At 32.9% G+C, this 251807-nt stretch overlaps 8 protein-coding genes across 16 annotated transcripts; 3 read left to right on the forward strand and 5 right to left on the reverse strand.

The window, feature by feature from the left end:
- Positions 1-641: 641 nt before the first annotated feature.
- On the forward strand, positions 642-7399 carry LOC143910420 (sialin). Its single transcript, XM_077428876.1, has 8 exons — positions 642-957; positions 5081-5213; positions 5289-5379; positions 5450-5686; positions 5758-6063; positions 6139-6418; positions 6496-6737; positions 6811-7399. Exons 1-8 carry the CDS (start codon positions 921-923, stop codon positions 7042-7044), a joined length of 1560 nt encoding a protein of 519 aa, XP_077285002.1. The 5' UTR covers positions 642-920; the 3' UTR covers positions 7045-7399.
- Positions 7397-13696, reverse strand: Ate1 (arginyltransferase 1). 7 transcript variants are annotated; one of them, XM_077428877.1, is made up of 9 exons: positions 13483-13675; positions 10548-10674; positions 10359-10474; positions 10128-10214; positions 10006-10065; positions 9685-9875; positions 8935-9096; positions 8371-8543; positions 7397-8278 (listed from the first exon to the last, which is right to left on the reverse strand). In XM_077428877.1, exons 1-9 carry the CDS (start codon positions 13568-13570, stop codon positions 7852-7854), a joined length of 1431 nt encoding a protein of 476 aa, XP_077285003.1. In that variant the 5' UTR covers positions 13571-13675; the 3' UTR covers positions 7397-7851. The 7 variants fall into 7 exon arrangements, with proteins under 7 accessions (XP_077285003.1, XP_077285006.1, XP_077285008.1 ...); XM_077428880.1 differs by lacking the exon at positions 8935-9096 and adding an exon at positions 8644-8799 and having other exon boundaries at positions 10006-10038; positions 13483-13672; XM_077428883.1 differs by having other exon boundaries at positions 7398-8278; positions 13513-13654.
- Positions 13697-15152: 1456 nt separating this feature from the next.
- LOC143910862 (uncharacterized) lies at positions 15153-209533 on the reverse strand. Of its 2 annotated transcripts, XM_077429466.1 has the most exons (13): positions 209470-209533; positions 207873-208190; positions 162590-162932; positions 160629-161806; positions 23920-24087; positions 20043-20327; positions 19262-19401; positions 19077-19173; positions 18800-18997; positions 18590-18714; positions 18311-18506; positions 18081-18231; positions 15159-18006 (listed from the first exon to the last, which is right to left on the reverse strand). In XM_077429466.1, the coding sequence occupies exons 2-13, from the start codon at positions 208104-208106 to the stop codon at positions 15539-15541; spliced, it is 5583 nt and encodes a 1860-aa protein (XP_077285592.1). In that variant the 5' UTR covers positions 208107-208190; positions 209470-209533; the 3' UTR covers positions 15159-15538. The 2 variants fall into 2 exon arrangements, with proteins under 2 accessions (XP_077285593.1, XP_077285592.1); XM_077429467.1 differs by lacking the exons at positions 160629-161806; positions 162590-162932; positions 207873-208190; positions 209470-209533 and adding exons at positions 113762-114227; positions 143029-143456 and having other exon boundaries at positions 15153-18006.
- A 1003-nt stretch (positions 209534-210536) lies between these two features.
- On the forward strand, positions 210537-213079 carry LOC143910642 (enoyl-[acyl-carrier-protein] reductase, mitochondrial). The gene is made up of 3 exons (XM_077429205.1): positions 210537-210659; positions 210786-211043; positions 211227-213079. Exons 2-3 carry the CDS (start codon positions 210824-210826, stop codon positions 212081-212083), a joined length of 1077 nt encoding a protein of 358 aa, XP_077285331.1. The 5' UTR covers positions 210537-210659; positions 210786-210823; the 3' UTR covers positions 212084-213079.
- On the reverse strand, positions 212139-216723 carry OSCP1 (Organic solute carrier partner 1). Its single transcript, XM_077429386.1, has 2 exons — positions 216621-216723; positions 212139-214965 (listed from the first exon to the last, which is right to left on the reverse strand). The coding sequence occupies exons 1-2, from the start codon at positions 216721-216723 to the stop codon at positions 214124-214126; spliced, it is 945 nt and encodes a 314-aa protein (XP_077285512.1). The 3' UTR covers positions 212139-214123.
- Smyd4-4 (SET and MYND domain containing, class 4, member 4) lies at positions 216364-219086 on the forward strand. The gene is made up of 2 exons (XM_077429204.1): positions 216364-218190; positions 218266-219086. Exons 1-2 carry the CDS (start codon positions 216722-216724, stop codon positions 218618-218620), a joined length of 1824 nt encoding a protein of 607 aa, XP_077285330.1. The 5' UTR covers positions 216364-216721; the 3' UTR covers positions 218621-219086.
- Positions 219087-220604: 1518 nt separating this feature from the next.
- Positions 220605-232496, reverse strand: LOC143910365 (protein 5NUC-like). Its single transcript, XM_077428797.1, has 4 exons — positions 232216-232496; positions 223045-223283; positions 222235-222388; positions 220605-222161 (listed from the first exon to the last, which is right to left on the reverse strand). Exons 2-4 carry the CDS (start codon positions 223260-223262, stop codon positions 220734-220736), a joined length of 1800 nt encoding a protein of 599 aa, XP_077284923.1. The 5' UTR covers positions 223263-223283; positions 232216-232496; the 3' UTR covers positions 220605-220733.
- A 10549-nt stretch (positions 232497-243045) lies between these two features.
- Positions 243046-246926, reverse strand: insb (insensible). 2 transcript variants are annotated; one of them, XM_077429034.1, is made up of 2 exons: positions 246597-246926; positions 243046-244642 (listed from the first exon to the last, which is right to left on the reverse strand). In XM_077429034.1, the coding sequence occupies exon 2, from the start codon at positions 244638-244640 to the stop codon at positions 244101-244103; it is 540 nt and encodes a 179-aa protein (XP_077285160.1). In that variant the 5' UTR covers positions 244641-244642; positions 246597-246926; the 3' UTR covers positions 243046-244100. The 2 variants fall into 2 exon arrangements, with proteins under 2 accessions (XP_077285160.1, XP_077285161.1); XM_077429035.1 differs by having other exon boundaries at positions 243053-244642; positions 246610-246685.
- Between the last annotated feature and the right edge of the window lie 4881 nt (positions 246927-251807).

Raw genomic sequence — 251807 nt, forward strand, 5'->3', positions numbered from 1 at the left:
AACGCACACGAGATTTTGAACTCTTACAAGATTTTGCCGAAAAAAAGTGAGATGAAAATTTTTCAATTGAAATTTACGTCAATAATGTCTTTATTTTATCTGATACAATGTTTCAAACAGAACATGAAATTACAGAACAATACATATGATATACTATATACAATTGTTTCAAAATGGAGTGACAAGCCGGATTTTTTTTAATTTATCCCGTCTTAAAATCAAATTCTACAAAAACCTTGCACTCTTCGCCCACCACATGCAATATCATTTTATGTAAGGTGATATAATAAGGTGAAGGAGTGACCTTTACCGATCATTAAATGGTCAAATTTCGAGTCAATGACATGCTTTTAATAACCAAAATAATCTTCTCGAAAAGCGTGCCTGAAATTCTAATAGAAATGTATAGTGTGCAATAAAATTGTTTTCCGGTAGATCAGAAAGTCAATTCTCATACAACTTCCTATTGTTTTCCTTGAAATCCATGCAAGTATAATTCGGCGAACTTAACATTGGACAAGTTAAATTTGGGTTCATTGCGACAAGGAAATCCTCGAGGATGTATAATTTACAGTTTCGCCGGTTGAGAACCCCTGTATTGCAAATTAGCCTCGGAAATAAAGGTGTTTTTATTATTTCGAAAACGTTCTCATATATATACATGACTACTTCGTCTCGTGGCGCCAGTTTCAAAAGTGCGACCGGTGAAATTGTCGCTCCACAAGTTTTTCCGCAATTTTGTTGCAAATAATCGAGGGGGGATCGCGACTAGCGTAACTTACGCCAAATATATTATAATATTTAGATCAGTGTGGAACGTTCCGCCTAACTGTAATAATCTCGTGTGATATGGAACTGTGATAACTATTGCTGTTTGTGCGACTATTCCGAGAGTGTTTTTTCCGTGTAGCTAAAAGAAAATGAAACTCGCTTTTCCAATATGGGCCAAAGGCACAAGTAAGTATCCGCTAATTTTTCATTTTTATATCATTTTTAAGTGCGGGGAATATTTTTTTGGTCGAAAATTTGTATGAATAAGCCGAAAGTAATTGGATTTACCTAAGGAAACGACCATTTAATTTATTTTTCCAAACCTATATAAATAATACATATTTGAGATATTTAATTAATTGATATGAAGACGTAAAAAAGTTCCTTTATATCTAAATATAAATAATTCAGTAAATATTTAATCACAATTATACTTAACTTCGTAATATTTTGATTAGTAGAAAGATGTGCAAATAATACTATCTTTAGAGATATTTTACATATATACATACACGTATGTAAATATGAACGTAAAAGAGAACACTAAATGTAACAAATTTTAGCCGCTTATTTATACTATGTATATGCATTTTTTTTTTTTTGGTTTTGATAGTAGTATGAATTAATATTTATTCTATTCTGAAAATCTACTATTATATTCTATTAAAATGATAAAATGAAAATCTAAAATAATATTCTATTTACATATGTATGTATGTATATGTTTAAACATAATATCAGTAAACCATTGGATGTTTAGTTATTTGTTAAAACAGGTTTGTAACACACTTTGAAATTCCAACATATTTTTAAACCATCACTTATTGGTTTAATTGAGACAAAAAAAGTGAATATGCAAAAATATAGAATTTTATTCTAAAAAGAAGAATTTATAACCAACGATATATGAATATTGGTCAAAAATAAGTGGTTTTAGTTTAACTGAGATTTTTTTATTCGATTGACTGAATCATAAAATTATTTTTCTTTTATTACACAAAATATATTATACCTATACTTATATGAGACAGCTATAAATTTTATTCGTTTATTTTTATCCCATATGTTCATTAGTACAGAACACCTAAAATATAATTTGAGTGTTTTATATATTTCCAAACGAAAAATTTTGCTTTTTTTTACAAAATAATATTTAAAAATCTTTTAATAAAATATAAAATAAATTAATGAAAACCATCTATTATAAAAAGTGCCTAAAATATATATACATGTACATATATAATATAAGTGTATATATGTATGTATGTATGCATATTTCTCGTGGTATTTCTTGCCAATCTAGTATTAATAAGGTTTAAAATCAGGAATTTAGTTTGTTTAAATAATTAGGACATACATACATATGTACCCACACACATACATATTTGCCTATGACAAATAAATTTACATATGTACATATGTATACATACATATTTTCATATTTAAAATTCTTTTGAAAAATTTTCAAATTTGTTCCACTTGGTTTACACACACGCACATACCTTAAAAATACATATTTACCTTCATATCTACTATGCGAAGATATGAATAGTTTGAATAATGCTGCCAATTAGTTAAAAATTTCAGCACGTTTCGTAGTAAGAGACCTCGAAGTTCCTTGAAATGTTGAGGTCAATAAATTTATCAGAACTTTACAATTTATGTTACATTTGACCTTATTTTCGATCAATTTAAAAACGCAAGTACTTCACATTATTACTTATAAAATAATATTATTTTCATTTTTATTTTAATTGTCATTCAAACGAACGATTCGACTTTCCTAAACTTTGAATTATTCATATTATTGTTTCCAAAACACATTATGTGGTCGAATTGATTGATATTTAATTTTACAATGACGCGCACAATTACCTATATTAATAACTTTCAAGAATACCATTAATATTTTTACCCTAGTTAATATGTAATTAATACTAATTGTAAAAACAATCACGGCTGAATCACAATTCTGTTTATGTCCTGCACTTTCACTTAAGTGCTTTTTAATTATTTACATAAAATTAAAACGATTATAATGTCATCTACTCAGTGAATACCTAGGCGAAACCGGGCGTTCTTAATTAAATTATATATAGACGAACAGTACGAATTCCAACCACTTAATTTTATTTACATAAAGCATATATGTACATACATACATATGTACTTACATAGATCACATTTTTATCACATTTTTAATTGCAGCAAAGCAGAGAAACAGTCGATAAATATTTACTTATAGACTGTTTTAATTGTTGTTCTCCTTGGTGTTCTTTTTTAAATGATAAATGTGTTAATCACCTTTATCCTTGGTAAATGATAAAGGTGTTAATTGTGTATTTTTACCGGTCGTCAATCTTTATTTAAAAAGGTACTATTTGGGAGCCTTTTCTTGAAATTTAGAGGCCGTTTGAATAACGCTTGAACAAACATAGTCACCCCAAACACCTGATTATATTTATTAATTCATTTTTAATGTAAACTTTATGTACGTACATACATTAGGCTGATTATGGAATTTTTAAATTTTAATTTTACAAAATACTATCTACAAAAAATGCAGAAATATGAAAAATCATCTGCCATCTCTATTTATTCGTAGACTATGTATACTAATGTATTTTTTGTTACATCGCTTTGTATTTTTAAAGTTATATATCTATTTCAAAACAGTCGTTATTTTAATATTAAAGAATGGTGTAACGTTCGCCTTTCATTATATGTACGAGAGATTGTCATTTTTGCATGGAACGAACGAGAAAGTAAAATTTGCAAGTGTGCAATTATTATCAAAGTCGTCTCGATCTAACTAAGCAGTACATGTATAGACTATGAAATAGCATCCATTATGGTCCGTTGTGATTCGATTCGTCGGTAAATTTCTCATTTCGCGTTTGACATTGCAATTTTGCGGAAAACTTTCCAATTGTCAAACCTTGTCGAGTGTTAATTGAAATTTAGCGCCATTGCGTCAAAATTTGCTTTTTAATTTGCAAAATCAGAAGTACATATCATACTAATAATAATTCTTGAAAGCTATGTATGTATGTATGTTTGCAAATTTAATTTGATTAATGTAAATTTAATTAACTCATTTTCAAACTCGTCATAAGGTCCAGTGCTTTTTTTTAAGTTTCAAGTGTATTAAAATCAACTGTGAAATTCCTCTCAAGATGTAGAAATTTTGTCGAAATGTAAGTATTTGTCAATTCAATGGGTATTTCATTTTCGTAGTTTTTTATAATAAAATAACATTTTTTTATGCACTTGCTGCCAAATCATACAGCAATATATTTATGTAATACCAATAAATTCAAAATTTCACTTACGCACTTTGAATGACCACTACAAACAATACTACTGAATCAATATTAACAATTGCATTATTTGTTCATCATAATTTTACTCATAATGTGAACGCTTTCATTGAAAATGCAATATGTTATAATTAGGTATATGTACCTATAATGAAAATAATATGTATACTATATAATTCTAATTTTGAATCCATCAAAATGTTTAGACATCATTATTTTTGTTTTATATATATGGTTATATCAATTACCAAGTGACTATCAGATAGGCAAAACTGTGTATGTATGCATGCATTACTTTTATTAGAAGATGGACAGATAAAGAGCCTTCAAGCTCCACAGTAAGTACATACATATGTAGATCATAACTGGCCTTCAGGGTGACCAAAAATTACAAATGAAAACCTATTACAAATAGGAACACGCTATTCGCATATTGAATGTGACAAATTGCATTATACATATATTATATACTAATTCTATTGTTGATTTTTGTCATAGAGATGTTGCTAAGAGTAGAACTAGTGAAATTCACCTTGAGTGAAACGAGCATTTGTAGAATGCAAATGTAAAACGCTTTCTTTGTCGCGCAACTCGTTGAGTAACCGTATTGTTTGTAATGGCTTATAATTATAACTAGCTATTGTACATATTGCACAATGATGATATTTTTCAGTCATAACTATAATTTTGATAAAAGAAAATGTCATATTCGTGACATACATTCACAAAAAAATAAATTATATAAACTTAAAGTGAAAGGTCTTTAATATATTATTTATATGGTCGATAGGGATTGCATTATTCTCCCTATCGTCTGGAATAAAAGTTATTATTATTATTAATTAAATCTTAAAACCATTATTTTATAAATTCCACAAGTTTATTTTAACCTTTATAATATTGCGACACTTTTTTTATTTACTAATACTTCAAATATTGTGACATTATTTTTTCACTATGGATAAATATGTATAAATTAATAATTTTAGATATTGTACCAACGAGATTCTACATAGGAGTTATGCTGTTTACAGCATGCTGGGTTTCTTATATGATGAGAGTCAATATGAGTATCAATATATTAGAAATGGTAGAAGTTAAAGCATCAGCGTCTAATAAAAGGTATAAATATACTCATAATATATCATATAAAAACACCATTGACTTCATTTACCTAAAATTTAATTTAATTTTTAGTGTTGAAACTGAGTGCTTCAAATACATACCACACAACCTAAGTACAGAACATGTTCACGTTGCTATCAAACCTGTGATTTTATCCGATAAAGTAAGATTTTACTTTATATTATTATATATCTATAATTTTAAGTCTTCTTACATATTTTTTGTGATATTAGAATACAGTCAAGTACCACTGGACTTCAGCTCAACAAGGCATAATTTTAGGTATATATTTTTGGGGATATTTAACTACGTCATTACTCGGCGGATGGATGGCTGAAGCTTGGGGAGCTAAGATCGTTGTTGGCGTAAGTGTAGCCTTATCAGGAGTCGTTACACTGGCGAGTCCTGTGGCGGCAAGTCTTGGGTTTGAAGTTATGCTTGCTTGCCGATTCCTCATCGGAGCATTAGGCGTACGTTAATTTTGAATATCACGTTTCTGTCTAGTTTAACAGTGGCAAAAAATAATTGTATTCTGTTTTAGGGTGTTCTTTATCCTTGTCTGCATTGTCTGGTGGCAAACTGGGCACCCCCTGAAGAGAAAGGAAAATTCATAGGGGCTTTGCTTGGAGGCACATTTGGCACAGTGATCACATGGTCTTTGTGCGGTGTTTTAATTTCTAGTCTTGGTTGGGAATGGGCTTTTTATGTGCCTGGCATCATCACTTTAGTATGGTGCATTATGTGGTTTGCCGTTGTGAGTGATTCGCCAGAGGAACATCCGAGAATAGATCCCAAAGAAAAAATGTATATAATGGAACGTATTGGTGACACGGTGGCTAAAAAGAAGGTAAATATTTGACTGATTTGTATGGCAGGTATTTAAATATTGATATTAAATTATTAAGAATGTAATATGTTTTAGACAATACCACCATTCAAAAGTATTTTGCTGTCATTGCCATTTTGGGCTTTTGTTGTACTTCACTATGGTAATCTTTGGGGACTTTACTTCTTATTAACGGCTGGACCTAAATTTGTATCGCAAGTTTTGGGCTTTGACATATCAAAAGCTGGATTGATAGCCGGTTTACCATACATAAGTCGCATGTTTATGGGATTCGTATTCGGATCTATTGGTGATGTATTTAGAAAGAAGGAAAAAGTGTCCGTTACAATTATAAGGAAATCTTTTGTAGTTATCTGTAAGTATCATATGCCAATTACTAGAAACATATTATATCAAATAGTATTTTTTCAGAACATTTATTATTATTTTCAGCACATTTACTTCCCGGTTTGTTTTTGATTGTTTTAACGTTTGTTGGTTGCGATCAAATATTAAGCGTTGCCATTATAACAATGTCACTCGGTTTTAACGGCGCTGCCACTGTTACAAATTTACAAAATCACCAAGATTTGGCCCCGAATTTTGTCGGAACACTCTACGGTCTTGCTAATTTCCTCGGAACAACTACCGGATTTATTACACCGCTCATCACAGCCCACTTCACCAAAGAACATGTAAGTGGCTGGAAACAAATAACTGAACTTTCTAATGAAATTTTGTTTTTATTTTTATTCATTTTAACTTTAGAATGGATTGGACGAATGGCGGTCGATTTTCATGATTGGTGCAGCGGCATATTTCCTTGCCGGGATATTTTTCATTATTTTCGGCACGGGCGAGACTCAATCATGGAACATGGTCGCGAAACCCACAGACGATGATGCGTCACCTATACCTGCAATAAAATCTACCGAAGAAACATCTTCATATACACCAAAGCCTGAAAGTCCCGTTCTAAATGGGAAAGTACAGAACAAATAAAGTCTGATTAATATTAATGCACGCCAGAAGCGGCGAACCTATCCATACAAGTGGTAAATAATACGATTCGGACGGCATGCAAATGATTTTGAAATATTTAGTCTTAAGTTTGTGAAATATCAACGACTGGTTTTTATTTTTTTGCTACTGCTAGCTAAATTTCGAATTTTCGGAAAGGTTCTCCATCTCTGGTATAGGTTTATAATTTTTGTTGTAGTTTATATGTTGATAGTAGTTATGAATTTTGATTGAATGTTTTATATGTACATATGTAGATGTGTGTAATGATGTGTGACGTTTGTGTAATAATTTGCATTTATTGTAATATTTATTGAAATAAAACATGTTGGATAGAATTTATGTTTTTTAATTGGGAATCAATCAATTAGAAGAATTATATATTTATTTTGTTTATTGAATAATTACAGAAAAATATTACATTTTGTTAAAAAAAATACGGTCAATTTATCATCCATAAACACTCCTGACATAAAATATACATACATACATACATACATGCGGTAGAAATGTCATCTACAATCTAATTGATTAACAATCAAGAAAACATGCTTCGTATACTCAAATATTTCTATAATATTATGAGTAATTTAATTTGAATACATATATCTAATAGAAACGCGAAAATTAAGCAAAAACATATAATATACACACATATGAACTGTACGTTTTATTTGAAACTTTATTCAGATATGAATTTCAATTAGCTAAATATCACAAGATGAAAATACTGATTTTTAATAAATAAAATAATATATTAAAAATGCAAGAGAGCAAAAATATACAAAATTATGTAAAATACATTACAATACGTCGAGAGCACTCTTTTCCGATAAGTTTCCCGTATTGAATCATGTTGACCTCGCACATATCGTCCTGAAGTTCATAGCGACTTACCATACTTTTCAGACGACTATAATCCAAGCAGATAGAAGTTGGTGGATAAAATACAACCAATTCGTTCACTTGGTTTTCTTTAAATTCATTGGTGTCGATTGCATCTAAATTGGGATTCAATCTGGCATATTTTTCACGGTCCAATTTTCCAACACAATCTTTTAAAGGGAACCATTCGAAAGTTTCAGGACAAAGAAGATATGATGGTGAATAGTTTCCTTTATACCTCATCTTAGGGCATGAATGTATATAGAATCCCATGTAATAATATTTGATATCAGCACATTTCTGTTGTAATTGTCTTGTGAAACCAATTTCTCTATGTTTACAAAAATTAAAAAAATATATATATATTATACTGAGATTATTACACGTTTTTAAAATAAATTAATGATCTGAATGTATAAATACCGTATTGCCCCGTATGTGCCCAACGATAAATTTCCATATGATGGATCATAAAAGAAATATACTGAAGACACACATTTTGGTAATATGTCTATGACTCCAACTGCAATTAAATTGCCATCTAACCAGTATTGTTGATGAAACGAACCGAAATCAACAGAGTTTCTAGTCTCTGCCTGAAATTCATCACAAAAAGATTAAAAACCATCTTTTCAATGTAAATCGCAAATTATCAATTCAAACAACCCTTTGTGTTGCATTGGAATTTTAGCTCACCTGCAATGGTGTATCGACTAAAAAGTTACTGAAACTCTCGGGATCGCATGACTCAGGTTTATCATTATGTACAGACATTTGATAGAGGCGATACAGTGCCGCCGACTTATCAAACGACTGTGTAAACTCAGCGCTGTTATTTTGCACGAGTTTAATCTGTCGAAATAATCAAATGTTTCTAAGTTTTATAGTATATGCGAAAAACTTTACAATGAGTTAAATATATTATAATATAAAACCAGTGCACACACAAAGAGTTATCATCAATTGAAGTTTAGAAATTAAGGTCACCTTTAAGGGACTAGTAACTAAAAAATGTTCGAATTGGGCTTTGTTGCACTTTTGTGCCGAATCTCCATGAATTACCATTTGATACCTTTGATACAGTTGATGACTGACTGTTTCAGTTGCTTTCCATTCGTTACTAGGAGGCGCCGTTCTTACTAATTTTATCTAAAAATATATATAATGTTATGCTGATTAATTAGGTAAATATTAACTACGCAACCAAGGAATAATTTATTTTAAATAAGATAAAAAAACTTCTATGAAATAGATATAACCTTTTGATGTGTGCACTGTTTAAAAATTAAAACTGTTGAGAAAACTAATAAGTTTAGATGTCATGATGCAAATTATGTACTATAAAAGTGAACTTATTGGATAATTATCGAGTTAAATTTCAATCAGTATTTGATAAATAAGACATTAATCAATCAATCGCTTAATACACGGGAATACTTCGCATTCAAAGATATAAATTTAAGAAATTCCACTGTTTGAAAGGTAGAATGAAACCGAAGTGCTTTCCAAGAATAATAATTCAAATACAAAATATATGTATGTACAATGAAAAAAACCAATTGAGTGAATGAAAGTTATATAAAAAAAAAACCTTTCTGTTTAATGTTTTTTATATCATATTTTTAGATGGCTAAAAGGGATCTTTAAACTTTATTACAAATAAGGAGGATAATTACAGACGCTTTTCATTAGCAGCAGATGATGAAAATCAGTTAAACCAATTTTAAAAAAACGTACTTGTAATCTATTCCTAATATCTTCAGGCAGTTCAGTAAGATAATCTTCGAATTGTTTTTCATAATTTTGTGATTTTATACTTCCAGATTCTACCTTGGCCGTATCTTTAGATTTAATTTTGGCTTGCTTTTTTTCTAATCTGATTAATTTGGCTTTTTTACAAGGGGCTCGATTGGGGTCAGCTCCAATTCCTAAAAAAGTGATAAAATAAAAAAAAATGACAAAACTAGTGAGATAAATATGTAATATATGTATGTACATTTACAAATATAATTATTATATATTAATATGTTTGAGATCGATTCGTGCTGAATAAGTTACCTTTTTTTGTTCCTGTACGACTTTCTTCATTGCCTGTTTTAATAGAATCACTTGTGTGAGCTAAAAACGATTATGACAAAAATTTATAGCACAAAATTATACAAAACATTTAAAATATTTACCTTCATTGATATCAGTGCTAGATGTATCCTTTTTCATCTCATTCTTAGCTAACTTTGGTAGATTTGATTGAGACTTGGAAGGACTTTCTGAAAACACATTCAAACCAATTTGCGTGTTAGTGAATACAATATAATGTAGACGGGGACAGGTTGTGATCATATAAACTGGTGGGTCCCAGATCAATAAGAAAAATTCAATAAACAATATAGCAAAAAATTAATATTTTTTACCATTCGCGCAATCATCTTCGATTGAATCCTGAGGTTGTTCATGGTTCAAAAATTTATTGAATTTATTCAATATCTTCTTTTGAGATTTTGACAACTTGATATTCTCTGCGTCACATCTTAAATGAAAACGCACGTGTAAGTTACAGTAATAAATAATGAAACATAAGATACTGTTACAGATGTTATTACCTTATGGTGTAGGATGGACAGCAAGTTTCCGCCATTATTGGTTTGTAACAATATGTCCCAGATCGTCTCCATCCTCTATCAATTAAATCTTGATAATCGTTGACACTTAGCATATGTGCAATCATTCCTGGAATTTAATTAAAACATATAATAAATTCTATACACAGTGAGTAAATGGAGTAAATAAAATCAATATGTATGTACAGTATACTCTCGATTATCCGTGCTTGAAAAATAATAATTAATTTTTTTCTTATATGATTATGAGGGGTCTACCTCACGGGCCGGAATGTGAAATTACCGAAAACGCAAATATCGGAAGGCAAAGATCGAAAATCGAAAGATCTTAAGTCGAAAGATAAAAAAAAGGGTGCATGGTAAACGATACATACTCACGTACATACTCACTTAATTTGCGCGAGCAGGATACAACAGGAACAAGAGGAACAGGCTTTTCCTCCCGTATTAATGTGCGCGCGCAGAATACGGGAGGAAAAGCCGGTTCCTCTTGTTCCTGTTGTATCCTGCTCGCACAAATTAAGTGAGTATGTACCGTTTACCATGCACCCTTTTTTTTGGTCTTTCGACTTAAGATCTTTCGATTTTCGATCTTTGCCTTCCGATATTTGCGTTTTCGGTAATTTCACATTCCGGCCCATCACGGAGACCGGATTATGAGACGCACCGATTGATTGAGACATTTTGAAACAAATGATGTCACACAGAAATGTTTTTCGTTCCCTTTTTAAATGTCTTTTACTATTGCGTTAATTCTTTCAGTCGCTTTTGATCAGCGAAGAAATAACAAGTGCGTGTATTCAGAGCAGATTTTTTCGTAACAAACGTATGTTTAATTATTTTCAATTGCTTATGAATTCTGCATCGAATTTCGAGAATATTTACAACCCAATCAAATCTGTAATGCAGATGAAACAGGCCTGTACTGGAAGTGCTTGCCGACAAAAACGCTGGCTTCAATGAGAGAAAAGTCCGCTCCTGGACATAAATCGTCCAAAGAAAGGATAACTGTCACGTGTTGCGGAAACGCATCAGGAACACATGAAATGAAACAATTGATGATTGGGAAAGCAAAGAAACCTCGATCTATTAAGAGAGCTGAAATGAAAAATCTTCCCGTCGATTATTTTAGTCAGAAAGGGGCATCAATGGACAGGGAAATTTTTGAAGATTGGTTCTGTAGGAATCTCGTCGTCGTCATCGTCATCGAAACCTTCGAGAATATTCCGCAACAACAAACTACATTCCCGAAACCCAGACGACATGCACCTGCAGTCATTATATTAAACTCAGGCGGAACGCCCCTACCAGTCGAGTGGAACCAAAACGGTCGAAACACGCCGCCACCATTAAAATACATCGAGCGGAAAGGCGCCAAGCATTCCAGAAAATTCGACGCCTCGACGAAAACAAAATTCCTCTCGTACGCGTCAATAACCACTTCCATCAAGCATTCCAGAAAATTCGACGCCTCGACGAAAACAAAATTCCTTTCGTACGCGTCAATAACCACTTCCACCAAGCATTCCAAAAACACTATAAAAGGAGGTACAACCCAAACAACGCCAGTCGACCCACAGCAGCAAGCGTCGACACACAGCAGCAGACCAGTCGACATACAGCTCCTGACCAGCCACCACTACACTACGCGGACTTGGAAGATCAACCAGCCGGACGAGCCAGCAACACACTGCCGTATCCAGAGACCTTCCGAACATAGCCGAACACCGAGCCAGCAACACACTGCCGCATCCAGAGACCTTCTGAACATAGCTGAATGCCGAGCCAGCGACACTCTACCATATCCAGAGACCGCTGAACGACATACTTTTGCCCACAAATACCATACCTTTGTACAACCATAGGCAAACAATAAAACTTTATAAAACTAGCACAACAGTGTTTCGTTAGGCCGGGATACGGTCAACACATTAGTACCCCGCCTACAGTTCAAAAAGAAATGGGTTCCAGAGGTGCAAGATTTAAAAAAAAAATAAGGGATTGCCACAGAAAGCAGTATTGTTACTAGATAATGCCCCTTCTCATCCGAACGAAAGCATATTGGAAACAAACGATGGGCTTATGGTTAAAAAAAATTTGTCTCCTAATGTGCCATCTTTGATTCAGCCTATGGACCAAGGTGTCAAAGTCTTCTGAAATATCTTGGTCAAAAGAAAAGCCAGTAACACTTGTACGATCATGGAGAAAGATTCTCCCTGCCATGAAAACAGATTTAGTGAATTCTGAAGAGAATGAAGCAAATGATATATCTGAAATATTTGGATAAGGAAAACAGCGAGGAGTGGCTAAATCATGATTGAAGTGATCCAGGTTTTAAACGCATGGATGATGCAGATATCGTTTCTTTTGTTTCTCAAGAGGAAAAAAATGAGAGTGACACTACAAGTGGAGAAAATACCAGTAGTTACATTAGTCATAAAACGGTACAACACTAGTACTAACTACTAACGGCCACTTATCTGCTTAACTATGAGCGTTTTTCTTAATAAATAATGAGTATTAAAATTATGATATTATATTCGAAACGAAGTCAAAATTTGATGATTCGGATTATCCGTTATTTTTTAATTATCCGTGGCTTTCCTCCCCAGCATTAGCCCGGATAATCGAGAGTGTACTGTATATGCTTTCATTTTTTTTAATCAACCGACTACAATAAAATAAGTACTTGTTTCTAAAATTATATTGGACTATAATATAAAAATTGATTTATATAATTTGGTGAATGTTTTTTTTTGTTCTCCAATATGTAATAGTACAATGAACATATCAAATATAATGTAGTTTAGTTCATATAAGAGTATAAGTGTATTGAGAACGAGTGAGGGGGGGGGGGGGATAATTATAGTGTGATAATGCACGCATGCGAAAGTAATGATTGCGAAAATATAGTGACCGTGAGAGCGGCTGGATGATTTTTGTTTACAGTAGCCACAGCTGCTGCAGCGATCTGTGCTGAATTGATACACCAATGAGCTGAACATCTTTCTGTTGCTGCCGTTGAACACCGAAACACCGAATATACTCAATCAAGGACAACTACCTCCTGACTCACCACCGTCAACTGCACAAATGTCAATTGCACTGACAGTCATGGTAGCCATACCACTAATTACTTATACTACCAACATAACCAATATTTTATTTTGTGTTTTAATTTTTTAGACTTTATGTATAAGCGAAACACTACAGTTGTTTTCCAATATATAGTTATTGGCCACTTTGACTAAAATAATATACCAAAACCAATCGGTGGCAAAACAATGTACTGATTAATACTGAACAAAAAACATAAAAAGTTGTTGTATTTTTATTTGTTTTAAGTTTTTGTTTTTGTAAAAGTTTTGAAACTTCAAATTTTAATGATCAAAAACCCTCTTTTAATGAACTAAGTTGGTTTATATTGATGTAATTTACATGAAAAATAAAATTAAAATGAAATGGGACGTTATATCTGCATAAAGTTTTCTTATGATTTCATTGTTTTTCTTTTCCTTTCTTATTTACTTCTAACAGATTTAGTGCGTTATTGGAGAGTTCACTGGACTATGTTTTCCCTACTTGTTAAATTTTTCTAGATTTAAACGCTTTCTGTTTGTCATATATACATATTTATGTGCATTCATACATATGTATCAGTGGGGTCTACCTCACGGGCCCGAAAACGCAAAGATCTTAAGTCGAAAGATAAAAAAAGGGTGCATGGTAGACGGTACATACTCACTTAATTTGCGCGAGCAGGATACAACAGGAACAAGAGGAACAGGCTTTTCCTCCCGTGTTCTACGCGCGCACATTAATACGGGAGGAAAAGCCTGTTCCTCTTGTTCCTGTTGTATCCTGCTCGCGCAAATTTAGTGAGTATGTACCGTTTACCACGTAACATGGGCCCGTGACGGATACCGGTATCAGTGGCGTGGCGTGGAAATCTCCCCATTTTTATTGTATGTGAGGCTGTGCGATATAAACGGAGATTTCCACGGTACACCACTGGTATGTATAAACATTTGAATAAATATGAATGACTTATCAATTTATATTTAATTGGATATAAAATTAACTGGTGTAGGTGACTTTAACCAGATTCAGAATATTTAAATACATATCAACCTATCTATTTAATTCTAAAAGTTGAATCTTTCGGAAGAGCATTATTGTTAGAAGGCATTATTGTTTTAAAGAGAAATGTGAAATTCAAAATATATACTTACATATAAAATACTTTATCTGATATGCACTCATTTGTTTGCTATATTATTCATAATTATTACAATAAAATTTGAGTTGAAGGAAAATACTAGTCGTTGGCAGCGCCAAATTTTATACTTAAAATATAAGACTAATGAGACATTATATTCCTGATGATGCACCTGTTTCCTATTTACTACTAATTTGTTAAAAGTTAGTAGTACTACATAACTGATGGAAAATTTAGCATAAATTGGGGTATTTACATACATAGTACCTAAATCTAAGTGACCAACTGAAAACTAACTAACCTTACCTACCAATTCCATTAATATTTCTTTATAAATTTGAAGAACTTTTATAAATAAAAAAATATTTGTATTCATAAACGAGGAATGCAAAAATGCAAAATATATTTATTTCAAATATTTATGTACAATTTCTTTTACAAAATATTCAAATGACACAGAGAATATATATTAAAATAAAAAAAAACAAGAGACAATAACATATAAAATGCAAAAAAGTACACTTAACAATATACATTTTATTCACAACAAATTACGCTAGTAATATATTTATTCTCTTTGAAAATTTGATATGGCAAAGTATCATTATTTCTATATATTTTTAAAAGAGTAATAATTACAATATATAAAAACTAATTAATACAATGAGAAATGTCATGATGGGTAAAATAAAATACAATATAAAATATTCGTACAGATGATCTACAAGTATATATTAAATAAAATTTAAAATAATTATACGTAAGACTCAGATTCTGTGTCGGTACCAGAATCTTCAAGGGCCAATATGAATTTTTCGCATGAATTTCCTAAATGGTAACTGGTGACTGGAGCTCGAGTGCCAGATGCTATAGTTTTGTTTTCTTCTGGCTGGTTATGCTTTTTTGAATCCTGCTGCTCCTGATAAACAGATGTCACAGATTTAGATCTGGACTTCCTGTCTTCGCCCACTAGGTGTACGGGTGGTAAGTTCTTAAGGGGGCTGTTATGATATGATTTTCTAGGAGGGACTGGCGGTGCTAATGAGGGGTTTCGCAAGCCAACCGCTTTAACGTAGTCACGCTTTTCAGAGTCCTCTGACGCATCTTTATTTTCGGAACTATAAGACGAACCTACTGATGTTGGTTTAGCAGTGTAAATGTCAGAAGAATAAATAGGCTCTCTACTACCCATTTTTCCATACATATTCTCGCAGAACATATCAAGTCCATTTTTTCTACGAGCAACACCATAAATGTCTTCCGGATATTCAGAACTAAACTTGTTAGAAAAATTTTCACTACTGGCAGGTGAACCTTGTTTTAAATAACCAGATGGTTGATAAAGTGTATCATTACTACTAGAATTACTATGAAGTACAATATTGGCTAATGATTTCGAATGAACTAGTTTACCACCGCAAGTATTCTTATCGTATTTTGAACTATGACCAGGTTTTCTGGAAGAGATTTTATTCACAAGCGATTTTTTCAATTCAGATGCTGGTATAGACTTTTGAAAACCACTTTTATTAATATTTGAATTTGTTCTTGTTGAATGAATTTGATTTTGATCCATCTTTTCAGTATCTAATTGATTCATCGACATACAATTTTTAGAACAAGCGTGAGAAGGGTCTATACTTCTCAGATTACATTGATATTTATAAGAATTGGGATTGCAATTGATCATTCTATCGTTCACTTGTTTGTAAATTGCATTCTCGTCATCTTCTTCTTCTTGGTAAGTTCCAGGTGGATAGGGACAATCGGCAGAGGCTACGTCTAAACTCTTAGTACGTGACGCCTGTCTGGACCAGTCCTTCCTCGTGAAAATAGTTGATGTTGGTACTTGATCACAGTCTGTTTTCATATGCATGTTTTGAGTTGATTTAGGTTTGACAGGAGCAACATCATAAATACTCTCATTTATACATTGCTTTGTGGGTTTAAATTTGCCATCCGAATATGAAATGTTTTGATGATTGGGATTTGTGTAATTTGACATGCGTTGTTCCCAACCTCCGTATACTCTAGAATAACTCTGAAGTGGAAGATCCAATTTTGAATCTAACAAATTACTCTTTTGTGCTTTAGATTTTACTGTAACATTTCCATAGATATTCTCTTGACTACCTCTTGTATTATAGATATTTCTTTCGTTTCTTTTATCCAATAGGTCATCTGAACTTTTTGCACGACAAAATATTTTGTTTGGATGAATTTGATGATGTTCATTAGTATTTTCAATATGAATACTATGAACTTTAGCATTTCTGTTATTTCTGTTGATTCCTAATCTTGGAGGCTTTTCTGGTTCATAACCAGTCAAATATTTAGATGGAGAAGAATTTGTTTTAACATTATTATGTATACCATTTGGAATCAAACGACCATTGTGCAAATTATGATTGGGCATAGAAGTTCCATATATTGCTTGACTGTCGTGATAATTTGTATTATAGCGATTTTGTGCTGCAATTGAATCATATATCTTTTGCTGTGATTCAATCGTTTTCTGAACGTCAGCTGCGGTACCATATATATTTTCATACTTCATGTAACCATCATTTTCAGGTTTTTTTACATAAATGTTATTTTTTCTAACCACATCATAGTTTCCGACTGCTGATTTTGGTAATCCATGTGGATCTGTGGTGTAGCATTTAGCATATACCCTTTGAGCCTGGTGAGTCTGAATACCAGCTTGGGGGAGTATTTGAGTAGTTTGGCCGTTACGAGGAGCTGGACTATTCCCACCGTTACTATTGGAATCGTCTTCAGATAATGTTAGACCAGAATCTCGACTCAAAGATAACTTTTCTTTTCTGGTACATGTTAAATCTAAAGAATCCAGTGAGAGTCCTACCGAGTGCAAGCTGTCGCTTTCTTCAGCTCCAGAGTCTAAAGATAAAGCAGACGGCTCAGGACTTCCTTTACCAAAAATACTATGTAGATGAGGCCCAAACAATATTTCAGCATTTATAATCAGAAGTTCTATCAAAGCTGGAACTGCTTTCGGTGCAGTTTCACAAGGTACATTTGGCCAGAGTAAACTAGGTCCAACACACACCGCTAAATTCATCGGACACATCAAATTTATGGCAGAGTTTCTAGCGATCGCTTGTAATATAGCCACAAAGTGGGAGAGTAAATTATAATTAACTTTAGGTAACTTCAATAATAACGATCGCATAGATGATATCTTTTCTGAAGGAGTTAAACCTACAAAGAAGAAAAGCATTAATATCTTGTGACTTTTTGGTAATACTTAACATATCATAATAAGTGATACTTACTTAATACAGAAATCCATCCAGGATAAAATGAATCGCACATCAACGGCTGTGGAAGACTTCTAAGAAAATCCTTGAGTAATGAAGCGACTAATAATACTGGAGCGCTATCTAGTTCGGGACACCGTGCTCCAGCTGCACCGGCATTGTCAACCTTAAAATTTTAACATAAAATTTAGAAACAATCATATACAATGAAACTAATAGAGATCATTATTAATTAAAATAACCACCTTTTCCCGAAGATGTTTCAATGCTTTTGCATTAGCACTCTTACGGAAGATTCCTTGGGTGTGTGGACCTCTACGATGAACAACTCTCAACATTGTGAGTACAGCTGCTGGTAATCCACCGTTAGGACACAACCTTGCAAGCGATACACCAAACAATCTCCCTGACGATCTTCTGAATAACTTTAATGGAGTTCGCCTAATACAATAAAATATAATATTGTAAATATTATTTCACCATAATTTTAACCAAAAAAAATTTCACATCATATAAAAACTTACGTCTTGATAACATTTCTGCTGATCTTTCTAAGCTCGAATACCATTCCACATGGATTGTTCTTCGAATTAACGTGCTCCAAGTCAAAGCCTTCTTCATTAGAGAGCGTTTGGCGTATCCTTGACATCTGATTTAAATTAATTTCAATGAGTTAAATATATCAATTAGTAATATAGTAGTATATTGTGAATAGTTATAACAAATCAAATTACTTGTATGGCGTGTGGACGTTCACATCCAATTAGTGGCACAGGCGCCGAGTCTCTAGAAGTTCGAGCCCAAAGACAGAAATCTCTGGCTGGACCCCAAGAAGCATTACCTTCTGAATTAACTCCTCCTTGAACCAACTGCAATGCTTGTTTGATGACCATCGACGTTGTCATCTCCGGTGTAACTGACAAAGTTTTGCTCTAAAATTTTCAATTCATAGTTATTATCTGAACATACATACAATACAACAACAATACAATTTGTGTGAGTTCAACTTACGAATTCTATAGAATTAGCATTATCTTTGTATAGAATTTGCATGTTTGTCGTCTTCGGTTCAAATCCTATTTGAGTGTTGAGGGCACTTTGAATTTTTCTGTAAAAAATAATAATACGTTTTACATACATATATTTGGGTATACAGTACAACCAATTTACTTAAATAATATTTTTACTGTCATTACCTCAACCAAGAATCTCTGGCAGCTTGTGTAGGATAAGTCAAGATGTAAGTAGTCGGTGAACCAGCTCCTGCCCATCCCAGAAGGAAACTAGTGTCACTATTTCCCGCAGAAGCCCAGACTTCAGAAAGGCGTACAGCTTCCTGAAATCGATAAAATATTGTAAATTAATGTGATTATGATGTTTAAAAGTAGACAGAGTTCAAACGTGTTTAAATCAGTCAGCAGATGGGTTTGTTTGGATTGAAAATCAACATTAATATTAAACAAGTCTTATGCATTCGCTAGGGTAAAATCATATCTTAAAATATTTCTGACCAATGTCATAACAAAACGTTCCACCAAAATTTAAATATGCATAAGTAATTCGGTTGCCAAGCATCAACAGCATCAACGGGTGCATTGATCCCTTAAGTTCTTGGAATACGCAGCAGTTTTGAGCAATAAGCAATCACATTTTTAACAACTTGCAACAAATTTGCATTTTTAATTCAATCGAATAAAAAAATTGAATGCAGTGCATATGTATGAAATAATTCAATGGAATATTGTAATAGTAAATAATCAGAGTAAAGCTAAAAACAGATGCATCGCGTGTGGTGCATTCCAACGTTGAAAATTATGCAAACTGCATTTTTATTTTGGTAATACATACGCACACATAAACAACGTGTCAAGTCGGATTATTTCGGACGCCCTGAATGAAGTTACACGTGTTCTGCGTTTATTTCTGGTGCTATGGAATGCAAGAGTAGTTACAAAAACGAATGCAAGCTTTACCAACCTTTAATTTGAAGGAGTTGTTTCCTCTAGACTTGGCTATCAGCAGCAAGTCGGTAAATAAGAAGAGATGCCTGTCTTGAGTAGGGGTGGAGGGTGGAGCTGGAGGTGCACCCGCGTTCAAGGACTGGTGAGGAGCTGCTGGAGCTGGAGTCATGGAGCAAGGAGCTTCCATGACGAACTGGCGAGGATGGCAAGGATTGGCATTGCCACTGACAGCCCCAGCATTCTGACTTGCACCCAAAGCTACATCTAAACTGGGTCTCTTGCGGAGTAGCGTCTTAGACTTCTGAAATAATAATAAAAAATCAGTATTAAAAAAAACGTGATGCAACGCAAATTGATGAGAGATTTTATCTGAGAAATTCAACAATATCGTATTTATAAATTCATGGGTTATTTCAGTGTCTGTAAACACGACTAACATCCAATCCTAAGACATGTTTGAATTACCTTCTTCCTCTTGACGACGATGACCGCCTTAGCGGCGGCTTTACTCCTCATTTTAGAAGCTTCAGCAATTATATAACGATTATTTCACAACAAAGTTGAAAATGATGGCGGTACAAAAGCTGCGACGCGTAGTTACAAAGTTAACTATGTATGTATGTACGTACATACATACATATGTACATTTGTACCTACGTGTGAAAGTTTCGAAAAGGAAGCGTTAAATCGTACTCCAAGAAGATTAAAGAAAATTTATGTTAATTTGGTTGATATAATGGTGAGAGTAAAGTGATTGAAATGGCAATGGGTTATGTAGCTAGAAGAACGGACGATAGATAAACGAAGGAAGTTCTCCAAAGGTACCCGCGAGAATTTAAAAGCGTACAGGATTTATGGGGGTACAGGAGAGATGGGTGGATGAAATCAGAAAAATGTGTGGGATGAGATGGATGAGAATTGTCCAAAACAGAGACGAATGGAAGTGTGCTGGAGATGCTTTCATCCAGCAGTGGATGCCGAGTGGCTGTAAATGAGATTATGTAAAAAGATGATGATGATATGTCAATATGATCTGCAATATTAAAAAGTCGTGAGAGACTATTATTTAAAATTCGTCAGATTATTGTGCCGCACCCCGCACTATTATATTATATTATATTATGACGCGATCAGTTCAAAGGTGATGTATAATAATTTTGCGGATGATTTCACATTTTCTCACAAGCATAAAAGTTTTGCAAGCGTTGCTCTACAAAAGTTCTTAATTACAGTTTCGATAATATGATGCAAGTGCCACTTGAATTCGAGCAAACTTTGGAAACTATCACACTAGAGTACACACAATTGAATAATGCTTTTTAATATGTAGTATTAGACAATCCATACTACAGTCACAACATTGGCAATGACCAGAGGTAAATTACACAAGATAGCATGTTTAAGCGCGGATAAATTCATGTATGTAATTGAACATGCGAATCAATTAATTCGAAATAAAAGGAAATCAATGCAAAATTGAGGTGGAAATTTAAACACTTTCGAAGAAGAAGCTGCGAAAGGACGATAATTCAGGATAAGAGTCGAAGGATAACTGGCATGTTCGACAATTCAAATTCACGAATGGCTATTAGCGTGGGTGAGCAAACCCACGACATTCTGCCAGAACCAACATCATCACCATTATCAAACGAAAAAGTCAATTTCGACCAATTAAGAACGCCCTACCGAATTACACGAATGCCCAGACGAAAACAAGATACTCGAAGGATCAGTCATCGTTTCGTTCGACTGCTGAGAATTAAATGATCAATCGGGCGCAAAGGGTTCATCTCGATAGCATTTTTCAAATATTTCCCCATGTATAATTAGCATTGCGACGCTTTCGTAGATACATACAAGCGATGAGAATACCGTCTAAATTACGCGTTGTGAAACACGCCATTATCGCGAGCTGTGTATGTCAGCTCGCGAGACGCTTTAGAATAATTTAGAATTATTATTATACAAAAAAAAAAGAACCAACACCGAAAGTGAAATATTATACTGCGAGATAATAATTTTCGTGACAAAAAATTTGGCGCTTCCAATGGGTCACCCACGCTGATCTTGCGTACATTAGGTCATTGCTCGTCAATGTGCCTCTTTGAGTGCTCGAGTATGTTTCCGTCGATGTATGGGTAATAATATGTATGTAATAAAACATCTTATGCATTCCCCGGTAGTTCGTTTTAAGTACGGAAATGATTTACGATAAAGCATTGTGAATTCTAAATGGAAATTGCTGACGTGAAACCCACCCATCATGCGCCACTTTTACGACCCAAAAGAAAACACTTTCATTATCGAATGTGTGTGCATTACATGGCCCACTAGATCTATACAAAAGCACATTGTAAGTGTATCGTAAAATCGAGCTTAAAAGCTCAGTGCTACTGATGAAAGTTTGGGTGGCAAGCATAGATATATGTAGTGGCAAGTGTCGATACAAATTTTAGAATGTGGCTATACATACATGTATGTATGTACATATGTATCGATGATACATACATATCTATCCATTTTCCGAATTATTTTTTATACATTTAGCTGAACAACCGTCTCGTTTTCCGACGAAAGGGTTTATCAGCCTGTTTTCATTGTGGGGGGGGGGGGTGGCATCATGTTGAGGGCATTATTGGTCAATTTTATTGACCTTTACAGTGGGCAATACATAGAATTTGTACTCGATACTAATGCATGTACATAAATTTAAATATATTTGTCAATTTCCGTAACATTTTCCACGCAGATGCTGTATTTCTGCTCTCGTTGATCCATTTTTTATTACTTCTTAAACTTCTTCGCTATTGAAATAAAACTTCCAACAGACAGTAGTGAATTGTTTATATGGTGAAGTCAGCAACTTTGAAACATCGCACGAAACTAATTCCTTTCATATCACTCGTATTGATCTTTCATCTTACTCTTAAGGATTGACCTTTCATCTCACTCACGTCTTTATTTGGTCTCATATTGTTAACTGTTAATATATTTGTTATAAAACAAATAAATACATACAATTTCAATTAAAACAACATCAACTGATCTACATACATACGAACATAGCCAGCAGTATAGCTCGATGGTTGCGTCAATGCTAACCAGCGAGAGGTTCCCGGGTTCAAGCCTTGGCTTGACCTTGATTGAAGAGAGTTTATTCTTAATAATTCTGCAGTGGTGCTGGTCAGGATTGGATATTTTTTGTGAAGTCGATTGTTTTCAATTTCAGAGTTTGCCAATTTATCTTATCCCATTGTTGAAACGGTTCTTCATCAAATTGGCAAAACCACCCTACCTACTATTTGTCAACACTATTTTTTTAATGTGATTTAAAATTTATTTATGTATGTACAAAGTTTAATACTATATATGTACATATGTAACTCTGGGGTAAAACCCGTAATAGCATAAATATAAATTAAAAAAAATAATAATAAATAAAGTACAAGAATTTATGTATGTATGAGAAATAGACTAGCCCAAGATTGACATTGATAAGAGGGCATATAAATGACTGGGACAATTTATAACTAGACTGGGCACTGATTTCGTATCGCACGATATAATAAATGGAATTAAAAGCGACGAGCGAGGCGAGAAGCGAGTTTTACATCCATCACCGTCGCGTCGTCAAGTCGGGCCATCATCATCATCAGCACCAGCAGCAGCATCATCGTCTCGGCTGGCCAGTGTCCAGGTAACAGGTAACGTACGCGCGTCTATCGACATCACGTCTTAATTGAGCCGGCGCGTTAGTGTTGCGCGCCATTTCGTAACATACGACTTAATTGCCGAAGGGGCGTCGGCCCTAATTGAACCGACCCAAACTCGTATACGTATTATATAAATGCACACTCGAAATTAAGGGATTCGTTCGGCGGTGTTTAACTTACGAGGGTGCCGGCCGTTGCTGTGACGACATCATGCTCGTGCAAAGCCAAGAAGTCGTTCGGGAACAAGTCCTGGACTCTTTCGAGGTCTGAAAGACGCTGGCCGCGTCTTCGAGCACCTGCTTCTCCGCCGCTTCCAGCCAAACGCTCATACTGCGCCAACCGTTCGATCTGCAATAAAAATGATAGTCAAAATTAATAAACAATAAAAAAAAACACATTCATAGGTTTAAATCTAGAAGGAATTGAAATGAACGCTCAACTCGTAAAAGATTAGGACTCTGGTAGCAGCGGATTTCATAGTGTATGAAGGATCATCATGTGGAGGTACTTGATTGAGACGCTGAGACCATGGCTCAATTTTGGATAAGGGGAAAGAAAAAGCATGTAAAAAAATAAAGGCTCATGGATTAGTAAGATGCTGTGATAGAGGGCGGGGAGAGAGTATAATATTCAGTCAAAAGATTGATTACAGGGATAATTTTGAACGATCATTATTTGACAATATGTTGTTTTGTTCTAATTGCGATTTAGATTTGTATCGACATTTGTTGAACTTTTTATAAATTTCGAAGCATTTTTTTTGTATACCAACTACGTACAAACGTATATTTATATGCACAAGCAAATATTCTATAAAATCGGATATGTATGTAGATTAATGTATTTGAATTAATTTGCGATACCACTTTAATATTTGAAGTGTGTATATCATTGATGTATAATACACTAGATCCGCCCTCACGCTTTATACTGGTCTCCCTTTTGGCGCATGCAAAATACATGGCGCATGCAGTTTCTCTCAGTAGGTAGGTAGGTACCGCTGCGTCGTAGGGAAAAAACGTTTTTTTTCCCAACTTCCCCGCTAGTTAAACCCCCCGCACCCCTCAGTTAGTGAAGACAAGATCTCCGACCAAAATCACACGTCAGGGCCCATCTAGTGTATTATACATCAATGGTGTATATTTATTTTTATTTTACATATACCAGGAAGGCCTAAAAGGTAAACCCAATGTACTTTTCTGGCCAAATACAAACGTCGATAAAAAGTTATATTTTATACAATATCCCAGAGAAATACGATAATATTAATATTTCGAGAATTACATAAATTTTATAGAGTGGGTAGCATATTTATTACATCAACAAATTCGAGATGCTATAAACACGAATTTGAGGGAAACTAGATAGGTTGCCAATTTTGGTGGATCCGTTTCAACAATGAAATCAGACAAATTGGCAAGCTCTGATAGGAAACGATGTATGTACCTATACATACAAATATGTAACAGCATTTATTATGAAGACCTTTTTTATGTAGATGGCTAAAAATCAAAAGACCCATTAAAAATGGCGAAATATTAAGTCGGCGTTATCGCATAGGTCGCACACCCTCAACATTTCCACATAAATGAATCGTCATTGTAGTATAACGGTAAAAGTATGTAGCTTGCTGTTACATCAAATGCATTTCAAGCAAAGAAAAAAAAACAAATACCTAAGTCTCAAATAACAAGAGATTCTAAGGTTAAGCCATGATTATAGAGTTCTGAGTAAATAGTAATTTGTGATTGTTACCTAACGACCGGGTGCGGTGAAAGGCTCTCTCCTCTCTCCCGCATCATAATAGCACTAATAATACGTATTGTTAAACTCAAAATGAATTTCAAGCGATTGCTTTAAATTAATACCTTTACAAAAAATACACACTACATGTGAGTGTAATTAACATAACGACCGTTTGATTGCGTTAATCGTTTTCTTACGTATTTGCGCGCGCGATTCGCACGCATCATAAAAACTCACATTTATGTTATTCAAATGTAAATAATTGCAATTGAAAAAAACGCTTAGTTAAGTAGACGATTCAAAGAATCGATTGTTACAAAAAAAAAACGGACAAAATCATACTAATTCAATGCAGAATAAATTAACGCGCTTTCACGAGTGTGGGACGCATTAGAAATACATACTCGGAAATGCGATGCAATCGAATGCACTTTCTATTTCAATATAATTCAATGTTAAACGTATTAATAATGTATAACTAAATGTAATCGGTAGATTTATATATTTTGTTGACAGAAGAATTCAAAGTGTATGCGAATATTCACATGAACATGGCAAGGTGTTGTATCATAAAGTATGTAATGCAATATCTTATGGTCGTAATATTACACACTTAAAAACTTGAAAATTCTCAATATGAAAACAGGCATGTAAGTTAACAACAACCGGTTAATTGATCGACTGTTATTTAATATGCGGTCGTATTTTGTACCATCATCAATGAGTGTTGGATTACGTATATTTTAATATTATTATTTTTTTTAATAACAATGCTATCGGTACATCTTGTGAAACTCTATACGGGCTACTCCATATCGTCCATCAAACCAACACACGTTTGCTCGCCGGTACTAATAGCGAAAAGTTGAATGGGTGAAAGTAGTTTTTGGAACAGTATATACTTATGGTAGACCTTCGGAGCTTTGATGTGATAGATTTGACTTGTCTTGTCAAATTCGAATTACACCATCATCGTAGTTATCAACGCTGACGATCGGCAGAGGCCAACAGTATTCGAGTTATCGAGTCGCCTCTTGCATAAGGAATTTACATCTGAGAGAGCTGTGTGGTATATTATTCATTGTGAATGATTTAATATTTGAATAAAAATCGTCTTAAAGTCCTCCTCCTAATCGCTGTTATCGCCCAATATAATTGATGCACGTACATATTTGATGTGGCTATCTGTGCGATGATGTGTTCTGGACGAACAACAACTACGTCCAAATGTACAAATATTTAACGATCAATAGCGAGCTTCTGTACGGTTCAATGGACGAGGAAAATAAAACAGGAGAATGGACGTATCTCCAAATAAACGGTTATCGAATTGAATGAACGAGATAAATGATCGATAGTGGTCGACAAACGTTTTTGAAAATGGATCGATTTTTGTATCCAATATGCACAAATTTCAATAGGGAAAAATATTCATATAACATGAAATTGTACTCATATAAGGGAAGAATTGAATTATTAGTATTTTTTTTTATGTATGTATATGTATTATAATAGTTTGTTGACAACTGCTTTGGAGAATTTACGCAACATTCAATTGTTCGCTGAATTCGTAACGTTTACATTTACATTGTCAAAATAACAATACCGTTTCAACTACCGGATTTTACACGTGATATTTTGTAATTTCGAATTAGCCGTTGAATTCGAACCGGGTATAAATAAAATCTTGTAAGAGGATTTTAGACGATGTCCTGCCGCGATGCGACACGGTATAAGACCGTAATTAAGCCGAGGATCAAATATTTCTAAGGTCGAATTTACGAAGGTGAACCAGCGGGGGTCCCTAGATACAATCGAACACGGCAATCTATGAACGCTTCTGATTTCGAAAGAAGGAAAATAAAAGCGTAAAAAACGAGTGGGTTAAAAATATATTTTTACCTGGGATTCGCCAAACACCTGTCCATTTAATCGTGAAATTTCAAAATGTTTACGACACTTTCACTCGTAATCCGTACCTACATATATCGTTTCCTGTGTCTATCTAGATTTATAAATATACGATAATGTGACATTTGACATCTTCGAAACGCTTCTGTTACACGAATAGTGTCACTCAAGATTTGAGCTGGGTTACGTTGATTCGAGCGAGGGTTCGAAAGAATCTTCCTTAAATCCCACAATCGTGACAACGAACGCCTCGATGTGGTGTCAAGATGACGATGCAAATACATATTAATGCGTGTAATAAATACGGAGATGAATATCATATATGTATGGTACTCGTGTAGTACTACATATGTAGAAAAAAATATAATACACTCACGACATTGACTTGGTAGTTGGTTTTGGATCCAAAAAACTTACACCAGTGTAAATTATGACATATTTTGTTAAAAAGCACCATTTCGAATTCGAAATCTACATGTTTGTTTATCGAATATTGACAATTCGTAATATTACACCAAATAAGACAAGCAAGCGTACGCGTTCAATGACAGAACTACAAATAATGATTTGACCTATGTAAGAGCAACGTTGTCGTTTGATTGAATTTTATTTACTATGTCAAGAAATATGCACAGGGGCGCATTCCTAACTTAAGTTAAAAAATTAATAATCTAATTATATTTATACTGTTTCTTTTTCATTTCAAAATGCATTTACATATCTTCAAGATTTATTTCGTTATGTTTTAAAACTTTTAAGAAGTGAGTTTGCCTAATAAGTAATAACTATAGTAAATATAAACATACTTATGTACATATACATACATATATGTAAATTGATATGGTGAAAATTGTTTACAAAAAATATATATACACGTGTATTTTGGTCTATTGGACGATTTTAGAAAAAAAAATTTAAAAATACGAAATTGCATGAGAAAAACAGACATTTAAAAATTCAGTCAGTGTTTTCAAAATCACATAAATACACAATAGATTATAATTTTAAATAACTATCTCATCACATTTTTCATTTGTTACATCGACAATGCGCATGCGCAGCCTGTTAATTGATATAAAACTCATACTGCCGTCATTAAAATAGTCCTAATTAATTTTCGAGTGCACGAATGCGTGCGCTTGATTTCTAGTGTATGTATAATAAACGACTTTTGAAGTTGACAAGGTGATAAAAAATATCGTTTTATAATCAATCTAGTAGGTAATATACATACATAGAAAGCGACAAGTAAATTCATTCAAGTTCTTGCTTCGCGTTGCAACTTCATCTTTGGCTTTATCTGTAATGTAGATGGCGTTATTGCTCTTGTTACAATTACGATTAATCGACGCGTTATCTCCCCTAGAACGAGTACAAGACTGGCTCGTTTATGGTAACCGGAGACTGGCGATGAAAATCATGCACACCGCCTATTAAATTAATTAAGGAGATCGCGTAACAGAACGGTCGACAATTAGTATATGCAACCCTGTAAACCATTGGAATAGCTTGTTACTATCGGAGGAATCATAAAATGTGATTGAATTCAAGTTTTTACACATTAAAAAGTTACTTATGGACACTTATTATTACTTTTTATATTGTTACCTGAGTGCCAATGCAACAACGATCACAAAGGGGTTTTTCTATAAAGGAAATGAAAAAAAGGCACTCTACGGGTTTATGTATTAATCCTTTTTGTTTCCTGCAGAAACGTTTCCGTTCATTTAATTCTTGCGAAATATATAGTTTTGGAATTTCCAAATTTATTATTTTTATTCATTCGAGTAATTATGTACATACGTATACATGTGTGATAGTTAAGATTTGAACCATTTAATTAATAATTATTTTTAAATATCACTTGTTATTAAATTCGACTACAGGTGTCACCGCTAAGCTGGGTTAATTTTTGATTATAAATGACTAGTCACCGGACCCAGAAGGTGCCGCGTATTGTTCAAAGGTTGTAAATGCATTGTTAAAGGTCTGCCGAACCTTTTTTACAAAGGATTTACAACAATGGAACAATGGATAGCACTGTGACTATCCTACCTCTATTAATAACATAAAATAAATACAAATCCCGTTGTTTTTTTTTAAATCCGTTTACGTAAGTCACGTATGTATGCGCATGCATAGACGTAATTTTTGTTAGAGTTGAATGACGTTTCGAGATTGTAGTAAACGGTAAAACGTTAGTCGCCGAGGGCTCCGTAACAACAACAATAATAACAAGAACAACACTTACGGGATAAAATAAATAACCGTACGTATAAAATAAAACGAAACGCACGTTTAAAAAGGAATAGAAAAATCACATATAAAAAAACCGGACAACTAATTAGACAGGCGAGCCGTTTTCCTACTGACCAAAATTGAAAAGATGATTGCTTTACGAAAAACCCCGCTGGGAAGGTGAAGGTGAAGAGGGTTGTTGTCCTAAAAAATATGAAATTGATAATAAATTTACAAAACTGGCACAACAGACTAGGAAGGTCGTTCGAGATCGTATTAACGCGTGTTTGATGCTTATTAGTACACAGAATTTAGGTCTTTGGGAATTGGATGTTCCAAAGCTATGGCAATATAACAGCAGGGTGGGTCTCTGTTCGATGAAAGAAAACTCGAAAGTTCACATTTGTTTAATACGTAGTACTGTTCTAAAACTTTACCTATAATTTTGTATAATTTTGTATTAATACCTAATAATAAATTATATATTTCTATAGATTTTGGCATCAAGTATCATCGATATACTTTTTGCATTATAAATATTTCGAATGGTGACTAAAGAAGCGATGTATTTTGAATGTAATTATGGTAAACATTCCGGCTCGGCCGTATGAACAGATCTGAGATAATTTCATCCGAAGAAAAAAAAACAAATAAAATCTGGCGACAGAACACTCTGGCGATCCGGCGCCAGACTAAATATTATGACGGCAATAATCGTATACAGTCGACGACAGAATGGTGTAAAATAATGTTAGAAAATTACTAAGTCGTGAAAGCTCACCATGTAATAGTCTCGGTGGAAAATTTTAGAATAAAAAGTGGGCGCCCTCGTATCTCGCGAGTATTGAAATGCGATGAGGCGGCAACGTTTGGATTTACAATGGGAGAAAGTGAATCGAATTTCAGTAACAAAGGACCGGCCGTCAAGGCTCTCCTGAATCTTATTACTACATCCGAATGAAATCGAACGTATCTAATAATAAAAATAGAAGACAATAGAATAATAAGAGTCCGTTGCAAAATCGTCACCTATACATTACAAAGTTGAGTACCCAAAGGTATGCTTCAAAGCAAAGATTTGATATTGACTTTTACATATGTTCATGTATTTTATACACGTGAATAAGCAACGGAGACCATGTTGACTTTGGCCATCTTAAAATATGCGTATAATATTAATTTACTTGTAAAGCAAACAATCAAAGCAAGGCGTGTCGGTTGTTCTTCGAAATGTTCATTACGCGAGTACAACATAGTGACCTTCACGCTCCATCGCAATTGTAATGACGTTAGTCACACGTTCAATAAACAATAAATAAAGTGGGGTTTAAAAAGGATGACTGAGTATGGAGATAATATTTAAATAAATACTATTTTGTCAAACACAATAAATAATTCGTCATCACAATACTAAAATACTTAGTCAAATTGTAGCGTTGTAGAATCGGAGTATGAGCTGAATGGTTCAAATTTGATTTTAGTTTTAATACCATTTACATATGTATCCATATAATTTTTTTTCATTAAAACTTTTGTTTAATGTAAATTTCAGTAAGTTCTATACAAAACTTATCATATTTTCGCTGTTTTATTTATACCACAGTTATCAAAGCTGTTTTAAGTCAACGTTAATTACTTATATATGTAAAACGTTATGAAAATGTATAATGTTTTTTCGAGCTATGAAGAATCTTAATAAACAAATAGTTACTACTATCGATGATGTGACTCAGTAGGTATATGTATGTATGTAATACTAATATAGTTATAGCCAGCAGTTTGGCTTAGTGATAGCGTATATATTTAGCATCACTGAGGTCATAGGTTCGTGTCCTCGCCACTGCTGGTTAGATTTGGGGGTTTTGTGACTCCAAATCGATCGTTTCTCTATCAGAGTTTGCCAATTTTATCTGATCATTGCTGAAACGGTTCCTGAAAATTGGTATTAAAAAATCTAATCCTGTTGTCACAAAAATCTGCCTGTGTATAATTTGTATTAATTATACACAGTAATCTGAAATCCATAGATGTCACTATGATTATTATTTCTGATTAATTGTTATATTCTATATATTCTGATTCTATATGTATGTATTACTGTATTTCTGATTGTTTATGTATTTCATTAACGTACACCCGTCGCATTGGAGCAAATCTGTAATGGCGAGTGTGTATTGATTGTGACAATAAAAAATAAAAATAAAAATAAAATAAGTGTTATAACCGTGGTAATCCTTAAAGCCTAAGGCTTAGCTCGTGTCAAAAAAAATTATATTTGTGTGTTGAAATTTCTGAATATAGAAAATCGAATGCTATCAAATAAAAAAAAAAAGAATTTGTATACAATAATATAATGGTCTGTCTGCACGAATATGCAGGCGCGCCACACGCAATACACTTATTTTTGCAGATTTCTGTCGATCTTCTTCCACTCCTCGTTTCTTTTTCAATTCATTCGAATTGATATTCTGTAATCGTGCATATACATATTCGATATCCGCGTACTGTGCAAATTTACATAAAACGTTTATGTTTATTTTTCGCTTGAAACGAGGATACACCGCGTTCGGAATGTCTAATTTCGCCAGGTGATTTGTTTTAGTTAGAAGCGACAAACCAATACGGATCTAATACAATATTGAAATAAATAAAAAAAAATGTTAATCAATCAATCGCCTTCGGACAAGTTAATGAAGTGGGAATAATGATCGAGTAATTGATCAAAAACTTGCAAATGTATGTATGTATGTATGTGTGTATGTATGGATTTGAATTCGGCTAGCGATTATATTGAGAAGAGTCTTTTTAAAAAGTGAATTGAAGCTCGTTCCGAGAATTCGGGTGAAACCGACCCAAAACTTACGTGCTTGCATACGTCGACTGACTAATGAGAGATCAGCGGAAGATAAATGAAGAAGATCGACAACGAGATGTAAAAAAATCTTTATATTAAAGAGAAAAAATACACAAGAAGCGAGATGAAGATGACCATGACTCAGTGATACAGGCGGCGGGCTACTTGCTCGAAAGCGAACAAAAGCTCCATACAATGGAAGTTCGATCCCCGAAAGACGCGGACAATAACGAAAATGGAAGAGAAGACGCGTCGTAACAAAAAATTAAAAAGTGCGATGAAAAAAAATGTTTTCGCCGTTTTTGAATGACGTCCGTTATATTAGTTGGGTATATGTATGAAAAAAGTTACTTCTTAACGAGTACAAATTGAATAGTCAAAGTTCAAAATGGCATTGTCGTGACATTGTTGAGAATTAGATGAATAGAGCCTGCTTTACTTGAAATTTCGGAGATTTCCAAATATATTCACGTTTGATTCACGAACATATTTTAGAAGGATTCGTTCATGAATCAATTTAAGAACTTATATTTACATTCCGAATGGTAATATTGAAATAATTAATGAAAAAAATATTAAATACTTGATATAGTAATATAATCGTTTTGACCTGAAACTAAATTATGAATTGCAAATCTTTAAAGGAGCATTAGGATTGCGAATTTCTAAATGTGATCATCGCCTGTTTTACACAACGATAGATAAAATTATGAAGTCAGATATTATTAGATATGTAGAAGCGGCGAAAAAACGTAATAAAACCATCACGCATTGTTACGATAAGATTGATCGATGTAATCTAATCCGAATCGAAAATGAGCGTTGAAATATTCTTTCCACTTTAGTATACGTTTAATGCCGTTTTTTTACGTTATGGATACATCAATCATGTGCTCCATTACACACATACATATGTGTGGTATATTGATGAGATTTTGATTATGAAGTGTACGCGTATCAAGACAAAAGCGTATTTGATGAAATTAAAAGCTCCTTGAAAATTCTGTACGGCTTATTTCATAACTCACAAGAACGATTTTATTATAAATGTATTCCATTAAATGTATTTAACAATGCTTCAATTGTTCATAACCACATTTCTTTATTTATAACTACGTACAGAAGTAATGAGCGAAGAGAAAAGGCATTAGTGTTTTGAAGTGGCGAGCTTTTGCAGAAGCGAAAGTCATGCACCTCTCATGTGAAGAAGCTTACCAAATCGTCATGGGAACGCACACCAAATGCAGACCCGGGTAATTAGCGGTTATGGTGTTTATTAACAAAGAAAACAACCGAGATTAATCGACTAGTTAAACTGGTTCCTATATTTTGTACTTGAACGAACGAATTCCATACATTTAACTTTTTAACTGGGGAAAAATTCTGTGGTCAATAGATTAAGTATACTTACACTCGAATCCAATATATGCGTGCCTTCATAATGGTTATAGAGAATTTCAAAGTAAGAAACTTTTAAATTCCAGAAAAATTATAAACTCCGAAGAATTTTACCTATGCAATAAAGAAATAATACCATTACTAGCAAAAAATGCGTGTCGATGCAAGAGGAATGCACAAATGAAGCCAAAGCATAAGCGCACGCTTCTCATTGAGCATTTTCCATAAATTTCAACACATCAAGTATATGAAACCTTCACAAACCTTACCAACCAACCGGTCAGATCAATTATGTAATAAATAAGCTTCAAAAATAAATGAAAATCACGAGATTCGATTCACGCCATTGGAGCCTTCGCCGAAAAGCCCATTTCCATATTCATGGACACGGTTAAAAAAAGAGTAAAAATTGAAGACTGCGGGGGTTTAACTTCTCGGTAGACGAAGTAGAAGAAGAGCCCGTCATAATTCACTTATGCAAATGCTGGGATGAGAGAAGGGCACAAAAGGACGAGTGTTACGTGCGCCACGGTGCGTAACAGGTGGCAGAAGCCTGAGGACAAAAGAACCTGTTGCCGATGATGGTGATGATGATGCTGTTGCTCAGCAATCTCCAAAAAGTGGCTGAGCATTTCAACAATGTCCACGTGCCCGACATTAGGATAAGTGGGCGTGTTTGGAAGCACGCGAAATAATTTTGCGTTACACATTCATGTATGTATGTACGTATGTAGTATTGTGGAACAATATACTTTCTATATGGGAATATTGAGGACGATGTTTTGATAGATTTGAAGACGGTGTATGTATTTACGCACTTAACTGCAAATGATGTGTGAAAAGTGAAGGTCTTAGAAAATTAATGGGCACATGTGCATAGAAGAGGAAGGCGGTACGCTTTGATCGACCAAACAGGGTTGAACTTAAACGAATGATTTGCATATCTAAGATGAAAATAGCTATCAAAAGTCTTACATACTTAATTCTAATAATTTGAACAAAATATAGATATTCATTATTAATATGTACACATTCAATGTGTTGAGTTTTTAAATATTTCGAGTTATAACCAAAAACTATATTGAAAAAGATATGTAAATGGCATTAGTCAAAAATTATCAATGAAAATTTACTCTATATACGTTCACACTTGCGGTGAGATTTAGCACAGCCCTGATAGAAAAACTTTCTCCTGAAGTACATTGCCATATAATATTATGACGAGATGGCCGCAGGCCGTAACAACAAAAACCCACTCGGGCACAGGTGCAACTGTCATGATAGATTGCGAACTTCTTACAGCTACACTTTCATCCATTTCCAAAGACTCCACATGCAAAATACATACAAAACAAATGCAATTCAAAGAATGCAATGCAGATAAAATACACAGATACATTCCTTCTAAAAAATAAATATTCAGTAAAAGACACATTTCAAAACCACAAACAATGCAGATAACAATCGACATGAACGTTTCTTATTGTTCTGAATCTCGAAGGAATGTCGATGTTTACAAATCGCTTATGTCTTTGAACGATATTTATGAAGTCGATAGATACTTTGCAAAGCGGAATTCTATCCGTTCTCCGAAGCGTCGAATTTTTTTTTAATTTTATGCGACATTTATTAGAATATTTTTCCAGTAAATGTCATTTGATATACATCTTAATGATGGCACAAGTATCAGTGTGTTCAAGAAAAGAAATGAAAGATGAAGCGATTATCTCTGCGTGTGATACGTAGAAAGCGATTTAAGAAGAGGCGTGCTGCAGGTATTAAGACGTAAACTTTTGAAACGTACAGGTAAAATGTTAATAGCCTTTAGTGTGATCTTTCATTATAATGTCAAACATGATGATCGTATGTAAACGTATGCGTATGGTTTCCTTCGGAACTAAAAGAGAAATCGACCAAAACAACTTCACGATTTGGGAAAACGGTTGTTTGAAAAGAATTTAATTACCATACAATAAATAAAAGATAAGAAGTCGTCTTGCAAATGGATGCTGCCAATTCGCAGAACTCATTTCGAAGGGAAGACGTTGATGTATGAAAAAAATAAAAATCAACAAATATTCAAACATCAATCAACATGTTGGTTTTGAGAAGTTTGTACGCGTCGAGCACATGAATGTGAAGAATGACCATTAAGTGGTCGGTAGACAAACAGTGTTAAATTCAAGTGTAAACACGAGATGGCATATAATCCGAACTGGATAATAATGGAATATCCATTACGTGTTGTAGGTGTGTCAGACATCTGTTGATTTTATGCAAGTTGATCCTTTGCAAATTTAGCCTGGCGCAAACACCATGATCGCTAAACGCGTTAAAAGCTTACACAGACATGAAATTCTTGTATCGTATGGCAACAATTAAACCAACTCCTTAACTACAAATATACACACATAATCTCTATAACGAAGGTCGCGTGACTTCATTACGATGTAATTTCAGCGATCGGTTAATTGTATAATAAAAATAAAACTTAATTTATAACGAGTATGTAGATACATATGTACATTTAATCATTTGTGATTAGTCAATATAACAGTAGCGTTTTAATATTTTTTAACAGTAACCGAAATTGATCGAATCATTACCACGTTTTTATAGTTGAATATATTACATAGTATCATTACATTACATATCTACTCTATTATTACTAATGAAAATAACGTAGATGCATATCGACTTACGCACTTACTTTAAAAGTTAGACTTATCTCATTTTTTATTCAATGTGGTAATGGATTTCGAAAAATATTATCATGCTTTTCCCAGAAGATTGAGCATACATATTCATATCGTAAGTAAACCGTAATTTTTGATCCCGATTATTCAAGCGATTGGAAGACGATGATGCAGTGAATTTCGGATGTAGATTGAAAGTCCAACAAAATGGCATGTACGATATGAATTCATAACGGATTATTGTGAAATTGGATCGAGCACAGGGTTACCACCGGTACAACAGGATAAAAGGGCGCTCGCATTCCTCGAGAGTGGGGTCAGGCGCCGAATGAGACGTCGGAATTCGGGGCGATATAACGGGCAATGGGTTAAGTTGTGAGATCACCAGAGTGACCTCACAGCTACCTTCACCTGGTTAAATATTTGTTCAGGTTCGATCCAGTGTTTAAAAGCATAATAAAGCTGAACTTAAGAGTGGGTTTGCAGCTTACCCGCACGTCGAAGTCTCTAAGTCAAAAAAAGAACGGGAATCTGCAAATTGTTCTTATTGAACGTCAACACAATAACACTATAGGCGAACTACCGGATAAAAAGAGATCAAAGAGGATGTCAACCCGATCTGGCGGTCGTTACACCATCTGTAGGCAAAGGCAACGGTACCAAAAGAATAACTTTTCATTAAATTATAGTTGGCCACCGTTTTGACGGCGACAGTTGGTGACAATTCAATTTCTCATTGTGCTTTTGACACGATTAACCTTATCGTGCACACTTCCAATATGCCACACCGGTACATATAACAAAAATTTACAGTTTTTCATTTGATTCTAGTACCTTATGTAAAATTTTATCAAATGTCCTATGCTTATACAGAAGCAGAACGTATCCACGATTGATGTTTCAACGGCAATATTTACTTGCACATGAAACGTGGGTAAATGTAATTTGTGTGCTTCCCAAAGGAACAATAATCAGGTACCAAACCCTCAAATGGTATTCCAGTTCGAAATTTGACGTTTTTACAAGTTTTACGACAACGATCTACGTAAGTGTGTATTGCTTTGACTTTATTTTATGTAATATATTAATTACCATCAAAAGTTTGTTCCAACATATGAACGAAACTATGAAATTATTGAAAAGTAAAAAATATCAGCCCCCCCTCCCTTTAAATGCGACAGTAGAGATTTGAATAAATCATCAGTACTAAAATTATATTTTACAGCGATCAAACTTTGCTAGTCGGTGGTCCGTCCGGCAATTAATATCAAAATTAGAGAAAGTGGCCACCAATTTGAAGAGCCATTTGTCGCAACGAGTGTCCGAACAACACCGACGGTAATCAAAGGCGACGCATTGCTAATTGCTATCTGGGCGGCTACGAAGAAAGTTACTTGAGGTACCTAAGTCTGTTATTGAATATTTTCGTTGATTGAAAATAGTCCGAAGGATAGCCTCCGTTGTAAAGGATGGATAGGATTCTCGGAAACATCGTGTCGGCCGACAAAAGTCGAAAAATTTACAATCTATTTGTTCGCACAACACCGGCGAAAGGTGAGAAGCGGTAATAAGGGGTGGTGAGTTATTCGGAAACGTGATGCAGAAAATAACAGGTTGGCTGTAAAACAGATCGAGGATCGTGCTTGCGGACAATGAGTGGACCAACTACCTCTGGAAAAATCAGTGTGAATATTGATATGTGACAAAGCAATAAACAAACAGAAAAAACTGTTTCTATTATCTATTGAAATATTGTGAATAAATCAAAGGATTTGTTGTTTAGGTTCGATTTTTATGCCAAATTTTGTCTAAAAGCATTCCAAAAAAATTATTTATGCATTTCTTAATCACGCCAACGTTTCAGCTATCATAATTGAACAAAAATAAAAATAATCAAATTTAAATGATACAAAATAAGAATTCATGGTATTAGATTTTGCGGAAGTCATAAGTGTTTATTTCAGTTGAGTAATCATTGAAAGCTTATTCAACTATATAATTGAATCTTTATGATGGATTCATAGTGGAATAGTTACGTTTGTTGCGCGATGGAAATCATTACGGTTACATCTTCACTATAAAGCTGTGAATGAGCACTGCGATCTCATCGCGTGCGAAAATAAAGCTCGGTGAGAAAATTCCTATACATACAAACAACTCACACAAATAAATAATCCTTGAGCTACTTTGTTGCATCACGTGCATACTTTTTAAGAAGCGGAAGAAGCAGTCATCCACTTCCGAGGAAAAGTTACCAACGCGACTTGTGAGAAAGAGAACTCATTGTTCCGCTCAAACAAATCTCCTTCCCCCTGTGGACGACAATAAATCAAAATGAAAAGAAACACGAACGACAAATGCTAGGATGAAGAAAAAATAATAATAAAGAAGATAGAATTGTTGTCTAGCCCTGATAGAGTCTATGAATGAAATGTGCGAAACCGTTAAGCGGCGAACACACATTTCGGCCACGGCAATTAGCAGTTCACAGGATTATTACAAGATTAACCAGAGTTAAAATTTTTAAGAAATAGTCGGCTCCATTGATCGGTAAATTTGGTGAGAGATCATCCGCAGATAGGCCGAAAGAAAACGGTGAGAAAATTCGACCAAACCCTTTTAGTAAATATGTACATACATATGTATAACCAACGGTGAGTTATAAATTATAACTTGTGTAAATATTATAAACGACTTTCTAGCGCTGTAAAATAATATAAAAAGAAATTATACAGGAACGCGTGCACTTGAACTCGAAAATCAGTATTTTCAAATGTATAATGTACATATCTTTATAAGCGGTCGGTTCAATAATCGTAAATCTCGTAACCGTCGTAAAAGTGCATCTTTTGATTCATTAGAACGTTTTTACTGCATTGACGGACGATATCTGAAAGATCTCGACACATAAAAGAATAAAACAAAAAATAAATATTATATTACGCAAGACCCAATAAAGTGGAATCCTCTCGTAATAATACAATTTCGAAACGTTGAACGACCTGAATAAAAAATAAATAAACTAAAAAAACTGGTCGAACGTACGCACGTGAGAGAGTAGACAATGTCACAACGATTACCGGCAGCCAGAACAATGGTCGATTTATTTCATATAATAAATACGTCCGAGTGTATTGTTAAGCTCTCATTCGATTTAACCCATTCTCATCTCCGATATATATTTTCGTCGAATAAATTAAATAACATCGCGGGTAGATGTACGAACGAGAGGGCATTGACGCGCGGGCTTCTTTTAATGTCAATTATTCGCATGCCCATTTAAACGTCGATCATTTAGAACGAGTGCATAAATTCGCAGATAAACCACATAATAAAATCGTTATGTACGAGTATTATAATTGACAGCGTTGAAGAAAGTGAGCTGTTTGAACTCTAGTGAATCACATTTCGATTCGGTAGAACATACTACATTACTCATACGTTCAAATGATCTTTCTTGATGATGATTACAAGACGATGAATGCGAAAAAGTAATGACGCATTCCATTTATGAATCGCTCGCTTTCAAATTCAATACGCGAGGTTCTTTGCAGTCAAGTCAGCGCAGTTGAATCGACCCACGCATCATTCTATTCACGGTTTTATCTTCAAAACTTACAATAATTACTGGGATATGAAGATATAGTGTTCAATTAACGCTTTCCGGTCGCGATTAAACGTGGAAGTTGCAATTCAATATATGTGCATACATATGTACATACATGTAACTGCAGACGTTTAGTTTTAAAATTCAATCTTGGTCATCTACATTGGACTTAATTACGAGAAATTTACATTGATAGATTTACGATTTTTTTACAAACTCCTATAAATAAACGCTTCATCATATCGTAAAAAGAAATAGCAAGATTTAAATTCGATTAAATTGTTAAATCTGAAAAATTATAGTATGTAGGTACATACATATATACGAATGTATGTAGTTCCAAAAATTATTTACCAACAATTTATTTTATGTGGCGTTTTTATTATCTAACAAAACCCAGGATAACTTTCTACCTAACAAAATTCATACGTAATGATCGGTGATATGTATTGAGATCATTTTGTTAAAAATTATGTGTAAATACGGTAGGTACGTTCAATGGATTAATTAGTCTGTATGCATATATGTACATGTATATACATTTTGATAATTAAAACTTGTGAAATTTAGGTGAAACGTGAGTCAAACAAATTGCGTAAAAAATCAAAGTCGATTTGACCACGAGCTGCCAGCTGCGTAACTCGCCGTTGCACGGCCACGCAAGTGCCACACTATTGTTTGATAACATTCGATAACAAAAAAAGGCCACACACTGTAAGAAGGGTCAAGAAACTGCCGTTTGTGTCCGTCGCGGTCGGCAAGAGCTTTCTATTAGACCAGATCAATCAATCGATCGATCGAGAGTAGTCTTTCCCGTTTTTTCAATCTTGGCAATTCCTTCCTCGTCTGCTGCTTTTTCTTCTTCAATGCGTTGTACATACACGCCCGAACGAAAGTTGAATGCGATAAATATTGATTAAATTTACGCGTGATTGCATAATTCGCAAAATTTCGCCCACCATCTATTAGCAGTGATCTATTCTGATGTATTAATGGAATTACATTTCCAAACTTGAAACGAATTCCTTATGTTTAGAAATATTGGAAACTACGCATTGAAATATATAATAATATACACACTTTTAATAATTCATTTTTCTTTGAAAGTTGTATGATAAATCAATCATCGAACATTCTAAAATGATACATTTTTTTCAACAGATTACACAGTAGTGTAGCATTATAATGCCACTATAGAGCTATTAAGAATCATTATAAAAACGATAATAATATAATCGAATGAGATACGATGAGCTTTCTAATGAGAGCGACGACGCGCGCTCAAGCTCTCAATACGTCAATCTGCATTAACCATAATAAATTAACACTTTTTCGCGACGTCATTTAACCGATATGATTTATTGACCGTTGACAGTCGATAATTGATCGTTTGCCACTAGTAATAATAAAAAAGTAAAATCGAAAACGCCTAAAGTGGAACGCGAAAGAAACTTCGTACAATGGCGCACTTGGAAGTCAACTTGTTAAACGGCAGAATAACATTTTGCGTGTTATGTTAATTTCGTATTTAATAAAGGCTTCCCTGCTACAAATAAGCATCGTAAATTTGCGATGATTATAAGTTGCGAGTAAATATGGCGGATTTTGGCGGGAATTTTGCCGATTTTTCACACGTTCGCAACAATCAACTGTGTTGCAAAACCATTGTTGCCAGAGATAATGACCCTATCGATGGTTGTTAACCCGGTAAAGAAGCACATTAGCATACATATATTACATAGAGAAAAAAACAATTCCGTTCTGTGTATAATAATAAAATAAATATAAACGAAAACGGAACAAAGAAATCACAGTAGGGTATATATGTATAATACAAAGAACTCAATCAAAAAATATTATTATTATTATTATAAATCTAATATGTATAATAATAACGAACGCACAAAATAAACATTATAAAAAGAGAAAGTCTTTCACGATTATTATGATCTTATAATACGTAGAAGCACGTAATAAATATACGTGTATGTTATAAAGCGATAAACTTCATCTGCAATATAAGTAAGAGGTGTGTATGTACATATACTAAAATTACAAGATAGTATATTGGTTTTTCGGATCATAAGCTGAAACCTCCAATTTAATAGACGTGTTATTTATGATCAACTTAATCAATATTACACTTCATTAGGCTTAATTGCGTATTGTTATATTATATTATGTATATTTGTATGTACTTACATATCAATATTATAATAGTAAGATCGTGCGATTGTTGATGTACCCGCAATACTATACATACATATACGAATAGTATTTTAAGACATCGAAAATACTTTTAGTATATTTTTGTAGTATAAGTTGTTGTATTTTTGAACGTTTGTCGCTTTTCAATAATTTTTTTTTATTGTTCAGTTATCCGTGAACTTACCGACACATCCTTTGCGCGCTCGCGCGAACATTGGCAATATGGCGCGGACACCGTGAAAAATTAAATTGCTAATTAAATGTGGCGTCTTCCCGTCAAGATTTATTCATTGAAGAGAGACGGCCGCAGAGGTTGTGGTACTTCAACTGAGAAGAAAATCAAACGTCGCGAAACAAAATCGGACCCAAAACACCGAAACAAAATTTCAAATTGTATACATGTCATGGCTTTATGAAGTATATATTATATTTTAAAGTTGTATTGAGGCGCTAATTTCACAAATAAACTTGTGTAATTCATAAATTATAAAAGCAAATAATAACCTTCCAAAAGTGGTATGAAAGTGAATCAATTTCTAACGCGAACAATTATATATGTACATATGTAATACTCGACTCAAAAAACGAATATCATTCACACGTAAAATAACAGGTGTAAGTAATATCTAAATTATACAATCGAATAAATTTCTATCGACCGTGTTTGGATATGGATACTAAATTTTCATTAAATCATCAACGACAATATAATATAATATAATATAAACGTTAAAAACTGTGATACAAAAATATATGTAGGTGTAAGTTTACAAAATTATTTATTAATTTTACGCAAGTGCGTTGTTAACCCGTTCACCACCGACTTCTAAATATTTACGAGCGTTTCATTCAAAACGCCGTACAAACATGTGTGTGTTATTATATAAAAAAATGCGTGACGCTGTTTCGCAAGAATGCATAAGATATTTATCACCGCGAGTAATGGTCGAGAATTAATACTTCCATTTGAGTACGAGAAAAAAAAACTCGTTTTGACACCTATATAGTAAATTTATTTAATATTTTACAAAAGAAATTTTTAATAAAACAGATGAGCAATGTAAAAACAATTTGTGAAGATGTTCACGTCGTCAATACATTTTGCAAACAATACGTAATATATTTTTTGCAGCATCAAATGAAACTCAGTTGCGCCAGCATTTTTTTTTTCTCAAAGTTAGCACTAAAATATATATATTTTTATTAATTTAAATATTCGGATATATAATTTGCATAACCGTGCAATTTTTATTGCACGTGTAATAGTATATGTAATTTTTTTTTATTCATGTTAGATAGAGCGACGTTTTCTATGCCCGCGGCACAACCAAATGCGACAAATCAAACGGACAACTACATAAATATGGTTACGTAGAAATCGAAGCCGGAAACAATTACCTAACTGTTACTAATACCGACTTCTGTTAATCATTGAGTAATGACGGCGAAAAAGTAGCCGAACAAAAAAAGAAGAGTTTGAAAGTTATATTATTATAATGAAACACAACTTTCGAGCACCCTTATGTAAATTATACACATATTAGTATTTACTAGATACTTTTGAAATCATTTTAAACGTCATCTGTAATAATTTTTTCGTTGGATATGCGCTTAAAATTTAGTTTTACAATTAATCATGTTTAATTAACGTGCAAAATTTTAGACGACTAAATCCATTTGAACTTTCAACTGAGTTTTTATATATATATATATATATATATATATATATATATATATATATATATATATATATATATATATATATATATATATAAATCAATCTACAATATATGTACATTGAATAATACCACAAAATTTTGAGGTTTAATTTAATTCGAGTAATACGTGGCTAATTCAATATGACCAAGCGTTATCCAAAGACGGAAAAAAATGCTTGAGCATCCCTGAAGGTAAGATCGACCACGACCGGCCTTCAACTCTTCCGAGGAAATATGGGCACAAAAGACGCCCCCATCGTCATGGAGAAATATCAAAGTGATAAATAGCCCTGGATCCTTGCCCACGATCCAACCACCCGTTTAGCGTTCGATTTTGAAGATACGCCACAAGATTAATTAGAAGTGCGAACACGAGATCAGATACGCTGGACGAATGTGTACGATTGTTGCGTTGATTTATCCAGACGCTCATATACATACATACATATGTATGCAGAGGGATGCCGAGAGATAAGACCTCTAAACTGGATCTAACTCCGTAGGAGGAGAGTCTAATCGAATTCCGAGTTCAGTTTTGATTTAATCGAAGCCAGGCCTTTTAATGATACGTTCTCGTTTATTAGATTAGTGTTCAGTCAATATAATTTATATGCCGAATAATATTCATTGGATTACAAGAAACACTCGTCACGTACGCATACTTGAAAAGAAACCTTATTCATCTTTAATCCAATAGATAGGATCGTTAAGCGGCGTGTTTAACATAATGCGAAACCCCAGTGTTGTGAATTTTTGTACACGTATCAAAAATGATCAATTTACCTATAACATTATAACATTCAAAATGTAATTTGAGCAATCGCTTGATTGACTCTAAATACGAAAATGGATTGTATTTAATCGTCAATAGGTCATAATGTTCCCAAAAGTTCAATAGGTCATAATGTTTGAATGTAATAAAATTTGGGTCCAATGCGAAGTCACGTCCTTAATTAAATAACCGACTAATAATTCAGCGTGTGAATAAATTCAAATATAATACAAAACATAAGATCAAAATTAAGTAATCGATTTTCCCGCGCTCTATTGCAATAAATCAACGATTCGTTATAAAGTCGATTCGTTGGCGTTGGACTATCGGCGAAGTGATTTATTTAACGATAAAAGTGAAATTGAAAAGACCGGCATGCAGTTTATGATTCTATTCCTAAGACATCGTAACATTTTGAGAAACATCTCGCGGGAGCAAGCCGTAGTCTAATCAAAATTCCGCGTGTGCTTCGTTTGGAATTTTTGGTCAAACGAATCTCATTTGAAAAACGTCAAAAACGCTCATTTTGTGGAGAATTATCGAGGAGACGAGGTGATCAAAGCAGTTCGTGTCAAATGCGACATCCGCTTGATAGGTTACAAGTGCAATTGCAGACGTAGCTAGCCAACTTGCGGCACTGCATTTAGCACAATTCCGAGAAATTGAAAGCGTCTGAAAAGCCACTAAATTATATTCAACTAAAATAAATCCCTAGTTAACCAAATCCTTAAATAGTGTCTTGGAAATATTGTCTGTACATTTTCAAATACATACATACGTACATAGAAACAAATCTTTAGTAGAGTAGTTTCAACATTGCTTTGCTTTCCACACAAATGTCTGACCTATAAAAACATCGAAATATACCTGCCTACTTTTTGATTTAAGCATTTTTTTTTCGTATAGATCTCATCTGCGTCGTTGATAGTACGTGTGGTACAAAAAATTATACCATAAGAATTCGCAGCCAATTATACCGAGTAAAAATCACGTAAGCAAGAGAGAGAACGCTCATTATATTATACAAATCAACGAAACGACGTTTTATAAGAACGTACCTGTGTTATTTTTTTCCGCACCATTTTACGACAGTCGTAATTTTTTTGATACGATTTTTTTAAGATCGCGATCTCGGGTACTTTTATATTATTTATACCTGACGCGGTGAGGACACGTGTGCCGTAAGTTACGGAACCTCGGGATCACCCTCTTTATACGAAACGACAGCTGGCCTTTCTTCACGACAATAACAGAAAATTTCTGCATATAAAAAAAATACACATGCACACGCCGTACAAGAATTACAATAAAAAGGGATACCGTAAAGTTCTCTGAGGGATAACCGTCGATGTGACAAAATTACGCAGGGGTCGGTCCCAGAAGTGTGGGAAACTTTTTTTCAACACAACACCGAATAAAGTGACTGACGGGCGATTAAAAAAAAATCATTGCATATAATATGTATGTCCTAATTTTTATAAATTCTACAATGTGTAAGTATGTACATTCCACAGGAACTAAAGCGACGCCTAAGGGCGGCAAATAAAAGGAGCAAGAAATATCAAAAGTACTTATAATTGTAAATTAATACTATTATATCCAATTCATATCTATATATAAACATGTCATTCAAGAATATTACACCAAAACTCAATTGATCCAACTGTGTAAGATCATCAAAAATATTTAAATTAAAAATAAAATGATACAAAATGTATTTTAAAATATTAGTTAATCTTTATAATCAGGGCTATTTTCCCTAAGAAGTGGCGGAACGCCGTTCCGGAGCTTTTTTTCACGGTATTTTTAATGTTTCAAAAGCAATTAGAAAAATAATAATCGTACGTACATAATCACAATCCATATTTATATAATTGGCCAAAATGATAAAATATGTTGTCTTTGTGGAGAGGATGAAATACGGATAGATTCGAAATTGGCGGCATAGGAAAAAGCTGCCTTAAATTTCATTTAAATGATTTTTGAATATAATTTTTTTGGTTTAAAGCTTAGCAAGATGTGCCTTATTTTTGAAAAAAGCTCCGACTATAATTATGAAATATACTTTTTCGTTTATATCATATTTTTAAATCAGTGGTGTAGTCGGGCCAGGTCGCCGCTCTGGTACTTATTTTTGAGCCAGGTCGGCGGTCTGGTACTCTGATATAAAAATTGTTTTTCGAGTATAATTAAAAAATATTTTTGCTTATATTTCATATAAAATTTTGTATACCAAATATTGTGAGCAGACTCTCGTTTTAACATTTGGTGACTACAACCTCACTCGAATGCTCATTTGAGTGCAGAAAAAATTTAAAAAACAGCCCAACAACAACCCATTGAAAAGATTTTTTGAATGATATCGAAATCGAATTATCTAACAAAATTTTCTGAACCGTATATTATATTGCAAAAAATAATAAGCCTTATTCAGACCAATTTGATTGGCTTTTCAAGTTAATTAGCATTTGATTTTTTATAAATATTTGTACTACCAATATTAGGATACGTATTTTTTAAGTAACGAACAAAGCGGCGGAGGGGGGTCGTAAAAATTAAACACCGACCTGGTTCTTTTCAAACGATTGCAAACTAAGCGGGCGCATGCTCATTTCATACGTTTGTATCGGCTTTTGCCATTTTAAACTTGCCAGAAAGATCCAACTCAATTTTAAGAATTGTCAATCAACAATGTACATCGAAATGTCATCTGCGCAACCCCATGAATATCTCGTCTTTCGTACATGCTGAAATTCAAACAGTTAAAATTCAATCGAAATGAGCATGAAGCCGGGTGGTTTGCAATCATTCGTAGCAAACCCATTATTACAAATGTTGAACGTCTAAAAAAATGATTAATTATTTTTTTGTTTACTTTTTTCAAATGACATATTAAACTTGAATTATTCATTATGTCTCATACTCGGCTACGGATTATTTTTTTTGGCGTCTCAAATAAAAACTCCCGAATTCTAAGAGCTAATAATATGTGTGACAAAAGGTAAACAGGTGTAATTACAATGAAAAATTAAAACAAAACATAAATCACACTCTGATGTAAGAATTATATGCAGGAAACCACTTACGTGCATGGTTGCTATTTCTCGCAAGGAAGATCCGTATCCCATGAAGAATAGGGAGAAGAAGACTTTGAAAAGACTTCAAAAACACATCGTTCGTTCCCAGAAACGTCACAGTTCCACAAAATATCAATCAAACTTTTTTATTCATCACAAAATCGTTTCGGCGTATAGTCGTACAAACGCTCGATTAGAACCGACGCACATTATTTTTTTCCTACTACGAAAAAAAACCGGTCGAATAATAATAATCGTACGCTGACGAGAGTAAAAGTTGATAAGTGCGAGTAACAAAAACGTACACAGAAAACACGTCCACGCCCGCCGGAGAACCGACGCGAAGTGAGCACGTCACTGACGAAGCGCACCTACAAATGAGCCTGCTCTAAACACGGAAGAATACACCCAAAACCTGGCCAGAGGTCGTAAACTGTCATTAGACGGGACGCGGCCTGCCCTTAGATAGGGCTAGCCAACTATAATAATGCACTACATATTTTCATCGATCCTTCAAATAGCTCGGTATTGGATATTTTAGTCATGCAGACAGCTATACGACTGTATATAATATTCGACCACGTGTCATCTACATATAAGGTAGAACTACATATGTAATTCATCATCATTATAGCCAACAGTATACCGACTGAGAGATCCCGGGTTAGACCATGATTGAAAGACATCATACATTGAATAATTTTAAGTGTTTCTGATGGTTATATTTTGATATTTGTAACATCCAAGTAGATCGCTTTTTACAGGTTTTTCACAAATTTACTCTTTTTCATTCCAAATTAAACCTTTTTCATTTCAAATGGATCCCTTTTCAATGTCAATTTAAAATTAAAAAGGGTCAATTTGGAATAAAAAACCTATATCAAAGTTTGCCAATTTAACTGTCAAAATTGCTTATAAGAATTGATTTATATCCAGAGTCAATCTGGGATAGAAATTCCCGGGATTTCGCGGATTTTTTGATGTCCCGTGACCCGGGAATTCTCATCACGAATCCCGGGAAAAATATTTCAATCAAAGAGTTCTTTAAATGTTATAATAAAGTATGTATATCCTACGATGAAACTATGTATTATGAAGCGAGTGTATCCTTTTTGTATTGACGATCCCACAATGGAAGAAACTCGTTTAGATTCTGATTAAGATGAGATAATTGTTTGTTTGACGATCTATGAAGAATTAAATAAGGTGATATCAAAGACAAAACTACAAAACAAAAAATAAAATATATAGCCTCGACTTAAAACTCGAGCCCAAACTATAAAACCAATTTTGACTGAAACCGATAGAGTTTTTCTATTGCTGGAAATATTTGTGTCAAATCTACATAAAAATAGGATTTCGGATTCTCTTTTAAATATTTTAGTATTCTTAAGAAGCTATTTCAAATAAATTTCCTTTTATAATTACACTTTTTCCAGTGAATATGTATATTGTTTACTATTTTTAATAGTGTCAATTAATAAATTTTATACTACTAACGAAAATTAATTAAATTAAAAAAATTATAATTTACATCATATGTCCAGGGATCCCGGGAATCCTGGAAACGATCCCGAGCTTTGCTCCGTGTCCTGAGAAATCAGAAACTCTAGTTTATACATATATAAATGATTGGCCACCAAACATCCACTGTTGGATGAAGGCCTCTTCAAAACAATTTGATGAGGAACCATTTTAACAATGAAATCAGGTAAATTTGAAAACGATCGACTTGGAGTCAAAAATATTTAAGACTGACCAGCAGTACTACAGAAATACTTCAGAATAAATGATTTTCAATCGAGGTCAACTCAGGGCTTGAACCCGGGATCCTTTCGGTGGTTGGCATTAACGCAACCACCTAGCTATACTACTGGGTACTTGCAAAGAAAAAATATGCAGATATATATATTTTTTAAAGAAGTATGGAACGTTGTATGCTTGGAATAAAGAAGAAAGACAGGAAACGAAATACGTGGGTGAAAAGTATGACAAGAGTTGTGGATATAGACATACATATAGTGAATAGAGTTAAGAAATTGAAATGGCAATGAATGAGTCACGTGGCTAGAAGAATGGACGAAAGGTGGACAAAATAAGTACTAGAATGGTACCCGAGAGAATGTAAAAGGATAAAAGGAAAATTAGGCTAATGTGTGGAGTGAGATGGATGAGAGTTGCCCAAAACAGAGAGGAATGAAAGCGTGTTGGAGAGGCTTTCATCCAGCAGTGGATGGCGAATGGCTGTAGATGATGATGATGATTATTTATTTTATTTTAATTAAAAAATATGTACTGTATTGCAAAGAAAAAAAGGTAAAATAAATTCTTCACAAACGACGATTTCGATCAATACGTAATTGAAATATGATATAACCACACCTGATAAAAATCATATTTCCCAATAAACGTAAACAACAACTAAATATTATTTAAAGATAAATTACATCGAATCGATTAGCACATTCACATAGCATGTGCGCAATATACTGGTACATACTCTAAAAAAACCAAACAAACATCAAAAAGACCTGTCGCGCAACTACGCAATGTTTACAAAAGATTCCAAGAACTGCTATCGAATATCAAATTATACGAACATCGTTCAAGAAAATTCAACTTAACACGGCGTGAATCATGCGGAAGAGATGATTCAAAAAACTCGGCACACACACGTTCCGGGTATACGAAACGAAGCGATCGATTATATTATTATGTCGATCGACCTCTTAAAACACTTTCGATACGATCGATTTCATTTACAAGCGAGACATACGAAAATTACCTACCGATCGATCGAAGAAAGTTTGTTTGCGCGTTAGAAAACGAAAACGATGAATAACAACCGAAATTATGCGTCAGATGCGAAAGCTTTCGAGGACCGCGAATGTACAGTTCTGGAACCCTTTTCTAATAAACGCTAGTTACAAGGGAGGGGAAATCGATCGACACCATACACTGGTGATTTACGTCCGAATGGGAGTTATGATTTGAAGATGCTCAGGTGGAAAAAGGGCTTAATTTACCCGAAGGTTGTTCGGCGGTATTTCGAAACCGTGTGTGTACGTTTTTGGGTACACATACGTTCGTTAGCATTGTACGAATGCCCTTATTTATAGACACAATAATCGTAAATACACATAAACGAGTCAATTTGACCGATTCGAGAATCGCCGTAAAATGCTATGGTCATAGCAATAAGACGGTGTTTAATTTACAATATACCCGAAATGGGATATCCTATATGTAAAATGCATGGCTCTTTCGAAATGATACGATTTAGATCGATTTTATTTATGGGTCGCTGATTGGTAACCACTGGACGATTCGAGGATATAAATCGTCGACACGTTTTATAATTTACAATATAAACTGCGATAGTGAATGCAACGGTATGCGACTTTTGGTAAACGCGTAGATTTTTTCACCATCTACACAAATAAAATTAAAAAATGATATAAAAATTTGAATTTAGAAATAATGTCTATACATATGTATATACATTTATATGTATGTAGATACTTTTAAGTAATTATCGTAATACTTTTTTCGATATTTTAAATTCAAATTAAAAGTTCTTTGCACCGTTGAATATAACGGAATTTAAAATGATTAGTAAGGCTATTCATAGGTATCTATAAAATATATGTATGCATGTAATGTTCAAATGAAAATACCGCACATATGTGTACAAAAAAGTGAGCTGAAAATGAAACGCTAGACTTCATAATTATGTAAATTGAGCATATCGAATAGTGCATAATGAAATTCAGCACGAAATTATGATGATTTGCATATGCAATGCGCGACGAACGGTTTCAGGTAAAAAACGTTTCAAATATCTCGACTCGGTCAAACGTTCTGGAATGTTAAGTCGATCTTCAACAATGGAGATAAAAGTATCATTAGGTTGAAATTAATCGATTTACACGAGATTTAGTTAAGGCTCGTGTGCAGGCAGGTCGGCTCTCTTTGTGGGTGATATTAATCTTTATTAGTCGGGAGGGTCAAGGTCCCTCCCGTGAGAGGTAAATCCCTCTTTTGTTGGCGTCCACTCAACACCGGTCAGAATTAGTTATCCCGGGCTACTGGAATTCTTCAAGGGGCACACAACACAAAGAGGGTCGTGTACTACAGCTTTGGACTAAAAAAAACAACGAAGAGAACACACGCCACGAGAAAAAATTGTTTGAAGATAAACGACATGTAAATAGAACAAAAATAAAACGAGTGAGGACAGTAATAAAGATCACGGATGCACATATGTACATCCATACATATTATATGTAGACATATCTAAGATTGGAGAAGTCATATACGAAATGAGGTAAAATTATATTTTATAAGCAATGATTAAAAATTTAAAATGAAACGGTTTGATTTGAAAAATAAATCATAGATATAAGAATTATGTACATAGAAATTTTTTAGAATCATTTAAAGAAATAACAATAGCTGCGACAGTCTAATTATTATAGTAAAAAAAAATGATTTAAAAACAGTAAAAAAAAGTTAAACTGTAAAAGCTCTAAAATACGTCATCATCATACTATAAATCGGAGCTTTCTTGAATTCAGATTTATTTAAGAACCAGTTGACACAGTTAATCCAGCATTAAATGTACTTACTGTAGTAAATTTGATCGTCATCTTCTTTATATACGTACGTATTATAAACAGATCTTACCTGTAACAAACGAAAAAAAAAAACATTTTTAATATTAAATTTAACACGAAAAAATAATAAGGACGAGTTTGTTGAATACAATAGAGATAACCTTGTACTTATGTACAGTCAATACTATCAATTAATTAATTTGACATTCCTAAATTGAACTATAAATGAGTCAATTGCAGTGCAAAGAACGTCCTCGTATAAACTGTCGCCAACATCCGCAACGTTTACCAGATAAGAAGTAATTATAATAAAATTTATTCAAAAGAATAGACACGAATGTTTATTACTTGTGTATATATAAACGTATATAAAAACCAAACATTGAACATTCAATGCTAAAGTGTAACATATCCAAACATATGTATGTATGTACATACATATATAGTGTTAAACGACGGTAAGTAATCAATAGATTGATACACAATAGTAAAAGTCATCAAACCACAAATACAATCGTTCTGTTTTATTACACATTATATTTCACTTTCTTTGAAATTGACCTCAATGTTTTAATGTCGTCCAACGCTGTCTTATCGAAAGCAAAATGTATTGAAAGCTTACATTGTGGAAACTATCTGCGCGCACAGATAGAAAATTGTTTACGATCATTGCTGGAACACTAGAAACCAATGTATTAGTTGGAGTTGTGACACTATCAATAATAATCAAAATATTCCATTTTTATATACATATGTACATATTTAAATTCAGGAGCAATACAGCAGTTGAATACAGACAGCAGACTTGTGTGGAATATTTTGACTTAATTTTTTTGGAGAAAGAAAGTAATAGAAATCCGACAGCACACACTGTTCCGTCAATCTGGCAACACAACGACTTTGACTGAACGTCAAGCAAATATTTGATAAGTATTTTAGGGCCAGAGGTCCAAGTGCGGTCTCGGAGGCCAACAGAGAAAACAATAGAAAACGTTATGAGCGAATAGGATTTCACTACGGGCGTGAATTAAAATAAACACTTCGACCCAGTTACTGACCGGCCACTTCACATAAATATATGTAACAGATAATGGAAAATGCACATATATGGACTCATTTACAGGACGACTTTCACGCTAAACCCGAATTAGAAGCTATACTATTAACAAGAGTGCTCACACATCTCCAGAAGCAAGGTTACGAGTTACGAAACCGATTTACATACAAATACTCAAAAGAGTAAAATGGAATGAAGCATATGGGAAATCGGAACAAGTGGGTGTTAACCCAAATACGCTTTCGCTGGATTATTTCAAGAGAAACAGGTGGAGAAATTTGTCGTTTCACAACGCGACAATTGTCACTTCTATTTGTGAATCAACGATGGTCAAGGGTATATGGCGACAATGACTCACGGTTCGACGTGTGATTTATTTGGTTTTATCGATCAGGATCGTAGCCTTTGTAAATGTTAAACATACTGTTTTTTTATGTATTATATACATCATCATATAAAATCATTTTTAAGATTGTTCGATTGGACAAATGACATCCGACAAAACAATAAATTATGAATTAATTGAGATGTTAGTTTCATATGATAATATATTTTGTACAATTCTAACAATACAATACATACAACTATATTATACTAAATCGACTTTCACTAATTAAACAATGTTAACTATACATTTTAGGCCCAAGGCAAGATTTTCTGTTATTCTTATTGATTTAATTCGTTCGGAGGAACGTTTTAAGAAAATTTGTGATAATTGTACTCATTATTAGGATCACGAATTTGGCCTAATAATACCTTCATGAGTGGTCTGTAATATCGGTGGTTCTAAAACGATAATAGGACTTTTCCTCGCTGATCGTGTATTACAACATTACACTCGGCCCTTGTGCAACAGCATCTAAATAATTTAACACGTGATAAACAACGAAAAAATAACACATTTACGATGTTTATAATAACGCTGATGTTATCGCAAGTCTCTTCAAAATAGTCGAGATAAAATTGGATTCCGACCCAAAGGATGCGTAGAGTATTTTTATTTGAAAAATTGACATCGGAAATGTTCGACACGAGATTGTATCTCGTGTTTTGAACCCGAGGAGAGAACTTTTTGGACAAAAAGCACTGTTATTTGTCGCTTCAACCATCTCAGATCGAAGTCGAAGAACGCCCAATCACCTACATATCGAAAAATAAAACGGTCCCGTGTAATTTATAAGGAGATAGCGTAAGATACTTGACTATATATGTACATATATTGGTTCTTGGTACATACAACAATTCCGAGAAAAAGCTACGGACATCGGAGAGACTTATCGAGATTATTCATTGTGCATTCAGAGTGATAAATGATGGACAACGCCAACGTAAGCTCACGAATAATTTTATTAGGCCAAGGGATGAATGGAACCACAAAAAATAAGAGGAAATACTTTCTATTCAAGGCTTATTCTGCGAAGAAGATGCTTTCCAAATTGGAACACTATAAGTCCTTGCTTACGATTCATACAATATGACGAAATCGTAATACATACTAATAATAACGATACATACGATACATACTGCGATAAATATTTGTTGGAATTACGAATATGTCTTTTCGCTGAAGAGTTGAACAATGGTTCTAAATGTTTTTGAGAATCGTTTATGTTCAATGGTAAAGTTCGTTTTTCACACAAACAACAATGCATCTCAGTTGTGCAATAATAATAATACGTTTGTTAATTTCATGACAATCGTTTGCTTTTCACGTTAAAAATTACACGGCCATATCTTCTCTATAATTTTGTCGAGTGTTTGTCTTTCATTTTACATTTGAAACTGTATTTTATTACAGTAAAATTTGTATGAGATTATCATTGTTTCGCAATGGTGACATGTATGTATTTTCTGCCGAAACAATTATTACTTTTGATTTTGAAGTTTTGTGCTGCATTTCTAGATAACCTCAAAAAGTGTGAATTATTTTAATCTCAAGGAACGCTTTTTATTACATTATTGAGGAGATGAACGGGAAGCCTTCGTGTTCTCGGATGAACACTTCACCTGTGAAACACTAAAAAATACAGTAAAAAAAACTATCGTTTTAAAACTTCTCACGTAGTGTCCGATGTTACAGTCCTCGCGTGGTAACATCACGTTTCCTACAACTACCACTAACTTCAGTGCTGACAAGTCCTGAATAGGTTGTCGACTTTTCCCTCAAATTTCACGTTGTCATATATCCATACATATGTACATAGATATGCTTATGTATGTTGCTTATAATACTAATATTTTTAGAATATATATATATATATATATATATATATATATATATATATATATATATATATATATATATATATATATATATGTACGTATTCCTCTTTACTTTTTTTTTACATCCACTTGCATCACTATAAAAAAAGTAAGATGTTCCTTGGAAAAAAAGCCATGTCTATCATAAAGCAAGATAAATAAACCATTCTGTAAAATACATAAGAGAGTATTGCAATGGTCATATATATAATGTATTTTTTTTTAAATAATAATTTACAAAAGCATCCATAATAATGAGTCTCTTTTTTCCAATACATAAAAAGAAAAAAGTCGGAATTAGGATTGTATTTGAAGTCGAAGTCAGAGTAGGAGTCGCATTTTTTAAACGACTCCATAAAACTGATAGTATTGGTTAGTACCCAAATTGTAACAAAACCTAAGAAAATTAAGCTGGACATTAAAATAAGAATTTCTTTACAATTTTTCTATAAGTTTTTATTGAGTATAAGTATAGGATTTGCAATAAATCAGACACACGTTAAAAACATCTAAAATTATGACAGCACATATAAATTTACGACAAGGAGTATCGACTTATTTTTTTGTATTATCTACTTATGTACATCTGTACATATCTATGTGGATTATACGTTCCAAAGTAAAAGAGAAAAGAGCAGTTTGTAAATGTATGCATGTAGGTATATGTATTTAAGTACATTATGAGAGAATTCAAAATATACATACATACCTACATAGCATATGTATGTATGTATGTACGTAGTGAACTTTAAAAGATATTTCTATAAAACTGTATTGCCAGGTATTGTAAACTGGATAATTTATTGTTGAATAAATTCGACCAAACCTCAAATATTAATATTCGAATAGTTACACCGAACGGTACATGTACAGGATATGCGAAGCTTTATTGATAGATTTTCGTAAGGTACCCACATACGCGACACATTCGGACCATACTCTGGTTTTGCAGTTGCAAAACTCGAACATTGAATTGTATCATTATTGTAGGTTCATGTTTATAAATTGATTGTTAGCCTCGATACGCTTCTGGTATAGTATGGCGAAATTTGAGATAGCATCGGCGAGCTGCGTGTGCACTTTCATTGGCGAAATAACTGTGTCATTACTGACGATAGTGGTATTTCAACTATGAACAACCAGAGTCTCGAACTACACCGATCGTCTCGAATGTTTGCCTTTGATATTGAAAGCGAAATTCAGATCTCAGATAATTAAATTACTTGCTTTTGTATTCTCGGAGACCGCGGCGAAAGAATCAGATAGCGTTTTATTGAATGAAACACAGTTGTGCAATAGATATCGACACACTTCCTTATTTTAGAAATTAACTACTCAATCTTACATACTTTTATTTGAAAGATCTCAGATTTCAGACTAAATACAGTTTTATTTATTTTTTTAATCATAACTATGATAACTAACATATTGAAGTATGTACATTGTACATATAGAGTTGAGAACACAGGTCCGTAGAGAAAAAATCCGGGCCCCGGTGCAAATTTGAAAATCCGCCCCCCCCCCCCTCTTGACCCATTTTAGTAAAAAAAAATTCAAAATATGTAAAAAAAGTGATGTGGGTATTTCAATTAATATCGTTGTTAATTAATAAAAATAGGATACTTTTAACGATTAAAATCAATTATTTATCAGAATATTTCTGTTGAATTATTCTAGGAATAATTCAACAGCACGTGCATCACATTTGCAATTTTAAGTTAAAAGTTTCATAGCAAATTTGCAAATAGGTAAATGCGAAATATTTTATCTTTATTATCGATATAAAAATGCACTAAGTCCGCTTGTTATCTGCTTGAAACGGCCAAGTGTTATTTTAATAATTTATTTTGGATATTGTGACGATGGAACTGACCATTCTGAACACCAGAACAGATCTTTCCCTAATTTTAATTATGCCATAAGTAGGTAAAATCCGTTATTCGAAAACACCATTTTGCTTAGAGTCCGAAAAATACTAAGAATATAAAGGCCAAATAATGCTTTTATACTTTTGCTAAAAATGTACATATTATTTGCGGGGGCCCCGGGCCCCCTTCGAAAGTCGGGCCCGGATTATTTGCATACCCTTTCCCCCCTTTCGTCGGCCCTGCATGTACAGATTAGTTATGAGAACAAACACACTCCAACGAAGACCTACATAGACACCTAGAAGAGGATATATTTATAATAATAGGTATTTTATAAACAGATAATATTGTTATACATACATACATATATAAAAACTAATCCTCCATGTATGAACATCCGAATTATATACTTAAGCTCATTCAATATTACATTTGTTTATTATTAAGGAATTAGTTGCATGTACATATGTGAATATAATATATTTACATATGTAGTTAAAATAATAAATTCTATTTAACATATGTACGTTGATATAGCTAAACTTATCGAAAGACACGCTTACAAGCAACAGAAAGCATTCCGAGAAGTTATCGGTACTTTAAACGTTTTACATAAGAGCATCAATTTGCTGCTCAAATATTTTAAAAGTCATAGACAAGAACGACGACCATAATATTTACATAATAGCATCTAAGGTAAACGAGAGGGTCTCGCGAGCCAATTTTAAACAGTTCAAGGTGCCGGACAACAGCCTACCACCATGAAGAGGGTCTTCTGACAACAATACTATAAAGGTATGTACCTCGGTGATAAATCATCCGAGGCTTATCAAAAGTCATCGTCTGCCACGGAGAGAGTCGTTCGTCGTCACGACAGTCACCGACAATGACGATCAAGACTCCTCTAGTAGAAAGTAGACGATCTACAGACCACACGTCATTTGAATAATTCTTCATCAGTGGCACTGAGTCGTAATCAATCGACGAATGTTATGATCGACCCGTTCAAAATCAATTTCAATAACAAGATGATATCCATAATGTAATGCTGAATATGTACCTACATGTGTACATACATACATATACTGATTTATTATCAATTCGAATGGAATTGAATTAGTGAAGGTGTGTATGTGTATGTACGTTAAGTACTGAAGAAAATTCTGGTATAAACAAGCAATTTTAAAGCAAAAGGTTAATAGGTTCTCATGGATGCTCGTAGTGAGTGTTTCACTTGTTCGCGAAAGTTTAATGAAATTACACACACGTACATGCAATAAATCGCTCAGCATAAAAATACAATATTTTAAGTCTAAATTTACTCCAGTACTCATCTCCGATTCTTTTATTTTTTGATGATTTTATCTGGCGTTATGATGTTCAAAGTTGATAAAATGTGCACTGAATTTTAAATGAATACGAAAATATGTACATTTTTCCTGAGAGATTGAAACTCAAACTGCTTAAAACCTCGATACACCGTAATTTTCTTACTGATAAAAATATACGAACGATTTTATACTTTCTCTTGTTTTGTGTTAATGAAATGCGACAAAAGCTCTTTATTATTTCCCACACAAACTTCAAAAATGGAGATGTGCGAAAACCGAAGAAACTCTTCGATTGTCCTGTTCCACTTACCGCGTGCATATTGCAATCATCTGCATAAATAAACATGCACTTGGAGTAAAACCGTATCCGTGTACTGCTTTTCCACTATTTTATAGGCACTTTGACTTTTGTAAATTAGGAAAAATACAGACGATTTCACCTCTTCGATTTCGTTTCGGGCATGAATCCAATTTTTCGATCGTCGAATGAACGAATATATAAACGAATGAATACTGATTTGTTTGATATAATCGAGCTGTTCTTTTGCACCTTAGTTACTAAACTATAAATAAATTCTAATATTTAAGTCACCTCTAAAGAAAAACGCAATGCATCCCGAGCGTAAATAACTTTTCTTACTAAAGTTTTCAAATGGAAAAAGCTTAACAAATATACAGAATCGAAAACTTTTCTCTTTGAAATTGGAAACAAATACAAGTGTACGTTCTTAAACACACTAATATATTAAAATTTGATTTTGTGACCCAAATTTAGCACCGGGCGACCCATTTCAGAGAGGCATTTGTAAGAATTTGGAATACTTTTTGGCCGTGTATCAAGTCCTCGTGCATTCGTCGAAAAATGCGCTTGAAACGCATTCGTAGGCATGCACTTTTATTTTGTTCAAACTCATATACATACTAGCCGTCTTTTAACGTTGGAATCTCTCATCGTGTCGACACGTTTTCGTTCTAAAATTGGCTCAGAAATCAAAAGCAAAAGCTCGTCCGACGTCGTCGCGTTGAACAACGCGCACGCTAAAAGCTTCGTGTAATCAATCGTTGCATAAGTAAACAATCGGCGTAAACAGATCGTCCTTCTCATTCAAAGAATTCAAATACATATGTATTAATAGATGTCGATTATTAAAATAAAAAAAATCTTGAAATAAATGTATTGCATCCAACTAACCTGCTCGATTTGTTCATAAAATCGTGTAATTTACCAATTCATCAAAAGATACCACAAAATTATACCACATATTTGATCAAATTTTTAAACACTGTTTTGATTTTAAAAGTATTTAAATATCAACATGGGATGTAATTTTAAGGATATATACCATTACAACAAATTTTCATTTTATTTTATCGCAAAAATTAGAATCAAACTAGGTAGGTACGGATTATAAAAGTCTAACCCCAATCGATTTAGCTTATATTTTTTATTCTATGTGTAATAAACGAAAATATTAAAACTTTCACATGAGAATTCATTCCTCGTAGATACTATGAAATTACACGACGAGCCATCGTAAATATATCTTCCTTGGCTTTTACAAAGGCGTGTCACGGGTGTTTCGTTTCAATGAAACTTCCATGGAAACCACAGAACAAACAAAGACATAAACTTTCATATCGAATAGTCGCGCGACAATCCCACATTATCCCAAAAAGACACTGTAATGAACGTATGAAATACGATCGTAAAATATATACTAAATTACACACAATCCAGCACTGGTGGAAAGTCGTGGCTCAGTGGGTCAATGTCAGGAAGTAAATAAAGGATGGATATGATATGTACAATGAACAAACATGTGTCGATGGTACCTCGTGTGCACAGTTTTTTTTTTCACTTACTAGATATAATATAATATAAGATTTTTTCGTGATGTTCCTCTCTGGAGATTTCCCTTTTGACCTTTGAGGTTACGACTTCGTCCATTGTCCGAAATGGAAGTCATAAATAATATGTGCGTCTCATTAGCGTAACGAAAGCCGTAATTTATTTGAAACCCTCTATTGAAATTAAAAAATAAATATAATGAACGAGCTTTTTACCAAACAGTGTTCGGGCGCTGCTGATGTATTGGTCCAAAGCTTTCAAATTGAATTACATCTACGCATAAATTATACGCGTCAACGATTAGAGAGGCTTTCATCTTAAAGTGCATATAAATATAAATTTAATTGTACAATAAATAAAGTCGAAATAAAAATTTGACAAGTAAAGCGCTGTATCAGCTACATATGTACTTACATAATATAATAGACCGAGCCAGCAGCGTGGCTCGGTCGTTAAGCTTCTGCTTAACACTGAGAGGCGCCGAGTTCGATCCCTTGAGCTGACCTCGATTGAAAAGAATTTTTCTGAGTATATCTGTAATGCTGCTGGTCAGACCAGGATTTGTGACTCCTGGTTGATCGTTTCCTATCAGAGTTTGCCAATTTTCTCTGATTTCATTGTTGAAACGATTCCCGATTAAAAATTGGCTAAAAATCCTTCCTACCCACTATGTCACCACTATTTGAGTATGATTAATGTAAATATTACAATAAAAATGTATGTACAATTCATAGATGTCTCGTTAATTGTCGAGTTTAAGTCAGTGTCTCGTAATTTAGCGACTTATGTATATAATAAAAAAATGCTGTATTGTTTGTAATTTGGCCAGGAAGGTGCATTGGGGTTTACCTGTAATGCCTTCCTGGTATGAAATAAATAAAATAAATAAATAAATAAAATAATATAAACCAAGTTAAATTTGAACAGCGAACTTTTTTGAAATTACAATATAAAATAAAAAAGCTTCTGTTTCTATTACGTCAATAAATATAGGCACATCGAGTATCTTAAAAAAACAATAAATCCAATGTATTAAATACCGGTCTCCGTCACGGGCCCGAATGTGAAACGCCCGAAAACGCAAATATCGGAGGCAAAGATTGAAAATCGAAATACCAAAATATCAAAATAATCGAAAAGTCGAAAGATCAAAAAAAAGGTTGCATGGTAAACGGTACATACTAACGTACATACTCACTTAATTTGCGCGAGCAGGATACAACAGGAACAAGAGGAACAGGCTTTACCTCCCGTATTAATGTGCGCGCGCAGAATACGGGAAGAAAAGCCTGTTCCTCTTGTTCCTGTTGTATCCTGCTCACGCAAATTAAGTGAGTATGTACCGTTTACCATGCACCCTCTTTTTTATCTTTCGATTTTCGATCTTTGCCCTCCGATATTTGCGTTTTCGGGCGTTTCAAATTCGGGCCCGTGAGGTAGACCCATTAAATACATATATATATGAAATGTAAAAAAAATAAAGTCACGAGGATAGGATCTTTTGGGTGTGGTAGATGAGCTCATCGCACGTCTCTGATGATATTTGCAAAATCGATCAATGACCAAAATATGCGGACTTTCAAGGTCATAAAAGGTATTTAGAATTCTTATCGGCACAATCCGGATACGTGGTAAAGAGACCCGGTCATATGGAGATTTGTGTTTGCTCGGGGTAAAGCTCGACAGGTGGTTCCAAGATAAAAAAAATCTATATACATACATCAATATAATCAATATACAATATAAAAAATCAATGAGTCATTATTTTTTGTAAAATTGTAAAAACCATATATTATAGGTATATAGAATATATTTTGACGATATACAATGTATGCAATAATACACCTATGCTATATTATTAAATAATATAGCATAGGTGAAACATCTTCATATGAATACAAAGCGCGCTTCGCACCACACATAAATGCCAACAATTGAGCAATTTATTAATTTTTATCAATTAAAAAAGTCACACGGTGGGAAAGGAGCTTGATGTCATTGTGATAGTAATCTCTCGACCGCGAACAACAATTGAATACCACTGTGAGAACTTGCGTAATTCTACGGCAGATGGATAACCTTTCGTCAAACGAAGCTATCCGCACTTAATCACATTAATTGTCGATAATTTTATTAAATTCCTAACAAGATAATAAAGCATCATTTTCCAAGTGTCGTTTCTCATAGATTTTTTTTATAAATGGAAAAAGATGGGAAAATTAGTATATTGAATATGTTTAAATTGAAAGAAACTAAATCGAATCGCTAGGCAAATTATCGATACGAAACAACCGTGAAAAAGAAAGTGCGAAAATCTCCATTGTACAGTTAACGATTGGTAATCGAATTTAAACAAAAAAGAATACGCATACACACACGTTTTCCGATTGTGATAAAAAGGGCGATCTGAATCAAATTCGAAAATTGTTGTAAAATAAGCGGACAAAAGACACGCTCTTGTTACTGTTGTAGTACAAAGTCGGTCATGTGAATTGAGTCGATTGCCAGCAAACGCCTTCGAAATTCTATGGGAAATTTTGCATAAATCAATAACAAATTGATATAGGTCACGTACAGAACATCTCTTTGAATTAATATTACATAAGAATAACAACATTTTCATTGAAAATGCAGACACTGCATATTTGTAGTTGTGACCTAAAACTGATTTAAAGGAATCCCCTATTAAGCGCGTTCATATCATGTACATAGATGATAAAAAGAGAACTATAATACTAATATATATAATACATATATATACATATATATATATATATATATATATATATATATATATATATATATATATATATATATATATATATATATATATATATATATATATATATATATATATATATATATATATAAACGGACGAAATGTATGTGTATTTATATGTGCGAATGCATCGACAAATATGAAGATTTAAAATAACAAATTTCAGTTATTATATTGATTTCGACTGCGATTTCCATTCCGGTTCCGGTTCCAATTTCGATTCCGGTTTCAGTTCCGATTCCCGATTCTTATTTCAATTCCGATTACTGATTCCGATTTCAATTCCGACTACTGATTTCGATTTCAGTTCTGATTCCCGAATCCGATTTCATTTCCGATTCCCGATTCCAATTTCAGTTTCAATTCCCAATTCCTATTTCAGTTCCGATTCCCGGTTCCTATTTCAGTTCCGATTCCGACAATAATTGCTGTTTGTTATTATTATTATACACGTATTTATTAACTTTATTTTAATGCACGTATTAATTATTTTTTCCGATACCACCCGTTAAAATATCAACGGGCACGACACTAGTGTATACATAATATTAATTTTGAATATAAGATTAAATAATATGTTGTGAAAAACCCACACGCCTAAAAAAAACCAATGTTACGAATCTGAACGATTTAACTTGTTTTTTTATTACTGTATATAAAATTTCCGTAGTATATAAAAGTGCAACACAGACTTTGTACAAAAACGTCGTCGATTTTATTTACAGGCCGTTCGTAAGTAACGTAATAATTGCTGAAGTTATAATACCGCGTAATAACAGGGCAGACTGGTGAAATTCGTTCGTGTTTAACATACTCGATAGTGTCCAGCACGATTTTAACTTTTTTTATATACATATACTACATATGTACGTATAAACGCACACGTTTCCGAGCTCAAAGTCGGCAATGAGCTATGAATATTTTTTATGCACACACGTAAAGGTATAAATTATTTTTACATAATGAAACGATGAGTTATTTGCGCTCATTGGCGAGTCGGGAACCATTGATTCGTTCTCTGCGAATGTTTGCGCAACGCGCGCGCGCCAAACGTAACGCCGAAAGTGCAACGACCCAAAACGCAACGAATGGGTGTATCTAGCCAGTCAAAAAAATAAATCTACATCTAAAATTAAAACTTTTAATTTTAATATGAGTCAACGGATTGAGTGCCGCATTGATTAATGGCGCGATAAAAAAATAATTCTCAATGCTTGTTGTGAGCTATTGAGTTGTCGTGTTCTTTGTGATATCGTAAATATTTTAATGCGTTTTTGGTTGAGTAATTGATTTTTATGTGCCATATCGAATTTTAAAAAGGGCTATTTAATTTTAAATTCAAAATTAAGACTTAGTATATTATATTTTCAAACAATTTTATGATATTTGATACTATGTACATATGTATGTATGTATGTATGTATATATAATACATATGTAAATTAATATGGAGGAAAACTACAAATTTTCTTTTACATACATATGTAATTGAAAATGATGTATGTTTTTTATAATTATGTACACATGTACATATGTATTTAATTTGGAGGAAAAATACAAATTTTCTTTTACATATGTACAAGATTCAAATTATGTTATCAAATCGGTGCTCTGTTTCACCGACTTGAATCGATTTCTCGATAGTCGTTTTTTCCACTTTTCGCCTGCTTGAACAGCATTATGTATATATGTAATATATTTAATATACAGACAATTTGTAATTATTCCTATTTTTTAAGCTATTAACAAACCTTTAAAATATTTAAAAAAACAAGTTTAAAAATCAATTCTTACTATACTTTTTTAATAGTTAATGTTTACATCCAAAAATAAATATTTCAATACATAAAATAAATAAATAAAAACCGAAATTGGACATTGCCACTGGGGAATTGATCCAAATCAAACCGAAAAAAGAAAAAATCAAAAATTTTACTGAATATAAAAATAAAAAAATAAAAATACATAAAATATTTTTGTATATGGACAAACTCGTTGATGAGATACACAAAAAAAGTCGAGGAAACGAAGATCGAGAAATTTCAAGTTGATGCAACGGAGTAGACCCAATAGATAAAGAAAACAAGAAAAATAATGTAAGCTTGTTAACTTACAATAATGTAAAAAAAATGGTTCAGAGACGAGATATGACTTTATTGATAACTGGCTTACCTCGATAAAATAAACGAATTTTTGTTATTAATCCACGAGAATAGTCGAAATATGATTTTTCTAAGTTGAATTTTATTTAATTCTCATATAAAGATATTTTAATATATTATCCCTATTAATTCAATTCAGATTCGTGTAAATACGAGTAAACACTAGTACGACCGATTTAAAGTTCAGTACACTTTAACAGTACATAATTAACCCTTTTAAACGAAAACAAAAAATAGTGTGGTCAGAACACCATCTCAGTAAACATGTTTCAATAGAAAAAACTCAATATGAAATAGTATTAACAGTGGGAAAAAATCCCAAGTGAAAATACGTACTTTTGACCTTTGATTTGAACTGGATGACTACTTAGAGAGATTTGAAAGCTGAAAAGTACTGCAAATGGAAGATAAAATACCCGACTATAGATTCCAATATTCATTTTAAACAGGAAATTGACAGATTTTGAGACATCGACCGAACAACACCAAGATATAGAAACATCGCTCGATTTATAAAACACATATCTCCGAATTTCGAGCCAATCAACATTTTTTATTACCAGATTCGTGTTCACTGGGCATAATTCTATAAGAAAAGTCATATCTCGTCCCTGAGCCAAAAAAAGTCGTCATTTGTCGAACAGTGTTATTTTAAAATGATTTTCCATAGTTTCAATAATTTTCTTATGTATTGAAAATTTAAAAAAATTATAATAACGACTTTTATGCAAAGAGAAATGAAATTTTCTGATATTTGTCAAAGATACATATTTAGTTAATAATTAAACTAGATTGATGATTACGTCAAATAAATTCCGATTCCGAAAACGACCAAAATTCAAGATTAAGGAAAAAAATATTAAAAAACATTATTCAAGGAAAACTTACATAAGTAAAATTTCACTTAATTTTTATAACCTTTTCCTTTTTTTATCGGCAAGCGCTAATTGAAGGAGCTATATACCTACATATGTATTATAATAAGCCGTCGCAAAAGTAAAAGCAGATGAAGGCCCTCAGCGGGCAAATCCACGGGGAGCCTAGGGAGGGAGAGAGCAGGGGAAGGGGGTTCCAAAGTCAGAGGGCAGAGCCTCCGGGGGCTGAGCGCATACGCGTCTACGGTTTTAACACTTTCGCTGCTCGCGGCTACTCGACCGGTTCGCACACTGGCCGTTGATCTTTTCGCGATATCGGAAAACTCACCACACATTCGGTGACTTTGATCTCGACCAGCTGCTGACCGAAGCGCAACTCGTTCAGTTACAACGGTCAGTCACACAGAATCGACATGGACTTTTTCCTTGCGGCCACGATGTAAACGGAAATAACTACCATTAAGATACATGTACACACATATTGAAATAAAATCGTATTTAATCCAATTCCAAAGCAAGGAAGATATTGGATGAGTATCACAAATTAATAGACCAATCGCTTTGATTGCCTCATATTATAATTCAAATGTCACGCCAATTAGACTCGTACTTTTTCCACACAACCGCGCAAAAAATCGGACAAAATTTCCGCTCCACATACGAGATTTTTTCTATAAATTACAACCAAGATTTGCAAAGATGACACACAACCACATTAATTTCACCCGAGACACTTTCACGAAGATCGCGAGCAAAAAAAAAGTATACTTTGGTATAAAGTTCAGATGTCTGCATGCGAACTACGGTGTAATATTTTGCATAACTTCGATGGCTTTTATTTTTTACCGAACATAACTTGAGCCTTATCTTCGATTAATCGGATTAACGAGTACATTTCATCACAAGTTCGAGAGAATTTTTTTTGTATTCATCGGTGGCTGTGCTATGGAACGATTCGCCGCGATAACGGATATGATCACTATTATTATAGTCAATTTGAACGACAACCAAAAAAAGCTTTTACGTTCCTTTCAAGCTATAGAGTCAACCGTTTAATTACAGATTAAGCAATTTGCGTTTTTTAAACATAATTCAGGTATATAAACTTTTAGAATCACGGTGTACTTGGTCTTGAATAAATTGGGCCTATCATCGCACGAAATACTCCATAAAGATATTTTCACTCAAGGCAAGACTCACCACGATCCGTCCTGAGGTTAAAATTGATAGTTTCGTCATCGGTGACGTATCGGATGTGTGGACTAATTGAGAGATCACACGTGCACGCTCAAACATGGGTACACACTAGAGAGCGCGTGAGAACAAGAAAAAGAGCAAACAACTAAAAAGAAGAAAGAAAAAATAGAAGTTGAACGATTTCGCTTTCCATTTAATGGAGACTGCGATGCAACCAAACAGAAAAACTGAACTGACAGTAAAGACAAAGTATGACGTTACTTACTTACTATCAAAAATTATGATAGAAACGATAAAAATAACATTTCGTTTGAAATTTATTTCTGAAAATAGAGCATTTAGTATATTTGAATAAATTTAGCATCGAATAATCGAACATGATGAGCGACTTCTCGATCGAATTAAGCGTCTCGTTCGAAGTGTGTCTTTCACGGTCGATTTCCGATCGATCCAGACGGTCGGTTGGTTGGTCACACGAAAAAATAAATATAAATAAACGTAAAAATATGAAGAAAATCAACCAATCTTCGGCAACGACCGAGCGATAATCTTTCGACGTGTACGAAAATAAACGTCGAGACAAATAATATCGAATATCGACGACGAAGCGTCTCGGAAAAATTGTACACATATAAAAATACACGCACGTAAATTGTATTTGCCGCCAATTAGCGTCATCTTTGTCGATTCATTGAGCACGCGCACAAACAAATTACGCTCGCATAAATAATCGTGACGATTTTGTGATAAAAACTACCATTCTGTTGATTCACAGAGATTGTATGTATGATGTAAAAAAAACACTCGTTTCCCGTATGTGGAACTTTCCTCTCGTGTGTGGTCTTTCTGAATATAGTTTTTGTATACAATTTTACTACAATATTACAATAATGAATTATTTTATAACAAATATTCTCAATATTATTGACGTAGGAACAATATTTCGAGAGGCAATATTTGAAGTAAATGCACATACGAAGAAAAAAATGTTCATCGATGTAACCAATGCAATGAAAATGTTCCATGTAAAAATTTTACCATTAAATATTCATACACACAGTGAATGTTTGTGGACTGCCGTGATCAATAATCTTATCCAATTAAAATGATCATCCATGATCATCACCAACAACCAATGGCACATTGCTATGATTCCAAGAAACTATGTATGTATAACCAAACTGACGAAGCCTAGGGAAATGACAGTAGTTACATAAACGATCTATTGGACCATTATCCTTACATGGAATATATAATACGCATATTATATTTAAAACTTTCGGTTAAATATAATACATATTTGATATTATGTGTATTATAAGTGTTTTCAATACAGTATTTAACGCTCTACAAACACAGGGAGTGCCGGAACCCTATGTAGGGCTGTTAGCTGCAATATTTTATTTTTACATAGATATATACCGGGAAGGCTTGACAGGAAGATCCCAATGCGCCTTCCTGGACAATTAATTAAAAACAATGCAGCATTTGTTTTACATAAATCACTGTACAATTTCGAGAAGCTGAAGAACATGAAATTAACAATTAATGAAATTAATTAAAGAATTAATCCATTGAGACATCTATGGATATAGACTTATACATACATTTTTACAAATTATACATAATACAGAAGATTTGTGACAACAGGTAGGAATATATTTTTGCCAATTTTAAGGAACCGTTTCATCAATAATCAGATAAAATTGGCAAACTCTGATAAGAAACGATCAACTTGGACTCACAAACACCCAAGTCTGACCAGCAGTAGTATAGTGGGCTCGAACCCAATAATCACTTGGTGCTAAACATACACGCTACCACTGAGCCATACTGCTGGCTGTACAAGAGCGCCACAGCTTCGGTTAAACTTTTTTCAGATACAGATAGATTTAGCATAAGAAACTGAGGATGGAAAGGAGACACCATCTCCAAGTCATTCAATGCGGTACTTAAGAGAGTTTTCAGGAACTTGGAATGGGCAGGAGTAACAACGGTCGCTTCTTGAGTCATCTTCGGTTTGCAGACGATATAGTTTTAATAGCTCGCGATCCAGCTGACTTACTTAACAGACTAACACAGCTGGACAGAGAAAGTAGGAAAGTAGGATTAAAAATAAACGTAGATAAGACCAAACTAATGTTCAATAGCTATTGCATGCCTGATAGCATCACAATAGATGATAAAATAGTAGTAGTCGATAGTTATTTATAATGAGGACAAATAATAGACATATCCGGTAGTAATGAAGAAGAAATAAAGAGACGTATGAAATTAGGTTGGAGTGCATTTGAACAAATGAATGCGGTTTTTAAATCAAAAATGGCACTTTACCTGAAGAAAAAGATGTTTGATCAATTTATTTTGCCAGTGATGACATATGGATGTGAAACTTGGACATTGAACGCCAAGTTGCCACACGAAGTCAAATGCACTCAAAGAAATATGGAACGTTGTATGCTTGGCATAACGAGGAAAGACAGGAAACGGAATAGGAGGGTGAGAAGTATGATAAGGGTAGTGGATATAGTGGCTTGAGCGAAGAGATTGAAGTGGAAATGGGTGGGCCAAGGGCTAGAAGAATGGACTAGAAATGGAATGGGTAGACGAAATTAGGAAAATGTGTGGGGTGAGATGGATGAGAGTTGCGCAAAACAGATATGAGTGGAAGCGTGTTGGAGAGGCCTTCATCCAGCAGTGGATGGTGAATGGTGAATGGCTGATGACAATGATACGCGTTTTAATACGTAAAGCTAATTTCCATTTAAAATGCAGAATGCACAAATATATCAACATTTCTCTATGTATCTATTGGTACAGAATAAGTATGTACTAACAAATTTCTAATATTTACAAACAAACGCGTTCATGTCTATAAACAACCAATTATAAATATTGACTCACTTAAATAACCTCGTTCAAGTTTTCTAGATATGCGTACGTGTACTTTTTTCTTCATACAAAATTTCACTCAATTTAAAAACTTAAACGTATTGATTTAAAGTGGAACGTGTGTATGATATTGAAAACACTTTCAGACGATTAAATATTTTTCGGTCGTTAAAAACAAACAACATCATTGCCGTTGGCTATTTGAATACACAGATAATTAATAGCCAACTAGTTGAATACGAAAATTCGAGAAGAAAGTGCTTGAAGAAAAAAATCACCAATTTTTATATGAGACATTTATGCCTGAAATCATATATTTGTATAGGCATAAAGTTTAATGACACGTGACGACTATGGCAATTAAGTCACATGATAATGGTCATTGTCAAAAGACTACCACAACGCTGCGGGAATAGATCTCGTCTCAAATAGAGCAGTTCTATTTGATTCTATTCCCATTTTTGTTGAAACAATCGAGAGTGTATCTTAACGGGTGAACGCATGACTGCCGAAACACAATGACCATGTCATACACTAACCGGATCGCAAGACAAGCATTGTTTCTTCGATATTATTGTAGCCGCGAAGACATTCTTTTACTACAAGATCATTAATCATAATTATCGTCGAATATTCGTCAATGTTACCATAGCCGTACAATTGTGACTAACCCATAAAAAATTAAGCCATCTAAAATCTGAAAATGTACAATGTCTGTCTACGTGCTTGTATGAAGTTGAAAAATAAATCGGATTATCAATGTTTGAATTAAGAAGTTGGATGCCCTACCTAAAAACTTTTGGTTTTAAATTAATTTTCGGTACAAAATAGCATACTTACATATTTACTGATAAATAGCTTATGTGTCGGTATCAAGTACAAAATATACAGCAGATTTATCATCACTTAAAATTCGTAGTTTAAAGTGTACTTTCGAATTGTTCAAAATACGTTTTTCTCCTTACATAGATAAATACACGAATCGAGAGCTCGAGATAAGCGATCTTAATTCAATCGAACGGTCATTCGTCGCGCTCGTTAAAACAATAGCTCGAATAGCTCGATTCCACATTGAATAATTTATTTCCCACAAGTTTGAAAGTGACCTGCCCCTACTCCACCATTACGGTTAAATTTTATTATTACGGCTCGAATTAAACCCCAGAATTGAGTCGAATTAGACGTTTGTACACTGGAGCGTTAAGAACTGTGAGAAAGAATGACTCGCTCGAAGAAGACAACCATAATCGTTTCAATGATCATTCATCAAGTGTCGGACATTTGAAGTCCTCGAAAACAGATCTACATGAATACTGGCAATGTTTGATGTAATAATTGAATAAGGAGGGAATAACACAATTTGGATATACATATGTAAAAATACAATTATTCCATAATTTATTGACTGAACTTCACAAGAAAACAAAAGTTTTTAGCTTGGTAAGTTGATCACATACATTTGTATGTATGTACATGTGCCGGAAACCGACAGGTATCTTTGCATTAACACAAATTAATATGATCGCAGAATGAATAGCTTACTTAATATGTATATAAACATTATAACATAACATAACATATAACATAACATAACATAAAATTGCACGTAAATAATGCGTAGTTTCTTCTCAATACGCATAGACACAGGTGAGAAATGATATATATGTATGGACATACGTAGAGTTATTAATTCATAAACAGAGGTATGGAAGGGGTAAAAAAATGCAAATTTTACTAGCATATTGTGTTGTTTATGTAAGCGACGAGAAAAACGATTTTCCCACGTGCGTGGCGCAACAAACGAAGCAATTAAACGACGAGCGTTTCGCATACTAATCGTGCTAAATTTGCATCACACAATAATTATTGTATTAAGCGTAATAAACGCAAATAGATCGGCAAAACCGGTCAAAATAGCGAATCAACCAGACCATGGATCTATTGTGTATGTCAAATACATATTATGAAGGATATGTTCTTCGCGTTCTACATGCATATGTACATATGTACATACAGTGGCGGACTGGGACTGAAATTAGTGCATGCCAGGAGTCAAAGGGGGGCCCCCTTTGACTTTGACCCAGGGTTAAAAAAATTTGTCCCCCCCCCCCCCCCAAATATCAAAATTTTCTTCTTTCCATCACGCTAAAAATCAAGGGTAAAAAATAAATTAAATTTTCAAAAATGAGAATAAACAAATTTAGGTACAAGAAAAATGGTAAAAGCAAAATAGATCCATAAATTTATATTTCAACATTGAAACATTGTATATTTCGTTTTAACCCTTGGCCTAGGTAAATAGAATGCATCATAAAAGAATGCGGCATAAAAGCGGCTTTTAATTTCGGTAGAAAACAATCAGAGACGTCATTTCAGCTTTTTCTTGGGGGGGCAGGCAAAGATTGGTCAAATTGAGTTTTTTTTCAAAAAATCTTTTTTATATCGTAATAAAAATGGAAAATATTCTTTGTACACTTTATTGAGTTATAAAAAAAAAAATAAGCTTATTTTTAAAAATATATTATGTAAAAAGTCAAAAAAGCGCCGCAGGCGAAAATTTTTTTCCAAAAATCTTCACATGGTCAACAAAAATCGACCATTAAACTGTGTCACTAAAAAACTATCAATTAACTTAATTTCTACCGACTATCTATGTACATAATGTACGTTATAAGTTATAACGTATAACAATAAATAAAGTTTTTGGGATCATGCGATAATTCTAACTCGGAATCGACCACTGATCACGTGTACATAATATAGAAAAATGTGTGTGGCTTTGTGTGCCTGAGTGTGTGTTTCTGTGTGTTTTTTTATTATTTTATATATGTATATTAGTGCTTCCAATCCTGGAAGGTTACTTCAGCACCGGAATTGCGGTGCTGGGAATTTCCGATCCAGGGATCCCAGTGCTATCACCGGGATTTCAAATGTATAAGAAAAAAAAGTTCAATTTGCATGTTTTCATATTTCAAAAACGTTCTATTGCATTTTGCAAACTTTCCCGATGTTTCACGCAAAAAATACTCCCATATTGGCGTACTAATTTTGGGAGTTTGGCTACATTCTTTAAATTTTCGGTTCGCATCCACACCCATCCACACCCCAGAACGTATCAAGCTGAAAATTTATATTTGTATTCTTTATGTACTAAATTTGATAAGGTTTTGGTCAGAAAGCAATTTTATTAAATAACTAAAACTTTTTTTGGACCGAATTCGTTACATATGAAGTTTAAATCCATCTCATTCGTTGTTTAGGGAGAGAATGGACGTCTGCAAATAAAATAAAAATACGAGAAATAAAATCATTTGTTATTGAACCGATAAAGTAAAATATTAATTTAAAACCTTTCCTGAAAAAAAAAATATAGTTTCGGAAAAATAAACGTTATACATCTGTTTTTGAGACAAAATAAAGTAAAGGGGACCTTTCTAACGATTCGCTCCATAGGATGAACAATTTCTAAGAATTTTACCCGAGGCATACCACTTAAAAACCAAAATATACTTGCTTCGAAATAATAAAATCTTTTTTTTTCAAAGCACATAGCAGCGATTATTTTATTAGTTTACCCAAAAGTAACATACATAAGAAATAAACGTAGCATTCATAGATTCGTAGTATATAATTAATCATTAAATTCATAATATTTTCTAAATTCACACTATTCCTTAATTTAGGAATTCCCCCCCCCCAAATTACGTCCCTGAAAACAATGCATAATATTTTCAATTAATGTTAATCGAAAATCTGGATTTTGGGGAGGGGGCCCCTATCGTATATTTCTTTATACATGGATGTGTCTACATAGATTAGGAATAGATTTTATATTCGGAAACTGCTTAAAATTGTGTATTTAAATCTTACTATATCGTCGAAGTATAATCAAATGTTATTTTGAAAGTATGTAGTAAATTTAAATCGAAGGTTGATGATGAATCGTCCTATCAAAATTGTTTTAAGCAATTCAGTTTATACTATTCACGGAAATTTGTTTATTCCCATTTTAATTTCAGTAGGTACTTGTTACATAGGTAATATATACATAATCTTGAGGTTGAAAATGGGCCCAGCAAAAGGGCCCACGCAAATATTGAAACTTACATTTCGAGCCTAATAAAAAAAGTTAACCGATCCTTGGTATGTTAAAGCATGTATTAGTTGTTTGTGTATATCGTAAGAAATTTGTTTTGTTGAATTACCCAAACTTTAGGTCCCAAAGTGCAATATCCTATAAATTTTTACACACATGAAATAGTTACAAAGTTATTTAATTTTACTGAGGGCCCGATGGCATGTGGGGCCCACATGCCATCGGGCATGTTCGCTTGTATGGCCAGTCCGCCACTGTGTACATACATATATAAAATAATGAAGGAGCATGTAAATGTTCATATCTTGCCCATTTGTATGGAATCACTTCAACAATAAATGCAGACAAAACAAAAATTTGACATGATATGATGTGTTTGAAATCGAGCGTCGATCTTCTGTTGCATGTTTTAATATTAAATATGTAATACGAATACGTAGTGTATGAATATTTCATCATACATACATTGTAAGTGTACATTGCGAAAACCGTGATTTTATGCAATAAAATGCATCGTCGCCTAATAAACATAATATGCATATTGCATTTTTATGTGTGAGATATCACTTCACTACCTATATACACTATGAATAAATCATTTTGTTCATACAACGTGCATGCATAATGCATTCGATGAATTCAGATTCAACGCTTAAAGTTTCTCAAACGATTATGAATTCGCTGTACATAATTTGCTAAATTATCAAAGCAATTTCGACGGGTAAAAATTTGAACGATTCGATAATTATTTGGAGTGAAGTGAAGTTCGGGAGCTTCGGGCAAGTAAGAAGGGATCTTAATGGTACCTTCAAATTCCTATATTAACATTTTAGATCGCATATTTGGGGAATCGCGTGTTCAGTTTACTTTTACCGATCCTTTTGGAAAATTGTATCATGACCCACATATGTATATGATTGGGTAAAAAATGCGATTATTATACACAAGAATGCATTCACAGTAAAACACAATGCCGACAGACATAAGTTTATGAAAATATTCCAATAATTTACTAAACATCGATTTAAAATATATACCTACTTACAAACATACAGTAAATCAAACGTAATTTTTACTCTCCCAATTCACATATAACTACATATTGCACAACTCATTAATTTTTATAACCAAAACTCTTCTTTGTTCAAAGCCGACAGGTGAACGTTCTGAAGGGAACTATTGCGCAACGAGAGCTTTGTATTGGTGTCTCTTATATAAATTTAATATACATATAATATGGACCACTGTTCTGCCTTTCATGCTCTGTCACAGTATTTATTTGCATTTAATTAAAACATGACCTACGTAGGCATAATACCGTTGCTATACATATAGTATGTATGTATGTATGTACATATGTACATACATATGTACATATGTATATACGTTCCGGTTTGTGCTGCAAGTGCCAATCCATAGGACCTTACACAGCATCGTTAAATATCCGAAGACGGTTAACCGTTTGAAAATGTCGCAATCTGCAGGTGAGATAATTTAAATACGATCAAAAATTCGTTTTGCATTAGGTGCTAATTTGATAATTGAAATAAACATGTTTTTTTATTCCTTCGTATCCGATTTGATACACTATAATCGTATGTATATTTTTATTGAAAGTTAATTGAGTGCAACGATAAAAAATAACAAATCTTTGCACTAATAAAACGCCATGTATTCAATTTGTTACGCGGTTTTTTTCATTTCGTAAGCGATTAATTTGAATTATTTGCACGTGAACGGATATCGAAGAAAGTGAACGAGACGTTCGATTGACCTTACCCACAGTGCTTATAAAAAATCATCCAAAAAAAGTGATTGATTTCAAATAGACACACAAAACCGATAAGAAACCTATAGAGAGGCGGATGAAATTTGCCACTTTTGCAAAAGATTCTGTGATTAATAATATGCATTAAATTGTAGGCGGGAGAAAGAAACCGGAAGTTGGGTTATTTATATTTTTTTACATCGTATAATATATTATTGATAATCAGAAATATGTACATACAAAAGTGTGTATGTAGTTACATAGAAAAGAATTTGCGATTGAATTGAACATACGGGTTTCAAGTTTACTCACTCGTTTACATCTAAATTATAATAATTTTATCTTGCTTTTCAAGCACTTCACGTAAAATCAAACCAATTTTATACATTTATATCACATATTTTCACAAATCTGCAACATTCTCTTTAAATTACCGATATTTAAATTACCTAAATTAGTCGATTTTCCCCTCACACAAATTTATTTAATCAACTGTCTAATTTCTATACAACTTTCACTAAAAATTTCAGAATGTATCTAAATTTTAGCCTTATTATCAAATATTAATAATAATTTTATATTTAAATCAATTTTCAAGAAGTTCATTTCAGCAATAAATTTAGTTTACCTTTTCAACGATCATTAACTATAGTGACAAACAATACTGTTATATGAAATTTAATATTTGACATGTGATATGTGAAATTTTTGTTTTTATACAATTGTCCATGACAGGTTTCAATCGATAAAAATCTAATAAATTAGCATAAATGTCAAACAAGTCGTACACGCAAGATTTCTTATATTCTATTTTACTTTACTGTAACATTTGCATATTTTACGTAACTCAAAATAAACATTCAAAACCGCAGCCTTTATGAAGGCGAAGACGAGTTTTTTTTTAATTTCAATTGAAAAATTTCACTTCGTTACTTCTAGAAGGACATAATATATTACTTGTATCAAAACATAATGAATAGACACGATATCGACACCAATAATTATGGCAGTCGAAGTCGTGTAGATTATAAAACGATTTAGAAAGCAAATCCAATAAATTCGTACGTGATGAGAAAAATCGACTTCCTGTGTTCACCAATAAAACGTGCAAAGTCAATGCGAATAAAAATATTCCATCCACATATTTACATACAAATAAACAGTGATAGGTTTGTATTATAGTTTTTTTTATCAAAACATTGAGACTGTTTGATTCATTTGAAGCGGAAATATAAAAGGAAGCAATCCATTGTGTACGTATAAAGTAAAAATCCAAGATATTTTACTTCACTAACCTGCCATCGGATGTGAAAGGATTAGAAAGGGCTTCGTTCTTACCTGCAAACAAAAATAAAAGACATGTCAATAAAGTGAAACTCAATATTCAGGTCGTCTATACACAACAATTATAATTGCGATAAACCACAATAAGAAATGTATACAGCGAAAGATAACATCGGCAATGTTTGCAAACATTTGTTTGAGAGGCGATTTCGTTGAAATTTTCCTAGATTAAAAAATATCGACAGTTGTACAACTTAAACCTATATAATTTTTTATTGAACTTAAACCTTGAATCGTAACGAGGAATTGATAAAATATTCATCATTGCCATTAAATACAAATAATATCTACGGACAAATTTAATTGGCCTCACTGTGTACTATCGTGTCAATAGATTAGGAATATCTAATAAATATGTACATATGTACATACATACACCTGTATTAAAAAAGTAATACAAAACGTGTCTAAATAACATTATGCTGCCCTTTGATAAGAACTTCCTTATTTTAGGGATCATTTTCCGTATCTTATTATATCTTTATATAATATAATATCGAAAATTAACCAACCTTCACACAGTTAAAGACCCTATTTGGGGCACTTAAATTAACATAGACCGGAAACATTCCCTTTGTTCTTCCCCCTAATAGACGATACAATTATTTCTAAGACAGAAGAAAATGTAATAAAACTCCCAGGAAAAAACATACTCGAATAATATCTACATTTCACTCGAAAACGTATTTCTAATAGATTTAAAGGCATTTATTAATGAGTGCAACTAGCTCACGACGTAATTACTGGAGCAATTCAATTCGAACAAACGAGATTTATTTGTTCAAGTGTGCAAGTCCATTGTAAGTGTGTCAACGGTCATCGATCGTGTTAACACTGACTTAATTGACCGACTAAAACAGAAATTTGCAACCTTTCCTTTATTACTGATGTAATTCCTTTTAGTACTGATGCAACGATCATATGTGAACTTCAATACAATGCAAATGTACTGGTTTTTGGGCGCACTTGTGAAATAATCGCTGAGGAGGATGTACTGCCTAAATCGGAATAGCACCAACGAATTTTACAGACCAGCTCGTCTGAAAAATCGATCAGGCTATTGTCGACAATCGAAGATAGCATCTGACATCCAAAAGGGGGGCGTAAAATGCCGCCGGTTGGCATCGCCTGACCACTCGGGCAATGTCAAGTTTGGTGTGTGGTGTTGGTAGTAGTCGGCAAAAGCAGTCGTGAGCCAGCCATTACACTGTGGGCGTAGCAAACTTACAAACAAACAAATGGTCATTAGCGGAGCTCTTTACCTACTCTGGGTACCCATAATCTACGATATGCTAGGGTGAGAGATAAATGGGGAGGGGATGTCGTAGAAAGTGCGACGATGTTTTCTACATACATAGATGCATTCGCATAATTTAATGTTGATCATTTCGTTTTGATGAGTGGAAGTGTACATACATATACATATATGTATGTATAATCAATATTGCAAAACTTCTTGTTTCAGATTTCTATTTCGAATATATGTATTTAATTCGAATGCCGTTAACTTCAAAAGCAATTTGTCATCAATGATGCATCAACAGTCAGTCATGCTAAAGGTGTATCGACTTTCAAAGCTGCTTAATACGACATGCTTCAGGATTCAAGTTTAATTTATCTGTTTAATATTTATGTTTAACTTCAATGTTGAAGAGATAAAATACATATGAATATCAATTGAAATGGAAAGAAAATATGTTTTGATTTGGTATAATGAATGGGTGATATCTTTGAAAAATCTTAAACAACGTGCATCACAAAGTTAATGTGATTTTCTACTGAACCAGCATAAAGAAAGACAAACATTTATTTAATTTCATTTAAAATTTTAATGGTGCGGTGAGCTTTTGATTTTTTAAGTAATTTTTGTAAACATCTATGTATTTACATAATAATATATGTACTTCGAATAAATTAATTTAAAAAAAAAGTTGGGTACATTTAAAAATATTATTTGTAAGTATGTACATATGTATTTGTATCGTTAACCTCGTTCGTACCAAATAAAAACGACTCGTATGTAAATATTTTCATGAATTAGACGGACACAGTATTATTTTAACACAGATGTATTTTTCAGCGGAAATAAAATAAAAAATCATTTTAACGTTCAAAATAAATTGTGTAATAAACAAGTCGCACACGCGCGCAATAATAAAACGTACAAAAATATATTTCATTGGAACACAAACAAAAATAAAAAAACACCAAACACATCGAGGAATTCATCGCATTTTGCAACGTCGCGAATAACCAAAGGGGGGTAATATGTGACGAATGGGAATGAAAAGTACGCAAAAACCATCAATATTTTTACACGGCGTGGAAATTGCACCCGTTGTGTCGCCGTTAACACGTAACACAAGCCACGTACGTGATGGCACAAACTCTATTTATCCGAATTGACAAGCCGATTTGAAACCGTTAAAACGGGACACCGATTTATGCTTGCGTTTTTCTCGGCGAAAATTCGATGGGAACGTTCCAATTATTATTAATATCGTCCGATCGCAATTTCGACACGTCTCCATATATGTACATACTTATTTTATATATAGACCTGCATACCTGCCCGGTATTTAATATCATTCTGAAGAGAAGTAAATAAGTAAAATAAAAACACAAGAAACTACTTAAAAGAGCGATATATGTATGTATGTACTTAGCGATTAAACGCTAAAGTGGTTTACCTAATGTGGATCAAATAAATAGATTGCATCATCGCGTCGAGCTTTTCTTGCTGTTCACGGAAAAGCTCCGACCGCTGTTTACAATGCGATAACCGAGAACGATAATATTGTATACGAGTTATTATCTTTAAACTTCAATGATCGCCGACCGTTTAAGAAACTAGGAAAAAGGGCCAATGAGTAATTAATTCGAGTGGCTAGTTAGACTCGACTAGACTCTTGACATTGTAACCATTGTTTATCAATTAACAAAATCATATGATTAGCGATAATCTTCTCAATAAGATAAACATACATATATCGATTCAAATTTAAAACTATTTATGTACATAAGTCAAGTGGCAACAAAATGTTACCACATCCAAATTTCATACATTTAAAATTGGAAAAGAATTTCAAATTTTCGTCATTTTGTAAAGATAATTGTTGAATAGTGGCCTACATATACATACATATACAAACAAATGGTTTTTATCAATCTGTCCCACATTTATTTATTTATTTTACATTCACTTTACATATACGGCCGCAAGGACCATTGAACAATAATATTATAAATAGAACAATAAAACAAAAAAAAACACAATATTAATATAAGAAAAGAAAAGAAAAAATATGAGTTTTAAAACTAATTGAATAAATAAATGAATGAATTAAAACAATAAAATAAAATGCATTTAGCATTTGTATAAATCAGAAAAATGATGATCCAACATTTTTTTTAAACTATATTTAGTAATATTAAAAAAATCAAATTGGCTAAATTAGTTTCCCAGTTTATGAAGTCGGGGTAACGTTGAATTTTTGCTATAGCTAGTGGCATAATTTTTGATGTGGAATAAATAGTTGCATCTGGTAAATCTCCCCGGTGTATGAAAACTTATGATGTCCACTAATTCACTACAGTCCATAACTCCGCTGAGTACACCAAATAGACATACTAAATCATTGAAAAAACATGTCAAAACTTTTCCTTAAATTCGTGGGACTGATTGAAAACAGAATTTAAGTAAATCGAAATAAATACAAAAGCATACTTTAAAGAAAAAAATCATTATAGATTTTTGTTCATAGGAAACTATTTTTGATAAACTGTTAGGTGTAGTGTATTGTAAATTTTACTTTTTGGTTCAATGTTGACCAGTCATTCATACATGTCAATACATTCAATTTAGTAGAACAATGAAAAAATATTATTGTCCAACACGCACTTTCTAAAACAGTGTCGCCGAAGTTTAAGACGTTTACTATTCCAAACAGCAAACCACGAATTTAGAATTCACATAAGAACCTGCAAGAAGGGACGTAGAAAGTCAACAGTGGCACGTTCCATCAACAACGACAACTGACAGAATGGCAGCATTTTGACGGCCACGCGCTACGAACGTGATCAGCACATGAACTACATACGTATGTACATATGTATGTATGTATTCAAAAATTAAAATTTCACCTAAAATCCTCACATCAAATACGTGACAGCTAAGTTTCGATTAATAAATCCGTAATGTTTACATTTGTTATGCAATTCGCTCACACGGTGGTCGACGACTCTTTTTATATATGTATGTAGGTAAGTATATATGTATGTACATACATACATATGTACGTACGTACATACATATCTACGTAGCAGGAGAATAAACACGTTGGCGCATTGTCAAATATTAAATTTATTGCAATCGGAAATTCACACGTTAACCAGAACCGCTTTTAATTGTTGATTTTATACGCGATTGTTGCATAACTCGCGAGTGGAAGTTCGACGACATCTCCGACTTAGTTTTACATACATACATATACATATGTACATATGTATATACCGGAAGAAATTTATAAAAGATTGTTCTAATAAATCGCGTGGTCGTAAGCTAAAAATCGATAGAAAATTGAATGTGTGATAAATAAACAATGGAGGTCGTCGTCACAGGATGTCACGGTGCATGGTCACCGATTGCCCATTCAAAGTGATCGCTCAACTACAACGACATGGAATGTCACAGTCCATCATCATCGCCTGTAGTGAATTTACAAGAAGGATTAACCCCAGAAGCAGTCTTTCAAATCTGCAACACACACAAGGAGTCCCTCGCTTACCTGACCAAAATGCATAGAATTTCCAAATGAAAAAAATTACGTCAAAAGTGTCTCCTAAAGCTAATAAAAATTTTCAATAAAATTTAATAATTTCTGTCAAATTTAAGTAAAAAGATCTTTATTTGATTGTTAATAACAAATGGCATATACCGATTCATACATATATACATACATGCATATGTATATATTTTACATACATACATATATACCAGGAAGGCCTAACAGGTAAACCCCAATGCGCCTTCCTGGCCAATTACAAACAATGCGGGATTTTTATTACGTGAGTCGCTACATGACGAGACACTGAAAAACTTGAAATTAACGAGACATCTATGAATTTTGAAATTGTACATACATTTTATTATATATAAATCATACTCAAACAGTGGGAACATTAGGGTGGTTTTTAGGCAAATTAATGGAGGAACCATTACAACAATGAAATCAGAAAAATTAGCAAACTGTGATAGAAAACGATCGATTTGGAGTCTCAAATATCCAAGTTTGACCAGCAGTATTACAGATAATATACTCAGAATAAATTCTTTTCAATCGATCAACTCACGGGATCGAACCCGGTGACCTCTCGGTGCTAGGCAAGGGCCCAATCACCGAGCCATGCTGCTGGATAATACATTGTTAAAACAATAATTCAAACATTAAAACAATGAATATCGATATAATGCAATTCACGCGCTTGCGACACAATTAGATTTTCATTGTTCATAAGCTCTACAACAAATGTTACAAGCATTTCTTTTGTGAAAATAGCATTACGTATTCGGAACGTTCATCTTCATTCAAAACGACGATGCCATCTGAATATACATATACATAAAGCCAAAGTTTATACTAAGCTTAATACATAGGTACCAAATACTAAATATACATACGTACATACATGTGTATATATGTATATATACGTATATATATACATATATAGGTATTACTATATATAGATATTACTATATATATACGTATATATATATATACATATATAGGTATTACTATATAGATGTGACGCTTTGTGACGCTTTGGGGAAACCTGTCAGGTCACACCGGTCATTGTTGTTATTATTTTTATTGTTGTTATTATTTTTAAATAACAATAAATTAAATAAAATAAATAAAAATATCATATGATAATAAAAACAGCGATCATCTAGCAAATCGAAAGAGCGTTTAATAAAATTTAATTGCCGTACTTTACGAGCCAGATTTTAAAAATTAAACTCTCGCAGCGCATTCGACGCGCTTGGGAATGTGCTAAATTGAACCAGATAAAATCTTATAAAATAACGTTCGGAAAGATCAGTGTTCGCGTAAAACGATGTTTGTAGCAAAATTACGAGTAATTATCAGAAATCTAAACGATTTTCCTAGTTGATGGCCAATTGAAGAACGTGTAAAACCTCGTTGTATAAAAGCACAATGGTACGCGTTCATCTTTCAAACATAAAAGTGGGCTCTTTTACCGAGAAGTTGTTGTACAAATCGAAGAATTCCCGTGTCCTCGGTATCTTGGTCAAGATCTTGGACAATACGAGCGGATTTCCGTCCGACGACAAATGTTCCAGTCGAAAACAGACAGACAATTTTTTTTGCTCTTTTTGGTATTACCTACGTCGTCAGATTTTCGTGGTGCCGGATAGTCGTCGCAAACGACAAATGCAATTAAACAAACAATGAGCTAACCGACACGAAGATTACAAAACACTATGTATCGAAAGTTGCATTCCAATATTGATAATAAAATATGTACTCACATATTAAATTAAATGCAAAATACGTACATACATACAACGAAATTAATTTAATATCCTACATAATATCATATCGGAATATTATGAAACAAATACACATGTATAATCCACACGGTGCATATGAACATTAAGCATCAATATAAACATTGAATGATCTTGATTTTATTGTAAGAATAATAAGCAATATATGTATGTATGTATGTACATACATATGTATGAAAGTATTGTTTCAAAACGTAAAAGTTATGGTAGCGTATGAAGATTACGTTTACTATATTGCTTTTAGGATAACACTTTTCAAAGGATGATGAATGGAAAACGGTCGTAATATGTTTGCAATGGTATGTTGGTGTAAGGAATTAGTGTCATAATAGGCCCGTTTTCGAAATACGATTCCAAAAGGAAACGGTTTTGATAAGCTAGTGTATAGACTCGAGCCAGCAGGTTACTGCTATTGTTTTTAATCCATATTTACTTTTTTTTTAGCTAAGCGTCTGTCCATCCGTGGGTTGTATGACAGACGAACGCGGGGACACTTTCGATAAGGATTCTGTATTATTTACGAGTGGTCGAAATCGTTCAGGACGCCACGACAGTCTAGACTGGACAAGATTCTACCTTCCGATAAAATGTGCGTGCTTAAAATATTTTTGTTTTCAGACCGATCCATCATCCTTTTGTCCGAATAAATATCGAAAAGATAAAGGAAGGCACACTTGCGCAACAACCTGCTTCTCCAATACATTTTAATTGGAAAGAAAAATAACAAAAAAAAATGAGAAGACACATTCGCATTGCGCAATGAGCGATAAGATTAAATGCGTTCGTTTCCAAATTGGTTTTCTTCAAATGATTTTTTCCATATAGACTATGTACATATGTATTATATCAGATTTATATAAATTCATTGCAATTTTTTTTTCAATGTTGAAATAATAGCATAATATATTAAATTAAATAAATAAAATTTGAGCGCTTTTCAATTTTACATAACCATCTGGACATATGTAATTAATTATAAATTTAATCAATTAATACACACTCACACCCACTCCTAATTTATTATTCAGAACAAGCGTAAAAACAATAAAACACATATAAGGCACATCTAATTAGATATATAATACTATGACCTTTTGAAATCAACCTTCTAACTAAATTAATACGTGTAATAAATAAAAATACACGTTTTGACTAAATTCGACTTATTATTGCGCAAACGCCTCAATATAAAATTAACATCTTCAATTTATCACAATACTGCAATGTATAAATGCAAAATTTTTCAAAAATATAAGCTGAGAATGAATACATTGTAAAATTATAATATAATACAAATGATCGTACTTCGAAACTATCGATCTCAATTAGAGTTAACGATTCAACCCGGCGAACATTCCCAAGGGTAATAAAATTAAGCGATGTTTGTTTTAAGACGTTAGGAATGCAAAATGAGACTTTGCCTGATGGTTCGCCATCCTCTTGACAAATGTTAACTCAACAACCCAAACAAGAAGAGCGAAGCCAAACGACGCCAATCCCTTATCGAAGTGGTCCGTCGAGGCGCCCACACATTTGCTGTCTCAAAAAAAAAAATTGTAAATTTAATTTAAAGACAATGATGGTCAAAAATCTAATTAAAAATTGAATGTATTTTGGAAATATTATGTTAAAATACAGTAATTGTTTAAAATGATATATGGATGTATGTACATATGTATTTACCTACATGTATATACATATACATATATATACATATGTTCACTTTATTTGGAAATGTTTTCTCCGGCTTAACGCCACTACTTCATATCACATAATATTTAATTACACACACTAATTGATCACGTAATATTCAGTTTGAATTTATAGTATGCATAAAGAACATTCAATTAGGATGTTTTAAATAAAGACGTATTTTCTATTTGGAAACAAATATGAAGTGATTAACTGAAATATTGAGTCCACGGTCTGTTTTTTTTTTTAATAGAGAGTAAGAAACAAACTACGGGAAATGCTAACATTAAAAAATTGTAGTGTGATATCAATGCATTAACCGAATGGATGCCATATCTACATACAAGAAATATTGTAAACGAAAAATTAACTGGGGATGAGAATTAATTTATCTTAGATATGTACATATACATTGTATGTATATGCACTTTTTTTTCTAAAAACTACTAAATGGATAGAAATGATATTATTATAAATTTGAAATGAATTCACCAATTTCGAAGCCACGAATATTTTTTTTGTTGAAAATAAGAACAAAAGTGATGAAAAATATTCCCGCTTTACAGTAGACAAAATACTTTTCGATTGAAACCCATTGGAAAGGAATTAAAAAAGATTAAGAAGAGTTTTAAAAGTTTTTAAATATTTTTTAATGAAATCATCTCTATGTATATTTTATGTCTATTTTATAAAATACACATAAATGTCATCCTACGAATAAGTAGTTAACTTGATAATACAGTCGTATGTATGCATGTTTGTATAATCAACATAAGTGTACATGTGCGAATTTAACAAACTGACGAATGTCAGAGTTCGATTTATGACGGGTATTACGTATTCTCTGTCCATATTCATCATTTTGACGGAGAAAGTAGATCTTCCGAATGTTAACAGTGCGTTTAGGAGGCATTTAAATGCCATCGACCGTTGTCGAAGACAGACTCAGGGTCTTCGATATACTGAAATCGTTGCACACGCTATGGTGTGTACCATACATATTTAAAATTAAATATTAACGTCGCAAACTCGATGATAATGATAATAATAATCATTATTACTATTATTATATGTTTCGATTGGTATTGTATCAATGAAAACTAATGAACACTGATGGAAATGGGTTAATAATGTCCCGCGAGTGTTAACATTGATAGTTGAGAAATGTATAATATATTGTATATTATTTATTGTTAAAGGCATCGGAATATGGACTAGATTTATATACTGTAATTTTGCGTCCATTTTATTGCAAAACGAAACGAAATGAAATCAAAAGTTCATTCTTTATAGATTTTACATAGAAACTTGACCTTTAGATGAATAAATACGATGTCACAATATCTTCAATCGACATACATGTATGTATTTCATTTAAGAATACACTTTAATGTACATAAATATAGTATATACATATACATATGTATTTATATTATATTAAAATATTTTTTAACAAAAACAAGCGATATACTTGGCTACTCATTAAAATATTGCATGTATTGATTTTTCATTAATACGTATCAAATATTTAAATCTGAACGTGTCGCAAGAACGTACTGAAAATTCCACAGGCTACAGAAAAACGTTAGATAAACGCTTGAAGGCAATAATAACAATATCGACAACACCTCGTTCCGAAACTGAGAAATGACCAACGATATTCTAGTATGGGTGTGCTAAGAAGAGAAGTCAAACAATTTACAGCCAGGAGCGACTCCCGAGGACCGATAGCACTAAATCATTCGGCCACGGCCCTCCAATAAGGTCCTCCGCTAATGGCGAGGGAAATAATCGTACATCATCTTAATCGGAAGCCTCGCCATTGTTCCCGGTGCCGGTGAACCACTTAGAGGGGATGCGTGGCGATTATCCCCGAGGCCGACGGCCATAAAACACAAGCTGCTGAAACTCCGTAGGGTTGAGAGGACCACGGAGAGGTATCTTCCCTTCCCCTTTCGAAGGCCACTAAGTGATGTTTTGTGTCGCGTTGGAATGTTAAGCGACCGCTACGAACAATGACGCCACTGATAACGTTCAAAGATACTGTGTGCTTTACGATTTTACTTCGTTGTTCCGTCAACCAGGGCTACCTAATTTCGTTCGAAAAGCTCTGGTACGTGCCGTTGAGTGTTGGACTCCAATTAAGTCCTTACCTACTCAACATGAATCGAATTAAACGTATCTATCTATAATACCTACATATGTACACACGTACCTGAATGTATGTAGGTAATTATCTACTTGTAATTTAAAAGTTAATTACGCGCAGTAACTGTACACGTTTGTACGTGTTTTAGAAGGGACGGTTAATGCATTTATTAAGAAATTAATTGAGATATTATTTCAATTATATTGCATTGAACTCATAATAATGTTCATTAGTTTTTTAACTACAAAATATTTATATATGAATATTATTATAAACTATATATGTACCAGCCAGCAGTTTGGCTTAATGTTAGCGTATATATTTAGCACCACTGCGATCGATGGTTCGACACGTCAAACTGCTGGTTAGATTTGGGGGTTTTGTGACTCCAAATCGATCGTTTCTCTATCAGAGTTTGCCAATTTTATCTGATCATTGTTGAAACGATTCCTGAAAATTGGTAATAGATCATTTCCTGTTGTCACAAAAATCTGTGTGTATAATTTGTAGAAATTATGCACAGGAATCTGAAATCTATAGATGTCTCTTTAATTTCGTGTTTATTATGTGTATAAAAATTGTAATAATAATTGTGCACTATATCTAAAAATAATCCATAGATGTCTTTATGATTATTATTTCTGTACTTGATTAATTATTGTATTCTATGTTTATTGAACGTACTGTATACGTTGTCTGTCCGTTCTCGTACACTCATCGCATTGGAGCGATCTGTAATGACGAGTGTACATTGATTGTAATAATAAAAAATAATAATAATAATAATGTACATATGTATATATGTATATAATTTTTAGGAATTTAGTATGGCCGCTAGTTAGTGTGGAATTTAGGTATTATTTAAAAGATATCACCAGTGAGTAATCAGATATCAAAGGGTCTAAAACTGAAAATTCATATTAAAATTATTGACCATAGTCAATTATTTTTATCATTTATTTAAATTCGATTTGTTCATTCCATTAAATTATCTAAATTTAATTAAAAAAAACTTGTGTATGTATATGAAAATGCATTTATTTTAGTCACTTTTCTTAGAATCAGTACTAACATCCTACATATGTACATGCTAGTCGTAAACGTTGACCCATTCCGATCATACTGGGATACTTACGTATAACAGGCACTTACGACCGTTTAAGCCTATTTGCATTCAAAAAATTTCTAAACTGGGCATAATAATCGCTTCGAAACGATCGTAATTAATAGATTAAACCGAATTTCAATCGCCTCTCCAAACACGCACACGATCACTTTACGACACACCGGGAAAATAGTTAAGCCTGGTCGCGACCACTACAGGGAACTAACAGTTAACCCACATACGACGACAGCATTTCTGAACAGAGAGATGGTATAATCTTGAATTATTTCGATAACGGATTCGGGAGGGGGAAGGGGATCAGCCCTAGGATGATGACCGTGCCGGTAACGACTCTACGGATTTAACACAGAAATGCATTTAACATTGTGGCAGGGCAGCGGTGCAACAAGCTAGAGGTCATCAACAACTAGTTTGGACGATTACCAAACCGAAAGAGTAATGCGCACCGACGGCAAGAATTCAAATACCACCTGTTTTATCGCTTCTAATGTTTAAATCCGAGTATATAATCATCCACTGTTTAATTTGAACCTCATATGTATACATACATATGTACGTACGAGGAAAAGTCGTGAAAGTACACCGCCGAAGAAAGCATTAAAATTCTTGGTACCGTGAGGGAATTAAGCGGACCCTGATTGATGATCTTGAATAAACAGAACGTCCTCGTCATCGAAGCGGTCGTAAATAGCTTTAACCCATATGCTGCGGCCGAGGCGCGTGGACGTCGTGTAATTAGACACGGATTGGACCTCAAGCTGGGTCCCAAGTCAAGGGGTTACTCAGATCGGTGACCTCTGTAAGGAGGCCTTGACCGATGTATCGACGTTAATGTTGTCAGATGAACAAAAATCTCAAAAGAAAAGCTTGACCAAAATTTCGACCGCTACAAAGCGAACGTTCGATTGAAGTTGTGCCAAAGTTTCACGATTGTGGTTTATGTTGCATATAACATTAACCTCATTTGAATTGTGTATACAATATAATTTCAACTAAATTAATAATAAAATTCGTTCATATAAACCTATATTTATACGATTATAATACAATATGTTAGTTTGACAAAAATTCCTTACCCGTTCGACGCGACGAAGCGAGTTAACTATATTTTTTGTATTGATTATTGATATCAATCAAATACTTTCTTCTTACTTCTTATCCGAAGAATTGATGAGCTTTCGACTTTATTTTACGTGCATTCACTTTTCATGTCACAATCTTTAAAACAAGCAGTGCTTAATTCTTTTAAAAAATTGAAATCCGCTTTTATATGTAGAAACAAATGAATATTTAAAATTTATTTTTTCTTAGTGAAAATTCGGGCACTGTTTTCAGAAACGAATTCTAATCAAAAAACCACCCAAACCGAATTTTAAACTGAAATCAATTAATGATACCGCTGTTTCAAAGTCTATAAATCACGCATAATTTAAGATAATTTTAAACATAGACAATTTAAACAGAATAACGAAAGACTGAAACACTCGCGCGTCGCGCTGTTTATCACTAGGTAACCAAACAACTAGCTATTTGCAAAATCAAACGTTTAAATCAAAAAAATGAATACACAATTTTGAATATAATTAAAATATAATATATTAATTATGAGCACAATACTAACACAAATACATATGTATGTATAAGAATTTATATTTAAAAAAACTTTAAATTGCAATCAAGACATCTATAGAGGCAGTTTAAAACTACATATTTTATAAATTTCTATACAATTTGCTTAGATTAATCAATAGACATATACAGCAGATTCGTCGTTCATTATCATTATTATGTTCAATATTGTAATATGATCCAAGTCTATGAAAGCTTAAATTTCAAACATAAAAGTTGACTTAAAAATATACCGAATTAAGCTTCTACGAAAAATACATACTTATTACCAGTACTTAATATTCGAAAGCCCATAAACATAATTGTACTATCGACGTTAGAAATTGAATCGATTTCCACGAAAATCGAACTGAACGATCGCTGGTCAGCAGTGAAATTAAGGTCAAAACATCTGTCACGGATTAATAAACGTTGTTGAATAACCGACCTTTTGTAAATGCCCGCTTTGATTGACCATTTCTCTGAACTGGAAAACGATAGGAAAATGGCGGTAAATTAAAGAGATTCGTCTGCAATGTATCATTAGTGAACGAGTGAAAGTTACGAAGCTAACCAAGTGTGTGTGTGTGTGCGTACATATTATTATTGAACGAAAATTGGAACAGTGTTATTTTTAAGAGATCGTAATTCATTATAGTGAAATTGGTCTTGATCGCACATAATTATTCGAATAATAAAATACATTAAATTGGCTAGCGATGAGATAAAATCTCATTCCCATTAGATTCTAGTTAGTACTATTTCACGCATTAGCTAAGATACACACCGCACAAAATGAATATAGTTTGTCAAAAAAATCTAAAGATGGCACTACAACAAAACAATACGAACATTTTTTTTAAATAAAATAAAACATGAGAATATTTATTTAAAAACAAAATTTCGCGAATCATAATGTGCATATTTATATATTTAAAAATTATATCACATAAATATTACACGTTTACATGCAATAAATCAAAATAAAATAAGTATGAATTAACGCTGATTGAACGTTTTGATCACACATTCGGACCCATCTATCCAACGGGGGACTTATCCATCATTCTAACGAGATCCACTTCTGGCGTGGAGCACGATCCTGACGTGGTTGGTGCACACACGTATGCAATTAGAACGCATTCTGGTGCACCTGGGGCGGCACTTGAGTGACGGATGAACCGACCACGACCCGAATCCCGAAGGTGACCCGAGCCTCACAATACAACCAGATTGATCGTAATCCAACCCATAAAAGTTCGTAATGGGTATCTACTTTGTATATGGGTGTATAAGATGAGACGGCGTGAGGTTGGTTCGACACGACCGTGCCCGAAAGTACCGCAAACAAGAAAGTACGGACTGACTCTCAACAATCAACATATTGTGCACGATATTGAATATGAATTCCTGTGATTTAAATAATGATTATTCATCGATGGATACCGGTCGACAATTTAATTCTATTAAAGGCAATAAAAATTCAAAATAAAAATACGTAGAATATTTTATCGAATTCATTGAAGATATTCTTGTAATTATGTACATAATGATCATCAAATTGTCATTAAAATTAAAACGATTGCCAAATTTACATAAATATGCGAGAATACAATCTTAAATTCTAACCCTACCATTTACTTTTTATATAAAACCTATATAGTGTATGTAGATATTACATACATGGACATATATTCTTTAAAAAATATTTACTATTTATAGTCAAATTTTGATTTTCTAAAAATACTGAAATATTGTTTTATATTATTGGGTATTTATTATATAAGATTTTTTTAAATATGCATAGTATATTTAGATATGTATATAGCAATTAATATCAATTAAACGAACCAGAAGCGAACTTGTTACACATTTTTTTGTCGGCGCCACTGGATTGGGTGATACAAAATTATGATTGGGATAATGTGGTGCTTTTCTCTAATTCAAAAGCTACTCAAGGCGAAAGAGATATTTTTTATATACCCAAAATAAAATCCTATCTTGATACTAGATACATTCAAATATCATAATGACGGTTCAAATAACATATACACACATTCATGTATATAAAAATATATACATGAATGTGTGTATATGTATGTATGTACATACAAACATATGTATATGTCTGTACATTTATAGCAGTGAACTACAACCCCATTTTTTTACTATTTGGAACTCAAATTCACAAAAATGATGTTGAAGTTGTTTAATCTAATGAGATTTTCGAGTGTATAACTATCGAGTTTATGTGTTGTTAAGTCTACATATAAAACAAACTCTTCTTATCCTATGAGTATTTTTATGAACTCATAAGACTTTTCTCTTTTTATTTAAAAAAAATTGTAATTACAAATAAAATTAAATATAAACCTGTATTTTCAACGAAAATGCATCATAAAATAAATAAATACAATACACCAAAATATGTGATTGATTTGTATGCATTTATTATCAAAATGCTGGTTGAACAATCAACCCGACTAAAAATTGTTTATTTATGAAATTTGTTCGTGTTGTTTTTGGAAGCCCATTAAATTCTTCGAGATTATACAACCGAGAGGGACAGGTGGGTTGGTCGAAGTTGAAGGACAAAAAGGACTCGATTTCGAAGCGAACAGGTACCCAAAAGAACTACCGAAGAAGAACAGAATAACCAGATCATATATCTTCACAAAAAACTACCAAAAGACCCTCGCGTTGAGTGACGAGACAACTCGATATTTAGAATGCATACATATGCATAATAACATACAAAGTATACCTACATACATTTGTATAGGAATATACATATAGTTAAAGAAAATTTGTTATTATTCGTGAATCCTATGAATCTATAAATATATGATCACCAATAATATCTATGGATCTTTGTACACACTATATTAAAAGCAGTTTACTTTCAAATTGACCATACCTATTGTTTTTATCAACTAAATTTTAAGAGATATGGGTGTTGATTTTTTTTTTAATATAATTACGTCAAAATTCTTCGTCCTTTTTTTATTTGACGTTACTTTCGAAGGACTGAAGTCACGCAATGTGAAAACCACAAAAACGCATACATATAGAGAACGTAACCGATCAAATTACGTTACATCTATAGCGTTGAACAAAATCATATAAAAATTTCACGGTCAATTTTTTTAGTCTCAAAAATGAAATATACATACATACACACTATATCACCGTATAACAGAACCAAGCGGAAAACTAGTGTCGTTCTGCAGGTAATAAAACCTAGTAATCATCATACATACATTCGCCCCGCGGTCAAACGTCATTAGAGTCGCCTATCCAACCGTACGACTTGGCACAAAATTAATAGGTAAAATGACGAAAATTATATCCTTAGCACACAAAGATATACACAAGCGGCTAGATATTCAACAGTTTAAAATCGAATCAACGCGATACAAAAGTTGTACGATATATTTCGATACAATTGCGCAATTCTACTAGCAACGACCGGTTCTACTCGAGTTGTCGCCGTACCATCGAACATACCAACCGCAAACAGATGAATCACCGTTAAATGTTTTGATTCACCTTTTTAAATATCAAATGAGACCAATTTTGAGATATCAACTTTAGTAAAAAAAACTGTATTTTATATAAAGTACGCGCCGCGCGTTTATGTCTCCGCTGCAAATAAAATAAATTTATTTGGGGAAAACTTTCATTTTCATACAGCATCGAATTTTGTAAGCGCAACTTATCGAGGTCATCCTTTGATGATTTCGGATAAAAAAAAACGTCGATACGGTTTTCACAAAGCGGTTCGTCACGTCAAACCCACTGGACCGCATATCCTCGGCGGGCATATCCGGTCTATTGTTTTGACGTCGCCGAACACACACAGACGACATGCGCTTGTTTTCCCGGACACGAAAACTCCGTTTTGCGAAAGATCGTGAAATTCACCGAGAGATTTTTAGACGGCGGAAAGTGGCACCGTCCTTTGAGGAACTATCCTCGTCTTTTCCAATCGCGAAAACAGGAAAAACCTGTTGTAATGGGCTCAACGTTGACGCTGCGTGATATACGAATGCGCAACGATAGGATGGGAACGGCGACGCCTTTCGACACTATCAATATAATATACCACAAAAGTGAGCCAAGCCCACGCTAGAGACATCCGGGAATAACGACCCGACACCTTTGTTTAATCCAAGATAATAATATATGTATGTAATACAATATTGTACATATAATAGTACATACATACGCCGGTGACTTTTTAAAATGTGCTATCGAAAGCATTTGCATAAACGACAAGGACGCTTGCAAACAAAAAAAGACCTTTTCAGTGAAACAATACAATTGTCGAACCGTCAAATGTACCTTTCCGTTTCTGCATGAGAATATATTACACATGCAAACCCTCAATTAATTTGTTTTGTGTTGATATTTGCAAAATGCAAATTTTAACAACCCCACGAAAAAAATATAATTGCATTACATCCGCAGTTAAAATGCTACATACAAATGTTCATGATTGTGCAATTTTTGGAAAATTCCTCATCTATATGTACATCCACGTACACAAATATTATCTAAATCACAATAAAAATGTTCATAGGATGATATGAGCATTTTAATACGCACACACGAATTGTTGTTCGTTCCAGTTGCATAATGAGCAACGGTTTAGCGCTGTTAAAGTCTCGGACGATAAAATATAATGAACACTTATTAGAACGCAACTTGTTGTGTATATGTATTTAAAATAATAATAGCTAAATATATTAACTCATAATTTATTTGCAAATGCATATAAACATTTAACACATTTACTGTTAATATCAGTATGAAAAGAAAATACAAACGCAGGGAATAAATATTGAAGATAGTTTCATAGCTATAATATATTCATAAAATTTTCAATCGAACGTACCATTAAATCAGCCAACTAAAATCACATTTAAAAACCGATTATCTAAAAAGGTCACGTGTGATATGTGCGGCATTGATTGTTATAACAAAACAAAAAAACGTGTTGAAACTGTGTCGAAATTTAAAAGAACAGTTACATAGATGTGTTTATATGTATATGGATGTGTGTGCATGCGGGTTTTGCGTAATTGTAGTCGCATAAAAATGCAGATTTGCTTCTGAAAACATTGACGCAATGCAAAAAATTACCGTGAGCAAAATCGTGTTCTTAATGACACCGATAGATTCGTACGAGCTGTAGAAACGGTCTATGTCTCGGGGGCAGATAACTTCCTGTTGGGTTTGACCACTATTTGAGTGTAATTGGACGACGATCAAATGCTTTTTACGCGAGTTTATCTTGTATTTGTAATGTGTAAAATGGGACAGATATTAAGTCATTCATTTGACGTGAGAATTTTAATATGCAAATTGTTATAGTGCAACCAGTCAAAAGTAAAAAAAAATCAAGCACTTAAGGCTATAAAATACCAAAAAATCGGTTGTAATTAATATCCCCATATAAATAAAACGGTCTAAAATTAATGTACCTAATATATCTGCATAAGATAACATACTTCATTTCCAGTATTTCAGCTATACTGTATGTGTATTCAGATTTTGCTAAAATTTATATATCTACATATATGTATGTATGTACATCAAAATTTGTTATTTAATTAATGTTCACACTTCATACGCATAATATATAGATATATGTAGATACATAGTATAGAGAGCACTTGCAATCAAATACTTCAGAAAGAAAAAAAAAAAAAAACTTGCAAATTCGATGTCCTATATATTTTTAACGCAACAAAAGAATAGACAATGATATATTATATAACTACACTATTTAATGCTATCAAATTTTGTATAAAATCATCAACCATGAATACCATCGTAATGAAAATTGATAGAATTGAAAAATAAACAGAAAATATTGCACTTGATTTATCGCCTTCATCTGCGAAGTGGCTAGTAATGGATTCTATGTAGCATTATCTCAGTGTGGAAAAAAGTATTGTGAGAAAATTTGAACGGTAAGACAAACGCGCGAGCACGCGCCAAACCCGCACACGTCACATGCGAAGAAAACAATTAAGAACACGCCGAAACACAACAGTTATGTGTGTTTAAAACAGACGAAACAATTAAATATGACTGATGCGCACGATCAGCGAAGCGTTTAATCCGCGGTTAAGAACGCGAAACAAACACTTTATCATTGGAGCGCTTTCGGAGAACGAGAAAATAAACAGATCTGGTTCACACATTCAACTGTCAGCGAAAAAAATATACACTTGTGGATGAAAACAAAAAGAGATCTTGTTTCGAAATTACGACACATTCGCGGGTGGGCGACGAAACAATGCGAGAAGAGTCGTTAACAGTTTAATGGCGACGCATTGGAAAAAAGCGGTTTGATTGAGACGTTAATTCGAAAAATGTCTGACGTAAGAATAATTACGCAATGTGCGAAAATACAACACTTACCGAAATTAACATGTCATTATATCAAAACTTGGAAGTTTCAAATGAAAACTCACCTGGAACAAGAGAAAGATTAACATTAATAAGTTGTTTCATAACATTACATAAATAGCAGACATACATAATAAATATAAATTTCTTAAATAATTGTGAATTTTAAGGTGTTATTTTTATTATTAATTTTATTATGAATTTTAAGGTGTTATTTTTATTATGAATTTTAAGGTGTTATTTTATTATTTTGTATTTATTACATATAATGTAATAAATAGATAATAAAGATTCCATACTCACTTAAACAATAATCAATAGGTATGTATGTAAGTACCTACATAAAATATAGTGTTCAAGTAATATTTCTAACATCGATAGTTGTTTGATGAATTAATGGTGGAATATATATGCAATATTGAAATCAGCAAACTAACGGATTCTTAAATGTTAACTATTTTCGTTAAACGAATTAAACGCCATAAATCATTCGTTTTAACCGACTATTTTCATGTTGTAATACACACACAAAATATCGTGAGATAATTCAATTACATGCCTCATTACGGAAATTTATCGACGATTATTGTTTCGAATTTATATTTTATTACGACACGTTAATTGTACATCATAACTACAATATTGACGAGCAATTTCACCGATTAGACACTGGGCCAAAAATCTCAAAGATCCGAGTTTAATGCGAATCCGATAAATCATCGCAGCTTAATAGATATCTAGAATGGCACAAATTTCACAAAATGGCAGCGGGGGTAATTGTCATAGCGATTTGAAAATATAAATTTTACGACGTGCCCGCTTGCACGCCACTTTCTCCAATACGAACGTTTTTATTAAATAAAATAAAAAGTGGAAAAAGAATACTACATGCAGGCGTATCGAACGAGCGGATGAGGAAAACGTAAGTAATGGGACATAATGACGATTTCTCTGAGTGACGTTCGAACCATGGAGGAAAGTTGGAAAAGTGTTCGAAAGCAAGAATCAAGAGGTCGTAAGATCGACAATATACAATGAAATACAATCGTATTTTGCATATTACATACATATTTTGTTATTACATTACAGTACACATATGTACCTACTACCTGGAACTCGCTACGGATTATTTAATTATGTATATTGATTGAATTGACAAAAATATTCAAAACATATTGTAACATTTATAAGACTGAATAAAGTTTCGTCTGAACTTTTCACCAACGATGGACAAAATCAGCCCTCAAGTTCGATGCTCTCATTGTCGACCTCAACACTGACGTCGAACGGTCACTTTCACGCTGGGTCCACCACACCTGACCACCGTTCCACTGATCATTTTGACTGATTGACGTAGGCGAGAAAGTTTCAGTTTAGTTCTTTACAACAGTTTAGGCTACTTTAAATGAAAGTAAGGAAAATCATTAAGATCACTAGTTATGGAGTTTGAGTGGTCTGCGAATTGATTGCTTACAGTAATTCAAATGCTACTAAAATAATCAACTAAGGATTTAAATCGAAACAGAGTTCGCAAAAATGTATAAATACGATTCAAATGATATACATATGTACATATGTATAATACGACATAAGAAAAGTTGGAAATCACTCGTAGAAATAAACTTTATATAAAGTTTAGCATAAATAGATATGGTATTATAAATATTGCAATAGTTATGTAAGTTGGTTGTACCGTTGAGAAGAGTTATATATTTCTTGTTTGGGACACGTATCTACGCTTATTCTGGCTAACGAACGTACGTGAAGGTTGTTCCATCGTTGTTCTCGGATAAAACGCGTTAAATATTCCGCAAAAGTGCATCATTGAATGCAATAACTCATTTCGACACGGTTCTCTTTTTAGCTTGGATGCAAAACTTGAATTACCAGCAAAACGAGTCGATAACAAGCGTTTTGTGCAGTGCCTAGTGCGCATAATAACGACGACGATGTAAATTCGTTAAATTATACCTGAAAGTACGCACTCGAGTTCCTGTAGATTTTAAGAATTTCTGGTGATATATTCCAGTTTTATAAGATAGTAAATTACGAAAAATAATGAGGCTTAACGATTTTAAGCCTGTACAACGACCGTTTCGTAACGACGGCTAATACAATTATTAATTGAACTTTCATTAGTAAAATAGCGTTTCGCATACAACCGTTAGATATTAAAATAGCATCATTAAAGACATAATCGTATTTTTTACTACTTACATAACGTTAGATACTCAATTGATTACGATGTAATAGTATTTCATTTTATTTTTATAAAATTGAGATATAAATTACCGAATGCAACCATTTTCTCTTGGCGCTTGTACACATATATGTATGTATGTAGTTTCAGTTGAGTTGCATGTAAATTTTCCGACAAATGGAGAAAAACTGGTTTTTCAATTACTGAATTGTTGTGCGTGCACTTTCGTTCAATAAATATGAGAAACGCTATTATCGGAGAACTTTGTTAATAATCAAATCGCCTCACAGTACTAACGAAACAATCTCGATATTTCATATAAGGATGAGAAATGGCGCATGCAATCAACGCCCGTGTAAAATGCAAACTTAAAATAATTTTCTCAGACTTCACAAATACGAATATAAGACATATGCATTATTTATAGAACACAATGTATTCATGATTCATTACAATTTAAAACATCAGACATATTTAATACATAGTTTGGAGAAAATCCCATAAAATACTCATTGCAATAAAACATAAATTCAATTCATTATCGAAAGAAAAGATAATGAATTTCAAAATCGACATTAACGGTGATTTAAAATACCTTCTAAATACAAAACAAAGATAAATCACGTAAAAGTTTTCGGTGATTATTTCAAATAAATGTCGATCGATCGGAAGTCCAATTAGTGTGCTGGCTTCGAGCACTATCGACAAATCTTCGCGGTTTCGTGTGTCATTTTCTTACACCACACACGACGTACGGAATAATTATCGTAAACAATCAAAACAGCGATTCTAGAAAGCGATATTTGAAATTGAAAAATAATAACAAGAAAAAAATTCTTAGACGGAGCGAAACTCGTGCGAATAAATATCCCAAATAAGCGGAGAGATCACAACATCTCAAACATTGAGTACAAATTTGGATAGTTCGAATGTGTTTGTACGCTCTCAAATGCGACAGCATCATCTCAACACTTCGAAGAATTAAATTTTTATCTTTAGAAAGTCGTCAAGATGACCGCCAACAGCGAATTTTGCACTCGCATAAACCACTTCACTTCGTGACTCGAAAGGTTTGACATTTGCTCGATTAAGGCATGTTCACATGATGCCTCCTTAAACACTGGCTTTAATCAAGCATTATGCACAAAATAATCTCGCTTTCGAAAAAATCATCAATCCAAAACTGACATAAAAAACACAACCCTGATCGGCAGCGGCGTACCTAAATGTTAAATTCTGCATGAAAGTCTGCTTCCGATGATAACTGCGAGCACGTAACTATGATTGAGTATAGTTATGGTTTTTCTAGCACGATTATTTCTTTATGAAAGAGTGTAATTAGTGCGGGGAATCGCCGAGAAACGAGCTCATGACGATAGGCGGAAACTAACGGACCTTTCTGCGGCCATCCGTATCATATCAAAGACACTGCTCATAGTTAATAACACGTACGTAGTAAGTAGCATAAAATAATAGTGAAATCTCTAATTAAGAAATTTAAAAAATCTAAAATAGCCTAACAAATCCATAACGTAATTACACTAACACATGTGATGTACCTATCTTGACCTTCTATATTTATATTTAATAAATATTATTAGATTCATATCGATCATTCGTCTATACTGTTGGAGGCGACAAGGGGAAAAAATATGAAATTGGTTGAAAAAAATTTAAAGCCGACCGTAAATATAAACATTTACAAACTAGAAGAAATAAATATCTACTATTGGTTGCGAAATATTCAATACAAACAAATTTTATAGAAGTTTTATGCCATTTTTTTGAAAAGTAAAAACCTATATGTATGTATATTATAGATACAAATGTTTATTGGTTATGAGAATGAACATTTTCATTGAGTAAATTACTCTGTGGCCACGATACTTATTAAGGACTCTTAAAACGAATTGCATATATAACTTAAGAAGCGCGTCTTTTAACATCGAACGAGCTATTGAGCTTATCTCTTTCATTAGTCACACGTTAATTCCAGTAAATTCCTTTGCACGCAAGCCTAGTGGCTAATCGCATCTCAGGCTCACGGTAATGCACTTAAGTGCAACTAGTTCTTATCACCACACTATTCAACGGTAATCTGCAAAAAAATAATCATTATATTCCTCACGTTCGTTCCGTGGCTTGCCATGTGTCAGAGTTGTTGTCTGCTACTTGCACTTCCGACGTGTCACATTGCATAACGAACGAACAGACACATGTCATCCATGTCTCGTTACGCTATGTCCTTGAAGATGTAATGCAATTTATTTTAAACGAAACCGAATCCTCACACATTTGAGTGCATACTTATTGATTAACCCTCATTCGAAAAAAAAACAAGTCAACTTATTCAATCATTGTAAACAAGTCTTCAAAGAATATATTTATTGACATATTTGTTCAAATATCATTGCTACTATTTACCAATTTCGGACAAAAGACTTCAGGACAAATAATACATACATATATGTAGATGTACATATGTAGGTTAATGTCTAAAGCGTAGAACAACTGGTTGAACAACTAATGCTGCTAGGAGCATGTAACGTCTCTATGACACAATATTTCGTGTTTACGACACTTGTTGCTTATGTGATAAGAATTTTCACATAAATAACCATTATACATACAAAAACATTTGATAATATAAAAATCTATTTCATCTACTTTCCCAGATCATAAACAAATCTTTTTTTTTATTTGCAAGCAATAGTATTGCTGTTAAAATCATATACATACATACGTAGGTATATATGCTAAGACATTTAGACAGATTAATGGTAAAGAAGTCATGAGTTCAAACAGTTGAGAGGCTATGGTTTCAAACCCAGACCGAAATCGATTTTCTCAAAGATTACTAATGTGTCCATCGCTGCTTGAAAGATCTAGATGATTAAAATATACAGATCAACCATCTCTCGTCAAACTTTGCCGATTTTATCTGACAATAATTGTTGAGAAAATTTACCATCGACTAAAATCGTAAGCGATTCCCTTTTCCCATCCAAAGTGGAAAAGGTTAAAAAGCAACGGAAAACCACTGGAGATTAACAACTTTCCCAAGACAATTTCACTACATAGTAAATAGTATGTACAAATTTTTGACATGCTGAAGAATTCTAGGTTCGAACTCGAGAATGCATTATATATGTATGGTATGTAGGTAAAAAAAATATTAATGTGCATAATTAAATAATTATTTTTTACCGATACATATATTTTTTGCACTCTTTATAAAACACACTCGTCAAATACCATACTTAAAACCATTTTTTTTATTAATCGAGACCGTGTGATATTTTAACAATATATGAATGTATTAATTGGGTGTCAGGTTTAGTTGGTAGTATGTCCGGCGCCAGTGCCAGTGTCTCGACCTGGTTCCGTTTCGGCCACAATGCCTGCCCAACGGTCCACAGCGCCATGCAGAGCGTGACGCCGCTGATGCTGCTTCTGCTGTTGTCGATGATCGTGGTGGTGGTGATTGTGGTGGTGGTGCTGCAAGTTCAGCAGCTTCCGCCTGCCGCCAGAGCAGGATGAAAGATTGTCGTCTGATAGGTGCCAGAAGAGATCGGTTGGAGTTGGGAGATGCACGCTTGCGCAACAGTCGACCGCGCTAATCTCTGACACACAAACGTCACCGTGACGGATGGCGAAGCGCGAAGGGCGAGTCAGGTGCATTCACGAACTGCTTGCTCTTTTCACGCGGAACTGCTGCATTGTTGTGGAGACAATGCTTATGTAACGATGACACAATCAGTTCCAATTACAACTGTTCGGATTTCGATCCGAAGGCAAATCATGTATACCCAAGAAATTTGCACAATCAAATCACTCAAGTAAGATTTCGATCTAAATTCTATACCCAACAAGTTATATTTTATTATTGTTTTTACCAATTCTCGTTAAATCAACTCTTCGCTTCTACATATAGTTGAATATAATTTGTCATCAATTTTGAATAATATTAATAATTTTATGTTTGCTACAGTTACATGCATACATAGTACATGGGTCTACGCGACGAGCCAGAATGTTAAATTACAGAAAACACAAATATGGGAAGGCAAAAATCGAAATTCGAAAGATCTTAAGTCGAAAGATCAAAAAAAAGGGTGCATGGTAAACGGTACATACTCACTTAATTTGCGCGAGCAGGGTACAACAAGAACAAGAGGAACAGGCTTTTCCTCCCGTATTCTGCGCGCGCACATTAATACGGACCGATAATAAGATAAATTCTAGGATAATAATTTTATTAAAATAATTAATTTGTATTTAATAAATATTGAATTAAAAATTGACATAAGGTGTAACCAGGGCCGCAGAGACGAATTCCGGGCCCTAGAAAAATAATTTCGGGCCCCATGAAAAACTAAAAAAAAATCTTATATATGTGTATATTTAATATTAAAAAAATCTATCAGAAATATATGTATGTATTTATCTATGTTGATTGTTATTTTTTTAAATAATTGAATATGAAAGTATGATATAACAAGTGCGTTTCAAAAGGACACAAAGAATTCGTGGATATCGAAAAATAATAAACTAGAATAATATAAAATATCAATATCTGACAGTCGAATGTCCCGACACGGGTCACAGGTCCTTGAGTCGCTCTGGAACTTTACTCCAACTTCTCCAACCTCTCGTCAGCCCTGGATGTATAAGAAAGTGATATACATATGTATAGTTATATGAACATGTTTCTGGAATGATTACTATCATGATCAGAGTACCAAGCCAACAGGACATATATACATATGTATGTATGTATTATAGAAACGGAGAGTACATTTATCGAGAATTGATGTTTTGCAGGGGACCCATTTTATTAGTAGATACGTATTGAACATTTTCTGAAGCGATAGGATTAATGCTCATTGAATTTGCTGTGAAAATGCTATTGATTTTGGAATTTCTCAAAGCGGGAGATGATTTTTCGAGATTTCTCATAATAGTATCGAAATTCATAATTCCAATAATTGAATAAACTGTATAACTACTACTCAAATTTAATCTTAATAATTTAAAGTATGATAATTTTCAAAACTTATTTAAGGAAGGTTTTCAACACATGAATCTCAATTTTAAAATATTTCAAAATATTATTTATAATATGCCAAAAATAAAAATAAAGACTCAATTTATATGAAATTGTGAAAAACTAGTTTTAACGATATTTTACTTAAAAAAATCGTTAAAATATAATATAATAATCGAATCAAAATGATTCGGCTGTGAAACACGTGTCAAATCTAAATAGGTATCAAGAAATATAACGCAAGTTTTCCTTCGAAAGAACGGAATGCGAGTGAAAACGCCGTTAGAACACACAAACTGGTGAAAATGAGAAAATGCACAGCATAACTAAGCGTCATTAAGGCAAAAGTGGACCGATGCATTTTTGATGACAACTTCGACAAATAAGGGACCAACACCATCATCATCATCGTCGCCTGGGATAAGTCGACGATAGGAAATTGCTCTGTCTATTTTTATGAGACGGCTTTCTAGTCTACCAACGACGGCAATAACAGCAGCAGCAGCAGCAAGCAGCACGCAGAGAATTTCAATAAGCACAAGACACCGCCCTGCTCGAGGGTCAACAACTCCGAAACCCATCGCGCATATTTTAACACGACGCCAAATGACCACTACTCGATACCGATTGCATTTCTCCATTGACATTGCAATTGTGTAATAAAGATTGAACCAGCAACACACGATTCTTTGTTCATATGATATCATTGAATCGGTGTATGCTTACTGAAACCTTGAAACTATGTAAATTATGACGATTCCCCGAAACCCAAGAACAAACTAATCTAGTTGACTCTTTTTTTTATCCCGTCTTTCTTAAAATACTTTTTAATGAATTATAGAGAATAAACTAAAAAAAACGTTGCACATGTCATTCAAATTCTTACTAATAAATGACTAGCAATTAAGGAGGTTTGCACAATTGTTAGGTTTTTTTATATATGTAGAAAGGAATCCTCTCGGCTTACATGACTGGTAGACTAAAGCCGGCTTTGTCCATGGAATAGTAATTTACCGTAGTCCTTCACAATATAATAGACCCACCCACTTGGACTTGAAGTGAGATTGCATTATACATATGTACATATAATATTACATATCAAGCGCCAATTTTTCAAAAGTTGCTTATAATTAATTTATTTACTTTACTTATTTGAATGAATATAATAAATATTTTTCTAATTCACATGTATTTATATTTGATAAAAATATTCCAGTGAATCAAATTTGAAAAGAAAAACTTGGTTTTTCTCTGTGCAATTAATTATTGGTATTCAGAATTAAACTCTTTATTTATTTATTAAATTTAAAAAAAATAAAAATACAAATAGCAGATATTTGTATGATAAAGGCGAAGATTTAAAATTTTAAAATTTAAAATTCCTGTGGATGTAAAATTTTCTATAGCACTACTACTTATGGAAATATTGTCATACATGTACGATTTACTACAGGGCCGTTGTCTCCCCGTAACGAAGACGTACCCGATTACAGATGGATATATAATAGTAAGACGAGAAAGGAAGCCAGTTTGACGAGAAAGACGTCGAGATTTAGAAGATGGCCAAAGAAAAAAATGAAAATAAATAAAAATAGCTACAATAGGACGACATAGCCGGTTGACGTCGTCCATATAAAGACGGGACACGAACAATACCCGTCCTACTAGCAGAAAATAATTGTTAGAACGAACGAACGGTTCGTCAGCGAGGGCAAATCTTATATTTTATATATGCCTACATCTTACAAATTACATGTGTATATATATGTACGTTTGAGAGTCGTTGATCGATCGACCAGAGTGACAGCCGAGAAGAATGGCTATGCAGAAATTCGCACGAGTCATGCTAGAAGTTCGTCTCAATATGTCATATCGACGCCGACATGCATTACATCAATTCACTACCGAGAAAATCATCTTTAGACGTCAGCGATCGACAACATTTCCACTTTAAATAATTAAATAAAATGGTACTTCGGAAGATTCTTGATTTTGAAAGTTACGGTCTAATCAGGAAGAATGCTTTGATAGTTTAAAATTTAAATGTAGAGTATGCCTTCGGAATTTTCTAAAAGAAGAAACAATAATTAAGATTAATTTTTGGAAATGCCCATCTTGTCAATATAAAATTGGTACTATTTATTATTCGACGAATTTATAAAAATTGTGTCTAACGTTTTATCTAAATGCGACAGATATCATAGCGATTATAAAATCTCTCTTAATACACAATCGAGACGATCAATGACGCAACAGCTGATTTAATTAACTAGTTTGTTATAAAACATGATTTCAACAAGATACATACATAGATCAATTCCTCATTCCGACAAAGTATTATATGTATTTGAGAAATACAATTGTTACTCAATCGTGACATATTCAAGGTTGGTTTACACACACCAGTATGGTCGTATTCCTATTAGAGTTCACCTTGAATATAATATAATATATCATCCTCAAAAGCATTTACTTATGTTTTTTATATGACTGAATATTTTATAATTGGGCATAATATCTTCATGGAATAATAAGCTACTGAATTACATTCGACGTAATCCATGAATTGCATGCGAGAATTGTTTGTTCGACACAAAGAATCATTGAGTGAGAATCATTGTCGACTTAAACGATATTACAGTGCTATTGCTAGAGCTGAAGAAGAATAGTGTAACTGGGTGGTGACCAGTCATCCTTGGAGCGAGCTACCAGCAGTGGTAAGTCGCCGATCCCAGTCTGGACACGATCGAGAAGTCTCGTTATTAAAAGATTCCGAGTCGGCGAATATGCAAAGCCTAAATTCAGCCATGATTCAAATTGTTAACTGGTATAAAAAAAAACAAGCTATTGAAGTTCAATAGGGCAATTTATTATAGCACTTGTATAGTACCGTGCCTATGTAGTATTATATGTATCTGCCAGCCGCATTCTAAAGTGAATCGATAGATCGCTTATCTTGTACCATCTTTATTATGCAAATGAGAATATGAAAACACCTCACAGTAGGATCAGCATTACATACAGGTAGGCGGGTTTTGCGATTAGTCGGCAAATTGGCCAGGTGCGGCGAAGGGCATTTTGCAACCAGCTCATTGTTCTCATAGACATTTGCATCGCTTCGACCGAGTGTAAACAAACGTCGACTCATGAATTAAATATATGTATCTACATATATATGTATGTACCTATATCAGGTCTAAAGCTAGCAGAGATACATATGTATGTACATATATGCATAAGTACACATGGACTGCGTGGGATAAACGACGAAGCGTTCAAAAAAAAGTGAAAAGGTCAAATTTTGAGTGGATTTTCACTACTGCTTACTACCAGTCATTTTTTTTTAGTGTCATTGGTGCACGTGCATATACACGTGTGTGGGTGTTTCACTCTTTACTTTATTATTTGGTTTATGCTGTTAACGCGCAGTAAATAACAATCACTTTACCGGGACAATAAGTTGTGTGTATCTCTCTGACGTTGCATACGAGAGCAACTCTGCACGGCCAGACACTTTGCCGCCTCGGGTGAGCTATTGTACTGTTACGATTTTAATAATTATCTCAAATTTATAATGCGGCTTTTGGATGTAAATCATTACACTGAATTTATCACTTGATAACGCCTTTCGACAGAAAAAAGAACGGAACTGGAAATAGTTTTTTTTAGTAAATACGAACACAAGCTGAATATTATAATATTAAAATTTATCACATCCAAACTTGGGAAAAAGAAAAGCAACAAGTATGCATACATATGTATATTATATGATCATTTTTTCTAGTCTAAGTTGTCTTTTTTTGATAAAGTTGATTTTCCTACTTATTGTTTATTTAATTTTTTTTGTAATCATTCTGTATAGATCCGTGTTTAATTATTTTCCACAGGTTGATGGACTGAAACGGCACGACGACAGGTGCTCAAGGGTACCACATTAAAGCGTATAAAATACGAGAAAGTGAGCCGACACCACTTTACAATCGAAACTTTAAAAGGCAAAAGATAGAGGTATAAAAAATAGTCACTTAATAATAATGGTCTGTCCATTAAGAATTGCGCTACCATATAAGAGACACAATGGCGGAGTGAAAGTGAACGTGTGAAATGAAACGATGACAAAAAAGCTCGCGTATGCGTAAATCGACGTACTTTAAATTTAATGGAGAAAAATCAAAATGAGATATCGTACCAATTATGAAAAAACCTTGACTCTCTAATGCCTCGAGTTAAATAAATTACGGCTGAATCGTTCGTATGTACGTCATAGTTTCAAATGTCTCTATTGGAATGAGATGACTTTGATTTTTTAACTGTTAAACTTTCGTTGGACAACGCAGATATTTTATATAGCAGACCCATCAGTTGCGAAAATTCTCAGTACAAAATGCCATTGGCATTGAACGACTTATCACTACAATATATGATCAATATTTTGATACAAAGTGGATCATGTCCATTACAGGACCTGTTTTATTTTCATCACAGTTTCTTCATGCTGAATATGAATACAAATTTAAAACAAAACTTTACTGAAAAAAATCAAATTTAATATTATACATACATACATGTATTATGCATATTTTGCTGTCCATATTCGTATGGGAAAATTTTCAATGAAAATTTTTCTTCGCCATCTTCGTATGTCGACAAAAAAAGTATGATGCGTTCTATTGTTTCAATGAAGTAATTGGTTGTATTGATATACTGTTTCAAGATGCGTGCTAAATCCGAAACAATCGTGGAAAAGTGGAAAATGTGAAAAGCGACAGCACAAGCGCTAGTTACGCTTTTACGTAACGAACCTTTTCCATCATAGACGACTATTAGCAATTACGTTTCTTAGTATTTAAGAAGTTTAGCAAGAACTATGTTTTAAAAGGTGTTATTACGCTGTCGTAAAATTCCTGCGCGTTGGATAATCATAGCAAATATGAGTCTTCAAAAGAAAAAAAACATCAAAATAAGACAGTAGATACGCATGTAGCAAGACTAGAATTTAAACGGAGATAATTGTGATCGCAATTATGCAACAAAATTTTAATTGGTGATCTATTTTATTATTCTTATTCACGACAAAAATTAACACCTTTTACACCGACAAGCATTATACATATGTACATATGAATAAATATCTAAATATACATAATATTATTTTCGGTGGAAATTATCTCGTAAGATCAACTATATGGACTGTATACAATACTACGAGCAGCTTAAATCCATATTCAGTCGCGATGACCTGGATTTCTCAAATGGTCGTCGAACAGGTGTTTTCGCCTAAGAAAACGCCAACCAAAAATGCACTCTATGCTAAGCTGACCGTAGACATAACGATCAATTACCATATATAAAAAAACTCGCATTTCGTCACTGCCTTTATATATGTATGATTTATATGTGTATATACATATATACATATATTATATAAAAGCACAGGACGTGTGTAAATTACGAGTAATTAAGGTCAATCAGAACAGCATTTAAGATGAAGTACATAGATCGTAAAAGTATAAAACCACAACGTTACTCTTAACCACAACATGTGACATAATTGATTTGATACGAAGAGTGATTTTATAAATTTAAGTAATTCTTTATACATTAAACGTAAAAGGAATAATTTAATAATTGGAATTATAATAAAATGATTAATTTTGTACACAAATTTGAGACATCCATGTAAAATCCTTTAGTTTTAGTAGCCTCATTAAATGGTACCTGTCCAGTCCTAATAAAATGTCTGAATAAAAAAAATCACTGAATGAGCAATTAAAAAAATACAATAAATTGTATATGATATTTTGCAATAAATTTAGATTGAATTAAGCAAGATATAATATGTACCAATACAAGAAATGTAGTTTTAATTTTTAGTCTGAAATAAACGGCAAGAATGTCTTCGCACAAAAACGACAAATGGAAAATGTAACGAATGGGCAAAATTTATTGTAAAACACGTCTCGTCGCAGTTGGACATAGTTCTTTGAGATTTCTCGCAAGTTTTTCACCATCACAAAGCGAAAAAACTATTGTACTTTATCGTCGGAGCGTTTCGTAAATAAATAAGGACAAAATAAATAATCGCACGAGAAGCAGAAGTGAGTTAGTAGTGCTGCGACGAACGTGCTTTCACGGTTTGCTCAATTCTCTTCTTTCGTTTCGCCAGAAGGGCTCCTCGGAAAATTTGTCCCAACACAACACAGCATCGCCAACTTTATCGCTAATAACTCTTTTGTCGCTTCGCTTGCAAAAGTAACCAACAGCACAATAACAGTAACGACAACCTCAAAATGTGGGTAACTGAAAGTTGTTTTCCATCACTCGAGACCTGTCCGGCCGCGAGCGGCGTTGCCTCGTTTTTCGCGCGAGATTTTACGCGCCAAAAATGCCTACTGTAAAAAAACACCAATGTTTTTTTTCTTTTACTATGACTCAAAAATAATGCGGTAACGATAACGACGATTCATTTAATTCACTATCAAAAAAACAACAATTACACCTAACTTTTATTATATCTAAAAGTTTTTGACCAAATTTTCCACCTAACATTATAAATCATTTTTTTTTCAGATATGTAGAAGCAAACTTCAAATCAAAACAGAAACAAAATATAATTTTCGTTTAAATATAAATGTCAAATAAAATTTATACATATCTACCTCTGTATAAACATGCATATAAATACATATGTATGTATGTATTTACTTTCATATTTATGTTACAGTATCTATCTGAATTAGGGTTACTAAATATTCGAATATTGAATATCGAATAGAAGCTTTAAAGTTTTGGAATGGTAAAGATATTATTAAATTTAAAAAGATCCCTAGTCTGGAACATCGGATAGAATCGAATGTGCTGTAGATTGAAAATAAAAATAAGAAGTTCAAATACACATATTTGAGATCCCTAATCTGAATGCTTTCATTTTTACAAGGTTTTTGTTATTTTTTCAATCTGAAAGTTACTGGTATCTGCCGTACATTTTATTTAAAATGTTTTCTATATTCAGATAAAAATTCTTTTAATTCAGAATGTCGTAATACACAGATATCTAATGAGTTGAAATTTCCTCTCACAACCTTCTAATGTTGAATTTGTAGTTCACCATGATCCCCTGACCCCCCGATGATTTGTTAACAAATATTACCATGAAAACACCTGACCAAACAATTTTTTTTGAACAAACATAAAACGGCCTATTACGAATTTTTACGTACTTAAAATATTCAAATATCTTAAGTTAGTAGATAAATAAGGAAAAAATTCACGCATCGCCGTATTAAGATTTTGTGTGTATAAATTTTGAATTTCTTTTTGTCGTTATTTTCGGACGAACAAAGCCTTCTCGTGCAACGGACACATAAATTCCTTTCAGCGCTGAACATTTTTATGGGCTACAGTATTTCATGTTTTTCTTTCTTTTATTCCTGTCTTGAGCTTTTTTAAAGCAGCTTTTCCTGCTGAGAACAAGTTACCTCTTATGCAATCTATTATATTTTCATCCATGCAATATCCAAAGTAAAATCAGTGATTGTCAACCATTTTGTCGATAACCTTGATAGGTCATTTAAGAATTGTAAATCGAGGAAATGGGAGCCGACATCTGACTTTGCAACGACAGATCGAACGTTTCGCACAAAGATCGCATTATTGAAATATTTCGATGCTGTCGTCGATAATAATAAACGCTAAACAGTCGGCCACAACCCGGTTTCGCTCGAATCTTTGAATATTCATTAGTATCGGCTATATTTTATCGAGCGTACAGTATTTTGTAACGGTCGATTATTGGCGTGTTAATTTCGACGAATGACCATTGACTTTTCACACGAATCATACTAACTATCTTATGGGAACGCTTGATCGATTCCATCAATCATAAGTGGAATGAAAAATAAAATATCGTCGTTTGAACTATTCGTTCCGCACTGGATCCCATTATGTGCACCAGTAATTGTGTTCTTTAACGACCCTATAAAAACAAGGACAAATAGAGGACGCATCAGATAAGATGACGTTACGTATGCGTAAAGACATAACATTACTGTGGTATGTACATATGTAGAGTTCAACAATATAATTTTATTTTATTTAACATATAATGGAACATGAAAATTACTAGTCAATGTACCCATTATATGTATTACTTTGTATGTCATTTTGAGCAATCGCGTCAATAATTTGACATACTCAACACGCATTCTTCAATACATTCTGATGTAATCCTGCGGTTGTTCTACATACATCACAAAAGGGAGTGGCAAGTCGATGGCTCATATAATACATCTTTCGAAATCATTTTCCACCTGTAAAATTAAAGGCCATTTTGACCCTGTTCATATTTTTTACTTTTATTTGAAAATTTAGTTGCAAATTGTAGGCTGACCGATCAAGGGCAAAAAGCATTCACAGTCTGTCGAGAAAAATTCCAGAAAATGACATGTCCACTTTTCCTTGTCCTTCACATCCAACATAACACGGCAATGACGTTATCGAAAATAGCAGGTGGAACAGGTATTCGATTGTGTTGAGATATTAATCTATAGAGCGCATATCGGTTTTGATTCTGTTAAATGCTATTAAATATTAATAATAAAGTCCAATTGAATACAGTAAGTGGAGCACAAACAAGTGTGTATTGTCGCTTAGGACTATTAATTTTAGATGTAGTTTTAACTTTATATCTATTTTATAGTAATAAAGACAGGTAAAAGCCTTTAATAATCATAGGAACATACTTCACATTCCATCCTATTTTGAACATTTCCAACATGAATTTAAATTACTTATAAATAAAATTCTAATCTTACATATAAATTATAAACTAATACCAAAATGTAATCTAAAAAAAAGGATGAACTCACCTCTTTGATGCCGTCGAGTCTGCCCAGAGATTTTGAGGGTCTCAAGGGTAGGAAGGCCCTAAGGGCGGCCATTCCTCGGGGGCTGTCGGTGGTGGGGGCGCCGGTGGGGGCCCTTCGAGCGCGGCGGCGTCTCTCGAGAAGGGGCCGCGCCCCCCGCGCCCCCACCGGCGCATCGTCAGTCTCCGGATCACTTTGAACCTCTCTGGTACCAATCGACGATTGGTGGTACGAGTGTCGACGTCTCGAAGCCGTCGGACTCGTCAACCGCGATACCAGCGTTTCAAACATCGCGGAATATCACTGAATATGCAGAAAATAGCACTAATGGGTTCCGCTTTCACAATTTTCGCTTGTCCATTCTGATGCGTTTGCGGATCCGCGGATGTTCCAACCGCGCACGCGTATCCTTTGACATTTTTTTCTGTTTTCTGGTATTTTAACCGTGATTATTCTTTTTATTATATACCTACAAAAAATACAACACGGTTCAGTATAAAATTTATTTGTTGTAAAATCGGACTCGAATATCGTACTTTTTTTTAGAAGCCGCTCGCTCTGCGAAAATAACTCAGATGTGTACAGGCATTGAACATCAAACGTTCAAGATAAAAGCAATAAATAGTCGAATTTACGATGCAGTTTCAAACTACATACATACATACCACTCATATGTACATAGATATAACGCCCAGGATCGCAAGAATATTCGTATTTTATGTTTTCACAATAAAATATATGTAGATAAAAGAAAAATGTAATCTTTTTGCGTTCTAACAATTTCATGTAAACTACGAAATGGGTCGATTTAATATTTCATTGATATATGAAAATTATGCAATGATTCTGATCTATGTATGTAGATAATAAATATACAGATATGCATATACAATAAACTTAGTCATAAAATGTATATATATAAATGTAGCTCCTGAACTTTAATGTACATACATACATATATAAAATAAATAGAAATTCATCCTTCCACCGCACATAAGAGCAATAACCCGAAGGTAACAAGCACGTGACTGGCATTTCTCTATGATAATAATGGAGATAATAGTCGAAATTCTACACGCAATCGAACGTCACATCATATATGCGCGCAATGGCGTGTGACTTTCATTGAAATCATCGTAATCGAATTAATAAAAACGTAGGAAATCGACCGAATACCTTCTTGGTCCATTGGCCAGTTATTTCACAACTATGCTGTTGCGGCCAAGGGTCACCGGACACTTTCTATTGTTCTACTGGACTTTTTATATACGACCAAAAAGCTCCGATTTGCAATTTCGAAACGCACCAGCAAACATTGCAAAACTAAACTGCTTAATTATTTATGTATATTATACATATAGGACTGGCAAAAAAACTCGAAAAAACATATATCTAATGATTGATTTTGAAAATACACAACTAGTACATATGTACATAAACTAATAAAACCCTTGTAACTAACGTTAAAGTTTAGTACTATGACCTGAACAAGAGGCACTTATTAAAAAGCCATTGATATTACCTAGATATGTAAGTGTATATGTATATTGTATTTATTAGGCAAAATTATAAGTTTCTATAGACTAAAAAGCTAACCAATACATGTACATTTGAAGATATTTATACGCCGGTATTGGAATCTTTGTTAGTTGGTTTTTGCCATCATAATATACGGTACTTACTATTATATCGTTTTTTTAATTACGATTTATATATTTTATTTAATACTTCAACTTTGAAATTTATTAACCTTGCACGGATGTAATAAAATATAAGTTCACATTATTCGACCTAACCGTTCAAGTAAATACGTTCGCAATCGGTTCGGTTTAATTTACGCTTTACTAGATTGCAAATTGATTCGATACGAATAGAGATATGCGCTTTAAATTTCTAAAACAACGGTACAACGCTTTCCAAGATAGGTAAGTAAGTTTGTACGTGTAGTCTCAAAAGACTTCCGATACTTAATGAAGACGAACAAAAGCTCATGTTTGAATTGATGGAGGCGGTGGATAAGGGAAGAAGTTCAAATTCTACATCGCCGTAATTGCACGCGGTTGTTGTGCAGTATTATATGTATTAAACCCGATCCTCAACGTTAAAATTTTCTTTGTTCGATGGCGTATAAATTTGCGCTCTGTAATGAAACGGTTAACGAAGCATCCCCGCACTCACGAAAATTAGCAAGAGGAAAAAGTCAGTGAACCTTCGTTCGTTCGTTCGTAAATGTGTAGGTAGGTATGTGCATGTGAGAGTTCAATGCAGAAATTATAGTGACTGGATAAGTTAAATATTTGAACAATTTCCGGTTCTATCTCAAAAGCTCTAAACCAGCCGTAGCATTCCACACAGAGACAAATTTAATTACAAATGGCCATTTCCACATACAAAACTGTCGGTTAATTTCATACAAAAAAATGTATTTTCTCAATTTCAACCGCATACTATTTATAGTAATTTCTAATTTAAATTCAAAAACAAACATTTTAGAGACTAGCTTTGAACTAAGTGGTTAAGCAATGAGAAAATTCTTGAAATTTCAACGCATTTGCTACACCGATGCAATATTGCGATACTTTATAGAATAGGGATTTTTTTAATACGAACTCGTTATATGTATGGTCACAGGTGTAGCATGTGGACCGATCTGAATATTATAAAAAAAATAGCCTTGGTTCAAAATACCAATCAATGTACATATACATATATATATACAGACATATAAAACAAGAAAGAAAATAATTTGTTAGTGTATCAACTTGACATACATACATAGATACTTTGATACATAAATCTTGCACATTCGATGTATATACATATACATATGTTAGTATATATATATTGTTATATTTTTAAGATAAATTAGAATGAATAAAGTCGCTGAAATCTAAATAGGTACATATACAAATTTCCGTTTAAAAATTTCGTAAAACGTAAAAACGTAACTACATACATATGTATGACGAAAAACTGAATAAGTAACACCTTCAATGCGGTGAGACAGCTTTGCACAAAAATGAAAAAATAAACCACTTGGCCCAACAAAGAAACCCAAGATGATCTCAGCCCTGTGGAATGCTCCGAGAGGATACACCTCTTATATCTGTCGTTTTTTCCTCTCCTTTTGTACTTCAAAGATAAGTCGATGCGATCACCTTCGGGCTCTGCTTTAACCCTTAAACGACCTCATTGTATTCGCACACGCCGAAAATTCGAACGAATGTCAACTCGTTAAAGGTTAATTACGTTGGCTAACCAAATACTATTATATTAATCTGAATTATATTAATTAACTATTATATTAATCGTCAATTAAAATCTGAAGATTGTCGAACGCCTACGGAAGGTCGATGGTTCTCAATCGGTGGTGTTTTGCAACGAAATTATACCCATTTATTGGTCTTTCATTGCGCAACACGTACTCCCTAAATCAATCGGGTTGTGAAATGCGGATATGCAGAGCGGTCTATTTGACAACCGCATTATTTCAACATCGATTGTCAAACTGTGGTGCATTCTCGCCACCATTTAGAATCTTGGAACAAATCTACAGCCGTCTACAAAGTCGCCTATACCGATTTCGTTGACCTCGCCAATCCGGTCAACAGCGTAAAAATTAAAAAGACAAAATTTTCAAATAAGGACGATCGAAAGTCTAAATATGAGTTCATCTTGAAAGAGATATAGGAACTTTTTAGAAAACGTTATATACTTACATATGCAGATATGTATATCAATAACATAATAAACATTTTTCTATTTAAAGCAGAATTTATTATAAAAAACACACCGACCCTTATACTATTATTACGCAATAATTGAATTAAATGCCAGATATGGAATCGTACTATCTTTACACACCGCATAGGATATAATACGTATCTGTGCACTTGGCAGTGATAAAAACTCACTATATGTATCTAAAATATAATTTATTTTGCATTTAATTTAGCCATAAAACTTTTAATTTTTAAAATCATTTTAATTTTGTAATAAAAAGTAAAGAGTCTCATAGACGTAATTTGTAAGTATACGTAATAAGAGAGAGGTGTCGACAAAGAAATCTCTTGACTTGGCCTCTGAGAAATCTTTTGTTAAGTGCAATTTTGATAACACTGATAAATTAGCATTAATAAAAAAAATGTTTTTTTAAAAACTAACCTCCTCTATGTTCTGTTTATAAAATTAAGACAATATATAAAAATCCTAATTAAGAAATCACCTATTCTTTCCGTAAACCTTGATCATGAGTATGGCAAAAAAAGAACCCAAACTTCGTCAGACGACCATATTGTTCGCAAGCTAATAGTTTAGTAAAAAAACTAAACTTAGTCATTACATGTACATAGGTATGTATGTATGTATGTATGTACATATATAGCCCAATTTGCTTGTAGATAAATCTCTTTATCACTATGTACAATATCTCAATACGTATGCAACAGTCATACCGAGTGGTAATTCGACATACTATGGACAAGTGAAGTAAGACAGATATACATACATACAACAAAAATATGTATTTTTATTTTATTTTATATACACGCGTTATGAGATCCGATTTTACCAGATAAAACGTCCAGTGATTTTCTCGTCAGCAAATCGAATTTTGCACGCAAAACCATAAACGGTTTGTCGATTTCTAACTGTACCCCCTCATACACATAATCGACGAGAAAACTATTCCAAAGGTATTACATATGTAATGTATGTAAGTATGTACGTTCGAATGTGACCGACCATTTTGCACACGTTTCGTAATAACCTCTTTATTATTTTCGAAACGAGTTCAAGTTCCGACGAAGACAAAGAGGCGCTTTTTTTCGACATCATTGTCGTCGCCGTCATTAAGTCAGTGGGCCTTCGTTTGCGGAGGGTCATTAAATCACCGGGTATTCCAAAAAAGCGAGATCACCTGTACTACCACCTGTCCCGAGAAGCGAACAACCAATTCGACGTTAAAAGCGGTTCATGCGAAATAGCGATTGTGTCATCGTATTCGTTGTCGAATCTCCTGAAGCACCGGCCGAGTGGCTCTCGAGAATGAGCAAGAAGAGACCGGCTAGTAACTATGATGGGATTAAATACATATGTACAAATGTACATATGTATGTATTGACTAGTGGTCCAAGTTGTGTCCGACCATTGTCCAACGAAACACCTTCGAATCGACTCTAAAACTACCTACTCACATGAAAACAAAATTTAATTCTAGTCTTATTTACATACATACATATATTATTTTTATATTTGTTTAGATGTTTTCAATACAATTACACACGTACTTTCAATTAATTTCAGCCCTTGCATTTCTTTATCGTTTTAAGCGAGGAAATTGTCTTCAAATTCTATATATAAAAAAATAAAGATAATGAAATCAAATCAAATTTACCCGAAGTGAAACTATTTAAAGTATGCCTAGTAAATTGATATAATAGCCCTGGAAAATTCGATAGAAAAGTATTTAGATTAATTGACTTCATTCCTTAATATTTCTGTTAATTGTATAACTGACGCATCCTCCTACATATTTACATATAATAGTTGCGGCATTTACATCTACAGTTTGATATTAATACACACGAGCAATTGTGCAGTCGACTGCGCACGAAAGTATCGAATGAAGCATTTCTAATCACGCATGGGATATGCTTTAACACCGAACGTAATGCGATACATCGCAGAGATGGGAGATGATGCAATGCCGAGAGGAGAAGATGACTAGCGAAACTGCACCAGGGGAGAATTTCATGACGTTAATTTATTGCGTGACTAGTAAGCTTGAACTTTCAATTAAACCTGCGGCGGGTCAATCGCCCTTAGTCTAGAGTTAAATTTTCGCCGAGATGTGCGCAACCCATAGACACTTGCGGTTGACCTTTCATTGCAACGATAATGACGTTTAAACGACGACAATCAAAGGTCTTTATTAATGTTATCGCCGATTGAGATTGCTACGAGGGAAATTAGAATAAGACATGCGCGATACGTTACAATAACGAGCGACATGAACACGAGCCGATGCGTGCACACTATAAACCTGGACGATTAACCCTTTTAGGTACATGCATGTATATTTATGTAGGTACATATAATCAAATGATTCATGTTGAAAGAGTCGACAGTACAAACGTAGGAATGCAGGAAGCAGGTGAACGGGAGCTTCTCGCCGTGAAAGCTCTCGCTTCATTCGCATGACAACGCCATTGAAACTTACACCTAGATCCAACTTCGGATAAGTGGAGAGAATACGTAAAATTTCAGAGCATTGAACTTGATAAATACAAAACGTAAAAGTAAACATACATAAATGCATAAAAAAATGTATGTATGTATGTCTATAGGTGGTGGTGAATGCGGATGAAATTTGAATGTTGCAAATTAAGTGCAAACTGACGCTTAAAGCAATAAAGATCAAATTTTAAACGGCGATAAATTTTCTGGATGAAACATACATACATAAAATATTGATGCCATTTTTTATGCGGCAACTATTAATGTCAGGTTTAATTTGCAAATAATAAAGCTTTATTACCCAAAGCAGGCTGTGGAAAATTTGAGGTTAATGCGAGTATTACAGTTTCATAAAATTATAAAATTTTATAGCAATAATAATTAAAATAGGTTTATACAAGTACGTATGTACTTACTTTAACAATCAAGAAGTATTTGAGAACAGAATAAATGACAAAAATCAAATAAAAATAAAAATTACTAATACCTACATATAATATTTGCAGTGCTTTAAAAAAAAAGGTTTCCGAACTCACTTTTTGCCAAGTTTTTTTAATGAAAATTATATTCAACTAATATTTAAATTAAATTTCAAGCATATTTTCCTATGCTACGGAGCGCATAAAATAATAAACATAATTTACCTCAATTAAAAAAAAGGATCCCAGAACGCCGTTCCAGTGCGTTACATTACAAAATAAAAAACACTGCCTATTTGTATTATGTATAATCAACCTAACAACAAATTAAAAAAAAAAACCATCCTGCCGAAAATAATAATATGTAGTTGATTCTTAACTGGCACTAACTATTTAAAAATCGAAAATATTAACCCTTGTTGCTAACCTTTGACATTCATAAACGTACCTACACATACGTACATATATATAATATTTGATTACATTTTATAATGTACACAACATGAATGTCCAAATAAAACATCTAACTATCGATTAAATCAGTTCTACCGATCCGGAAAAGTCTGTCAATTTTATACGAAATCTGTTTATACGACTGTTATGCCCGCTCATGTCGTATTGAAATTAGCAATCGCAAGTATATCTAGGAACCCGCTAAAAACCCTATAACCGCGAAACGGCATTTGGTAAAGGGTGCCGGCCACTCTCTCACGTCGTCGTCGTCGGAACAGAACGTTCACATTCTAAAACGTTGCGGTCTTATTTGCATATTGCCTTATTCGATTCTATGGCAAAAATGTGTGTATGCAATAAGTAACAGTGAACCCGGCCGCAAGGAGAAGAAGAAGATGCTGTAACCGCAGAAACGGCCGGTGTAACGTGCACGTACGACATTTGCAGCGGCCTATCCGTTGCGTTGCACCGCTTGAATCACACTAATAAAAACCGACATTTCTAGTCTAAAATTACTTCCTCAAGACCTCTCCCGCCTCGTATAATAATATTTAAAATTGTTAAATTTCAGTTTAATGCATTCGACCTCAAAGCATTCATTTTATAACGTACACAGGTTTATATGCTTAATTTTATGCGCTCTAAGCTATCAAGTTTATTCTATAGGTAGTTGATTCGCGTATTAAGCATCTTAACAATATACATAATGATGTATGAAAGCGGATGTTGTAATCGAGAATTATAATGATATAACGGATAGAGTAAACCTGCGGCAAGCGGACAGCTCCCTAAAGTATTTAGGGAGCTTTAAACCACCATACCACCGGCAAAAATAATTCGGCTTGGTAATGAAAATTGAGAAGACCAATATTTGAAATGTTTTCGATGCGAAAATGACGATTGAAATGTATGTACATAGTTAGTGTCCATTTACTCCTTTTCAAGGGCAAATTAACATTTTTCAGCTTTTTTTTAAATGGCTTTACTCACTTAAAAAATAATTTAAAATTATTCCCAATGCCTATTATTATGTTTAAAATACTCACATCCTTATTTATAATTAGTGGAAGAAAAATCGAACAAGAGTAAACTGCCACTTGCGGTTAGCGTGTGTTCACCAAATTGTATATATAACTTGGTATTTAGCTTAAAATTCTAGATATGAAATTTCACTTCAATACACCAAAAGAAATTTCACTTTAATACAACTCTCATCCATCTCACCCCAGAAATTTTCCTTGCGGCCTTGAGTACCATTCTACCACTTCTTTTGTCCACCTTTCGTTCGTTTAATAGATAACTTTGGCTATTCGTTTGTTATTTTTTATTGAATAAATTAATATACCATAGCCCCCCCCCCCCCCTTGCGATGATATTTCATCGCGCTCATCACTAGCATACATACATACAGATGTAAATATATAATATTGCTATTCTGTGTGTGTCAGAAGATGACTTTCGATAAAAAAAACCGAAGTTTGATTTGAATGTGTAGACATTGTTCGAACTGTGGCCTAATTTAATTGTCAATGTTAACTATGGAAAATTGATATGGCTTACGTCATGAACTCTTTTACGTATGTACATATGTATGTAAGTACATACAAACTTGAATTTTGGAATGCATAACGTTAAAAAATCACTAACCGAGACTTTATATCTCTTATTATTTCATCTCTGAAAAGACATAAACGTGAATGCGAACTCGACCAACGAACTGTCCAATATGGCGACGTTGAATAAAATTACAAAAACAATAGAATAAATAAAATAGCATAAAATAATATATGTTAACTGTTAGCGCATGCGCATTGGGTGTTCATTGGCGCAAAATCGAACAGAGTGTCTATTACATAATTTAATCTTTTGAATAGATTTTTATTGAATTAACTAATAATATTTTTATATTAAATCACACAGAAAATCAGCGTAAAATAAAAAGAAGTAAAATAGATACTGAACTAATTGAGGACGAATATTAAAATTTAATTTTACTCTGTAACTCAATAAATTGCCATCTTGTACTTCTAATATATAATTTCGAAGGAGACTTTGTATGTAAGAAAAATTGGTTGGGAACTTAGTAAACAAGTCAAAATTTATATGACGACGAGTCGATTTTTTTCGATTCGAATAAATTTAATAAAAAAGCAAACGAATATTTACTAGATTCGCCATGTTTAAGCTGTTTATATTACAAATACTGAGCGAAGCCGGGTAAAACAAATAGTACATACTATACGCGAAAAATATCACCGTCTATAAAGTGAGCAGCGCGAAATCAATCCAAATGAGACAATCGTCATTCCCTCGTAGATAAGTAGTTCGCCGATTTGGAGGGGTTAATTGCAATTAGCCTTTAATGCAATGGAACAACCGTTGAAGCGGGTGCATCTAATCCCCGAGATGGGATGCAAAGTGCGTAGACCGGTCGAGCTGCATTCAAATCACATCAGCTCTGTGACCGCTCGGTCAAGAAGCTGTGCGTGCAAGAGGTGTCGAAGACCGCCGATCACCTCGGCAGGCAACGGGTTAAGCCGAAGTAGTCAGACCAGAGGACGAAATGAGAGCTATAAAGAGTGACTCATCATCCCTTGGAGGCACAAGAATATCATGAACCAAGTTCGAGAGCAACCGTATCGATTTCGAGCACATGAAAGTACGAACATATTCATAACGAAGGTTACACTTAAATCTAATAGATATCCGGGTCAGTACGCAACGTGACCATAAACCTTGGACGATGACAACTACTAAGCGCATATAAATTAGTCATAAAAACGCTTAGAATAATTCACATTAGAGTATGAAAAAAAAGGAATTTTATTACAACACAATCCCAGTTTGCGAACAAAGCCAGCATCAATCACCAAGTATGCACGCTCAGACAAATATGAGACATTCCTTTGAGCTGGTCAAGGATGATGATAGTATGGACGTGCATGCGTACCTATGTATGCATACAATACATACTTATGCGAAATTTTAAATCAAAAGGAAAAAATACAGACGTACAGAAACAGATACAAACATTTAAATTCTTTCATATACAACGAACGTTTCAAATATGCTAATAACGTACGTCAAGTTCAAAGACTCGCACGAAACCATTGTTCTTCAATACACATATGCGAATTTAAATTTTGGTCTTAAACGAACTCGCCTTTCGAACGCTCTCAAATAAAAACAAAAATATATTGTAAAATTTGTCTCTTATTAATAAATACATAAAAATTATGTAATACGACGCGACACGACGTCGATATATGTATGTACAATGTATCTCCAGCTTAATGCCTTCTGTGATAAAAATCTTAACGCGTCCAGATTAATTAATTTCTAACGGAAATTTAGATGAATCGCTTCGATAGCCGTGCTAAAACATTTTTAATTGCACAATTTATGAATATTTAAAAATATACTCTATTCGTCAAAACGAAAAATAAAATAAAAATAGCTGAAAGATTATATCTACAGAACGCGTGTCGTTACTGAAATCATTCATCATATACTTTAAAATAAAAAAAATATGTGTGTAAACTCAAACATTTAAGACTTGGATCATCATCATCATAATATTGTAATTACATAGTATGACGGAAAGTTCCAGAAATTATTTATAATTATCTATTAAAATTATGACGCTATTCTCTCTCTCTCTCTATGTGTGTGTGTGTGTGTGCGTGTGTAGATAACGCCCGACGAACATAAATCGATAAAAAGCCTAAACTTCATATAAATAATTTCATTCGTCGGCCCAGCTGAGAGTCAAACTAGCGTCACCGCTATAATGTTATGTAAATACATATGTACATATGTATATTGAATTCAACGAATTTACCCACTAAACTAGAATATTTACTATCGCATTGAGCGCGAAATTAAATATTTATACTAACTGATTATGCCATTGATCATGTAAAAATGAAATGTCATTTGAATAAATTGTATATTTCTCAACTACTACTACTAGCAAATACTAATGAGTAAACTAGGTCACCCAAATTAGGAAATTTTTCGATTGGATCAAAGCTGTACTGCTTCCTCCATAATAAAAGTAAATTTTTCGATTGGTTTTAAAGACGACATTTAGAAATTCCAAATTCGGTCTATCAATGAAGTACCTATAGAAACTTTTCATTTGGTTGATTGAAGAAAAGTTGAACAGCCATATTGTATCTCTTATTCTTAGGTAAATAATTTAGTGTGGGGAATTTTTTAAACTTTATAGTCACACTCACATGTGTGTATTTAAAAATATGCAAATTTTTATGCAAATGCGCTCATATTCGCCGGAGATACGATCGGCCCATCAATCCCGTGAGTGCCACCGTACCGTTAGACGGCCACGTTTATTCAGCCTTGGCTCGTTTTTATTTGGGATCGATTGGGAGAGGTCCGGCTATAAATTATTAATTGCACATCTCTCCTACCTCTGTCTGCTTTCGAGGTTAACATGCATTCACGCAACATTGTCCCAAGATAAGGAAGTAAACAAAGCTGGCGCCAATCTCGAGCGAACTGCGGAGAGCCGTTAAATTTTAACATTCTTGGACAGGGCGAAGAACGCCAAACAGACACATCAAACCAGTTTCGGAGATGAGGAGGAAAACGAAGAGGTGTGGGAGGGGAAGTGAGGGTAAAAAATACGTTAAAACTTAACCGTCTTCACTCTTCAGACATAATCGTCGCTGACAAAAAAGTATTCGCGCGCGAGTTATCGCACGAGCAAAAAATCACATCACCGAGTGCGAAAATCGTCAATCAAACGCGATTGTAAAACGAACTAACAGTTTATAGCACAATTTTAAAATTGTCGACTATGAACTGTAATAATTAATATTGCATTGTTGTCAATCATTTCAGAGTAAATTTCCCATCAAACTAAGCCTGTCACCATTATAAAATAGCTATTCATTGAAATTTGGTCCATTAAGTGTTTAATATTTACAAATTTACATATGTACTATGTATATACATATATATGTATTCAAAACTAATATTATTTTTGACTGTAAATAAGTCAAATAATTCCTAAAGCAGTTTTTCTACGGTATCTAAGACTTTTGACAAAATAAATCGTATGAACGTACATACATATATTTACATATGATTCAGATCACTCGATATGGGATATATGTGAAAATACATATATGTATATATATATATATATATATATATATATATATATATATATATATATATATATATATATATACATACATACATACATATGTACCTACATATCTCCATATGATCGTTATCTCAAGCAACTCCAAAGCAAAGTGGTGGTCTCCACTAGATATATTGATAAGCAGTCATGCTCGCATGATTAATAATAAGACTCAAATATGAAATAAATATATATTATAAGTTTTGAATATGAAAAAGATCTACATATAGCTATTAATATTAGACACATATTACATATATATAATATATAAACATATTTCAACATTCAAAAATAAAAATTAATTAATAACCATGAAATTAGATACAAATATGTACTACTAATGGGTAAGATTTTCAATAATTGTTTAATAGATAATCATCAAAGTAGGCAAAAACTATACGTATGTATTTGTAAAAATGGATTCCAAAATAACTAACAATGGTTTCAACAGTAAATTAACCACATTTCCAATCACTTACTTGGCACAACGTCTATACTTACAAGCCAAATTAACTCAATCACCGAAGCAACATGAAAGCTCACAATTATACCAATCTTACGTACAGACATACCACTGGTGACATTGAAAAATATATCCGCACCTGAGAATCTGGTTCGATTAACAGGTGACGGTTTCCAAAAACAATTAAATTCTACCACAGACGATATAATACTAGTATAATTGCAATGGCAATCGGTGGTTAACCCTTATCAATCATAGACAACACACGGGTGGATGCGCATCCGCGCACCAGCCACGCCCAACATTGCTTAACCTGCAACGCGCGGAAGCCGCAAATCGATTAACTCGATTAAATAGCCCGCAACGTGGTACATACATATATTCGTACACATATGTATGTACTTATTCAAAAACCGAACACGTGCGCGTCTGCAAACGTAAGTAATTTATTTGAATTTTATCCATAGAGGTGCGAGCGGATACATGGTCATTGTGCAAGACAGACCGACAACATGCTAACCATATCGTTTTATATAATTTTTAAATCACCAGTACTTGTTTTGTCAGTAACTTCATTTGATTTGGTCAGTAAATAGATGATCAGAAAGTTTATCATTATCGTTCAATGACTGCTTGACTATTGTCTGTCTTTCAAAAAAGACTTAAAACCGTAAGCGATTTACTATCAGTTCATTTTTATCTGTATAGTATATGTACACTAAATATTATCATTCAATTTTCATAAAAGTCATTGACAATTTATTGTTGCCTTTTTAAAACCAGTACTTGTACGGTGGAAGAAGACAAAATGGGTTGACGGACTATTGGCCGACGGACAGACAGCATTTGGCCGAAGGGAAACTTGGTCGAACGGAAATTTGGCCGAAAGAAATTTTTAATTGTTTGAATTTATCAAATATATAATTTTTAATGATGTCAAGGTGATAACTGAATAGTATTACATACAATAGATACATTTTCAGTGAGTTTTGAGTAATATTCGATATACAATTTGCCAAATGTCCGTTGGGCCAAACATCCATCGGCCAAGTGTCTATTCAGTCAAAAGTCCGGGCACAGATTAAATGATTAATTACAATTTCCTCTTTTTATTTATGCACAATATTTTTAATGGAAGATGTTAAATTATTCCAAAACAATGAATCTTTGGCAATTTTCGTGAATATACGAATACACGTTTATTTATGTATACGTTTTCAAAAAAAGTATTGCAGATTTTTTATTTGAAAATACATACAAAAATGCAAATTTTGTTACATATGTTATGTAGATCTACATATTTTGAAAGATTCCATCCATTGAGATGATAAATGAAAATAAAAACTTCAAACTATGTAATGTATGTACATATAAAGTAAGAGGTGACAACAGTCAATTCGTCTATTTTGAGATCAATTCGTCAAAAGCGAACAAAAATATCCTACTTTTCCGCCGATAGAGATTGCAAGCAGCTAAATTCAAATCAGATGTAGAAAGAAATGAAGGATTTTTTTTAATAAAAAGCATCTCATTTCAGTTCAAATAATCTCTTCGAACAATTGTTTTCCCATATTTTCATTTGTTGTTACTGAAGGTAAAATGTTTTCTACTTTGCGTCTAGAGCGCCCTGACCTTCCGTGACAGTGACGCCTAATCTAAAAAGTTGTCCAGCTGGTTTCGCGAGCTTCCGATGAATAACTTCTGAACGTTGTGACGTGGAAAATCCTTCTTGGAAGATGAACCATTCGATTGACCATTGGCTCGAACTAATCGTAAACTAATACAATGTTTAAATGAAACGTACCCCGGCACGCGAATAAATTATCAAGTGTACGCTTTGAAACAAAAGCGCGCGTTTCAATGCGAAGATGTGCAACTTTGTAATCCTGTTTCGCAAGTGTTTACGACAGAAACAGGAATTTCCGGATCGCGGCCAATGCACACACTTTATGAAGAAATTTTTGACCTTTAATATTAAAGGGTTACATACTGGCGTGACAAGGAAATCTTAGAACAGGTATGGGGCACACACACACGTCATTCGTAAAGGTACAAACTAATATTATATTATAATACGTAGAAACCACACAAAACTATCAAACGTATAATACATTATAAATATCTATTATACACACATATACATATACATTCATATGTATGTATAATTATTCATTGAGATATTTGTTAAGTTAAGTATAATAATTCTAAAGCTTTTATTTTATTTTATAATGACGAGATAAATAGTTCATTTTTAATAAACCATAAACCCGTATGAATAACATAAACATAAAACATAGAGCTTTTATTCACATTGATTATGACTTAACGTATATAATACTATTTATGTAGGTTAAATAATTATCCAAATAACTTTCTAGACAAATTTAACAACCTAAAGAGTAAATTGCTCATATTTTAGGATTTATTGTTTAATTATTTTTAGTATGCAATTAATTTGAAAAGGATTTATTCTCCCAAAAGAAAATTTTAATGAGATATTCATGAGGCATATAATGAGTATATACATGTATGTTATTCAAATTGACAAAATATAATGTTGTTTGTATATGCATATAATACATAAATCCACTCGATTTTATTTGCGGCTATAAAACAAACAAATGTTAAAATTAGGAACCCAATATATTGAATCTTGTACTTGAGAAGTTATCATCAATTAGGAATTGAAGAATTATTATCTCACTTATTTGTACATAGGTATGTATATTACATTACATCACATCCTCTTATATACATTAATTATACACACATACATACGAGTATGTGTGTATAATTAATGCATATGTATCTGAATCATACATAATAGTAGAAGGTTGTAGACCTTCCTCATTTGAGCGAATCATAATTTGAAAATTCCTTAGTAAATAGAGATATTATGTATTTAAATACTGAGTAAATTGCTTTGGGGTTTTTTTAAGCAAACTGCAACCGAGCGTTGTGTCAGCTTCCCGGTTGAGACAAACGGCGCAGTGTTCGCGACTCTGCGACGGTTGTCCTCATCGTACGCGGATGCTAAAAGAGCCGTTAAATAATAAAACAAAACCAAAACTTGGTTTGCGAGGATAACCAGCCATATTCTTAGACGAGCTTGATGGAGTATTGGGCGAAATTAATAGATGCGCGCGCCAGATACCAGAGAGACTCGGGCGGCCGCAGCATCGTACGGCCTTAGTACAGTTACGCAACCTATATAATTTGTGCCAAGTGCACATACATATACATATACACATAAATTCATATTTTAAATACAAATATAGAAAAATAAATAAATTTTAATATTCTATTCACTGTATCAAACCTCGAGGTTCCGCTGAATGGGTTTCTAATATTGCATATTCTATTAGCCATTAAATTTTAAAAATGTCATCAATCCACATTTCTTCATTTCTTCATTATTATGATTTGCGTTTAACAATATTTAAAAATACTGGTGGCCTGTAATACGTTTATTCTGCTTTATGAGATTCTGGGCATATCGAATTAAAATAAGTGATAACAATTTGGGAATAAAGTCAAACAGAAATAGTGTTTTTGGAACTGAAACTTGGACTTCCGCCACTTTCAAATATAACGGTTCATATAAATCATTTTCGATACATTTTTTTATCAAAAAATAAATGTCTTGCTTAAATAGTTAACGAAAAGACTTTTAAGCACAATGAAGTGGTGACGAATTCATAATTTTAACACACATGAGTTATGAATGCATCATTGTTCATTTCAATAGCTTTTTAAAACACACTTGGTGACGGTTTCTGCTACATGTTGTACTTGTTTGAACGTTTTTACTTTAATGGATTTATTATAAGTATAATATAACCAGCAACAAAGCTCAGTGGTAAGCGTATACTCAACTGAGTGGTTACGGGTTCAATTCCTGGCCCGTTGTTGCTGGGCAGACCTTGGAATATATGTATGTGACTCTGGTTTGATCGTTTCCTATCAAAGTTTGCCAGTTTATCTGATTTCATTGTTGAAACGGTTCCAAACAAATTGGCAACCCATTATTTGAATATAATTTCAAAATTACAATAATAATGTTATAAATTTATAAAAATAACATATGTAAAAATGAAGCCATATGTGTCGCTTTGGGTCAAAACCCGTAATGGCACTATGGTAAATGTAATACAAATTTTTAAATAATATGAAAAATTTGGTAAAATTATGCATATGGAAGGCTTTAAAATTCCTATAAGAATCGTCTTAACTCGCGAAAAATTTAGTTTTTCTTTCGATTTTTATTTCCCGAATTCATCATCAACTGAACTTTGTTGGACTAGGTGAAAAAACATACGGAATTAATTGAAAGAAATTGTCCATTTTGCACAGCTGAGTTAGTTCAAAGCCGCGTAAAAAAGTCCGCTAAAATTGAAGGACGAATAAATACATCCATAATTTAAAACTAGCATAAAATTTTCCACACAAACGTAAGTAAGCGTATATTTTAAAATTCAATTAACACCATCTTTCAAGGAATATATTTAATTGTTCATATTTATAATATATTCTAACAGTGTTGACATATACATTTTAATGTGAATTTAATTGCACGTGTACAGAAGTACTCTTAAGAATTGCCCTTGGCACTTTTGATTCATAACCGTGACGGTTAAACTTGTACATATGTGGTGACGCACATAATGTTCATTGTTCGGAAATTTAGAAACACGACTTATCATCGGACCTCTAACTATTTATAATCCTTTAAAATTCATAGCCAGAAAGCAGCGATTAGAATGTCTAAAGAGTTGAGTGCATTTATTACACAATTTCCTCGGGGATGCATTTATGACGCAGAATGCAACTATGGAATCTGAAGTGTGTTTGAATGTCTAATATAGGTTTTGTGATGTTTGGATCATTGACACTCATTATTCCGGATCCGATGAGCAACAACAGCCTTGATGATTCAACCCGATCCGGTTGCACCGTACCACACGATAAATACTCGGTTCAAATCTTCTTTTTTAGTGTTATGAGATGCCGTTAGGCCTTCGGATAGCCCAGGGCCGGGATTCACGTCACGTCTAGTCTGTTACAAAAACATTAGCTTTAGCTGCCGCCTTGATTGGGTAGCTGTTAAGGTTGCTCGCTGTCCCTGCTGGGCCGAATGACGATGACCAACCCAGCACAACTACCAATGATAATGCTGATAAAAATCGAACGGCGTACCAATATGGTAAACGTGGGAGGAACGCACCATGGATCCGAGTGTAAATAAAAGTTTAAATTGTGTACGTCCACTTTTTATGGGCCTTATTACAATATATGATTCGTATGTGATAATTTTTTATCATATCAAGTACATATGTACATAGGTTAAATGTTGATACAAATCGAATATTTTCAGTCCTAATTCAATCAAAGTTTATTTATTTTTATTTATCAAACGATGATTCACTATATTACAAACTATTTACGTATATAATATGTTTGTATGTATATACATACATATGTGAACAAAATTTGAATAAATAGAACAAAAAAGTCATACTCGAATATTTTTTGTAATATAACTTCAAAATATATAATTACTTTCATAGATTTTTATCATTTTTATTTTGGTTCACCTTTTATATATTACATATGTAGATATAAGTATGTAACATACAATATATGTATAATACAATGTATTATAGCGCTACCGTTGAATCAGAAACTATGAATTATTGACGGTTTACAACAAGGTAAAAAATAATTAAAGCTATAAATATGTAAATTCAAACCATAATATTAAAAATACTGATTAATGATTTGAACCCTTCGAAGAGTATGTACCTAATCTAATAGGAATATCGAAAAAAAACAGATATAAAATTTTGGCGAAAATTATTTATCACACATACGTCGTATTTATTTGACGTAAAAAACAAGAGATATTCTTTCCTATCGTTTATTAATTAGAACACCCACGGTATGTTGAATGCAAATTGAATAAATCCGGCATACGACAGGTTTCAATTTATATATATTCCGATTAATTGCAGACCGAATCGTTTCTCACCCATTAATCTGAGCAGACTGCGACAACCTATAATTTGATTTGGAAGATATAAAAAAATAACAATCTTGTCTAACGTGTAGTTCTTGAAAATAGTTCCCGGTTTCGAGGTTCGCGACGCGCATTCTTGTCGATTTGTTCACCTGGGCGCGCTTTGTGAAACGCGACAATCGAATGACAAATACGGTTCGCATATACATTATTTATGAGTTCAATATCGTCGGAGATTTATTGGAATAAATCTCGCGGACACTGTTTAGAATTCCTGAAAGACCGACGGATAGGGCGGCAAAGTGCAACTATTCGTCTGTTCGAAAACCGTCATAGAAAAAGCTATTAAGACCGGCAATTATGACCGAGAATCTAACATAACAGAAAAAACTTTTTTGTTTTCTTTCCCGTATCAAAAAAGTTGGGATAAAAGCTTCCTTGAAGGCTACGGATAATTTGCAGGTATATTTTAGTAGAATAAATTAATATTAATCGACGATAATATCAGGTCTTCCACATACCCAAATCGCAGGTAGAAATGGCGATGCCTACACGCTTTCAAAACATCGTAATCGACAAATATAAATAAAAACATACATTTTTAGGAGAAGCATTAGATATGAAGTATGTGTTGAAATGTTCAGAAACTGAAAGTGAGCCGAAAAAAAATCTTTAAGTACAACGTTAACAGTACAGAAATACTTTGTGTCTAACACGTAGCATTTCAACATTACGCCTATTTTCATATTTTCAGCACGCCGTTTGTTGTTTGCGTATATTAAAATGTTAACTTCCATAAATTTTTGATTTGCTAATTCGTTTCATCTTCAAAGCAACAAAATATATAACGTAAGGAATTCTAATCGTATGGGTTCTATTTTTATTATTCAATGATTTTCCACGCAATATATGCATATTTTAATTTAACGATGACTAATCGACGAAAAAAATGGGCAATTTTAAATGTATCTTTGTATATATCTTTTATGTACCTACGGGTTTGACGCTGGACGACATACAATAAGAATACGCACAATTCATTCACATTGCTCTAAATATGCAAGCATATTTCGTAGACAGACGTAACCAAATTAACACCTGTATCTATATAGTATGACAAGGTTGACAAATATATCAAAATGTCTCCGGTAATAAAAAATACGATATAAAAAATGAACTACACATCGAGAACAAGAGTACCGATCGAGCATTAGAATAATATTGCAGGTGGTTAGTTGAGCAAAAACAGAGCATGGCAAAATCAGTGGGCGAAGATCAACGACAATGACTAATGACCGACAGAGGAATCGATCAATCTTTTCGTCTCCTTCGAAAGAGACACACCTTAGGAAATGATTCCCCGCTGAAGGAGAAGCGTCGCATTGTTGCTGCATCAAAACCGCTAGGAGATGCTTCAGATGATCGATCATCTTCGTCTTGGCATAAAATCCTGAACTTATACAACACAGTGGACGATGAATACGATCCAAGGCCCGGTCGACCACGAACCAGATCGATTCATCGCGGAGAGACCAACTAGCGTGAAACGAGCTTAACGCTCTCCACCTTGAAATTTTATCAATTGCCGTGTTGTATTATGAATATGCGTGACAATTAAATGATTATATGGAAATTAATAACATGTATTATTATTATGATTTTTAATATTTATTCACTATTCTGTTACGTTATTTAAATTAGAACCGGTCAAACCGATACAGTTACGATTGCGCTTGGAACCACAATACCGCAATGCACAATATTATATTTGTATGTATAATGAAATGTCAAATTAACATTAATGCGGTGTATTCTAACTCCATAAGTATTTTTAGGTCAATAAGACTAAAATCATTAATTAATAAAAGCAAAAAAAATACTGGAGCGGAGACTGATCAATCCTTACTAAGTTTCATATACTGAATTTGATATGACTATGATTTTTGCAAGCTAGCTCTCATTTAAGAGATATGAGCGTTTAAAAAAAATGGGCAATTTTTATAGATTTTTGACATTTGCAGTTTTTAATTCAAAATCTAGTATTGCTGTGTCAAAATTGAATATTGGAATCGATAGTCAGGTGTTTTTTTCTATTGATTCTGATTTCGTTGCTTTAAAATACTTATTAATTATCTAGCGAATTTTAAAAGTCGAAAATATACTTTTTTCTTACACATTTTTTCCCGTAAAGCCTGTTGAGTTTATTTCGTTAATTTTTCAACTATCTACGTTTATTACAATCAATAGAAAAAACATCCGATTATTGATTCCAATACTCACTTTTGGCACAACAATACTAGATTTTTAATTAAAAAATGGAAAAGCCAAAAAAGTAAACATTGCACATTTTTTTTAAACGCTCATAGCTCTTAAACTAGCGCTAGCCAACAAAAATCATTGTCATATTCGAATTCAGTGGGTATACTTTAGTGAAGATTGATTAGTCTCCACTCCAGTAGTTGGTAGATTGACTTAACTTCAATTCATATTTATTACAAATAAACTTTAGCCCAAACGAGCCATAGTACATGTATTGTTCAATAACTAGGAAATATCTCTCAGTCGTGAAGATCAATTTCTAGTTTATATTTTGTTTATAACATAAAAGTGGACAATATCAATAAATTAAACATTTAAGATTGTGTAAAAATTTTATAGCAATTACTGTGGAAAATTTAATTGGAATTTGTCTAACAAATTTATAAATAGATACGTTGACAACATTGTTTAAAATTTAAATAACAATGAAAACAACTTCATACTATCAAAAACAACAATTTAACGAGAAATTTATTACATGTCTCGTCTACGAAATAACTTTTGGTGAAATCACACCGAATACATTACGAAATGCTTAATTTGCATGATTTCATTGTTAGCGCAACAATTGCAGAGATGTGATCCGATTTACAAAATAATGTGAGAGAATTTCGCTTATTTGCCCCCATTGTATTTGCTAGCATTATATTATATTATTGCCCACTACTAATTTGATCACACTATAAATACGTATTCCGCACACTCTTTTTTTGAGACTGTCACGCAGTACTATAGCGAGCCTATGGCAAATGGGCGAGTGCCAAGGACGCTCGGTGCGAGGGGCGCCGAAGGCGTCCTTCGCCTATTTAAAAAAAATAATATATATATATATATATATATATATATATATATATATATATATATATATATATAGCATGTATCACATGGTTCGGTGATTATTAGTCACAAAGCGCTGGACATCTGGCAGCCGAAAAGTCCATCATACTAACAAGAACTCGAGTGTCAAATATTCCGTATTTACGATTTTCATGGCAAAAATTGTCTTTTGGGCGATCGTGATGTGACTAATAATCCAATTACCGCATCACATTGATATTTTAAATATACTGGGTAGATGGGATTTACAAGAATCCTATCCCAATATAGAATTAGCGATACGCATATTTATCACAATGCCTACGATAGTGACTTCGGCAGAAAGAAGTTTTAGTAAATTAAAATTTATTTGAGATCAACCAGCGGTCAAGAGAGATTATCAAATCTAAGTACATTATCGATAGAAAGTGAATTATCAAGAATATAAAATTCGATAATATAATAATAGAATGCCAACGCCAAAGCACGGAAAATTCCATTTTAGTTTTTTCTATCTGTAATAGTTAAGTTGTTAATAATGTAATTGGTTTCTAGTCTAGACAGATTTATTGTTATTAATATAAAGAAAAAAATATTTGAAACAAACATTAGTAAAAATAAAAATATATTTTGTTTTAAGTGCACTGATTCCTTTTATAATATGACATGTATTTGTTGCAAAATTCTCAATGTGGGACATTTATAATATAAAAAATAATCCTGTTTTATTTTAAAATATGTGATTTATATATATTTGAATAAATATATATTTTTTTAATTAAATTATTTTAATCTTATGAAAAAATAATAAAGAGGCGACAAATTTGATATTTGCCAAGGGCGCCAAAAACATGGTTACGGCTCTGCTATCACGCTTTCAAAATAATCAAAAGCACTTTATTTTCGTCTCTTTCAAGCGTTAAGTTGAAGTGAAAAGGAGAAGCGCAACTCCTCTCGATTTGACATTTCGAATCTTCGCGACCTCAATAGCGAATTTTTGCGATAGAAAATCGTATATTGTATATATGTATATAAAATTGCACAATCTAAATATGTGTAGAAGTATTATATCTTATATGTATGTATGTATATATATTTTTGAATTATTTTTAATTCTTTCTCGTAATTTAAATAAACGAAATCCACAGATCGTTATTGAAGGCAATCGGTGAAGTGTTAATTGGGCGCGTGTACTCGAAGGGTTCGAAACGGGTGCTTAAACGAGAATAAAGAAAAAAAAAGTTACCTAAGATATTAACTTCTAAGACGATAGGATACAACAAATTACTCTCATTATGCACGTTGAGTGTTATTATTGTTTATTACCGAGATTGTGGGACGAACCCTCGTCCCAACTCGAGGATGTGGTAGTTGATGGTACATACATCAAAACTATAGCACTATATTGTTAATTCACCATTAATCCTATTAGAGCCCGTATGCTATTTATATTTTATTATAAAATCATTAAATAATATATTTATAGCTCAATTTCAAATACATGTACGATATTTTAATATGAGAGTTGTTGATAAACAGACATAGCGTGCATTCAAAAAGTTCTAAGAAATGAGATTAAATTTATTCTTTTGCGTGTTTGAGCGTGAATGAAAAAAAGGTACGAATGCTAGAAATGAATGAACGTATGCAAAATACGCAAATTAAGAAGAAAAATACTTTAAACATGGTATTTAAATAAATTGCTTCAATTGAGGAAACTCTTGGTAATTGTTGGGGTAGAAGGCTCAATTTACTGTGCAGACAAGATACTTTCAGAACGATTCCAATGAATGGTCATAATGGTATTGTGTGTACTGTGTAGTTTAGCCCGCTAGGCAGATGAATTATGTGCTGTGAAAGACCGAAATGTACATGTCTATGGAAATGGAACAAGTGAATGAAGTCATTCAAATTCTCATTGTATGTACATATGTAGGTATAAAAAAAACATCCCCAAATTTTAGAAGTTATAAAGGTTGGTAATTACGTACTTTTATATAAAAAATTTCATTAAATACAGTTAATTTTTTGTAGAATAATTCAGATACATAGAATTATGAATACACGAACAAGCCATAAAGAATTCTATACAAACTCAATTGAAATCAAAGAATCTACAATATAGGCACGTATATAAATTAAATGGCTACAACGATGGCATTGAACACGAAAGCTTCGTATGATTTCGTATCTTAAGCAAGTCCTCATTCAAAATCTGGTATTGAAATTATGGCTGGGTGGAAGATGCGGCGCTACCGGTAGGCAAAACTCGTCCTCGACGATTCGAGTTCGCTTTTATAAATTAGCCAGCAATTAAATGTTGAATTGCAGCAATGTCTCACGTTTGCAATTATCGCCAGACTCTTCTTCTTCTATTATTCCATATCTCGTTATTTGTTATACGGGGCCGAGCCAGGTATAGGTAAGTATGCGAGGCACACCTGCGAGGGACCAGGTACCTTCCCTGGTGGCTTCTGTTGTCGACCAGGGGTACCCAAGATCGAGACTGAGAAGACCTCTGACTAAATCACCACAGATTTCATAAATGAGAGACGACAATCGAAACCAGTTTTGGTGAGGAGTCGCGCAAACCGACCAGTTTTGTAAAATTCGAACTTTCCGCAAAAGCGAAATGTCAAGGATAACACTCACCGACAATCGAGCACCTGTTGTTCATCATTCCTCAACAATCTCATCTCGTTCTCGGTACATTATTCTATACGTGCGACCCTGTTAACCTTTCCAATTCAATTAATATGGAAATTCAATAATGATTACTCATCGGTTTTTATACAGGTACCTTATCTGCACACTAAGAATCGATAAATACACTATTGTTTTCGTGAGAATTTTCGACCTCAAGATTTAGACTGATGCATATCAAATATTGCTATTAGAAAATATCTATTTATTTCTTTGATAAGTATCAATTATTAATTTTAATAGTGTTATACTGATTTCAACACTTCGAATGTTTGTCAGTTGCATCCCTCTTATTCATCAACTACATATATAAATATTTAAGGTTTCGGAAATGGTTGAAAACGACTGAATACAACGAAGCCAAATGGCTGCAAACACGCGATACAACAAGGAATAAAAGAATCGAGTGCGCATCTTCCAACAGCAGCATCAGATCCGCTGAAAAAGAACGGCCAAGGATACGCTCGAGGTATATACCTGACGATTGAACAACTTTAAGAAAACATTTATATAAAAAGCAGTAAATTCGAAATGCAATAAAACTGGATTTATTTAGAAATATGTGAACTTGGGTTGAAAAGAATCAAAACTTACTCCATACCGCTACTACACGTTTACGCAATATTCATGAATGATCGAATACGGTTAGATCATTTGAAATTGTACCACTAGAATAATTGTTAAATATGGCGTCTCGTAACCTTCTCTCACATCGATGATGAATCGTGCCTAAAGGGCCGGTGTTCAATTCGTAAGGCTTCCATCGAACGCAGATGTTTCCTCCGAAGTAGGGACGAAGAGGTTAAAAAAGGGTTACAAATATTAATTGTAGAACGCTACGGGGTATACCATAAATTTTCATCCACTTAACAAACGGTGTAGAAGTGTACCTAGTGTGGTAAATTCAAATGAAGTAGCCATCTACTACTATTCTATCAAAAACACAATAAAATAAAATATCCGATTAACCATCGTGTTCTTAGAATCACTTTGTTGAAAAATATATGTATACCTTAGTGGATATGCAAATCGTACGTGTCGCAAAATGAGTATAATTAAAACATCAACTGGGAAGATCACCATCCGGCAATTACGTATACGAGTCCTCAGGATACATACTAATTGTCTCTAATAAGCGTCCTTCACTCGCATTGTTAATTTGAACGTCAGAAAACGGACAGGGGATACGAATAATTTAATTTGAATTAAAATTTGTTGCAAAGTTGTAAGTATAAAATTAATACAATTTTATTATAGGGTTAAAGTTGAAGCATTCGACATCGTCGGTGCAATAATTAGTGTGAATTTAGAAGACGAAACAGTTGTACAAACAAAAGTCTCGAAACACTTGCTTCTATTTCAAGATACAAATATGGTATTTCACTCGATATCGTATTTGTTCGATAGTAGTATACCCATAATAACGTCAACTCGACCGTATCGTCATATATCATTCATTATAGATTTGCAAACTAAAATTGCATACATTACTACGGTTTAAAATACATCGCACGTGTATATGTATTAAATTATGCATTGATTCAAGAGTCTCGCATTAATATGTATGAATTAGAAGCAAATGACACACTTTGAAAGAGTATAATAAAAAAATGAAAAGCACGTTAAATTAACAAATATTAAAACGGCACACTGACTACGTAATTATTTATCAAAAAATATAATTAAATTACACAAACATTTATAAACATTTTGTGCTATATACACTTACAGGCGTTTATCGCTAATTTTATGTGTTTGTACATATGATTGTAAACTAGTTTTTCGTAATGCGTTTATTTTTCCCGGTAGTTCGACAAATATTTCTATTGATAGCTGTTACCATTGTGTTCATTATCGAACTAATGATAATATGTAAATAAACGCACCTACATAAGTTTGACATACATTTTATAAGTTAAAGCTTTGTTTATGTCAATAAAAATTGATTTTGTCATAATATTCATATCCCACGCAATTTTTCCGCCCAAAATCCATTGCGTTAACTAGACTGCTGTCAAAATGACGTCGATTTTTTTTTTCACCTCTACCGGCTACTTACTCACCAGTCGACCAGTGATGGTCGGTATAAAAAAGCGCAATAATCGCTCATTGTTGACGATCTAGAAAAAATTAGATCGTGTTAGTGAACCATCATCGAGATCTCTCCGACGCCGTCAGACGGTAACGGAAAATCGAGGAAACGACTCCAACGTCCGAGACCGCCTGTTAGGTTAGGTCGGTTCCTCAGAACCGATTACACAATATCCAAAAATCAAAATTCGACATTGAAAAAATAGTTGTAATGTGTGCAGCGATAGATGTGTGTACCTACCGGGAACTGACGTCGGGTGTAATAAATTACGCATGAATTTTTGTTACGATGATTTACGATCGTTCGTTTTGATTGATCGTTCGATCTGAGCACAAGGAACGTACGGATCCTCGCAATTACATATATTTATATGTACATAGGTACATGCATGCTTATTTAAAGTCATACAAAGCACGCGGAATCGAAAATAAAACGGATTGTTTTAAGTGTCACAGACAATAGAAATAAAATCCGCATCCACCGACTTTTCGATAATCAATCCAGTCACGGCCTAAGTTTTTGCATTTTGAAAGCGCGAATTTTTGCTCGATTTGAATGTTTTCCGGCATAAAACCTAAACGATCTGCTTTATAGCTATGTATGTATTTATTACATTTTATGCCGTTGAAAACTAAAAAGTGTGAAGGAAAACTATTAAAAGAGAGTTCAACGCACTAATAGTACTAAAACCCAAGCAATATTTTTAATGGTCAAATAAATACTCGTACTGTTGAGGAATATAAAATAAAATATAATTTGAAATATAACAGTACATATGTATTTATATTATATATTGGCAAATACATACAAATTACAAAAGTACGTTTAATTTTTTAATGGTCATAGATTATACGAGTCATAATTAAGCGTGCCGTTCATTGTTAATTGTTCTCTGTGCTTTGCCCAATTTTATTTAGAACCTTTTTTTTACACTCTAGCTTTGTAAATAGACCCAAAACGCCCTGATTCCTGGAAAAAGCACGCTGGTTATCCGCCCTTTAGTCATAATGATCTTGTATCATATAAGATCATTATATAAGTTATATGTAGCAGAGTGTGAGTACAATGGAATAAGTGTAAATTTTATATAACATCCCTTAAATATAGATATAAATTTTTTATACTAAATCATCAAACTAACCCTAACCAACGTACATATGTACATACATACATATCTATATTGAAATATCTACTGTCGACCATTTAGTAGTTGTTATTATACCTACTTGAATTTATTTAAATATTACCATGTAATCAGTCCAGTGCAGAGAAAAAATATATAAAATCTCAAGATTTCAGAGACAAGCCCAAGCGTATCATATTCCGTGATGGGACGGCAAACTCTAAATTCGCAGGCTTCAATAAAATGATATAAAATACCGACGTAGAATCGGAACGAACGCGAACGGATAGTAGATAGTGGCGGAAAAAATTTGCGTGACTTATAATCGACATTCTCGAGGCGTTTGTCGTGGCGAAGGCAAGAACCGAAGCTGCCAACACATCAAGATGGAAACGAAAGGCAAATTGCCGAGATGAAAAGATCGCGGCAGCGGGCAATAGCAACAGCGACTCGCCGAGCTCAATGCACTCTTGATCTAACTAAACCGTGACGCGAAAACTCGTCAATGAGGTGCGTGCACCCTGGACCAATTGGATCAATCGGAGGTTTGTGTGATGCAAGTGCATCCCGCAATGTTGTGCAACAGACGACAAACGCACGGATATTCGGGCACTGGTCGTCGTGACGCCGACTGTCAAAATTAAGAACGAACGTGACGTAGAGCAGATAAAATATCATGTTAAGTTTCTCAATTTATAAATAAAAGAACGCATACGTTTCTCAACTATCCTGGGTTCATGCTAACTTGAATTAATTTTATGAAATTTTTAAATATAGATATTTATAAACTAATTTTGTAAATTTAGATTTTTCATTATGTGCAAGACTACATATGTAGTATTCCTGATGGATTATTATCAAACCACTTCAGAAATTCACCACATACTTACTCCATTATGTATAGTAGTTATATGGTAAGATATCCTGTTATTATATGTATACTTTATTATACAATAAGCACACACTGGCCAGATTCAGACCGAGTCATCGGAAGACTAGTATTCCTGGTGGATTATTATCAAACCACTTCAGAAATTCACCACATACTTAACGGCCAAGTTTACGTAATACACGTAAAGGAAAATTTTCCAAATCCATTTATTCAATGAACTAGAAGTATAAATTATTTAAAATATAAGAATTATTATTATTGTTTGAATAAAAACACAATTGAAATTACGTGTATGCTAATTTTGGGTGTGTCAAATCACAAATCTCTCTCTGAATCATTTCCGGGAAAATGCCTTAGTGTACGACATACCTTCAATTCCATAGTATGATTCATCAATTTCATCAATCAAAAATGAAATATTACAGTATAAAACAACAAAAACAATCACACTAGTAAACGATTTAAGAACACAAAATGAGTCAAACTGATCGAGTACGATATTCGAGTACGTTTAAAAACGATAAAAATAAAATAATCAAAGTATAATAAAATAAAAACAATCACCTTCTCCACAGCCGATGCGAGATTATCCACACAGTTCAAATACAACAAGAACAACAAAAACAAAAGAGCACGTTCCAAAAAAAAAAAATCAAAAATTGATCACACTAAAAATCGACACTGGAATCGGGGGTATCCTCGTCTCTCGGCACAAACTGGCACACGGCGCGGCGCGTTGCAGCGGCGTTTTTGCGGCCCGTCAAAATGCACACAGGTGGGTCACGGTGGGCCGCCGCGGTCACATTCCTCTCGGACAGACGAATCTGACGAACCGTCCCAGCGGTCCGACCACCACCCAGCTTCCGGGACTCCCAGAGTCTGGAGTCTGGAGACGTCGCGAGTTCGGGTTCTGGTGCGCGAGATCGGGGAAATTGGTACAGAACGTTGCTCGACCGGTGGCAGGCGTTCGCTCTGACGGCGCGAGCTCGTGTGAGGCTGCGGCCGTTACGACGCGTTCGCGACCGTTCGGCACTTCTCGCCGCTTCTCGCGTGTCGTCGGCTTTGGTCGGCTTTGGCGCGTATCTACCGCCGACTTTTTGAATGCTTTTCCCGCCAAAAGTGGCGGATGTACATATGTTGTAATGATTATATATACCCTTTTGAAATTTCATCGCAAGCTTTTAAATCTATGTATTTATTTGGTGCAATCAAATAAAATAATAATAATTTTAAATACATACATACATACATAGTTATAAAAAAAGTTATTTATTTACTTTTTTTTATTTAATTCCAATCCAACATACTCGCCTTTACAGATGGCTCCAAAGCGACGAGTGTACTAATACAGATACTATACAATCAATACAAGCATTTATGCAATGCGAATTCATACAAACACCGTCCACAGTGACATATATGGAGAAATTTTTGCAGCATTTTATTATACAAATTGGTGAATCTCAAGACGTTTGAGATATCGAAAAGAGATTGAAAAGGAAATGCCAATTTACAGGAACCGTTTCAATTAAAATCAGAAAAATTGGCAAACTCTGACAGGAAACGATCGACCTGGAGTCACAAACAAAGGTCTGGCCTGCAGCTACCAATGGGAATCAAACTGTAACCACTCTGCTCGAAAGCATAATATGCTAACCACTAGTCCACGCTGCTGGTTATATTATTAGAAGAATGAACTGACGATTTTAATGGCATTAAATAAAAATTAGTCATTGAAAATAAGTAAAGAAGAGACGAAGAAATTGTAAGAAAACATAACACTGTATATAACGCTTTCTGACATTTTCATTACAATTACTGAAATGAATTTTCAACGGAAATAGCACAATTTCGTAGAAATTTAAAATAAAAATTTCGATATATTATAATAAAACACAACGAGCTAATGAGGCATGAGCAGTGGCGTAGCCAGGATTTTGTCAAGGGGGGGGTTTTGACAGGAAAAAAGGCAAGATAATATATATAATTTATATTTAATTAATATAAAATCACAACATATAAAAATAAAGTAAAGCTAACTTCTAACTGAAGAGTATGATGCAAACGACCGATGAATTGCGACAGGAGTGGGATATTTTGCCGCCGACTGCGCTCCGCCAAGGGGGGGGTCCAGACCCCCCGGACCCCCCCCCCCCCCCCTTCGCTACTCCACTGGGCGTGAGTGCCATTTTACATAGAGTTGACTGTTTTACAACTTATTTTACGCGTCTTTAAATTCGCCATAAAAGTAATTCAATGGAGATTCATGTTGCATTGTTTTGTTCGCGCGAGCGGATCAAATATCTTACTTAAATTGCTTCAACGCATTTTATGACGAATACCCTTGTCTCTAACAAACAAAAAAATAATTATCGACATGACAATGGGAAGTTCTTGGGATTGTTTTCAAAACATTGCCGCAATGTAGACTTACAGGAGATTCCAACGCGGGACTAATTTATAAGAGCGAAACCCGAAAGAATGTGAACGACTATTCTAGGAAAACTGCAAATTCCTCACGGAAAGGGAACCGGTACATAATGGGTCTTTTTTATTTACTAGAGAACCTCCACTTATACAAGTTATTCTTTTAAAAAATTTTGATCTTTTTACATACCTCCTTTTTTTATGAATGTTCGTAACTGGTTCAACTCGGCGGAACGTGACGAATACGATCAACTTTGTACGTAGTTAGCGCTCGAAATTCGCGTAGGAATATACCACGATTTTTAATTATTAAAATTTCACTCGTGCACTCTAAATACATTGAATTTGATTAATGAATGTGAATAATTAAGAAGACGAATGAATCCATATTTTTTCGGGATTCGATTATAGATACGAGAACGAAACGTGCTCGGGGATGATCCACTCCGATTCTCCGTAGGTACGTCCATTTATTTTTATTTATTATTCAGCATCCGCCATTCGAAAAGTATGCACGTTTGTCCTTGAAGTGTTGTAGAACCTGTCCGCAAATTAATGACTCCGATTAAGCATAGAAATGGACGGTTTATCGGGGCTAAACCGCATACTTAATCGAGACCCGGCCCTGCGCTAAACGCGACTTGATTTATACGTAACACTTTTTTAAACACAACTACATAACCAAGTTTTTTCCACCAATATCAGGTATATTCAAGAGGCAGCAAATAAAATTATACATAAATTCATAGTTGCACGTGTGGGGATTATCTCAAACGAATCGTCGGTATTATCTTCGCCTCACAACCAGGAAGACAAGAACTTCGCATGTTTATTACGCAACGTGGCAAATATCCGATTTCAAAAGTGATTTTTATTAATACACATATGTATGGGTATCGCACCGCGTTGGCCTTCGTTCTTACGGTGGTTCTAGAGAAACTGTTATTGTTTTTTTAACAAACTGTTATGCCCGATAATCCGCAATGGCCCTAATTAGTTTTTAACCGTCGAATTTAATTTGTATACACCTTTTGAGAGAGTATACTCATTAGCTGGCACGGACAATGGCAACTTAACGATCAGGAATTGTCTTCGACGCATTCAACTACCGGTCTTGCCAATTTGCCGACTGTAAATAATTCTACACAACGAATTCGCTTTAGATCGACTTTTTATAGTATATAACAAGTTAAATAACCAGCAACATTTAGTGGTTAGTGGTTATAATTCTATCAAATGAGGGGTCATGGGCTCTATTCCTGGCCCGATGTTGCTGGCCAAACCACAAACAATGTGATTCCAATCCCAGGTAGATCGTTTCCTATCATAGTTTGATAATTTATCTGATTTCATTGTTGAAGCGGTTCCAAAAAAATTGGCAACCTATTATATAAATATAATTTTAAATTTATGATAATAATGTTATAAATTTATATCACGTACATATTTGTAAATTAGGCCATCGGTGTTGCCTTGGGGTAAAGCCCGTAATTGCACCATGGTAAAATATAAATATTAAAAATAAAATATTAATAATAATATGAACATTTCTTAACTTTATAGTGAAACTAGTGGTGCTACCCAGCTTTGCTCGGTAAATGAAAATTAAAGGAAAACCATGATAAAAATCTTCATTCGTTTTTTTCTTGAATTTATTTGAATCGAAAAAAATTAAAATTATTCAACGACCGACCAATCAAAAACGTCTTTGAACAATCCAACCAATCAGAAACGACGTTGACGACAGCCAATCAGAAACGAATTACAGTTGCCGTTTCGGTTTTATTAAGATTACATCAAAGAAATAGCCTAATTATTGACATTACATAGATATTAAATAAAGTACATACATACTTCGTCGAATTTGTTCATTTATGTATGTATATTGCATCATTGATTGTGAAAGTTTCAGCGGACGCAGGGCGACCGTTATAATAATGAGCTTTTTTTAGCTTGTTACTTATTTGCTATTGCAACCGGAAAGGGATAAATTAAATCCAAAATAAATACAAATAACACAACGAAGTACTAATAGAAACTTGTTAAATAGCTGTATAATTAAAATCACATTTAAATTTGTTTGCGTTATTAACGTAACGGGAAACTATTTCGTTCTATACGTACCACACATACATAGTTCGTTTCCCTCAATACGAATAAAATAAAATTTATTTTTTCTTATAAATTCTTATTTATTTTACGCCATATAAATTTACGTTTTTGTGCACGTCTTATCTGCATACAAATTACCCGAAATTATTCACACAGTCTCTTGGCGGAAAGGGTCTTTGAATACTTCGTCCGTACAAACAGGAATCCAATTTTATCCTAATTTAAATCTTATTACAATGCGGTCACGTAGTCCAGTGGTCGACTGGAACGTTTACCGAACAAACAAAAACCGGCACGAACCAAAGAACACTTCCGCCGGTTTCATAGGTATAAGATGAAGTACCATTAGGTACATTCTTATCATTTTTTTTCGATGGAAATAAAATATAGAAATTGAATACGTACATACATATATACCTAGGTAGTTGTACGAATACTAAACCGACTACCCACGAGGTGAAGTCATTGACAGTTGGACAGAATGTGTGGTCAATTTGATTGACAGACATAAAACGAGAAACGTCTGTGACTTCTGACATCTATTAAGTACCTTGAAAGGCTGAAATTTAAACGTAGGCGTTCGAAATAAATCTGAGATTCAATCCCAAACGACATACAAAAAGAGTGTGAAAATACGCAACACACCAAAGAGCGAAAGTGATGAGAAAATGGTATAATTAAATAACAACATAAACAATCGGAACGATTATATCGAATGGCAATTAATATTGTGTGTGAAAGTTGCGAGAAAATGTTAACATAATCGATAAAACAACAGCAACAACGAGAGTTGTTTTCAATGCATATGTACATACATACATATGTATGTATACTCAATACGAAACAATCAACCGGACGCTCATTTTTAAATACACATATGTATTTAATAATAAATTAGATAAGAAATAATAAAAATCTGAATTTAAGATTGTCCAAATCTACTGCTGCAAAAAAAATGTGCAATTAACGTAGCAGATTCTATATTATATTTTTTTATTACAGAGCAATTTCGCCACGCATCGTTCCTACAAAAGGATAAAGGCAAACGAATCAAATCGCCTCTGCCACCGGTAGGGTACAATCACCGCACAATGAAAGATCGCCGGTTCGAATCCCAATTTCACGCGAATCTGCCCCGGTTCGAGCATCGCCGACGTTCAAGGCCTCATAAGCAACCCCCAAATTTAACAAAAAATAAATCAAAGGGGTTAACTCGCCGTCCGGCGTTAAAAATTTAAGTCTCTAAGAAATACGACGGCACGTATAAATTCGGTTTATCCCCGTGAAAAGGGGACCGATGCTGCACAGTAGGCACCAGTGTGGGTCTTTGGCCTCAATTCCTCACGGTCTGTTAATAATAAGGTACGATGATGTTCGTTCGAAGCTCCGCTAAGCTGTCCGACACTTTGACAGGTCGAAAACTTCGGGCGTCCCAGGGGGCGTCCCTCAAAAGTCCTCCGGGACGAGCGTATAAGTATGATACATTTGCTTCTCCAGAGATTTTTTTTTAAATTAAATTTAACAGTGACAGGACACGCCGAATCAAGCAATATATTCACATTCGCAGTGAAATGAAAAATAATACAACTTTACGCACCCATCGTATGTTTACGAGACGGCTATGTAAATTTGGAGAGGTAATACGACAGTCAAATATTTGTAGGATCTCATATGATATTATGTGTTCGGCGTTTTTTCAAGAACTTGAGTCCTACCACGAATATCTTAACAGTTTGATATTAAATCTTACGAAGAATCATAATGATTCACGGTTCATTGTACCCATCTTGAAAGATGATTTGTAAGGATAAGACACAGGTACATACACAGATATATACATATATGAATTCATATCTAATAGAAGTTACTTGTAATCACTTATAATTCAACAAAAATGGCGTTAAATTTTATTTATTTTAACCCTATTAAAATTTAGAATTACTATCTATTAATATACTCCTAATATAATATAAATTCTAAAAATAATAGTTGCAATTTCAGAAATTGGCTGTCATGGAAACGAAAATAAAAAGTAGGGGCAATTTTAAAATGAACTGTACGTTTAGGGACTTCTAAAAAAATTTATTCGACGATTATTTCATCAAATTGATGTGGGAAAAATCTTGAATTTTGCATATAATTTATTTCCAATCTGTTTAAATGTTTAAACTGCAAATTTTTTTTTCGAGACTTTAAATATTGATTTCATTTTATTGTCGTACTATGTAAATTTATTGTATATAATTTCGTAAGAAACATTCACTTTCATAAATGCTCGAAGTGCATTCATACATATACATACATACGTATGATTATTTAATTTATCCATTCATATGTACGTTAAATATATAATTTTCGAAACCATCAAAAAATACAAATAACATATAAGAATATGAAATAATTGTAATTAAATCCGTTACGCAATCGTCAAGTACAATTGTCTCATACACAACTTTACACGAATCACGTTTTCGAGAAAATTCAATGGGACAAACGTGACCTTCGAAGACAGTAAACTTCTGTTCGGTGGAAATTTACGGGATAATTGCCGGATAAGCCGAACGCTCCCGTTATAATGGCGGACACACCATCGTCGAATTTACGCGACAAATCTTTCACGTGGGATCAGCAAAATGCTCCGACGACACATCCAAACTTGAGAGAAAGATACTCGGAAGATGAACGTTCGAGAACTGTCGGGTTTCCACACCGGAGACCGCATTCCTCGAGGAAGTGGATAAAACTCGAAAAGATTGACCGCCGAGAAGCAGCAACAGCACGTGACCAGTTGCCGAAGCCACGTGTCAACGAAGCGAGTAAATAGATCCTGGCCGCAAGGTGAACAAAATAAATAAGAAAACATAAATATTAAAAAAAAATCAAATAATACTATGAACAAACGCTACGGGTGCTTGTTACCATAATGGACCTCGAGTGTGGTCAAATAAAATCAGTAGTTTTTTTTTAACTATATGTACATACATACATACTTACTTAGTAAATACAAAAATTAACCGAACAGTAAAAAATCACCCAAAGAAAAACCTATCCAATTCAAATCAATGTATTGGCACAGGAATCGGACAACTCGAAAAAGATTTTCACAAAACAACATTAAAAAAAGTTACGTCACTTCTGAGAAACTGTGTATCCACAAGCATTACGTTTTCCCTTTATCTTATCTTGAAACATTATGTGAGCGTCTCGTACATTTAATATTTGTACAGTTTGTCTCCAAAACATATTAAGCCCCATAAACTGTCGACACCGGACCTACATACATAGCACAGATTCAAATATTTACACACGAATTAAGAACTTCAAAACACCTCTTCAAATATTATCGAATTAACGATTCCGCCGTTGCATATTTGAATTCGTTTCATTTTGATTGCAACACAACGAATTATATATTCGACAAAAATTCCCATTAATTAAACATAATATATACGTAGGTACATACATATAGTGTTATCGAATGAAAAGCGCGCATTTTAATTAAATCGATTGTATTATTTTAGATATCGTATGCAAATCCATTTAATAATATACGAGCGATATTTTATAAGAAGACGTCGATCTTCGTGGGAAATGAACAAGTCGTTGATTTATGCGAAAATATACGCGTGTCATATACTGAATACGTAATGCGTTTATAGCTTTTAGATGTTATAAAAACAAAAAACGAGAGTTACAAAACAATACATTGATTAAAAACAAAATTGCGTGGGAAAGACTAGGATGTTGTGCAAAGAAAAGAAACGAGTCCACGAAAGCTTGACAGTTACTATTAAATGCAAATTTCAATTTCTCACTCAAGTTTTGTTCCATTTTTATATTTTTTTTACTATAATAAAAACAACCAGAGCTTAATGTAATAAATTGAGTGTCAAATCAATTTCATGTATTCAATAAAAATATTTATTGATTTTTTTTACCAATACATCAAAAATGCATACCTATTAATTATGCAAATTAAAAAAAGCTAGCGTATGTATGTACTTTTGCATACAATAAACTCACATTGGTTCCAATAGTAATAAATAAAATTGTTTTACACCAAAAATTCAAACCATGTATACAAAAAAATTAACACCAGAAGCCGGAATTTTTTCCTCCGGTTCCCGATCATCTCGATGATAAATCGAGGAATAAAAAACCGGTCAGATTTTCAATCAAAATCCATTAACATAGAAGGCGTCACGTCACCGACTACGCCTACTAAGGCCTCCTATGAGAAAAAAAACATCTCCAAAATGTTAACAGTTATCAGAGAGAACCAAACAAGAGATAATTATATGCAAACCAAATAAAAGATAACGACTATTTCGTATTCTGAAACAATAAATATAGCACATACTTCACAGGAAAGTGAACAATAGTACATATATTTAATTATAGTATTTATTAATTTTTTTTAAGAATCGATCAGAACAATGAAAAATCCTTGAAACGATTCGCTCATCCGTAAAGTAGGAATACCGCGGAAATATAATATATAGAGCGTCGTTTCGAGCAATTATCAAGGTCAATAAAATAATACGATATTAAATTAAATTTACGCATTTTTTAGCACCTTCGACATCCAATTTCCAATTTAAAATTAAAAGTAATTAACTGAAAATTACTATTCATATATGTAGTTTATATGTACTTAACTTTACTCTATTGATAAACTTAAGTCATATAAAACCTAATTAAGCGAAATTTATTTTATACAGGTATACATCCATTTATTTTATTTTTCACGACATCTATGGTCAAACATTGTACATACATATGTAAGTATTGTAATTATTATTCGAGGCCAATTACAAACATCGATTAACAATCATAGATACGTTTATGAACGAATTGGGAGCATTTTATAAATCAGCAAATTCGAGATGTTAACAAGTAAACTCGAATTTTGCGAGAAATAGGACAGGGTTGCCAATTTGTTGGAACCGCTTCAATGAAATTAGATAAATAGGAAACGATCACATACATATATAAGATCTGGCCAGCAGCACACAGCCAGGGATTGAACCCGTGAAAGCATTACACGTTAAGCAATTATATATGCTGGTGGTTAATGTTGTATTGAATCCAAATTTTACCCTTTGACACCCGCCAAAATCAATTTTCGACTGTAAGAATATTGACAGCAAAGGTATATTTTCTAATCTGCAGATTCGGTTAAGCGTTGGCGTATAATAAGGGGACAGAGGCGTCCGTGTCGCAGCAAGTCCACTAATTTCAGACTTTGACATTTACGAGCCTTTTAAAACTTGGGCGACCGACCTTAAATTTATTCCAGTACGGTTATCTCGAGCCAGAAATCGACAACATTGACCCACATGCTAAAATATGCATTTTATCCGAATGTACATGCACCGTTCATTGGACCATGACGCAAGATATTATTAGAGGGCACGAATCTTAAATCATTGGCATAACAATGGGGTAACAAAATACAAAGGATCAAAGACTTCTGTGGGTCCTCTGGAAGTACGAAATTACTATATTTTGAAGATATAAAATTTCGAACGGACATGGCACGCCTAAAAATAGCTTCAACGACCGACATTATTGTACGGAGCGCTTTTGAAACGTTTTAGCCGCGAGAGCTCCACTTAGGTTTTATTCTATTTTTATTTTTTATTTATTTGCACTGTAGACGTGCACTGAATGGACGTGTCCTATTATGGGATTCGTTCCAGTTTCGAAAGTATTCAGTCGGCGTTGGTGTGCAATTAAAAGACCGAAGCAACAACGCTCGGAAACTATTTAATTGATGAATTTTGTAGACACGTGCCGATTTCTGCAATCGACGCTCAGCTTACTTGTCGCATAATGTGCATACGAATGCAAATACACATTTACGAACGCGATCCACTATTGTGACTGGCAAAATGACAAGCATTTTCTTGTAGATACACGTGTTGTGCGCGCGAATGACACCAACCACTGCAAAGTGTCGACAATGGAATCTACTGGAAGACGTCGCGAAGGCAAAGATAAAGCGATCGAATATTAAAGTCTAAACCTCCGACAAGGTTAAAATGTAACAATAGCAATAAGCGCAAATGATACGATCGTGGAAAAGGTTAATCAAAATTGATTGTGAACGAGCGGTTGGTACTACATATAATACATACATACATAAATTCATGCAAGTGACAATTCAACGTCGACGTACGCGTTTGATCACGATTTCGCGATTTGGCCGTACAATTATACGTGTGCAGCTAATTCGTCGCGCATCGTCGTTTCATTTTATTATATTGAAGTTGAACAAAAAGGTTTAAAAAAAACAAATCTGGCAAACGTTCGCGTTTGTTTCATTCGGACGTGTCGTTCTTTTGTGACGAACGTTTAATGGACAAGTTCGTTCACCGCGTCATTATCATCGTCGTAGGATGTAATCTGGTGGCGGAACTCTTCAAAGGCGGAAATTTGTATTCCTGACAGGGAAGGACCAAACTGAAGAGACAATGGTGGCGTTAGAAGACACCAGTGTGAAATTAAAGCGACCAAGTCGCTTTATCGATCGATTGATCTCTCTCTCTCTCTCTCTCTCTCTCTCTCTCTCTCTCTCTCTCTTGTGAAAGGTGAAATTGTATTCAAGACAATGGAGAAAATGACGACTGATTATAATGCTTTTAATGTCAAGGATTGTACCCAGACAATTTATTTCCATCCATCATTCTGTGTCTACTTTGATGGGTAAATAAATATTAACACTGTGTGCTCGCAATTACCATTATCGCAAACGAAAGTTGTTTTATTTTATATCTGATGTTATGCGATTATTCCTATACAATATTATTTCCATCCGGAAGTTTCACATCGCATTTTGTTTTAGTAAATTTTCGGCATTATTTGTTGTTTGTTCATTATCCGTTGTAATTGAAACGATAATTATATTCGCACGATGTGAAATACGCAAGTAAATAGTAGCTATACTATTTATTAGAAAACAACCAGTGAAAATCTAAATTGATTAATTAAATCATTTTAGCCTATGTATTGTTACTTTTATTCGAGAAACTCAACATAATACGATCCAATTATTACGAAGATTATAACATAAGTTATTATACCATTCGTGTTTTTGTTATAAAGCAGCTGTCTGATACTAAGTATATATATTATAATAAATAGACAGTCACATTAGCAAATTGAAAATAATAAATAAAAATACCGGATGTAAAATTTCTTTAATAAAATTGGGTTTAATGAAGGATACATTATTCCGAAAATGACAAACATTTGAGGCTCTAATTAAAAAAAAAAATTGGATAGCATTCCAAAATGCCAAAAAGGTTACAATCTAGTTAAGTTTTACGTTTCATAAAATTTGTGTGAAATAAAAAAAATATATCATTTAAAAATATAAATGTTCAATATAAAATTAATTTATAATATTATTATGAAACAAAAGAACACATAAAAAGTATTTTGTTCCTTTAATATGATATTTGTACACTTCAAAAAATGCTTGATTATTTGAAAAATTACGAATCCATTGTTTTAATTGGGCCAGCATTTTAATATCAAATGCGCACTAACGCTGAGCATTAAAGATCTCGCATATAGGATCGGCAACCGTCCAAGTTGGTCCACTCTGTATATATGTATGTAGGTTATATTATATTTGTATATTTATTTATATTTAGTATAGTTGTATGTTGTATATTATAGGTGTTTAATTATAATAAATCGCGAGTAAAGAATTTTTGAATTAAATTTCAAATTTATTGTAGTTAAAATCATGGGAGTTTTTTCAATTCTACCTTTACTGCCCACCTACCCTTAATTTAAAAAGCGAAATTAAAATTTATTTAATAAGCTCATACAAAATCACCTCACAAAAATATTATAATACATAATCAGAACAGTCTTTAAAGCACACGAAATAATGTGTTCATCTTTAACTACCCGAAGCAAAAGCGAATTGCAACGATTGTCTCTCGCGAGCTAAGGATATTATGTACATACCCATACAAAAATACGTGACGCCGGATACACACTCGCCGAATTCAAAATGGCGATTACGATGGTGATGATGATGATGATACGAAAAAGCGAGCCCGAAAATAAAAAAAAAACGAAACGCCGAAGCGATCGGCGACCTTTCGATGTGTGTGCGATATGTAATCGCGCATACGACCGATTGTCATTACGCGTTGCATTGTTCGCAAATTCGCCTCGGGGGAATCCTCCATCGGAATTCGCGTCCTCAAATTCTATCGTATATGTACATATACATATAATATAACATAATACGTACGTGCGTTTTGCACGCCCACCACAGACAACAGAAGTGTCGAGAGGTGAAGAGATACGCGCGTGCCGCGAATCGCAAATACGAGCCAAATTTTGCACTCTCTCGTTGGCTGGTGACGAGTGGTGACAGAAAGCTTGAGAGAGTAAATTATATCACTGTGTCACTAGATTTTGCTAATCAGTGAAATAAATAATAGAAAATACATTCCGAAATGTAGGTATGTAGGTGTTTACTTAGTCTAAATATGACTGAATATTTAATACAATACCTATGTATATGATTTTTTTTCTCATTTTCGAATTGCTAATTTTTACAAGGCTTTATTAGTTTTACTTCGCTTATTGATCTGACAATATTTCCTACAGTGGCGTAGCCAGGATTTTGTCAAGGGGGGGGTTTTGACAGGAAAAAAGGCAAGATAATTTATATTTAGTTAATATAAAATCACAACATATAAAAATAAAGTAAATACGTAATAAACATATGGTATGAAATTCAAATAAAATAAAAATAATGTATACTTTAAAAAAGTACGAAATTCACAGATCCAATCTTCGCGTATTTATCTAATATTTTTTCTGCACTAACATTTATATCCCTATGAATATCTAATAAAGCAAGTCACAAGCAAACCACATTTCCAACTCTCCAGTTAGAATGCAAGGTCCACAAAATATATCTTGGTTGTAAATTTCCCCCGAAGTCTCTATCTTATTTTTTAAAACACTTGATGGTTGAAAGCTTTTTCCATCAGGAAGCAAACATTGGAAATTTTCAAGTATATGTTTACGTCCTAAAAATCTGTCATGGATTCGGGATAAAAAACTATCCAAAAATGGTACAAACGATCAACTGCGACAGGAGTGGGATATTTTGCCGCCGACTGCACTCCGCCAAGGGGGGGGTCCAGACCCTCTGAACCCCCCCCCCCCCCTTCGCTACGCTACTGATTTCCTACATTCTTCCAATCTGATTGAAACTTTGCCATTTTGCGCGGTGACTAATGTCATCGATAGAGATTTTCATATACATATGTAGATACATATGTGTTTCTTAATTGAAAAAAACGTATAAGAGGTTAGTAAATACATAAAGAGGTATGTATTTTTAGATTTTAGCTAACAAACTAATTCCCATGAATAATGTACGTACATATGTATGTATTATGTACATACATATGTATATAGCCCACATCATAATATTATAATTTCATGCTACTGTTGCTAAGTAACCAAATTTTTAAAAATTATTTAAATATTGACTAAAAAAAATTCATTAAAATTTTGTATATAAAAAAAAAATCCTCATATCTATAATTTCTATCGTGAAAAACTAGGCCATTTAAATTGATTTTGTCAAATGAGATATTCCTTATTAATATTACCTCCCTTATAATATCAGTGGTGTAGTGCTAAATAAAAAAGAACCAGGTCGGTGTTTAATTTTTACGACGCCCCCCCCCCCGCTTTTTTCCTTACTAAAAAAAAAGTTGTATCCTAATATTCGTAGTTCAAATACTTATAAAAAATCAAATAATAATTAACAAATATTCTTAATTTTTATTTGATTTTACTTGTTGAAATTATGATGTATTTTCTTATATTTTATAAAAACTTCCAAAATGCATAATCTTCAACATCTTTGATTTTGCAAAACCCGTGTTTGTGTGTCAACAGTAACATTTCCTTTTAGTAATGCTAAAACCATGTACATACATATGTCAAAAAACTATCAAATTTTAACATGTGAATTTAGAGATGACTATTCATTTAAGCCGAGTTCCGTCATTTTATTATTATCTATTTATTCTCAGTTTTGTTTTGGGTGGTTTTAGATAAAAAGCCATTACATTTCAATAAACGTCTTTTAAATTTCATATTACTATTCGATTGTGGTCATCGAGTATTAGAACGAGTGTCTGGTAACAATATTTGGAATACAAATAACAATTTTATGTGAAATTTTAGTCGAAAAAATTTTTAATTATACTCGAAAAACAATTTTTATACCAATCAAAGTACCAGGGCGGCGACCTGGCCCGACTACATCACTGTATAATATGCCTTAAGAAAGAGATCCCCGATTAATGTGTTTTGCCAATGAAGACGTATGGATGTGAAACTTGGACATTGACGTCAAGATGTCACACAAAGTCCAATGCGCTCAAAGTATGGAATGTTCTATGCTCAGCACAACGAGGAGAAATACGAAACGGAATACGTGGGTGAAAAATATGTCAAGGGTAGTGGGCATACATAGTGGAGAGATTGAAGAGATCGAAATGGCAATAGGCGGCCACGTAACTAGAAGAATGGACGAAAGGTGGACAAAACGAGTGCTAGAATGGTGCTCGAGAGAACGAAAAAGGAAGGCCGCAAGGAAGATGGGTAGATGAAATTGGAAAAATGTGTGAGGTGAGTTGCACAAAACAGAGACGATTTTTTTTTCAAATATGAAAATATTCGGTACGTGAACATGAAATTTCAAAACAAAACTAATAAAATAGTCTAAATTTAATTGTCGGTCACACTATTGAACCCATTGTTGACTGATACAATTTTATATATTATGTATTTAAAAAAACCGTATAACCTACATTTGTTGTAAAAAAAAGAGATAAAGTAATACCAACTGATAACATTGAAAAAAGGTGTATAATAACAATCTGTTCCGATTGTGTGATGATATGCATATTTTCAATATATAAAAAATACGGCGTGCGAATTCAACGTCCTATATGGTAGTAAAACAAACACAATACCCACCGAGAGAGCGCTCGTTATTAATGAATTCACAAATCGTCCCATATACATAAATTCGTGCGGCATTCTTGTGCGAAACAGATAAAGATGGCGAAGAAGAGGAAACACACTCACGACATCATCCTACATAACGTGTTTATCTAGACGCCAAGCCGATCAAATCCAAAAACCGCACAGAGAAAATTCAAACGACCCGTAAGAAAACAACTCGTCGAAACAATTCACAAAAAAAAAAAAAAAAAAAATATATATATATATGTGTGTGTGTGTGTGTGTGTGTATGTATATACAATCTGATAATAATTGTCTAATGTGTGAGTGCGTGCGTGTGTACGAAGTACTCGTTGTTAACACCATGCTCCGTCTCTCTCTCTCCTCCTGGAATCGTATATCGTGGAAAGAGAGTTTGGTGAGTGTTTACGAAGTACTCACTAACCATGCTCCGTCTATCTTTCTCCCCTTGGAATCGTATATCGTAGAAAGAGACGCGGCATATCACTTTGTTCACATGAGTGACCGACAAAAACAAAAAGATTTTTTTTTCAAAAAAATTTAGTAAATTTTAAAATATTAATTAATTAATTATTAATTCCGTTGATCCGAATTGCGATATTTTACCGAGTGCACAATTATTTGCACACAGGCCACTAGTCCGGTCAAATTAGATCAAAAAATAAGAGTGAAGGTACATAAATTTACAACAAGCTGAAATTGAGTAAAATTGTTCAAAACATAATTATTAATGACATTTCAAAACTCCTCATCGTTCTGAATCGTTATATCTCAGAAACAGTGGCTCTTAAGAAAAAAAGTATTGATACATTTTTTATAGATAATTTTATGATCTACAATTTTTGTCTGAAGTAATTTTAAGATAAAACTTACCGTTTTGCTGAAAATCGCGAAAACCCTATATTTTTGACCTTTGACCTCTTGTAAATTTTTTTCCAAGTATCAGAACGATGAGGAGAGTTTTGACATGTCATTTATAATTATGTTTTGAACAATTTTACTCACTTTCAGCTTGTTGTAAATTTATGTATCTTTGAATGTCTAAATTGTCATGTACATATATGTTCGATATGTATGAATCGTCGAACATCTCATTTAGATGCGCCTCTACATATTGTAAGCAATTCGCATACATCATATCGGAAGATTTTAACATTGATATCGCGTGTTTGGTAGACGTTTACGTTTAGAGGACACCCGTTGAGTGTATGTCGCTAACGGCAGTTCTTCTCAACAGTTTTGATGTCACGCCTTCCAAAATACGTCTCCAAATAGGAAAAATAATCGTTACTGATCTGGAATCGTAACTAAACTGATGTAAGATGCAATCAATATTTTCCAGAATTCAAAATACTACTAAATAATAACCTACTCATACATATATCATTCATGCAACATCTTTTGACAATTAACTGAGTAACACCAGCTTAAACCACAACAATGAATATTATAGGATATATTGTACATATGTACATATAGTAAATATTTTGAAGAGCATTGTGCGCACGTGGCCATTGGGTTGGGCTAACTGCTACCCACTCAAGTCCCCCGTGAACCAATTACCATTGAATTAGCGACAACAATGGGTCCACATACAGAATCCCATTGTACGCCGACACCGATCTAAATATGTGGCTCATTTTACTTACGCGCGCACTTTCACATTTTGTCGCGGAATCATCGAACGATCCCACTTATGATAAGTGATACCGATTGTCAATCATAGATATACGATATGCAGACTACAATCGACAATGTCAATATTGTTAAAACGACTACTATGTACTATAGTTACAATAAAGGTAATACTTGCTAGGAGTAAACCTTAAACTAAATACGTAGTATGTACATATGAAGTTTATATGTACGTCTCATAGAGTCATAAGAAATAATATTCCGTTAATCACAGACATTACTATCAAACTAACCAGTATATTCTACAATATAATCACTAATAAGTAATAACCATACTAAAAAACTAGTGAAGTGTCTTGATGATTACAAGATGTCTATACCCTTCAGGTATAAACACAGATTACCTAAACACAATCTGCTTTATGTACATACGTAGATCGTCGACTTTGGAGTCTTTTGTTAATATTGTGTATAAAATGTATTATGAGTTTGAACTTTTTTTCTATTATGCTGAACATTTGAATTAAAATGAGATTATACTATAATTATTAACAAAAAATAAAATTTTAAAATAGAAAATGATCAGTAGATCAGTAGCTATTAAAATAGATATAAGATGTACTGTGAACGTAATTTATTGATAATAAAAAGCATACATTATAAAGCCAAAAATAATCAGAATTTATATAAAAATTGTAATCAACTAATTGTAACTAACCGACGTTGTTAGCAAGGCAGTTTCAATTAAATATCCATGTACGTAGTACGCGCGTGACCTTTAAAGTAAACGTCTTGTCAGGATAAAATAGACTCTGTGTACTACCGAGCTATAAATTGGACAGCTGAAATGTTCTACAAGAACCGCGACAACCATTCGTTCCACGGATTCAGTGATATTCCGCCGCAACAATACCATAATAACAATAACAATCATTGTGACTCACCGGAAGTTCAAGGTAGTCGGCAATGGTATACTTGGCCGCACCCTTTCTGATGTCCACCAATGCTGGAAAATGATCATCGCACTTCAGCTTCTCCCTCAAAAGGGACCTGGCCTCGACGTAACCACTCAAGAAGTCCATGTAAACGTCCATCAACATACCGTTGATCAGTTGATTCAAGATTATTTTGTTCTCGTCCTTTTCAACACACGTATCGATGCACTCCGAGTCCCGTCTGTCTGGGAAGATACACGATTCATATTCTCGTCCTTGTTGCACAACGTTAGTACTATCTTCGGACACTTTGGAACCACTAGTCAGCGAGACGAAACTATCGGATTTGTTGCTGCCAACAACAGTTGGCTCTTCGTAGAAAGCTCCTATTAAAGCTTCCTGTTCTCCCTTTTCCGCATTCGTCTGATCGGCATTTTGATTCTTCATGCATTCATAAAGATCTTCTATGGACTCGTATGGTGTTACAGTATTATTGTCACACTTTTGTTGTGAAATATCTTCCAAGCTCTCGTATATTCCATCTTCTGGATCGAGAATTCTCGAGTCGGAACTAGAGCGCTTTACGGCAGGCATTGTATCATAATCACTAAAAATATCATTCATCGACATATTCATGGTAGATCTCGTCGCATCATCATTGTTAGGTTTATCTAAAAAGTTCCACTGTACGTTTAACCAAAGATTGGCATTCACATCAGAATTTTCAGAACAAACGGTTGAATCAATAGTCTTTGGCGTTATAGGTAACGAATAAAATATTGAATTTCTTGCGCTTTCATCTTTATCGAAATTCGTAAATACTTTGGTAGGATTTGCACTAGAAGTTGCATCCACGGTATCTACACTGCATTTATTATTCCAAGCTGTACAATTTTGTTGATTCAAATCTGCTGATTCAATATCACTCTGTTTCAAAAAACCCTCTTGAACCAATTCATCTAAGATACTTATATCTTCAATGCGATTTTCGGCTTCAATAGCGAGCTTTTGTGACAAATTTAAAAGTCCAGCTTCTAAATATCGCTCGAGAATTTCACACAAGAATTTAGATGCTTCACTTACGCAATGAAGATGATAGAATAAACTATTATATTCTTGTTTGCTTAAAATTTCGGCTTTTCTCAAAGGCTTAGCATACAATTCAATAGCCGATCCCACATTCGAAGCTGAAATAGAAAAAAAATAATTAAGAAAACTATATAATTTTGGAAAGTATTCTGAAACGTTTTTCATATTTTATTAGAACACTTTATCGGTGAAATAAAAAGTAACCACTAAATTTAACAACATACCTATAGCTATATGTATTTATAGTGCGTTCGAATTGACAATATCTTTCTCTTGAAAGATGACTAATGATTACTAACGGTTCATTGTCTTCGTCCCACACAGAATTACGGTAATGAACGTTGACACGGCCTTTACCGATCGTAAACATATATTTAGACTACACTATGTATGCATTTTCGTAACAATGACGTGCAAAAATCAGCGGAATAAATTACAACTGAGAGCGTACATAAGTACCGACATACATATATATTAAATTTAAACATGAATTACGGCACGGTGAGATGTGAATAAGAGCGCGTTTCAACAATTGGATTCTTAACGAGACTTGCGTACAAAGGTTTTGAACTTAACACGTGCAAAATGCATTGAAAGGTCAAGAATATATCGGATAGCGTTCCCCAAACTGGGGAGCATTCTCCTTATGGGGGATACTGGATTTTCGCAGGGCCATGGTTGAAATGATAAAACCGTTAAATTATTTTTATTATATCATAATTTAAATACGATTAACCGCGTTTGCTTCAAATATATATTTATCTATTAATTGATAAAAGATGATCAAAATAAATATTTGAAAAGCATTGAAGATTATGGGAAGCTAACTAAAAAATATAACTTTTATAACTTTATAAGACTAATCAAGTTTTTTTACTCACCATATTCCCTTTCAGACAGGAGAAAAATCGCCAAGTCTTTTCCATCGAATGGCGGTGCTTGCATTTGCAAAATCAACAATTCCCCATCCAAAAGAGCAGCTGATGCGCTTGGATCTACAGGTGCACGGGATCCACCCAGAAGAGCAATCGCAAAATTTGCGTTATAAACATTATCGTCTTTGGCATCTTCGATTTTAATTGCGGGCAGCTTGGAACCTTTCTTTGATTTCTTATCCTTGACTGCAACCAATCTATTATCACTGGCATCATTCAAACGCAATCCGAATTCTTGGAGAATAGGTTGAACTGCTTCGGCTACTGTTTGCAATGAGTTGACAACAACCTGAAAAAAAAACAAAAAAAAACTATTAGACAAAATTAAACGTTCACCTCAAACATACGAGGGCTAATAACATTTCATAAACCGTTAATTCGAACACATTCATCTGCGATACCTACGTTTGTAAATCATTATTTCCGGATTACTCATGTAGCCATGCACGTTGAAATACGTCACACTTTAGATACGAGATAAAGGAACAGTTGCAGTGAATACAAAACGTTTGTTACAGCTAAAACGGTAATGACCGCTAAATGAGACATTCTTGAGATTTACGTTAACTATACGTTTTTAGAACAATTAGTAAAAGCTGTTGAAAAGTAACACGAGTTTTGGGATTGGTTCGTTTCTAACACAATTTTTAACAGACACGAGTCTCGTGGCAGTTTATTTATTTATCCCAAGAGTGTCAGAGGTCGCTCACTTATTATATTAGTTATTGTATACATACACATATACTAGTTTTTGGCAATCGAATGGCATCACTGTCGAGTGAGAATGATGTATGCGAACATTATGCATACAATATATGGGCAAATGATGTGCGTCGTTACATCAAAAACTAGCACGAAATAGGAAATATATTTCACAGGTGTGTTCAATTAAGAAGAATATTTCAATTTTATTACTATAATTTCGACAATAAATTTCTATAATGATGGTGCATAAAAAATTATGTGAAAAAATAACGCGTATAGAGAACATAAACAACCTACATATATATATTTATAAATTTTTGAACCCTTTGAATTATCAAAATTGTTACAATGATCAAATGGACATAATTAGTCATAATGAACCAAAAAATTTATATTTTTCACCAAATTAAAATTTTTAAGAATATATGAATGAAATAATATTAAAAAAAAACATTCTTATATTGCAAAACATATTAATTTTATAAGCATTTTAATACATTAAAACGAACTTAAACTACAAACCACATAAGTGATTTCATATCAAAGACCGTTTATTTTACAAAATTTACTATGTTTTTCCAAAATATTTTCAGTTCTGATAAATGGATGCCGACTCTTAAAACTTTAGATTAGTTTTTCAAAAGCAGTCCACATTTTATATATTATAATTTTATGAAATATTGGCGTGTCGGCAATACATTTACGTATCTTGAGTCGTATCTAGAATCACGAGTTCTGGAGACATCTTGAGCCGCAAACCGCACGCCATCAGCAACGGCAAACAGCAACAGTGTTATTACAGTCGGCAACTCTAGGAAGCAATCTTCACGCGGTCGACGTTTTTTATTCGCTGCTCCGACAGAATGCATCTGATATTATTCGCTCCTTCTACCCTCCGTTTTGTTCTTTCGAATCTGCAGTAACGGTGCAGCAGATTCCGCAACATATTCACGGTGGGCCCACGAAGAATAACTCTTAAAAAGTCATACTGAACTGAACATGAAGACCGCGACTGATTTTTCTTATTGAGACGATTCAGAATTAACTCGTCGTTCTTTCGTTTCGTAGGTATTATACATACAAGAAATTACAATTTCACGTTGGCATATACAGACAATAAAGAGTCTTGATGAGACGTTGCACTGCATATTCTGTCTCGCGACAGTTACCGCCGAGATTTTATCGGGATGTTCATCCCGATGCGGAAATTGGAAGTTGACCGCAGCCAACGGGCTTATTGTTGCCAACCTGTCGCAGCATCAACGTTAAATGTACCATCTGAAAACGTCACATTTAATATATCCGAAGTGCAAACGGTTAGAAGAGCTTTGGTGACGCTTAAATCAACTCTACCATCTCGAAAAATAAATAATTAATAAATAAATAACTATTTTGCTTCATTTACCTAAAATTGTATCAGTGGGGATTCTAAGTATATTTATAATAAAATTGAGTAAAATAATTCGATTAAAAAAATCGGAAAAATCGTGGTTTTCCACCGTGTATGAAAAGTACAGTAGGTATTTGTCAACGTTTCGGTACTAAAAAAAACTGATACAAAATATTATTTCAATCAATGAGTCAACTTTATAAATCCCCCAAAGCTATGTGGATTTTGCGGACAAATTTTCCTTAAACGTGATACATCCGGAAATTGAAACATTTTTTCTCTTAGTGCCGATAAAAGAAGAATGAATTGAAAATATTTCGCTTCTATAATGGATTCTTTAAAAATGCCTACCGCGTCACATACTCACATACATATGTATGTAAATAAGATTACATTACACAATTGCTTAAAAAATTCAATTTATTTCCGAGAATAGGTCATATTAAGTGCTATATTATCTCGATGTGCATTCTTCGAGTGAGTATAGAATAATTCATTACATAGTTATCCCGTCAATACGAAACGTATTGTGCATTGTTGTCATTTCTTCATTCGAATGTTTGACTTTGAAAAAATTGCTTTACAGTTGACAATGTCCCATCGCATATGTATGTATATGATAAATAATTTAACTTAATAAAAAATAACGTACGCGTACGGCATAATAATAATTGCCTTTTCGAAGTCGAGGGGATCCATACCAAGAGAAGATTATTTTTACTGTCGTTTCAATCTTCGGCGACATTTAATTACAAGTGCATGTTTATTTAGCGACCCGGGTCGGCCGGTCACCATTAAATTCCTCTCACATTGAGGCTAAGGTCACTCGTATACACCTTTACGCCGGCCTTTTGATTAGCGAACCCGCCATCGATCGACAGTAGTTCCCAAACTTTACGACAACAAGAAACTCTGGAATTCCGTTGAAATACAATTACGACTTGTAAAACAAACATCAAATTTTACGGCCATCGAAATATATACATATATGTATATACATATACATATGTACATATGTATGTATATGTATACAGGGTGTTTGGTAGCTCGATACAAAGCCTTGAAGAGTTGATACCTAACAGTCCAAAGTCTTATGGGTTTTTTTTTATTTCATTTTAAAAGATTTTTAGTAAAAACACCAAAATCTCACAGTTAATTGCTAATACTGCCCAAGTTAAAAGAGGTGTGTTAGTCAGTTATTATTTTTTTGTTTGTCTAATGTTTATTCAATCAAATAAAAACAAATACAACCATCTGTGTCAACAGAAAAAAATAATAGAGGCACCATAAGTTTTCAAAAATTTGTCAAGGAGGAAAAATCTAATTTTTTTTGTATTAAAAAAATAACAAAAATTATTTTAAAAGGTAAAAACTTTTTAAAAACATGCCTGTTTATTTTCCTTTCTATTAAGATATCAGTCATGCAGATGTAATTTTTCTGATTATCTGTTATTTTGTAATTAGCAATTAACTGTGAGATTTTGGTGTTTTTACTAAAAAATCTTAAAAAATGAAATTAAAAAAAGCCGTAAGACTTTGGGCTGAGGTATGTGTGGCTCAAAATTTTGTAAATTATGCAAGCTATCAACCCTTCAAGGCTTTGTATCGAGCTACCAAACACCCTGTATATGTAGATATTTTTTCAGAAGTGCTAAAACATACATTAAAAAAAAATTTTATTGAAAGTTTTATATGAAAAATAAATTGAATAGCTTGGGTTGCGAGATGAGCGCTCGTTGATGTTCCTTAATTTTTACATTTATGTATACATATTATAATATAATATGAATAAATATTATTTTGTCTGAAGATAAATATGTATTAAATCACATATATTTATTATAAAGCCATTATGAAGAATATAAACAGTCTGATTTGTAATACGTTTGAAATTTATAATCACTCACAGACCACACACTTTAATTTGACAAACCTAAAATAAAACGACACTACCACCTATGGAAAATCGACCAAATGACCGGAAAAATCGGACATATCACAAGCTACGATCTGATTGATGTTTGAAATTTGATCTCAATAACACAGATAAATATTTTTTTCTCCGTATTATTTTTGTAGAAGTCTTAAATATTTCAATAATGTGCGGGCGTGTGCCAATAGCAATTTCAATAACCAGTTTCTTCACTACATCCAATGGTATCTCGCGGCTTCGAACTTGAAAGACGCACACCATCAAAACCAATAATTAATTACGTTGAGTGTCGTCAAACGATGAAGCTCACTCTTGGTGGGCATCTCGTACGAATATAAATACTCACCAAGCGACGTATGAAGATAATTACGTGAAGACAAAAATCGTTGGTCAATCTTCATTTACGAATCATCTGCGATAATAGCAAGGGAATGGTGATAGTTCTAAATCTCGCGCGTGCACATAACGTATGGTGGTTATTTACGTATTACGTCCGCACAATTACAATACAATGGAACGCCAGAAGTTAAATTCTTGTCGGTTAAACACGCGAAAGAACAATGGAAATCGTTTGAACTACGAGGGAACATCATGCGCGCCGAACCATCTAAAGAATTCTTTTCCTGGCTTCCGTTCGCGTTCGACGCGATTACTTTTACGCGAAATAAATCATTGTTAATCACTTTTATGAGATTTTTATCTGGTGTAATTTAATTACGGAATTGATATCATATCCAGTCCAATCCAATCATCGTCTCGGGGTTTATAATGACAATAAAAAGGCTACTACAACAAATGCAATAACAGATACAGTAACTGTAACAAACATATGTAAATGATAATAGAAAACATGTATGTATGTACATACATATGTAAATGAGTGTGTAAATCTCACTTTCTGTTACATATTTTATAGCCAACTTATGCAGGACATGACCCTCTTTATTAAAATGAGTTATTGTTAAAATTTATCCAGTTTATAACAACCATGATATCGATAACTCATCTCATCATCATCATTGCCATCTTATACTTTCGAGCGCTACATTGGAGAGATTCGCGTTCATACGCCTGGCGCACTTGTCAAATTGACAGCTACAGCTCTCTCTCTCTGAAATAAGTGAGCGAATTCTGCGTATATACATTGTACATAATACGCAATGCACAGGACCACACGCATCGAGCTTCGCATTGTGCTTCGGATAACGTCGACAATGGGCGATTCAATGTTCCGCGAGATCGGAGGCTCCTTTCGACGTCCCGTGGGCGGATTCGACAATACTAAAATGGTTATTATGTTATAAAATAATACACACGCCGGATACCGCATGCACTTTACGAAGCGTAGTTACGATGGTTCGATTCTAATGCTTTGCATTTATATGGATCACGAGCCGTGTTCATTTTACGCTCGGGATTTTACTATTATGGCCGCCATATCCATAGTGCGATGATAGTATCGGGAAATCTCGACAATATTTTTATCAAAATAATTAGAAATTAAAAATAATAAATGTATGAAACGAAAGCAATTCAGTCGCATCAGTAAGGGTCGATTCTTGCGCCTTTTCCAAAAAATATCCATGATAAAAGTAATTAAAACATGAAATATATACAGTTACACTGATCGACAAAAAATCATGTTTTTTACTTACCGGAGTGGAGTCATTACTATTTTTGACCCATTGAATTCGAATATGACAATAATTGACAATGATTATTGCCTTCTACTCGTTTATGAAATATGAATGTTTAAATGTGCCAAAAGTGAGTATTGGAATCAATAGTCAAGTACTTATTTCTATTGATTGTGATTTTTTATCACTTTAAAATACGTATAATTAATTATATAGCTTATATTAAAAGTCAAAAATATAATATTCAAATTTAGTAAAGATTGAATAGCCTCTGCTCTGTTAACTTTTTTTGTTACTCAGTGTTAATGAAATAAAAAAGTTTCTTTCTGGAAAATAGCGAATTCTTTTGAAGAGTCACGAAAATTGCAAGACTGAATCATTACACTAGAAATAAGAATAATTTAGTTGTAGGTAGAGTAAGAAAAAGAGCTGGGGGTGTCTTTCACAGGGGTGTACTAATGTATAACGCCCTCTCTGAATGCATCAGGTCTTCTAAGACCATGGATGCATTCTTGCGAGGAGCAAAAAGACACCTCTGTGAGGGACAGTACATATAAGTTAAATATAGAATTTTAGATTTAAGTTATTGAGATGTATTTTTTTTTGTAAATTAGCTAATACCTAAAATTATATATCAATAAATAAAATAAATGAAACATTACAGGCAATAAACTGTAAGTGCATCATTCTACCATTACCTCCCTCTCTACCAACTCTTCTTTGAGAATTTCCTGTCATGAATATTGTAAAACAAATGTAATTTTTAAACATACGTACAAACATACGTATGTATTTCATTAGAAATTTAATTTTCAAAAAAGTAAAAAAAAAACTACATCAGACCAAAAGCACATTAACTTTTTTATGTTATATTTTCGAACTCTCATTATAAATACTATTGTACTAAAAACCAACTTCAGACATAATTCTATCTCCGACCAAATTTGAACTCCTATCGGCTACGTCAACTGAACAAAAACGACTGGTATAAAACTTTTTAAATAAAATAAAGTTTTGTCACATGTCTAGGAAGATGAACGAGTAGACAGACTCTCCACAGGTTTTCGTTAAATTCTTACACGAACGCCACTGTTGCCACCGTTCGTTGTTGCTACTTTGTGTGCAACGCGTTTATGTTCTCAACGATCAGATATCGAATTGTATATTCGCCCATGGATTTACAAGTGGACAAACGTACACGCTTAAACATATAATTATACAATACTAGACGTAAACTTGTACCATTTATACCTACATATTTATTTTTTCCAGATAACCAACAAAATGCAACGAATCGTGCCATACGATAATTACAAGATTTTTGTATGCACCTACACCTACTTACAAAATCGTCTCGGTGCAATTTTATCAAGACGCGCTCGTGATAAATACTTCTTTTTTCGCAAATCACGACCTCATTTGCTAGCCATTGCAATTTTTAGTGGACGACGAGGGTCACCTCTAAAGTTCGCCGACCTCCCTTCCTCCACAGTCTAACCCTTATCCTTTCGATCGTATGGCCCACATGCCAGATTCGTGCCTACTCGTCCATGACCCACGACCCCGAGTCAATACACATTATTAGTATTACTCTCGATGGTTGCCTGTTATTAGCGTATGTTACGTGAGCCGTCTCGAAATTAAGACCTTGACCGTTTTGTGTTTTTTTTTGTTATTATTAGAGGCTTGACGGGATACTACGATTGCGCAAAAGTCGGTTGCGAAATGGGAACAATGAAAGCTCATTGGTGCTATGCCCCAGAATCTATCCATAGGTGGGTACGGTTTTTTTTTGTTCAAAAGCGAATACTTTCTTCGAAATATGATTGATTAATATTTGCAATGACCGGTGAGAAGTTTCTATGGCGCCAGCAGTGGTGCAATTAACGCCCCCGCAATTTTATAGTTTCGAAAAAAGTTTCAAACCTAGCTATTATGTACAGAGAAAAGTATAAAATTTCCCCCAAAATTAAGTATTGTCATTTAAATTTGTAATCATAATTATGTATTGTGATCTAATTTTTTTCATAATTCAAAGAGAATATTGGAAATATATATCTACTATACATATGTATATAAGTATTTCGAATTTCTAAATTACAAATAGTTATATAATTTCAAAAAAAAATCTGTTTAGTTTACCAATCAATGAAAATTGGTAGTATTATTGAACTAGGCGAATATATATATTTTAAATAAATTAAATTGAAGAAGATCAAGGGAATTCCAGATTTCTCAAAATGGATAGTTTTACAATCCACATAGAAATAATAAAGTAAATTCTAAAGAAATATTTGAAAACGTATTAAAAAAAATCAATGAATCATATTATGAAAAATCACATCGTCTATTGAACTATAACTCTCTAAAAATTGAAAGAGTTCAAAGGAAGTTCCTCCGCTATCTATATATGAGGGAGTTTGGATACTACCCTCAACTGTTTCCTAGTGCTTTTGTGCAAGGTTCTGTTGGCTATACTTCCCTATCTCATCGGCGGGATATGCATCTTGTGTGTCATTTCTTCAAATTATTAAGAGGTGATATTTACAACCCAACTATATTGGAAGAAATGAAATTTTGGGTTCCATCTCGCCTCATTGATTATCGATTGCGTCCATTGTTCCAAACTATTAAAGCAAGAACTAATGTTCTTGCTTTTTCACCAATCGCTCGAGTCTTACGCTGCTTGAATTTGGTCAGCAATCACATTGATATTTTCAATATTTCACCGGATAATCTATCCGTATTTTTACTGTTTTTTACTTTTAATTCAATTTAAACTATTTATATATGTGTTTTTTTTTTTGTGTATTATTTTCATTTTTGATTTTTCAATTTATTAATTCTCAATTTTTCAATTTTTAATTTTTATGTACAATTTTTTAAATGTTTTATTTTATTTGTTTTTCTATTATTGTTGTTTTATTTTTTCTTATGTATTTGATCTTTTATGTATTGTCTGGCCACAGTGTCATATTGGGGTGACCTGTAAAGACTCTGTGGTATACTTGTATATTAAAATAAATAAATAAATAAATAAATGTAAATAACGTATCGATCACAGATGAAAAATTAAGGTCAAAATTGACTTGAAAGTGAACGGCCTCGCTAACATATCATTCAGTGTATGTAAGTACCACGATGAGAAAAAATCATCTTACATAACTTTCATATGAAAAAAAAGGTTATCGATCACTTCGCAGTGCGATCTTCGGCGGTCATAGATTGCGATGTTAATCTTCGCGGAGGTTTTAAACATCGCAAGATGGATCGCGGCCTATCGCGGAGGTCTACACTTCATTATGATTTCGACCACCGCACTACATATTATACAATATTTACAAGATATAAGGTTTGAGAAGCTTCGATGCGGGCAGTTGCAAGTTATGAAGAATGTTAACTGAATAGACGTTCAATAAGCCCGCGGCCGTGTGCCGAGACGGCGTATTGCTTATAAATAAACACATATTGCGAAAATAGCTTGTGGGTGAGTGCTTCCATTACAATGTCAGAGGCCAATATGTAACACGATTGTAATGATCTATAAGCAAAATTGGGAAAAAAAACAAACAAAATGCGTGTACATACATACATACATATGTATGTTCATTAAGGTACGTGCGTATTGCACTCGATCTACTGGTAGACAAGTGCTTTGAAATGTACATACCTATGTACAATTGTATGTATGTATACTGAGTCACTCTTGAATTTATTGCGAATGCGAGAACTGCAACGTGATCAGCGTGATCGGAGAGTGCAATAATAGCGTGTAACATTGCATTGAAAAATTTGCAATGTTAACCAACAACGTCACATCCGTGAGAATTTAAAGAAGCTGAATGAATTTGTTCGATATGCGAAATGAAAGAGGACGGAATGAATCAAAACCGAAAAATATGTATATCGTATACCAGAAGAAGAAAAGTATTAAGCATATTTAAATATGTATAAATCGATCTACACTTAAAATAACATAATATTTGTATGTACATATCACCTAATTAGGATTATGAGACATCTTAAAAAATATTCCAAAATACATATCTAATTTAATCGTTCAAAGAAAAAATTATATTGATTAAAATTCAATAATCTATTTAATCTTTTACTTTCAAAACAACTTTATATATATTTATTTAAAAATACATCGGGAAGGCGGCAAAGCCGATAGGACACACGGGGCTTAGGACTTAAAAATAAAAATATTCACAACAATAATAAGATAAAAGAAAAAAAGTAAACATGAAAAAAATACGAAATAAGAGAAAATACGAAAAAATAAAAAATAAAAATATCTGGAAAATATATTGAAAGTTAAAATTTCATATTAGTGTACCATAATATTATTATTTACTGCCATCTATAGAAAATTTTACAAATATTTGATACAAAGTTGTTCTGGTTTGTTAAACTAAAAAGTTAGCATAGTTATCAACCAAAGTTATTTCACTTACTGTAGTAAAATAGTATTAATAGATGTCTCTTTTACAATATCTATATATTGTATGTATGTATATAAAAATACTAACAAATAAATTAAATAAATACAAAACAACGATAAATTACAAATTTTAAAATTAAACAAAAGAAAACATACAAGACAAAAACACTACTCGACTGAATCAGCAAGTCTATGATACACCTTACAATTTAAATATCTATAACTAAGCGACTATTGTTGCAATAGTTTTCATTATGCGCAAACCTTTTTGTGACTAACATAATGCGACAATTTACATTGAATCGTATTTTTCGACTGCAATAAGGTCAATGCACATTCATCTACAGATAACAGAGTGCATCGTAGCGTAAACCGCTCGTCAATTAATTTAATTAACCACTGCAGCAATTTACCAATACCTCACAAATACACTTTTACACGCGAGACGAAAGAGAAAAGTCCAAAGATACATTCAATAGAATGTATTATATATATATACATATATACATAAATACCGACAGCATTGAAAAGAGTCCGTCGACGACAATAACAGAAACCTTTCGTTTTTATACAAAGATAGACACGATAACGTCTCGTCATCCCGAAAGACTATCGAATTCTCCTTTCTCTCAAGTCTAAAGCTTCAATTTCAAAAATACTCCCTTTCGTTTTAGTGACTGCGAGCTTAACATCGTCCAAAAAACCATCGTCCTCGCCATAAAAGGCGATCGGTACGAACGTGCGAGTGCAACGCGTGGGCGCATCGATCGACGACAATGCAACGCAATGCAACCGATGCAATTCGAAATACACATCGAAAAACATTGATAAAGTTGTCATGGGGAACGCCGGGCGTGTATGTGTGTCACTTCTTCTGCCGTTGATCGACACGTAGATGTTACGCGAGACGCATACGTTATGAGACTCGTACAAATTATGCAGAAAAATATCAAGTGGCATTGGCCAAACCGCCGTGCGTTAACCCTAATATTATTTAATTTGTAAATAACAATTATTACGCATGCTTTATGAATCAATTTTTATCGGCGTTGAAAAGCTTACTACGTATTTTCTGACAATAATACGACCCAAGTGCAACAAGTTGTTGATAAACAAAGTTAATCAAATAAACCATGCACGTGAACTGTAAGAGTACAGCACTTGAAACCCAATTAACTATCGCTATTTTAACTACATTGTAAGACTATTCAAAGCCCTTCAGAAGCATCCTGTGTAAAAAGCAAAACAAAGCAATACACTAAATTATGATATCAAGCATGGTTTAATTTTATTTCAGTGCGCCCATACCAAGATCAACGACATGGAGGGCGATTAAATCTTGATGGTATTAAGTTGCAAACAAACAATTCTAATAACTCTTCTGATTAATGAATTCAAGATACTACATTTACATATATGTATGTTTATGTTACAGTCAAAGTGTTCATTCTGGTTTGTTCGTGAACATACTGGTTTATTCATACAAGAACAATTGGTTTTAGTTTAAGTGCTAATAATCCAAAGCAATATTCAAATAGACTCACCAGATGTTCTAGCTTTCAAAACCTTTGAGATGTCAAAACGCCAAGAATTTAAAATGGTGGCTACATATAATTACCGTAAACTTTGCTATAATTACCGTTTACTATAATATCAAAAAATATTGCAACCCAAGGTAACCATACATGCATAGAGGATAGAACAAACGATTGAGATTACTTAAAATTATGCCTAATAGTGTGTGCATGCAACTAGTTTGTCAATTTGTTCTTTTGTGTATACCATAACCGAACAGATTGTTTCGTGTGTGAACAAATTAGTATGTTCATAATCGAACGAAATGTACAATTGGACTGTAACATTCATATATGTACATCACATTTCATTATTTATACAGTGTCTGAAATAATATAACTTCAATGTAATTTACATACATATATCCATGTCGAATTTAAACGAATTTTTTTCAGTAAAAAGACAAGTACGTACTTTTTATTTTCAATTCCTGAACAAGATTTTACACTTTCTCAGAACGAAATGATGTTAAAAAAAGAAAGTTGAATCGACACAACAATGACGAACGCATGGGAAAACGGTGCGCGCTTTTCAAATTTCCTTCGATGATGAAAATTCGCATAACTTTTCATGTCACACAATTCCAAATCTTTTCATGTCACACAATTCCAAATCTTTTCACTTTCGCGTTTTGACATTATGATCTGTCGCATCGTTGGTTTTATTTAGGCGACTGATGCGATTTTAAACGAACCGCGCAACCGTTAGGTCGATTTTGAAAACTGCGGACACGTGACGCACTAAATGTCACTGTAACAGTTAAAATTGCATATAACCTGTGAATACTCATCTCGGCACGAAATAAATTAGTACGTATGTCGTTTGCAATTTTTTGTTTCTTTCATAGGTAAAAACGTCCGAAAGATTCAAGTTCAAACTTCAATATACATTTATGTATATTACAACGAACAATCAGAATGTTATACGATAAATTTGTCACTCGAAATAAACACAAATCATAAAATATTATCACTATTAATATTGAACACATGCGATGTTAATATATAACAGATATAAATTTAAGTACACATAGCCGTTTCCGGGATTCGTATACATTTTCAACTGATAAATGCCTATGTTCTTTTGCCGACAAAACATGCATTACATTTACATCCTATCAATTTTGATCGGATTCGTTTCGGATATTCCCACAGTCGAGCTGAAATAATCTGGCGATACAGACCATTAATCTCGGTTAATTGTCGAGGAATGATGAATGTAGAAAGTCATCTGAAGACAGTAGTTTTGTCAGTGAAATAGTGCTTATATTATGAGCGTTACCATTGAATCGTTTCAGAGATAAGTTCTAGTTAACATGAATGTTAATTTTCCAAACGATATTACGTACACATATGAGTGCACGCTATGCTTTTATGAATACAATTACAGGTTATATTTACGTGGAACCTGTGAGAAACTAAACTCAGAGTGCGTAAATAGTAGGAAAAGTCGGAAAACTAACACACTTATGAAGAAATTCAACGGAAAATAAATATTTGCAAGTCTGTTGCACTTACGCTGGGGAAACGTTTGCGTGCTGCATCGCAAATGAAAGTGTTTCCTCTTAAAAAACAAGAAAAAAATAAAGCAATATTTGCATTAACGTGTTTCTTCTTTTACTATTTCCTGTCATTAAAGGAAGTCTTCAAATACATCCTCGAGAAAAAAATCTCGGTTTTCTAATATGTACATATGTACATACATATGTATATGTAATAGAAGTTGTAAATTTATGAAATAAAAATCATATATTCAGATCAGTGACGGATCCATGAATTTTTCAAGCAGGAGGGATATTAAAAAAAACATAGAAGTATAATAGGGTTGCCAACTAAACAAAAAAATATTTAATTTCATATGAAAAATTGGAACCGGTTTAAAATTTAGAAAATTCGAGTATAATTGACAGTTTAATTTAATACTAATACTAATTGTCAAGAAATAGTATTATATTTAGCGCCGCAGGCGAAATTGTTTTTACTAATTCTTGAAATCTCAAATTTCATATTTTCTGGTGCATTCACTTTCACTTTATGGTATAAGAAAAATCTAATTTACTGAGAAGCGTTTTGTTTTACAAAATAGTGTAATGTTAATAATATAGATAACACTCACAAATGAAAAATTATCAATGAAAATAAATATTGGTTTGATCAGATTTTAATTTTTGGTAAATACTTATTCAATCATTACAAAATATTTAAAATTCGGGTAAATCAAAAGATAACATTTTGAGCATATTTGACAAAAGAGAGAGAACGAAAGAATTTTGTCAAAAAAGGACATATTGTCTTGAAAAGAGACCTGTTGGAAACCATAATATATAAAAATAGAACATATAGATAATAAAAAATATAACATGTAATATAAAAATATAATAGGAAATTAAATTAATACATCTTATCTTATTAATACATCAGTATCTTGTAAATAAACATGTATTAATTAAATTAATACATGTTTATTTACAAGAAATACTCAGATAATAATAATAAATAATAGTATATCAGTGGTTGCCACGCGGGCTTTTTTCGGACGTAGTTTACATAGAGTTTTCCCGAACATCTATTCATGTGCGTAGACGTTCTATATCGGTACATAGCGTTAGGCAAAAAGACCAATAATTTTGAAAATGCACGAATTTGGAAATCCCGCTATGTGGGGGAGGGCAATTGCCCCCCCCCCCCCCCATTCGCTCCACCCCTTGGATCGGTCCCTGATTCAGATCAGATATTATAACAAGTAACAAGCAAGCAGATATTGTAACAAGTATCAAACAAGTAAGTTTTATTCTATTATGTATTTAAAGATCTCAAATATTTACAACAAAAAATAAACTGATTCATGTCATTGGTTATTATTAAGGATAGGCGGTCGGTTTCTGTTTGGACAAAAAAATGGGTTCACCATTGTCAATTTCTATAGTCAACCTTTTTTTTGCTCTCTGACTTTGAAGGACAATAGTAATCAACCCTATTTCCTGGAAAATAGAAACCGAGCGCCGAAGTCTAGTTATTATAAAGCTTCGGCGCGACAGTGAAAGAGGGTTTGTTTTGTAGCTTTGTAGGTTGTCAATAGTCAACCTACAAATCTAGAGAGCCAAAAAAAGGTTTAATAATAGAAATTGACAATAGTGAACCCATTTTGCACGCTGAGCGCCGATCTCTGGCTTATTATACATACATTCATACATATGTATGATATATTGAAATGACCGAGAAAAATATTCTCAATACGTCTCATTTCGTATACGTCTCATTCTCAAAAAAATTAAAATAAATATCGTTCGTTTAAAGGGATCAGATAATAAATTATCATTTGTAAAACAAGATCAATGGTTTCATCTCGTAATAACTCTTTCATAGAAATCACAAAAAATTTTCATCCGTGAATCACGAATATTTCTTTATGTACAAAGTATAATAATATCTGATCTTTTTATTGCGATCACGTCTTTCACAAAGAAGAACTACAAAAAAACACATCCAAATGAATTGAAATACCACGGTTGAACACCACTGAATCATCACAATTTTTTTTCGTTCAAATCTGAGCAAACCTATAATTCCATGTCCACAATTATTTCAGTAATTTAGTAACGCATTATCATCAAAACAAGGTCGCAATATAAAATAGCATTTTTAAATGTATGAAAAATTCGAGTTTGTGCGAATTCAGTATCTACACTAGTGCCTCTGTATATTAAACCTATGTATACATGTACATATGTACATACATATATAATATTAACATATGTACGTACATAATATAACCAATATCATGCATTGAAAAAAAACTTGAAATTACATAACCAAATTGTAATGAAGCGATTCGTCTAATTAACTCAATTAATGATCTATATGTGATTCTCAATTAATAAAATAACACGACTACGTCCATACGTTGTATCGTATATATTTCATTATCGGTAACTATTCATGCAATCATTAGGTTTGTAAAAATGGAATTGAAAAATATAAATATATTTAAATATTTTTATAGGTACTTATTATTACACTATATTACACTTATATGTACTTAATTAATACACTATATAGGTACTTACTATTATATAATACATATTTTATGATTGTATTGCTACTTTTATGTAAATATATAATATAATATAAATTAATTACATAATAAATCTATCAAAATATTTATAACAAATGTGTATGTTAGTATAGCGAACTGCATTATTTTGCGAATTACTGAGCAAAATTCTATATAACTTAATATTATGCGTCATTTATAATCCATCTGCTGTAGGAAGACACTTAGGTAAAACGCACATGCTGTCCTCTTCAACCCAGCTCGACCAGTAGAATTTCGTATCTAGAATGTTCTATTGTCTATACGAAATGCTATTGCTCGAGAGGCGGTGAAAGAGATAGCATGTACGTTTCACCTAATTGTCTTCCTACAGCGGATGGATTATATACAATATTATTTTTAATTACATACATATTTATAAACTTCAATCTTGAAATTAAAACAACCCAACTTGAGAGATTGCACTATAAAAGTAGTCGTAAAAAAATCCAATTCAAGTTTTTAATTAATTACTATCATATGTACATATGTACATACATACATACATAGCATTTCAAAAGAACGTTCACAAATGTAATTCACGAAAAAGTGTATGAAAGTCGATCGTTAAAATTAAAAACATGAAAAAAACACGAAGATGATTTAGGCAGGTCCATATTATATTGCACGTGAAGTTATTTCGATTTCGGCCGTAACGCTTTCGTTGTTGTTTTTATTTTTTCGTGAAATATTTCGATTTCACTTCGGCGATATACGATTGTTAATGTGGAATTTGCATTTTTCAGTCGCATTCAGTATGCATATCAATTTTACGATGAGCGCACTTGCACATGCACGCCATTCGCTCGCAAACTTGCTAAAAATTTCTAGGAAATACATTATAATATTCCACTTAATTATTATACAATCTGGCGAACATATTCCTTCAACGCATTCCAAGCGTAAATCTTCAACGTTAAATAATTTGCATAAACCTCAACCAAGTATTATATTTTTTAATTCAATTAACCTCCTTAGTTCAAACTTGAACTGAGAAAGAACACAACAGAAAATACAGCATGTTATGCAATTGAATGTTTCATACAATCCATGAATATAAACATGGCATACCTGGAGCGACGTGACCGAGCTGCGACATCGTGCACAAATTGCCGTATATAATAATTCTCGTACACTATACGACAACACTGACAAAACTCAATGAAATTATATGGTGTACACTATGATATACAAAAGGTCCCATTCAAAATAGATAGAAAATAGCTTCAATATCAAGCGATAAAGTTAATGTACATTGCAAAGTGCACCGAATCTGAGGAGGATAAATTCAAATTCGAACCCAAACAATTCTTCTAAAAAACTCACTTATCATCCTGATAATACCCATACCGCCTAATATAAACTATGTATGTAAAACTCAACATTATATTACATATTTACATCTGGTACATATTTATGTACATTAGGTTCGACTATTTTTCATATGGCGATCTCGCACGCATCATTAAAATCTCGATCACGGAACATATGTGGCACTCGAAAATTCCACCCAGCGAGAGCCACCCACGTGAACTATCACACTAACGAGAATTCAAGTGCCAGATATTCCGTATTCGCAATTTTCATGGCTTCGATTATCGTGTGCGCCGCGATCGCCATGTACGAAATTGTCCGTTTACCGTACAATTTCAAACTACGAATATGAAAATTGCAAAGTCTGCTTAACTATACTATTAAAATTTGTGATACACATACATATTACTCGTGGATCTATTTTTATTTTTAATAAATAAATGAAAATATAAACGGTTCTTAAGAAGTTCAAGCGAAATGACCGTCACCGTTAGACCCAGTTGAAGAATCCTTCTATAACGCATATGTATGTATGTAAGTGCACATTGGCACAATCAATTTTAATGGTTTGCAATTAGCTAAAAATGAAAAAGAAAAAAAAGAACGACTTTGGGCACGTTGAAGCGTGGCACAACGTGGCTAAACGGTGCGAAAAATCTCGGTCGTTCTCCGTTATGCAACAGAAAATGACGGCGGGGAAGCACTACCGTGAAATATTCGACGAATAGCCGGCGAACGTCCATTCAATGGACACTGGCCGTCCTTCTGTCTGTATTCTAATACAAAATACATTCATAAGTATACAGCAGTTTGTTCGCGATGACTTTTGCCGATGCAAATCAACGACTATGCATTGTCTGGGCAAATAAATCGCCGTGAAAGATATTTGGCAGCGGATCGGTCAATCAAACTACATACATATTTATATTATATTATATACCCGGATCGAATTATATATAACTGTATACTTGATGTCCTAATATCAGACGATACCCGATCATCTGATCGATTGAACAACCATAGTCAGTCTTGTTGCATACGATAAACTTCTAGTCAAAACTGAATTCAGAATAATCTATCCAAATTAGCTAATCATTTTATTAATCTTTAGGCAATAATTTAAAACTTTCTACATACATACATAGTAGAGAAAACAGAAAGGATAAAGTTTTATTTTGAAAGATACATTTGAAGAATAATAAAATTAGTTATAATTCTAAACAAACACCATCGATTTAGAAATAATTATATGGGATAATAATGACATCAATACTATCAGCTATAATCATGTATCGCAACAGAGACTTTTATTTGATACTAGTGGTGCTACCCGGCTTCGCTCGGTTCCACCTTTGACAATCTTTTCCGTTTAAGCACGGATATAATAAAATTAACTTGAAATGGAAGTAGTAAGAATACCGTCGAAATCATATAATTCAACAACCGACCAATCACAAACTTCTTTGACCAATTCGATCCAATCAGAAACGAATAACAGACGCCGTTTCAATTTTATATATAAGTTTTAAGCAAATTTTAAGCCTTATTCACACACAATTAAATAATTTCATGATGAATTTACATATCACCCAATGCAATGTATTCGCTTGTGAATATATTAAATTTGTTATACTTATTCAATTTGAATAGAAACCGAAATTATACAGCAAATTCCTGTATTTAGAAAATATCAATGGCGAAAAGACGGCGTGAAAATATGTACAACGATAGTCGAATTGTAACATATGTACATAAATATGCAGTCATCTTATTCATTGCGAACTCGCTAAAATTTAAGAAGATAATAATAATGTTGTATTTGAGACTTAATTTACAAACTCATTTAGACAATAGAAACCGAAGGTGAACACAATTTTTCGCGATAAAAATTTTCCCATTATTGTTTTGTCCCGAAAAGCTATAAAAAACGCTCGTTCACTTTCAAGGCTTTTCAATTGCTAAGAAAATTAAATAAAATTTAAATAACAAAAATCATCATTTTGTATACCCTCCACAACATTTGAAAATATTACCGACTACGAACATGTAAAGTTCTACAATATGCAACTGTCCCCGGATATCAATCACACTTGATTAATTGGCACAGTTGGAAACGCTTCACTTATCAATAGTAGAGCACACGTCGTACGTCTTGGCATTTGTCAAATTCGAAAGAGACGACTCTGTCGTATTGATTGCACTAATGACCGCGGTAAAAGCTGTGATAAAATCATAAGAAATCATCGAGCAAAACGACGTCTTCTGACAGTTGTCGTCCATGAAAAATTGCACACTGGAAATTTTATGTCGTCCGCACTGAATGGTCTGATTATGTTGGAATGTCACAAACAGTGGCCCAGCAGCTGGTAAATGGCGAGCTTATCACCTCAACGCCCACTGATCAACCTTGCTCATGTTATTATCACATGAAAATATTTCGAATAAAAAAAACATCAACAGTAAAGTTAACCCTCTGCACTCGCTCCGCGTCACTGACCGCACAATGTCACGAATATTTAATTAGTACATATTTAATATGTATGTATATATGTGCATAGAAGTACGCATATTCGTTAGGAACGTATTTATGTATGTATGTACATACATACATATGTACATCAATCAGTACATGTGATTTTTTCGCAAGTAAATGTATACTATGAAAACTTTGATATGGTTGTAGTCAATAACAATGAATTTTTCTACTGTTTACGTAATAATGATATGCAATAGATCTATGAGAATACCAAAAAAAAAGGTGGGAAGAGTTGGTTACAGTTGAATCAGGTTCCAGAACTACCGCAAGACAGGACCTAAAGAACCTGTTCAAGGTTTTGAGACTTCGACCCAAATTTTAATTCGACAACAGAATACGATGAACTTAAGCGCAAATAGGCACATCGTGATTCCTGACGCTGAAGGAACAAAAGTATATGTCGCCAGATTCGTTTCGCTATAAACTGTATTCTACAAAAGTGACAATTTATGCACGTGTCTCTCAAATCATTAAAAGACGATTTGAGAGTTATCATCACAAGTTTTCACGATCATCAGAACTGTCCGTACAATACTAAAAACCCGCACATTGCCAGTTGTTGCCAATTTTGCTTTAAAGTTCACATTCAAGTTGATTTCTAAAAGTGATAAATTGATACTTATTTCATCAAAATCTGCTATGCTTAACGTTTGCTAAAACACTACTCTCGTTCAAATTGAGCGGTTACCAAGTTCCTCTCGCTATCACTGTCGATTTCTATGAATTAAATTTAACGACACTATAGCTCGCCCAAAAACGAGTTTTGCACAAAACTACTCACTACCTCTCCTCCGGTTTTGCTGCCAGTGCGTTTCCTAACTTGAACCGGTTGTTCGCGAACAGAGCCAGTGTGCGGGGAAATTTTATTCTATTTTTATTAACAACTTGACTTTTTTTTACAAACCTGAAGGCCGTAAGGTTTTAATTACGACTTTCCAACACCTTTAATACGCCTAAAAAATGTCATTACCTTCTCTATAATGGACACCCTTTAAACTTGGTCGGCAATAATTACACAATAACGAATTTTACTTATTAGTTAAAATATTCACAAAATTTTACAATAAAAATAAAATTGCACAATTGTATACGAAGACTTGCAGGTCAGCGTACGAGAAAATTTTCAATGAAGCTGAATTGAGGAAACAACCGTTTGAAACACTTAAAAAGGGAAAGATATATCAGTCAGTTTATGATACTAAAAATAATCCTTGATTAACCCTTAAATACAAATATTCACAAGTCATACGAAACTTTCCAAAACAAATTTGGAGAATATAATGTATTTAAAATCATACTATGTAAACTGTCATTCGGCCTATTTCCATTATTTCATACGGATGGAAATTGTAGTCACTTTTATTTTTTATAAAGTACAATAAATTGTACACTTAAAAATCGACGAAAAAACTTTCCAATATTCCTCCAACTACAAAGTATACCGGAATCTTTACACCAATAAAATTCAATCGATTTTATCCGATACCCATCAATTTTCGATTGAGCACGTATCGGTCAAATATTCGAGTGTCGAAATGTGTCAAATGCATACATGTGTATCCAATTACGATGATTCAATGCAAAGTGAGCCATAAAATATGTACATACATACATACAAATATAGACCGGCAGTAAGCACGCATTCGATGGAATTGAGAGTTAAATCACGACAAGAAGCCGATCGATGGAAATTGATAGACATTGGCGTAGACGTCGAAGAACAACAAACAACACACGAAGAAGTGCTTTGGCCAACATAGGGTTCAGCGTGTCTTTGAACTTATGCGTTCAAGTGCTAGAAAGTGGAGCAATGATGTGCTGTCGACCAACTAACTGGCTGCGAGACGACTGTCACATCTTTGAACCTGTCGCCAAGATCACAGCTGATCTAATCGACATTAAATGAATTCAATTAGCAAAAAAATTAAATACTTAAAAAAAAATAATGAACAAAATCGGTCCGACGTACATAAATGTAGTACATAACAATATGAAGTGAAAATTTTGTTGCGCGGAAAAATAAATTTTCACTTGTGTGTCGATCCATTGATATGAAAAGCTCATTCGATCAATAAATCAAAAGTGTAATAAGCGTTTTTACATTTTAGAAAACACATCTTATGTAAATGAGAGTAGAAAGTAAAAGTGATACAAGTCTATTCGCATTCGTCTCACTGCATTCCGTGTCGGCATAAGTAAACTGGCTCGCGACATCCAAAGTGTTATATTTGTTACGCAGATTATGCGTATTGAAATTGAAATTCAATACAAAACTGTGAATACATACATACATACCTTGGGCATCACATATGCTTCGTAATAACATATGTATGAGTATTGATTTAAAAATGGCTATATAAAATTAAATTAAGTTTTTTTGAAAAATGCGTTTTCATTTATGGACGTTGATCATATTTTATTTTACATTTTTATTAAAAAAGTGATAAATATTTTTTTAATATTAAATAAACACAGCGTGTGAGTCAATTAGTATAGAACGCCGTATGTTCTGCATAACGAAGAGAGATAGGAAACTGATTACATAATTGAGAAGATCACAAGAGTAGTGGATATAGTGGAGGTAGTCAACAGATTTAAACGGCAATGGGTGAAGTAGCTAAAAAAATGGACAAAAGAAGAGCTAGAATGGTACCCGAGAGAATGTAAAAAGATGAAAGGAAGGCCGCAAGGAAGATGGGTGAACAAAATTAGAAAAATGAGTGGGGTGAGAGGGATTAGAGTTGGAGAGATCTTCATCCAGCAATGTATGGATAATGGCGGTAAATGGTGTTGAGTATATGTATACATATACCAAATACATAAAGTATACAAATACTTATTTAATTCCTGTGTGGCAAAATAAAAAAAAATCGGATGTGACCAACCCATGACTTTATATATATATTTGAGAAATGTAAGAAGTATAAAAAACAAAATTGGTTAATGAAACATATGTAAATATGTACATGTTCATACATACCGGTTGCCGGATTTGTTCATAATTATTTTATTACTTGAAATCACTATAAGTATTAATATCAAGAAGATAGAAATAATTAAAAAGTTCAAAATAAAATAATGAAATATTGTTGTAAAAAAAATTACTACTTCCGGTTAAGGAATTCTCACCAAAACCTTATCAAGTTAGCACATTGAGAATACAAATATTAATTTTCAGTTTGATACGTTTAGTGGTGTGGAGAAAATCACAACATTTTTGACTTTTCGAGGAGGAAAAAAAATTTCCACTTTCGGTTTATTAAATTTAATGATTTTTTTTTATTTTCATCGCATTGATACAAGGATTATATTTGATTTTTTTCACGAAGAGAACACATTCAAAGGGTCGAAAAAAATAGTTGAAGAAAAATCAAACAAGAGTAAACTGCCACTTCCGGTTGACGGATGTGGCATTTTACACCAAATTTTATTTATAACTTGGTATTACGATTATACTTCTAGATTTTAAATTTCAATTGAATACACCAAAAGGTTTTTTGAGAACAACATAAAAAAACCTCGATTCTATAGAGTAAAAGTATTACTTCCGGTTGAGATAAAAATATTTGAAATTACATGTATAAAAAATTCAGACTGATTCGTTTAGCGGTTTGGGAGATAATTGAATCAGAAAACTTTAAGTTGACCGTTACCATTTCCAGTGAAAAATTAAAAAAAAATGTACGTCGTATCGATACTAAGTATCAGTTCGTAGAACTAACTGTGTCCAAAAAATCCCCAAAATACACAGACACACGTACTAACACGCACACATTTTTTCTTGGTGATGAAAACGTGATCAGTGATCGATTCCGAGTTCGAATCAGTCAAAATCTCGAATTAGAACTTTCGCATGATCACAAAACTTCATCTATTGTTAATACGTAAACAGATAAAGTAATAATATATACATAGTTGAATAAAAAATAAGGAAAACCATAATATTTAATTTAATCAATCTTAATTAATACAAGATATTTTATTTAAAATATTGTACTCATAAGTAGATATCCTAACTAACTGTTTTACAATATTGTAAAGCATATGAGTCAATTATTTATATACACAATATAATAAATTAAAAAAAACGTATTAAATGAATCATACGCTGGAAAGTTGTGATAAAACTATACGCGTCCTCCGTAGTGAATCACTGAACACGCTCTTTTAATTAATATAAAATTTTATACTATTTACACAATCAGCTGTGTCGGTTATTTGTGAGATAAAATACGACCCACGAAGTTATTATGGAGTACATATGTATGTATGTATACAGTATGTATGTATATACATACATATAAACTTCTTCCGAATACGCCCATATCCGAGTTAATAGTAAGCAACGTGCAACCGTGCAATCACTAGTATCCCATAGATACTGAGTACATACATATAAAAAAAACTTATATACATATGTAAATACGTAATACATACTTAGTATTTAAACACTACATTGGATTCACCATTACTAGATACTATGTAATATGACACCATGTGCATCGCAAAACTGTACCACAGGCTTGCGGCGACCTTCGAAGTCGTCAGTCGATCGGACGAAACTCAACACTGGTCTAACGACAATTGCAAAACCGCAAAAATGTTATTTATACGCTCCATTTAGCTCGTCTTTTTCATTTAAATTCACCTATTTATAAGTATCGCCATGTAGCGAATCGTACAAATGGCAATTTTATTATAATTCACCGACAAACACTATCATCGATCGAACGACTGCATAATATTAACGCAATTGAACAATAGTTATGTAACTGACACAAATCAAATATGTATTTACATAGATATTAAAATACAAAGGGAATTCGCCAACGTACAATCTTAATAGATTATGACAAAACCTGTATTTAAAATCAAAGCAAATTGCTGAATTTGTTATCATAAGATTTATATCGTCCTTATAAGTTTAAATCAAACACAACACTAGCTTATTACAAAGGAACAGTGGATAGAATACACGAAATTTTTAATGTACGGAAAGTGAGATTTGACGGTTGATTAATCTCACATAGATTTTGAAGATTTTTCTGTCGAGATATTATTTTAAGTATCAATTGAGTTCTACACAGCAATTATGAAAATAAAAATAAATTGCAATCTAATATATAATTTCGAAAGAGACTTTGATGTAGGTATGTATATATGTATGTAAGTATCTTTGGTTGGGAACTTCGTAATCAAAACAAAGTTTCTATGATGACAATTCAATTGGTTGAATATTATATTTTTTTCGATTCAAATAAATTTAATAAAAAAAAACGAATGAATATTTACTATTACATTCGCCATGTTTACGCTGTTTATATTACAAAAAAACAAAAATCGACTGTAAATATTATACTACTAACAACATGAAAGCGACAGTTGACTTAAAAATAATGAATCTGTCGCACTTGCGATATGCTCGAGGATTTCAATAAGAAATCGACCGTGAGATTGTCGTCAGCTCGGCAGAAGAAAACTTGAAGCAATCGCACAACAATGGATATCAATTAGCATAGCTCGAGATCATTATGACACGGTAATAAGTACCCTGACGATGATCCATCACTGTAATCATCAACAGGTCGACATGTGACACTCAAGGATTAGAGAAAACCTCAAGTAAAGATCGCATTACCACCAACAAGATAATTTGGTTATTTCGATCGACACAATTAACATACCTCATACATGCATACATATGTCAAAACCTGAATGAGAAATCACGGTCGACGTTTTTATCGAAACTGTGCGACATGTTTCTTTCGCTTGTTGCAGCGATAAAGCTAAAGAGTTAAAATAAAAACACAAAGAGTTAAAATAATAACAGTCCCACTTTGTTATTTGAATCGCAATTGCATTCGAACCGATAAATAGTTGAACCGCGTTCTGAATCATTGACATCGTCATGGACGGGTTTAAAAAATAGAAAATCTCAACGGTTGAGAAAAATCCAAGAAATCGTATGTCCAATTAAGTGCATGAAATGAAAATTTACCATCATTCTTATCTTGTACGACAACTGGCGTTTTGCAGCCAACAAAACGACACACAACACAAAACAACAATAATTTAGTCGTAACGTGACATAAACGAACAAAAATTATAAGATTCTTGAATCATACATATTGTAAGATCAAAAGCGATATAAACCTAAAAATGGATTAAAAGAAAGTAGTACTACTCGCAGTTTCAATAAAAAAAACCCATTAATTTTACTATAAATTTCAAATTACTTGTTATATAATTATATAATTTTATGGATGAAAATTAATGCAAAAAAACAAACAAACTGACTTATTTTGCATTAAAAAGAAACTGATCATATGTACATATAATATGTATGTATGTATTTGTATTCAGTACGAATTTTACAATGCATCGCAATACTAATACGCATTCGAAATTATCAACGTTATATTCAAATATGAAACTTATAAGCGAAAAAAAAACCGAATAAAATAAACAGCGCCTAATTATAAGTCACAATAGAAAAACAGCGTGTAAACACACGAAATATATAGCCCGATTCTCGCTACCATCGCTTTCTATTTCATTGTTTGCCGATCGCAAAAGAAGACGACAGAAAAACAAAGTGCACCAGACAGACTTAATCTTTGCTGATTAATTATTATTATTATTAGTATTGTTGTTGGTTGTTTTTTTTTTCTCAATCATATTACTATGTTCAAAATGGAGAACGAACGATGCAAATGAAACAAGCGAGCGCGCGCCAAAGTATGTATTCGCATCTATCTATTATATGTACAATAGAGGCAGTCAGGTTCGTGAGAACCGATTTACTGGACGAGCTGATCAACTGGCACAATGGACTTGTTGCTAAATCGAATAGCTCTTGAGAATTGAACTTGGACTACTGACGACCCGAAAGATAAACTGTGCAATAGTGATATTGTTGAAATCAATTAGCTACGTATCTGGTATACGAATACAACGGAAGTACACTTATTATCAAATCCATACAATCATACCAGTTCATTTATATGAAAAATCAATCTACAAAGCTGCGAACAAATCAGGATGCACGGAGACACATCGGATTTTTGATGACCCATGGAGATTAGAGAGTAAAAGGGCCATATGCTCCGGCAGCATAGCTCGGTCGTTAAGCTTCTGCCTAACACCGAGAGGCGCCGGGTTCGATCCCATGGCTGACCTCGATTAAAAAGAATTATCTGTAGTGCTGCTGGTCACACCTGGATATTTGTGACTCCAGGTTGATCGTTTCCTATCAAAGTTTGCCAATTTCTTTGATTTCATTATTGAAACGGTTCCCGATTAAAATTGGCTAAAAACCTTCCTACCTACTATATCACCACTATTTGAGTATGATTAGTGTTCAATAAAATGTACCATTAATAGATGTCTCGTTAATGTACGAGTTTTCAGTGTCTCGTAATTCAGCGACTTGTGTAATAAAAATGCTGCATTGTTTGTAATTGGCCAGGAAGGCGCATTGGGGTTACCTGTAAGGTCTTAAAAAATGTAATAAAAAAATAATATATGTCTCATTTTGCATGGGCAGTGGGCGCCTTATTTTTTTTTTTACATACATACATCATACGTGCCATGACAAGAATTCCCCCAAGGCGACACATATAATTAAATTAATTTTTGTACGTAAGTACCATCAATTTGCCAAACATGACACAAATACATATGTACATATTATACAAATACATTCTATCAACAACATTTTGATACATAGAAAATTTGCAAGAAATACGTTATGTAGGTAGCATTTATAAGTTTCAACAAATTCGAGATGCTAATAACTCGAGATCGCGAGAAACTGAGGAGGATACCGATTTATTGGATCTGTCAAAACAATTCAGCTAGAAAAACGGGAAAATTCTAACAGAAGACGGCCGATCTGTTTTTTTACTAACCTCTTCTTATTAATACCCACAATATGGCTTGAAAGCATGGCCAATGCATGGCTTTAAAATTTAAATCTTAAGGCCATATCTGCAGATGATGCATTATTAACTTTACTAGGTGTGTATTAAAAAAATGCACCGTATAAATGTTACAAAATTGCATAGTAAAAAAACTTCATAAAGTATATCTTAATGTCTGTGAAAATAACAAATGATGTTGCTTCTACAGACTGTGTGGGGTCTCAGTCCCAACACGTTAAGGCAAATTTTAAGTGAGTCGCGATTTATTGCTATTTTCTTCTTTAAATTTTACTGCCCAACTAAGTCAAGAATTCGGTAAAAAGTAAAAGCGAATTTTTAGACACATATATATATATATATATATATATATATATATATATATATATATATATATATATATATATATATATATATATATATACATGTATATGTATATGTAATTAGGGTAGAGTTGGATAACGCCAGTACTAGAAATAGACTAAGTGATGATTTCAAATTGTACTTTTCAGATTACATTTCTGATAATCCATTTTGCCATAGTAGTACTATATTTAAAACAAACACGTGCTGCGGAAGAGATAGTGCATAATCTCACACGATAAATACTATTATATATTGTACATACATACATATGTACATTGTATGTATAAACATATGTACCATTGTTATTACACATAGCGTTCTACAATAGCAATAACACTATATTTAACACTAAATTTAATTTTAAATTACGCGGAAAAATATACGTAATATTTATTTTGCGTGAAAAACTCATACCTACATATGTACATATATGTACGTACATATGTACAACTGGAAGAATATCTTCTGTAAGCAGACCACACACGCGGTCAACGTTCATACAGTTGATTACTATACACATTGGGAATTTTTATTCAGAATCGAGCGCGCGCATGTGTGTTCGAATGCGATGGGAAATCGTTTTTGCGAATAATTCCACATAGGCCGTATCAATAACGGCAAAAATCAATGAAAACACAAACGTCATTGTTTCGATGCATTGAAAGCCGCGAATAAAAAGTCAATGTATAATATAATACATATAAAACGTTGCGGACTTCCACACTTGTATTCTATAACAGAATGCTAGGTGGCATGTGAACTCTCTTGTGATTCGTGTTTCATAACGATTAAAGTTAATGAATCGATTTTGCAACGTATGTACTTTAGAAGCTGTTCGGTATACAAGATCGGTCGTTGCGACTTCAGAAATTAGCTAGGTAGCAAAATACATATTATATACACAATATATGCATATTATTTGCACTGCAGAAATGTGCGAGACCAATTTGAAAAAATATATACCGGTCAACGACGGCTAGTAAACAATATAATAGAACCGGTCACAGTGATTCCGAACGTGCATAATTTTCCTCGCCTTTTTCTCATTATAAATCAAGTTTTGTTGTGCAAATGAGAAGAAGACGAGCGCTTCTTTTCTTCGCTAAATTTTTTTTTAATTTTCATTTTCGTCTTTACACGTTAAATATAATGGTTTTTTAAATATTGCTATCCAATATGTTGACTTACTTAAATTATTTGAAAGCAACTATACCGCAGTTATAAATGGATAATGTTAAAATTATATTTAAACCATAAATTTATCTATAATACTTTCAAAAATATCAAAATTTGAAATAAACTTTCAGATGCTCACGTATTGAAAGACTGAAGGCTTCAGATGCCAAATGTATTACACGGTAAAGGTGCAGAAAAGGTGCACGTGTTTTTTATATACAATTTTGCACATGCAAAAAATGTTGCATTCCTAATCTGTACTGTCACGATCCTTTGCAAAACTCACCTATTGGAGGGTTTTCAGTGATATAGTTTATCCTTGTATTGGCATAGGTTTGATAATGATCGACAACGTTGATTCCCATATGTATTTATTTATTTTACAATTTTGCCATAGTGACATTACAGAGTAGTTCCAAATCGTCACTTTGGCTAAACAAAAAAAAAAAGAAAAAGGTATACAATAACAAAAAAATAAAACACAATAAATATAAATTTAATAATATAAGACGTTACGATCTCAAAATTAAACAATGCCCCATATCAGCATATTTTAGATAACACGGAAATCTGGTTGAGGAGCTTGATGCCCCTTGTAGCAGGCGACGAAGAAAGTAATGCATCTAATGTTCCCGAATTGGCTGCTAACAATAAAACTCAATTCAGCAAGAACTTGATGGTTGCTCATATATTTCTGAATTTGAAGAATATATCTCATATGTTTAAAGAAATGTAGGAAAAACTTGTTGAATTAATAATTAACAATGACATGAAAATACGCCCATCACAGCTGAAAACCACGAGCACGTCTGCTTTTTTGCATTTTTCTTTCCCAAAACGACTTTTTTGCACGTCTGCACTTGCACTTTTTGTCCATAAAGACAAACTACGAAAAGAAACAAACGGACAGATAATCCTATTTACAAAAATTTTCGCATACATATGTAGATCAAAAGAAAAACACCACATTTATTAATACAAAACTAAATATAAATAAAGATAAATTATAAATCCAATTCCTGGTACGACACGACAATCATCATCAAATTCAAAAATGAAAAAAAGCATTTTTTTCCCGGTCCGATTTGTACGTAATAATATTTAATCATTTAATAAGTCATGAACAAAAAACCCTACTTCATACTACATACATACATACATATGTATTACATACGTACATACATACAATTTTGACTGAAACGAGACACTCTACAGAAAATTGGCAGCTCGATTATACTATATATAAAAACGGACTGTCGCTAAATATATTTGTATATTTGTATATTTGTATATTTGTATATTTGTATATTTGTATATTTGTATTTTATTTTTTATTTTATTTTATTAATTGAAAAATCAACAGACAGGATGTACAGAGATAGGTATTAAAAAAACAAAAAGTAAATAAATAATATATGTAACACCCGAGTCCAATAATAGATTTTTACAAAAATGAAAAAGATAAATATAAGGAAAACAAATTAAAAAGTAAAGAATAAAGGCATGACAAAATATGTAGTACATTGCATAATTAAACTATAGTATTAAAATATTTGGAAAAGGTTATAAGATAGAATATAAGAAGAAATTGAAATTTACAAATATAAAAAACAAATGAAAAAGGTAAATACAAAATAAACAAATGAAATGGAAAGGAATGAAAGCTATAATATGATTAAATAGCACATTACATAACTAAACTAAAGTATAAAAATAATGGAAATATTGGAAAAATAGAATAGAAGAAAAAATGAATCAATCGGTCAAGATTCTCTTGATGTTAGACCTGAATTGATGTAGGGAAATACCAAACAGATCAACCTCATTCAGCTCTCCGTTAAACATACGATAAACGCGCTGCAGATAAAAATATTTTTGGGAATTAGTATTGAAAGGATCAAGTGAAAAGAGTGTAACGCGTCTAGGGTATCGAACTGGGATTCTGAAATTAACCTTATTCAGTAAATCAGAACAATCAAGGAAACCATTTATGAGCTTAAAGAAGAATATAGCATCAGAATGTCGTCGCCTGACAGAAAGATTGTTAAAAGAAAGGATTTTTAAAATGTCGGAAACAGTAGAATGGGTATAGGTAGGAAAAAGGTAGCGTAAGGATTTAATAAATTTAAGTTGAACTTTCTCAATACAATTAATATGGGATAAATAAAAAGGTGACCAGATAATTGAGGCAAATTCAAGGTGAGACCTTACAAAGGAAAAATAAAGTAATTTTAGTACATAAGGATCATTAAAGGGTTTTGTTGAGCGGAGTAGGAATCCAAGAGATTTAAATGCTTTGTTGGTAATAAAAGAAATATGTTCAGAGAAATCTAGTTTATTATTGAGTATTACACCAAGATCCTTAATAGAAGATGACGTGTTAAGGATTGAATGATTTAATTGATATTGATTAGTAATAATTGACTTATTTCTAGTGAAATTTAAAATAGAGCATTTTTCTAGATTAATAAAAAGATCATTATTTAAACAATATATAGAGAATCTATCTAGATCTTCTTGTATCTTATGACAATCGTCTATGGTGTATATAGGTTTGTAAATTTTTAAATCATCAGCGTAAAGAAGTATAAAGGAATGTTTGAAGATGTATGAGATATCATTAATATAGAGTAAAAAGAATAAGGGACCTAAATGCGACCCTTGTGGGACACCGGAAGGAATATGTCTAAGTGATGATCTAAAACCATTGAGAATTATGATGACCATTGTATATTTGTATATTTGTATGTGACGGACGATCAACCATCAACCAGTATGGGGAACAAATTTTTTTTTTTTTTCATATTTTTCAGTTTTTTAATTTTTTTCATTTTTTCAGTTTTTTCATTTTTTTCATTTTTTCAGTTTTTTCATTTTTTTCATTTTTTTCATTTTTTCAGTTTTTTCATTTTTTTCATTTTTTTCATTTTTTCAGTTTTTTCATTTTTTTCATTTTTTCAGTTTTTTCATTTTTTTCATTTTTTTCATTTTTTCAGTTTTTTCATTTTTTTCATTTTTTCAGTTTTTTCATTTTTTTCATTTTTTTCATTTTTTCAGTTTTTTCATTTTTTTCATTTTTTCAGTTTTTTCATTTTTTTCATTTTTTCAGTTTTTTCATTTTTTTCATTTTTTTCATTTTTTCAGTTTTTTCATTTTTTTCATTTTTTCAGTTTTTTCATTTTTTTCATTTTTTCAGTTTTTTCATTTTTTTCATTTTTTCAGTTTTTTCATTTTTTTCATTTTTTTCATTTTTTCAGTTTTTTCATTTTTTTCATTTTTTCAGTTTTTCATTTTTTTCATTTTTTTCATTTTTTCAGTTTTTTCATTGCCGGGGGCGCTGGCGGCGCTGGGGGCGAAGCCCCCGGGGTGCCAAAGGCATCGGGGCGCTGGGGGCGCCGGAGGCGTCGGCGGCGCTGGGGGCGAAGCCCACGGGATGCCGAAGGCATCGGGGACGCTGGGGGCGAAGCCCCCGGGGTGCCGAAGGCATCGGGGGGGCTGGGGGCGACGGGATGCCGAAGGCATCGGGGACGCTGGGGGCGAAGCCCCCGGGGTGCCGAAGGCATCGGGGGGGCTGGGGGCGCCGGAGGCGTCGGCGGCGCTGGGGGCGAAGCCCCCGGGGTGCCGAAGGCATCGGGGGTGCTGGGGGCGCCGGAGGCGTCGGCGGCGCTGGGGGCGAAGCCCCCGGGGTGCCGAAGGCGTCGGGGGCGCCGGAGGCGTCGGCGGCGCTGGGGCCGAAGGCCCCGGAGCGACGGAGGCATCGGGGGCAAAGGCGTCAGGAGGTCGGCGATGCACAAAACGTAGTTCGTAATTCGTAATCACTTCGTAATTCGTGCATCAATTTCTTTCCGAAACCAGTCGATTCAATATCTTTAACTTTATTTTTATTCGAGTTTCAATTCCTTTTCGAAACCACCCGTTGAAATCAACGGGTCCAACACTAGTTTATTATATTGTCTAGATATGACGTGCGACTCCCGTATTTGGTAATCGAGTGCGAATGTAGTGGAGTGTGTGAACTGAAAAATAATGAATAAATGACCAAAATGGATATCGCATCGAATCGTTGCCGCCCACGTGTGTTCTGCCATTGTTCGACACCGGTAATCGTAGACCTTCAATTGTTGGTTCGCGTGAAAAATTCGCCAACAATGCCTGAAAGTGATGACCGTGCTGATCCAACAATGGATTATCTATCGGCGCTGCACGCGCCTATGTACATATGTATATACATACATACGTACATATGTATTCAATTACATGCCATAGGAAAAATCAAATAAAATTTTATGTGAGGAAATTCGACAGTTTTCGGATTGTATCAAAAAGAAAGCACACTGCCGTGCACTTACACTTTCTTGATAACTTGTCTGATTGTATACCTGCACTTTCAGATACACGAAGAAATTCTACATGATTTATGGATCTAAACAAGTAACGATAAGGCTAACGAGTCTAAGTAATCACATTCTATAGATTGCTATCATTAATGATTTTTTTTATTTATTACAATTTCACCATAGTGACATTACAGAGTAGTTCCAAGTCGTCACTATATTTAACCAAAAAAAAAGAAAAAAAGTATACAATACGAAAAAAACAAAATTGGCATAAATATAAACAAATACAATAACAGACCACGTTACAATCTCATATTGAACTATCCCTCAACTAGATCAGCATAATTTAGATTACACAAATCAAAGTTAATAGAAATTTGGTTGAGGAGCTTGATGCAACAGGCGACGAAACTATCAAATTGGTACGTGCCCCAGGTGAGGAGAATACATTGCGGTATCAAATGCATCTGAATTGGCTGGGAACATTGAAACTCAATTCTGCAAGAATTTGAGGATTGCTCACCAAACCAACCATGTATGTTTATTTTTATGCAAATGTAGTAAGTACTTACAAATTTCTTTATCCACATTTTTTTCTAACCTTTTATATACGGCAATGAGAATAGCACTATTCAAATACTTCAATAAATGTACGTATACATATATACGATCAGAGAGGCTCGTCATTTTACAAACATATGGTACTCCATATATTTTTTTTCCAAAAAATCGAACTTAATATATTTTAAGTAACATTATATGCAATGAAAATGTCTTATTTAGCTTATCATCGACTTCGTTCGTTATGTGTTTTAAAAAAGCAAAAAATGTAATTAATAAAAAATATTTAACGATAAAAATGAAAGAATTGACATATTGCAATTGACAGTTTAAGCACACCTTGCAAAATATAGTTTAAATGTGGAAAAAATTGACGGTGTCGTGTATTTTTCGAATCGTATAGAAAACACATATACAGGCCCCGATCCAGCTTTCTCGCCGCCCTGGGCCGCTTTGAGAAAAAAAAACGTTTAAAAATACAATTTTATAAACCCTAGCCCTCACTTACACTAGCACTCGCCGAAACATCACTTGCAATGACAATCGCATTTGTTTTTTTATTTCTTATTCACAATGTGCACTTTCAGACAGTGAAAACACAAAGCATTTCGCAATACCTACAAAGTTAATAACATAAAACATTGTGCATTGTTTTACAACAAAATTTATATAATAAAAATATTACTATGATATGCATACATACATACAGACTGCACTACTATATATGTATTATTAAAGTCGAAAATTAAACTGTGGTCCAGTGTGTTACCTCACACTGGAGCGCGCGCGTTTAAAATCGCATCATTCCGCGAACAAAGCTCGGCAATCCCACAAATATACGCGTGTGGCAACAGATTTTGTAAACACCCTATTATCCACACAAACACAAAGGAAACGAAAAAAAAATATATTGAAAATGCTTAAGCTGTGCGCCAGTAACGAACAAACGTGTATAGACGCTATGCGGAAAACCATCTGTGAAACCAACGCACGTTCGAATGACTCTCTTGGCGTGAAAATTACCTAATTTATATTTATAATTCGATCAAAATAAAAGTATAATTATGAATATACATAAAACAACATAAACAGAAACAATTATTATCTGATCGTTACATATATACATAATGTTACGTTATCTGTTATTATTAAATGCTATTGTTTTTTTATGTTTATGTATGGATGTATTTATGTTTATGTATAAATGTATTTATGTTTATGTTTAAATGTATTTTTTTATGTATAATTGATTAGTATATTATTTTCGTTATGTATTAAATTATGTTTATTTGTTATTTTGTTTATTTGTGTTATATTTATATGAATCCCTGTAATGTCACAATGGTCTGAACTTTAAAATAAATAAAATAATAAATTCCACACTATCCAAAAATTCATCTCACACTACTTTCTATTGATTCATTTTTTGCGAATTCTTTCAGCAAAAAAATGAAAAATCAATAGTATTCTTACTCCATTCACTAATTTAAAAAAATCGCCGACAGATTCAAAATTACATATACATACATACATATATAGACAATTTTGTTCGTTTACTTGGTTCGAAAATAAAAACGAAAAAAACAGGGTTGAAGGTCGTCTATTTCAGCTTTAAACAATTCAATTCACGAACCGAAATGACCATTGTTATCGTTGAAATTAAATCGCACTTGCAAAATCCCACGATCGTTTCCTGTTTTAGCTTAATTCGAAGACGATTTACAATTTTCTATTTATCCCGATTGACTCTTTGAAGGGAAAACCGTAAATTTTGTAAAGCATTATTTGAAAGTCGCCTACGGCCTACACGTTTAGAAAATTTTATCACAAAATGACAATACATACTGTAAAATTGCCCAACACGTCATATTATCCATTGTTTTAACCATAAGGAAGAAGTAAAAAGTGAAAAAGTCGACATTCATTCTAATGTCTTTGTATGTAATATTCACTTAGTATGCGAAACACACGCTGCGACTTTATAATGTTCTTGCAAAATTGTGCAACGATAGAAAAACGCTGATGAAAACCCATTAAAGACATCATACTAAAATTTGAACAACAGACTGATCAAAAAAAAATCAAAATAATAATTTGAATATTTATTTTATATTATCGAAATTGAAGACATGTTCAATAATAAATCACCAGTTATAAATAAAGCAACTATTCAAGTTCGCTGCTTGACTACACACTCAAGTTATAAACGAAAAATATTTCTATAGATTATTTACAGAAACCATTCAATACTTCATGTGGAATAGTGAATTAACAAAACACCATGGAAGTACAAAGCCATATATATACATACATATATACATATAATGGCTGATCCAACAGCTAGCGGGGAAATTTTTCTTAAATGAAACAAATATTTTTTGTGTCTGAAAACATGATTTTTAGCAGCTACATAAATAGTACATAGTATTATATAAAATATCATAATAAAAAATATCATAAATATCATATAAAATATCGTTCATATAACTACCACAACTTCAATTACAGGTAATCATCCGAATTCACCACAATGCGATCATTGAGTTTTATTGATCATTTTATGGCCTAGATTGAATGAAATGGGTATACATACATGTATAATGTATCTTTGATTTCAACAAAACGATACCACGTAGCTCAGCACGAGCCAGAAGCATAGCTCAGTAGTTAGTGTAAATTCTAATGAGAGGTCCCGGGTTCGAGCCTTGTTTTGACCCCTATTGAAAAGAATCGTACGCCGTACGATTCGAAATATTTCAGACTAGGATATTTGTGACTTCAAATCGATCACTTCCTTTCGATTTCATTGTTGAAACAGTCCCTTAACAAATCGACCACCTACCGTATATTTGTCACCACTATTGAATACAGAATAAAATGTATATATAATAATACACATATACAAGTTTGGTCATTGTAAAAATAAATTTACATACATGTTATTAAAAAAAAATCATACAAATCATCAAACAATTGATGTATTGCGCTCAAAGCTCAATAGTCCCATGATTTCTCTAAGATCACACTATTAAACTCTTTGGATTACTTTATCTAGCTTTATTTGAAAAATTAAATGTATACCAATAATCCATAAACTTGAAAGACAACATTTAAGCTGCCAAATGAAAGTCATGGATGTGCTTTTATTGCGAAGAGTTATTAAAAATTTCGACCTAGTGATGAAACGAAGGCATCTCGTTATATGAACAATATTTTGTTTTATATATGTAAGTATGTATACACAGTGCCAGATTTACCCTATAGGCTGATTAGGCTTCAACCTAGGGCCTCCAGCCAAGGTATATCAAATTAGTAATAAAAATTTAGGCTCAAAAATATGTGCACATTGAAAATTCGAATAGTTTAAAAAAGCTTTTAAAAACTTACTTGATGTTTTGTTATTTTTGTACGCTTCAATACACCTTTCTAAGATACATATTCTATTCCGACAAGAAATGGGAATTTACATTCAGGCAATGTCACAAGTTATTAAATCGGAGAACGTTTTGACTTCATAAATTGAAAAAAGCCAAATTTTTCTTTTGTAAAAAATATTTTTTTTCTAATAAATTTTTGCTAATATGAAACACGTGTTGAATGAAAAGATTTTTTATTTTTCGGGAATTAATTTCACGATCATTTCGTTCTTAACTTGGATTAGTTTCGATACTTTATCATAGCTAAAATAGTTAAAAACAGTTTTTATATAATACTTTCGTTAATTTTGTGCTAAAATCTTCATTTCGAAGAATTCAAGGTAAGTTATTGATATATATATATATATATATATATATATATATATATATATATATATATATATATATATATATATATATATATATATATATATATATATATCTTTAATTGGTAGATACTAAAATTTATATTACAACTATGTACGTATATTTGTAATTAATGATAACACGTATAGTCATTAACATAAGTAATGATCGTTATATATGTATGTTTTAATAAAGTGTGAATGGGGGTTGGATGGGCCTCGCAAGTGGAATATGGCCTCTGCCTATGTCCTATTTTTGTCTAAATCCGGCCCTGTGTACACATATAATTTCCACAAATGTTGACTCATAAGTCATAAAATATGTGTTTTATTTAAGAAAAACTTCTGGGTCATTTTATGCATGTGTAGGTTGGTTCAAAACTATATTTAATTGCACTATTATATAGGCCCACGATATTCACGATAGAAATATTCTAAATTCTACTAAACGAAAAAATATTCAAAGAAAAATTGACGACAAAGAAAACAATCATTTGAAAAGTCACAACACAAATCAGTTTTCCGACGACCTGGTTTAGGTTGATAAGCCAATAAAATTACCGAAAAATCAATTGATTACACCACGAATCCGTACAAAACCAACTCACACTGTTTAAAAATGAAATCATCCAATTTAACTTGCGATGCGATACAACAGAACACCGAACGAGATTATTCTATGCATGATCACACAATGCACTACCGTTTAAACACATATTTAAACATCACTTAAACGTATTCCACATACAAATAACCGTAAAATACACGTTTTTTTTACTACACGAATGCTAAATATCCCAAATCAATTTATTACGACCGTACATTCGCATGTTTACGTCGCCTGATTACGTACATATGTACATACATACATACATACGTAACTGTAATTTTTCTCATACTTATTCGATACAAATTGACAGACGTTTCGTGCAATAGCACTCGTTCGTAACGGTCTATCCTATTGCCCACCTGACATATCACACAATAAAAAGTGTTTCATCGAAATTTGCCATTCACGATCTAGAAGGCGGACCAATTCAGAAGATCGAATTTTCATCGTGAAAATTGTGCTTTTGTCCTGGTTTCGGCTGAACGCCATTCGGTCACCCCCCCCCCCCCCGCGACTCAATCACTCATTGTCTTTTCAAAAACAGGAATTCGTTAGTCATGCAAAACCATTCGAATGTTAAGTATTATATTGTCCCTTGGCCTTCGAGCATGCCGCTGAATAAGACAAGACGACTCGCTTCACTAATTTTGGCAATCAGACATTGAATACAGGCGAGCGATACCCGCTTGTGCGTTACGAACAAATGACAATTAAGTGTATTTAGAAATTGCAAATTTTCACCTACATACATACATACATAGTGGATTAATGTGCATCGGCCTGGATTTTAAGCTTAATATGCAATAGACTGTTTAATTAATTTAATTGATCTGTTTGGTATTTCCCTACATCAATTCAGGTCTAACATCAAGAGAATCTTGACCGATTGATTCATTTTTTCTTCTATTCTATTTTTCCAATATTTCCATTATTTTTATACTTTAGTTTAGTTATGTAATGTGCTATTTAATCATATTATAGCTTTCATTCCTTTCCATTTCATTTGTTTATTTTGTATTTACCTTTTTCATTTGTTTTTTATATTTGTAAATTTCAATTTCTTCTTATATTCTATCTTATAACCTTTTCCAAATATTTTAATACTATAGTTTAATTATGCAATGTACTACATATTTTGTCATGCCTTTATTCTTTACTTTTTAATTTGTTTTCCTTATATTTATCTTTTTCATTTTTGTAAAAATCTATTATTGGACTCGGGTGTTACATATATTATTTATTTACTTTTTGTGTTTTTTATACCTATCTCTGTACATCCTGTCTGTTGATTTTTCAATTAATAAAATAAAATAAAATAAAAATAAAATAGACGAATAGAGTCGTAATTAAAACAACATTGACATCAACAAGTTTCGCCAATATAAAATAATACAATTACTACTTATATTAAAATTTCTGCCATAATTAGTTTTGTCAGTGTATACAGGGCCGCCGAGAGGAATCCCGGGCCCTAGAAAAATAATTCCAGATCCTATGAAAAACCAAAAAAAAAAAATCTTATAGATATATTTTAAATATGCGAAAAATCTGTTAGAACTATTAGAAAAATACCTATATGTTATTTTTTGAAATAATCGAATAAAAAAGTATGATATAACAGGTACGATTTCACATGGACACAAATAATGCGCGGATCGATAAAAATAAACATTTAGCATTAAATAAATATATGTATTTTTATGTAGAATAATATAAAATATCAATATCGATCACTCGAACGTGACAACACGGGGCCCCTTAAGTAGTCCGGGCCCTGGAACTTTAATCTCAGCTTCCCCCCCATCTCGGCGGCCCTGAGTGTATATGGATATACCTAATTGTCATAATTAAAGCCCGGACCCAGATTTTTAAAGGTTTACCGAACCTATTTTACAAAGAATTTACAACAATTGAACAATGAGCGGCGCGCTTTGGGTCCGTACTCTAGTCATAATATAGCATTCATATTTAGATTAATTCAAATAAATACAGAATTTGTCAACTATTAATAATAACCGAACATATACTGATGAGTGGAAATGACAAGACGCAGCAGCAAGAACACTATTTGACGATTAAAATACACGATGAAGTAGGGAAGTCGCTCTAATCCTGAGAATGGCCTCCCTACAACGCATGCTGTTCAAACTATCTATTTTGCAAATTATCTAAAATACTAATTAAAATTTTAACTGACATATTTATGTACATATTACATATTTAAATCCCTTGTTATTATATACATATGTACATAAGTCAAGCACATATGTACATATGTATATGTAGAGAAAACTTTTTAACTGCTAAATTTCGTGTTTTTGGACGTTGAATATGAAACTACATACATAATGTACGTAAATATACATATACATATGTATGTAATAAATAAGTTTCGATTATTATATTTACTACGCATTCCAATTTCCAACGATAAATTACATTTAGAAAACGGCAGCAAGCAATGTTACGCTACAAGCAAATACAGACTTTAATTCCAAAAGCCTATAAAACACTGTATGAATGAATTATGATTCGATATATTATATAATATGTAACTCAGATTTGATACTGTGAGACTTATTCGATTAAAATGGTGCGATGATTAATCTAATTGATCAGATACACTTCTATTGAGCTTAATTACTCTAATTCAATGTTAAATTGGCACAAGAAACAGACAAAACATTTAGTATATACCACAACATAATGAGGAAATGAGACAGCGATAGATCGAATTCAATGATCTGCACTTTTCAAATTCAATTCAAAGAAATCCATTTTCATTTATTAAAGAATTTATCTATACATGTATGCACCCATATGTGTATAAGACATACATACATACATACATATATAATAATAATAAAATGACGAAAGTTAGTCCTGTAATGAACTTCGTTGTCCAAATTCGATTAAAATATGCAGGGACGATTTCCGTCAGTCCTTTTTCACTAAGCCGTTTTCCTTTCCAAGAAGAGGCCACCTGAACAGTGCTCCTCAACTAAAAATCATCGATTTTGAATTAATACAATACAGTGGTGTATTTAATACGCTCGTTGACGTCGACGTTGATTTTAAGGTCACCGAGTGCATAGACTTACCAATACATCGACACAGCTCATTTTTTATCTCAGTGATGTATTCAAGCGATCGCCGTTTACTAGGCGAAATTAAAAGAACGCCATTTCCTCGTTATAATTAAAATAGAATCACAAGTCATAAAGCGTCGCAATCGTCCAATTATAAGCCATAGTTGCATAAAAAAATCACGATGCAATGCATCGTTTTACAATGTTCATACAAAAAACCCAAATACATTATGCATAATCAGCAATACCGATATTGATTGACCGAAACCGCGTTTTGCATACATGATTAAACTAGTTGTTGGTACTTGAATTATAAAAAAATCTGAATTTTCCAGAGTTGGGAAAAGTAGTACTAATAATTATGGTATCGCGGAACTCCATTTGGGAAACACTGTTCCTTACGTTTGTTATTAGGATATATTTGTTTAGTATAAGCACATGACGTTTTTATGAACCACGATTGTCGATTTTTCGATTTAAAATAAATAAGCCAAAATATTGCGAACATACATACATATAAATCATGCGCCATTATTGAATATTTCATTTTGCCATTTAATAACTTTAAAAGCGACTATCGAGAATATGAAATATATGTATATGTATTCAAATTCAAAATTTAAAGCAAAAAAAGTAATGAAAACAGACCGCATATGCGAAATTGACAAATAATAAATTTACAGCAAGTAATTATTATCACGCGAAACGACAAAACGCATTCGCAACATTGAAAAGTGGGTCGACGTATTAATTTTATGCGTTGTTCGAATTTCTCGAATTTTCGACTGAAAGTTAACCCCCTTCACTGTTGTCGTCGCTAATTTGAATAACTTTAAATTTCACGCCAGTTTCGAATTTTATCTCCGTGTCAACTTTTGACTGTTTTTCAGAGTAATATAAATAATATACATATGTATGTACATATGTATGCTGTGTTCCACGTAATATATAGCATTGCGTATTAAAATAATCAAAAATTTAAATGCCACACAAATATAAAATCTTTGTATTAAAATATATCATACATACATACATGCATAGTTGTGCGTATTCGATTACAGCGAAAGTGAGTCACGTTCGGAGACAAAAGACGATGACGAGGTCTTACACCTGTACAGTAAGTATCTCCTACAAATTAACACATAAAACCGACGAACACTCGAAGGAGTGAAACCTTAAAGGCATCTTAACAGGATAACTTTCTTTGTGATGTATTCTTTTACCGGTTGAGAGCTATTAGATTTAAATCCCGCACGAAATCGAAAAAATATGGTTGGTTATAAAAAAATCAGATCGATCGTCATTTGTTTGCTTGTCGAATTCGTTTTAGGTGCCTACTTATCATCCATTCTGTTTTGTTTCCAAAAAACAATAGGAGGCAACATCCCAAGAATACTAAGAAACTACATATATGTAAGTACATACAAGCAAATAGTGAAAAAGTAAGAAGAGGTTAGTAAAAAATAAATAAGACCTTTTAAAAATGCTTGTCATGGTAAAGTAAATACATACATATCAGTGGCGTGTCGTGGAAATATTTTTTTGTTTTATCACACAGCCTTACTTACGTGTGTGCGAACAGGATAAAAGAGGACTCGACTTTTTCCCCTCGTATCCTGCTCTCACACACGTAAGAAAGGCTGTGTGATAAAAACGGGGAGATTTCCACAGCACGCCACTGATATATAGATATGTATGTATGTATGTAGATATGTTCAGCGGCGTACTGTGACTTTTAAAACAGAGACTGGGGTTCAGGGGACAAAAAATATATATGTATGTACATATGTATATGAAAATATATTTTTTTAATTTTTGAATTATAATACGCTGTCTTGAAGTCATGTGCAGACTATGGTTTATTCTGAGGGAACCGTTTCGTGAGCCAAGTCCCTCGTCATATTAGTACTCACGAAGTTCTGTGTAAATATGTGTTATTTTTAACAAAAAATAAAGTTCAGAATGATGTTTGATAGACACAAATCAGAATATTCTTTGTAGAAATTCCATAAATGCTTGAAGAGACGAGTAAATTAAAAAAAAAGGTTTTGTCTTCTACGGAACGCCTATATGTACATAACAATTCACCAGTACCGCGAAGGGAACAGAATTGAGACGAAAATCCGTGCAAGCAAACGACGCGGCGGACCATACCATAACAATTCACTACCTCGGGTAGAGCCGATTCCGGTGTCTGAAATTCGCTAATCCGAGTGAACAATATCAATGTGGACAACGATTTGAATTTATTTTGATTAAATTGTTGGTATTTTTAAACTTTAGGTAAAAGATTTTAGAGGACTAGCCTAGTCTTGACTACTAGTATGTACATACATACAATCTAAGTTCACAATAGAATATATGTATGTATGTAGATCAAAGAGCAAAGACCTGAATTTAAAATTGATCTAGTTAAATTTGACAGTTAAAAGGAGCAAGGAACTACATGTGCACTGAATTAGTACATATACCTACTTAATAACTATTCAAGATAATAACTGACCTATGTATGTATATTACCATTAAAGAAGCAATCTAGATATTATATATATATATACATATGTGTGTCATTCGAAACCACCAGGTCTATCCATCTGATACAATTCTAATCGAACAAAATTTCAGCTGTCATTATCTTGTCGTGCACTGCAAAAAAACGTTTTTATCCCTTAAAGGTTTCCACTCAAAATGTTATTATAATACACATACATATGTACATATGTTTGTTAAAATCAAATAAAATATACATATGATGACTAATTCATATTGACACTTGTTTTCCAATTGCAATTAATAGGCCACAATTACGACATTAGTTCCAGCGCTGCGATATCAATATGCTATTCACTTGTCTGCCATACTGATATGAATAATTTCTACACCGTGTGTTGGGCATTGATAATTATTTTGTCGCTTTCTATTCGATTTTTTCATTCTAACGTGTGTCCCACCTATTCGAAAGCTTTCATTGCGTCGCGCTGAAACCATAGTTGAAACGTTCATGATTATTACATACGAGCGGGCTTTAAAGGGTTGGCCTCGATCGTCAGTTTAAAATGCAATTTATAATATTGAACTACAAAAGTATACACTTAAATGGCAAATATCCATGTGTGCGTTCTATAGATGCGTCACGAGTTTTTTATTGAGTATTGGAAACCAGTTTGCAAACATTCATTTACTTTTATTTCGTATTTATTTTTTTCGGTTCACTTCTAAGAAATATGTACACATGTACTACGAACACAAGTTAAATAATATAAAGTAGTAATGAATCAAATGATTTTATTTCATACTATATATGTAATATTTGCGTAATAGATGAATCGACACACAAAAATGTTAAAGGTCACTGACTACGTATACAAACTAGACTAGGATTTCTAATGACAGTTTATTGCTCATAATATGATGATTCATTTAAAGCGCAATTTATTTATTTGTATTATAAATAAAACCTGAAGACAACCACTGAATACAAATATTCAAAAGGATTCTGTTTACCCAATTGATGAATCATATCAAATAAGAATTAACGATTTTCACAATAAATTTGTTTTGTAAATTAAACATTCTCCAATCCGATTAAGAATATTAAAGTGATAGGAATAATATAAAACTGACAATGACAATGTATCTATGGCAACATGGAACAACAATTAGACCAATTATTCGAAAAACGAATCAGATCAATGGCCCAATTTTGTAAAATCAGACCGATTGAATAAAAAAAAAAACCAACATATCCTCTCGAAAGAACAGACCTGTTTTTGAGTCTTGTCAGGAGCTATGACGGACAACTCGAACGTCCAAGTGCCCTTCTTGCTCCTGTTCGACGAGCCCTTCAACCTCCTAGGGAGGGTGGGTCTCTCCGGAAACACCATGGCGACGATGGAGACACTCCTCGAAAGCTTCCTGCCCAGCTTCCTCGTCTTCAGCGTCGTGAACGACATGCTGAGGTCGCGGCTGCTGCCACTCATCGTCTTCAGCTCTTCCATATTTCACCCAAATTCGACACTGAACATCAGTCAACACGAGTTAACACTTCCCACATTGCACTCGTCTCCGTCATCTCGTAATAGCTGCAAAACACACACAAATAATATAACAAAACTAGAATTCGTAACGAGAGTGAAACTGGGTTTCGAGTTTCGACCGAGAACTACCCACGGCTAAAACGACAAACCGACAATAATATTATTAGTATATATGTATATATATATATATATATATATATATATATATATATATATATATATATATATATATATATATATATATATATATATACGAGTATATATTATAATAATCAGTGAATGCATTGTCCTTTCGATATATTTAAACTGTGATTAATTTTAACCATTTTTAATTCGTGTCGAACAAATTACACATTTTTCTTGTATACATTACATACATATTTGACTTTAAAGCAGAAAATTGATTGACTGGTTCGACTAATTGATATCAAATTTGATATTTAAAAAGGTTGCTCAATTAATAATAAATGAAAAGAAAACACGTGCATTTGAATTTTATATAGGATTTTAAATTTCAATTAGTCATTTATTTTGTTTATATTACGTTGAAAACAAATGAACATGGGAAATTTATTTAAAAATATTCTTTCTTTGGTGTTTCGATTTAATTTGAATATTAAAAATTATGTATGTAATACAATATTCAACTCTCACTTCCGTTCGACCTATTATAATCAATAATATTATAAATTACCGTACAAATAACACAAAAAAATTAAAATCGTAACAATTTGATCACATACAACCATTGATTATTTTCAACGCAAACCCATTGAATAAGTTAAATGAAATATGTACATTCGAAGCGTTCACACTTTGCACCCATGCACTTTTCAACCGATAAATCGAACCCCGTTTAAGATAACACCATTGTGTGTATTGTTATCATCGATAAGATTTAAAACAATTGAATTGAAATCTTATTAAATCCAACAAGTCAAGAAAATATGGCACAATATGCGACACGCAAAACAATACTTTATGCAATATTTACACATATTATTGTTTATATTGATCAACGCATTCACCGATTTCGCTAATAGCACTGAAACGATTGAGGTTGCTAGTTATATATTTTTTTATATTATTTTCAAAAAACAAAGTGCAGATTGAATGAAGGCTGTCTTCGAGTATGCCAAAGGTATGATTCACACCCGGTAGCCGGTACCGTCACCGCGAACTTTGAAAGCGAAAATGTACACTTTATAAAATTCGAATTTAAATGTATACGCGTACAAACGATAATCAAAACTGTTAAAAATGTGACGGTATTCAAAATATTTTGAAATTGTGCAAAACGAGATGAATAAATCAATGTTTTTACAGAAGAGCCGGCGAGCGAAAATGCGCGATACGAGCTGACACGAGAGTGGTATCAGCTGGACTGCGCTAGCGCAACCTGTACTGGTTCAACCAGATATCGTCAACACCGGCACGTGGACCGATAATGGACCATTAGAATACGATTATTAATAAGGAAATTGCAACCAACTTTAAAAATTTACATATTAAGTACGCATTTAGATATTATTGATTTTATTCATATATTACAATAGAACATCTGTTCAAAATTAAGAACCCGCTGCAATCATAAATCCGTCATAACGGGACTTGGGATATATGAAAGGATCTCATTTGCGTGTGAAAGTTTAAATATGTACATACATGAAAGGATCTCATATGTATGTACATACATATATACACCAATTTTTTAATATAATTTCACTCATATTATGCAAGAAGGACAACCGGTGCAGCGGACCTTGTTCGGTGTAGTAGCATTTATGTATAATAAAACTCTTGAGAAATATTACGATTTGTCATTTGGCTTACGTTTCTAAATTAGTGTTGATGTGATTTTGTGCATTTTGCTTAAATGATTAGTAGTTTCACAATAATCGGTGAGGAAAGGTGAAAATACCGGATGTACATACATATATATATATAAATGGCGCGTCATTTTTTTTTTTTTTTTTGATAATAGACGTCGTTTGGGTAACCACTTACAATTTCGATTGTTTTCTTGTCTCAATATGTCAAGGGAAACTCTTTTTTGTGCTTGTCGTTTCGTTAATAATGACGATTAGCCCTTGAAATACTGTAATTATATGGACAAAAGTATATTAAGCAGATCGAAAAATATGCCAAAGAAAATAAAATATGTTTCTAAATTGATTACCGTAGGCTGTGATATGCCTTTCGAAGATTTCCATGTTTGTTCTTGAACATTGGAAAATTTTGTAGATAAATTTTACTTGAGAAAATCGAATGAAAAAATCTATGAAACAAAAGAAAATATAAATTTCAATTAGAACTGAAAATTTTGAAATTAATTTTTAGTAAAAAATAAATAATAATGTGACATCTATGGAACTAAAATTAAACTAAAATAGTACTGTCAGCGGTCCACATGTCTCTATTAAATGTCAAAACTGGAACTGTCAAACAGTGGACTTTAGAAGGAATATAGTAAACTTGATTGCATAGTTGTTATTCAGACAGATAAACATCAAGGTTACATCAGTTATTATTTCTTATCGTTTTTGACTTTAAACACTATATAATCATTATCAATAGTTGTACACAATTAGTAGTTGCTCAACCGGCACACTAATAGGTTATTTCCATTCATTCTTATAGGTTATACAAGTTCGGCGTCAATAGTTGAATGAACTAGAATGGCTACTGTTGCATCAATCATCAACCGTTGTAATAGAGTCGCATTTGGAATGAGAAAATATAGTGTACGAGCCGTCTCTTTGGTGTATTCCGAGTATGGAGAACCTATTAAAGTGATTCAACCAACGGAACAACAGCTGGAATCTCCTGCTCCCAATCAGGTTCTGTTAAAAATGTTGGCATCTCCCGTAAATCCAGCAGATATTAACACTGTACAAGGTAAATTTTTTCATTATTTATCTTCAATTTGTAATCATAACAATAATAATAGTTAACTTCTTAATAACACTCCAGTGATATCTCTATTTCTAACAATGTAATGTGTATTGTTTATTCACGTAACACAATATTACTATCTCAGACAAATTTGCATAATAAACTCTAGCTATGACTTTATTTTAGGTATATATCCTGAAAAACCAAGGTTACCAGCTGTAGGAGGAAAAGAAGGTGTAGGTGAAATTTTGGAAGTGGGACAAAATGTAAAAAACCTCTCTCCTGGAGATAGAGTCGTTCATTTAACAACGGAGCCGGGTACATGGCGTACCCATGGAATATTTGGCGAAAATGAATTATTCAAGATACCCAAAGAGCTTGGATTAGCAGAAGCGGCCACATTCACTGTAAACCCTTGCACAGCATATAGAATGATTAAAGATTTCAGAACGTTAAAACCAGGCGATACACTCATCCAAAATGGAGCAAATAGTGCGTGCGGTCAAAACGTCATACAATTGTGCAAAGTATGGGGAATAAATTCGGTCAATATTGTAAGAAATAGACCTGACATTGATAAACTCAAAGAATATCTGACTGAATTGGGAGCTACGTGCGTATTAACTGAAGAAGAAATCCGAAGCACAGATATATTCAAAACTGAGAAATTTAAAAGGCCATTGCTTGCGCTGAACTGTGTAGGAGGAAAGAGTGCTTTAGAAATTTTGCGACATCTGGGTTTGCGCGGAGCGATGGTTACCTATGGTGGCATGTCGCGAGATCCTGTCACTGTACCGACATCTGCTTTCATTTTCAAAGATATTTCTACACATGGATATTGGATGACACGGTGGAGTAAGGAGAACGCTGAAAGTGCTGCTAGAACTGAAATGTTTGAAGATATTATACAATTAATGCTGTCAAAGAATATACATGCACCTGCTCACGAATTCGTCAAATTCGACCAATATAAAAATGCTTTAATGAATACTTTATCTATTCAAGGTTTTGCTGGAAAAAAATATATCCTAGATTTCGAATAATGCTGGAACACGTATACATTAGATATCCGCTTTAAATAAATGAAATGTTCATATTTTCAACATTTATTTCGTTCACATACATAAGTTCATATATTATTTTTTATATATACATACATATGTAGTTCATATATTAGTTTTCAACTTACATACATACATAGTTGTGTAGTTTGTTAGCAAGCTTGCATACTTTTAATAAATTACTTTAATCTACAGTGTTTTGTTGTTCTATTTAATTTAAGGTGACCATTTTACATATTTTTAGGTTATGTGACAAATCCAGGACATTTTTTTCAGAAGAATGTTTCTAAATACTTGAGTTATTAAATCATGGATGCACATTTTTTAAATAAAACAATCAATTTCAATATTTATAAAAAGTTTCATCCCAAGGATTCTTCCAGGACAGATTACCCAAAAAACCAATAGAAACGTCCACCTTCATTTAATTATTTTCAGATTGTCTAAATTTTATTTCACTATAATAATATTGCTTTGCATACATTGATTTAATTCCTATAATATATTTAACGACAAGAATTCATAAAAATATCACAGAGTAAAATACATACATAATTTTGTTTTAAGCTTAATGTATTATCAAAACATTTTCATTTAACTTCCTCTTTCTACCGTGCATTATTTTTAATCTCTATAAATAACTAAAAAGGCTTATTTTAAGCGTTTTTTTTTTGTTATTGAACATTAAATGGCGTTCAGGCACCTATATTATTTGATGTTAAAGATTTGTTTTAAAAAATTGATGAATCAACCACCACAAGTATACTACCTTAATGTATATTTGATTGTGTATTGAAGTTGTTTGAATGTATAAATGTTTATGTAAGTTCTGGCACCTTTTTTCTACAAAAAAAAGCACAGAAAATTTGAATTTTATCAGATTAACACAGTGATCGACAGTTTTTTTAGTGACTGGGTAAAATATTTCAGTTTGAAAAATTTATTATTAAAATTACCATTATGTCTACAGCATAAATTAAAAAAAATCTTAACTCAATGTTTATAATAAATAAAAGTTATTTATATAAAGTAAAACGTTCTTAAGTAAAGATAAACATTTGATTGTTACCGGTGGAAGGATTTTAAATTCTAAAACAGCGAAATTATTATATCCCATTCTTAACTTAACATATGTGAGCCATCTAGTTTCTAAACCAGATAAGTCAGATTTTAGAAATTTTTCAGGAACAAGGAAAAACTTATAACTAGCTTAATTTTTATTTTTTTAAATATTTTATATAAACTGGTCATAGATGTTTACATCCTTGACTGTATTTTCACTTTTGACCAATAACTAGTTTTTGAAAAAAAAAAAATTATTTTGGATCTATCTGGTTTTGCAACCAAGTTTAGTAATGTATCTGGTTTTGCAACCAACGTTGTGGATCTATCTTGTTTTGAAACAAACTATATCTGATTTATATGAATTTTTGCATAAGTTTGCGGCTCACGAGGGAACCTCCACTGGGCGATCTATCTGGTTTTGTTTGCAAACTTCGAGACTTATCTGATTTTGAAACAAACCTTGACTTTAGCTAAGTAATTCAATAGGATGTAAATTGCTTTGAACTTTCTTACTTGGCCAACATATGGATCCGTATTTTGACCTAACAAAAATAACATAAAATGAAAATTAAAAAAAATTGATCTATCTGGTTTTGAAATTAGACGGCTCATGTATACTTTCAACATTGGGAAAATCTAATAGTAAAATTGTATTCAAAATTCTATATTTTATTAATAGCACTGCTTTCAAAACATCAATAATTTTTGCAATAAAGCTCTACACTGTGCTTTTTTGCTTTTGTGCAATTTGAAATTTTTGAATAATAGACCATATAATATATTTACTTACACCTAAGTGGCATAAATTTATATGAACATTTTTGCTATTATTCGTATAGCATGTGTTTCCCATAATAGGCGATAGGCGACTTTCTAACTAGTTTTTCTGTTGCCAACATGTTTTACTTCATATGTGGATCTAAAAATTTGTGTTGATATTTTTTTCAATCTCGTCATTCATACACTAGTATCACCATCTAATAACATCAACAGATCATCGTGTAGCGTCGATGTGGATGCACTTGTTTCATTCAAATTTTCAATATCAGGTTTACTCTTTACATTCTCGGATGTTTTAATTTCAAACTCACAAACTGAATGAGATCGTTGCTTACAATCCAATTTTCCCTTATCCTTTTGGAGAAAGCGTAAATCAAAGCTTCCAGTATTTTTAATTGTATCTTTACTATCACCCAGTATATCCTGCACCAAAAACGACACCTCAGATGTGTTTGTATTTAGATTTCTCCCATCCCGCGGTAAATCGTCGTCAGCATCCTCATACAAATAAATACTTTCACCTACATTTTGAAGAATCTTAAGCATTTTTTCATCGGGATTATTGGTCATGTAGAATGAACCATCATTCCTTTGCAAGCCCAATCGAAGTAGAAGTGATACTCTTACATTAAAATCTTGAAGCCATATGAGAATTGCATTTCTCATCATTAAAATACATTTCTCATGAGTATCTTTTCCCATTTTATATATTTTATGATAAAATCTCATGATTTTAGATATAACTGGTTGATCTGGCACCAATTGAATAACGCCTTGTAAATGTCGTTCTGTCAATATAAATAATTCGTTTGGTTTAGTGACACTGATCTGCCATTTGAAAACCATCACCATCAATTCCCAAAGCTTTGTCATAGAAAATGCATCAAGTCTCATTATAGATACGTTAGCTATGTCTTCCATTAACTGCCTAACATGATTATGTTTTCCAAGTTGTGGTGCATCTTCTAGTTCTCGGATAAGTTTTTCATTGAATAGTACCTCAAGTATATCTGTCAATACTGAAATCAAAATAGAATTGTTTTAGCTGTTGTCATGCATTTAACAATTTGGTATTTACTAGATTTTAAATAATGTAAAATATTGAATAGAACATACATATGTACATATGCATGCTTGACTTTCGTGTTATCAAACACTTTCGTAACATGATATGCATGAATTACAATTTGTAAGCGTAAATATTATCTACACTTGAGAACTATGTACATATGTACTTGTATCAGATTTCTTCTTAATATTGCATGATTAAATGAAAAATATACAACTGCAGACATCTTTTTTACCTTTAACTAACTTAATTTTTTAATGACTTTTTTATATATGTATTATCTTAAAATATCTTCCAATGTGCCTTGTGAAAGTTATATGTAGATAACTATGTACATACTATGAAATACATTACCTACTTGATGATTATGCCCTGAAATTCAGCTAATTTCACAGTAGGAAAAAAAATATGCTTTTCCTATTGCTCAGACATCTGTGACCATTAACTATTATCTAATTCCAGAGATTCAGTGGTCTTAATTTCTCAAAATTCTAACATCTATCATATCACATATTCATGAAAACATAAGTTTTCGTGAATATATGATATGACTGTTATGTTACAAAATACTGGCCCAAAAAACATTTTAAATTCGTCCTTAGAGACACTATTTCGTAACAAGATAACTTTCTCTATTCAATCCCCTTTCATGTGCAGTTATTTAGACATAGACTTATCGCTTTCTTTCATGAAACTTGATAGTTATCATTTGTAAGATACACTATTGAATATCGCGATACTAACCTATTACACTATCAATACGGATCGCGAAAGGCGTGGATCGTCTGATATTCCGGAATGGAAGCGTGATTATTCCACAAAAAGCGATATCACGCACGTCACTAAAAATCACGGAACATCTGGCACCCAAAAACTCCATCAATCAAAAGTCATCCACGCGAAGTACTAACGAGAAGTCGAGTGCCAGATATTCCATATTCGTGATTTTTGTAGCAAGGATTGTCGTACGCGCGTTTGCAATTTGCACAATAAAGGTCTGTTCATACATATCCAACACGACCCGTATCCTGCAGGTGTCATGCAAGTGCGGATAGTATTCTTTGGTACATTCTATATGGACGCGCATGAATGCGCAAATGTGCATGCGCGAATGGAGTATGAATACGTCCATATAATGTACCAAAGAATACTATCCGCACTTGCATGACACCTGCAGCATACGGGTCGTACTGGATAGGTATCAACAGATCTCAATCCGTTTACCAAATATACTACATTTTTATATCGCAATGTATGAGATCCTTAGCTTGTGCATACAAAAAATGAGCCACGTGGGTTACGAAGGGCGTTGCTGAAAAAAAGCATAGCTTCATTCATTTGATGACACAGTGCGGGTGCGGGTGCAGTCGTGTGTGGGCTACTGTGCGAGTGCGGGTGCGCGCATTGGCCAGTGCAGAACGTGTATGGGATGGTTGAGCTCAGTTGGGAATCCCGCGTTGACAGCGACCTTCGCTTATAAATAGGAGGAAGCCGACCGGGGGTGAGTCAGTTCGGAGGGATCGGTCGTGCGGTGAGGAGGCGTGGTACTCGCTGCTGAATGTGCAGACTGCATCTGCAGTTGACCAGTAATCAGTAACCAGTAACCAGTATTGGCCGTATCGGGCGGCAATCTTTGAGCGCGCAGACGCTGTTGCACCACGTAAAGCAGCTCGCAGCCCAGGTTGACCACCAGCAGGGCCTGCGCCATGTCTTCCCACCCTCACTCTCACCAGCAAACCGCCAAAAACATCGACCAGACGGCAGCCTCGCTCCTGGAGCGAATGCGACTCGAGAAGACTCTGGCCGAGTTCTCGAAGCAACTGTCCGAATGCGGCAGCAACGGCGCGCGCGTCAAACAGTGCTACCAACTGATCCAGCGCTGCCAATCGTTCCCGCTACCACCCGCCGACACCCAGAAGTCTGACCAGCTCTCTGCCAAATATAGAGACATCGGCAACGGTTTCTTCCGCCTGAAGCGCGATTACAAAGCCATTCACAATTACAATCTAGCCGTCAAGTATGCGGAAACCCCAAAACTTGTCTCCCTAGCTTTCGCCAACAGGTCGGCCGCTCTGTTTTCCCTCAGCAAATATAAAGAGTGTCTCGTCGACATCGAACGTGCCTTGGCGTCCGGCTACGACGACGACCTTAAGCCGAAACTCGTCAAAAGGAAATCGGCATGCGAGGAGGCAGCCGCAACCGAGACACCGCTCCAATTCGATTTGGAACAAGCTCGCCGAAGAATGTTCTCGCTCCCCAAGAAGAGCTTGGAAAGTGTGCCGTGCGCGAGTGCCGCTTTGGAGATCGGCCACATCCCTTCGATGGGACGATGTGTGGTGGCCGCGGAAGACATATCCCCCGGACAGGTCCTCGTCGTCGAAGAGCCCTACTTGACTCTGCTGTTGGAACCCTACTTTTTAGAACGGTGCTACTCTTGTTGCAAACTGAACGACGCCATGATCCCGTGTGAGCTGTGTCACTATGTGATGTTTTGCGACGAAGCTTGCAGGGCCAAGTCTTGGAGCTGTTCTCACAAATTCGAATGTTCTATTATGCCACTTCTAATTTCGATGAAATTCACCAAGTTAGAATTGCTCTCGTTGAAAATGCTGATTCGAGCCAGGTGCGATCATTCGACTTGGAACGATTTGTTCGATACGATTCGAGAAGCCGAAGATCAAACCGATCCGACACTCAAAGGTTTCGTCAATGTGGAAGGTCGCCCGATGTACGATTCTAACAACTATGCCACGATACATATGCTAGAAACGAATATACATAAGAGATCCGTTTCTGATTTTTACAATAGAAGTATAACTTCTGCTGTATTGCTATACATGTTGAAAGAGTATACATCATTTTTTGCAGACTGTCCAAATAGTGATGGAGACATTTTGTCTTTGGAGACTGATGAGTATATTTGGCTTGCAGGAGGGCTGATGCTTCATCACAATATGACTTCAGCATCGAACATGCACAGTATTGAAGCTATAACAGAAAACAAAGATCATAAATTTTTAAAAAGTTGTAATTTCAGTTCTGGGGCTTATGGATTTTTGAGTCTTTTGAATCACTCTTGCTCTCCTAATGTTGACCGTGTTGTTAACAATACTACCATTACATTGATGGCTTTAAGGCCGATCAAAAAAGGACAACAAATCTTTGATAACTATGGGTTTGTTTCAGTTTGTTTTGAATATTATTTGCACTCATTATATAAAACTGACTTTGATTATTTTAAATCTTTCAGATTTCATCATGCGATGAGCCGCTATGAGACACGACAAGAAGAATTATTTTTCCAATATAAATTTAGGTGCGCTTGTGAGGCATGTTCGAATAAATGGCCCACATATATTGATCTGAAAAAAGCTCATTTTACAAATAAAAAGACAAAGAACAAGTTCCGCAATCTGATAACTCCTGAATTAATTATGAGTCTCGAAAATGGCGAAAAAACTGTGGCCTACGAAATTTTAAATAACTTGTACAAATATGCCGAAATGCTTGAAGAATGTGCTCCTTGTAAAGATCTTGCTGATTATCAAGAAACTATCAAACAATGTTGGGGAATTTTTAGCAATGTCGTACCTTATCGTGACTAATATATGTATATATACATATATATATATTTTTTTTCATGTAACATTTGTGCATATTATTTTCGATATATTTAATATGTGCCTTAATTTTATATTGTGCTTAAAATGCAGACTCATATTTCAAAGAAAATATTTATGAATTATCGAGTCCGACAAGTTATTTTGTTAAAGGTATATAAGTCTTAACATCTATTCATATCACTTTGCTGCTACTATAAGTTAACTATTTTTATGTTTATATTTTAAAAAATTGAAATTTCAAATTTGTGTAAATTTCACAAAACCAAAGAATAGTTTGAATTTTATTGCTTTTTGAATTTTATTTGCGATCTCTAATTGTGGTTATGATCTGATTAAGAGTTTAAATTCATGTTAATTATAAATTATCTATGATATTACTGTTTTACAGATTCTGTTAGAAAAGTAATAAATTTTGTAATACAAAATACATGTATATTTTATTCACAACTATGTACTTCGTTCTTCCTTAATCGTTGCTAATAATCAAGGCACACTTATCATTACTTACAGTTTTTTCAGTTACAGGCTTTGTGGGTATTAGAAATTAAAATGTAAAAATTTTCTAAAAAATATTAACATATTTAGGATAATTAAAAAAAAAAACAGTTTAATATATTACAACTTCCGAAATTAACAGTTGTTTGCCTATCCACATTGCTTGAAGTCGTCTATACATAATAAACATTTCTCCAATCAGTAAACGTACATATGTATGTACATCATTATTATATCCAGGTCAATAATTTGGGAGAGGAGGGGTTAGTTAATTAAAAAAAATCATTTCTACTGCTATTGACAATTATATTAATTTGTTTATATATAGTCTGCAATATTTGAATGTTGTTAAGAATATTTCACTAATGATTTTCTTATTCTGATATGTATTCCAAGAGCTATTAATAATTACCATAGGTTCCTAAAGTGATCCATATCAGGAAGAAAAACCTACCACAGTAAGCTTTCATTATATCCGCATTTGAAGTTAATAAGTTCAGAGAAATTTGATGTTAGTGGGGGTGGGGGGGTTCACGGGGGAAGAACTGTTTGGGAACCTATGTCTTAAGCCATGGTCGATTTACTATAGTAAATTGTAAACAAAAGTCTGTTGTGATCAGTGGTGTCACCCTAATGGTTTCCGTGAGTTTCTGGAAACCCGTTGTTGGAAATCTAAAAATACATATATAATGTATATATGTACAAATCTTATAAAAATATGCAAATCTTGTAAATTCAATGAACTCGTAAATTTTGACTAACGATTTTCGAGATTATGTCGACGATGGGGATTTATCAATAAATCGAATTCCGAAAAGTATCCAAGAAGTTAAGAAAATAGCTAACTTTTGCTGTGAACTCTGCAGAAGCTAAAAGGGTATTTAGTTAAATGAATAATATTCCTAATATGTATATATATAAAAAAAAAAAAAAATTGGGAACCCATTGTTCCAAATTGGGGTGACCCCTGGTTGTGATGTAATTTATGGAAATAATTTTTTTTTTTTTTTTTTTTCAGCATATACATTTATCGAAACCTCAGATTGCTCGTCTTATATTTCATTATATGTAACTCCTTCATTAATTTTTTCTTTATTAAAATTTTAAAGCCTTGTAAATAAATTAATAAATTACATTTTTCAGATATTTCCCCTGCATCAGGTTTCATTAGAATCTAATAAATCTCAATGAGCAATATTCGTTAGAAAATCATGCTGTCAAATAAAATTGTTTTTGTAACCAATATATGTACATATTTTGAAAGGTTTTTTTGTCGAAAATCCTTATCATGAAAATTGGATGATGCCACTGGGGGTAGCTAATATTTGTCAAGAATCATCACGTCATTACATCTCAGCATAACATTCTACAAAATCTGCTACATTCGTTTATTCGAAATTAGTCTTATTTGAACCGTTTGGTTTTTTTTCAGTAAAGTAAAACATTAAATCTAAATTGAAACAAAAAATGTAAATTTATCATGACAATCATATAATCATGTTTATTATTATTTTATTTATCTAAACTAATATTAACATTAAATATTCAAATTACATATATAAAATTATATGTCGTAGTCCTATTGAGGTAAGTAACTTTTTTACTTAAAATTTTCACTTAAAACTTTTAAACTCACTATTATAAAGCATATTATAATGGTGGACGAATTTGCCTTAACAATACTAACACTGTTTTTGGGTTTTTCATTAGTAAATATTATCCTCCCGCTAACCTCCGGATACACTGGACTTTTATGAGCGAGATAAGTTACCACTGTTTCCACATCATTGTACTGAAGTATATTACTGGCTGTTACATTGTCCCGGAACATTGTATATCCATCTCCTCCTTGAAACATAAACTGGGGGATCAATATTCTATAGACAGAATCTTTTTTCACCAGTGAGTATTCTGGCACGATACAATTTCCACATCGGGCATACGCTGACACAAGTCTGGATCCTTTTGGCAAGTCCAAATTGTATGTAACGTGCAAACCAGAAAACTGAAGGAAACTACCAGGCGCTTCAATTAGATCGTAATTGTAAACTGACTTCTCCAAAGCTTCCATCAATATTTCTCCAGTGACGTTGACAGCAATTATTGCGTTGTCGAATGGTAATACAGTCATTACGTCGGCTCTTGTTATATTTCCATCCACTTGTTTAACATCAATGAATGACCTTATCCCACCTCCTTGTATTATAGCTATTGGAACGTCAGTCCAGCCGAATTTGTCATTGTAGTCCAATAAATTCGAATATATCATTGCATCTGTGAGGAGATTTCCGATATTGCATTCGTCAATACGACATAACATAGTGTTAGATCCACCAAGAAGTATTTTAGTTTTACCCACAACTTGTTTGGACAATTCTGTTATTCCAGGACGGAACTTTTCCAGTAAATCCAACACATCGGGTTCTCGGGGAATGGAATTGTCAAGTAACATAGGTAATCCATCGTGTTCGATTAATTCACCATCAGAATTGAATATTAGATGCAACCTTCCCAAGTACTTAGTGTATGCATATGCTTGTACAACTGGAACTGATTTTCCTGACTTTTGCTTTATCATAGTTGGATATGGTCCCTGCTTTTCCTCTATGTCTGGATCATCACCATTCCAAAGAAAAGTATTTGTATGCCCACCGATGACAAGGTCAACTCCTTCAACATCTCGTGCTATTCTTCTGTCAGTATCAAAACCAGAATGACCTAATGCGATTAAAATTTTAATGCCTTCTTTTTTCAGATTATCGACTTCTCTTTGGATGGCTGGAACCTCATCTTCATATTCCACTTGATTTGGAGAAACTAAAAACTTTGTTTCCGGTGTCAAGTATCCAACGATACCAATTTTTGTACCGTTGACAGTTAAAACAATTGATTTTTTTAAATTACGCTCTTTTTGAAGTTCAGGTTCCTTATGGACATCAATGTTGGCGCATAAGACTGGGCATGTCAAGTTTTCAATGAAAGGTGTCAATCCACTGACTCCTTTATCGAACTCATGATTTCCTAAAGACTGAAAATTTCAACATCGCATTATTTTATTCAAATCATAATTAAATTTATTGTTCAAATAGTCTTAAACTTACCACTGCATCTGGTTGAAGCATATTTATGAAAGCAGCAGCTATTTTCCATGAATACACAGTAAACCATACCGTTCCTGTGTATGTATCACCAGCGTTTAAATAAAGCACCGGAGGACCTTCACCTCTTGCTGCTTTTGCACGTGCATCACGAACCCTATAAATATATTTATTTAAGTATTTTTAATCAAGTCGTTTAATTATATATAAAATTAATCGATATATAAACTGCAGTCTTGAATATGAGAACAGTGTGTGTTTTTAATTTATAATTTGGGAATTTTATCTAAGTTTTTGAATAAAAAACCACCCAATGCTTGCAACAATGTCTGATTTGAGAACAATTATTCTACTATACATACATACATCCCCAGCCACCAAAACAGTCCAATTTATTTATTACTAGTGGTTTTACCCGGTTTCGCTCGGTATTTGTAATATAAACTGCTTAAACATGGCTAATCTAATAGTAAATATTTTATTAAATTTATTTGAATAGTTTTATTTCATTTAAATTTATTTGAATAGTTTTATTTCATTTAAATTTATTTGAATAGTTTTTTTTCATTTAAATTTATTTGAATATTCATTTTTTCGATGACGTCACGGATTTTACGAACCAAAAAACATACAAAATCTCTTTTGAAATTATATATTAGATTAATATATAATTATAATATGTAATTATAATATAATATATATGTAGTTGAAATCTGTAGTTTTCAGTATATGTATATATGTATATTAATTACTATGTATTCTTGAACCCCACAGATTTTAAATGTATACATTAAATATTATATTTTCTTGAACCTGTTGGCAACTCTGGCAAATCCCCCATAGCACTTTCCTTGAGATGCATCAGTCTTTCCACAAGTCGAAGAAAGTCTTGAAGTTTGTTCGAAGCGAGCATGCATATCATTGTTGTGTAGTATTAATAATTCAAAATTTTTGTTTTCGCGTGTATTTGTAATAGCAGCAAATATACTTGTTGAACATAAACATAATATTATGGATGATAAGTGTTTCATTTTTGTATCAAACTTCTATTTCTGAAAAGAAAAAAATCAAATTCAAATAAAAATTCTAGTAAAATTAAATAGTGCACAAAAAATTGTATTACTTTCGGATAATTTAATAAGAGCTCATTTCTTTCAAAAATATTCAAATTTCTTAACCCTTTGGCTGCTACGAGGTTTTTCAATGTCCAAGCGAAAAATGCTAACATTTGTAATTATTTTGAAAAAAAAAAAAATATAATATTTTTTTTTACATACTTCGCCGAACGCTCGTAATTTTTATAATACTTTATATACATTTTTAAGAAGCAGTTGTGGACTCGTGCTCTCTCTTTCTGTCTTGCTTTTACATGCGTGCGTGCGAAAGAGATACCTACATATATACACTAAATAAGTTTTGACGATTGTTTTCCGACGCTCTATTTTTTTCAACAATCTATTTTTAGACATCGATGTATCCTTACAACATGCGATATATTCGAAACAGGTAGCGGTCTTTCTCTCTTTCTTTCTTGGTTTTAATTGTGTACGTGTGAGCGAGACACACAAGGATGCGAAGTTTCTAATAATCAAATAATTTTTCAACATGTATCATAAACATTTTGTATGCATTTCAGTTGCATTTGATTGATTGCACGAATTCGTGACGTCTCGTGACCTATATAATTGAAAGCGGATTTCTAATGTTTTTTGCCATTTATTTTAACTCTGCAAAATGATATCGGACAGTGAAAGTGATGAAAGCGAAATAATAGCTCCTCGCCGAGGAACTCGACAAATCAGCAGCTCTACTGATTCTGAAAATGAATTTATCGACAATAATCAATTCCCAAGTAATAACTCCTTATATGACATTGACAACGAACCCGAAATTTACTTTGATGATGAACCCGAAATTGAAGAGCTTTTATTTAAAAAATTGATAAATATTTATAAAGCACGATTGAAAAATAAATATAAATACGTATATAAAAAAAATGTTTCGTGCCACTGATGCGCTGGCGACTCAAAGAAAGTATTGAAATACGACAATTAATGACGACAACAACGATCGTCGTAGCAATCTTCGCCTATTTCAAAACAACGATTTATCGTTGTTGTAGCAGTCAAAGGGTTAAACAATATACACAATTCACAACAATTTGGCTATAATATTATTCATATATTATCAATTGAATAATAAAATCGGATAAACGATAATTGTAAGCACCATAAAAATTGAAGTGTATAATCAAAATATAATAAAAGAAAACAATGCTATTGATAAAAATGCAAAGAATTGTTTTATCAAGAAATAATAAATCATTAAGGCTATATAAAATTTTCAATTTAAGCGTTGCAAAATGTCTTAGATAAATTTTAATCAAAATTACCAATGGTTTTAAATTCTTACAAATTTTACCAAAATATGAAAATCATTAAGAAAATACAGGTGATATTAAATTTCTGCACCAACACCTCATTAATTTGAATTTTCAATGGTTTCATTTAATTACTGCCCAATTAAGATTTAATGCTTACATAAAAATCTTTGGTGTACGCTCTAAAATAAGGAAATCGAGAAATTGACCAAAATGTATAAAAATGTTGTTCTGAAATCAATAAATTACATACATACATGTATGTACATACATATGTATATTGAATTTGGAAAATAAACTCAGTTTTGTGAATGTGGAAAAATATTAAGCATGATTTGACAAATGGCGATTATTAAAGATAAGGGGTGTAATATAAAACGATAATTCAACAATTTTAATATACATACGATTTTACATATATTACTTTCTACGTATATAGGTATTTTTTTTAATTACATAATTCAATCCGTGCTTGATGAGAAAAACTATTTGATTTATATGTATTAATTTAGTGGTCAATTTTAAATTGTAATTTAAAAGGTATAGACAAAAATCGTAGCTTTTTAAAATATTTGAAATGACATAAGAATTCGAAATAAAATAAACATCTCAGTTGATTACATGCGAAGAGCGTTTAGTTCAATGTACATAATTGTACTATTCAAATATAAATAGATGCAGTGATTATTTGTAATTAAAGTTAAATTATCACAATTCAAACATGTACCATCGTTAAAATCCTATTTATACACTATTTTTCTTAGATAGACAAGCGTAATTTTTCTTATTTAACATTTCAATTACATATAGCCTAATTATATTATACATATGTACAGTCCACAGTATATGTAAGATCACTGAAGTCACATACAAGACAGTAGAATAATTGTAATTGTATCCGACCCAATCTCGTTTATATTTCTCTTACCAATACATACCATTGCATTCCTTCTTATATGTATGTATGTAAACACGTACATATTTTGCACGGTGGTCTGTTTAGCATGTGAATAGTTTCAGCAAACGCGTTCCACTTTGTTAAATAAAGTAAAAAGAAAAAAACACATTGAGGACAGTTAATAAAAGAGTTATTTACATGTATGACAATTTCAAAAGGACTATCTACATAAATATGAAACCAAGAACACGATAACATGAGCATTTCAAAGAGCATAATGTCATATTTACAATTTGAAATTGCGGAGGACGTTGCAGAATTGGCTAAAATATAACCGGAAGTCGCAGTGGGAAGTGCAGAATGTTCTCTTTATTAACTCAAGTTTATACACTTGGTTATGAATATTAATGTAGAACAAAAAGCTCTTCTAATATTTGTGGGACGATGTGGGCCGATGGGTTGTTCTTCCTGCAGTCACTAGCATTAGCATTCAACCTGCAATATACGGGCCACATATGGCTCCTTACTGATAAAATTGTGAACTTTTTAAAATTGTGGATTTTAAATACATTTTTGTATAAACTTATTTATATAAAAAAATGTATAAAATTATTTATTGTGTAGTTGAAATTAGGGCTTCCAAGCCGGCTTTGTGGCCATTTTTCAAAAAACCGAAAACCGGCTTTTTAAGGTTTTCTTTAATTAATGCTTTTTTCCTCAAAATTAACAATTATGAATTTCAAATTTCCATGAAAGATCAAAATAAGTATGTATATATGTATATCTAAACTCTCTTAGGTAAAAGGCGGATATTTCTTTGAAAATAAAAAAAAGGTACTTAGCGGTTTCTTTGAGATTTAGTTATGGACGAAGATAAAATATTATTGAAAGTATGTAGTTTCAATGACCTACCCAACTTCAGGTAGAAAACATTATTATAGCAAAACCTAGTACTTGACAACAAGAAAAAGTAGTCGTAAACTCAAATGCTTTATGGGCGGTTATGGGAATTTCCGGAATATAATTGATTTTTCTTCGAAGGAATTGGAAGCCCTTTAAATATTGAGGCCACATACCTACTTTTATTATGGTTTTAAAATGTTGGGGATATGCTAAATGGATTATTAAGCTAAAACAACGAAAGATGGAAATATTCACGATTCCACAATTATAGTTTTTCTGCGAGGTTACACATTATTTTTTAATAATATATTCTTGATAGCTTATTTAAATCATTTAATTATTTGTGCGTATTTAGGATCTGCCATTTTACGGCTGTGATATACATACATACATATAATACAAATTGTATTATTTGTAATAATAAGGATCTAATGAAAGTTCACAATGTTTATAACTCAATTTAATTTATAAAAAGCTATTTTTTTGCATAATATAATATATATTTATATTTTTTTTTCGATATAAAAATTTTAAACTTAAAAATCTTAAGTTTCTAAAACCGGTGAAAGCCGGCCAACCGGCTTTTTATTAATAAAAAAAACCGAAAACCAGCTTTTTCTTTCGGGCGGTTTTTTGGAAGCCCTAAGTTGAAATTAATCTAGCAAATGTAAAATGTTTAGACATTGTTGTAAAGGTAAAAGTCGGGATTTTCGACAGGGCGGACCCTCTAGGCTCGGAAGCAAGGCTCAGTCGACCCGCTCCTTCCTGTCGTTGGCTGCTCTTTGCGACTACTCTAGTATTTCCGTGCCCTTAATTAACTCGACTTTTACCTGATGAAATACTCCGACCTGGTTCGCATATAATTTCGGACAGTTAACAGCGTAAGAAATTCCCGAAATTCCCACCCCCGGAAATATTGCAGAGCTGGATAGTCAGAAGTCGTAATAATGCAAGTTTTATAAGATATAGTGTGAAAAAGATAAAGTTATAGGCATTTAAACAATTAAAATCTGACAAGACGAGTGAGTGGCAGAAAGTCAAACATAAGGTCATTAAACATCACCGTCCTCAAAAATTTCAGAAATTTAGAAGTGTTCATTGCGATTATTTTTCACCATCAAACTATAAATATTGATTGAAATTTCCATCGTTGATCAAACCGCGCAAGGTGGCAATTTTTCAAAACGATCGGAAGATCGGCAATTTTAGTTCAATTATTTGCGAAGTGAAACATAGAAAAGCCTAGTAAAAAAATCGGCTCTCAACTTGTTTAAGTTTTTTTAAATTTCCTTTTAATAACATTAAAATTACTCACTAATTTGTGTGCATATTGCATAAGCAAGGAATGCGTAGGTTTTCATTACCTTACAACAGAGAAATATCATTATAATTCCTCTTGCTTACAACGATAATGAATCATCATTAATGTTAAGCGATTCACATATCTTGAAATTCGAATAATAGCCTATTTATCGCAAGTCTTAATCAAATTGAGATTGTATCTATATATGTACATACATACATACATACATACCTGAGAATGGACTTTAAGAATATATAGAAACATGTTTCGGAAATTTTAAGGTAGAAGTCGGGAGTGTAGAAAACTCCAATTTTTATATGTACATAAATTGGAGTTGAATTCGGGTTTTTTAAACGATTCCACAGCCCTGATATATTTATGTATCGTTTATATGTTCATATTTTGCAATGGCATAATAAACGCCCTCATGCTATAATGTTACTTTAACAAGTGAATACTTATGATATTTGCATTTGATATTTGAAAATCAACGATTTGATTTAAACATATTAAACCCACACGTTCATATGTATGTATGTATGTACATATGTACATACATTTGTATATATACACTAGGCTAAAGCGAAAAATGCTGGATTTGGAAATTTTGGATTTTTCACGATGGATCTAGAGGAAAACTTTTGTCTTAGCAGGGGAAAGGCCATTTGTATAGCGGAAGAAAATCGTCATTTTCTGCATGTTCCCGTAGCTAGTAAGATTTTACCCATCGCTATTTTTTATGAATCCCTATAAATCATTAGTGTAGATATTACTCATTAACAGCAAATAAATTGACAATGGTACGATGCAAGTTTTTTTTTTATAATTTGACTTTAAAACATGAAATGTCTTATTTGATGACAAAATAGCTTCAAAACAACATTACAATTTTTTTAACAAATTTAATGACAGCCATTGTCTCATATAATTATTGTTAGTACTGTTGACGCATCAGAAATCTATTATGTATGTACATGTGTAAGAAAAATGAAATATGAAATACAAATAAATTGAAAACTAAAAGTTCTCATTTATAATTTTCTATTCATTATCCTAACTGTAATAACGAAATAACATTATTTATATAGAAATTGAGAAATTTGAAGACGAATCATCATAAACTAATCTTATGTATGTACATGTTTGTTAAAAAACATTCGCGGTGATATAAGTCGTTACAATCATCAAACATCATAAAACCGCCAGAATAGAACAATCATGGTTGTTAGTGACTGCGGTCATTTGAAACTTTTATTGAACTATAATAAAAAGCAAGAGTAGCTGTATTAACAAGTAGAAAGGTTTAATTAATTAGTAACTAAATATAAATAGAAACGATAAAAAATTGTATTTGATCATACATTATCATCTGAAAGACCGCAGCGTGAATAATTAATTATTAAAGCGTTAAGATAATGTTTGGATTAAAAATTCCACCGAAGAAAAATAGATGTGGTCAATTGAGCTCAATTTGTTAACGCCTAGAGGGCGGACCCCATTATTATTTTCGGTAATTATTACACGAGACTCCTTAAAATTGCTTTGTGTCATTAAATTGAGTGACATTTTGATAGTTCAATTCACAAATACCTCATAAACGGTGCCAGAAGATGGCGTCGGTGTCTATCCTGTCTTTCGCAAGTCTTTCAACTGTCTATCGTCTGAAGATTTACATAAACTCGTATGTATTTAACATGCCACCCAGCCAAACAGATCGTTGAATATTTTCATAATGACTGCAATTTGCGTATGTAAATTAACAAATTATGAATGAAAATTAGGTTTGTTTTGTCGCACACGTTTCGGGCACCCACTCAAATCGAACTGAAAATATGTATATTCCAATCAAAAATTTTGAAATGAACACATTTTCGTTTATCGTTGCCTTCGCTATTTTTTTGCTATTGTGACAAATTTTAATGTACGTATGTACTACTTCGTTATATAAAAAAAATCATATTTGTGGAGGTAATTATTGTAATTTCCGCTGACAATGACAAGGCTGTAACAGGCAGATACTACAATATAATATGTACATATGTTACATTCGTGTGAAGGTTTCGTTCGCGATTGAAGTTTTAGCTTAGTTACCATTACTATTATTATTTTAATAATCCAAGACCGACCGTTTCTGACTCCCATGATATGTATATATAATACATACATAGTTCATCAACTAGCTATGTACATACATACATACATACATATATTCATATTTAAAATTGGTGTGTACCAAAATAAATAATATCAATATTTCGAATTCTACACACGCAAAATCAGGGACCCGAACCGAAACAACCGTTATTTTTGCCGAAGCGAAAACCGAAACCGAACCGATATTTTTTTCGGTTCGGTAAAATTAATATATATACAGGAATGTTAATATATTAAAGATATTGTTTTTGAAACTTTTAGAAAAATATTATATCGATATCGAACAAATCTACTCTGTTAAAACTTATAACAGATAATGGAGCTTATATGATAAAATTTGTCAACTTGTTAAAAACCGAAATAGACGAAGGAAACCAGAATATTAATTATACTGAGCAACAAAAGAGTTACCAGAGCGGAGACTAACCAATCTTTACTAAGTTTGACCCACTGAATTCGAATATGATAATTATTTTTGTTGGTTAGTGATCGTTTACGAGATATGAGTTTTTGGGCTTTTGCGGTCTTTAACTCAAAATCTAGTATTGATGTGCTCAAAGTGAGTATTGGAATCAATAGTCAGATATTTGTTCTATTGATTATGATTTTTATTGTTTTAAAATACGTACTAACTCGACCGGTAATTCTGTTCTGAAGCAAATATGCTACCTTCCATTAAGAACTGTCCTTTCCCTCGTCTCATCGGAATGAAATGTGTGGCACCTACATACTTTACAATTAGCAATCAAAGATTCTATTAACGATTCCGATTTAAATACAATTATATTTTAAGCTCGCGAGTTGTCAATGAACTCATAATACATATAATATATCATAGATATCAACGAACACATTATAAGTTGGCTATCAAAAGTGCGCGATTCAAACACATATGAACGGAAAAGCAAGAGTAAATACACCCATACCTGTAAAAATTACCTTCTAGAATAAAACAAACTACTAGATTATTTCTAAACTTTTGTCGCACTTTGGTTCCTAAAAGCCGGCCCCAATGAAAAGTTGGTAGGCCTAGAGAAAGTCAATTAAGTATTAATAAAAAAATGTATTTTATTTGCATTTTAGCTACATCAGAATCCGCAGTGCACCAGCGGCAAGCTGAAAGCTAGGAAATATTCTCCTTTGACATTTTAATTATATATGATCACAATAAGATATAGCCAAAAGCCGTATCAAGAGAGGTATAGACGATGTGGATGTATTTACATGAACTTGCTAATATTTAAATACAAGAGAACCGAAAACCTAAAACCGGAACTGAACCGATATATTTTTTTTACCTAACCGAAATGAAAAAAGTAACGATTCGGGTCCCTGCGCAAAATATTCAAAGGAGGGATCAAAAACTCTACCCCAGTGGTGTAGTGAGGCGTCAGGGCAAGCATTTTTTGAACCCCCTCTCCCCTCTCCTCATTTTGTTATATTTGTTATAATTATTCCATGCGTATCATTTAAAGTTGAAAACTGTTTTTGATAAATGCTTCCAAACTTATTAGTCCATAAAACAAACTTTAAAAAATTTAAGTAAAATTTATTTTCAAGCAAATTTATCTCTTTAAAAAACATACATAATATTATATTAATATTTGATAAATTTAAATTAATTTTATCCTATGGTCAAATCATATTTTGTGTTTGTATTAATCACGTTCTAATAATGTTATGGTTTTCAATACGACAATGAAATGAAATGAAACACTGCATGTTTATTTTTAAATCGAGGAAAAAGTCAGCATAAAAATTTATCGTTTCGTTTTTACATACTCAATTTATTTTAATAACGGGTTGTATTAGTTTTTTTAACTGATTTAAAATAGCACTATATAAAACTTAATGTTCGACTTTCATAAATTCTATCGTTTAATTCAATTTTTTAAACGGCGAAAATAACAGACATTTTAAAATCAATGCTAATATAACCTATTTATTATATTTTATATACTTATGTACGTGCATATAATGTATGCATGTACACACCTAATAAAAATGAGAACACAGATATGGTTTAAAAATTAGATAACCTTGTAAACTAATATTGCTATATTTTTAGACTTCTCTATTTTTAGAATTTTTAAATAATGTATGTATGTACACATTTTATATAAATGTTCAAATTTATTCTACCGAGCACTGCCGCGATTTGGTAGTTGAAACAAAGAAAAAAGACGATTCTTACATATATGTATGTATACATAGGCATTGTACATTAATAGTCGACTAAATGTTTAAATTCAGTAAGGAATTAAACATCGTGAAAACAAATAAAAACTAAGCATTTTGTTGAACAAACCTGAAATTATTCATTAAAAACATATAAAAATTTATTACCTTTTTGTAGAAGAGGGGTAGATAGACTTATAGCAGGTGTTGCTTGTTTGTCTAATTGTTTTTAAATAGCCATGATCACTTCAATGCGTTTAAGCTTCGATCGCAGAATTGTCTGCTGCACTTTGAATCGAATATTTTATCTGTCAATTTTTTTCTGTATTACTTTTTGACTTGCTAAATCCCAGTTGTTGGATACAACAAACTGATCAACAGGTCTGTCCGCTTTGGAGCACGAAACTTGTCTGATATGCTGTTGTTCCAGTGCGGGTCGGTAATGGAAGACCTGAAAACGGTACAAACTTTAGGGTCGCGGTCTGTTTTAAGGCCTTTTCAATACCAGTTTTATGGTCAAAACTCATCGAAAGACACGCACAATGCAACTTTCACTTTGCTCCTTTTTCAACCTCTAAAATGATTTCTAAGCGACTCGTCAAAATTATATTTTGCAATGATAACCATGGTAATAAAAGAAAGCTAGTTCCATTGAACCAAAAAAAAAACTAAAACAAAGATCAGTTAAAACGTTTGACAAGAGCTGCAAATATTCTTTTAGACATGTATCTTGGCTTGTAATTGTTATTCAAATACGCTTATTAAAATTTCACCTCTGTAAAAATTAAAACACACAATGAATTAGTAATGAAAATTTTGTTTACACTATTTTACATTATCAATTTTAGAATTATTGCATGTATCGAAAGAAACGACAATTTTCCAATAATGATAATAATAAATAACATTTAATTTTTGGTTGATAAAAAATTTCAACGAACCTTTTCAATTCTATTACTTATTTTAATTTTAAAATTTGTTTATTTGTCGTTTTTCTTAATTTGTTTTGCATTACAATTTTAAAATTTTTTATCGTGTTCTTTCTTGTTTTTATCATGGTTTATTTTCTTATTTGTGTATTTTTCTCTTTTTCATGTGAATTTTTTATTGTTTAAATGTTTGGCCACAGTACTATTTTGGGCAACTGTAAAGACACTGCAAAAATTTACTTTAAATAAAATAAAATAAAACCAATGTACCATCCGATTTATTTGAAAAGAAGAAAAGAAGAAAATTTATTCTTAAATTATAGCACATATTAAAATGATTACAAAATATATTATTTTAAATAGATGATTATAAACATGATTAGTTAGATATACCTATCCGAGAATTTGAATATTCAATATACGAATATATGTATTTGGCCAATTTTTTATATTTTTAAGGTTTATTATTCGAATATATGAATGACTATTCAAATATTTTTCGTAAAATTAAGGCAATTTAAAAATATTTGAAAAAGATCAGACTTTTATTCCACTGTTTTTGGAATCAAAATAAATCTCATATATCACGATAAGTATAAGTTTTTCTATTCGATATTCAAATAGTTGAATATTCTACATATACATATACATATATATATATATATATATATATATATATATATATATATATATATATATATATATATATATATATATATATATATATATATATATATATATATATATATATATATATATATATATATATATATATATATATATATATTGTTATGTTCCAAAGAAATAATTATTTAAATTTTAAACTACTTGATTAACTAACCAAGTTTTTATTTTATTGAATATTAAAATGTTACATTTTTCTTACATATATTATATTCGAAGAAACGAGATTATGGAGCAATGATAATTTAATATGAGACACGTAGAACTTGATACGTAGAACTTATTTCACTATCGCGAAATTCATTTGAGTGCTGATTTTCACCGCTTGCGCTGAAGCTAGTTGCTTCGGCGGATTTTGCTGCTCGTAGTTCGATGGTTGACGAAATGCGATGAGGGCTGTTTCCGTCAAGTGCGGTGGAGCTGGTTGCTTCTGACAGTAGTGGATCCTCTTGGTTGATGCTGGAGTGTCCGTTTGTAGACGTGTTGTTCCAGGTGGATTTCAGTTTGGCTGCTGAAAGGAAACTCAGTTGAGTTTGAAAGAGGATCGTCCATCCTTGTTCAATTGATACGAAGAGGTTGGAGCTTCGGAGAAGTGGTTTGGTTCAGCTCCAGAAGTTCACTCTTCGGATATGTGATCGGGTCGATCTCCAGTGATTCACTCTTCGGAGAAGTATGCTGGTCGAACTCCAGGGGAATACTCTGCTGTTTGGGGCTGCCGCGTCTTTGAAGAAGTATTTGTTCTCGAGACGTGCAATGACCTGGTTTCGGGTTATGCGTATTCAGTGCGCCGACCTATTTACGATGCGCGTCCAATCGGTCATGTGTGGTTTTATGGGTTCAGCGCCAGGACGTCGTTAGTTTGAGAATGGGGTTATGCGCTTTCTTTGTTTCCAAGACACGTGTGTAAGAAGCACGTGTCGACCTATTTACGTTGCCCTCGAGTTATGCGTGTTTTAGATTCCTACAAGTTAGTCAACTTAAAGATAAGCGAGTTAATATGTAACATTGGGTTGGACAAAGTCCGACACTCCTGTCATTGATAAGGAAGGTACATAAACATACTTTCAAAACATACTTTCGAAAATTTGTTTTGAAAAATGATAATGGTACTGCTATTTCCGGTGATATTTTTAATCTTTGAATGTAAAATATAAATGATGTTTTATGCTTTAGTTTCAAATACATTTTTTTTTAATATAAACAGGCAAGATTTTGTGTTTATCTAATCTAGGTAAGTATTTATTTACCTATTCTCTTTGAAATATGTTTTGTTTATTATCTTGACTACCGGGTGCTTTATGTTTCTCGCAAAGCTATCTTCATATCGGACCTTTCCAAAACGAAAATTTTCCATTATTTTTTGCAAAAGATATTGTTTATAACAAATCAAAGTGGTTGATTTGTTCCAGGTGGACGAAAGTTTGAGCGAAAATCGCTAGTGGTTTAAACATTCCTTGAAATTTAACATCCAGACGAGTCGGTAAAAACTGTTAAATTCTTGCATAAATTTTTCACTTTCATTTATTTTCTTTTACCTGGTCAGAATACAAGTCGTTCAAGGACGATGGAAATTTTCGATTGTTCACTTAATTCACACATTAACAGTAAATATGTACTTCTATCGATTGTTGTTCAAATAAACGAAATAAATTGTACGGGAATTTATTCGTATACATATGTATATAGGATCAATACGATTTATATACTTTATACTAATACCACAAAATCAAAAAACAGGTGACAAATTGGAACGAAAACTTTCACTTGTACTTCGTTCAAAGGTAAAATTTTATAAAATAAATACAGGTAAAATTCACATGTATATATTTTTTATTATTATATATTTATGTACATATGTACATATGTTATGTTATATATGTATGTATGTATGTTATATAATATGTATGTATGTATACTATATTATAATATGTATGTATGTATATTACAATATGTATGTATGTACATATATATTTCTCGTGAGTATCTAATACTTCGATTGGTTAATTTCAAAGCATGATTCTATTTTTTTTAACTTGTTATCTTAAAGCATTATGAAAACTTATACAAAATTTGTAAGTATTTTTTTATAAAAATATGTACAAATTTTGTCTTAAAATTTTTAGTCACAAAAAGATTTTCTTGATAAATACGTCTTTGATTAGCTTGCATTTTCTTTAGATTTTCGCTTTGAGAGACGATCTTGTAACAGGAGTAGTCTTGTAGCTCCGAGGATGTTGCACGAACAGTAGCAAACACGATACTCTAGCTAACCGATGAATTTAGAATTGATAAAATTGTAGAGACAAATGTTTTTGTTTGCTTGCCAAATGCAAAATTTCGAAAAAATTATATTTTATTAGCCAACTGTTGATCTTATTGGACAGAGCTGGGTCGATCCATCGCCAACACTTGAGATAATGGATAAATATATTTTACACTTGACAGTGAAAAATGCATAATAGTTACGCAATTATTAAGCAAAATAGTGTCAAGCACATTGACCTAATTTATAAACATTAACCGAATTGCAGATTACGCGAAGAACGTTTCCCAGAGCCGATGCTTCATTGAAATTCAATTATCATGTCAAAAGGAAAACGTTTGAGGATCATTCATCGGCTATAAAACTTAAGCGTAATCGCCACCTCTTATATATGCGTTTAAAATAAGAATTTGCACTAATGACACACTTTCAGTAAATGATATTCACATGGAACACATTTTATGACAGAATTTAAGAAGTGCATCTATTATATTATATGACGTAAATAAAATTTAATTTACCATACTACCATCATCCAAGAATATACATACAAATAAGTTCATTATTGTTCATATACGTACATATAGCAACTAAAAGATTTTGGGAAAGCAATAATGAACTTATTTGTATGTATATTCTTGGATGATGGTAATATGGTAAATTAAATTTTATTTACGTCATATAATATAATAGGGCGCACCGACATCTCAGCGCAAACCAACTTAGCGCAACGACAATTCAGCGCAAAATCATTTTTTTTTAATAATCTTTAAATCCTTTGAAATGCACGATATGGTCACCCATTGAAATGCACGATAATTTAAATCGATGGTCAATAAATACGTCAATACATACATACTAGAGGTGATTTCTCGACTTTTTTTGATTCTCGAGATTCGAGAATCTCCTTTTCTCGGAATATTTGAATCTTGAGAATTCGAGATTTTCTTTTTTTGTTTCTCGAGATTCTCGAGAATTCTCGAGAAAGTATAATTTTTTTTTTAATATAGTGAATTGATTTTTTTGACAACATACAAAAATCAAAAGGACACAAACACTACATATGTATATTATATCAGGGGTTTACAACTTTATTAAAGACATGACGAAAGAAAGGTATAGAGAGATACAATAGAACATTGAATAGAAAAAATAGTAAAATTATATAAAAAAAATATTTTAAAAGAAGGCATGAAAAGAAAATAAAAATATACAAAAGTAATTTAAAATAGTAAAAATAAAAATATGTAAAAAATAATTTTATAAAATTCCCAGTGTTACTACCCGGCTTTGCCCGTGTTATTGTGACCGGATAAATAATAAAAATACTGACAATCTATGCATATTAAAATAATGACTATAAATTGATTAATATCTAAGGAATAAATAAATAATAAATCAAAAATCTTTGTTTTATGTGTGTTAAGTGGGGTCATATTGTCAGTGAAAATATATTTTCACTAGCGTTTTAGTGATATCATAACCGAATACTTTCGCACTAATGACTAGTACCTACATGCACATACATATGTATATTTAACTTAAAAATGGTGTGATTTCGTTGTAACATGTGTATATGTACTTATATGATGACCGAATAATAACTTACCGGACAAATAATAAAAATACTGACCATCTATACATATTACAATACTTCACAAAATTATTTACCAGTTAACAAGTACACAAATCAGTCAGTTTATTGAACAAAAACATGTAGTGATAAATTAAGAATATTCTCGATATTTTCGAGATTCTAATAAACAATTTCTCGAGATAATATAATAATAATCTCGAATTTTCATAATAAAATATTATCGAGAAATGAGAATCTCGAAATTTTACAATAAAATATTCTCGAGAAACGAGAATCAAAATTTCTCGAGAAATCTCGAGACAAGATTTCTCGATTACAACCTCTAATACATACGTATACGCGTACATTTTAGATATGAATAGCAGAACCCATGAAGACGGGTTTACTAACCTTGGTCTAGAATCCGTTCATACGTAAGATTTTTTGCTGTTTATCCTGGTGTGGAAACTATTTTTAAGAAATATTTTTTGCGGAAGTCAGTTGAGAAACCCTGAATATGTAGGATTTGAAAACATCTCCCATTTTTTATCAAAAGCAAAGTTCATAATGACGATTTTCGAACCTTAGTTTAGAAACCCTGCATACGTAAAAGTTTGGATAGCTAAAAAACTATTTGAAAAAAAAATTGCTGCCCGGTTTAGAAACCCTGCTTAAAAATAAATTTTTGCGGCCTTAATTCAGAAACACTGCTTGCGTAATAATTCAAGGCACAAAGAGTATCAAATAAATTTATTCGCATTTATGAAATTATCATGTAGATATGGCCGACAATTTCAATACAGTAATTATTTTCGAAAACACATTTAAAACTTGATTTTGCGCTGAATTGTCGTTGCGCTGAGTTGTCTGCGCCGAAAGTTCGGCGCTAAGTTGGTTTGCGCTGATTTGTCGTGCCACCGTATACTTAATATATATTTAGTTACTACATATATCTATGTGTAAACTTATTATTATATAATGAAAATAAAATTTTGTATAAAACGGCATAAAATAATAATTTGAGATTTAATTTTGAATGTACATACACACATCTATTTTTTTTTCTTATGACAGATACATATCTTTAGATAACAATGTATAAAGGTGACATCTATATTATAAATAAAAAATCAAATAAAAATTGTAGTGACATCTACGGCACAAATTATAAATAAAGTTCAAAATTAATTTTAAAAAAGTAATCATAAATTTATTTCAATTATTATATGAAGGATTTTTCAAATAATATGTAAGCAAAACAATTGAATGTTTTGTCAATACTTTCGAACGAATTAAACAGCAATTGACAATGTTCAAAAAACTTTACAAATTTTCAAATTTTTAAAATACAAGATATCATGTTCGGCTCAATTTCACTTCGATACGATCGCGTTATTTTGCAGCCATCTTGTATTTACATTCGAATTTTCACATCCATCTTGGCAATGAACTCCAATCGAAACACGGAGGGGCTCTCCCAAAGCGAAGAAATACAGAAAACTAATCACTCTGCAGGTCAAGCAGTGCCGACTTTACACACTATGGCGCGCTCGGGCAATTTTTTCTAAGCGCCCCTAAAATTAAAAAAAAAAAAAAAGCTTACCATCCTCTTTTTTCAGGCTTGGGACCGGCAGCAAAGTGGTTAACAAAATTTCCCAAACCCAGTTGGAGTTATAAATAAAATGATAATTTAGAAGTGAACTTTCCCAGCTTTTTTTTTGCAAAATCTATAATTAAAGCAGAAAAATCAAGATTTTCAGCGATTTTATTTTTAGTAGATAGAGTTTCAAAACTGGAAAGTATATTTTGTGGCACGGTAAACCGAAGATAATTTAAGTTTCGAAAAACTACGTTCACCACTTGATACAGTTTAATACATAGCAATTTCTGTAAATCGTGCCGTTTTATAAACTTAAATACAACGAGTATATTAATTTTACCTTGAACTTTATTTGAAAGAAATGCTTTTAAATTAATAGGTTCATTACTTATATTACCAGATTTTTAATTCGCGATGAGCTTTAATTTAAAGATCGACTCTTTCCGGTAGATTGTTTACAAAATACACAAAACCCTCACGTCTATGAATATTTGTTCAACTGTTCGAATCTTTCTTTCATTGACACCGATGTTGTATCTAAGAAATAAAAATTAATTTAATTGAAAAAGAACATCGTACCGAATAATTAATGAAACAAGAAAAATGAAATATTTCACATTTACCTAATTTGCAAATAGGTAAATGTGAAATATTTTATCTTTATTATCGATGTAATATTGCACTAAGTCCGCTTGTTACCTGCTTGAAACGGCCAAGGGTTATTTTAATTATTTGTTTTGGATATTGTGACGAGAGAACGGACCATTCTGAACACCAGAACAGATCTTTCTCTAAATTTTATTATGCCATAAGTAGGTATACCATTTATTATGCCACAACAGTTATACCATTTTGTCCGAAAAATACTAAGAGTATAAAAGCCAAATAATGCTTTTATACTTTTGCTAAAAATGTACATATTATTTGCGGGGGCCCCAGGCCCCCTTCGAAAGCCAGACCGCGGGCTATTTGCATACCCTTCCCCCCCCTTCTCGTCGGCCCTGTATCTACTTACTTACTTACTCTTACTTTTAATATTTCTCCAACCAAAGACTGTTAGGTATATTTTCGGATATGTAGCAGCGTTTGAAAACAACCACGGGATGTAATGTATTTCCGTTACGCCCTTAACGAATTGTAACTGGTTTATATTTAAGTCGCAAGCATATAGAACACAAAAAAGTATATATAAATATAGGCAAACTTCATTTAATACGGTTAATAGGTTTCTGGTAAACATAATGTAATGTGATATATAAATAGCGTGTTATTAAGAAGATATCACAATTATTCATGCGTGATGTACTGTTGTGGCGAAACCTATTCTACCTTACGGAGTATCATGTTTATATGCATTTGTAGTGTGTATGTACTCATATGCATGTGCGAATAGGTTGAAACGTATGTACATATATGTATGTATAAAATTATTTTCGTACGCATGTGCATAAGGGGTCACCATATGTCTGGTTGGACGTTTCCAAATTACAAGAATGGTCATTCAATTAATCCTAAATATATATTTTTATGAAATATGTAAAAAAAAAAACCTTAGGCCCTTATAATAAATACATCGTACTGTCAAATATCGCATTAACGAATTCCTAGAGACCTATAAAATTGTTTCGTTACTGACAATTAGTTATAATCAAACCGTAAATTTTAATTTTATCAGTATTTTATTTTATTTTATAATTTTTTATAATACTGGAATTTTTTTACGTAATTTTTATACGTAGTTTACTGAAAAGTTAACGCATACGTTATAGCGAAATTTGCCTGTAGTCAATAAATAATACACCCACCTATAAATTTCACGACTTTTTCACATGGTTTTCCAAAGTGGATATTTTTAAAGAAGGAAGATTTTTTCCGAAATTTAAGTAGACATGTAATTAGTGCGATAGTGCCAAAATTAATGCGAATCAACAGATACAATATTTACCGTATTCAAAATATGGGATGCCTCAAATTAATTTAATAGAATTAAATGTATATTTTTATATACGCATTTATGCCACTGAGGCATTGTGGTGGAAGTAAGTCATTTTATATTGTATGTATTTAATCCAGAAAATAACCAATAACAATTTAAGCGACTTTTTGTGTTCATAATTCTTATTATTTTGTATAAATTAGCAACTGACAAAACGTCATAATTAGCAATAATTTTAAAAGTGTAATTATATTTTATTTCCTTGTATGTAAATCATTTTAAGCTGTTTTTGGAACATTTTGAATGTGCTTCATACATTTTTACGCAATTTTCCGTTGAATGTATCTACACGTATGATTTTAGTTACTATCTGAGTATAATATGATATATCATTCGATTGAAGTAATAATACGTATAGCTAAAACTACAATTCCTTTATTCTAAATATATAAAATTGAATGTCTGTTTGTGTGTTTCTCTGTCTGTCTCGTATTGGCTCCTAAACAACTCAACCGATTACGATGGAACTTTTAGGATTTGTTGTATGCTTACCTGGAAGCTTACTGTAAAAAACGGGAAAAACCTCTTAATAATAATATTCGTAATTACGATTTTACCGACGCGAAAGTTTGAAGCGCCATTGTGTAGTCAAGGAAATGTGTTCGTTGGTAACCACGTTACCAGTTGGTTAGACGTTAGTACCACTTGAAACGGGAATTGAATGCCTTATTCTGGCATTGCAACCCATGCTGGGTTCAGCTAGTTCTAAATATAATTAATTTTGAAGAAAAGTATATTATTTATTTTAAAACAAAAAAAATATACGTACATTTAATTCAAAATTTCATGAAATGAATTTGGAAACTACAAAAAATACAGTTCATAAACAAAAGAACACATATATTTACAGCTTTTTATTAACTTCGCTTGTTTATTTTTAAAATGAGACGAAAACATAATACTTCTATAATAAAATTGTATATGTATGTATGTATGTACATATGTAGATTTTCAAATATTTATAAATTTGTAACAGTTGGAAACCCCCTTTTTATTGCACAAAGTGACAGTTTGAGCAGCAATGAAACAGCGGGGCTGTTTAATCCAGGGTGTGGGGTCGTCGACACGATTCGCCCCCTCGCTCTGTGATTTAGCTCGTTTTACAGAACACGCAAATTTAGCCCCTTGTCCCTTGTCGATATGGTTGGATTTAGCTTGTTACCGTTGCCCCTCTCGACACGCTATTTATTATTATTTACCCAGTGACTCAGTGTATCGCTCAAATTGTATCCATTGCAACGCGTTCTGTACAACCATTCGCAGCTCGTTTAGGATTAGTTCGTTCTGTCGAACACTAAAGAGTAAGTTTTTAGCTAATTACGTAATATGCACTGTATTTGTATAATTCACATGCATACAACCATAGTATAAAAAATCTGCTAGTTGAATCATTAACATATTAACATGTTACAAATACTTTGGTTCCCTTTCCTGTATATCAAATTAGAATTTTTATATTTTACGTACATATACTTACTTATCTTTTAAGATTGATAAACAATTTAAACTGCATCCAAATATTAAATATGGCATTATTTCAGAATGATTCCAGGCGAAGAATCCAGTGCATTCAGTTACAAAGAGATGTTGAAAACACAATTATCACTGTTTGTAAACGAGAATGATTGTGACTATGCTGTGTTGGAGAGGCATTTTAATATGGATAAAGCGTGGGTGGAACATGATAAAATAATAAAACTACCAAGTGATTGTAATACAACAATGTCCGACAGAGAACTGTTAAATTATGTGTTCAAAGGATGCGATTTGCATTATCAAAAAAGTGATAAAAACTGACCATGTGTTGCTCTCTTTCACTGTAAAGAGTTTATACTCACAAATGTAATACTCAGACAAATGTATATTATACTATGTAATTAGACAAAGTGGATAATATATGTAATAATGTATTTAAAAAAATGATGCTAGTCATAAAATAAAACAACTATGTAGATAATTAGAATTTTATAATCATTTCAAGTACAAAACAATATTTAATCTAGGTAGAACTTATAACGAGTGAATACCATAATACAGGTAAAATAAGCACGCCTTCAAAAAATACATACATTCAAAATTAAGTAAAACACTTTTTGGTAATGCAATAACTAATAGTTTTATAAGTGGGACACTAAACTTACATGAAAATATAAATGTGTTAAAACACAACTAACATATAATCACATATGAATCAATAAAAATATTTACTTGAAAATTCTTTTAAGACATATTTTCTAAATTGAAGAGTTTTTTATTACACACAACACTGATTACCTATATAATATTTCATTCTCTAACAGATATTGAATAAGTAGAATAGACACTCATTTTATGAAAACGTGCTGAAAATGACTAGACATTGGTAAATTATATTTACACTTAATACCATTTTGTATTCATAAAATTATAATAAAAATTATGAAAGTATACCTTCAAAAAGCGTTTTTAAGATAACAACTAAATATGAATACAAAAATAAATTATTATCAATTAAAATGTGTACGAATTGATAAATTTAAATGCAACCAAAAAAAGTGATATAATATTTTCTTATACATATGTACGTTTATGTACTTTTTAAAATATATATTTTGTAGACATTTATAATTGTATGGAATATTTTTCACAAGTTTATAGGAATTTATTCTTATTAAATATAAGATTATAGACATATTTAAAGGTCACATTGAGAGATTAACTTTAAAATTAAACATTGATATTGATATATGTATGTATTATACATGCATTAAAATTTTATATTTGATATCTGATAATCCAAATTTCTAACTATTAAGTTTGACAACACTAATATGCAAAGAACATGTTAATACGACAATGTAAAAGATTCAATAGAAAAACCAATATAAAAACTTAAAACCTTTTCATTTCCTTTTCATTCAAAACTTAAATATACATAAAAATTAAAAAAAAAAAACATATAAAAAAGACTAGAATCGAGACTAACCCTCCAAATGTTAAGAAATAAAATCTGAATCTCAAAAGATTTAAATTCGATTGATACCTTCAATCAACCTATTCCTGAGACTAACCACCATAGGATTGTCCTTGGGGACTCCCTGGTCAGCCAAATACTTCATAGTTTCCTGAGCGCAAGCAATGAATCCCAGAGTCTTTGCATCAATTTTATTAGCTCCATTCAAGATATCATGCAACTTGATGCATTGTTCGTCTAAATCATCGTTGCTACCGTCATCGCTCTCGGAGTCATTGTATACTCGATTGGCGATTTCTTTTTGAAGAGCACTCATACGCTCCAACGTCAATTCAACCCTAGTGGGACCCATATTTACTTCTTCACCCCTTCTCCGTGCCGTGCCCACCTTTGGGAGTACGCCGTTTGCAGCTAATTTTGCATTTTCGATGCGGGATGGTTTATTTCGTGTGCTCAAATCTTCAACATTTCCAAGTGAACGTTTATCAGTCGAGCTCGGTAGACTTGGCTCCGTAGACTTGGATTCGGCAAGTTTTTTGGCTTCTTTGGCCTCATAACCATCAATAGTACATACGAGTTCGCCTCTTTCCATTGCTAGGATAAAAATAAAATAAAATTGAGTGTATTGTATAATAATCATTCTAAAACTTTATAAAATATTTCGAAAAATACGTTTTGATTTTGCTCTGTAATCTTGCATTTCATATAGAAAGTCAACTGTCAATTCAACAGTCACATATATTGCCATATGGATGAAAAATACCTTAACCCTTTGGCTGCTACGAGGTTTTTCAATGTCCAAGCGAAAAATGCTAACATTTGTAATTATTTTGAAAAAAATTAAATATAATATTTTTTTTTACATACTTACTTCGCCGAACGCTTGTAATTTTTATAATACTTTATATACATTTTTAGAAGCAGTTATGGACTCGTGCTCTCTCTTTCTGTCTTGCTTTTACATGCGTGCGTGCGAAAGAGATACCTACATATATACACTAAATAAGTTTTGACGATTATTTTTCGACGCTTTATTTTTTTCAATAATCTATTTTTAGACATCGATGTATCCTAACAAAATGCGATATATTCGAAACAGGTAGCGGTCTTTCTCTCTTTCTTTCTTGGTTTTAATTGTGTACGTGTGAGCGAGACACACAAGGATGTGAAGTTTCTAATAATCAAATATTTTTTCAACATGTATCATAAACATTTTGTATGCATTTCGGTTGCATTTGATTGATTGCATGAATTCGTGACGTCTCGTGACCTATATAATTGAAAGCGGATTTCTATTGTTTTTTGCCATTTATTTTAACTCTGCAAAATGATATCGGACAGTGAAAGTGATGAAAGCGAAATAATAGCTCCTCGCCGAGGAACTCGACCAATCAGCAGCTCTACTGATTCTGAAAATGAATTTATCGACAATAATCAATTCCCAAGTAATAACTCCTTATATGACATTGACAACGAACCCGAAATTTACTTTGATGATGAACCCGAAATTGAAGACCTTTTATTTAAAAAATTGATAAATGTTTATAAAGCTTGATTGTAAAATAAATATAAATACGTATACAAAAAAAATGTTTCGTGCCACTGATGCGCTGGTGGCTCAAAGAAAGTATTGAAATACGACAATTAATGACGAAAACAACGATCGTCGTAGCAATCTTCGCCAATTTCAAAACAACGATTTATCGTTGTTGTAGCAGTCAAAGGGTTAATACGCATTAAAATTATTATATTTATAAAGAAAAGTACCAAAAAAACCACCGAAAGGAAAATATTCCAATTTCGAAATTGAATTTTGCCTGAAGTGCAAATTTTAATCTATAAGGTATTCCACGAAAACTTGAAGGTTGGGGTTAGCAATAATAGCAGCTTCTGAAATTAATTATATGTATGTAAATCAAGTCGATGAAAGCAACTTTTAAAGAAAAATATATTTGGATTTATACCCAAAATGCTAAATTTTTAAAAATATCAGTCAAAAATAAATTTATTCCTTTGTTTTGTCAGTATCGATTAATTCTTATTGTTTTATTTATATATGCATAATTTTATTCCTATAGAAAGAAAAATTTATTTCAAATAGGTATGGGCGTTGGCAGAACTAATCAAGACAAAGGGACTTTGAGCCTGGAAAATATATACCTGTAAAACACATCATACATATATATATTACAGTATTGTGCACAATTTTAAAACACATATTTTAATTTAAAAAAATATATACTCACTTTTTTAAATAAAAGAATACAGTATTTTATACTTCAAAATAAAAGAAACATTTTATAAAAAAATTGAAACTCACACTAACTGTGAATTGACAAAACGATATTTAAATTCATTTACTTTTGCACAATTTAATATGCATGTTTGAAAAAAGTGACTTGATACGTACAATATACATTTATTATTTTTCATTATTATTATTATTTAAAAATAATTTTCACAAAATAGACTAAAACATATTTTCAGAAATCAGATACCTATATGTACAATTTGAAGTGAAATAATTTAAGAAGCTCAATGAATGTACCTGTAAGATTCACCTGGCGACTAATGACAGCGGTTCAGAAACTTTTTGAAAGGAGAGTGAAGGGCGACACGTCCACTATCCACTGTCCACTCTTCAGAAAATGGAAGTGAGAGCAGATACACCTGCCGCAGTCGTAGCCGTAGCAATAGGTGTGGGTGTGGATGTGGGTGTGGGTGTGGGTGTAGGTGTGGGTGAGAGTGTGGGTGTAGTCGTAGCAGTAACCGTAGCAACGTTCGAGATCGAAGTCACCTGTCAAGCCTCGAGCTGCCACGACAGTCGGAGAACGCAGAATGAAGCTGCCCGGCACAATAAGCACAAGCGAACAAAGTGAGCGAGCCGGCCGAAGAGCGAGAGCGAGAAAGAGCGCGACGACGGGAGCGGCGCGAGTGCGAGTGCGAGCGAGAGAGAGAGAGAGAGAGCGACGAGCGGCGAGCGGAGAGCGCCGGCGCCTTTGCGGGGCAGTGCCCCTCCCTTTACCCCGCGCGCAAACAAAAATCCTCCGCCAGCACATGTATACATACGAGCGTCTCGCTCGCACTCGCATCGCACCGCGGCACAGAAAGAGACAGCGACACCGGCTGGAAAAGCGTACAGCTTTTAGCTCCATCTCACTCTATCCCGTTACATCAAAAGAGGATGCGACATCTCTCACTCACCGTACGACAGCGAACCTCAATTTGTGTGCGACACATTCATTTCAATTGATTTATTTAATAAACATACATATCTTATACCACGGTGACTTCACAGATTACCTCAATATGACCCTGGCCAGACATAAATATACAAGTATAAATAAATAAAGAGACGTATAAAATTAGGACAGAGTGCATTTTGGGCAAACGAACGCCGCTTTCATATCCAAAATGCCACCTTGTCTGAAGAAAAAGATCTTCGATTAAAGGTCTGTTCATACCCATCCAGCACGACCCGTATCCTGCAGGTGTCATGCAAGTGCGGACAGTATTATTTGGTACATTCGTAAATGCGCATGCGCGAATGGAGTATGAATACGTTCATATAATGTACGGTACATTATATGGACGTATTCATACATGCAATGGCGTTTTAAAAATATTCGGATTTGTTATACGCAATCCTCATCATATGAGGATATTGCGTCTTATATATAACGCTTTCACCCACAACATTTTGTAGTCTCGTTTCATAATATGGAGTCCCAGAAATCTAAAGAGTTCAAAGGTAATCCCTTGACTATCTCATACTGTATCACAGTGCGGGATGCGACGGAGATCCGTCGATTATAGTGCCCTCTCTTGTCGTATTCTTTGGTACAGTACCAAAGAATACTATCCGCACTTGCATGACACCTGCAGGATAAGGGTCGTGCTGGATAGGTATGAACAGACCTTAACGTGTTGTCGTAGGTATGAATGCGAAGTATGGAGCGCTGTATTTTCATAGGCATAACGAGTAGAAATAGGACACGGAATACATGGGTGAGAAATATTATAAAGGTAGTTGATATAGTGGAAAGAGTGTGAAGAGATTGAATTGGCAATGAATGGTTCATGTAATTAGATTAACGGGCGAAAGAAGAACTCGAATACAAGGAAGGCTACAGGGATGATAGATGAAATCTGAAAAATGTGTGGGATGAGACGGATGAGAGTTGCTCAAAATAGGGACGAATGGGAGCGTGTTGGAGAGGTCTTCATCCAGCAATTAATAGTCAGGCTATAAATGATAATGATGAAAACAAAATAAACAGTTTATATTCAAAATGTCAATACGATCAGTAGTCAAATTCAAGTAACGTAGGGCCCGAGCAATGCCCAAACAGGGGAGGACATTATAGTTATTGTCTCATGGTGTGAAAAAGTGGACGCAAGCGATAGTAAATGAAGCGAGAGGGAACCCACAGCTTCATTTCTTGCAATACCGATTGGTATTTTGCAGAAATATCACACAAGAAGCATATCCCTCCGACAAGAGAGGGCACTATAATCGACGGATCTCCGTCGCATCCCGCACTGTGATACAGTTCGAGATAGTCAAGGGATTATCTTTGAACTCTTTAGATTTTCAGTCACTTCCCTGGGACTCCATATTATGAAACGAGACTACAAAATATTGTGGGTGAAAGCGTTATATAGAAGACGCAATATCCTCATATGATGAGGATTGCGTATAACAAATCCTAATATTTTTAAAACGCCATTGCATGTATTGAAATTATGAACAGCAAACTTCAATCCAATATTCAAATATTATGCCGAGGTCTAATATTTATTTTCTAGCATTTGCAAAGTAAGTTTGTAACGTATAAATTATTACACGTTATCTCATAGCGCTTTTTTGATAGTGAGCTTTGCGAGATGTTGGGAAGCTTTGTCGTAATGTATTGACGGTGATTCACCATGCGTTATGCTCAAATGCGGTACTCTGTGAACCTACATAGATTACATATTTGTATGAGAAAATCGATGCAAATTCTAGTCCCTGGATGAATATTGCGTTTGCAGTGTACACGGTGACCTGAATTGATAAATTAATAATAATTTTCTGTATATACATACATATTATTCAAAATGCATTCTCGCTATCGTGCACATATATGAATGTACATATGTGAATGCAGGTCAAATAAAGTCTTCAAATATGCATGCACATATGCAGAAACATTTCAGTACTTATTCAAATCGTCTTACTAGACTAGACTTTTTTGAGATAGAGCTGCCTTTTTGAGTTCGATATTTTTTTGTAGAATATAATCGTTTGGGGGGGGGAAGAGGAGGGGAGGGGGGATAATAATAATAAAATTATTTAAATTTTTATTTGTTAAGTTGTCAGTGACAAACCAGATCACCTCTATTCACGACACCGAGACTACTATTAGCTTTTAATTAAGAGCATAAGAATAACCGAACTACATATGTAAATCTAGATTCTACTACGTAGATATAAAGGGAATTGCAATAAAACATAATTTTTTGCTTTCTTAAAAACTTGTTAAAATTTCACTATTTTAATCCAAAAATTACCTTTGTCTTTTTATAACCGAATTCGAGCTTTCATTTATGAACATCGTGTGATTTGATTACTGCTTCAATTGCATTCGTACCAAACGGACACTAACTATATAGCTACATACGTACATATATTAATATATATGTGCAAGTACTAGGTACTATGTAGGTACTACTAGTACATTTCAAATCTAGACGAGTGAAATTAATCAATTCCCAATGTTTTTGAAAGCTGCAGCAGGGAAGACATTATTGAGCGGTATATATGTACATACATATAATGAAGATGTAGAAGAGTTGACCGCTCGAGGAGGAAAATGTCATAGGTCAGGAACCCCAGAACAATCGTGTTCGTTTTGCCTAATCTAATACATGTTATGTTTGTAGATATTAATGAAATGTTAAAACTTGATTACTAACTCAATTACTGAGATTACAAAATATATAATTTTATATTTTTCCGTCCGTGATTATATTCGTATAAATATTACACTATATGTATAAAACAATTCATTACAACATTTTTAAAGCCACATCTTTCAACATTGCTGTTACGTTGTATTGTATTGTATAAACATATTGATGTGTAATATGTATGTAGTTCAGTGGCGTGCGCTGAAATTCTATCTATTTTTATCGTACAGCCTTACTTAATGTGCACGAACGGGATACAAGAGGAACGGGCTGTTCCTCTTGTATCCTGCTCGTGCACATTAAGTAAGGCTGTACGACAAAGAGAGAGAGAGAATTTCAGCGCACGCCACTGGACTATGTACATATGTAGGTCTTGAAAAACCTTGAACTTATTGCGATAACCTTCTTTAAAATTGTGTATTTTTAGACGTTTCTTATGAAAAGATGATGCTGTAACTTGTTTTGGCGAAAACATAAGATATTGACTGAATATTTAAACCAACGCAATTATGCTGTATTGACGGATTTGAAATAAGAAAAACGGATAGAAAATACTATGGACGGTGCTACACAATAATGTGTCAACCTTCAATACATATATTTATTTTAGTGTTTTTTCGTCTCGGAAAGATTTTCTTTAAAATTTTTATGTACAATATTAAACTTAAAATTTGTTAGGGCGAAAACACATAGCGGTGAATGTGGCACGTGTTTTTTTTAGATACTTTTAAACATGTGAAAAATAAGTCATGCCATGCACAGATTCATTGAGCGCCCCACCCCAAAATGACCCTCTGGCCTTTTTCGATAAAATTGTATGCTTGTATTTACCCTTGCTTGACATTGATCGATAACGGTGTATCATATATTTGAAGAAATGTAGGAGACCACCCACAGCGAGGAGCCATGCATAAGATGTGCCGTTCACCACTGTGTTTTCGCCCTTATTGTGCAGAAGGAAATTTACAATATTGCATCAATCCACAGAATAACTTTTTGGTTAAAATTAAAATTTGTAATGCGCACACTACTTTTTTGTTTAAATTTGAGGTTTTGCGTAAATTTCAATATTTTGACAATAATTCTAATAAAATAAAGTAGAAGTATTCACTGAAATACAGTTCTTATGTGTGCCTACGTTTCACATCTTAATCTATTATTTTATTTTTATTTATTTTTTCATTTAATTTACACCAAGAAGGCCTAACAGGTAAACCCAATGCACCTTCCTGGCCAAAGACAATTATATAAACATATATGTATACCATCCATATATACACAAATTCTTACACGTATACACAAATACAGATACATACATTCATAAATATAAAAATACACATATATACATATACATACATACACACCTACATATATATATATACATACACACATACATATACATATATACATATACATACACACATATATATACATATATACATATACATACATATATACATATACACATACATATATACATATATATATATATATATATATATACATATATATATACATATACACATACATATATATATATATATACCCACACATACATACATACATATACATACATACACATATACATATACATATACACATACATTACATACATCCATAAACATACAAACATTATACATGCAAATACACATAAACACATCAATACACATAAATAAAGATAAATTACTCATATATATATATATATACATATATATATATATATATATATATAAATAAAAAATAGCATACATATATAAATATAGATAAAACCAACATACATACACATTATGCTAAATAATAACATTAC

This window comes from Arctopsyche grandis, chromosome 4, assembly GCF_051622035.1.
Source record: "Arctopsyche grandis isolate Sample6627 chromosome 4, ASM5162203v2, whole genome shotgun sequence".
Taxonomy (NCBI): Eukaryota; Metazoa; Arthropoda; class Insecta; order Trichoptera; family Hydropsychidae; genus Arctopsyche; species Arctopsyche grandis.

Bases quoted from the DNA above. Each gene is read 5' to 3' on its own strand.
- LOC143910642 (XM_077429205.1), top strand. From the start codon at position 210,824: ATGGCTACTGTTGCATCAATCATCAACCGTTGTAATAGAGTCGCATTT. The intron at 211,044-211,226 runs GTAAATTTTTTC...ACTTTATTTTAG, and splicing joins AGATATTAACACTGTACAAG to GTATATATCCTGAAAAACCA.
- LOC143910420 (XM_077428876.1), top strand. From the start codon at position 921: ATGAAACTCGCTTTTCCAATATGGGCCAAAGGCACAA. The intron at 958-5,080 runs GTAAGTATCCGC...TAATAATTTTAG, and splicing joins AATATGGGCCAAAGGCACAA to ATATTGTACCAACGAGATTC. The intron at 5,687-5,757 runs GTACGTTAATTT...ATTCTGTTTTAG, and splicing joins TCCTCATCGGAGCATTAGGC to GGTGTTCTTTATCCTTGTCT.
- Smyd4-4 (XM_077429204.1), top strand. From the start codon at position 216,722: ATGTCTTCCCACCCTCACTCTCACCAGCAAACCGCCAAAAACATCGAC. The intron at 218,191-218,265 runs GTTTGTTTCAGT...TAAATCTTTCAG, and splicing joins CAAATCTTTGATAACTATGG to ATTTCATCATGCGATGAGCC.
- LOC143910862 (XM_077429466.1), bottom strand. From the start codon at position 208,106: ATGGAAGAGCTGAAGACGATGAGTGGCAGCAGCCGCGACCTCAGCATG. The intron at 162,933-207,872 runs GTCTGTTCTTTC...TTTTTTTTTCAG, and splicing joins CTGACAAGACTCAAAAACAG to GTTGTTGTCAACTCATTGCA. The intron at 161,807-162,589 runs GTGAGTAAAAAA...TTTCTATTTCAG, and splicing joins CCTGTCTGAAAGGGAATATG to CTTCGAATGTGGGATCGGCT.
- Ate1 (XM_077428877.1), bottom strand. From the start codon at position 13,570: ATGTTCAGCTCATTGGTGTATCAATTCAGCACAGATCGCTGCAGCAGC. The intron at 10,675-13,482 runs GTCACTATATTT...ATTAAATTCCAG, and splicing joins ATCATCCAGCCGCTCTCACG to GAATGATTGCACATATGCTA. The intron at 10,215-10,358 runs GTAAAAAATATT...ATGTGTTTTCAG, and splicing joins CGAAGATGATTGCGCGAATG to AAAGTCCTTCCAAGTCTCAA.
- OSCP1 (XM_077429386.1), bottom strand. From the start codon at position 216,723: ATGGCGCAGGCCCTGCTGGTGGTCAACCTGGGCTGCGAGCTGCTTTAC. The intron at 214,966-216,620 runs GTTACTGGTTAC...TTTTGATTTCAG, and splicing joins GCCCGATACGGCCAATACTG to TATTGACAGATATACTTGAG.
- LOC143910365 (XM_077428797.1), bottom strand. From the start codon at position 223,262: ATGAAACACTTATCATCCATAATATTATGTTTATGTTCAACAAGTATA. The intron at 222,389-223,044 runs GTTCAAGAAAAT...ATATATTTATAG, and splicing joins TTTGCCAGAGTTGCCAACAG to GGTTCGTGATGCACGTGCAA. The intron at 222,162-222,234 runs GTAAGTTTAAGA...TGAAATTTTCAG, and splicing joins TGCTTCAACCAGATGCAGTG to TCTTTAGGAAATCATGAGTT.
- insb (XM_077429034.1), bottom strand. From the start codon at position 244,640: ATGGAAAGAGGCGAACTCGTATGTACTATTGATGGTTATGAGGCCAAA.